Source organism: Cupressus sempervirens, chromosome 11 (assembly GCF_028749045.1).
Source record: "Cupressus sempervirens isolate cs-2001-9-10 chromosome 11, ASM2874904v1, whole genome shotgun sequence".
Lineage (NCBI taxonomy): Eukaryota > Viridiplantae > Streptophyta > Pinopsida > Cupressales > Cupressaceae > Cupressus > Cupressus sempervirens.
In genome coordinates this window covers 615,968,306-616,228,974 of record NC_143128.1, presented here as the reverse complement: position 1 = coordinate 616,228,974, position 260,669 = coordinate 615,968,306, and the positions used below count along the sequence as shown (strand labels likewise).

The following is a 260,669-nucleotide window of genomic DNA, read 5'->3' as shown; positions in this document are numbered from 1 at the left end:
TTATTTGAATTGTATTAAACTAAAAGAACATTGCTCATTTCAATCTCAAGACCACAAATATGCAAGGAACGAGACATAATTCAGATACATAAATATGCAAAATTTCCTTTTGTATTAATTTCCTTTGAAAATACATCCAACACTTGATAAAGACTCATAGTATAACTCAAAACTTGGCAATTTGATCATTCATATTCATTGTTCTCTCAAATTCACAAGCAAGAACACATTCATACAATCACAAGAACTGGACGAACTATAAAAATAACATAAAATTGAAAAATATATATACTTTCGACCTTTACTCCACATCTTGGGAATCCTTATAAATGATTGCAACAAGCTACAGATGGGAGGAGGACACATTTCAACACCTTAATGGAAAAGAAAAGGGCAAGACATACATAAAAAGATATTCACAACATTCTCCTATGCTTGATCCAAAATCAGGAATGTAGTTGAAAAGTCAACAAGTGGCACTTTACTGCAGCAACTTTAACTTTAATCCATTTTGTCTTCTTCTATTCTCTATTTCCTTAAAAGTCTCAAAATTTGATAGGAAGATTTATGAGAGATTTATCCTTCTGATGAATTTCTCATTGTATCTAATACTATCCTTAATCTCTCATTGCCTTTAATCTCAATTATTTCTCAGTTGCTTCCTGCTGGTAGAGCCTTTATTTCCCCCATTGCTTCCCAAACATAGATTTCTTGCTTGGTAGACCACTCTATGGTTTTAATCTCTTCTGGGTCCGTCATGACTTTAGTCCATCTAACATCTGTTATGACTTTAGACTCCATTGAGAATTTATTCAAATCTATTATAGCTCTAAATAGGGAGTCAATTAAATTATTACAAGGGGCATCACTGTTATCTTCAAAAATTGCCACTTTAGTCTCTTGAGTCAATATTTCACTAAATACATCAGACTATTCATGCCATTCTCTCAATATGTTACTACTATCCAAAATTGGTGGTATGCAGAGCTCAATTCCCTGAGATAAAACTTTCAGCTTCCCTTGTATAATTTGTAATTTCATAGTGAAGAAACCAATTAATTCTTTAACTATCTCCTTGCTCTCCTTCACTGTGATTATCTTATCAGGAAAATCAAGTTTTTTAGCCTTCAACATAATAAGCCTCTCTTAAAACTAAGTATATGGCACCCACAGATTGAATGTGGGTGATAACCATGAAAGTGCTTCATTGCAAAATCGTTCATCATCTTGTAAAGAAACATATAATGTATGGGCCTGTTGAGATATGTTCTTCAAAATCTCCACCCTATGGCCAATCATACACCTAAGGACTGTTAGGATTAACCTCAAATAGAAATAATAGTTACATGCAAATATAACCAATATTATAAAATAATCGCACATAAGAGAACACAAGACACCAGGATTTAACGTGGTTCACCCAATCCCTGGGCTATGTCCACCAATAGCAAGTCCAATATTATTATGATCTAGTGATTACAACCTGATTACAATGCGTAATCCCTTACAGCTCAATACTACTGCAAGAACCAATTTTTGCATCACACATAATGAAAATCCCTAACCCTAAGCCTTTTTATACAAGCTTTTTGTCGCTTACAAAATTAGGGCTAGGATAATAGAAAAAATAGTAGTCGATGCATTTTATAATATAAGGTCATTTTTGGCTTCAAGGGCACTACCCATGAAAACCCCCATGAGGGAATTGCCTCTCGACCCCACCCTATACTATGGTAGGGAGTGCACCTGTGGCATTACCCCAAGACCTCACAGGGGCACTACCCATTGACCCCATCTTGGGGCACTGCCTCCAAACCCCTATAGAAATAATTTGGAGGGATACCACACCGAATAAACCTTTGAGTCTAATTAGACTCCACATCACAACAATCTCCCACTTGGAGACTAGTCAAACTCCATAATAATAACCTCCCACTTGGAGACTAATCATAGCACTGCTAAACCTATAGCTCCCACTGGAATATCAAACCACACTGGACTCTACTATCATTTTATTCTATTCAGTCTAGAAGACCAACTGAAGCTGAAGAGGAGTTCAACTTCTCCCTTGGCACTACCTTTGTAAACATATATGTTGGATTTTCATTTGTATGTATCTTCTCTAGCTTTAACTGTCCATCATCCAAAATTGACCAAATGAAATGGTACTACAACTGTATGTGTTTTGTCTTTGAATGTAGAGCTGAATTCTTTGCAAGATGAATGACACTTTGACTATCTGTAAAAAAATAATTATCCTTCTAAGGGTGTCCCAATTCTTCTAAGAAGAACTAAAGCCATATCATCTCCTTGGCTGCCTTTGTAGTAGCAACATACTCTACCTTTGTAGTAAATAAAACATTAACCTTCTATAACCTAGAAACTCAGCTCACGGCTGCCCCACCAATAGTAAATACATAACCTGTAGTACTTCACCCAGTATCAATATCCCCTGCGAAATTTGATTCAACATATCTCTGTAAATGAGAAGTAGAGCCCCCAAAGTGTAAACACTTACTGGATGTTCCTCTCAAATTTCTAAGAATCCATTTAACTACATTCCAATGCTTAAGCCCTAGATGACTCATATACCTGCTAATAACTCCCAATGCATGTGCAATATCTGGCCTAGTACATACCATAACATACACAAGCTTCCTATAGCTAAAGCATAAGGTACCTTAGACATCTTATCCTCCTCTTCTTGTGTCTTGGGACACATCTCCTTAGTCAACATCAAATGACCAGGTAAAGTTGTGCTGACAACTTTAGCATTCTCCATAGAGAAACATTGCAACACCTTCTCAATATAATCAGCTTGAGATAATGTCAATTTTCTGTTCTTCTTATCTCTCCAAATCTTCATACCAAGGATGTGTTTTCCTACCCCTAAATCCTTCATAGCAAATGCATGTGCTAACTGGTGTTTTAGCCCCTTAATATGATCCATGTTAGACCTAGCTACAAGCATATCATCAACATATAAGCATAAAATAATATGGTTGTCATCATCCAACCTCTTATAATAAACACAATGATCTGAATGACACCTACTATATCCATGCTCGTGCATAAACCTGTCAAATTTTAGATACCATTATCAAGGTGCTTATTTCAAGCCATATAAACTTTTCTTTAATCTGCACACTAAGTTCTCCTTACCCTTGACTTCAAATCCCTATGGTTGTGTCATATATATCTCTTCATCCAAATCACCATGAAGGAAGGTTATTTTATAATCAAGATGCTCTAAATGTAAATCTTCAGTAGCCACAATACTTAAAACAGTGCGAATATAAGTCATCTTAACAACAAGAGAGAATATCTCATCAAAATCAATGTCTTTTTTTTGTGCAAATCCTTTTATAGCTAACCTGACTTTAAATCTTTTTCTACCTCCATCCTCTTCTTTCAACCTGTAAACCCATTTATTCTGTAAAGCCTTTTTACCTGCAGGCAACTTGCATAAATCCCATGTCTTATTTTTCAGCAAAGAGTCCATTTATTCTTGCATTTCAAACTCCCACTAAATCTTTGCATCCATTTGCATCCACCTGCATAGCTTCATCATAACATTTATGTTCACCAACATCAGTAAGTAAAATAGAATACAAGGAAGGAGAAAATATTTCTGGAGGTCTACTTGGCCCCATTGACCGTCTGACATTCATTGGGGTGTGTGGTATTTTTTGTTCTGATTGTTGTAGATCATGAGGAATTTCTGGAACATTAGCTTTTGGAGTATCATCCAGTACTACAAAATAATCATCTTTCTTCTCATGTTGCTGCAACAAATCTTTGTACAACACTTTCTCATTGAATATGACATCCCTACTTCTTACAATTTTATGATTTTTAAAATCCCAAAGCCTATAAGAAAATTCATTAATGCCATATCCAACAAATAAACATTTATTTGACTTAGCTTCCAACTTGGTTCTATTTTCACAATCTATATGAGCAAACACTTCACAAATGAAGGTCTTGAGAAAAGAATAAATCACCTTCTTACTAGTCCATGCTTCCTCTGGAATACCACAACCCAAAGGAGTAGAGGGACCTCTATTAATCAAATATACAATAGTATTAATAGCCTCTACCCACATGTTTAAGGACAACCCTGCATACAACCTCATACTTCTTGCACGCTCCATTATAGTCATGTTCATGCGTTCAGCCACTCCATTTTCTTGTGGAATCCTTGGAACAATTTTCTGTCTACAAATACCATTAGTGGAGCAATAATATTCAAATTCATGACTGTAATACTCACCACCATTATCAAATCTGAGACATTTTAATTTCTTACTAGTGTCATTTTCAACCAAGCATTTCCATTTCTTAAAAGTTTGAAATACATTAGATTTCTATCTAAGGAAATAAACCCATACGTTTCTAGTTACATCATCAATAAATGTTACATAATAATGAGAGCCACCAAGGGAAGATACTTGAGCTAGTCCCCATACATCTGTATGCACAAGCTTTAATTTATCACTTTTATTTTCCTTCCCAGTCTTCACAAAACTCACTCTCTTTTGTTTTCCATACACACAACTTTCATAGAAATCCATATTAACACATTTTAGACTTAGTAAAGCTTTCTTTGAATGAAGTACTTTCATACCTTTTTCACTCATGTGCCCAAGTCTGTTGTGCCATAGTGTTGAATCAAAATCTACAGTAGCTATTTGTTCTCCCTGCTCAACTGCAACAATTGTTCCTGAACATTCATTTTTCTTTGAAACAATCAAAGTAGAAGGAACAATATAACCTGTACAAAGATATATGGTGCCTAATTTCACACCTTTTGCTACTACAAGGGAACCATTTGAAACCTTCCAATTTTTATCATTAAAAGTAATTACACAACCCTCATCACCGAGTTGCCCTGCTGAAATTAGATTCCTACTCACCCTTGGAACATGTCTTACCTCATGTAGTAGCCGATGATTCCCATTCTACAACTTAATCTTAATTTTTCCCTTTCCAACAATCTAACAAAGTTCATTATCCCCCAAATAAACAAGCCCAAAATCCCCTTGGACATAATCAATAAAATAACCTCTATGAGGTGTAGCATGAAATGATGCACCAGAATCTAAAACCCATGAATCATTGACACTTTCTAGAGATAGAAGCAAAGCATCCTCTTTGGATTTTTTACTTACCACATTTGCCTCCTTGTTCCCTTTTGGTTTATCTCCTTCATTGTACTTTCAAGTCCAACAATCTTTCTTCTTATGCCATGTTTTACCACAATACCAACAATCTCTCAATCCTCTAGATTAAGACCTCTTCTCCTTTGACTTTCCTCTTGATTTCCCATGATTTCTAGAATTATTTCCTCTCTCAATCGATCTATCTCTACTTTGTGCATTCAAAGCACTTCCTAATGTAGATCCATCTGAGGATTTTCTACGAGTTTCCTCACTCAAAATAACACCGATCACATCATCATATTTTAAGGTATTAGATCCAAAAATAGAATTATTGACAACCATTCCAGCTTTCAAGAAAAGAACACAAAATCAAGAGAGCCCTAATTTCTTCATCAAAATTAATACGTGTAGAAGATAACAAACAAGTAATAGTATTAAACTCATTTAAATGATCCACAACAGATCCACCTTCTGCCATTTTCATATTACATAAATATGAGAAATACCTTTTTTGAAGCAAAGGGTTTTTCATACAATTTTTCTAGGGTTTCCATCAATTCTTTTATCATCTTCGCTTTTGTAATGTTAAATATCACCAATAGTGCCAAGCATAATCGAATAATACCAAGTGCCTTTCTATCTAAAAGATCTCAATCCTCATTTGTCATAGTTCCTTGGTTTTTAGTTTTTCCTCCCAATGGCTTCCATAAATCCTTTTGATAGAGATGGTCCTCCATTTGCATCTTCCATAACTAAAATTTCTGCCCATTAAACTTGTCAACCCTCAGCTTACCCTTGTCTGCCATTGCTCCCACTCAACTGTGAGACTCCCACTCAACTATGAGACTTTCTTACAGAGGATCACTAAAAAAAAAGATGATGGTTTGGCTAAAAAAAAATGACGATTGTCTAGCTCTGATACCACTTGTTAGGATTAACCTCAAACATAAATAATAGTTACATGCAAATATATCCAATATTAGAAAATAATAGATAGCACATAAGAGAACACAAGACACCAGGATTTGATGTGGTTCACCCAATCACTTGGCTACATCCACCAACAACAAGTCCAATATTATTATGATCTAGTGATTACAACATAATTACAATCTGTAGTCCCTTATAGCTCAATACCACCACAAAACCAATTTTTGCATCACACATTATGACCCTAACCCTAAAAATTTTTATACAAGATTTTTGCCACTTACAAAATTAGGGCTAGAATAATAGAAAAAATAGTAGTCAACACCTTTTACAATATAAGGTCATTTTTGGCTTTGGGGGCGTTGCCCTCAAAAACCCCTGTGGGGGTGTTGCCCCTCGACCCCACAACCTCACAGGGGTGTTGCCCCCAAACCCCCATAGAAATAATCTAGAGGGAAACTGCGTCGAATAAACCTGTAAGTTTGATTAGGCTCCACATCATAACAAGGACATATGTCCTTACCTCATCTCCTTGCTTAGTTGGTGGAGCATCAATGCTCATCCTCCTAGGCTCTGTTGCATCCCCTACTTCCAACTCATCTATGTGTATTGTTGCCTCTGTTATGACCTTGGATGGTTGCTCTTGACTATCTTGTTCTTTGTTTTGCTCTATAGTAGCCACTTTTTTTGCATTTGCAAGCTGCTCTCTGAGAGATGCAACTTCAGCTTCCAAACCATGGACCTTGGCTTCAAGCACCTCAATCATTTCTCTGTAAACATGGCTCTTCTTGAGCTCATCCTTACAGAGCTTCCTTACATCAATGTAATCATGTATAGGCTTGACCAATCTTGTCTCTATCTCTTCTATGTTGGCCTCATTCATGAATGAGAAATGCTTCAAGGCCTTTGAGACTTTTGTACCTGAAGTACCTTGCAAAGTCCATACAATCATGTTACCCTATTTTGTGCTATGCACATCCATCAAGTTTGGTTTGTTTAATGAAGGAGCCATGCTCCATACTACTAAAGATTTGGTGTTAATGTTAAATCTCGATCCTCTATACAGTCCACTAGCACCATATGCCTCATATGAGATGGCACTTTCTTGTCTTCTAATCTAATCAAGCATAAATGCTTTCTCCAAATCCCACCCGGGCACCAACAACATCCCGCTCCTCTACACAAGGTCCCTTGCCTCCTCCAGAGTCATGACTTCACTCTTAGTATCATAGGCTTGCAATTTCTCAACCAATTCTAGCTTTTGTTCATTTGATTCTCTTGGTTTCATCTTGAGCACCAACTCACTTTGTTTTACCTTGTACAAGAAACTTTTGAGCTCTGTTGATTTGGTGAATTCATCGTCCTCTATAAACTATTGGCCTTGGATAATCCTATCATCCAACCTTCTTGTAGCTAGTTCTAAGTCAATGAGTGTGTTTTCAACTGCAATAAATCTATCTTGTATATAGCTCTATCTCAAGTCAACAAAATACTAACTCTTACCTTGTAGGATTTATAGTGTCCTCTATTTAACCTCTGTAAGGATATGGACAATTGTTTGCCTCTTATTCCCCCTGGTGACCCATGATGCCTTTGGAGTGTTATCTTCCTCTATTTCTGGAGTCACATCAGGTTTAGGGCTATCAGGGCATACCCTCTCTTCTTCTCCTATAGGTCCCTCTAGCATTTGGGCCATAATTTCAGCATGGTCAATGACCATCTTTCTAATCCTATGAGGATAGGGGATATCCATATAAAATCCCTTGAAATTGGGATCTATTCTCTTCATCTCCTTCTCTACCCTCAACACATCATCAAGTTTGGACAACTTATTTGTTGCTTCCCCCTTTGCAACAATATTGGAAATGAGGTCCTCATGGGGTAGCTCCTTGGTATTAGGAAACACGTAGTTCCTTATTTCTTTGAGGGTGTTCTTCATCCAATTATCAGGATCATACATCTTGTAAGGAGCAATTGGCAGGTTGTAGTGGTGGAGGAAATAATGAATCTGATCCAGGGCCTCTTTTCCAATTGAAAAGTCCCCCACCTTGAAACATCTACACAAAAATGTGCCCCTATGAACCTTGGCCCCTAGGTACTCCCTATTCACCATAAATAATTTCCACATGAATTCAATTATACCCAACCTAGAGGAGATAAACTTTGGCAATATGTGGGGTGGCTGGGGACAACCATATACTCTCATCAAGGAAAATGTTGGAAAAAGGAAAATGTCCCCTCAATTATGGTCTAAATTTTTACTCTTTGGGATTAGGGCTAGTCTCAAAAGATGCTTCAAGATCTTAGGTGCCCTAAAGTAACCTAGGTCTAGCATTTTCATTATGACAACACTAAAATTGTTGAAAAAATACACAGAATAAAAAAAGTGATACAAACTATCCCATACCCGTGTGCAGAACTGAATTGGCAGCTCTCCATTTGCATCAAAGGTGTGATCAATGAAATCAGGGCTTATGTACCCCACATTCTTGTATAGGATCAAGTGCATCAATAATGAGTAATGATGGAATTTGAAATCTATCATCTCTCCATTCTGAGCCAGTGCAATGTTTTCCTTTATTAACTCCAGAATATACTCAACATAATCATATTCCCCTCCATAGTATGAGTCTTGCACATCCCTGGCTATGATAAATTCTGCTCCATACGCCATATTTGTTCCATCTCTGCCAACCACCTTGTGGACACCATACACTATTTTTACAAAATAATTCTTAAATTTATCCAAAGGCATCATTTTCTCCACCTTCTTAGGGTAATCACCCACGTTCTTTAAGAATATGTTGTAGCATAGACTTCCTTGTGTAGGCTTTTGTGTTTTTCTCAAACTTCCTCTGTAGATACTCCAAGACTATAGGTTGGCCCATGGCATCATCCAATCCAAATGCTTCAATGAATGAGGCACAATCCAGTGTACATAGAATAGTTCCATCTCTCCCAAGGAATGATTTGGTGGCCAAATTGTATGACTTGATTAGGGCCTTTACCAAATCAACATCAATGAAAACCTTTGGAAAGATCAATTTTGCCAAGTTCATCTTCCACAAATTGCACAAAGGGATCTTCTTCTCTCTGTTGTGGTAAAAGTATTTGAAAAGTTCATAACCTGTAACTTCAAGACATGTAGCATCTTTTCATACAGCATATGGGTCCACAAAAGCATGATCATCTGCAACATTAACATTTGAGGATCCTGGGAAAAGCTTAATCCATTCTTCTACAAACCTATTAGGTCTCTTTTGTCTTTTTTTCCTCCCTTAGAAGTGGAGGTCTCTACAATTTCCATGTTCACCACATGAATCTCTTCAACTTCCTTATCAGACATTCTGATTGTATGCTGGAAAAAACTAGGCAAAACTATACTTAGGCACTAAAAGCAATAATCTGTACGCACTGAAAACTCTGCAATAGCTTGGATTTTCTTCTCTTTGTGAATGATAAATTGTAACCGATCAAGAGAATGTTTTTATAATTCAATGTACATCATCAACATTCCTTTGCATTGATTTTTACCATGCTCAAGCCTTAAACTCAGGCTCTTCTATCACCTCAGGGGAACATCGCTATTTACTATCTAGCATTACACTTTCTATACATTACTCAAATCTCATTGGTCGAGAGTCCTTTATCCACATCCACCAACAACCTTATCACACTATCATAAACCTTGAGAAAAGCTTTTACGATCTCACAATACACTAGTTACCATGACATTGGAGCTTACCTTTAAATTCTTTACGATCTTATGAGAGGTGGCTTGCACTCACTAGTGTAGCATCTTATCTCACTTTCCTTTCCCTTACGATCTTATGATCACTGTACCATTTCATAACTTTGACAGTGACCCTTCAAACCCATATAATGTTACAAGGAACCATTATCTTTCTTCATCGTAGCATCGTCGTTATTCACTTTCACCTTTACAATCTCTCGATACACTGTTTCATAGCATCATAACTCTTTATCGCTCCCCTTGAGATCTTACAAAATACTATTTGTCATAAGATTGGAGAATGAGACCTATCATATTGCCATAAAACTTATGCAAAGACCTCTTTGGCCCCACCGGCCTGACATGGCATCCACCTTTTACATGCTGCAATTCTAACCAATAAGGATAGAACACATGTCATTTCTCTGACACTAAACTTCCACCTTGTTTTGTCATTTGCTACCTTACAATCTTATGATCATAATCCCTTGTAGCATCGTAGGATTCAAAATTCTTTATCCATGATCTTACAACTAGGGCCTTAGCATAACATTGAAATTTTTTACAAAGACTGTTACGATGCCTCGATCACTCCTTTATCATAGGATCAACACTCTTTAGCTTCTTCCTTGTATTTTTACACTTCTACGATCCTATGATAAGCCAGTTATCACATGGCCGTGATCCTTTTTTTTTGCCTCTACGATCCTGTGATCGCCTATTTGTCATAACATTGCACACCATGGTCTAAAAACCTTTTCATCAGAACTTCTGATGATACAACACAAAGGGAATTGTAAGATTGGGAACCTCATCTTTTATATTTGTGATATAATGATCACAACAAATCTTAAGATCGGGAGACTCAGATTTCAATCCCATGATCACTCGCCAACTCCTCGATCATAATAGATGATTCAAAAGACAAACCATCTCTCACTTAGAAATAAAACCTATGGTAAGGGTAAGATTGCAAATTTTAATGAAATTTCTTGTGAGAAAGGTGAAGACACAACCCAAGGGCATTATTTCATAAGAATAGGGCAAGAATATAATACTGGGTTGGGGCAAAAATACCATGTTAGGGCCATTCTATGGAAATGAAAATAAATAAAACACAAACCCTAACACACAACACTCTTTCAAAAAACATTTTCACCATAACATTTGAAAATTTTGCTTGATGAAAATAAAGGCTATCAGAGTCAATGAAATACAATCAATGCATATGATTTCCTATTAGGAGACTTTGAATTCCTGTTAGGATATTCCAACCCTATTAGGAGTTGTGTCAACCCTATATGGAACTAAAAGGAGGATAACTGAGCTCACTGTCCAGATAACCTCTATACTATTCCTTCTAAATAATACAATATGAACCAAAAATTGTCCAAACAATAACTTGTCTTGTCAAATATAGTTCCTTGTAAGTTCATCATGCCTTAATCACATCAAACTTTGCTATGATCTTCACAAGTTCACATACCAAGCTCACATAATACATATCACAAAGATATGACTGCATATCATTACCATACTTTTTATCCAAGGAAAACATCTTTCCTTTATACCAAGTCCTAAGAAAAGTTATTGAGTCATCCTTGAGGCTTTTCCAATTTACAATAATAATATAGGACCATCTTAGGATATTACAATACACATTACATTACAATTTTACACTTTATCCAAGATTACAAATAAACTATCAGCTCACAATCTTCATAAATTTTCACTCATTGATATTCACATTATGCCCTTTGAACTAAGGCATTTGTAACATGTATTCAACCTTTGTCTTGGTCCACTTAAGTCAATTTCATCTTTGTGAGGAGATATAATCAAAACAACAATACCCTCTTTCTAGAAATGTTGTCTGAAAGCTGCCTTCACTGAAATCCTCATAACTCTATTTAGTCTTCATATTTCCATACACACTCTTAGTTGCAACATCTAGACATACCATAGAACATAACCTCAAGTGTGCATAAGCTGATCTTTAATCCTCAAATCAAGCCAAATCTTTGTTCCTCTATAACTTTGCTAGTCTTCACAGAATAACCAATATGTTGACATCAATGACAAACACAATCATAATTGCAACACATAAACTCTGGATCATGTCTCCTAAAATGCTAATATACTTCCCCATAGGAATATCATCATCATTCATGCTACTAATCTCCCCCTTTGGCATTGATGGAAACATAGATGAAAAACATCTAAGTTCTATGAATACTAAATATACTTCTTCCTAATCGCCCTTTGCTCCCCCATCCATGTTGCTCATGAATGTAATAAACATATTTCTTAAATTATTTTCATCAATCAATAATATCTCCTCCAAATAGACATCTCTCCCTAGAGGATGTATCAAATATAATGTTTTCATGTACTCATCTCTCCCCCATTAACATCAATGACAAATGTATCATTATGTCAATTCTTGAAGTTCAATCATTTCCAAAATAATGTATTCAATCTCTAGTGTCTAGAGACACTATTGAATACAAATACCAAGAGTCCTCAATGATTTAGCTCAAACACAAATACTCCACCATAGGAGAATCAACAAGCATCTAGTCTAGATAAAGAAATAGTGCTATGCTACCAGCTAGATTGATGCAATCTCTGTATCAACTACTCTGAAGTAGGTTGGGGCATAACACCAAGCATACCTCTCAAATATTCAAATGTTTCCTTATCCAAAGATTTTGTGAATATATTTGTTATCTTCTTCTTTGTGCTAACATATTCTAGTTTGATCTCTCTTTTTTTGTAACTCTCTCTCAAAAATTGATACTTAATAGATATATTCTTTGTCTTTGAATGTACTACTGGATTCTTTGACATAATTACAATACTTGTGTTATCATAATGTCTGATAACAAGCTCAATGAACTCTATCCCAATGTCCTTCAATATTTTCTTCATCTAAATAATTTGATTACATTTGTTTGTTGCTACTACATACTTTGATTCTATCGTACTCTGTGAAATGCAATCTTTTTTCTTTCTCACTCAAGAAACTAATCTTCCTCTCGAGAAGAATGTTCCACCACTAGTGCTCTCTTTGTCATCTACACTTTCTACCCAATCAAAATCAATGTATGTACTTAAAGTAAAATCATGTAATCTACCATACCATAATCCATAATCAAGTATGCCTTTCAAATATATAAAAATTCTTTTTACTGCCGCATAATGTGACTTCTTAGGATCTTCTTCAAATCTTGTCACAATCCCAATACATTAGCTATATTAGGTCTAGTATGTGTCAAATACTAAAATTTTCCAATCATAGATATGTACTCTTTCTGTTCAATAGTAGGGGATTTATCTTTGCTAGATAAATTACATCTAGTTACCATAGGTGTACGACTAGGTTTATAACTTTCCAATATAAATATTTTCAACAAATCTTTAAGCTACTTCACTTGTGATATAAAAATTCCATCTTTGTTCTATACAATTTGTAATCCCAAAAAGTATTTCATTTATCCAATCATACTCATCTCAAATTCTTTCTTCATTTCTTTTGAAAATTCCTCGCTTGCTTCATTGTTACCTCCAAAAATAATGTCATCCACAAATACTACAACAATCAATAATCCTTTATCACTATTTCTTAGATACAAGTTACTATTTGCATTACCTTTCACAAATTCCAAATTTGTCGAGTGTTTATTCAATCTTGCATACCAGGCTCTAGGTGCTTGTTTGAATCCATACAATGGCTTTTTCAATCTAAAAACCATATCATCTCTATTTGTCAAAGAAAAAACATCAAGGTGTTCAATGTATACCTCTTCTTCTAGTTCTCCATTAAGAAAAGTTGATTTGACATCCATTTGATAAACTTTAAAGTTCTTGTTAGCTGCATCTACCAAAAGCATTCTTAGTGCTTCTAATCTAGCAATAGGTGCAAAAAATTCTTCTAAATTAATTCCTTCTTGCTAGGAATAACCTCAACATACAACCTTGCTTTGTTTTTCACAACTTCACCTTGTTCATTCATCTTGTTTCTAAATACCCATGTATTTCCAAAAACATTCTTATCTTTAGGTCTAAGAACCAATTCCCAAATCTTGTTCTTTTAAACTTGATCCAATTCTTCCTTTTTAGCTTTTATCCAATAATCATATTTACAAGTTTCATCAACATTCTTAGGTTCAACTTGAGAAATTAAACATGGTTCTTCATGTACCTTGATCCTTTTCATAACTCCTTTGTACTTATTCCCAATGATTTAGTTCAGTAGGATGATTCTTTGTTGCATTCTTGTTAGATGTTTTTTGTTCATTTTGATTTTTGCTCTAGGTTCTTCTAGATCTATTCTTCTCTTAAATCTGTTTGCAAATTAGTGTCAATTTCATAGAATAATTCTTGCTCAAAATTTTGCTTGTTACTTCTTTGATTAGTTTCCTCATCAGAATTATAATCAAGTATCCTTTCTTTAATTATAAACATTTCTTCAACTCTCACATTAGCACTCTCAACAATAGTCTTGGATCTCTGATTAAAACATCTATATGCTTTGCTTTTCAGTGAATATCCAAGAAAAAGTCCTTCATCACTTCTAGAATCAAACTTTCCAATATCACCTTCTCTCTTAATATAGCATTTACTTCCAAACATTCTAAAATACTTCATAGCAGGTACATGTCCAAACCAAAGTTCATAGGGGGTCTTACTAGTGCCTTATCCGATCTTCACTCTATTCATAGTATATATTGTTGTATTTACTGCTTCTATCCAAAAGAAACATGATGCAATATTTTCTAACATCATTGCTCTTGTTGCTTCAATCACTGATCTATTTCTCTTTTATGCAATCCCATTGTGCTCAAGTATTTTAGGGGCCAAAAGTTGTCTCTTTATACCGTTATCCTCACAAAATTTGTTAAACTAATTTGTAATAAATTATCCTCTATTAGATATCAAGAATTTAATCTTCAAACCAGATTCATTCTCAACTCCATTCTTAAATATCTTGAATTTCTCAAAAGCTTCATATTTTTCTCTAAGAAATGAAACCCACGTCATTCTACTAAAATCATCAACAAGAATCATAAACATACCTTTCACCATAGAATGCTCTAGTATTTGTAGGACCACTCAAATATGTTTACACAATCTCCAACTTCACTGAAGTAGTAAACTTTTTACTTAGAAAAAAAAATTCTTCTATTTTTCTATGACACATTCTTTGCACATCATGTTAGTAGGTTTCAAAGTCTTAGGCAAGTCTCTAACTGCAAATGTAGTACTAACCTTCACAATGTTATCAAAGTTGATGTGAAAAAATATCTTATGCCATACATAACCAACTATCATTCACCTTAACAACTAAACATGTCATTTCACTAGGATTCAACTGAAATGTATTACCTCTTATTCTTGTACTGGTATCAAACAATGTGCCCTTCTTATCCTTGATAATACAAGTCTTCTCTATGAACTGCAACATATATCCTTTATCAAATAGCCTCCCAACACTCAAAAGATTATGTTTCAAACTATCCACAAAGTAAACGTCCTCAGTGTTAGTCCCATCAAGTGTAATAGATCATTTTTCCTCTTATGTGACATGCTGCATTATTTCCAACTCTAACTGCTCCACCAACATAACTACTGAATTCAACAAATTTGTTCATGTATTCTGTCCTATGATGGGAACAACCAATATGTATAATCCAATCTGTAATGTCCCCTGTTTAACCAGTTTGGATATATGTTGTCGTTAGCCTACTTCTATGTGGTCCCGGGGGCTAACAAGGACATGGACGGGATCTTGTGGTGTTTTGGCCTAGTCGATTTTGTTCTGGGGCCAACTAAGTTCGTTTGGAGGCATTTACAATGTGACTTACTATTTTTAGTAAGTCAGCCAGCCTAGTCGGATGATAATTTTGATGATGGGGTTGGATGTGTTTTTCTTAGCTCTTTCTAATGAGCTATCATTTGTGGTGTTTCGAGATCATTTGCTATGGAATTTTAATGCCAGAAGTTATTTAATAAAGTAACTTCAATTAAATTAATATTATAAGGTTACTTTATTATATTTTGTATTTATATGTGTGCCCAAGAGTGGGACACCAAATGATCTCCTTGGGACTTTAGAGTGATAAATGGAAACAATATATTAAAATGCAAATATGAGATTTAATCCCACATTGCTTGTGGAGTGGGGGTCGACCCTCTAAGAGGACTTTATATACAGCCATGAGTGGGGTGTGGAGATATGAAGAGATTGATGAATTCAAGCTTAGTTTGGTTGGTTTGGTTGCTGGCTTTTGGAGACGAAATCCTCCATTGGTGACAATCCTTTCGCTCTTGGAAGACAGAGTCAAGGGATTTAAGATCTATTAGCTTCATACTGTGTGCATTCAGCTTCAATTTTTCAGCTACAGGTAAGATTGAAATTGTTCCATTTCCAAAGGATTATCATTGCAGACATTGAACAGCATGGACAGCAGATTTGGAGGTGAGATTTGGAGCAGGTTTGTGGGTAAACAGTGCTGCTACAGTGCGCGTGAACAGTGCGTGTGAATAGTGCGCATGAACAATCCTCATTCTGTGTACTTGGAGGTCATATTTCATACCCTAACCGAGCAGCTATTAGATGGGTTGCTAAACTGGACATCCATCCTCAAATTTCGAACAACAATGATCATATTATTTCCAGGTTCTTCTACACCCGATTATAATAGTTCAATGAATGTATAGGTGTCATAATTATAAAGAGTTTTGCATATTCAGTCACTGTGTAATAGTCTTTGCACTACAAACTCAGTCAATTTTGTACACAGCTATATGAAGTTTGTATATCTTGAATAGAGGATAAGTGTATGGAACATTTACGATCAGTCCATAAGAACTCTTTACATGGCATATTTGTAGTAGTGTTCAAGTGCCAAGATATTTGTCCTTGCTATTCTTCAGATCATATGGTCATTGTTTGGCAGAGAAGTATTATAACATCTGAACAAGAACTCAGAAATTACAAATCAGACTTTGCACACCAACTGTTTGACAAAATGTTGTTGAATCAAAACTAAAAAAATTCAAGGTAGAATTAGTAGGGTATGTTACAATGGTATCAGAGCTATAAGTCCTGCCATCCTGTGGAGGTCTTATAGGAAATTTGGAACTGGCGGATAGAGGGGAAAGTGTTTTGTCAAAACACTAAAATCAGAGCATTTATGTTTGAGCATGCGACAGGGGCCTTATAATTTCCGCAATACCAGAGCAAGACAAAGTAGGAGTTCAGACCTGCAAAGCAAACAGTCTAGTTCATCCGTACAGGGGGCACATACGGCCAAGCAAGAGTCCTTTTTCTTCTTCAGTAGTATTGGTGAAGAAGAAGGATGGTACAATGAGGACGTGCATTGATTATAGGGAGCTAAACAAGAAGACAATCAAGAACCGATACCCTATCCCGCGCATCGATGAGCTTATTGATGAATTGCACGGTGCATGCTACTTCTCTAAGATTGATTTGAGATCTGGCTACCACCAGATACGGGTTAGAGAGGGGGATGTGGAGAAGACAGCTTTTAGATGCCACTACGGACATTTTGAGTTCTTAGTCATGCCTTTCGGGTTGACTAATGCTCCCGCCACTTTCCAGTCTTGTATGAATAGAGTGTTCAGAGATCAGCTGAGGAATTTTGTGTTGATATTCTTTGATGATATACTGATATACAGCCATACTTGGGAGGAACATTTGAAGCATATTGATACAGTGCTCAGTATTCTAGAGAGGGAGTCATTATATGCCAAGATGAGTAAATGCGAGTTCGAGATGACAGAGTTGCTCTATCTAGGGCATATTATTAGTGCAGGAAGTGTTCGGGTTGACCCAGACAAGATCAGGGCCATTCTGGATTGGCCACCGCCGAGGAACACTTCACAACTCAAGGGATTTCTCGGGCTTTGTGGGTTCTACCGTAGATTTGTGAAGGGATTTTCACAGATAGCAGCACCACTTATAGATTTGACATGGAGAGACAGTTTCAAGTGGTCAGAGAGGGCTCAGGATTGTTTTGACAGGTTCAAGGAGCTGATGAATACGTGTCCTGTTTTAGCCATTCCAGATTTCACCAGGCCTTTTGAGCTGCAGTGTGATGCCTCGGGAGAGGGCGTAGGAGCTGTCCTCATGCAGGACAAACATCCCATCGCATATGAGAGCAGGAAATTACGAGGTGTTGAGAGAACTTACAGCATCTATGACAAAGAAATGCTAGCAATCATGCACGCGCTAGCTAAGTTCAGGCAATATTTAGCAGGGAGCCGATTCACAGTAAAAACAGATCATAACAGCTTGAAACATTTCCTTGGGCAGAAGGATCTTAATGACAGGCAACAGAAATGGGTGAGTAAGTTACAAGCTTATGATTTCGACATAGTCTATGTCAAAGGGAAGAAAAATATTGTCGCAGATGCTTTATCCAGAAGGCCTCATTTGCTTGCTGTTGGGATAGTCATGGATGATTGGAGAGAGTTGATCTTGGCAGAGTATGCCAAGGATAGTTGGGCATCTAGTATTATTGAAGGAACTATTCAGGATAGCCGATACACTGTTGTAAATGATCTGATCATCTACAAGGAAAGGATTTATTTAGTACCCGAGTCTGCTATGAAGCAGAAGATTTTGAGGGCGTTTCATGATTCACCATTGGCAGGACATCCTGGATTCTTTAAGACATATCGGCAGGTGAGAGAGCGCTTCACTTGGAAAGGACTCAAAACAGAGGTGCTTCAATTTGTTAGAGAGTGCCAAGTATGTCAGCAGAACAAACAGGAACATTCCTTTCCAGGTGGTTTACTACAGCCCCTACCCATACTAGAGAAGAAGTGGGATAGCATTTCCATGGATTTCATCACAGGCCTCCCCAAGGCACAGGGTCGAGATTGTATTTTTGTTGTGGTAGACAGATTGACGAAATTTGCACATTTCTTTGCAATTTCGTCTACGTATTCAGCAACACAAATAGCAGAACTATTTTTTTGAGAGGTATTCAGACTACATGGGATACCAAGAAGCATAGTCAGTGACAGAGACAGCAGATTTATGAGCCACTTTTGGCAGGAGTTGTTCAAGTTATGTGGAACAGAGCTCACTCCGAGTACTAGTTACCACCCCCAAACTGATGGGCAAACAGAGATAGTGAACAAGTGGGTTGAGGGATATCTCCGAAACTATATTGCAGGGCAGCAGAGGGCTTGGGTGAAGTGGCTACATCTAGGGGAGTACTGCTATAATACCTCTTACCATATGTCTATTCAAATGTCCCCTTTTATGGCACTATACGGGTATGATGCTCCTAATTTCTTGGATTTGTTATTTGGGGACAGTAGGGTGCCTAAGGCCAAGGATCTTTTGCAAGAGTGTCAGGACATTATGCGATCCTTGAAGGAAAACTTGCAAAAGGCACAAAATCAGCAGAAGCAATATGCTGATCAGCACAGGGTTAAGAGGTCTTTTGAGGTGGGAGACATGGTGTACCTCATGTTACAGCCGTATAGGCAGTCCTCTCTCAAGAGGAGTGGAACAAAGAAATTGAAACCGCGCTACTATGGACCATTCAGAGTAATCAGGAGAGTGGGCAAGGTAGCTTATGAGTTGGAATTACCTGCAGACAGTAAAGTGCATAATGTGTTCCATGTGTCACGCCTTAAAAAGGCATTGGGGCACAATGTGGTGCCTTCAGTAGTATTGCCACCTCTCGATGATGAGGGAAAGCTTATCTTGGTTCCTAAAGCTATACTTGACACCCGGGAGAGGGTGCTTCGCAAGAGGACTATCAGGGAGTACCTAGTGAAGTGGAGGAACCTACCTATTGAGGATGCAACATCGGAGGCAGAGCAGGTTCTTCAACATCCAGAGTTGAGATTGCTTGGGGACAAGCAATTTCAAGAGGGGCGGACTGTACTGTCCCCTGTTTAACCAGTTTGGATATATGTTGTCGTTAGCCTACTTCTATGTGGTCCCGGGGGCTAACAAGGACATGGACGGGATCTTGTGGTGTTTTGGCCTAGTCGATTTTGTTCTGGGGCCAACTAAGTTCGTTTGGAGGCATTTACAATGTGACTTACTATTTTTAGTAAGTTAGCCAGGCTAGTCGGATGATAATTTTGATGATGGGGTTGGATGTGTTTTTCTTAGCTCTTTCTAACGAGCTATCATTTGTGGTGTTTCGAGATCATTTGCTATGGAATTTTAATGCCGAAAGTTATTTAATAAAGTAACTTCAATTAAATTAATATTATAAGGTTACTTTATTATATTTTGTATTTATATGTGTGCCCAAGAGTGGGACACAAAATGATCTCCTTGGGACTTTAAAGTGATAAATGGAAACAATATATTAAAATGCAAATATGAGATTTAATCCCACATTGCTTGTGGAGTGGGGGTCGACCCTCTAAGAGGACTTTATATACAGCCATGAGTGGGGTGTGGAGATATGAAGAGATTGATGAATTCAAGCTTAGTTTGGTTGGTTTGGTTGCTGGCTTTTGGAGACGAAATCCTCCATTGGTGACAATCCTTTCGCTCTTGGAAGACAGAGTCAAGGGATTTAAGATCTATTAGCTTCATACTGTGTGCATTCGGCTTCAATTTTTCAGCTACAGGTAAGATTAAAATTGTTCCATTTCCAAAGGATTATCATTGCAGACATTGAACAGCATGGACAACAGATTTGGAGGTGAGATTTGGAGCAGGTTTGTGGGTAAACAGTGCTGCTACAGTGTGCGTGAACAGTGCGTGTGAATAGTGCGCATGAACAATCCTCATTCTGTGTACTTGGAGGTCATATTTCATACCCTAACCGAGTAGCTATTAGATGGGTTGCTAAACTGGACATCCATCCTCAAATTTTGAACAACAACGATCATATTATTTCTAGGTTCTTCTACACCCGATTATAAAAGTTCAATGAATGTATAGGTGTCATAATTATAAAGAGTTTTGCATATTCAGTCACTGTGTAACAGTCTTTGCACTACAAACTCAGTCACTTTTGTACACAGTTATATGAAGTTTGTATATCTTGAATAGAGGATAAGTGTATGGAACATTTACGATCAGTCCATAAGAACTCTTTACATGGCATATTTGTAGTAGTGTTCAAGTGCCAAGATATTTGTCCTTGCTATTCTTCAGATCATATGGTCATTGTTTGGCAGAGAAGTATTATAACATCTGAACAAGAACTCAGAAATTACAAATCAGACTTTGCACACCAACTGTTTGACAAAATGTTGTTGAATCAAAACTAAAAAAATTCAAGGTAGAATTAGTAGGGTATGTTACACAATCAGACTTTTTCTTTTCAACTTGTAATACTAATGTTCTTTCTTCTTTTTTAGGTCTCTCTTCTTTAATAGAGACAAATCCAATTTCATTATCCTCATCATCACTATCATTTAATAAGTCTATCATTTTGAAATCAAATTTACCATACTCATTAACATAAAAGCGATCCTTAGGTACTCTTAACTTGTAGAGATTTCAAGGCTTAAACTTCTTTTCTCTTTAGGACATTTAGAGGAATAATGATCAAATTCTTTACATGTCTAACAAACAAGAATTTTTTTACCTTTTGGTTCTCTCTTCATAAGAAGGGCAAGTCCTTCTTCAATCTTCTTGTCTTCTTCATCTTTTGTTCGACTGTTATTAGCATAGCCTCCACTTGTACCCGCGCTTCTTGTCAACAAAGGTTTGTCTCTTTGTACGCTAAAAGTAGTCCCTACTCTAGGAAATTCTCCACTCTATTTCATCCACATTTTAGATGTCTGCAATCTTGCAAGAAGAGTATCTCTTATAAAGTTAAATGTGAAAGGAATAACATCTTCAATCATTTGTGCTATTTGTTTATAAGAAGGTGTCAAGGTCTTCAATATTTTCCATACAACTTCATCTTTTGACTTTTCTCCTCCACAATTCTTTATTCTTGTGACAATTTTTGATATCCTAGAAAAATATCCTCTTAGAATTTCATCTTCCAACATCTTAACATGTTGAAATAAACATATCCAACTTTGTAATGTAGCCTTCTTAGCATGTTTATCACCCTCAAATGTACTTTTTAAATCATTCCAAATCTAATTAGCAAGTCTTAAATATTTTACGTCTCTATTTTTAGTTTTAGGAAGAGTTGATAACAATGCTTCTCTAGCAAACATATTCTGTCGAAATAGATATTTCTTTGCTTCCTCACATCCTTCAAGCTTGTCTTCTTCAATCATAGTTTTAGGCTTTGTAGTAACTAACCAAAATTCTAGACCCATGCTTAGAAAATGTGTCTTCATCTTTTCTTTCCAGCCGTCATAGTTAACTCCATCAAAATTTAGATTATCTATCTTGAAATATGCCACAGATCTCTTTAAGTTGTTAAGCTTTTCCTTCAAGGATCTGATGCTCTTATACCAATTGTTAGAAAGTAAAGTCCACCAAGATAACTGAGAGGGAGGGGGGAGGGGGGATGAATCAGTTGTACTCTTAAAATATCTACCAATATCTTTATTAATTTTGAAATATTTAAAACAATAGATATGACAACCATAGAAAGATAACCATGCATAATAACACCAATATATGTTAACTAGGGAAACCCTTGATTAGAGGGAAAACCCCAATGGGCATGGTACCCAAAAAATGATGTACTAATATAAATGTTCCTTGTTAGGAGTCAATGAAATACAATCGGTACATATGAGCCCTTGTTGGGAGATTTCAACCTTGTTAGGAGTTGAAAGGAGGACAACTGAACTCACTATCCAAATAACCTTTGTACTATTCCTTATGAATACTACAATGTGAAACAAAAACTATCCAACTAGCAACTTTTCTCGCCATATACAATTTCTTGTAAGCTCATTGTGCCTCAATCATACCAAACTATGCTCTGATCTTCACAAGTTTTCATATCAAGCTTGCACAATACAAATTACAAAGTTATGACCATAGATCATTAGGACACTTTTCATCCAAGGAAAACGTCTTTCCTTTATACCAAGTCCTAAAACAAGTTATTGAGTTACCCACAAGGCTTTCCCAATTTACAATAATAATATAGGACCATCTTAAGAGATTACAATACATGTTACATTTTAATTTTACACTTTATCCAAGATTACAAACAAACTATTGGCTCACAGTCTTCGTAACTTTCCACTCAATGATCTTCATATTATGCCCTCTGAACCAAGGCATTTATAACATTTATTCAACCTTTGTCTCAATCTAATTAAGTCAATTCCATCTCAATGAGGAGATAGAATCAAAACAATAGTACTCACTTTCCAAACATGTTGTTTGAAAACTGCCTTCACTAAAATCCTCGTGACTCTATCCAGTCTTCATATTTTTGTATGTGCTCTTAGTTGTAGCATCTAGACATACTATAGAACATAACCTCAAGTGTGTATTAGTTAATATTTAATCCTCAAATCACGTCAAATCCTTCTTCCTCTATAACTTTGCCAGTCTTCACAAAATAACTAGTATGTTGACGTCAATGACAAAATAGTCATGAATGCTACATATAAACTCTAAATCACATCTCCAACAATACTAATATACTCCCTTATAGGAATATCATCAATATTCATGATAACAATACACACACACACACACACACACACACACACACACACACACACACACACACACATATATGTGTGTGTGTGTGTGTGTGTGTGTGTATATATATATATATATATATATATATATATATATATATATATGTTTGTATATATATGCATATATGTGTGCGTGCATGCATGTGTATAAGAAAGAATAATAAGAGGATAAATAAAACATAAAAGAAGATATAAAATAAATGATAGATACTTAAAAAAACCTAGACCTAAGTACTGAAGTATAAAGACATATTAATAAACACAGTGTATGAATAAATCTATGATAATAGTATATAAATGAGGTCAAGAAAAATAATATATCAAAACAAAACAAAAAACTACTAGAACATATAAAGAAAAGGTAAAATGGACTAAACACAAGCCACCCAAAAAAAAGAAAATATGCATAAATGTATAAAAGTGTAAATATAAAATATCCTCTCTCTTTTTCCCCATTGAGTGTAAGTAATAAACAAAATACATTATGCAACTCATGTATCATTTGTATCCCATCCCAAAATGATGATGTTGTTGCATCCCAAAATCAATCCTTATACAAAACATAATAAATCAAACAGTCTCAAGTTATCTTTTTACAGACACAATGGAGCATTAGGCTATTGTATTTACTAGTTCATACATGATATTTCAATATAGGATTCCATCCCTAGTTGCTATTTTGGTACATCCTCGTGGACCAACATGTTGAACAATAACCATCCCTTGAAGATGAAAAATAGTGAGGGCAACTGCTCTAAGAGGTCCTCTATGCACATTCCTCCTGTCCATGTCTTCCTATAGCTGATGCTTCAGGCATGCCAACACTTGATTGAATACAAAAGGTTCTCCCAATTATTTATCAACCATGTAATCAAATGAAAATTTCTTTTTAAACTACTTTGTTGCTCCTTAATTAGCTCTGAAAATTTTCTTCCATCCACCTTCATCACCAGGGTAACCTATAGAGAAATGTTAGAGTAAATGATGCACTACCAAAGGTGTTATCATTCATTTTCTTCCTTAATAGCCATAGTATTTCACTTGTTAAAATAGAATAAAATAGATTACAATCATTTTTGTCGCTTAGAATTCTACTAGAAATAATATCAATAATTTTGAAATTTGGATCAACATGGAATTTATATAGAGCCCATACTTCCTAGGAAAATCAACATTCAAAAAAGATGTGAGGGATAATTTATGGTTGTCTACAACACAAACATATATTCACCTCCCCACCTGATTTAGAGATGAGTAGCTTGTGTAGAAGGAGGCGCCATACTGAACATGGTTTCTTGGGTTCATAAGGGCAATGCCACAAGTCAGTAAGCATTTATTTCTGACTTTCAGGGACAAGCTCTAGGTTCCAAACAATATTAAGATGATCAATGATATATTCGTGTGAGAGAGAATGGTATAAATATCTTTGGCTTTAGTATTAAGAAAGCTGGTGCCATCCAACCACATAAGAGAAGAAGATGTAAGGTTGTCAAAGGAGCAAGGTTGAGGAAGCAAGAGGGGGGTACAAGATAAGACAATAATATCATAGGTTTTGAATTGGGAGGGGGGAATGATAAACTTGACACTAAGTTCCTTCCAACAAATTAAACTTCTATTCTCTAGAATATCATTGAATGAGCTAATGCCTTTTCTATCCCAATGTTTTGCTAAGCAACCTTGTAAGAAGGCTAGGGGTTTATCACCATGTTTGAGATCCCACCAAATGGATTTCTCACCATAGATCATATTGTTCCTATTAGTTGGGCCATTATTAGAAATTTGGGATTTAACTGATTCCTAACTTTTCTAGATTGATTTAAAGACACTGGATACTCCCACCTTAACTACAGACTTTCCAGAGAAGAGATCACTAATATGTAGATTTTTCTAGCAGGAGGCCCTAACTGGATGTCCAATTTTAATGTTGTGTCTTATTAGAACCTTCCATGGTTCATTACCTATCCATTTAACAATCAAGACAATTCCTTGTAATCTAAGATCCTTAAGCCCTAAACCTCATAGGGCTTTGTTTGTTGTACACCATTGCGACTTAATTGCATGGGTTTTCCTTTTATCATTGCTATCAGACCAAAGAAAGTCCCTTATCAATTTCTGAAAATAGTTAACTTGTTTATGGTTAAACATCCATGTTGAGGCATAGTAGATTGTATAAGAAGATAGGATTTTTTGGCAAACTTGTAACTTACTAGCTAGTGAGAGATACTTGCAGTTCCATTTACTGATTTTTTTTATCTAGCTTACTTCTTGACCCAATTCCACATTTCACTGAGATTAGGGCTTATAGTACAAAAGTGATACACAAGTATTTAACTACGTGGCTAGGTCCTCCCCATTCAAATCCTATTTGAGAGCACCATGTTGATGGTGTCAGACCATCCAAACATACTAGATGTTGGAAGGAAAACTTTGCTGCTAGAATCTTGGCATCTGATTTTAAAAATAGAAAGTAGAAAAATTAATGTTAGAAATAGTTTTATAAATAACAAATATAATAGATTTTAAATCTTTCAAATAATTTATTGTCATAAAATTTAGCATTATTGAAAGGTACTTTTTAGTTTTTGCCCATGGCAGGAATACTTATGCATTCATGTCAATGCTAATATCACATTAACACTGACCAATCAAATCAAAGAATTTAAAAGATTATATGAAACTTCAAATGTTTATATCTTTTTCTAATTTTTCATTATTTTATAAATCACATTTTTCATTCATCTGATTGGTCCATACTATTTTTGGTGGGGGAGAAAATTAATTTTCTTCTACAAAAATACAAATATTTTTTGTAACAACTTCATCATGCATTAATGAACGCATTAATTACAACTTTATCTTTTCCATATTTGGAACAAGTTGATAAGATTTTTTTGTTTGCAATCATTTCATCTTCCACCTCACACAACATGTTTAATCAATATTAATTCTCAATAGCAAAATTTCAAAATTTTAATATGTTATATCTTTATATTTGAATTTCTATTTTTTAAAAAACTTTGATTTTTTTAATAAAAGTAGTTAAATTATTACTATTATTTTACTTTTATAAAAATAAATTAAGCAATATTATTTTTTAATTATATTTTATAATAGTGTTTGTAATATGTATAATTGATAAGTGTTACAATTTATAAATTATATCATAGTTCTCAATAGCAATATAATTTCAATATGTTATATCTTTGTATTTGAATTTCTAATTTTTTTAAAACTTTGATTTTTTAATAAAAGTAGTTAAATTATTACTATTATTTTACTTTTACAAAAATAAATTAAACAATATTATTTTTTAATTATATTTTATAATAGTGTTTGTAATATGTGTAATTGATAAGTGTTACAATTTATAAATAATATTATTTATTATAATTAATATTTTTTTATTTAAACAATTTATCATTTAGTTTAAATATATTTAAAACTTAAATATATATATTTTAATATTAAATTAATAATTATATTTTACATATAAAAAAATACTAAAGGAAATAACCGCAAAAAATAAATTATTCAATTCTAAAAGATATATAAATTATTATTAAGTTTTTATAAACTATGTATTTAAATTAAATAGTTATATTCTATTTCTTATTTATTACATCATATTTATTCATCAACATCAAATTTATATATATTGCATTTATTTATTATTTACAGATGTACATATTAAATTATATAGATATTATTTCATAATTAAAAATTACTTGATTTTATGAAAAATTTGGAAATACAAAACATTAAATAGTAAGCCTTCTCTAATTGTGTAAAATTAGACAATTAGTTTTACTTATTAAATATTTTTATATTTCAATACATTTCATTTTTTCTTATACAAATGTGAGTTTTAATATAAAAATTAAATTCTTAGTTTTATTAATTAAAATATAATGTAATATAATTTTTCATTATAACTGTGATTTTATTTTGACTATTTGTTTTATTAAGAAAAATAATTATATTTAATTCTCTCTCTCTCTCTCTCTCTCTCTCTCACAACTTATGTTGGTATCACTCTATCTTACTATTTTATCTCTCTTCCTCTTCCTGATCCTCTATATTATCTATCCTTTTTCCCTCTAAATATATGTTTATGTTGTTATTGTTCTATACTGCTATTTATCTCTATCTAATGATTAAAAATAGCGTGACTTCCATTTGATAATCAAGATGAGAATAATGCATGGTCGGGGGAGTTCTTCCAACTACTTATTGTTCTCTAGTAGCATGCATAACATGCTTAAACATATAATGTCATACTCCAAATGCTTCATCACTTCTTCAAGTTCTATAATTCAAATATTGATATGGAATATCTTTCCTCATTGCACATATTTTAAGTTGTGAATGTAGAAGGTAACTACAAAATATGAGCCATCCTATCAGATCACAAGTGCATTTGTAGGATGAGAATTCAACAACAAAATATGGGCCATCCTATTAGATCACAAGTGCATTTCTAGGAAAAAATTAAGGCATTCACAATGTTAATATAGAACTATTTAACCTTATTCTCACTCATCTACACCTCTACAACCATTATGCATTAGGCAGGAACTATGATGCATTGCGTCTCTTGTTTATAATCGGTAACATGTAATTTTATTAAATTGAAAAGAGTACATCATTTTACATTGTAATCTTTAGAGCCACCTTCCAAAAAGGCCAAACTAAACTGTGTCCACCTACCAACCTACCCTTAAAACCCACCATTCGCTAAACCACCAACAAAAATTGGGATTAACCCCTTAGCACCCAGGCTCCAAAACCAACAAAAACCCCATCGACCTTAACAAACTTTCATTACATCACAAGTGGAAATACAAACCAACAAAGAAAGCCTAAACAAAAAACATACAAAAATCTACATGGGACAAAAAACAACACAACTCCACCTTAGTTCTGAAACTACACCACTGTCTCTTCCCTTGTGAAGTTGGGAATGCCTCCATCAATTTTTCTTAGTGAGCACCTCCACTGGGCCTTTTGCACGTTTCCATCACCATTGTAGTAGTGAAATTTCCACACTATACTCCGCCTTTTCCTCACACTGTTCCTTACACACCCTTGTCGAGCCATGAGAAACACCTATCCATCCACCTTCATTTGCACCCTCTTCTCAATCTAACGCCCTCACAATCGACTTTAGCTTCACCCACCCCTCCTCTACCTTAGGCAAATGAACCTAGGACGACGATGAGGATGACCAAATGATGAGTGTTTGAATTGAGGAATCACTAGCACCCACCATGTGCTAAGGGCCTTCACCCATAGCCAAGTCTTTTCCTATAACGACACAATTAATAATGTCCTCCATCCCTCTAACCCATTGTGGTTCCAAGCAAGTTTGAGCAATATGTTGCACTTCATCTTTGCTCGAACTAACCATTAATCCCATCTCCAAGAACAATGGAGCCACCTTTGCATTGACATGTGACCACCAAGCTTCATTGAGATACTTTGACCCAAACAACATTCTGATGACTTCTTTGAAATCTTCGTCATGGATTTTAAACACATTTCCTAGCCTCCTCCTCAAAATGTAACCATCAAAACCAGGAATTTGTCGTATGGTTTTGAGGCAAAAATTGGCTTCCATTGTTAGCAATTACAATTTGAACTAGGTCCTTTATTAATCCTCTGCTACCTCCCCTTATATTGCCCTAGAAAACTCCACAAGCCAAAACTATGAAGCACAACAATCAATGATTAATAGTGTTTAGGGAAAAAAAACATGTCGCTCTCCCCGTACATGTGCCACATCCTTCCTCATATCTGCCATTAAAAAAACCATTATTAATTGATACTCGCCAAAGAATAAGGAAATAATAAAAAGTTAAGGTTGATGGACACAATTAAAAATCATTCTTCCAATCAATTGATTAGAAGTCCTCAAAATGTTCAAAATTGTCTTCTAATGATCATGCTTTACCAACATTAGCCAATCTATCAACTAGACCATTTGCTTCTCTGTAACTGTGAGTCACACGAAAATCTTCAAATTATGCTAAAAAAATTCAGACCTGTTCTACAAATTTGTCCAACTGCAACACATCCAAACACCCCTTCAAAAGACCATTTACCACTATATGGGAATCACCCTCAAGGTGGATTTTTTTGACACCCAACTTGATTCCTAGGAGCATTGCCTCAACAATTGCTTGGCATTCAATTGCATTATTCATCCCATCTGGCAATGTTTTCACCCCCAATGCAATCTCATTCCCTTTATCATGTCTTGCAATGTAAACACATCTTGAGATCCCCAGGTTGCCCTTAGAGGCACCATCAAAGTTGATCGTCACCCAACCTTCTTCCGGAGGACACCAAAAGCACCTACCTCGCCTATAAGAATGATCAACCCTTGCTAACCCATTAACGAGTATTATTGATAGGTACTTATTTAAATACAAGATTTATATTTATTTTGTTATAAATGTAAAATAATTAGATAAACATTTTGTTTTTAATAAGTACGTTTTTATAGATTTAAAGATACGTATTTTATAATTATCCGACTAATAATGATTTTATTTTATTTTATTTATTATGCATTCATGTTAATAGTAAAAAGGATCATAGAAAAATCCAACAGAATTGAAAAAAGCCGCGGCAAAATATGCTTTGAAGATTTCTTTTCGACTTCGTTTTCCGGCCTGAATTCAGGCAGATGTTTTTTTGAACCAGTGTTTGAATATTTGATCTGGTACTGTCGGCCTTTTGTTCACCCGAGACAAACGATCTCTTCTGCTTCGCGGCTTCTCGGATGATTAACGGGCCTAACCTTTTGTCCCCTCCGTGACTTCTCCTCAAGTCAACTTTCACGAGTTTCTGCTTCCACTCATGCATGCTCAACTGTTCGAAATAACGATTGTATGCCCTATCTGCCATGATCTCGAAGCTTGGTTGTTAAAGTACAGGAGTGTATCCTAAACCACACCTTTCTTTCATAAACTTTGGAATCTCACAGTATGCTCTAGGTAATCTTGAATTCAGGCTTCTATCGAGCTACATAAATTTGGTCACTTCTAATTTTAATTCAAAGCTTAGGGCTCGCGTGTGGGCAATATAAATTCAATGTTTCTAGAGTTTCAATGATCTTATTTCAGGGTTTCAAAATCTTTGGACAGATTACTATTGGCACACTCGAAAGTAGAATTATGTAGCCTGCGAGACCACAATTTCATTAAAACACAAGGAGGGTATCTCAAGTTAGATCTGCAAGAAAAAATAGGAGGAAGACGCAAGTGACGATGCCTCCAGTACTAGCAATGGACAGGCACATCTGCGACATGCGCATCCTGCTTCTCTTCGCAGCCGTGCTCTTCATTGTCATACAGGTTATTACTTGTCTTTCCCCTCCGCCACACATTTACAGATCACTGCCACTAGACCTAAAATTAAGCTCAAATTGTTAAATTATAATGGAAAAAGATTCATATCTAGGACTGTCTGATCCTTGCCTCTGGACATTTAGGTCAAACATATGTTGCCAGATTTATGTTGAAGGCTATATGTGGCTGTGTTGTGCAGTAGAAAATTAATGCAATTAAGTAGGTCCCGAATGAATTACCTGAATTTCTGATAGAAATACCAAAGCCTATTTTGTACTTAAGTAACTTGAATTATTTATGAATTTACTGGCTGTCTCTCTTTCTCTACATAAACGTATGTATGCATTCATGAGCCCCACTTAGCGGTTAGCATACTTGCGGAGGATGCAATGCTGCTCCCTCCTTATCATGTATTTCTTCCTTCACTCCTCAAGGGGATGGTTGGTTGGATAAAAGCATTAAAGGGATCCTTGTCAAATTGAAGACATGATGAGCAAATCAACAAGATAAGATTTCTATGTATTAAGCTTCATATCAAGTACCTTGTAAATATCAAAGTCTACTCACATTCTTACTTATTAATCTTGAAATTGGATGATTGATTTGCGTTTATTCAATTGTTCTTTTTTGGTTCCGTTCTTTTGAATACAGATTGGCAAAATATACCCCTCCATCGAGGTCTTGGAGGGTCACTTCTTTACATATCCACGTTCTCCTTCTAAAAGTTGGCGTCTCTTATTTCGTGACTATTGCCTCTTATTGATTCAGTTGCTGCCTTGACACTTTGATGTGTCCCTTATTTAACTTTATTTTATTTTTCACGGGTTTAAACAATGCCTTCTTTATTTTTCCTTAGACAATGAGTCCTTTTAACTTATTTCATTGACTGTTATCAAGTTGGGGCATGACACCTTTTGACTTAGTAAATAGCTTCCTCTGTTTTGCTTAATCACATGCCTTTTTATCTTATGTGGCTATTGGAGGGCAGCTGGGTTTAATGAATTGTTAATACTCCTAACCAGCCAATTAAGAGAGTTTGATCAAGGGAGAAGTGTGACAACTTGACCAGCGACACACTATCCAATTTCATTTATTTATACTTCCTTTTGGTTGGGTGAGTTAGTAACCATGGCGGAGGCATGGCAATTACAGTTTTTCTGATAATGCATGTCCTATGGCTGGTGGCTTCAATGTTGGAAAGTCTTATTAATTAATACAATTTCCCAAATTCATCTATTTATTCTGTTATGATAGTTAATACTGTTATCACATTCATTATGACCTAATTGAGCTCATCATAGTAAATAAGTACAATGCATTGAAGAAACATAAAAATAGCAATTTAATAAGTTGCGATTGTACTCATTGTGATGACTTTAGGGGTCCCATGTAAGAATTCCCATGTAAGAATTATTGGTTGACGATGACAACCTCCCTAAGTAAAAAAAGCCAAGCAAATATGATCTGGGTAGTGGGAAAAAGTTAATAAATAAGTCCCTTGAATATCATATTATGTATGGCACTCAAAAATAAAATTAATGACTCTCAATCTCTTAGAGGGGTCAAGGTCATCAAATTAAGTTGCATTTGTGGAATATGTCGATTAGTCTGAATTTGTAATTGGTGAGGTTATAGTCCCAATTTGATAAGTGGAATCCTTACAATTTGTGATCAATGATGTTGGAGATGCTCACAGTGAATAATCATGCCATCTGAAATGTTTGAGTAATGTGTTAGAAAACCGACTTGGTGCTAAGAAACGTAAGTGGAAATGTCCAAGTGAGACTTGAATGTTCCATGAATATATATTCTGTTGGATAGTCTTGTTCATGTTCTTCTTTGATGGATGAAGACGAGGGGCATCTAAGTTGACTTTAAATAGAAGAAGATGATTAATAGACACATAAATAGACTATAGTAGGTTGGTCTCAAGATGCCAACAATGATGCCTCATGTAACGTAGAGATGCTTTTGTCACATAAAATCAATAGGCTAGATGTGGGAATGCCTCTTAGCTTCAGGTTGAGTGGTTATTTATGGATTGAATTGTGACCAAAAAGGTAACCCCAGAGATATTCTCAAGTGAATGGATTGTATGACAAATGTGGTTTGAACAAATTGTATGTTGAAGCATGATGAGCAATCTAGTTGCAATGAATCATATGCTGAAGCACGAGAATTTGGATTTGTTAACTATGAGGCCACCCAAACTAGGGCTTTGAACTTTTGAACCATATATAATTGTATGTCTAATGACTACATCAAAGTTTGTTGTTTTCCGTGGGACATCCTAAAAACACATTTGAAAACTTTTGGGCTTTAGGATAGGATGTGAGGCATATCCCTTACTTGACATGAGTGGTATGCAAGATTTAAAAAAAAAAGAAAAAGTACAACATAGGGCTTTAGTCATTTGGACTCCAGAAGTATGACAAACTATAAGAATAAGCATAATAGTAAAAAGAAACCTTGATTTTCTAACTCAATAAAAGACAAAAGTACATAGAGAGGTACACAAGGGAAGATGGGTTAAACCTAAAGTAGGTAAACCTTGAGCCATAAGACGTAGTTCAAGCATAAATAGCCTATACTAGGAGGAAGGCTCCTAGATTGTCCCCTAAATTGAAGACCAAGGAACCTCTTATAGTAGAGAAAATATCAGTAATTTGTACTTGTCACCATATGAGGTAGATATGGAGAGGAAGACCCTTGATATTGAAACAAAGGAAATGTGCCTCCTTGAATGAGGCTAAGGACATTGGTAACTTTTATAGTAAAAGTAAAAGAGGAATATTGTTTTACTCATTTCTGTCACTTTGGGCATGGAATGGATGTATCTTGGGATAATTACTAAAGCTAACTCTAGGGGTATAATATATGGATCCATGTATAAAAATAACTTCTTCAAGAGAAAGATCTAGGTAATTTTTAAAAGGTCTACTAAAAGGTCAATATAGAACTCATCAAATATATGCAAGTAAGGGGATCTTCCTCAAATCTCATAGCATGTAAGGTGCCTAAAAAAGCTCTCTTTAGTCCTAATCCTTCGAACGAAGGAAGGCAAAAGAATTCACTTCTTTTAAATATATGCTAGTTAGATAACACATGGTACATCGGAGCATTCTTAGGTAATCAAGGATAATGATGTTGAATATAGTGAGCTTGAGTGATGATGCTATTACACCGTTATAGTTTTAGAAGGATATTTTTTTTGATTAGGTTTGAAAAGCTCTACATTATTTAATCTTGACATTATTTTCCTCGTTTATTCATGAGCAACAATGGACAATAGAATAATCACTAACAAGTGTAGATACAAGAACAACCAATACAATAAAGAGTTGTGATAACAAAAATAAGGAAGGACAACTTTCACCTTCAAACAAGCAAAAAACAATAGAATAAAGAGTTGTGGTAGGTGGGTGGGTGGCTATGCTATATGTTTGGCTGATCAAGGGGCAAGTGCTAGGTAGATGTGGTACAAAAACACAACTAAAGATGTTTAAGTGGCTGTGCTATAAGTTTGCATGATTGGACTTTGCTTGAGGTAAAGTATCCATAAAACAATAATTGAAAAAAGTTAAGTGGCCAATGCAAGTGAGTTATGCGATATTAAGTTGAAACCTTGCAAATGCATTTAGAATCGCACAACTTAAGAAATACTATTAAATTCTAAGATCATGTCTGCAAATGTAATTATATTGCCATTGTTATTGATATGTTCTAAATGCAGATTTGGATCTCACATAAGTATGAGAGGAGGAGACATGTCTCCAAGGTTTAAATATCATTAGTTAGTGTAAAATAATATAAATAACCATATGTGTAATATATATATATATATATATATATATAAAGTAATATTTATATTATCATCAATAATGAAACTCATGATCATATCAATTTGGCTGTAACTACAAACTTAATACTCCCTCTTAGTTAGGAAGGATTGATATAAAACATATTATGTTCTTGAGTATGTGAAAAGATATCATCTCAGTATGATATTTCTAAAATGACATATTTAAGGATATGAACATAACTCCGTCAACACACACATATTATATATGGAATTTGCTACAATTCGTAACGAGGCTAAATTTCTCAACACTTCTTTTAGCATAGAGGGAAATTAAGAATTTTCTATAATATTAAATATAAGTTTAAACACCACCTTAAGTGAGGTTTATAATAAATTTAAGTTATGGTGTTTGGCAAGATTCAGCCCGAAGAACCATAACAACTTTCATGGTGTCCGGCAAAATCTGGCCCGAAGAACCATGATAAGTTGGTTATCAAGGTGTCCGACAAAATTCGGCCCGAAGAACCAAGATAACATTTTCTCCGACACATTTTGGTGTTAGGAGATAGGTCTATTATTGATAGGATTGTCACCATACAATAGTTACCTTATGTTTGTTATCATAACTTTTGGCACACCGGTACAACAACTTAATGTAGTCTGTTATGATAACAGGTCCAGTTATTGATAAGATCGTCACATTTTTTTTTGTATTAACATAGTTCAATCAACTTGGTTACATCATAGATCTTTTAAAACATTGAGCATTTTACAAAATATTTTCAAAATATGCTCAGCGGGTGATATATGTTTATTGCCTATACAACAACTAGGAATGAAATAGATTCATTACAATCCTGCAAGACCTTTTAACTGCTTACACCACCTACTATCAGAACCAAGTTTTATAATATAGTTAATACAAAAAAAACTGAATACCAAGCTTGGCCAACCATCCGAACATCAAAAAATAACCTAACTTCTAGGCTAACCACTCTGTCCATTTGCAACATGATCATGAGAAGTGTAGTTTCCACCTTTAGCTCTATCACCAATACTAAGTTCTTGATAAAATGGTTCAGATTATCCATCTCCCTTTGCTTGAGCATATCCTTGTGTATCTCAAGATATTGACAAGACACAATATCATCTTTGTGAATCAGGATTTGTCCCTCCCGCATCAACATCATAAACCTGTCTTTGGAGATTTCCAAAGAAGTAGCAACCTGTGACATAATATGAAAGTGTATGAGTTTACAACCAAACTCAGTAAGTTGTCTCCTTCTCTTTTGAAAAATCTCTGCATTTCTCTCCTTCCAAAGAAACCAAAGAACTTCACAAGTAAAGACAAACCAAAAACTGCTCATTTTCAAATCAAAATCATACACAAAAGCAGCAAGCACTTCACTCCAAGAAAGACTTGGCCTGCTATTCCAAACAATGGGTGACCTAAAGAAAATAGCCCAGACACCCTTTACAAAGGCACAGTAAAAAAAAGGTGTTCAAAGGTCTCATGGACCGAACAAACACCACACAAAATAGGACAACCTTGACTGTTAGGCAAAGTATTATCCACAACAAGTTTCTTCAAAAACAATAACCATCTAAAGCAAGATTTCTTAGGCTCACACTGAGAATGCCAAAATAAATAATAAATAAAAGGCCATCTATCAGCCGAAACCCCCAGCGCCTAGCCAAGTTTGACCTTGTCAAAAATAGAGCAATCCTCTTTAAGCATTCTGTAAATATGCCTAGATGAAACGTTAAAGAAATGATTGCCATCTTTCCATCTGATATTTTGCACAAACTGATTTGAATTCATAATATGTCCAGGAAAGACATTTCCTAAAGCTTTAACAATGATGGAATAAGTCTTCTTTTGAGAATTAGGAATGTTGAACTTACCAGCAATCTCATTCTACAACACTAACGTATTGTCAACCAAAATATTACCAACAGTAGAAATGCCATATCTGTTCTAGTTTTTTGTAGAACAACTCTGTGTCAATGCAAGAGGTTTACCATTAGCTTCAACACCGCACCAAATAGATCTATCCAAAACAAAGTCCTTAGGAGGGCCACCAACTGCATCCCTGAATGGAGTAAGTTTCCTAACCTGAGCCCATGCCTTCCACAAAGACTGGAAAACTTTAGATCTAAACACTGCTAACTCAAAGTTCCCAAACACTTTGTCACAAATTTGGACATTTTGCCATCCCTTTTTTTTGTAGTAGATATAGAAATATTATTCCTAATTAAAACCTTCCATGGTTCATCCCCATTGAGAGCTTGAATGATCCACTTAGAAGCCAATGCCATACCCTGATCTTACAAATCAATTATCCCTAAACCACCCTTGTCTTTGGGTAAACAACAAAACTCCCATTTAACACAGTGTCTTTTTTAATTCCCTAAGCCATTAGACCACAAAAAATCCCTCATAATTCTTTCTAGACTGCTGCTTTGATATTTGGAAAATAACCAAGTTGAAGAGAAATATATGTGATGAGCAGATAACACTTTCTGAACCACTTGGACTCAACCTGTTAGAGATAATAAATGTGTTTGCCACTTCAAATATTTGTTCTCCACTCTGGAAAAGAGCCACATCCACATATCCTTAGTAGAAGGTTCAATGGAAAATGGGATACCAAGATACCTAACAATTTCATTAGGTCCCATCCATTGCCATCTTGTAATGACCCCGTTTTTGGCTAGTCTGTGCGGTTGATAGAGTTAGCTCATCATAGCGACCCTTGTGAACTGACAGGGCGTTTTGGTGTTCTCAATTATGGATTTACTATTTTTAGTAAGTCTATTTTAGTAGTTGCTATCCTTGGCAATGTAGGGGGTGGCTTGGCAGTTGGTCGTCACTTGCAGTTGATCAAGCTAATAATTGTATGAGCTTTTATTTATCCATTATTCATTGAGTTGTATTATTATAATGATGACTTTTAGAGATATTTCTAAAAAGCAAGTTGGAAAGTTTCTAGTGTTGAGTTCTTTTGGGAAACTTCCACGTTTTCTGAAGTAGAGTTTTATGGAAACTTTTATCAACGAAAGCTTATAAATGGGAGCTCATTTCATTGGGAAAGACACGCTTGAATATATATTTGATTTTGTGCCTTTGTGGCTCTTTTTGGGTTCTGAACTGTATGCCCTTGCTGATGTATAAGGGTTGTAAATTCTGGGAATTGCATTTGCAATTTAGCTGCTGAGGTATAGCTAAAATTCCCTAACTTCTCTACTGTTCATCACTGTAGTTGAGAAGTGTTTTCAATCACTGCTGAGGTATAGTGATTCATTTGTATTCTGAATATTGGTTGTGTCTTCTCTACTGTTTCAGACTATGCCTGAGAAGAGAATTGGTAATTCTGCATGTGCTCATTTTTGGAGTTCAAGGATAAGGGTTTGGCATTATATAATTCTGAATTCAAAACACATGCGATACATCCCAAGTATATCGTCTTGCATTATAAAATTATTTCTGGCCTGCATATCCATGTGGAAGTTACTGCTGTGCATGTAACGTGGATTTGGAATTAAGATTTGCAAGCATACATTACCTTTGAACAGTCTGGGAGAGCCTGCGTGTGGAAGAAATGAGGCTGCGATTCCAAATTTGGAATGCATAGTCCACCATTAGCTGTGTCTACCAACTAAGCACATTCACATGGCCACAAATATCAATCGCAGGTCATATTAATACCCATGGAAAGCATCAGAAGTTGGTGTCTTTTGCAACAGGGTTGACGTGAGGTTACCAGCAGATAAGCAGGCTGCGTTTGGAGCAGCAAAAACCTTTCCTGGCACTTCACGTGGGTGGAATCTATATACCAGGTTCTACTTTTAGTGCAACGTATTGTATTCAAATTACATATCTTGCAGCGCATTCGATATATATATATATATATATTTTTCAGCTGGAGACTGCTGGGAAAATTGTTTAGTATGTTTGATTTCAATATTACTTTGCAGCATTAATAAAATATGCAGTTCAGTGGTTAGTTTGAATTATTAATTTCAGAATCATTCAAGCATTTCTTTCAAATGCATTTATATCACGAACACTAACAAATCAAGACAACATACAAATTCAAGACATCATTATCAATTTGGAAACAAAGGACAAAGAACTCTTGCAAAGTGTTTGACAAAATGCCTAACTTCTGAATTTGTCAAGAAATTGGAATTGCTCAAGTTATAGCCAGGTGAGGATTTTTACCCATCCCTTATTCCCCACCCAAGCTGGAGGTGACACTGACCATCCAATAATGGATGATTTGTGGGGAGCCACTTTGGCCCCAGATATGAAGCAAAAAATCTGTAGTCTATGGAACATATTATCAAAATTAACTTCATCCAAACCTATGAACAGGGCAATATCATCAGCCAATTGAGCATTAAGCAAAACCTCTTGATTGGGCAAGGTAATACCCCTGATAGGAGGTTCTAATTGAGAAGCTCTGAGAATATAAAATAGTGCATCAGCAACAATTACAAACGAGGGAGCAATTGGACATCCTTGCCTTATAGATCTTTGAAGAATAATCTTATCAGTTAATTCTCCATTAACATCTATAATTGTAGAGGAATCATTAAGTAATATTCTAATCCATTTACAAAAACCACTAGGGAATCCAAAAGGTTGCAGCATCCCCATTACAAAAGGCTACTCTACTCTGTCATAAGCCTTTTCAAAATCTAACAGAACTACTGCTGCATCCTGCCCATCATGTTTAGCCTAGTGCATTGCTTCCCAACTAGTGATGAGATTTTCCAAGATAAACTGTCCTTTGATAAAACCAGTTTGTGTAGGAGAAATAGACTCATTAAGGAGCCCCCCAAGTCCTCTTGGTCAAGATTTTAGCAATAATTTTGTATGACAGATTTAATAAGGTTATAGGTCTCCAATTCTTAACCTCTGATTTATCCCCACCTTTTGGTAACAGTTTAATAACCCCTTTATTAATGTCAGCTCCAAGTGAGCCAATCTGGTAGGCACTCTCATACAACTCCATCAATTCAGAACCAATCCACTCAATATTATGCTTATAAAATTCAGCAGGGATACCATCAGGCCCAGGAGCCTTATCATTAGCTAGGGAAAGAATAGTATCCTTAATCTCCTCCAAAGTGATGAATGTATCCAGTTCCATAGCATCCTTATTACTAATCTTTTTTGGAATAAGCTTAAGACAATTGTCTAGCTCCTGCTTCTTAGTATCATTGAATTCTGAAGTAAAAAGATCTTTATAAAAACTATAAAAAGCCTCCTTAATGCAGCTAGGATCATTATTTGGATTGCCATTGACTTTAACAGACTCAATCATCTCCTTCTTATGTTTAGACTTGATGATATTAAGAAAATATTTAGAACCTTTATCACCTTCCTTCATCCAATTCATCCTAGCTCGGATTTGCTGCCCTCTAATCTTATACTGCTGAATCTTTCTAAGATGGGCTTTAGTCGTGTTACATCCCAATTTTCGACCCAATTTAAAATGTTCATATAGCCGTTGAGGTTCACATGAAGTTAGTTGACAATTAAATTTGTTATAATCTTGCGAAATGGTAAGATGGTTAGTCATTAAAATTTCATATGAAGATAACATGCTAGATGATTATTTATCATGAATTCATGGAATTGAAAAGGCGGTTAGCTGTTATGATTATTTATAATTAATAACTTGTTATGGTAATATGATTTAACTGCAGAGAATTTCCTTGTAGGGAGCATATCGAAGGGGTGAAAGCATTGTTAGATAGAATTGGGTACAGGAGCATCACCATCAGTGGGAAAATCGGTATGAATCATGAATCACTATGGTTGAAGACCTAACGACTGCATAACAGGATACACACATTAGACATGCATGAGCTATTAAATAAACATTTAAAACATTAATTATTTTAATTAAAAATAATGCGTGCCTCAAATGGTTTTTGATTGACTTTTCCACCACATCATTATAATGTATACCTATGTACGTACACAGATATAGGAATAAAGTGACACCCTAATATTATTTTTATAAATAATATGATGCCACCTCATAAGTATATTTGCATGCAAGTAGCTAGATATAAATTATAATTATCCTCGATTTAAAAACTACCAATCTTTTTCCATATTTAGTCGTTTCTTCTTGCTAATACCAAAATGAACATTTGGCATATTTTATTGGCAATCAAGAATCAAGTCTCTTCTTGGTAGATTACGGCTTCTTGGAAACCAAAGAGACTTCCGAATACCTCTTATATTATGGAGCCAAGTGAGTCGGAAGACAATATAACTCATCACCCGACTTCTTTTTATTGCATTCGAATTCTTCTCCATACCATCCAACTTCCTCTTTTTGGCACTTGTCTTCTTCCTATATTATGGATACCTCTGCAGATACAGTACGATATCTTTGAAATTTACCATTGTTATACATTGTATATTTCATCCACGAATTGCCATTGATGATTTACTGAAGATGTGATTGTTAATCACACTAGAGTTGCATTTCTTCCATGAAGGGTGGGGCTGATTAATAGCGTCCAACAAGACACCATTCTAATACCAGATTTAACCAGGTTATGTGGTGTTTATATTCCAAGCATTGCGATATGTTTTATTATCAGATATTGTTGCATTCCAATTTACTATAACAGTAAGATATAGTCTTGTATCATGATGCAAATCATCTTGCTTAAATATCGTCGGTTAGACCTTCTCTAAGATAGAGCTGTTTATGATAAATAAAAGCCAAGTATCCATGACGTTATTATATTTTATTTATGCCATTGAAAGTCAGAATCAAATGATATTTATTCTTCAAGTCTTAAAGTTACATTGCTCAAATCATAGAATGTGATAAGTTAGAAACATATAATATTCTTATATCAGTTGAGGATCAACAGTAAGAGCTGGTTGCTTTGAGATTATATCAGTTGAGGATCAACAGTAAGAGCTGGTTGCTTTGAGATTCAAACACCTGGGGCTCACTTGGCTGTGTAGCCAAGGAAGAGGTGAAGAGGTGAGATAGAAATCTGCATTAACAAGAAATGAAAATCAGACACGACATAACAATTTTAAATTATTTGAAAAAGGAAAATCATTTAATAGTTCATGCATGTTTATTGTTCCTCTATTGTCAAGTCGAGTGGTGTGATTAAGTACCAGGAATGCTCAGTGGTTGACAAGGTGTTCCATGTCTATTCCTGGTAGGCAGGGCCTTTCTAGTTAGAAAAAGTGTGGGAATAGGTTTAAGGTCCGTGGTTGGGTGGTTAAGCCCTTGACAATGTTTCCCCTCTCCACGAGATGTTAGGACGTGCATCAGATAAAGATAAGTTGAGCATTCAAATATTTATTGGTAACAGGTATTTTTACTTTTATGATATTTATACAAGTAGAAGATATGATGGATTAATTTGTATCATTGAATTTAGTTATTTTCTTTAATGAAAGCAACCTTTCTTGTCAATGTGATTGGTAACCATTTAGATTGGTTGACCTTCCAACTGAATATGGAATATATCTATAGGATTGTTATTTCACTCTTTCATTTATAAGAATAATGATCATGAGCATATCTTCTAATCTTATGTTATTGCCACAGTTAGCAATAGGAAGAAAATGAATGAAACAGAGGTATTTGACGCCCCAAATGATATAGTGGTAGCTGATGTCCTAAATGATACAGTGGTATCTGACTCTCCAAATGATACAGTGGTATCCGATGATCAAGTGGTAATAGATGCCCTAATTGATACAGTGGTATGTGATGCCCTAAATGATCCAATGATAATAGACGCCCTAATTGATACAGTGGTATGTGATGCCCTAAATGATCCAATGGTAATCGATGCCCTAATTGATATGGTGGTATTTGATGGTAATTGTCAGTTGATTTTGATATAGTGGTATTGGATGGTAATTGTCATTTGATTCTAAGTGGTATTTGTGGACTAACCTGAGTGTTTGTGGAAGCATCCCTAGATTGATTTCGGTTTCGAATTCTATGGTATGTGGATTTTAATTTCCATAGTAAATTCATTGATGGTGTTTCAATTGCTAGTTACGAAATTTCGTTTAGCTGATTGTAATCGTTAATCTTATTCACTTGAACATAACTGATATAACTGTCTTCCTATGAAAATGAAGTAATAACTGTATTTTTTTGATATGTTAGTTGTTAGTTAACACCCGAGAAAAAGTGGTTGTTACAAGTCCATATAAGTTTCTCCTTTAAATTAGGATCACAACCCTTGCTCTGAAGATCTCTTTCAATGGAATTCAAGGAACTCTGCAAGGCCTCCTCTTCTTCCCCCTGGCTCTAGCTCTTTTCTTACCAATAATTTGATAGACTTTTCTCCGAGAGTCCACCAAATGGCTCCACCTATCCCTAGGATTCAACTCAGAATTACACAATTTACAAAGATAAGTCACCATACGAATGGCCCCATCATCCTCGTTGTTTAATAAAGAAGCGTTGAGTTTAAAACCATTTTTAGATTTCCTAGTGTTATCAAGCCGACTGTCAACAAAAATATTTGCACAAATAGGATGATGATCAGAAAGAGGTGCACGAATCACACTAATAGGATTATGACCACCTTTATTGGCAATTCTAAACACAGAATCCTCCACATAAATCCTATCAAGCCAACAATATACTCTTTGCCTCCCAGATTGATTATTGCACCAAGTGAACCTGATATTAGAGAATCTTTTCTTTTGTAGAGCTATAGGATCAGTAATTCTATATTTCCTCTTGAAGCCACACTAGAAGAAGAACTCATTACCTTTCTAACAATGTGCAGAGCCTCCACTTTTATCTTCCTTATTCTCTATCATATTAAAGTCCCCAATAAAAATCCAGTGAACTTTAGGTAGATTACAGGTTAACCATTCCCATAATGCAACACGCTCTCTGTAGTCATTAGGGGCATAAATGTTACATATCCCAATAAGTCTTTCATCCTGTTTAAACAACACCCACATAGCTCTGTGACATGGAGATAACCCATTCTCAGCAATCTTGTCAACCCAATGTGGGCCGACCATGATAACTAACCCACCTTTGCCTTTGGGATGATTAGAGTAAAAACTAGTAGATTGATCCCAAATAAATTTCAATATGCTATGGGCTTGAAACCCGACAATCTTAATTTACTATAAATAGATAATATCTTTAAGTTTAGATTGTTACACCACTTTCTAACCAAGTATTTCTTGTTAGACATCTCTAGACCACGCACATTCCAACTATGTAAATGCATCATTTATGATGCAGAGATTTAGGTTTATTATTATACAATCTGTTAAAACAATTGGGCATCTCATTACCACTCTTTCTATTTTCATTGGAAATAGACTGTCTTTCCACCATTTTTCTCTTATTTTTTGCATTCGTATTAATAACATCTGTAAATGGTTCTTCCTCCATAACAACATCTAAGTTACCACCATAGAATTTAGGGCTCCGGCTAGGCTCTTATCCCCATTCAGGGATCCATTTGCGCTCTTCCTAACACCCTCAGCTCTGGCGTTAATGGTATTAAGAGCTAATGGTTGAGCATTCAATTTAGGGGAAATAACACAAACCTCTACACTTCCACTATTAATAACCTGTTGTGAGGTTTTCACACCATCGCCTCAAAATTTTGGGGAACCCCCCTTTTTTTGATCACCTCGGCAAATTTTTGGATTGTCCAACAATTTTGAGTTTTGAAAATTTCACTCCTTGGCACCTTCAGGACAAATGTGGGGAGACTTAGCTATTTTCACTCGGCTTCGCTTGATTTTCCAGGGCAACCAATTTCATCCTTAGGCCGAACAAAATTTTAAAGAGCAATATTTGGTAGGATAAAATTGTAAATTTGTACTTAGACGTTTTCCTTTGAAAATCCGGATATAATTGTGTAAATTTGAATAATCTTTCAAAAGAGAAAAAAATTGTTAGACTTAAGTTTTGGAAAATCTCAAATTTTTCTTTGGTGAAAATTTTAATTTTGTTGAAATGAGGCTAAATTGCAAAAATCGATTTTTGGCTCTAGAAGAAATTTTATTTTATTTTTGTCAAAAAAAAATTATTTTGGCATAACAAAATTGATTTGGGAAAAAATTGCAAAAAATTGGCTTTAATAGATTAAAATTGCCTTGAAATTTTTTTGCCTTTAATGAAATTGGTAATTTAATATTGAAAAATGGCTTTTGGTTAGCCAAAATCCAATTTTAATGATGTATTAATTACTAAATCCTCATTAAATGGAAATATTTAACATCTCCAAGGCACCATTTAATTTCCTTTTGCAATTTAGAATTAATTGGCAATTTTAAAAGGCAATTTTCATTTTAGCAAAATTAATATTTAGCTAAGTATTTAATTGCGGGCCATAATTTTTGCATTAATTATTGTTTTTTCTTGCTCCTAGGGTCCAAGTCGGCCAGCTTGGAGGAAATTAGAAAGTTGGATATAAGAGGAGGCCTCTCTCCCATTTTCTCCTCACTTCTCACTTCTCCTTCTCAAGGCGTTGGTGATTTTGCAAGAGCAGATCTGCACTCTTCTTGTTTGGCAAATTTTGTGGAGGGCGAAATTTGTGGAAGCCGAAATTTGTGGGGGCCCGAATTTGTGGAAGGCGAAATTTGTGGAAGCCAAACTTTGTGGGGGCCGGAATTTGTGGGAGATAAAATTTTGATTTTTGCAAGAGGCTGCAATTTTTGCCCTAGGTTGGGTAATTTTATTTGGAGGTGAATTGCATGATAAATTTATGATTTGCAAGGGAATCGAAGTTCTTAAGGTCAAGTCCTAATTCTGAAAAGTCGCTGTAAGATTATTAGTTAAGGTGAATTTTCATCATTTAGAGTTGCAAGGGGTCCTTAAGCTCCTCCTTTCGGTCTAGTCTTAGGATTGCTTCCCTTGGTTTTACTTGCCTTCTGGTCCACCACTCTACCCTCCTGTAATAGGGCGACGAGCATGGAGGATGTTAGTATAAGTAAGAATCCCAAGCGGACAAGACTAAGAAAGACAAAGAGGATATGATGCCCAAAACACCTTTCTCGAAAATGAAGAGAATAACCGACACCAATATCGGTACAGTGGACATGATATGGATGAAGGAAAGACTGAAGGAAGGACAATCCCCCTTGGCAAAGAGGATATCAATGAGACAGGTTTTGGATCGAGGTTGGATGAGTTGGGAAAGGTTGCTATCAAGAAAAAGCATTTGGGCACCCTTTCCTCTCTGTGTGTTTTTATTGGAATGTGAAGGAATACGAGAAGAATCATGAAAAGATACTACAAGCAACAAGCTACATGGTGAAGTCAGTGGAACTCAGGGCGAAGCACACACCTTGTCCTTCTATGGAAAAGAAGTTAATGAAAGGCTAGCTAAGTTCATTGCCTTAGCTAAGAAAATGAAAGAAAAGGGAAGATTTATATTAGAAGATCATTTGATGTAAGCCCAAGTGGCAATTTCCCTTTCTTCTAGGATAGGACAAGTGTTTATTTTTGATTGGCCACCATTTTGGTGCTTTCTCATTGGTTGCCACTTTTAGACTTTTTTCATTGGTCCATTGATGAGGTGGTAGCTTCTCATTGGCCGATGGGGTGGCAACCCTAATTAGGGTTTTGAGGATCCAATCTGGATCGTTGATCTCGTTTTGATCTCCATCGTCCGTTGTATCTTTGGCCCCTATAAAAGGCCATTTGCTCTCATTTGTAAAGTGTTGGAGAAATTGTTGCAAAGATAATACCAAAATTACTCTCTTCTTCATTGTTGTGATTTGCATGTTGAGTAAGAACATTTGGTGTTATTGCATGTTTTCTACTTCCACATAGTTAGATTTCTTTCAAGTTGTTGAAGTAAATTTCATTTCAAGTTGTTTGAGTTGTTTAAGTGAAAGTAAAGTAGGTGGATAGTTGTATGGTAGGATTGGTAAATGTTTGATAGGGGTCAATACTAGGCCACTAGCATCCTAGCGGCTGGTTGGGAAGCTTTGTGTGGTAAACTAGTTTATTATTCTTTCGAATTATTGCACCTGTGGAAGTGAGGTCGCTGGTCAGCTCTCATTAGGTTCGATCCCCGTCCATTTGCTAACCTTCCATTCATAGGAGTAGGAGTAGAATAGTGAGTAGCTGGGTAATCAAAGTTTAGAGAGAAGGAAGCTAGAGGAATAAGTTAAGTATTAGAACACATCCATTCACCTTCCACCACCATCACTTTCCCATCAACATCATCATCAGCAGACACACCCTCCATTATCACTACCATCAACATTATCTGCCACCTGCACATTTTACAAACTGAGCCGACATCACCTTCATTCCACCAAAGTCCAAGTCATCCTTAAATGAATAGCGTAAGGCCACCTACGTGATTACCAGCAAATCACATCGATAAAACTGAGCGAGTATTCAACGGTGTAAGGAACATTGGAGCTATTGCTTATGTCTTCATGAGTAATAACTTTTCAAGAGAGGATTTGCATGTTTGATATCCCATATTGAATATTCAAATCCTAATATGTTATGTAAGTGATACAAAACTCGCATCAACATAACTGAAGGAGATATCAACTGACAAGAAGTTAGGGCTCCGGAAGCCAAAAGACCCAGGGCAGGCACAACCTCAAAATCAGTTTCAAACAACGAATTATCCAAATTGTAAAGTTTACCAACATCTGCGGCCTCAGAACCTACCTCACTGACTGACACAACTTTAGAAGCATTAACAGATTCAACATTAATATCAGTCCTAATAACCTCCACTGAATCATTACCAATATTTACATCTTTTTAAGAATTATCTTGTTTATCACCATTTTTAGGGTTAGCTTTAGCCAAAGACTCAAATCTAGGATCTTTCAAATTAACAAGGGTTGGACAATCCTTCTTCGTATGGCCATTCAGTTTACAGTGAAAACATGAACTGAAGTTCCCTAGTAAAGAGATTTCCCACAAAAAAATTTCCCCTTCTAAATTCATTGAGATAAAATTTGGGAATTCAATATCGGGCGCTAGGGCAAGCAATATTCTAGCATTTAGATGAGGTAATGTGTATCTTGTGTTCTCAACCTGAAGAACAGATCCTAAAGGCTGAACAATCTGTGGGATAAACAGCCAGAATTCAGGCTGCAAATTCTTAATCTTAACCCATCTAGGAGGAGAACGAGCAACTACTCGCTCGAATTGACCCAAAGCCAACCATGGATAAGCCCTAAATAGCAGCCTACCAACATTCCAGTAATTTTTCTTCAAAGCTCTCTCCTACATTCCACGTGTCTTAAGAAAAACAACAAAAAGTCCTTTTTGGATCATTCTACAAAAACTAACTTGAATCCCCAGTTTCCTACCCCAAATATTAGCAATCTAGTCATCAAAAAATTTACGAGAAGAGAGTCTTTATCAACACAAACAAAGAAAATGACAATGTCCTTCAATCTTTTCTGCTCCTCCCTAATAGCAACAACCATATCTTCGTTAGGAGATAAAGACAAAGTTTTGAAGTCATTAGGGACAAACTTACTAGTTCCAGCATTGTCTTGGACTCCATCCTCGGCTGATGCTCCTTCACATCTACCTCCATAGGTTGTGGGTATCTGCCGACTTCTCTAAATATTCCATTAAAAGCAGTCGAAGGTGGACATTCGGGCTTAGATTGCTCAGACAAAACTTCTTTATACGATGACCGAGAAATCCCATCACCCTTCTACATGTTTTCATGGCAATTATTACTCAAACAATCCATATCCGCAGAAACCCCTCCATCATTAGAAGGGCCTCCATCCTTGGACATAGGCGAGCCAGGCTGGGAGTCGGAAGGACTCGGCTCCGACGACATCATAAAAGAAACCCTATGCAAACACACTCAAAGCTTAATCACACAAACCACACATAGACACAAAAGGAAAGTAAACAAAAATGATTGCTACGCCAAAGCACAAAAAGGAAAGTACGCCATGTAAAGGAAGGAGAGGAGGCCACGAAGCCTCCACTGCATCCAAAGAGGCTGTGTAGTTACAGAGCTTCGTCGCTTTCACCCAAATCTAACTTCGAAATGTATAAGATCGTCACCTTTCAATAACTCCCCTCTAAATATATATATCAATGAAAGATCGTCACCTTTCATGACATAATCACAACATCATCATGTAGTAACTCACATGATATCCACCATGAACCAAGTTAGAGGGTGGACCCACCATAGCTGCTACTAGAGGGTGGAACAAAATGTTTTCACCTCATACTTCTCTCTCATAGAGGAGAGCGCATTATAAAGACTTTCTCTTAGAACTTCTTCTCATGGAGAAGATATCATCCACAAAGGATTGCATGTCAAAATTTCTCCCTTCGAACATCAATCTTGGGAAGTCAAGTCCTCTAGTCACTTTCTCTGAAACTCTCTTCACCCAAGGATGTTTGTTGAACTCACTCTAAATCTGATATGAATTTTTTGATTTTCTGGTGCTAAGTCATCACTTCCTCATGATATACGTAGGAGTAGGTCCATGAACATCATTTAGTCATCTACCTGTATTTCTAGACTCCCTCTGAGTATCAATCTTCTAAGCTCTTGTGTTGCCTTCGAAGAATTGTCATACTCCCTCTTAATGTAGAAGAATCTCATAATCTCAATCAAAGATGAGATCCTTATTTTATCCATCTTGATCATTAGGTTCTTTGGAGCTGCTATCAGTAGGTTGAGTTTGCACAATATCTGGTAGCATGTGTAAAGTAATAACTTTCTTTTCCTAAGAACATTTTCAAATATAAAGGAAAAGATCAAGGCAAATAACCTTTATAGTATGTATAGAAATTACAAATAAGAGAGAGATAAATGTCAAAAATAAGAATACTTATCTGCACATGAAGATTCAGAATTTTCTTCCTAAATTATCTGAGAATGGAACAACTCCCCTCTAAAAGTGGGAATGGAACATCGACTAGTATTCCCCCACGATGTAAAATTTTCATTTATTCTTTGAACAATTTTGTATCAAATATGATAACTCCTTTCTAGGTTCTAACTTGCTCTTTTATTCTATTGAAAGTCCAAACATTCATTTAGCTTAACAGTAGAAGTGAACACAAACTTGTCCACAATTCGCCAATATCTTGATTATGATTGTGCCACTTGAATGACTTTACAACTCATATGTCAAGTTTCATTTATCAAAGAGAGACTCGTAGATGGTTCATTTGAAGTCAACACTTTCTTATGATATACACAAGGGGTGGGCCCATTCGCATAGTTGCATGAATTACAATCCTCTTGATTGTTACAATTTATCGATCACTGAAGATTCCATCACAACATGGTTTACTCCCTTCGATTCAATATGATCGAGATCACTGAAGGTTGACGAAACCATATCCTGTATTTGCTCCCTCTCTTTCAAGGTTGCAGCTGATGAAATGTCAAATGTCTAGCTCCCTCTTAATCTCAATCTCCCCTTTTTTTTCTACAAGAACATTCTCGAAGGAAAAGATCAAGGTACATAGCTCGATAGTGCATATAGAAAAATAAGAATGTTAATAATTTAACTCATGTCTTTTACTAACAATAACAATATAACATCTCTCTTTATTTTCAATAATAGAATAAAGATAACACAATACTTAATTTCTATATATGACTTCCCCTAAGGTGACATTCTCCTTGAAGTTCAATATTTATAAATATATTTAAATTTCATTTCATTTCATTTATGTTTCAATAACAATATTAAAAAAACTCACAGCAATACTAATAACTTGTATTGATTAATATATTTTATATAACAAAACATAATATTAAGTTATTAAATACCCTTAGTTGCCGATTTGTGACACCAATCCGATTCGGGCACGTGAATCGGATCCGTGGATTCGGGATTTTTTTTTTTCCCAATTATGATTCGTGGAGGATTCGTGCATATATATATACTAAAAAATAAGAGAAATATACATAATTCTAAAACTAAATCATTTCATAGTATGAATCTATGATTCTAGTATGCATCTATGAATCTAGTATACTTGATCAATGACATTGATAATTAATCTATTTTCACGATTATAAAGAAAATCAACACATTCACATTGAATTACTGAAAGTGAAAGTTTGTAACATTCAAAATATAGATTATTAAACTTAAAGTTTATAACATGATTTACTCATAAAAGAGTCAAGAGTCAACACTAAAGTTTTTTTATTTAATCATCAAATGGATTTTCAAGAAAATCCGCATCAGAGGGGTACTGGTGAGCTGCAAGTGCTGCATCTGTATCAGTAGAGGAACCCAAACCACTAGTAGTAGAGGGGATTGTTAACTCATAATCCTCCTCCTCATCATCCACATCAATCAAAGTGGATCTAGCAAGATCCCGGATGGTCATATCTAAATCAGGAGTCTCGGGTGCTACATCCCAAAGCTTTTCGGGCCCCTTCTTGTACTTAGGGTCCTTCCGTGACAACAAGCGCAAATTGTTGTGAATGAACACAAGGTCTTCTGATTTTTTTGGAGCCAACTGGTTGCGTTTGATTGAGTGGATAAAGGAGTAAGTACTCCAATTCCGCTCAGCGGCAGAAGAGCTGGCAACCTAAAGAGAAATTAAAAATTATCAATACAACAATCAAGATAAATAAATTAAATAATAAATTCAAGGAATTGAGAATGTTAACCTTAAGCTTAATTTTACAAACTTACTTGGGATAGGACCTTTATGGCAAGAGGTTGGAGGTACGTGAAGGCTTGCCCATGAAGGTACCACCATTTGATGGCACCCATCCTGCTTTGGTCTGCTATGGCAATAGGGTCGAAATCCTCACCTGAGTTGAAAGCAGCAAATTCACTCCTCACAATTGCCCCAATCTCTGGATCTTGGAATATCTTAGCTAGTGCCCTCTTATACCCATCTGCAACCTCTGCATCTCTAAATGGTGGCACTCTACTTGGAATGCGAAGTACATCTGCACTATAGTACCTGGGGATAACAAAAGACAATTGAACACTATCAAATATCAATAGCACAAACATTGGATAAAATAAGCACAAACATTTGATAAGAACGACAGTACCTCGGGGATAGAGCATATGCAAGGAGGTGCAAAGGTGTGGTCATCTTGTTCCATCGATGATGAACAATTTTTTCCACCTTCTTGTAAAGGGTGTCCTCAGGATCATTCTCCCTCCTCTGTATGACCTAAGATATGAAATATGAATAATAATTATAATTATTGAATATGTCAATTTAAACTTTAGAATCTAGATATCTCTCAAATAAAAAATTGTTGTAAAAGAGCGTAAAGCTTACCATTTTAATTTTTTCCAGCATACTATCCATGGAATCATAAATATCCCCAAGGCATGGCTCATCACTATCTGCGAAGCGAAGCATTGCCATTATTGGATCGGTGATTTCCAACACATAACTCACAAGACCCCACCAATCCTCATCTAGTATCATTCTTCTCACATTTAAAGCCCTTGCTGTATTGGAATTCTTCCAAATGCCCCGTTGGGGGCTAATGACCATATGCTTCAATGCTTCTTTTACCTTCACAAGTCGTCTCAAGACGATTGTGTGAGAGGCAAAGCGGGTTTCAGCAACCTAAGAACATGTTAAACTCAAGTTAGTAAAACATTTAAAAATTAAAACATGTTAATGTAAACAACAACAAAAATTAATAATTGTGGAATCCAATAATATTCAATTATATATTAAATATAAAAATTTACCTTCAATAACTCCAAGTCCAAGAAACTCCTAAAAATTGCTTGTGACATGTGGTGATTTGTCACAAACATTTGAATCTCTTCAGCTTCCTCATATATCCTTTTCACCCAATCTATTTCGGTGCCAATTGCTTTCATCACTAAATTGAGAGAGTGGATGGTGCATGGTGTCCAAAAGATATGATCATATCTAGACTCTACAATTATCCCTGCAGCCCTGCAAACTTTTGCATTGTCCGTGACCACTTGGACAACATTATCAGGACCCACTGACTCTATGGCATCAATGAGAATGCATGAAATAAATTCTGCATCTTTCACTTGCCCTTCACAATCAACTGCCTTCAAGAACATTGCCCCCTTAGGGCATACAACAATAACATTGATCAATGGACGGTTTCTACAATCTTTCCAACCATCCGAAATAATAGACACACCCGATTGAACCCAAAAATCTCTTATTGGTTGAAGTTGAGCCTCTACATTTCTCCTCTCATCATGTAATATGGTAGTGCGCAACTTCTCATAACCAGGCGGTTTGTAACCATGGGGTGCATCATTTATTGCTTCCACCATCTCCCTAAAATAAGGTGATCTAGCAAAATTAAATGAAACACCATTTGCAATTAAACAACGTCCAATTTTGTGATCAACAATGTCTCTTTTTTCAATTTGGAATGCCCTATCTAGTGGGCCTCTCTTGCGGGTGAGTGGAGATGGGTCTTCATCTTCATCATTTGTAGTTGGCATAGGCAAAAAAGGATGTGTTCTTGTGTTTGTTTGATCAGATGATGGTGTTGGTATATTTGTTTTTTTGGAAGCACCACGTTTTGCTTTTGCAACTGCTCTATCAGCATCATCTTGCTCTTTTGCTAATGCTGCTATTTGTGCAGCTGGTAATCCCTTCTTATCACTACCTTGACACATGTGAATTCCTTCACCCGCAGGGCTCAAAAAATGTAGTTTCACTCGGGAATAGGAGCTTCTGTGTTGTATGTTGCAAAAATTACATTTCCATATGTATGCTCCACCCCCAGGACATTGTGCAACTCTTGTTGTGTGTCTCCATAAAGGAGACCCCTTATCAATTTTGAAGCTTGGTGATGCAGCCCCACCCCCACCCACTGAGCCTTGACTACTCATTGTTCTATTCTTGCAATCTAGAAAAAAAAAAGTGAAAGAAAACCATGCTTCACACTTGCACAAAAACTTGAAAATTTGGAAAACTAAAAATAAATCAATAATCTATGAAAGAATTCAAGAATATGGTTGAAATGCATACCTTAAACACTTCTTGCAAGGTATTTGAAGCTCCACAACCGATCTCCTTCGAATCCAAGCACTTCACTTCAAACTAGCAAGTATGAGAGAGCAAAATGAGAGAGCAAAATAGAGAGCAAATGAACTTGCATTGTGATTTAGAGGGTCGTTTTTAGGGTTTAGGGCCTTTAGGGCAAAAAAAAACATTAAAAAATGATAATGGGCCCACGTTTTTGCAAGTTCCGGCTGTCATTGCCGCGGATTCACGCGGATCCGCTCGTGGATCCTCGAGGGTCCGGGCAGGATTCGTAATCCTGCCTGTGGATCCGTAAGGATCCGCGGGCCGTAGATCCTTACGGATCCACAGGCAGGATTACGAATCCTGCCTGGATCCTCACGGATCCATACGTGGATCCGGATCCGAATCGGACCTGAGTCCGGATCCAGCCATTCCCAGGCGAATCCGGTAACTAAGTAAATATCATTCTTCAATTAAGATATTCTCCTTATAAGTTCTCATTTATAAACTAGATATAACGAAGTTCTCTTTTATAAATTAAGCTATGTAACACATAACTAATGATAACTATACTTACCAATGTGATGTGCCAAGTCAAATCGATGTGTTCTATTGCTCAAAAATTTGATCGTCTACCTTTGATGGCATCCACACAATGATCATAATTTCCATTTACTATTGAATGGACCCACATATAACTGGTGGTCACGTAGTCATTATTTCCAATCATTGTAGCAGACACCATTCTTTGTTCGTATTTCTACAATCATTCTTTCATACTCGGTGATGTTGATTATGAACTCATGTATTTCATAAGACAACCACCTAATATGATAAGGTTGATTTTCATCTTAATAATCCTCGTCTTATTCATTGATGTAGATCAATGAGAAGTAGACTAGCGTCCTTAAAGGCCCCGACCAATATCCATACTCTCATAACTATTTTGTATGGTGTGATTTGTATTCAATGAATGATTCTACACAGATTAGTCACAGTTAGCATCGATTATATCTAAGCCCAGTAGCGATCCTTGTTGACACGTCGACTTCTATTCACTCGCTATTAAAGAGTGCAATCAAACACGCCAATGACTACTGGCAACATTGCATCAGATTGGATCTGGTAGTGAGCTCTTGACATATACACAAGCATCCAATCTACTCCCCCAATGATCGACATTACGTGTCTTCAAATTGCAACTCCTCTTCTAACCAAGTCGCACCACTTTGAATAGTAAGAGGCATTGATCCACATTGGTGATTAATTAACATTGCCTATGATTTATGTAGATAATGTTTCTGATATTATCTATATTCCCAAAGGATGGATTCCGAATTGCTATTATAAGCTAAGAATTAATTGAGTGTCATCTGTTCAATCTACTTTGTCTCTACTCTAGTTTACTCTTCGAGTATAAATTTGGTGTTGTATGAATCCATTTGATTGGGTCACCATCATTAACTATAATCATAAAAGATGAACAATGGTATACTTATACATTGCTACGTATATCTGATGCTTGTATATTAAGTGATAGACTATATTTTAATTAGCATTCAATCTCTCTGAATTTTCTGGTTCATATTTTTCACCGCTAATAACGTTCACTTAATTAAGTAATCTATTTTTTTATTTTTTATTTTTTCGTCCTGGTAGTGGTAGTGCCTGATCTTGATATATATGTTAACTTGCAACAATAATTTTACTATTGTGCCACGTATGTTCTTTCGTCCCTTTTCATCAAAGGTGTTGACTTTGAAATAGAGTTATATACTTGTAACTTTGTGTTTAATGGTCTATAAGTTGTGCCTCTAAAAACCATATCTAAGAGTTGAATACCTCTTTTGAAAAATGGAAATATGCAAAGGATCTTGAACAATGAATAAATGTTAGTGATTAGTCAAGTAATAATTCCCTCTAATGGACTCCATCTCAATTAATCGCTCTTGTTGAATATCCGCTTGAACTCCTTATCTTTTAATCGTGAGTTTGCACAGCTTAACTCTGGAAGGGAGAGATTTGAAACTTGGATTAAGATGTGAATGTAACACATGCCATGGATGTTGGGCGGGCAACTGTAGTTCCTATAGAGGTAGCCACAAACTGCTCTCTTCCATACTCTTGGAATTGTTATTATCTTGTTTTTCTTACAGGTTCGAATCCACAGGATAATTTATTTAGGTTCAGTAGAAAGATAAATCAACTTAGGTATGATGCTTTGTTTTAAATTCTTCATCTTACATTTGCAGTTTGGCTTTGATACCATGTTAAATTCTAAGATCGTGTCTACAAATGTAATTATATTGCCATTGTTATTGATATGTTCCAAATGCAGATTTGGATCTCACATAAGTATGAGAGAAGGAGACATGTCATGTCTCCAAGGTTTAAACATCATTAGTTAGTATAAAATAATATAAATAACCATGTGTAATATATACATTTCTATATATATTTAATATAATATATGTAATATATCTATTATATATTATATATTATATATATAATATATGTATATAAAGTAATATTTATATTATTGTCAATAATGGAACTCATGATCATATCAATCTTACTGTAACTATAAACTTAACAGATACCACCCAACATTTGATGCCTTAAGTCACAATCCAACAACAGGATGAGAAAAATTGATAATAGACCCATGTTAAGTGACAATACGTGTCAAATTACATGACAAAAGGTGAGCAATAGGGTTCAGGAAGGTGAATTGGATTACTAGATTGTGTGTTAAGCTATGCAAACAATAAATTATGACCACCTTATGTCAATCAGCCTTGATTTAAAGCATGTCTTGTTAGTTGCACAACAATTCATTTGTACACATTAGTTGTAGAAGAGAATACTACTATGATCCACCAAATCTTTAGCATGAGGAACATAGGGGAAAGGGGGACATTATTTGTAATTGGATTGTTTTGAGGTCATTTTAGGGGATAAATATTTTAAAAACAATGATTTAAAAAAAATATTTCGAACATTCAAATATTCCCTTAGAACATTGATAAGGCATTTATCATATAGTTTTTAAATTCTTAATATACAATATTAGAGTTGAATTGAGAGTTGAGCAAATTAACAAATGCGTACATTGTATAAAATTAAAAAATACAACAAAATTCCCAAAACATGGAAGTTTAACTATGAAAAGAAAACATGGGAAGGATAATGATGCCCCTAATAGGCATCTACTAACATTGCATCAAAATCGAAGTTTGACTCTAATTCATTGCCACTTTGAGGGATTGCCTTTTTAATGGAGCTCCAACCAATTGCTCCTGTGCCTCCTCGTTAGTCTTGGTGCCCTTGGGGATCTACATGTGACCATATAGCTAGAGTCTATTGATACTTTGAAGATTGACGATCTTGAAGTTGCAAAACACTATGCACAACCACTAGCTTCTTTGCTCGTCTAGAGGTAAGTCTATTCCTATACAGACCAATTCCTCTTTGCAATAGAGGAATTAACAAATTGTGAAAGAAGGTGAATGTCAACCATCCTCAACTTTGGTTTATTTTTGTTGTGCCAAATCCACTATCTAATAGGATTAGTTTGAGCTAATGTAGCTCTATCTATTTTTTTTGGTTTGCTAAATGTTAGACTGCAAAAGTTAGAAAAGGCAAGTCATTTTTGTGAAGTGTAGTTAACTTTTTACTCGAAGACATCTTTTGAAGGGCTTTCATTAACGGTTTTTTCTCACCTCTTTGTCATCACAAGGAGACAACCTCTTAGGCTTGGGTACATACTGTTTGGAATTTGGAGGAAATGTTGCCATATGAAGGAGGGTGTTCATACTATTCCACCACCATATCACAATAGACTTGCTATGTTGATCATATTATTCTAAAGTAAGATCCCCATCATAAATCGCTTGTTTCATTCTCCCAAGCATGTCCAATTGCTCATAAATCTATCAAAACTTTAGGACAGTCCATGTTGACATATCTAATGATATCTACAATAGTTGAGATGAAGTATCAAACATATTTGCAAACAAAACTTTCAAAGAAGGCAAGTTAGAAAATTAGAAACAATAAAAACATAAATATAACTATAAATTATCAAGTTATTAAAAATTAGCAATTTCTCACCTCAATGGAAACCACCAATTGTCCTTGAGGATCTCTTGTTTTGCAAAATTTCCTTTAGCATTGTTTGTAATAGGTTGGCATACCTTATCTACAGAGGTTTGAGGAATTCCTTGTCTTGAAGAGGGCAAGTGAAGATTGATGGTTGCAAAGGAACACCAAATTTTTTCTAGCTTTTGCCACCACTTATTTCACCTAATTTATCTTTAATATGTCTTCCAATGTATAGTTTAATGGATGAACTCAAGATGGAATGAGTTAGTTATGACTCAATCGAGTATCTGGGAATGAGTTAGCTCGAGAAGGGTTAGTCAAGTTGGAACTTGGCTCCGTAAGGGGGAAGCACAAAGGCTTGCATCCTTTGACTCCATTGGGTGGGTGGCGTTGGCTGATTAGTGCGGGAGGCTAAGGAGTAATGAAAATAATGGGGGAACCACCACCATTGCCTCCCCTTCTACAGTGGCATCCAATGGAGACATTAGATTTGTCAGTGTAGCTCATAGTTGAATAGGATGACTTTGGGGGGCCTAGCTCCTTGGTGCACTCCTCCCATGTACAAGCAGTTCCTTGTGCGATGCATACAAAAAAAGGTGTTCAAGTTATTGTCCATTTCTTCCTGAGGGTTTTATCTAATTTCAATGATGTAGGGTTGGTGATCTAAAGGGTCCAAAAGTTGTTCTTGTAAGCAGCTCCCACTATCTTAACAACTAATTTAGACACATGTGCTGAATTAGTGACCATTTGCACATTGTGGCCCTAACCTCGTCTATGACATCTCACAAGAAATGAAATTGGGAGCCTGCGTCCTTACACTAATTTGATTAATTAAATATCTCTATGAAAATAAGAGCCAATAAAACACATGATTCTAATGTTGCTAAGTCATTGATGTCTTATAGTTGTTGCCCCATATATGGCAATAGAGAAGCTTGTCCTAATCCAAGTTTGCCTCATATCCTTCATCACCAAGCTTTCCTTAGAATATTCTTTGTTAAAGAGAATGGTGCCTACACCATGTACTCCATTGGGTGGGGGGACGGTGAATGATGAACCAATAGAAGCTATTATCATTAGTTTGAAGGAAAATGTGCTGCATGAAATAGAATGGAATCGACATAACAGATGGTAATGGAAGGCTCTACAATATCCTATGATTACTCATGTAAAATACTTGCAACTAGCACTATCTTCTCACTAGCTCTAGGCTTTCTTTTTCCTCCTATAGAAACATCATCTCTCCCACTAGGAAATAGGGAGAGCATCAACATAGCTGATTGTCTTTGCATTGCTACACCCTTATATTCTGGTTCTACTTCCATATGCAATCTATGAACCTCTATCTTATCATCCTCCTTCAAATTTGAACACTTCTTAATCCCACGTCTCGTAAAGCCCAGTAGATGACAATATACCTTGGTGGCACGCCCTCTGTAAATTGCTTTGAAAATGTGACTCAATCACACTCTACTTCCTTCTGAACTTTTTTGTTTGTTTTCGTGTAGGGCTATCATAAATTTGCGGAGAGGTTTTTAAGAATTCAAAGGTACTTTCGCATAAGGTTTCAAAACGTTAGAAGGGTACTCAAATGGGTTTTGTGGTTGTTTTCCTTTACCCACAAAAATCCCACACCTCGATGAACTCAAACTCTAGGCTGAAATGCTCACATTTCTTTCTTCCATTTCATGTTCACTACTCCCAATTTCGCTGCTCGTGTTGTTTTGTGATACAATAGTGCAAGTGCAAACTGAAAATAGAAAAAGAAGATCTAATACATTTTTTTTCTTAAATGTTTGAAAAAGATCAGAGAAAAAAAGAAAATGGAAGACTCACTTACCTCTTCCACCTCTCGTGCTATCATCACATTCCTCACTGCTCACTAATGGTGATCTCTCTAGCAACATCTAAAAACCTTGCTCAGATGATTTTCTACTTTCAATCCAGCTGCAATTTTTTTTGGCATATCAAAATGTGCTAGAATAAGTGAGGGGGGCTTTATTGTTCAATTAGGGTTAAATGTGGTGTTGGTGCCAACAAAAAAGAAGATTAACATATTTTTTCTCATCTTGGGCGTTAAAAAAATAGCTTGGATGACTAATACATTTAAAAAAATTGGGGATAGCTCAAAGGTGTTTCTAAGGCATCCTTACGTTGATGAAGTATAGTAGGTACGAGAATAACAATAAAAACTCAGGGACATGTCCTCGGTGAATATAAGAGTGGTAGTATTTGTTTGGATGAAATATACAATCATTTGAGTAAGAGCCAACATAGTTTAAATTTTGTCTACTATCTAAGAAAACTAGGATATGTTTATAGGTTGTTTGGTTGCTAGGTACAATCGGAAGCCTTCACCTTTTGAAGGAGGATGGTGTGCTAAGGGACTCTTAGATCTCATTCATGTAGATCTATACAAGCCATCTTAGAAATCTTCGATTGCCCTTGGCATGAGGTATTTTTTGTTGTTGGCTGATGTGGAAGATGTGGGTCTACTTGAAGAATAAGTAATTGTCAATGCCTTATTTCTAAATATAAGCTATTGGTGGAAAGCCACATAGGGCCTTAGATCAAGACCCTAAACCCTCACAATTGAGGTGAGTTCACTTTCACACAATTGAAGTATTTATATGGTAAGGAAGGTAATTAGCCCTAGTTGACCACCACATACTCTATACTAGATGGGGTGTTAAAAAGGCAAACCAAGACTTATAATGGAGATGTTGCAGTGTGTGATACATAGTAGAAATGTGGTATACATGTATTATGGATAAGCTATAACACAATAGCTTATCTCCTAGACAAGAGTCCTTGCAAAACTTTACAAGTTATCACAGTGAAAAAAGCTTGGTCCAATATAAACTACAGGCAACAACTTTGTGTATGTTTGGTTTAGCCACATATACTTTGCTTCCTAATAGGAATAGGAGTAAACTAGATTTGAAGAGTAATAGATATTTCTTTATTGAGGATAGTGATCGATAGAAGTTCTATAGGCTTATTGATGTGTCTACAGAATAATAGTAAGTTGAGATGTCGATGTTAAGGAAAGAAAGCCATTCTTTGCATCTATTTAGCAGGTGATCAGTGAAGAATCAAATTCTAGTGTTGTGGTGTCATTGAAAGATGAACCTTCTAGTTGGTTTTGTACTCTACTACATTGATTGTTTGGTTGATACTTCACCCCTAGCTTTAGTAGATACACCACACTCTTGCTGTATTTTGCCAACTTAGAGTTTGCCTAAGGTGCATTGAATGTCTAAGGATTATTCCACTTTAGAAATTGTGCATAAGGATGAGCTGCCTCAATTAGATGCCCAACTTCTAATGGGAGGGAAATAAATTTCACGTTCAACAATTGTGTGTTTGATCTGTTGAAGTTTGTAGCTACAATACAGATCTTTAACTTTGCTTTTATAAAATGGAAATATGTTTGTTATGATCATTATGGTCACCTTGAGCTGAAAGAGACATTTGTGAGAATATTTAAGTTAATATTATATAAAAAGATATGTGTCATCGTCATGCAAAGAGGCATGCATATGAAAATATTAAGTGTTGTATATTTGGAAATTTGAATGGTCTTACATTTGGGATTTGAAGAGACTTTAGTGTGTAAGATGAAGAGATAAATGCAATCTATTTATGTGATTGGTTAGTGTATTGTAATGAATTAAGGGGAAAGCCTTGTACTTGAACATTTTTCGTTATCAATAAAAGAGATCTTTTGCTGGTGTGGCTGGGTTTTTCCCTTCAAGTGGAAGAGCTTTCTCAGGATAAATGTATTGAGTCTTTTGTATATTGTTTATGCTCTTTATTGCTGTTTTATCTTTATTTCCGGGCTCAAAACTTAACATGGTATCAGAGCCATGTTGATATCAGCAATAAGGGAGTCTTCCTCTAACGTTTGCTGTTAGATCTCTGAGATTGATCTATTGCTCATTCATTGAGTTTTTGGTTGTGCCTCCTGCAGTTTACGGTCTTCATTCGATGCCTGTGTTGCTGTTGCTATTATGCTCTGTGTAATTCTAGTTGGTGATGTTTGTATCTATTAATTTCTCTCGGATGTTGCTTTTATTTATTTATTTTTTCTTTTCTCAGCTATGATTGGAGTTCAATATATACATTCTTTAAAAACGGTACATACAGGGTTGTGGTTATTGGTTGTGTGTGAACCAGACAATTTTTTTCAGTTGTGTACATGTGTTGCATCGTGAGTGTTGAGAATAGTAGATGCAAGAGAGATCTGAGTATCTGTTCTTGGAGCACATATATATTCTCCCTTGTATGATCCATCTTTCAATTCTCTTTGTTGATGTTTGTCCTCTCTTATTGGAGATGTTTTCTAATGTGTATGGGTCTAGATTATTTTGTTCGTGCTGTTCTTGGTTCATGTCTTTGCAACTTCTCAATTTTTCCTGTGACCTTTGTGCATGTCTTTAAGAAATTCATCTTAGCATGTGACTTGGCACTACTATCTACTTTGGCATACTCTTCATCTTCCTAACTCTCTAGCAACGTTGGGTTTACATCATGGTTGCGTTCAGTTCTATTTATATGCGACAGTTCTCTTCTTCCTTCACCGTTGATTATAATATTGTCACATCATGTAGCTTGTAATCAACAAGAGATTAAAGCGTTTCTTTCTTATGCGTCTCTTAGCATTTCTTTTTTCAAAGTCTCTTCTTAGCATTGAAGAAAACTAATTTTTGGTTGGGAAATCTGGCCACGTCTTGTGAATGGTATATTTGTCTTCCTGGATTGTATTTGATATATATTATTTGTTGATCTTTATGCAGTGGTTGCATCTTTGAGTTTATTTAGAATTGATCATATTGGTTATGTTTCAAAGTGTCTATTGTTGTGCAATCTCAGATTGTTGTCGGCTCTGTATATATGTTTGTGCCAAGTGTGGACTTAATTGGCAGCATGCGGTTATAATGATCTGTTGGCAGTGAATATCTTTATCCAAATGCTTACGATTTATATATTGGGGTCATCATTTCATTATTTGAGCTCGTAAATTCATTGATGTCATCCATTCATTGCTTTCATTTGTTCTCATATTAAAGTTGCCATGTGTCTTTTGTAATTGCCGTCGTTTGGTGAGAGTTTTCAGCTTTGAAGAATATATGTCTCTCTATAAGCAGCTATATTGACCATCATAGAGTGATGTTGTGTACTTAACTGCGTATTGGTATAGTTATGTCGATATTGTTTATTTGCAATGATAGATGTGTTCACTTATCCTGCTTATTAGAGTCATTTTGTATTAGTGTGTGTTGCAGAGCATATGCACGATCAATATATGATTGATTCATGTGAATGTAATTCATATGTTTTCTAAGCAATTTTGTTATTAAGAGACTGAGACTTTTGCAGTATGGCTTTTGCTCTCATGTTTTTTTTGAGATTTTTGATTATTGCGTTTTGGCTTGTAACATCAACAAGGAGATAAGTATTCTCAAATATTGAGTAGTGTGTGATTGTAGCATTGATCTCTATTATAGTTGATCTTATGTGTTTTTAATCTCTCTCTTGGTTGCAGGATGCAACAAGAAGTAATGAGATGAGGCAGTTGTTTTTATGATGCATATTCAGAGAGAGACTGTTCAGCTTTGGAGGGAGGTTATTTGATAGAGGGAGATGTCCTACCCTTTGTAAGTTTATGCAATAGTTAGCTATTTTATTGTGCTGATTGAAGTTGTCCTTGTTGAGAGGGAGTCTTTGTTAAGAGATAATCTCAGTTATTAACGCATTCTTCTCTGGGAGAGGTTTGAGGTCAAAGCCCTCATTCCACCCTCTACGAGAAGGTATGGTGGACTACCCTTTGCGAGTAGACATGATGGAAATGCATTCTTCTTTGGGAAAAGTTTGAGGTGAAAGCCCTCATTCCACCCTCTGCGAGTAGGTATGGTGGATCATCCCCTGTGAGTAGGCATGGTGAAAGTCATATGTGTGACTTCATTTTTATGTGCTTATGAAGTAACTGTGGTGATTCATGTTATGCCGAGATAACATGTGTTATGTGATGTGAAATTATCATCTTTTGGTTGCAGCTATGAGTGCTTGCCTTACAAAGATCTCTCTCTTGCTAAGAGGGAGTGTTGAAGTTTGTAGCTACGATAAAGATCTTTATCTTTGCTCTTATAAAATGGAAAAATGTTTGTTATGACTGTTATGGTCACCTTCATTTGAAAGAGACATTTGTGAGAATATTATATAAAAAGATGTGTCATATGTCATGCAAAGAGGCATGCATATGAAAATGTTAAGTGTTGTATATTTGAAAATTTGAATGGTCGTACATTTGGGATTTGAAGAGACATTTGCGTGTAAGATGAACAAGTCAAATGCAATCTATTTATGTGATTGCTCAGTGTATTGTAATGAATTAAGGGGAAAGCCTTGTACTTGAACATTTTTCGTTATCAATAAAAGCGATATTTTGCTGGTATGGCTGTGGTTTTCCCTTCAAGTGAAAGGCTTTTTCTAGTATAAATGTATTGAGTCTTTTGTATATTGTTTATGCTCTTTATTGCTGTTTTATCTTTATTTCTAGGCTCAAAACTTAACATGATCAACTCTCTTTATGTGCTTGAGCCACATTGGTATTCAGAGGAATGAGGTCAATAGAAATGGGAATTTTCATGAAGGCTGAGTATGATGCCTTGATTTAAAATTATACTTGGTAGTTGGTCCTAGAGATTTTTGTTTCTATTGCTAAGATGATCACATTTATGTTGCTCCTCTTTATAGCAGTTCAATTTGATTGGAAGGTGTATTGGATGGATGTTATGAGCACCTTTTTGAATAGAGATTTTGATAAGTAGTTTTACATGGTGCAACTTGAGGATTCTAAGATATCTGGTTATACTCATCAATTCTACAAGCTTTGCGATGTGTTGATCTAATGACTAAATCTCTTGGTCCTTGTATGGGGTTATTAAATAATAAATATAAGATTCTATAAACATGATAATGGTTATTTATATAAACATGTCAATCAAAGTGATGTAGCAGCATCTTGGGTCAATGGGTAATCTTGCATCAACTAAAAAATGTTTCTTTGTTTTTTGTACCAGTTTGTTGTTCATGGACTTGCTGTTGTTGCTCGTGGTTTCAGGTTATGCGCGGTTGGCATATTAATGTGGACCCATTGTTGATCCTTACCATAAGTGCGCAACATCTATTGTTCTTTGTGTGTGGAGTTTTGTGCCTCTTTCTCTGTGCGCTTTTCACTATTTGGTTCATCCAACATAGCGTAGAGTTTCTTTCAATGCGGTTTCCTATGATGATGTGGCACCTTGTGCGGTTGGGGAACATCTCTAGGATCATGTGTCAACCTATCCTTAAGAGCATGGATTCTCTTTTGATCATTTGCTAGTTCTTTTGTTTTCTCCTCCAAGGCAGGACCTATTTTGTAATTAATTGCTTGACAGGCCTACTTGTTGTCTTGCTGGCTATATAAGGACTTGGATTAGATTTAGGGAGTAAGTTCTTGGGTGGAAGAAGTAGAGGAAATCTAATGATTGTGAGCTTTGAGCTCTGTTGATGTAATTCTTTGTATTGGTCGCAACAAGGATGGCCTTACAGCCAGGCATATATATTTTATCATGAGAATTGTCTAATTAATCAATATCTTTTCATGAATAAAGTTGGTTCTTTGTTGCTAGATTTTTTCTATGCTTCCGTGTGTTCTCTTGGTGAGGTGCTAGGAGGTTGGAATTGATTCCTTCCTCCTAGCTACCTTGCCTCAAGTGGTATTAGAGCAAGGTTTACTTTCCTTGTGAGTTTGGGGATCGTGGAGAACCTTAATTGGATTGGTTGTAGAGTGGCAGATCTGAATTCTGACCTATAACTTATAGAAGGTACCGATTCTTGCAGGAACTATCTATTGTCGAGATGGTTTGAGGTAGACGAAATGCATATAGTATCATTGTGGATATGTTGAGATAGATTACAACATGACTTGAAGTTGTTGAGACAACCTAGAGAATTGGTGTACATCTTGAGAATGTTAGTGATGATAAAGAAGTGGTACCTAATCATAATCCTAATCTTGAAATGGAACAAGATGAGGAGAGATTTCTGAGAGTTTTGTCCAGGGCAAATTGCAGACTTGCTGTTGAAGTTGATTGTTATGATGGAAGACTTGAGACTAATAAAGTGTTGGATTGGATCTCTGAAATGGATAAATTCTTTGAGTATGAAAGACCCCTGAGAATAGAAAGGTAAAGATAGTAGTCACCAAGAAAGGGTCATGATTCACTTTGGTGGGATCATTTTTAGACTGAAAGACAAAAAAAAGGAAAAGAAAAGATCAAGGCATGGGCAAAGATGATTGGCAAGATGAAGAACAAGTTTTTCCTGTAGATTAGTAGGTTAATCTGTTGAGGAGAATGCAAAATTTAAGACAAAAGGATATTACTATTTAAGTATATATTGAGGAATTTTACAAGTTGGACACTACATCTGGACGTGGATGATGAGAATGAGAAAGTGGTTAGATATCTAAATGGTTTGAGGACATCAATTGAGGATGAGATTAGCTTTGTAAAGTTTGATAGTGTGGAAGAAGCATATTAGTATGCCCTAAAGGCTGAGGAGATATTGGCAAAGAAACATGATCAAAGAAAAAGAGGAAGAGGTGGCAGATTTCAAAGAAGCAGAAGCAAAACCTATGGAGAAAGTAGCAGATCTGACAATACAATGCAAGATAAGGGTAAAGCAGAATGGAAAGAGGAAGCTTTTGGTAAGGGAGATAATTACACTAGAGGTAGCTATACTGGTTATTGTAGGAATAATAATGATGGTAAGAGAGAAGAGAGATCTTGGTTTAAGGGCACTTGCTTCAAGTGTGGAGAAGAAGGGCATAGAGCCTTTGAATGTACTAATTCTGGCAAGAAGATTGGAGGTAGCAACGGAAGTACTTTATCATGTGAAGAAGTTGATGAACTATGCAATGGGCCCAAGAATGGTGAGAAAGAGGAAATTGATGAAGAACCTGGTTTGAGGAAATTTTTATTCAAGACTACATGTAAGATTGCAGACAAATGCTGCAAAGTGATCATTGACAGTGGTAGTTCGGATAATTTGACATTAGAGGAGCTGGTTAACAAATTGCAGATGCAGAGGTTGAGACACCCTAAGCCTTGTCATGTTGCTTGGATCCAAAAGGTGCATAAGTTACTAGTAAGTGAACAATGCCTTGTTCAATTTAAGATTGGAAATTATTATGATGAAGTTTTGTGTGATATTATGACTATGGATTGTTGTCATATTGTGTTGGGTGGACCTTGGCAGTATGATAGACAAGCTTTGCATGATGGTAGATTGAATCAATAGACTATTTGGGTTGATGGGAAGAAACAAGTATTCTTGCCTTTGGTAGAGAAACTTGATGAGAATCATTGTACTACAGTAAGGGTATGTTTGGTTGAAGGAAATCAATTTGTTAAGGATGTGAAGGAACAAAATGTTTGTTTTGCTTTGATTCCTAGAAGGACTGAGAAACAAGATGAACTTGAGCATGCACCTGAGATTGAATGTTTTCTGATTGAATTTCAAGATATTATTTTTGATAATGTACTTGATGGTTTGCCTCCCATAAGAAGTATTAGCCATTGTATGGATTTGATACCTATAGCTAGTTTGCCTAATAAAGCACCACATAGGCTAACACCTGCTCAAAATGAAGAATTGAATAGACAAGTGCAATAATTGCTTGATCAGGGTCTGATTAGAGAAAGTTTGAGTCCTTGTGCTATACCCGCTCTATTGGCACCTAAAAATAATGGAGAATGGAGAATATGCACGGATTCTAGAGCTATAAACAAGATAATAGTGAAGTATAGGTTTCCATTGCCTAGAATGAATGACATGATAGATTGTTTGAGTGGAGCAACATATTTCACAAAGATTGATTTGAAAAGTGAGTATCATCATATCAGAATCAGAAAAGGAGATGAATGGAAAATTGCTTTCAAGACAAATGAAGGTTTGTATGAATGTTTGGTTATGCCTTTTGGAACTAATGCACCTAGTACTTTCACAAGGTTGATGAATGAGGTTCTAAAGAAATTCTTGGGTAAGTTTGTGATTGTATATCTTGATGACAATCAGATATTCAATAAGACTAAGAAAGAACACCTTGAGCATATTAGACAAGTGTTACAAAGATTGAAAGAAGAGAAGTTACTGATTAACTTGAGAAATTTTCATTCATGAAGGATGAAATTGTGTACCTTGGTTTTTTGATTTTTGTTGATGGTTTGAAGATGGATCTTGAAAAGGTAAAAGTTGGCCTACACCTGAGAATGTTGGGGAAGTCGAATCATTTCATGAATTGACACGTTTCTATAGGAAGTTCATCAGAAATTTCAGTTCAGTATGTAATGCCATGACAAAGACTATTAGAGGGGATAAAAAAGGATTTCAAATGGATACATGTAGCACATAAGAGTTTTGAAACATTGAAACAAAAGCTAGCAGAATTACCTACACTTGGTTTGCTTGATTTCTTAAGGTTTTTCAAGTTGATTATGATGCTAGTGGAAGTGCCATTGGAGCTGTTTTAAGTCAAGAAGGGAGACCTGCAGCTTTCTTTAGTGAGAAGTTGAATTATGCTAAAAAAAGGTTTTTAGTTTATGATTAGGAATTCTATGTGTTAGTGAACAGATTGTCCTCCAAGAAAATACATACAAATATAACCCTGAATGCCCAAATGAGAGGACAAAATAACACCAACAGTTGGACAGGTTATCACTGGGTTGATAACCTTCCTCTGAATTTTATCGGGTACAGCTCCCCGTGTGAAATGCTCAATGAATTAAATGTAAATGCTTTACCAGAAAGCATAAAAGGACAACATACATCTACTTGTAAACACAGAGTAGATGTGAAACCTAAAAAGCTAAAGAAAAGAAAAGCAAGGAGCAGCAAATGACACAAAGTTCATTCACTGAACGCTACATTACATAGTAAACATGAGAAAATGTCTTCCGTTCTCTTGAGAGAATTGAAAATCAAAGCTTTTAAAGATATTTCAAACTGATAATGTAATAAGAAAACAACGATATTGAAATGTAATTCAGAGAAAACTGAAAATGACACAGTTCGTAATTAGTGGAAGGAAAATACACCATAATCAAAGTTCTGATATACTTAACCCTCAGTCTCCCTTCCCTGACTGCAAAAGATCACAAAGTATCTTGTGCACATTACAACCAAACCGCTATTTCAAGAAAGACAGAAACTCCTTTCACAATATTACATCAGCTATCAAAATCCTATCTCTATCTCAGACACACAGTTCTGGAAAAGGAAAAACGGCCCCGGCTTTGCCTCTTACAGCCTCTCAAGAAAATGGAATAATCTTGCAAAATCCCCTCCCTGGCTGAAGCCCAAAGTCTGCAGTCTGGAAGTCGGAAGAATGGAACAGGAAAAAGAATGGGACCTCCTGTAGCACAAAGTCTCAGAGAAATCCAATCTTCCCTCCTATCACTGTATTCACAGCCTCTGTTCTATTGTAGCCCAAAGTCTCCCAGCCAAAACTCCGAAAACTGGAACCCCTTCTATATCTTACCTTCTCAATTAAATAGAATTTTGCATGAATCCCCCTTTCAGTTCCTGTAACTGCTTCTTGCCAGCTGTTTTTGTACACATTCCCAAGAAGTTTTTCATTTTTCCTCATCAGCTTACTTTCATAAACTTTATTAAAGTTTATTCTCATCAATAATAATCCTTTTCAAAGTTATTTCAGTGACCTTTCAGTTTTACAATATTTCCCTATGTGACAGTGTCCAAAGATTATTAACCAAAGTTCTAACATCTTCATGTGGCTGTATCTGCTTTGGACAAGTGTACATAACTAATTGACAGGTGTCAATTAATGATTTTTCATCTTTGGATTACATTTCCTTGGATATAATATTCAATTTTATATCTTTGCAAATTCGTGGCCCCTATGACATACTCATGTTGACAGGTGGCACTTGCTAGTGATGATGTTCTATCATGGTTTTATAACTGTCATTGACCGTTTTGACAGTGTCCCACTCAATCAGTCGTAACTCATTAACCAGGAATGAGTTTGAAAAACGCTTTGGTCAAATCATGCGTAACTTGCTTCTTAGAAACATATCTGAAATTGAGCCAAATCCAACGGTTTGATTAATAGTTATGGGCCCCTCACTGAGACCCAATTTGATTGTTTGCATTCTGTAATTGTTAATTGTTGAGCCGATAGAGGCGTGAATAGAAACCCATAACTCTTGATCCATACTTAATCTCGTAAAAATCTTTGGAGAAGGTTTAGATAACTAGGTTTTCCAACAAATATCTTAAATGCAGCATGATCCAACGGTCGGATTGAGAGATATGGCCCTCGAAATATGACTATTTTCTGCCATCTGCAATTTATGACTGTTATTTCTGATCTGATAGTGGTGCAGTCGAGAACATGTAACTTTTGATCCATATGAAATATGACAAAACGCTTTGGTGAAGATTTAGAAAACTAGGTTTTCCAAGAAACATCTAAAATTCAGCCAAATCCAACGGTTATATTGGGATTTATGACCTCTGAAATATGACTATTTGTTTGTCATCAGAGAATTTGTGTTTGCATGTTGTATTCTTGCACGGTGTTTCAGGCTTGCTGTCATGGGAGCACCGAAACTTGTCTTTATTAATGCTAGCAGACATAGGCTCTATTGCACATTCTATCAAAGAGTTTTCTACCATTTCCATTGATTAGCGCATTGAGAAGAATTGGCTATCGAGTTCTTCACACAGGGAAGGATGTGCTGAATAGCATGCTGAGGATCTAAAATTCTACAAAACTTTGTCACCTTTCTTGTAGCCACAATACGCACTTCTGCTTCATCATCCGTGAATCATTCACCAGTAGCAAGCCTCTTCATAGGTGGAATAAACCAATCGATCAAATCACCCTTCTTCATCTGAGAACTAATTTGGCATAGTGGTTCAACATTTTGCTTTTTGACATTGATTCCATCCTCCAGTTGGTGGTCGATAATCCAGACCAGTAGAAAGAAAGAGTGGCCAGATGATATATAAATAGGACTCACAAAATAGTTATCCAGTTCTCCAGTGAAGTTTTATTCAAATGACCATAACTCAAATCCTGTGGAGAATATATAGTCAACAACAGAAATTTACTGAACCCAGCTGTGAACCTTGATGTAGAACTGTTGTCAACGAAAGTAAAACTGCCATTGAACCATACATGCGAGCTTCTCAAAACAGAACATCGAACCTCTAAATTACTGTACTGAATCATTTAACTTGACAATTTTGAGCTAGGACTTGAATTTGCAAGATGAACCAGTGAACCACCTTGTGCTTCTGAACCATTGAACTACTTTGAACTACTTTGAACTTCAGTTCGAAGTTGTTCAAAAACTCTAAACTTGAAGTTTTACTTCGATTGTATTGAACCTGCAGGATGAGTTATTTGGACCACTAAACCATTCTGAACTACTTTGAACTACTTCGAACTTTAGTTCGAAGTGGTTCAAAGAGGTTCAACATCTGGAACTGAAAGCTTTAAAACTGTGACCATATTGGGTACTAACACTATGCTATTGTTCAAGCTTCCAAGAAATGGAGACATTTTTTGATGCCTAAGGATTTTATGTTGTACATTGATCATAAAGCTTTACAGCAGTTGGGAAGTCAAAATAAGTTGAATTAGAGACACATGAAGTGGGCAGAGTATTTGCAAAACTTTTCTTTTGTATTAAAAGAAAGAAGTGGATAGTCAAACAAAGTAGCTGATGCTTTGAGAAGGAGAAGAAATTTGTTGACAGAAATGAGAGTTGAGGTACTTGGTTTTGATGATTTCAAACATTTGTATGAAACTAATCCTGATATTGCAGAACTTTGGATGGTTTGTAAGAATCACATGATAAGTAAATAGGATAAGTGGACTGATTATTTCATTCAGGAAGACATGTTGTTTAAAGGAATTCAATTACACATACCTAGAGGATCTATGAGGGATAGCAACATGAAGGAGAATCATAGTGGTGGACTTGTTGGACATTTTGGGATTGACAAAGTAGTGAAGTTGATCTTTGATAGATATTACTGGCCTTAGTAATATAAGGATGTTTAGAAGATGGTTAAGAGTTACAAAATTTGTCAAACAACAAAGGGAACTAGTCAGAATTTGGGTTTGTATTCACCATTGCCTATTCCAAATAAACCTTGGGAAAATATCGGTATGGACTTTGTGCTTGGCTTACCTAGAACTTAGAGAGCTAATGATTCTATTCTGGTAGTGGTTGACAAATTTTCTAAGATGACTTATTTGATACTTTGTAAGAAGACATCTGATGCAATACATGTGGCTGAATTATTCCTTAAGGAAGTAGTAAGATTGCATGGGTTACCAAAGTCTATTGTTTCAAATAGGGATACTAAGTTTACTGGTTATTTCCGGAGTTCTCATTTCATCCGCAGACAGATGGACAAACTGAAGTTGTGAATAGGAGTTTGGGTAACTTGCCGAGATGTTTGAATGGAGATAAGTAGAATTCACATATAATAATTTTGTAAATAGGAGTACTAAGAAGACACCTTTTGAGAAATGGAATGCATCCTAAGGGGACTATTGAGTTGAGGGATTTGAATACTAAAATGAAGAGTAGTGTTGAAGCAGAGGAATTTGTGGATTCCATGAAGACTTTGCATGAAGAAGTGAAGAAGAATTTGGAGACTAGTAATGAAGAATATAAACAGAGGGTAGATAAAGGAAGAAGACTCAAAACTTTTGAGGTTGGAGATGAAGTTATGGTTCACTTGAAGAAGAACAGATATTTAGTTGGTACCTATAGTAAGTTGAAGATGAAGAAATTTGGTTGTTGTAAGATCTTAAAGAAATTTGACAGTGGAAATGCTTTTCAAGTTGAATTACTAGAGGACATGGATATTTCACCAATATTCAATATTGCAGACATCTTTGAGTATTTTGAATTAGATGAGGAATTAAAAAATAATCTAGATTATCCCAAAAGGAAGATTGAAAGTATTGAAAAAGTTTTGGATACCAAAGTAAGTAAGAGAACTTTAGGAAAAGACTACATGGAGTACCTTTTTCAATGGAAGGATAAACCAGTTAAAGATAGTTATGGATAACACAAGCTAAGTTGAATTTGTATGATTTAGGTTAGAGCATCAAGGTTTCCTGATGTGGACATCAGTTCTTTATTTACCCTAGGTGTTTGATGCAGGAGCATCTTGGGTCAATGGGCAATCTTGCATCAACTAAAAACTATTGCTTTGTTTTCTGTAATAGTTTTGTATTCATGGAGTAGCCGTTGTTGTCTGTGGTTTCAAGTTGTGCGCAGTTGGCATCTTAATGTGGATCCATTGTTGATCCTTACCCTAAGTGTGCGAAATCCAATGTTCTTTGTGCGTGGACTTTTGTGCTTCTTTCTCCATTCTCTTTTCACTTTTTGGTTCATCCGGCGTAGCATGGAGTTTCTTTCAATGTGGTTTCCTATGATAACATGATACCTTGTGCAGTTGGGGAACATCTCTTGGATCATGTGCTGACCTATCCTTAAGAGCGCATATTCTCTTTTGGTCATTTGCTAGTTCTTTTGTTTTGTCCTCCAAGGCAGGACCTATTTTGTAATTAATTGTCTAACAGGCCGACTTGTGGTCTTGTTGGCTATATAAGGACTTGGATTAGATTTAGGAAGTAAGTTCTTGGGTAGAAGAAGTAGAGGAAATATAAAGATTGCGAGCTTTGAGCTCTAATGATGTAATCCTTTGTAGTGGCCGCAACCAAAAAGGCCTTACAGCCTGGCATGTATATTTTATCATGAGAGTTGTCTAATCAATCAGTATCTTTACATGAATAATGTTGGTTCTTTTCTGCTAGATCTGTGTTTGCTTCTTTGTGTACTCTTGGTGAGGTGTTCGGAGATTGGAATTGATTCCTTCCTCCTACCTATCTTGTGTCACAAAGATTCCCATGCACATTCTTGTTATAACTGATTTGTAACTTCCACTTTGATATTTCAATTAAACAGGTCTGCAACCGTTGTACTAAGCTTCACTGCCCTCATTGTCATTTCTTCATTTGATCCTTACCAACATTGCTGATCCTTCCAGAGGCTCCCAAAGAGAAAACATAAACAAACCTTCTGGTCTATATTTGTTTCATGTCAAACACTCCATTTGTATGTAGAAATTATGGGTCAAGCATCCATCTGTCTTTGATGATGGCCCTTAATTTCAATGAGTTGCAAATAATGTTTTTCTCAATGATGGGAACTATTCAAGAGGTTTTATATTTTGCTTTTCAAAAGAACTCACCATTATGTTCGAAAATCCAACCGTTAACATCATTTGAGAGCATAGAGAGCATAGCACAGCATGACTTGCGGCAATGATGCCAATAGGATAGGTTGGTTGTTTGCTGGACTGAGCTGCACGAGTTCCAGAAGGTTGGGATGGGGTTGTCTAGTCTGTTGTAGACCCCAATGTAATATTCATTTCCTATTCTGTTTACTAATTTATTCAATAGCTTTCAAAATCTTGATGCTTTTGAAATTCCCACGGATATGCGTTTATTTTGGGTTGGGGTTTGAGATTTGGGTTTATCTATTCTGTGACGGTTTTCTGCATGTTTAATATGGCTGGGTTTGGCTGAATGATATATTGAATGTAAAATTGAGAACATAGCTGATAATTGATAAGGCACATACTTGTCAAATCATAAATGTTAAAGATAAATGAAAATGGTTTATGTCATAGCAGTATTACTTGAACTAAGGATCAACTTAGCAACCCAAAAGTACATATGTAGTTGAATTTCCTGGGGTTTTAACTGGAAGAAGCTGAAAGAAAAATTCCACTTTTCCTTTAGGTGCAATCTTAAACAGTTTAATTTTTTTGCTTTTGGATATTAGAGCAGGATCAAATGGCAGTGCTCCCTAGTGTGGACTAAGGGGAGTGCCCTTGGTGTGTTCCCTGTTGTGATATAGGGTAGGATTGAGGGGCAGAACACCTACTACCAAGCCCAAATAAAGGTCTTTGAGTTAATAGGGACCTTTCATGCAACATGCTAATTTTCTTAGATTTACTGTTTTATCTAAGCTCCAAACTCTTAAAAAATGCACTTTTAGGGTTCGGTGTTATTTCATTTATAAAAATATGTCCTGCCTGGTTTCACTTTTCCTTGGGGTTTTCCTAGGTTTGCCAATGGAACTTCCTTGAGCCTAGCTGTTCATGCCAGGTATGTCTTTAGATGTATTATGGCTTAATGGGCATGCATGGGGATGGATCTTATATGGGCCTAAGTTGGACTCATACTAGAATCAGAACTCAGCCTGGACCAGTCTGGGTTCAGAAGGTGCTCATGGCGAATCTGTTATCATAGACAAAAATCTTTCATGATAAACGGACTGTTATCAACTTTTATAATTATTTTTATTTACCACTCTTATATGGTATCTGATGTTAGAAACTTGAAAACTGGTGCTTTCAGATTTCCATGAATTATAAAATAAACTTTTTTGTTTTTCCTTTTGAAGAATCATTCACCTATTTTGACTGTGGTGTTTTTGACCTTTGCCTTGACAGGTTCTCTCCTTTCATAGATGCACTCGGTTTAGGCTCTGACTAAACCTTTTAGTGTTGGATTCTGACCTCATACGCTCTTTAAATAATTTCTGATACCATAAAGGATATGTGCATTTAAACCAAAAATATAAAAACAATATTTTGTCTAAACACTTTTGTCTTGGACTCTGAGCTTGCACTTCCTTAAAACTCTTTCTGAAAACATAAAGAATATGTGAACCAAAAAAATTGAACAATGTTCTGTCTATAAACACTTTTGTCTTGGACTCTGAGCTTGCACTTCCTTAAAAAAATTTCCGATACCATAAAGGAAATCAACATTTGAATGAAACACTAACTTAAACATAATATTCTGTGTGAACACATTTGTCTTAAAACTGTGATCATGCGCTTCCTTCAAATACTTACTAATAACATAAAGGGAATGTGCATTTAAATTAAACAGAAGAACAATATAACTTAAACATAATTGTGGAGTTGAAATAATTTTGGTATCAAGGAGGATTAAATTTTTGGAAGTTCAATACCCTATTTGTATTACGATAATAGATAATCATCTATTATTAGTTAATGGTGATCTATTTGTAATCTATTGTGAATATTAGAATGTTTTTAATATTTAGTTAGCTGTAGTTATCTATTAGCTTTTTTAGCTTTCTTTTAGCTAGAATAGAGTGTTTCTATTCTTTATGATCGTTTCCTAAGGAAACATCACTTTATTCTTTTGTATATATAGACCTCTCAATCTTTGTTAATAACAAGCAAGTATTTTACTAATTACTTTGTAATATGGTACCAGAGCTAATACTTCAACTTTTTTCAAAATTTTTATAATTCCTTTTGAAATTATTTGCTACAAATTTTTAAAATTATTTATGAGAGCTGTCTAGGGTTTCGTTTTTTAAGGATTTCTTTTGTTCACAACTGATTTTCAATTAGGGTTTTTGCAGATTCAAGTTTTGTGGATTTTCTTATGAGGATTCAAGTTTTTCATACATATCTGGTCGTCGTTTCCTCTCAAATGTGGGACTAAAAAATTCGCGTTTTTTCTGAAAATCGCTTGTTTTTGTCTTTGGCAACTTGTGCGTTGTATAATCTGGCTTGGATTTGGAGTTTTCCTCTTGACAAATCTACTCCCTTAACCTTCTAGCGGCTTTTTTTTGGTGTGCACATCAGCTCGCGTCCAGGAAAATAGGGTCTTTTTTTCCGTGACATTTTTTCTGCAGCCTTTCTTGCGACTTTTGCGACCTAGCAACTGCACTTTGGCGTCTTCCAGTACCGTCTCTACCTATAGTCGACCTTTGAAACAAATTGGCCTTTTTTTCTAGAGAAATCACCATTTTTTTTTTGCAAACTCAACCTTCATTGGCTGCCGGCTAGGGTTTTGCTTGAAACCCTAAATTCTAACCTTGATTTTTTTTTTTTGATTATAGATTCTTGGTGGGTTTTTCGAGAGCTCAATTAGGTTGTCATCCATTTTTTCTAGGTACCTCGATTTTTGAGCTAGTGGATCCAGAAACCGACAACATATTCTTTTTGGGTTTTTTGAGCTCTCTTCTGGGTCATCCTTCAAATTTTTTGGGTCTTCCGTTTTTTGCGTCGAGGAACTTGCCTTCACAGATTTTCACGTTTATCATTGAAACACGTGCCATCGCATCTCTGACAAACATTTGGCTGAGAACAACTCAAAATTCAATGGTCGAAACTATGGTACTTGGATACAATAGATCATAGCAATTTTTGAATATCGGAAATAAATTGTTCTGGGTGTTACGAAGTGTCTAACTACTCCTGGTACTGATCAGGATACATGGGATCTAAATAATTGAGAGACGATGATGCTTCTCAAATTATCCGTGGCTGATGATCAGCTCTCTTAGATTCCATACAACAATATAGTTGCTGAGATATGGGCACATCTTAAAGGTCTTCATGAGACTTCTGACAAAAGCATAGCTTCCTTCTTGAAGAACACTCTGTTTTCTATTATCATGGATGAGCGAACCTTGCTCCAAGCTCATTTGAATAGGATTGAGGAAATCCATGATCAGTTGCTTGCCATCGGTCGCAAGATGGAGGAAGAGGACATTGTGGTTATCACTCTTTGGAGTTTACCAAAGTGCTACGAGCATTTTATCGAGACTCTCAACATCATGTCTTTTGGTGTTGATCTGAAGTTCACTGATCTCTGCACTCTTCTACTTCAACAAGATTGGTAGAAACAACAATTTGGTAGCAGTTCCAGCGCCACCTCCACAGAGCAAGCTTTTGCTGCTAAATCCTTTTAGAAGGATAAAGGCATCTCAACAGTCTTCTCAGCAGAAGTTCTCTGTTCTAGCTTCAGAAGGCTCTTGGAAGAAGAACATTCAATGCAACTATTGCCACAAGTTTGATCACATGAAAGTTGAATGTCAGAAACATTTAGCTGCCCAATCTAAGCAATTAGGTTCACAATCCAAAGTGAACAATGTAGAGTACATTGAGACGACGAAATCTGCCAATTGCGCCTTCATGGTTAAAAGACCTACAGATCATGTCAAGTCGTTTGCCTGGTATATTGATTTAGGTGCCTCTCGTCACTTCAACCATCGCAAAGATTGGTTTATTGACTACCAACTTTATTCAAACTCTGTTATTTTTGGTGGTGAAGAAGAGTACACGTCGGCAAAGGTGACATTCAGATTCACTCCATTGGGAGGAATCTCATTTTCCTCGATGTGTACTGCGTTCTAGGGATGGAACTAAATCTACACTCAGTTTGTCAGTTACTGCGACATTCTCCACACTTGGATGTCACCTTTAGTTCACATCAGTGTACCATCACTAATCGGGTGGCCCAGTCTACTGGTGCAGTGGGTCTTGAGGATCATGGTCTTTTCTAACTTACTGATTCTAGTGATTCTCAAGACTTAGCTATGGCTGCTCGACAGTCTTCTGTTAGCACACTTTGGCATCAACGATATGGGCACTTAAATGTGCATTATCTCTGTCAGCTTGCTCAGGATGAGCTTGTCCTTGGATTGCTAGAGATTTAGACTCAACAGCTTGGAGTTTGTGATGCATCCTAGGTTGGAAGCAACATCGTACACCTTTCATAAGTGGCGATTCATGGTGAGCTTCTCAGGTACTTCAACTTGTTCATGCCGATACCTGCAACCTTATGGCCACTTCTTCTGTTCTTGGGTCTAGGTATTTAATGTTTTTTGTTGATGATTTCAGTAGAAAAATGTGGGTGTATTTTCTTAAAAAGAAATCTAATGTATTTCCTGTATTTCAGAAGTTTAAACCTTTAGTTGGAAAAGATTTTGGAAAATCTATTATTACTCTTAGATCAGACAATGGGGGGGAATTTTGTTCTAATGAGTTCTCTAGCTTTTTGGATACTCATGGCATCAAATGCCAATTAACCACACCCCACACACTACAACAAACCAGTGTAGTTGAATGTTGGAACAAAATAATCATCGAGATGGCTCGTTCCATGCTCGAACAGAGACATGTTCGGAAGAAGTTTTGGGCAGAAGCAGTTAACACTGCAATTTATCTTTTGAACCAGTCACCTACAGTGGCGGTCAAAGGTAAAACTCCGGAAGAGGCTTGGTCAGGTCACATACCCAAAATCAGTCACTTGAAAGCTTTTGGCTCCCTTGCTTTTGTTTAGATCCTTGATGTGTTACTCACCAAGTTGGATGCCAAGAGTTAGAAACGCATGCTTGCTGGATACGATAGTCTTCACAAAGCCTATCGCTTGATCAACATTGACACATCTAGTCTCCTGTATAGTCGTGATGTAGTCTCCGATGAGTAGCGAGGACCATTCATGCATGTTTCTCTTGTTTCTGATTTGGCAAACCCGCCTATGAAGGCTCATGGTTTGGGGGTTAGGCTTCGATTAGGTCCACCTAATGGGAGTGCTCCAGTAGCTCTTGCAGCTCCAGTTATACCAATGATCCTTGTACAGTTACCTCCACCTTCTCCTGCAGGATCACCTCGATTTGTAGATGCTTCACTTGAGTTTGATCTAGTTCTTCTGATGAGGAATTTGATCACCAAGAATCTCCTGATACTAATGTTGGTCGTTCTCCTCTTTGGCCTAAGTGGTGGGCTAAGACACTTGCTGATCTTCGTGATGATGAGCTCATTGATGGGAGAATTGCTCACAAACCTACAGAGTCTGTTAACTTTTCTCTCATGGTCAACATTCATAGTGTGTTTGAACCTCAAACATACTCCAAGGCTAAAGGAATTTCAGAGTGGGAACAAGCCATGACATCTAAACACTGGAGCTTGCTGAAGAATAACACTTGGGTCTTTTCTGATCTTCTAGCAGAGAAGAAACCCATTGGCTGCAAATGGGTTTACAAAATCAAATACAAATCTGATGGTACTTTGGATAAGTACAAAGCTCGTTTAGTTGCGAAGGGATTTTCTCAGTGTCAGGGCATTGATTATGAGGAGACCTTTGCTACTACTGCAAAGATGAGCACCATCAAATTAGTCCTAGCCATGGCAGCACAGTTTGGCAGGAAGGTCCATCAGATGGATGTCAAGAGCGCTTTCCTAAATGGTGATCTCCATGAAGAGGTCTACATGACGCAACCTCCTAGTTTCAAGGTTTCTGCTAAAGACCATCAAGTTCTCAAATTGGTGAAAGTCCTCTATGGCTTGAAGTAGGCCCCCCGGGCATGGTACATAAAAAATGATAAGTACCTTAGTGATTAAGGCTTCAAGAGGAGTTCTTCAGACTCAAATTCGTACATCAGGACTACTGACATTGACATCATCCTTCAGTGTATTTATGTGGATTTGATTGTCACCGGTAGTTCGACATCTTTGATTCAGGGAATCAAACAGAATTTATTCTAGTCTTTTGATATGACTGACCTTGGGCTCATGCATTATTGCCTAGGTGTTGAAGTTTGGCAATAGTCCTTTGGTATATTCATCTCTTAGTGCAAATATGCTAGGGCTTTGTTAGACAAATTCCATATGTAGGATTGCAAGTCTGCATCTACACGACGGAGAAAGGCCTCAAGTTATCAGTCAAGTTTGATTCTCCTCCCGTTGATGATACTACATATAGGCAATTAGTAGGCAGCCTCATCTACCGCTTTGCTACTAGGCCTGATATTAGCTTCGCAGTTAGTTATATATCACTCTTTATGAGAGCTCCTAAGGCTGATCATTGGATGACAACAAAGCGTGTGTTGCGTTATGTGAAGGGCACTTCAGATTATGGACTTCTGTACTCTAGAAGTTCTAATCCTAGACTCAGTGGGTTCACAGATTCAGACCAGGCAGGCTCTATTGACGATAAAAAGTCAACTTCTAGATATGTGTTCAGTTTGGGATCCAGTGTTGTCACTTGGACCAGTAAGAAGCAACAGGTAGTTTCTCTCTCCTCTTTAGAGGTTGAATACAAAGGGACTGTTAAGGTAAGATATGAAGCTGTTTAGCTTTGTCTGATGCTTGGGGATATGCAGATGTCATCAACAGGACTGACTACTCTGTTTGTTGATAACGAAGGCATTATCAAGTTAGCCCGAAATCCATTCTTCCATGAACAAACCAAGCATGTGGATGTTCACTGTCACTACATATGACAATTGGTTGAAGATGGGACAATAGATTTGCAGTATGTTACTACCACAAATTAGACTGCAGACATTCTCACCAAGCCTCTTGGTCCTGATAAGTTTGTCAAATTCAGAGGATAACTTTGTGTTGTGATAGATTTACCATTAAGGGAGGGTATTACAATAATAGATAATCGTCTATTATTAGTTAATGGTGATCTATTTGTAATCTACTGTAAATATTAGAATGTTTCTAATATTTAGTTAGCTGTAGTTATGTGTTAGCTTTTTTAGGTTTCTTTTAGCGAGAATAGAATGTTTCTATTCTTTACCATTGTTTTCTAAGGAAACATCGCTTTATTCTTTTGTATATATAGACTTGTCGGTATTTGTTAATAACAAGCAATTATTTTGCCAATTACTTTGTAATAATTTGTACAAAACTACTGATGACATCATTACCAACATGGCATTTAATGATTGGAGCCAACCCAAAATAACCATAGGGTGAAAGTTTCCAGATTGACGTGTTAGTGTCTTCCTTCTTTTTGGTACTCAGGTTGCTTAGAGATGCGTGTGTATGTTATGTTGCTCTGCTATCTTATTGCCTTGCCTTGTGGTCATTATCAATACATGTGAAAGAAAGGTAAATAACTAATGTATAAAATAATGCAAATTGATGTCTTAAATAGACATGGTTGGAAATCCTTTAAAAATCAAAACCGCCAGGTATCACACATTTCATCTATTATTCTGCCTTTTAAAATGTCTTTCTTCAGAATGGTGTTCCACGGCAGTAATGTTTATCAGCTTGTAAACTGGTTTTGATTTGTATGGTGTAAAATGCCTTTCTTGAGAGGTTTTCCACGCAGTTTTGTTTATCAGCTTGCAATCTAACTTAGATTTGTATGATGTTTTCTATGTAATAATTAGTATTAATTGTCGATATTGTGGATGAAATTAATCCAGTTGTGAAAAGTGGAACTTATAATTGTATTGATACCTTTGTTGGAAAAGGGTGTGTATGTAAATTGATTATTGCAGTAATGTCGATATTTGTAAGATATCAGTTTTATGTATTAATTTGTTTGTTGTGTGTTTCTGAACTTGCAGATGCGACTTTTTGCAACACAGTCCGAGTATGCAGATCGTCTTGCAGCTGCAGTATGTTTCAAGATTCTTCAAACATTGTATATTTATGAGTGGGAAATGAAAAAAGTGCTCTAAGGCATGTTTTCGAATTGTCTTAATGCTTCATAGGCCAAGCATTGTGGTACTTAAGAATTAGAGAGACAACCTACATTTGTTGCATCTTCATTTTTTTTACAGTAGTTGCAGATTTATTATTAATGTTCCTGATATATTTTGTGGTCGTTACACTTTAACTTCTCCCTTACTAGAAAAGTAGATTCATAGTTATTTCATTTATGTATTGGATTTGACATTTGGAAATAATACTGTTCATGGAATTGGAGGTTTGTCATTGGATGCTATATTCTGACATCTGATGTAATTTGTGCCAATCAAGACCTGTACTGCATATAGCTAGTGATTAACTTTAAATTTGACATGGACCATGCTTTAGACATGGAAGGTTTGGATCTCTAGCAGCTTCCTTCTGTACTATGGTTTCGTGTTCTTCGGAAGATATTTGTGCCTCATATTTAAATCAAAGTTAGATTCAACTCTCGTGCTACCTGTGTTGCACCATTGGATTTATTTTTAATGGGCCCAACAACTTGGAAATATCTTTGTTAAGGTGATGCCAAAGATTGAAAAGCTTTTATGTTTTTTTGTGCAAGCAGAGTGAAATGGGTAATGTTGTCCAGATACTGTCACTGATATCAAAACTTTCAATCAAGGGTTCTATATATGTATGTATGTACGTACGTACGTATCTATATATGCGTGTGTGTGTGTGTATCAATATCTATATGTGTGTCTGTATGTATCAATATCTATATGTATGTGTGTGTGTGTGACACACACACACACATATATCTATGTTTGTGTCAATTGTATCAAAGGAGATGATTGACCAATATATTTGCAAGCACTTCCCAAATTGACAATTTTTGATATTCTTGAATAAATGATGGCTACTCTAATGGTCATTTTGTCATGTCCCTTTTCCAAAAATTGGAGGAAAGACTTCTTGTTCAGGGAAATGTAAAAGATTGGTGGTTGGCACTGCTGAAAAATTCATGCTAGGAAGACAATCAGAGATCAAAGATTAGGCTTGCAGGCTTCTGGTTTGATTCATGACTAAGAATTGTCAGAAATCGTGGATTGAAGTTCTTGCCTGGCATATGTAGGGGAGATGTCAAAGTTCGAATTTTAGGCATGCTGCTTGGCTCATCAGAAAGTTGTTGGACATCAAGTTTCGAAGATATGGATCAACTCATGCTAGGGCTAGAGGACAAAAGAACTTAGCAACGTACTGGGCTAGAGATATTGTTTGACTTGTGACAAATCTTAAGGTAGGAGAAACTTGTGATAATGGATCTTCTTGTTATTAAACTCCCTTACCTTCTTCTAGTTTCCTTTTTTTGGTGTTGTTTTCAGATGATTTTGCAATATTTTCAAAAAATTCCTTAATGATTTTCTAGGGCTATGAATGTCAGTGCTGTTGTTCATTGAAGGAATTTGGTTCACTTTTTGTTTTGTTTTTTCTCTTGTTATCCAGAGCTCTGGTTTTCTAGGTCTTCTCTCATCCTTATTACAACCATTTTGATTTATGTTGGATACTTTATTGCTGCCAATCTCTTGTCTCATGTTTTTTGAGTATCTAGTTCCCAAAGGCCCCTTCATGAGACATTTCTTCCCAGTTTGAATTCTGTCTATTTGGGTTTTTTGACTCCATTTTCATTCTCTTTTATGATTTCCAGCAAATCATTTAATTCCCTACAATTAATTGGTATTTGTACCAAAATTCCAGGTTTTGAATCTTCCAATCCATTAATAGAACTTTCTTCCATTCCATTGAATGTCTCTATGGCTTGTCCTATTATTGACTTGGCTTCACTATTCCAATACTCATCAGGAATCCCTTCTCAATATATCCAGAGTGGTTTATTTTCAAACTTGTGTTCAAATGGATCGAACTTAGATTTTCCAGCAGTTCTAAAGAAAGAGTAACCCTAATTAAAAAACAAATCTCCTTCCAAGATTTCTTTTTCTTTAAATCAGAGTCAATACATTGTAAAAAATAGAAGCCATTTGTTAAAGATCTGATGCTTACCTGATCCTCCTAATTTTAGCACCATCATTGCTTCATTTCTGCCAATTAATCCTCCTCTCCATATCTGATCAATAATGACCTATCCCTGAATTGATCCATCCTGGGAGCAATTGTTTTTGATGAAATCGTTATTGCTGTGTTTGATTTCCTATTCCCTGCTGGCGATCTTACCGTTTGCTTCCTTCGAACCCTTTGATGTTGTTTTTGATTCTCCCATTGTTGAAATGGTTTGTGAACAAAGATTTGTTTCCCCCATTGAGACTGTTTACTATTGAATGCTGCATTTCAATTGTTCAAAGGAATAGCATTGGCTCCAGTTGCAAATTGGGACCTCAGCTGTGTTTTCCCAATTATTATGTCTCCATTGATTTCTTTCAATGCCATGTTGCGAACCTCTGGATGTCCTCCAATTTGGATTCAATCCTCCATTATTCCTGCAAGGATTTGCAGGTTCTCTAAAGTTTTCCCTTCTGTATATCATATCTCATCAGTATTTATCATTAAACTTTGCAAAAAATATTTTCAAAGAAATTTAAGCAATTTTTAAAGTGGCCAAGTTTTTGCTGCATCACAAATTTTGTGTCCATGTCTGCATTTGTGAACTATGCAATCATGCCTATATGCCTTTTGGCCTTTGTGGTTTGTTCAAGGCTTTGGGCATTTAATATCTCTTAATTTAATATAATTGTTTTTTCATTAGAAATTTAATATAATTGTTTTTTCATTAGAAATAGATCTGTCATATTACTTTTGAGGCTCATGGAGTACACATCCCTTTATTGATTATGCAGGAACTTTGATAAAATAAGAACATTATGAAAAGTTTGGAAAAGTGAGCCATGTAATAGTATTGAAGAGACTGAAGCTTGTTAACTTGGGATTCATGAACCTAACTGTTTAAAATTTCAATAAAATTGGAATATTGCGATTCTGTTCTTGTAGCCATACCTGACTATCCCCATGGGCCATTACTGCTAGTGGTAATGTTAACTTGAAATTATTGTAAGAAAAAAAAGTCTCACAAGGTGACAGCTTGAATTAGCTTTGCATGCATGGATTTTCCTGTAATCGTGAATCAAGGATATGCAGATTCATGATTTTTTTTTCAATAAAATATGTACAGTTTAAATCAAATGCCGTGACCCTGCAAGCAACAGATTGAGTATCACATCTCAAAATTGGATTTTGCCAATCACATTTGTTTGAGACATTTAGAATGCTTGTTTCAGTGCAATTGCTCTCACATTTTGCCTGTAGCAACTGCTCCTAGAGGGATGGTTAAATTAACATGGCTGGCAGGAATTGCACTCTCACAAATCTGTCCTAATTACATCTAGAATTATCTTATTTATGCAACATCCTGTAGCAGACCATCCTATTTACTGTGTTCATGGTGTATGGAAATAGCCATCTTACAAGAAAGGTTTCCAAGTCTATTATTTTCCTAAAGTTATTGCCTTTATGCACAAAGTGCACATTTTTGTATTGTGTTCCTTGAATTACACCACTCCAATGTGTAATTGAGATAGTTTTTCTTTTTCTGCCTTCTAAATGAGGAGCTTCATATGCAGTTGTTTAAACGGTGCTGTGCTTATGTGGTTAAGAACTTAATAGGTAATAAGGCTGTGTTGGAAATTACAGATCTTGATACATATGCATTTGTCAGAGTTGTTTCAGCATATGACAATGCAGGAATTGGATTTTAACAGGTAGAAGCTGAAAACTATTGTAGGAGCGAAATGAGGTTGTTGATAGACCAAATAAGCATACAGCAAGGAAAAATTGTAGCCTTGGAAGGTACAACTCAGATATCAAAGAATTATTTTCATAAAGAGCCATTGCATTCTTTTCTTTAATTTGAGTAAATTGACGAAAAATTGGGTGCAGCACCAGGAATCGACATATTTAAAGATTGAGTGGTTATCTTGAAAGTTGCAATCCTTAAATCTATAGTTATGTCATCCTCAAGACAAATAATAAATGTATTAGTACATTTAATTGATCAGTTTTTGAAAGCATGGGCATAGATTTTCAAAAGGACTTATTTTCAACCAACCGTGGGATATTGTAGCATTAGTAAAGTAGAATTTTGAGAAATGAATAAATATGATGAAAGTCATTTGTCTTGTGATAATTTCTCTGAAGGAGCTTCTGCTTGTCCTTGTTTAAATAGGTTCTGATTTCTTATAAGCTAGGGTAGATGCCATTCATTGGACTATCATTCACCTGTTTTTTTATGATTGGGTAAAATGAATATTAAAGGAGATCAAATATGAAAAGTTGAAACGACCTAGTTAAAAGATGAAGTCAAAGAAAGTACTGCTAATTTTTATTTCAAAAGTAGATGCAGTCATAGCAATTGAGTTCAGTTCTTGCTAATTTTCTCTACACATACAAAAATAATTCCCTTGCATTCGCTTCTTAAATTATGGGATTTTTCCTATTGAGATTGCTTTCTGGAGCTTTCATTAGTGTATATATTTTAATATACAAGGTTAACATCTGAATGGATCATACTAATCATATAGTTTTTTATTTTTGCTAAAATTTAGAAGAATCTTCCAATACTAATTACGTTGTGGTAAGTTAAGAACTGATCATTGTGATCCGCACAGATTAAGTTTGGAGAAGTCGTCATTGTAATTGGTACTTGTTCTTTGGAGGTGTTTTCTTTTATGGGAGGTAGGAGTTTTGCATTATTCGAGTGGACGGGCATTTATATCCTTTAAACATTAAAAAATGATCACAATTCTTCAATTTCTGCTGACCTGTTAATTACATGGACAATATTAATTCTCATCAATTGTGTCATTATGTACTCACTTTAAAAATATTTCATATTTTAAGCATAAAAAGAAATCCCTTATAAATTTTCCATTTCTGATTGCAATTGCAAGTGGAAATGTAGATAGCTGATGATTACAATGTGGTAAGTTAAGAAGTGGTCATTGTGATCTGCACAGATTAAGTTTGGAGAAGTCATTATTGTAATCGGTACTTGTTCTTTGTAGGGGTTTTCTTTTATTGGAGGTAGGAGTTTTGCGTTATTTGAGTGGACGTGCATTTATATCCTTTCAATATTAAAAATTGACCACAATTCTTCAATTTCTGCTGATCTATTAATTACATGGACAATATTAATTCTCATCAATTGTGTCATTATGTACTCACTTTAAAAATATTTCATAATTTAAGCGTAAAAAGAAATCCCTTATTAATTATCCATTTCTGATTGTGATTGCAAGTGGAATGTTTTGGGTGACCAACTATAATGACCTAAAATTAGACCGAGTAATCACATTGAAACACATGGTTTTTAAAAAAAATAGGTTAAGATAATATTGTTGGAACAGAAAGTAATCATTCATTCTGACATAGCGTCATATATAGGACAAGAAGCCTTTTCAGGATCCTTGAAAGTCATCTGATATCACAACATGGCTTGTGTTGAACATGTGGTTGGCTAATTTGTAAATGAATTCTGCAGTCCCCGAGTATGGTTTCCAAATCTAAATTGAGGCAAAAGACCATACCTATAGAGCTATGGGACCTCCCCAAATCACATTTTATTTTATTTGCTGATTATAATTACATGCTTATTATAAGGGCATATACAGAATTGTACCAATCCAAGTTTGAGTTGCCTTCTAAATTTGTGATAACCGAGGTGGTTAACACCCTTTCAATTTGCTAGGCCATTTTTATTAAACAATAAATTATCATATAAATTAATAAATAAAAAATCAATAAATGCATATTAATAAATTATTTTATTCTAATGTGCTTTTGGGAGAACCTTGTTTTTATTTGCTGGACCAACATCCATTGTGACTGGCGTTGGTGGTCCAAGGTATTAAATGGCTCAGTATGACTAAGAAGGCATTGGAGATTCCATTTGCAAGTGCATTCAACAAATGCAAGAGACTTCTAGGACTCAACCCTTGGAAGGTCTAACTATAGGTAGGAAGATATCCGTTCTTATGAATTCTTAACAATCACATATTGCATTTCTATGCCAATCTGAATTGTGTAACTGGCAGGATAACAAAGGCTTTGAAGAGTAGGATAAAATTAGCATTCATACCAGATGCAGAGGATTGAACAATCCCTAATTGATACTTGGAATAGATTTGTGATATCATCCTTTAAGTTGTGATTGCACAACACCTTCTTTGTCGGGTGTTTGTAGACATTGACGAACTAGGTAATACTGGAAGACAAGGGTGAAGAGATAATCGAGCTAGCTATATTGGAAGCACTCATTGAAGGATCTCCATCATTGATTATGCTTTGTAAATCTTTAATATCATTGCTTCTCTGCTAGGTAGTGTTGTGACCTTTTCACACATTGCACCATTGCAAATGGGAACCCCTACTTTTTGGCCTACTTGGCCTTTTTTGGGTTGTGTTTCCTTGGTAGATTTGGTGTCAGTCTTTTGAGCCTCCTTGTCTTCCAAATGTGAAGTATATTTTGGCAAAGTTTGGAGTAGAGAGATGCTTCCTGCCTTTAGGGTTTCAATTTGAAGGTCTTTCTAATTAGGAATAGAGAGCTTGGATGAAATGTTGTATTAAGAAATCGTTCAAATGATAAACAATAGGTTTATTTTGGTGAGAGTATCTTGGTAATTGACAAGCATTGATAGAAGTAAGAGAGGAAAAGTGCTTGGTTCTAAGTTAAAAAAAGTAGAAAATAGGTAAAGTTTGAGATCATTTATAAAAGCACCTTGAAAGTAAAAAAACAAAAAGCTTAAAAAATCATTTTCTAGAAATATCCATAAGACATCTTTGTAAGGTTTCACAGAGGGAAAACATGGAGAAGTGGCGAAATGACCAAGTGGGAATTTGAGGAGCTAGGTAGAAGCACAAAAGGCCTAAGTCAGGGAACATGGTAAAACATGAAATATTCTCACGAGTGTTGTAGCATTGTGAGGAGTCTTCAAAAGGGATTAAATTTTCTCTATATGTTGTATGTTCCCAAAGAAGGGGATATTATCTAGCTTAAACTTTTGGCCAAATTCTTCACTGCATGAGCTCTAAAAAGGAAATTGCAAGGCATGGAAAAGGTTTGAAAACTCAAAGATAGTTTCCTCCAAAAGCATCAATACTTGAGAAGGCTAGCCTGCTATAATGTGGGGTTCTCTTGGAACACTGAAATCTCCCTCTTTATATGCACTAACTGGAACTTATTTATACAAGGCCAACGAAAATTTGGAGGGTCCTAAACTCTATTGACATACTTCACAGCTTTAAGATGCATTACCAAACAAGTTTTACCATGTTAAGGAAAGTACTAAAGAAAATAAGTCAACGTACAAGCTCTGGATAAGAAATTGTAGAGCATTCAAAAAAATAAAAATCGAAGTCAGAGATTGTGGTAGAAGTGTGGAGTTTGTTGCAAACATGAAATTTGGATTAGAGGCATGAGTGTGACTCTATTGGTGCAAAGGCCAAAGAACTTGAAGTTAGAGAAATGTAGCAAATCTTTAAAGTTTTCATCATACTGTTGGTGTGTTGCTTTAAGATGTGAAAGTCCCCCAGTATGCTTTATACATGCCTCTTGAGTGCTATTGCTGTTGTGACAAAGAACTTCCTCCAATCATGGACAATCTTTCATTTTGTCCCAAAAATGCTGATTTACAATGTACAAAGAAGTTTCCATGAAGTGAAAAGATCAGCCTCCCAGGTGTAGGTTCACCGTTTCATGGTACACAAGAATTGTATTGCAGGGTTTTGAACTCACCATTGTGCCTGGCAATGAATCTCGTTTTAGTTAAAGTCCTCCACAGCGTGATCTCACTGAGTGAAAGAATATGGTGCAAGGTTAGGGCTCTATCATCAAACCTCCAATGCGCCTATGAACACTGCTTTTCCACACCTTGCATACACTCTCATCAATACAAATATTATATGGCAAAGAACCTCACTCGACAATAAAAATCCACCACGAATGCCAAAATGCACTCAAAGCAACACTCATTGTAATGAAATAACTTGCACAATGGAAGAGATAATATGAAATATTCTACAAATACTTGATAATAACTGAGAGTAATAGGCCACTTTGAGGGGCAACCTCCAAATATCTCCAATAAGAACACGCTTCATAATATAATCTTGAAATAAGACTCACAACCTCCTATATATTACCTAATTATGCTTAGGCTGAATAGACACAACCCTATATAACACCTAGGCCAACCTAACTACCTAAATAATAATATAATAATGATAACATGACTTAATTAAGGATTAAGATAACCACAAGTTGATTATTCATAACCCTATATACACCAATATTAAGGGCGTAGCATGCCCCCTCTTCAAAGAAGCATTGTCCTTAATGCTAACCAAGTATGGATTCTTTTGAATGAACTCCTCATCCTCCCATGTGGTCTCTTCAACTAGTAAATTCCTCCATTGGATGACATACTGGGTGAGGGTTCTATTCCTCAACTTCTTTGTGTGTGTTTGAAGATTGCACTTTGGGTCCAAAATTATTTTTCCTTCTTCATCAAGCTCTGGTAGTACTGTTTGAGTAGGAATATTCTACCCAATTACCTTCTTCAAACAAGAAACATGAAAAACTAATGTATCTTTGTTGTTGGTGGCAACTCTAGCTTGTAGGCAACACAAATCTTTTGCATGATTTGGTATGGTGGATAGTACCTTGGAGACAACTTATATAAGGCTACAATCTCAGGAAGACCCAATCTCTAACTTCAAAATCTCTTTCACTACGATGTTGGTCCGCTTGTTGTTTCATTCGATTTTGTGCCATAGCTAAATTATCCCTGAGTCCTAAAAGTACCTGTTGTTGATGAAACAAGTGGTCCTCTATTGCCTAAACTCTTCGTGACGCTTTTAATGATGATGCGATGGAAGGAGGATGATATCCATAAAGTGCCAAAAATGGAGACATTTTTGATGAGCTATGAAAAGAAGTATTGTACCACCATTTTGCAAGAGGTAGCCAATCTACCCATTGAGATTGTTTCTTTGAAGTGAAACAACATAGATATCCTTCCAAACATTTATTAACAACCTCAATTTGCCCATCTGATTGAGGATGGTATGAGGATGGTATGAAGAACTATGAGCCAATTGAGTACCCAAACATGAGAATAAATCTTTTCAAGAGTGACTAGTAAAGATAGGATCACGATCACTGACAATAACCTTAGGTGTACCATGTAGCTTTTGGATATTCTCCAAGAAAACTTTTGCCACTGTACTTGCTGTAAAAGGATGTGATAATGCAATGAAATGTGCATATTTAGTGAGGCAATCAACTACTACCATGATGACATTATGACCTTTAGACTTGGGAAGCCCTGTGAAGAAGTCCATGGATATTTCTTCCCAATGCTGGCTAGGAATAGATAAGGGCTGCAAGAGACCTGGTGTCTTAATTGTCTCCCCCTTATTTCTTTGACAAACCAAACATTCTGCCACAAATTTTTGAACATCACCTTTCAGCCCTTCCCAAAAAAAATCTTGCTTGACCCAATGACATGTCTTCAAAAATCCTGAATGACCACCAACTGGGGACTCATGTAGCTCTGTGAGAATCTTGTGTTTAAGAGTAGAATTCTTGCAGAGATACAAGTGTTGTTTGTACCAAAGAACATCCCCCTTTAAACAAATCTTATTTGAACTACTAGGATCACTTTTTACTTTTTGGTTGATACTACTTGTTGCAACATCGTTTTGCCACTCTCCTTTGGTTTCTACCATCCAATTTGCTTGTAATATTGAAAGAGCACACAATAAGGCTTCATCTTTTTCATCCTTCGTGGAAAGTGCATCGGCCACAATGTTTTCCTTCCCTTTCGTATATACAATCTCAAAGTCATATCCCAACATTTTAGTGACCGATTTTTGTTGCTCTTCCGAAGATAGTCTTTGTTCTAAAAAATATTTTAGGCTATCATGATCTGTCTTAACCTTGAAGTGTCGACCCATTAAATAAGGCCTCCATTGTTTAACTGTGTGAAGGATTGCTAGCATTTCCTTCTCATAAATAGGTTTGAGCTGATTTTTACCTTTTAATTGACGACTCTCAAAAGCAATTGGTCGACCTTCTTGCATGAGAATTGCTCCTATCCCATTTCTAGAAGCATCATGTTCCACAATGAATTCCTTGGTGAAGTCCAGAGTGGCAAGCATCGGAGTTCTACACATAGCCTCCTTCAATTGCTCAAATGCTACATTAGTGGATTCATTCCAATGAAAAGAATCCTTCTTCAATAAAGTGGTGAGGGGTGCTGCTAGACGATTATAATTCTTCACAAATCTTCTATAGTACCTTGTCAATCCCAAGAAACCCCTCAACTTCTTAATGGTTTTTGGAATAGTTCATTCCATGATAGCCTTAATTTTGTTAGGGTCCTCCTTTACTCCATGTGAAACTATGTGTCCCAAATACTCGACCTCCTTAAGACCAAAATCACACTTGGATTGCTTAGCATAGAGTTGATGATTTTCGATTAATTGTAATGCTTGATCTACATGCTGCAAATGCTCTTCGCAAGTCTTGCTATAAATCAATATATCATCAAAGAACACTAACATGGACTTTCTCAAGAACTTCTTAAAAATGGAATTCATCAAACTTTGGAATGTAGATGGTGCATTGGTAAGACCAGATGACATCACCAAAAATTCACAATGACCCTTGTGAGTTCGAAATGCTGTCTTACAAATATCTTCCTCAATCTGAATTTGGTGATAACCCGATCTAAGTTCTAATTTGGTAAAATACATAGCTCCATTTAATTCATCTAGCAAATCATCAATCACTGCAATACAAAACTTATCTTTACTGGTGTACTTGTTGAGCACTCTATAATCTGGACACATGCGCCAAGTTTCATCCTTCTTACGTATCATCACCATAGGCAAGGAGTAAACACTTTGGCTATGCTTGCTAATTCCTGCCTCTAGCATTTCCTCAACAATTTTTTCTATCTCACTTTTTTGTATGTGTGGGTACCTATAAGGCCTGATGTTTGGTGGCTAGCTCCCTAGAACTAGTTGTATTGCATGGCAATGATCCCTCTTGGGAGGAAGACCTTTAGGCATATCTCCAAGAATCATTGAGTGACGATCAATTATTGCTTGTAAATCAGGATGACTAAGAGCATTAGATTGAAAGACTTTTAATGAACATAGCTGGGCCACAAATCCATCTCCTCCTTTCTTAAGCAACTTTTGCATTTGATGAGAGCTTACCATTTGTGGGGATTTTGCCTTCAACCCCCTTATCCCCACTACCTTTCATTTTGATTGAAATCTAATGATTAGTTCTTGGAAGTTCATCTCAATTGCTCTGAATGTAGTAAGCCATTTTACTCCCAATTTGCTGCACCCATGGATATCGCATAAATTGGGGTATTAAGTTGATAATCTCGCATGGATAATTTGATGCTATGACACTTCCCTGAACATCTAATTGTACTCCCATCTGTAATAAAAACTTGAAACTCTGGGGCTGGATATATAAAACAATTTAGAAGAGTTGCCAACTTTCTGTTGATTAAATTATGAGTACCACTTGAGTTGATCAACACTGTTACTTTCTGCTTCTTTAAGAAACCCACTACCTTGAGAGTTTGTGGTGCACTAAAACTTGAAAATGCATGACAAGAAATGATTGGTTGAGAATCATGTGATTCCTCACCTGACTCCCTATCCTCCTCTAATATGGGTTCATCCTCTTCTTCCTCACTTGAACCTTCAATATAGAGCAATTTCTTTTCACTACATTTATGTCCCCGACTGTATTTGCTATCAGAATTGAAACACAACCCTTTTGCTCTTTTCTCATCAATTTTTTGTGGAGTCAACCTAGTAGGTTGAGGAAGTGAAGGTGTTGAATATCCTTTTTCTCTTGTCACATTAGCCCCTTGCTTTCTAGAAATCAAGAACTTCTCCTCTACCTTGCATGCCAATATAAAAGACTCATTTATTGAGCTAGGACTAAACATGTGTACCTCATGTTGAATGTGATCCTTGAGACCACTCAAGAATAAGTTATTCAAGTTCTCCTCTGTAATAGTATCCACTCTTAAGGATAGATTTTGGAATTTTTGAATATAATCCTTAACTGATCCTGTTTGTTGAAGCTTAGCAAGCTCGCTAAAGAAGTTGTTTGTCACACTATTGCTATATTGTGCTTGGAGTTCTTTTGTAAAAATTGACCATGACCTCTGATGAGAACAAAGCCAACGATGCCAAATGAATTATCTGGTTCTAGATATAAGGAAGCCATCGTGACCATTTGTCCATATGGGGTTTGATGTACTTCAAAAAAATTCTCCATTTGGTTTATCCATCTTAGAGGATCCTTACCATCAAACTTGCACATATCCACCTTTGGAAAATTTTCCCTAGATCCCATAGGAGTATTAAAATTTGTGTCATTATTAGTCGACTTGAAGGCTTCACCTTGATTGCTTGAGAACTCCTTCCTTGGTTCATTCATATAGGTGCTTAACATGCTTTGTATATCTGATATATCTCCTCATAGGTCACACATCCCTCTTAACGTCTTCCTTGAACTTACTTTTTCCCTCATTGGGATTACTATCCTTTGTTGTTTCCCAATCCTTATCAAAGGATTTCCCCAATGTGGTAGCATTCTTTTTGCCTCTTGTTGGAGGTCCCATCATGATGGAAATCAATATTTTTGAAATAAATCACACAAATGAAAAGTAAATTCTCAAATTTAAAAAAAAAAAAAAATTGTAACTTACTAGGGCCAAGATACCCTTACTCAGAAAAAATCCAAAAAATTAGCAAATTTGCTGCCTCCAGTGCGAATTTTCCTAATTTCACAATAAGTTGCTTATTTTTGCTTCAATTTCTCCAAGCTTTGAAATGTAGGCTTCTCTACTATGTATTAAAAAACCAAATACAAGTTATACTCCGATTTGGTAGGATGTGAGAGATATGTAGATCTCAATAAATTGTGTAGAAATAGTAATTTTGCAATAATTTGTTCAAATTTGCTCCAATTCCTCTGAAATTTGGACTATAGCTTCTTTAATATGGTCTTCAAAAACCCTTCAAAAATCTTTAAAAAATTTGTTAAAATCTGAAAGTTATGCTCTTCCCAAAATCGCCTCCGATGTTGAGAAAAATCTTGCCTCTATAGTGCCAAGATCATGCTTTGATACCACTTGTAATGAAATAACTTGCACAATGGAAGAGATAATATGAAATATTTTACAAATACTTGATAATAACTGAGAGTAGTAGGCCACTTCGAGGGGGCAGCCTCCAAATATCTCCAATGAGAACACACTTCACAATATAATCTTGAAATAAGACTCACAACCTCCTATATATACCTAATTATGCTTAGGCTGAATAGACACAACCCTATATAACACCTAGGCCGATCTACCTACCTAAATAATAATATAATAATGACAACATGATTTAATTAAGGATTAAGATAGCCACAAGTTGACTATTCATAACCCTATATACACCAATATTAAGAGTGTAGCACTCATATGGTGAAGGAATAAATTTGAATAGATTTCTATAGAATGCCCTCAGATGCACTCAAAGTGCAAGTTCTTCACATTCCTAAGAATAGAATTTCAACACATCTCTTGATTTGTGCTCAATAGTGTAATTTTCAGTATGTTTGAAAAAATGTTGAGAAGGTGAAATTTGTAAGGTCTAATTTGAGCTCATCCATGCAATTTTTTGCATAGTGAAGTAAATTTTATGAAGTTTTATAATCCCTCACACCCACAAATATACACTTAAGAGCATAAATTATAGATGAAATAAATTTTTGAAAAATCTGAAGTCCAATGCAATAGCTCATATGTGCTCATAAAAGACTTGGTTCAAAGTGGTTCATCATAAGGTTGTGAGAAATACTAAAATTTTGTGGAAAACATTAAGATCCTTTTTAACACTTGTGGAAATAATCGGGGGATGCGATAAAAATTGGTTGAGCATTGAAAGCTTTTGCATAAGTCTAATATGCATCAAGCCAAAATAAATGGAGTAGATATAATTTGGCTAGAGTATTGAAAGTATTGGAAAATTGATTTTAATAAATTGGTAAAGAAACTGCAAAAAAGTGGATTTCAATTTAGCTAAGTATGAGAAATATTTTAAAATTCATAGGAAGGGTTTGACAAAATTTTGTCTCCAACATCACGCTCTAAATAGCATTGGGCTATACAAGCAAGAAATATTTTTAAAATAATGATATCCTTCAAATAATTTAAATATGCACTCAAGAAGAAATTAAAATTGAGGTAGATGGATTTTCTATACTTCAAAGACCAAAACTTTCAAAATAATGAAAATTTATCAAATGATGGTCATGGGAAGAATTGCGAGGGAAAATTTAAATTTGGCTTGAGTAGAAAATCAAAAGCAATTTGAATTATGATGACGAAGTATAATTTCAAAAAGAAAGTCTAAGTCAAGACAACTCTTGGAATTATTTGGAAAAATAATGAAATATTGGATTTCTTGACGTCTAAAATTTAATTAAAATGTTGGAAATAATGTGATGACCAAAGTCCTTAAATTCCAACTCCTTAGAGTATGTACACATGGACAAAGCTTGTTGATTGAAGATAAGTGCCCAAAATAACATCTTTTACAAACAATATAAACTAGAAGACAAGTGGCAATGTTTGTAAAAGAGCCTCTTTTGGAATGACAATATGGAAGAAAATTCATTGTAGGTGCCTAAATCTAACTCATCACCAAATTGGCAGTTAGGGGCCACATATCTATATAAGAGATGAATTCTCATTTCTTTCTCACATTGAAGAATTGGAGAGCCAAGAGCAGAACTGAGGATTTTTGGAGAAGAGAAGCCAACAAGAAGAGTAGGGCTTTTAAGAAGAAGTGAGTGAGTTTTGAAGATGAGAAAGATAAAATTATTAATGTCCAATGAATGACCACATAATGGGTCAATGGGACTACCAAGAACAAAATAGGGGACCAACCCACACTAGGAGTACCAAATGGTGCTAGAGGAAACAAAGAAGCAACAAGAAAAAAACTAACCCAAACAAACAAACCAAAGAAAGCAAGAGTGGGGTGGGGTCCAACAGGAAAATCCCACCACCCCTAAGAGGTTGAAGCACCAATACAGAACCTACAAATAAATAGGTAAGAGATCTGGGAAGGGTCTTGGGTTGCCTCAAAGAAGTCCTAGAGGAGGATGGTTTTTGCTGGGAGGTCCTGAAGGAGGTAAGCCATTGTCGAAGAGAGCCCCTTTGGGAATGAATGAATTTGGAAAAACTAGAGGAGGGACCTAGATGGCATTTGGTGTCTTTGAGCCAAGGGGAGCCCAACGAAGGAGGTGATAAGTTGACAAGAATTTGAGGTAGGAGCCTGGTGTTGAAGCGAATAGTTCTGAAGCCTTGTGGCTTCTTGGATGTAAAGAGCAAGACACTTCTGAGTAGTAAATTTGAAGGTGGAGAGATCTTGAGAGTAGAGGGAAAAGTTACTGCTGCAAAAGTAGAAGTTCTTGTCGCATCAACAAAAAGTCCCATCATCAAGGAAGACGTTAATGAAGGGATGGTGCTGGGGCAAGAACAATTGTCAGTGCATGATCAGTGTGTTGGCATTCCAAATTGGTTAAGGCAAAGGTTATAGAGGAGTCCTGACAAGGAAATTCACCCTACATTGGAATTACAAAAAAGCCTGTACTAAGTCAACATGCCAAAAGAGAAGGGCGAGATGAAAAAAATTGCTAATTTCATCAACGGTGAATCCAAATCTAGGAATCGAGAGATTGCAATACCTAAAATTGACAAAACGAGGGACTAGATTTCTCTTAACAATTACAATGTGACAAAATTGGATTTTGGACATGCCTCTAGGGAGCAGGTGGTCAAAGAGTTTTATGGCTCTATTAAAGCAATGAAGGAGAAGATAAGGAAGTTGGAAGAAAAATATCAAAAGGTGAAAAGCGAGAACACGACTTTTTGTGAATAACTAAAAAACTTATCCCATCCAATAAGAGAAGAAAGGTAGGCTTTTGTTCCTCTTACAGTTCTTCTAGCTGAGTCAGTGGAAGTCATTGAGAATTTGAGACAAATTTTTCGAAGTGCAGAGGCTTGGATGTAGGACATTCAAAAGGAGGCATAGCAATTTGTTGAAGACTTGGTGTAGATATATGAAAAGGCATTAACTATCCTTTCTAAGATATAATGCATAGATGAGTTGTGGGATGATGAGCAACTATATCAAGATGATTTAATTTCACACCTTCAAGCCTTAATTCTGAAATTTGTAGGAAGACATTGGTTGGTGGTGAAGTAATAAGGGAAGGAGAAGTGTATGGTTTTGCTTGATGGTATAGTGTAGTAATCACGGCAAAGGATATGTTTGAAAATTTTAATGATGAATTTGCTTGATCGAGAAAGGGGGTCAACAATATTTAGAAAAGTATCTCCAACACAATTGTATGCTTAATGTATTGTGGGCATTTATTTCACCTCACTGTCATGCAGAATGGGCTAACATAGTGCACATTTATTACCTCACCAAGAGAGCAGCTTCTTTCTGATTGGTTTGTATGGATCCACTCATTAATTATAGATTCTCTTTCTTTTCCCCTAAGCCTAATTAGGGCTAAGGTGGCAAAATCTGGCTATCAGGTTTGTTTCGATTTATGTTACCGCAAGTTTTTGAAGCAGATTTATGGGGAAACAGGTTTTATGTGATGGTTTAAGGCGACTATATAAAAATAGTGAAAATTTAAAATATTTAGGGAAATTTTAAATGTAAACAGGATAAAACATGCTTACATACATTATAAAACTTTAACATATGTTTCAGTTAAATAATTTAAATTGAGAGTTCACATGAGAGTGGAAGTCAATAACATTATCAAAATTCAACCATAAATTTATGGACAGCCAAGAGACAGGTTTCAAAGCTTCCGGAACATTTGCATTTTCGAGACAAGTAAATTATGCAGGAAACACGTCCCTAGGTAATGCTAGTTTCAATCAGGGCCACTCATTATAATATGAGACCTATATAAAGGCCTTACCTCTCATTGGAATATGGAGATTATTGCTTATGTACTGCTCAAATAATAAAGCTTTAATTGAAGTTTGGTGATTTCGTGAAGTATCTTGGTGCTTGCATGTTCTCTTTGTTACAAAGCTCAAATGTGATTGATAATAGTGTTATGGTGGTATTTTCTTGCTTATACCTTTTGTTTGTAGGTGATTCCTGAGCACAATATAAGGTTGGGTCTGAGCCATTATGTGGATTCTTTACTTCTATCTTTAATGCATACTGTTCGTTTTGGTGTTGATTGGGATATGAAAACTATTTGCACAACCCTTGAACATTGCACCAACTTTGTGTATTCGATTCGGTGAAGCAAAGTTTGGTAGATTCCATCAGAGCAATATTCATCTTTCAAGTTCTTAGGAGTAGAATAGAATTCCTCCACCCTACTGATTTACTTTCTGCATATTTGCAAAAGACCCAAAAGAGTGTTCTCATTGTAATATTAGTTGAAAGTTCCCATAGCTTGTTTTTTTCTAATTCGACAAGAGGAATATAACCTAGGGCCTGACATGATACCAACATATGACATTTAACATTGAGCTTATCCAACCTAGAGGGAACCTTGGAAGTTGCCCGTGTGATCTTATTTGCAATCTTAGCATACCCGGAATTTTTATCAAGAGAGGATAATATACTTAAATATTTTATTCTACTTTTAACATGGTCATAAAACACACATCAACAGGTAGCAGAACCGGATGCTGCTCCTTGCACCATTTGTAAGATTTCTTTTGACAATTGAACTATCATAAAATAGAGTCAGCAACATTTGATTATGATCAGATCATCTAGTATGAACCTATGTTGCATGGATACTTGTATCCCTACCCCTAGGGCGTGTACCTTAATTAAGATTTTGTGATTTTTGTTTCAGTGTTTTGTATGCGTATCAGCTAGCTGTTTATCAAGCTTAAATCAATATGTAATCGGTTCGAAACTTTGTTACAGTATTGACAGTAAAATTTATCATTGTTAAAGTCAGAAGTTTAGCATTTGCAATATATCATTGTTATATGATTTATGATTTTCTTGTTCATATCTAATGTTTGACTTATTTGTGTTGATGTTTGGTAGCTTCAGTTGGATAAAACTGTGGCTATATATATGAGATATAATTACATATGAGATATAAGTTTATTATATGAGAGAAATATATATATATATATATAACTATGATTATATTTATTATTATATTAATTGTCAAATTGACGAAGACATGTCTCTTCTTAGCCTTTGCTCATTATAAATAAGAGGTCACTGCCATTTGGAAAACACATACCAAGAATATGGCAGTGCTTAGTACATTTGCAGCGATCCTCGGAATTCAACAATTTGTTATACATTTAAACATTTAGCATATATTATAATTACAAACATATTGCAAATTTGAAACTGAAAATAATGCATTACATGGACAAACTTTATCACTGTTCTTGTTTTGAAAACTCATTGTTATAACTCATTTTCAGATTTTATATAAAATTTCAAATTATATTAAAATAATTGAAGCACCCAAGCACTCCTCCGTCCCCTATTTTGAAAAAATAGCTGTACTTGTACCTGTAAACTAAGTACCCAAGTACCCTTGTCTCGCGCAATCTTGGACTTTGAACTCTTAGCTATCCTATTTTAATCTGCATGTTTGAAATTGTTGCTGTGTGGAGATAATTGTTAAATCTGCATCTGAAATTGTTGGTTCATTCTCAAACTTAAAGTCTTCAAAGTCATAAAGCGTCAGAACATTAAGATAATCAAGGACAAGGTAAGGGCATTTTGTATAGGAACTTTAGGTTGTCCCTATCCAAATTGATTTTCTACTAGCTGGGAAAGGTATGCAAAACAAGGACATTTTATAGGGACTTCATTTTATCCTTGTCCCTATTCCACCAAGAGGATGAGCATGAATCAAAGCAAGAATTGAACAATGAGCTTGAAAACAATGAATCACTAAGACACACAAATTTTCACCATGTAACACCAAAAATATAATAATTGGAATATTGTTGATAATTTCCCAATTGGAGATTGGTTGTCATAAGGATTATCTTAAGTAATTTAATATGCATTTCTTTGTTTTAACTTTGGATATGCAGTGTTCTTTCCCTTTTGCAAAGGTGACTACATGGATGCATAGAAAGCAAAACTGAAAAATGATCAAAGATGAACAAGCTTAGTGTTAAATTTTCAAACCAGAGTACATAGGAAGCAAAGCTTAGAAACACAATAACAGATGTCACAAAATTTATCCGAAAACCCTCTACTTGAGGGTGAAAAACCCAGCCCCAGAAAAATTGAACCTTTATTGTATGCTCAAAACAAATACAATGCTTTTGCGCTAATGATTGAAAACTCTCAGTCAATCAAAAGCCTCATTCTCAGTTTGATCACATTAGCTATGTAAAAGCAGAATAAACAAAAGAACTACAAGTATCTCACAGATACTTCCAGCACTGAGAATGTCTTACAATCATAAATCGATCATACGCTTGACTGAACATGATATGATTCTGAAACATATTCCATACACATTATAAAAGATACAAACTTATGCGTCAAACTTGAAAGATCCACAGATTACTTTAAACAGAGTGTTTCCCGCCATAGAGAAAAATCTCAAAAACTACTTTCTGTCGATGCATTCCATAATATTCTGCCTAAAGAATCACCAACCCTCAGTGGGCTCTCATTTCAATGCTAAAATATCATCTGAATAGACTTTTCTACTGTAACACAGAGGGACACAAATGCTACAATAATCAAACTGTCGACAAATAAGATGATAAGATACTGAAGGGGGACATGATAACATATATCTTTCTACAATGGTCATGACACACTCACTTCATGAATCATAATGACAAACGATGAATTCTGACTAAACATCACACCACCAAGAAAGATAATAACGACAAGTAGCCACACACTTGATGGTTGCTAGAATAATTGTCATACACAGAAACAACTCTTTTCTTAGACTCGACATGGCCAATGAAAGTCCTTACACCACAAAACTGAATAGGTATTTCCGATATTATCCAAGTGTCCATAGCAGTTACAAATGGTGATGACAAGGAACCTTCAGTGATGCTACTTGATCAATGCAATCACAAAAGGGAAGACCATAAGTCACGAACGACAATACCTCATGAGCTTGATAAATAAAGACGCCTATATGAAATCTCATAAAGGTTGGATGGTTGAGGATACACAAAACATGAACCATCTACAAAATAAGCACTCATATATATCATCAACAGAAAAGGAATAGAACAATGAAGTTGCTCAGGCCTGACGTAGAAAGAAGAAATGATTCAGCATCATGAGCTGAGAAGGCTTGAGATCTGATTTGGTTTGCACAACAATCACAGGTAGGAATGATCTCTGCTGCAGCTACCCGAACATTAACACTGAGGTGGTGAACAGTCAACATTCAACCAATTAGAGAGTCCATGTTGACGCCTCCAAGATCATTCAATCAGAATCATTCATAAATGGACATGTGGAACATATTATTTTCTCATTAGTTCATCGTCAGGAGGATATGGAGTGTAATTTTCTCATTGACCCACAAGGTGGTGCCTCATTTTTATTGGTTATTTGTGGTTGCCCTAATTAGCGTTTGTTATGACTTAATATGAGCCATTGGTTTCAAATTGATCACAACTATTCATTATGTTTAGGGTTCCTTTATAAGCTCTACTCCTATCATTTATAAAAGGTGATTTGTTGAAAATGTTGCCATAATGGTATCAAAATAATTGCTAATTCATTGTTGGTCTTCATGGTGGATTATTTGTGTTGCTTTGGAGTATTGCACGGTTTCCAATTTTCCTCACTTAGCTTAGGATTTACTTATGTTGTTCAGTAGGGTTTTGTTAAATGAAAGATATTTTGGATGCATCTTTGGTGAACTTGCTTAGACCAAACCACTAGCTACTTGTTGATTGCAAGTTTTCCTTGCATGGTCAAAAACATTACTAATGAGCTTTACTTTGATTGTTGCTTGCACATTGATATGCAGCGATGGATGGTTTTAATGGAATGGTGATAGTTTGAATATTGTACATCTGCTTTAGGAGCTCACACTATCTTGGTTGATGTCGATGGTTAAGCTAAGTCTAAGTCACAAAGGCATTCATCATCTCTTGCATTCTAGGAGTAGAATAGCTTTTTTATCCCTTTGTAGTTTGTTTGGTTGGAAATGTTTGAAGTAGTTGATATCCATTGAATGAACAACACAAGTCCCTATGTGATGACCGACATAACATCAAAAGAGTTAAGTCCATGGATAGAAGGAACCTTGAGGTTGTCTCATTTGATCGCAAAATCCATGTACATTGTTTAGCATAAGAGCACAAGCAAAGGATACAAAAAAGATTAAATTCTTTTTTGATCAGTGTGAATCAATTAGTTATGCAAATATCTAAAAGAACATCTATAAATTACTTGACAAATAAATTTAAAAACCTAAAGTATAGTTATAAAGTCAAAGTTAAAACTTAAAACCTAAGTTGCTGGTTTTGGTAGAGATCTTGGTTTGGCTTTTTTTGTTGGAGGATGTAGGTTTGTTAATACAAAAACCATGTAAAATTCATACATACATGCATACATATACCAGTACATGCATGCATACATAGATACATACTGCTACATACATACATGCATACATTCATACATCCATAAACATGCATATATGCATGCAAGCATTCTCACATGCATACATGTATGTAGATGCATCTATGAATATGTGCATACATACATACTTTCGATTCTAAAGTTTCATGACTACATATTCTTGTGTATACTTGTATATCATACTTTTTATTGTTGGATGAAATTAACTATATAAAATGAGTTGTGAAAACCCCTATAGAAAAGGTGACATTTTTCATATGTGTTTTTATTGTTTTATATAAAAAATTAAAACCTTAGCCATGCTCTAAAGAGAATTGGTACCATGTTATGAAAAAACAATTTAAACAATGAATAGCAATTCATTTGTATGGTAGCCTTTATGACATGCATATGTATATTTAGTAATATTGCATACTATTTCACTTTTAGGTTAAACTAGGTATATTTGTGTTTATATTGACCATATTGAATGTATTGTATTAGTCCATTTAATGTATTCCTCTTCATTTGTTATAGAGGCAAAGCAACGTTTGGACATAGAGTGCGGACAACTTCGTAGTCTTGTTCGGGATCTTGAAAGTAAGTCACCTTTTTCTCCCTTTCCTGGACTATTTTCTTTCAATCCTTGATTTTAACAATTGGATAATATTTGCTTTTACATATTTTTGGTCATTAATTAAATTTCACAATCATTCTGTTAGAATGCTTCTTAGTTTATGTTGTACGTCAATGAAAGTACATTGACTGAAACTATTGGTACATTAGGCATCAATTTTCTGACCCATTGGATTGACAATTTTCTGATTTTATCTATATGGTGGCTACGGTATGAACAGCTGAATTCTGTTTTGAAACTTCAACATTTCTCAAATGTAGGTATGAAAGATCTCTATGACAAGTGGCTATTTATCTTTGGTTCCAAAGATAATAATTCCCAGTATGCTTGATGGTCTTCAAAGCACCCTCCCTATTGATAAGTAGGAGATATTTTCCTCAACAAGTCAAATTGTGATATTGCTATCAAGATTCAAGTTTGTAGGTTTTGAGTCAAACTCATTCACCCATGTTTCATCAGTAGTGGCTCACAAGAACCCATCTCTGATGAGGATGATATTACAATATTAGATAGTTTCTATTTACTCTCTCTTTCGTCTTTTTCTAATGGTCACTTTTTTTGTAATTTTTCCATAAACTCCTTCTATTTGTTATGAAAACTTTTTCTTTATAGGATGTTTCTATTTCTCTCTTTGTTCATTATAGAAACATTCTTGTGTATACTAGTATATATAGAGCATTTATGATCTCTGTTTAAGAACGCATTCATTATTTTACCATAATATGATATCAGAGCAAATTCCTAGCCTCTTCGAAAATATTTAATTTCTTTTTTGAAATTATTAGTTCAAAATTTTCGAAATATTTGCCCGAGTGTATTCAAAATTTGCATCTTTTTTTCCCCCAAACCTGACTAGGGATTAGACATCCAAATTTTTTTGCAATTTTTTTGTGCAAGATCAAAGGTCATTAAAATCACATTTTTTTCCTCAAGATTGTGGACATCATCCTCCTGTTGCAGAAGTGGCTTTGACTTCTGGTCATGTTTTTCTTGTTTCTTGTCAATGGCTTAGGCATTTTTTGGTCTTCTGCAACCTTTTTTTATTCACCCACTGTCTCTTTTTCTGCAAAACGCGTGAGCTTTTTTGCCATTTTTAGTGTTTTTTGCTACTTTTTTGATCGAACGTGACGCTTATTTGACCTTTCTCGCAATTTCTGCCTCCATCTTCTACATTCTTCAGCTAATGCGCCCCCTTGCATAGATTAAAATCTGCCCTTTGTTCAAAGAACTCCGCAATTTTTTTCATGTTTTTAAAACCGGCTAAGGTTTTTTTTGAAAACCCTCGATTCTCAAGTCAAATTTACAAATTTTTTGCATTCCGTGCCTCTATTTTTGTGCTAGTGGAATCAAAATCTAACAACAGATTCTATCTGGGTTTTTTGAGCTCTTATTCGGATGTCTCTTCAAATTTTCTAGATCTTCTGTCAACCTGCCTTGAAGTTTGTGCCGTCTCAGTTTTTTCACACTTTTTCATTGAAAAACGTACAATGGCATCTTTCACCAGTCTTATGCTGAAAGGCAGTGAACGATTCAATAGAAAGAACTACAATACCTAGAAGCAGAGAATGATGACGATCTTCACGTACTGTCATCTTGAGGTGCTTGTTCTAGGTACATAGATTCATCCTACCACAACCGATGCTACTCAAGAGAAGTTTAATAATCGTAAGTAGTTATGCTTATTAAGCTTCCAGTTATCGATGATCAGTTGCCTCAAGTGCCATCTGACAAGATAGGTGTAGAGATGTGGAAAATTCTAAAGGATCTCCACTAGATATCAAATAAATGCAAAGCGTTCTTTCTGAAGAATCAGCTATTCTCCAAGATTATGGATGAGCATATGTCCTTACAAGATCATCTTCTGAAGATTAAGGACATCAAGGATCAGCTTGAGGCCATTGGCTGTAAAATGGAGGAAGAGGACATGGTGGTCATTACTCTAAAAAGCCTACCACCATCCTATGAGCATTTTATTGAGACACTCAACATTACTGCAACTATGTTGAATTAAAGTTCTCAGATCTGTGTGCCAAACTTCTGCAACAGGATCATTGGAAACATTAAATTGAAGTTCTCAAATTTGTGCGTCAAACTTCTGCAATAGGATTGTTGGAAACAACATTTTGGTAGTAGTGCTCCTTTGTCTTCCTCTAAATAGGCATTTTCAGCCCAATCCTTTCTTAAGGATAAAGGCCCATCTCATTCATCAACTCTATCTCAAGATAGCTCCAAGTAGAAGAACTTTTAGTGCAACTACTGCCACAAATTTGGTCATGTGCTTCGAGATTGCAAGACTCGCATTGCTTTTGATTAGTGGAAGCAGGGTGGATTTCAGCCACAAACCAACATTGTAGAACATGCAGACCTCTTTGATCAACTTGAGGCTGCCTTTTACGCTTTTTGAGGACATGCAAATTTCTGTTTTTTGAAGATAGATTGACCATTATGGGAGGGTAATGCGATATTGGATAGTTTCTATTTACACTCTCTTTCATCTTTTCCTAGTGATAACTCTTTTTGTAATGTTTCCATAAACTCCTCTTGTTTGTTATGGAGACTCTCTTTCTCTCTTTAGAACAGAGTAACGAGAATCGCCATAAAATCGCCTGAATAGGCGATTCAGCGATTAGATTCAGCAAGGGCGATTTTTTTGGAGTCGGAAATCGCCATTGCCGATTTCATCAGGTGAATCGCCTGAACCGCCGATTCAGGCGATTCATTCAAAAAATCGCATGAATCGCCTGAAAAAATCGGCATGAATCGCCCAGGTGGATATAGAGGCTGAGGCAGCTAGAGCACGTTCTTCAGGCATTGGTAGACGCACACGTGCACACACAGCACAGACCCTAGCGACGTTCATGAGCCCATCTTACATGCGGGAGATATGGCTTGGCAGTTCTCTAAGACCTACATTAGACGCCTTGCTACTAGGCAGACTGGATACTCAGAGGCTGAGGCTGAGGTTGCAGCCGAGCTTCAGGATGATGTTGAGGATGATGATGATGACTATGAGTCTGAGGCTTGAGCTGGAGCCTTGTTTTTATATTTTGTTTACAGATATTGATACTGAATCATTGATAGACATATGTTTCAAACTTTCATGGATCTTCATCTTAGATTCTTACATACATTTATGATTTGATGTCTTATGGATCATCTTACATACATTCTATGATTTAAATCATTATGATCATTTGATTTCTATTTACTTCAGCTAGCCTACAATTTACATTTTAGATAACATAATTACATATGTGATGGATTTTATGTTCCATGTTTATGTATGTTAAGTTTTAACTTCTATTTGATGATTTTATAGTGTGTTTAAGTTATATTCAATAAAGGGTGCATGAAATAAGTTTTAAATTGTTAAAATCTTTAAATTTAAAGGGTTTTTTCAAATTTGCCGATTCATCGCCGATTCATTGCCAATTCATTGCCGATTCACGATTCGATTCGGCCTTGCTGATTCCGATTCTTGTTACTTTGCTTTAGAATGTTTCTATTTCTCTCTCTTTCATTATTTTACCATAATAGATGAATGGAACACTTAGCACTCATTGCATCTAGGTGATGCTCACAGACGTGTAGCATTGGGACTTCTTGGGATGTCACCCATCCCAATTCTTTTTTAGCTCGAGCATGCTTAACTATGATGTTTCCACCTTGGTTAAGTCCACTCTACTTGCAACCCCATTTACAAAAAACTTTTAACAAGTGTTGTACCTTATGAACCATTCATTAGAAAGCCCTTTAAGCTCATCAATTTAAAAAAGTTGAAACTTGATATATCCCAAAACAAGTCAAATTCTGACATTGCTGTTAGGATTCAACTCTGAAGTTTTTTGAGTGAAACTCATTGACGCATGCTTCACGAGTAGTGTCGCAAGAACCCATCTCTCATGAAAATGGATGGAACACACAACACTCATTGCATCTAGGTGATGTTCATAGAAGTGAAGCACCGGGAAGTCCCGGAGGCTACTCATCCTAGTAGTACCCCAGCTTTGGTGCGCTTAACTAGGGAGTTTTCTCCAGCTAAGCCCACTCTTCTTGCAACCCTTGTTGCAAAACCTTCAGTAAATGAGGAGTTAAAATAAATTAAGAATAACAATTAGGCCTGATTCCCTCATATTCCAGTTCCATTTTAAAAAATATGGGGCACCTCTATTAAAAAGGGCCAGCTCTTTCTTATAGAGACATCTCTCTCAATAAAGTTTTCTTATTTGTGAAAGGCTGCCTCCTTTGGGATGATATTTTTTGAGTGGGTGTGGGGGGTGGGCGTAGGTGGGTTGGGTAGAGGCAACTGAGTAAGTATCTTTCTGTATAGGAGCAGACTTATAAATCAGATCTGGGTTATGAAAAATCAGAGTTTGTGGAATTAAGAGGGCTTATGATAAAAAATCTTAAGGAAGGGTATGAGCAGACCTAAACGAGAAATTTAATAGACGTATAAGTTAATTTGAGAGCAATCTAAAAGGTTAGATTTATAAGAGATTCAAGGCAGACTTGAGCAATGTTTTTTAGGGGGACTTATTTCAAGAAGACCATCAAATGCCAGTAGAGGGAAATGCATATACAACAGAGACAATTATACAACAAAGACAATCGAACCTACGATTATGTAGAAGAGACAATCAAATCTACAACAAAAGCAATCATACAGCAGAAACAATCAAATCTACAGCAGATCAAGTGGCAAGAACAACTTTAGTCATTGTGTTATGAAGGAATATTTGTACTCCATGTGCATATTTCAACAGATGTGAATGTCAATATACTTTGCAGAATTCATCTCTAACATATCTAGATGCTTCTAATAAAGATGTGCAAGTTAATGTATATTTATATCTATATAGTTGACAATATCATACATCTACAATACTTAGTGTAACATGGGGACATGTCCCCCTTGTGGACCCCTACGTTCCTATGATAGGGGGATGGGGTGTCCCTCCACCACTGCTCTTCTTGGGGTGCCCAAGGGTGCTTTAACCATTCTGAGAACATCTGCTTGTCCTTCATTGGTGGACGACCATAAAAGTGAATTTTATGCCACACAAGAGGGAAAATGTGCTTGGTGGTGGAGGTGTTGCTCCTCGACCTCACTTTGTATTGTGACATGGAGCGCACCCTAGGCGGTGCGCCAAGATCCAACAAGGGGCATTGCCCCTTGACCTGGGCCGCTCTCAAACTCCCACATTTGAATTTAAAAACAAAAGAAGAAATCGATGGAGAAATTGTGTTGAATCAAGTTGGTGTTTTAAAATCAACTTTATTGTGTTCCAGTGATGAGGAGTTTGCCTTGAGGGATGATTAGCCTCCTTTCGCTACATTTTGAGATTTTTTACTCGTTTTGTATGATGCTATACTCGTTGTAATCATCTTTATGATATTTTTGGTATAATAACAAGAGACGCAATGCGTCATAGTTCCTACCTAACATATAATGGTTGTAGTGGTGTTGATGAGTGAGAATCTAAATTAACATTATGAATGCATTAATTTTTGCCTAGAAATGCACTTGTGATCTGATAGGATTGCTCATATTTTGTTGTTAAATTCTCGTCCTAGAAATGTGCTTGTGATCTGATAGGATGGCTCATATTTTGTTGTTAAGTTCTCGTGCTATATTATTATATCTTTGGACATTTAAGCCCAAGAATAAGAGGCCAAAGTCCCCAATATGGCACTGAGTACTTAATATCATACTACGATCAATACATATGCTGTAGACAAATTTGCACCTTCTACATTGACAACTTAAATTATGTGCAGTGAGGAAAGATATCCATACCAATATTTGAATTATAGAACTTGAAGAAGTGATGAAACATTTGGAGTATCACATTATATGTTTAAGCATACCATGCATGCTACTAGACAACCATAAGTAGTTGGAATAACTCCCCCAACTATGTATTATTCTCATCTTGATTATCAAATGGAACTCACACTATTTTTAATCATTAGCACTAGACAAAAGGTAGGATAGAGATATAGATAGAGATAAATAGCAGTATACAACAATAACAAAATAAACATCTATGCAGAGGAACAAAGGATATATAATATAGAGGAGGAAGAGGAAGAGAAATAAAATAGTAAGATAGAGTGATACCAACATAAGTTGTGTGTGTGAGAGAGAGATAATTAAATATAATTATTTATCTTAATAAAACAAATAGTGAAAATAAAATCATGGTAATAATAAAAAATTAAAATATATTATATTTTAATTAATGAAACTAAGAATTTAATTTTTATATTAAAAGTCACATTTCTATAAGAAAAAATGAAATGTATTGAAATATAAAAATATTTTATAAGTAAAACTAATTGTTCAATTTTACACAATTAGAGAAGGTTTACTATTTTATGTTTTGTATTTCCAAAATTTTCATAAAATTAAGTAATTTTTAATTATGAAATAATATCTATATAATTTAATATGTACATTTGTAAATAATAAATAGATGTAATACATATAAATTTGATGTTGATGAATAAATATGATGTAATAAATAAGAAATAAAATATAACTATTTAATTTTAATACATAGTTTATAAAAACCTAATAATAATTTATATATTTTTAGAATTGAATTATTTCTATTTTGTGGTTATTTCTTTAGTATGTTTTTTGATATAAAATATAATTATTAATTTAATATAAAAATATATGTTTAAGTTTTAAATGTATTTAAACTAAATGATAAATTGTTTTAATTAAAAAATGTTAATAATAATAAATAATATAATTTAAAAATTGTAACACTTATCAATTATACATATTACAAACACTATTATAAAATATAATTGAAAAATAATATTGTTTAATTTATTTTTATAAAAGTAAAATAATATTAATAATTTAACTACTTTTATTAAAAAAGAAAAGTTAAAAAAAAATTAGAAATTCAAATATAAAGATATAACATATTGAAATTATATTAAAAAGACATATTTATTAGTTATATATATATATAAGTATAATTTGAACTTATGCATTACATGAAGTTTTAGGAACAAGTTATATCAAATAGTCAAAAATAAACATCAATGTAAAACTAATAATAAATATATTTAAAATAAGAAATTAAAAATATTTAGTAGATTGTGATAATTAATATTGATTAGACATGTTGTGTGAGGTGGACGATAAAATGATTGAAAAATAAAATCTTATCAACTTGTCACAAATGTGGAAAAGATAAAGTTATAATTAATACATTCATTAATGGAAGATGAAGTTGTTAGAAAATATTTGTATTTTTTGTTGAAGAAAATTAATTTTTTTCCCCACCAGAAATAGTATAGACCAATAGAATGGATGAAAAATGTGATTTATAAAATAATGAAAAATTAGAAAAAGATATAAACATTTGAAATCTCATATAATCTTTTAAATTCTTGGATTTGATTGATTAGTGTTAATGTCATATTTGGATTGACATGAATGCATAAGTATTCCTGCCTTGACAGGAACTAAAAATCTTCCATGTAATGACCTCTAATTGGAGGTTGTCCATGGCGAATGTTTAACACACATTATTACACACCCAGTTAATTCAATTTAAGGAAACAATATATAATTCATAATACATTTAGTAATCAACATGTTTAAGTCTTGATTCCTTGCTTCTCTCCTAATCTCACCCTAAGAAGAGCGTGGATTTACTTGTCGTAGGGTGCTTGACACCAGTACATTCTTTGGATTCACTTGGCCTTTCCCTACATAACACTATCTATCAACTCCGAAGACTAGCGAGAGAATAAGTGGATAGACTATAACTGTCCTAATTCCTTTAAATTACAAATTATATATATTGGTATAATTCTTATACATATAAATATAATTATTATTACATTAGTATTCCCTATATTTAATAGGTTGCGTTCTATATACATGCATTTGTTTTATATATGTATATATATAATGTCAATACCATGCATATATCTCTGACATATGACCATGCGTAATGTGACCTACAAATACAAGTACATAAATATAACTACCGATATTAACAACATATATATGTTTTGATTAAGTGAAATTGAAACCCTTTACAACAACACACAATAAAGATAAACCATTAGAGCTCGACAAGACAAAACAACATAAAAAATAAATAGGCTGTAAACCAAACAAAAGCCAACAAACTGAAACCGACAACAAGAGACAAGCCCATCAAAAGACAACAAAATAGAAACAAAGAGAAAACACACACCAACTACCTAAGACACTTAAGAAGCTCAACAATTTCTAACTCCAGTTTCTCCATTTCATCAACTGCCCAACTAGTGTCTTGAAACTGCTTTGCAGCAGGTGGTCCTTCTTCTTGGTAGTAGCTCTAGTTCTCTGGGTGGGGCGATTCAGAGTGTCCCTTGGACTGTCTGTCTCATCAGCCACCTTGATAATAGCCTTGTCATTAGTCGAGCTCTCCTACTTCCCCAATAGGATCTAGAGGTGACCACCTAGAATTTTGTAACTCTAATCGGCAATGTTCTTTAGCGCAGTGTCCATGCTAGCATTTTGTTTACTAGCAAAGAGATTCTGCCTTCAATCTTCCTAAACCTAGCAACTTCCTTCTTCCTAATTAGCTCTTCATTATCACAATCACCCAGGGCATTCCCATTAGTAGTCTCTACCCACAACTACAACCTCGAGAATATCAAATATGCTCTCCATAGCCTTCATCTCCAGGTTAATGTCTTTGATTTCATGAAAAGATCACTTAATTGCCCTTTAGAAATCCAACACCTCATTTTTGGTCGCTCGCAAAACATCAAGGCCATGTTCTTGGCTGGCATCGCTCAAAATAATCATGGAAGGGTCTATGAGCTGCTCTAGATTAACGTTATGCCTTTCACCATAGCACTAGAATCAAAGGTCATTATCTACTTGGGAACTCTTAAGGTAAAGTTATTGACTTTCTCAGTTGTTCCCTCAACATTCTCCTTGACAGGGGTAGCCTCAATCTTGGGCTCATCAACATTCTTTGGGTTAGTACCAGTAACATCCTCCACATTTGGAGGAAGAGAGGCAGCCCTAACAATTTTCTTTGGGCTATTGGCCTTCCCAAAACTACAAAATTTTTCTTCTACTCCCTAACCTCTTCTCTATCTATATCCATTTCTTCATCCTCTTCATTTTAATCTTCTTCTGAAGACACGCCCCCCTTTCATATTCTTTCCCTCTTCAAACCTTTCTTGTTGGTGTTAGAGACACTTTTCCTCTTAGAAGAAGAATGCTTGGCCTTACCTTTTTTATGACTGCTTTCATACCCTCCTCTTCCAAGTCAGAGTTCTCGCTCATCTTTGTGTTTGTGAAATCATGATTACTGAAGGACTCTAAAGCTTCATATCCTCTTCAGACTTCGAATGGTCGTGAATGGAGTGACCGACCACATTAGCTTTGAGGTGCTCATAAATAAGAACCATTAGATCATCATGAATGAGAGTCTTAGTGACCTCCTGCGTTTGAATGACATTAATACTGGTGTTCAGGGAGGTGTAAAAGTAGTAGGGGATCACCACCTTTTTATTGTGATGAAAATGATTCAAAAGCACAAAATGATAGGTACAAACCTTAGATAATCTGCCATCTAGGGTAACATATTGCATGATAGCCCTAAGCACCATTCTCTTGATTTTCTTGATGGCACGGGGAGGGTAGTCAGATTTGTCCATTTTAAGCAACACTTTCTTCTCCTTATCATCCTTTGGAAATATACCCACTGTAGCATCAGAAAACTTGCTATCCCTATAAAATTTCTTCTCTAGAACCAGGATACCATTGACAATAGAGATAAGCGCTTCATCAACAGTAAATTTCCTACTATCAATAACTAAAGAGCCCTCATCCCAATTCCTATGAAAAAGTCTAGTAAGAGTGGGGTGATGACGGTACGCTCTAATACCACTTGATGAAGGTACACTCTGATACCACTGACGAAGGTACGTTCTGATACCACTGACAAATACCACTTGATGAAGGTACACTCTGATACCACTGACGAAGGTACGCTCTGATACCACTGACAAAGGGCCACACCACCCTTACCAACTCATGACAAAGAATGCAACAAGATCTCTCAAGATCCAATCCAAACCCAAGCTAGTCCAGATCCACACTCTGGTAGAAACCTCCGAGATCTCAATTTGTGCTCGCAAGCCACCAAGCAACCTCCTTGTTTCTAAACCGCAGTCACTAGCTCTTCTCACAAACCTAATCCAAGATCCAAGTGTAAACTGCCTCATGTTCGGCGCTCTGTCTACACACTCACAAGTCCATCACAATCCTGCTGTAAACTGCCTCACATTCAACGCTCTGTCTACAGACTCAGGAAAGCTCACTCTTCACTTCCTCTTTCTCTTTCACACCTTCCAAATTTCACACATTCAAGCTTTTCCTTCCAAAGCTTCTACTTCTCGAGCTTCTACTTCTCAAGCTTCTCCTTCTCAAGCTACTCCTCCTCAAGCTTCCACTTCTCAAGCTACTCCTTGAGCTTCTCCAAGCTTCCCCTTGAGCTTGATTAGAAATGCTCATATGCCTTGCTTAAATAGGCATTTACCACCCAATGCATGACTTATCCACAAGCCTCTAGAATTCCTCCACAACCTTCTACAACTTTCACAACTTTCTACAATATTCATAACTTTTTAGAATTCTACCCACACACCTCGATAAATGGAATGACAACCATTTATTTTTTTATTTTTTTCTATTATGCCACCTATGCACCTTGAAAATAGAAATCACCTTTTCCTTTCTTTTCTCCTTTTTCCCCTTTTTTATTTTTTTATTATTTCTCCTCTAATTTTCGTCACTTTCTCTCTCCTCCACAATTTTTTTTTTTTTTTTTTCCCCAATAATTTTCCCATGCAAGATGCTCCTGCATTATGGGGTTACCTCCATGGAGGCGCTTCATGAAAGGGGTGAGGCCGCCTAATTGCAAAATCTCCCAAACCCTTGTTTTCGTTCTCTAGCTATCACATGAGGCAAGCTCCCATCTTCTCCTCTGGCGAACCATAATTGAAGGCCAAAATCTCTCAACAATAGGCTCATGAGCAGTGTTGTTAATAACTAAATTGGAAGAGGGAAAGTAGTTCAAATAAGTAACAATTGCACCTCTAAGATCAAACCTAGGCAAAACTAACCAAAAAAGCGTACGAAATAAAGAAGTGATAATTATAACGCTTGTCATAAGGACAACACACTTCTCATGAATTGATCACTTCGATGGCAATATTTAATCATTACTAAAAGCTCCTGTTCCATGAATTCTATGATGATTAAGGTGAGATTTGACATTGTTAGATTTAATCTGTTAGCCAAAGAATCAGCTATTGTATTGTTAATGTTGTAGCTTCAGTCGCATTGAATTAGCCTAGAGACAATCCTTCTTTGGTTAATCATCGATTAGACAAACTCTCATATATCTACTTATATATATATATATATATATATATATATATATATGTTTATATATTATTATTGTCTAATGATTATTAACTTAGGAATTACCATAGAGACATGTCTCCTTTACTTATATTTATCTACATTCAAAATCTGCACTTGGAACACATAGAAAGAATGGAAAGTGTTATTATATTTGCAGCGATCCTATACCTTTAACATGGTATCAGAGCAGGCTGCAAATGAGTATGATGAAATAGAAAAAGGAAGGTGGTGAATGTTTATTAGAGCCTTGGAAAGACATTCAATGAAGATTTATCAACGTAGGCAATAGCAATAAACAAACAGGAGATATACTGGTTTGTGTATACACACCTTTAACAACACAACCAATTAGTTTGGAAGGGAGAGGCCATTATCACTTCTGTAGAGGGAGAAATAAAGATTATTGGAACTGACACATGGCCATCCAAATTGTCTTCCATGTGAAATAGGGAACATGATCTTTGCTCTTATTTATAGGAACCAACAACAAAGGTTGCGTTGAAACCAAAGAACTGAGAACGAACATGGAGAAAGATGGAATAAGACATAGTCTTAGTCAGCAATAAAAGGGGAATAAACTAACGATGGAGGTGGAGCGATTGACGGCCAAGAGATAGAACAAATCATTGAAATCCAGTTTGAGAGCCAATGAAACTTTCTCCATATAGGATCCACGACACTCATAACACAACATATAGGAGGACCATTAAATCAACAATCTTCAAAGAGAAGTAAATAGATTTGCAAAGATGATTAATAGATAAAATCAATATAGGCATCACAAAAACATTTCATTGACTAGGCAAAGGACGTGAATACTGTTTTCTGAAGCGAGTTTTTGATTGTTGCAAGAATACATTATACAGTCAGAATAATTATATTGAAGCCTGAAATAACATATTACATTTTGCTCAACGGAATAATTGGTATTGTCTTTGTGAAGGAAATCACTTTATAGAAATAGTTGAAGTTTATTCTTTCCAAACTGCTGTAGTGGATTTGCTGATTCAGTTGTCGGGCTATCCATCGTCAATGATATCTTAACAACCATATGAAGCGGGCCTAGTACTAGTTACATATATTGACCACGATGAAGAGACGAGAGTTTTGGGTCATTTTTGTGGAGTTGCATAATCTTTCGCGCATGAGATCATGCCTCGTATTGGAAGCAAACTATTTTTCATTAATTGGTGACAGTATTTTGAAAGCGAGTGGTTCCTAGTGGTATATTTCTATGAACAATCCAATATACAAACCAGTTTCTGTGATGGCTGGACAACCACCCTCCCACTTATTTTGTTTATGTATCCTTTGATAATGAGCACTCTTTGTCCAACAAGCTAGTTGATGTGCTGGTAGGGGATTGGAGGAGAGCCATGTTTCAAATTTGGAAACATCTAAGTAAAGAGACACAAGTCACTAGCGAAAAGATACCATGTTATAAGAAAAGTGATTCATGAAAATGATTACATTAATAAATACAAGTTATTCAAATGGTGTAATTGTTAAGCAAAGAAAGGACTCATTATAATAAGTGTTATAATCAAAGAGGCGTGATTCATTTAAGGAAGGTAAAACTCTTAAGAAAGCATTGTGTCTCTCTAAAGTCACATTCCTTGAGTGAAATATTGAGGACACTCGCAAGATGGAGTGTATAACATTAGCTACTTTGACACTTTCTCTACAAGTGCCGAAGACTCTGATTATTGTGAAGAGAAAAACTACTAGATTGAGAAGGAAAGGTAGTCTAAATATGAAGTCAAGGCTAAATTGAGAAACCCACTCAAAACACTAATATTTATAAGAGCTCATTCCTTAGGAGTCTCGACAACAAAAGAGAAATTAATCAAGAAAATTGAAAAAATAAAAAAGTAAAAAAAATAAAAAATACATATATATATTTAATATGGTGACCTCGTAGAAGGGTCACATCAATCAAAGATCCTATCTATATAATTGAAACTTTACTCGTTGGTTGAGTAAGTGGAAATACACCAAGAGAGACCAATCACGATATTTTTGAATATCATCGCCATAAAAGACATTTTGTCAACAACATTAATGGAGAGATTCATAAGTGGGAACTCGTGATTGTACTCGAGTCATTGTGGAGTTTTTGTATTTGAAGGAGGAAATATATCAGAGAAAACATTGTCCATTCAACAATTACATACACAATCGAACTCAATGAAACATCAAAGGATAGAAGTGGTAAATGTCTATGCATTTTAGGGAGATCAAATGATGCAAATATCGAGCATTCAGTCAACACATCCAAGCAGCACCTAATAAATATTGTTGTTCTTCATGTTCATTACATACCTATGTAATACCTATTACATACAAAAATCAATGAGCAATTTGAAAGGAGGAAGAGTACAATTCTTCCATCATAAAGTTTTTTATTTTTTTTTGTGAAATGGATGCAATTTCCCACAAAGATTTTACTTTACAAATTCATAAAATGTTACAAAATTGATAATCAACAAGATGCTTTGAGGAGCTTCATTTTATGTGGAGTATTTGAACTATAACATATTTGCCACAACAAATGTATTTGGAGGTGGATAAAGGTTTTAAAGATTAAATATTCATTTTGTGAACTCTTGGAGAGCTAAAAGCAATAACTGACATAAGGATTTACATGGAAATGATTCTGGTTGGTCTTATTGTGTCCCTCTCATAGTGCAAATAGACTAAAGTTATGAGATCTATTGATGAAAAAATTGTTCAACGATATAAGAGTGAGAATTTTACATTGCGGGAGGGGGGAATGATAACCAATGTTCGATTCCCATTACGTATATGGAGGTATCTTTGAATTGATGCATATGGATCGTCATTGGAGAACCTTGTATCTGGTGTAGGGGCTCAAAGCAAAAATCAAAGCAGATTTGAGTTTAAAATCTGAAATTTGAAATGTTAGTGTGTGAGTTTCGAGTTTTATGTTTTAAAATAAAAGTCCTTTTCCATGTGGTGGAAATGTTTAGGCGGCATTCTTATAAGCCTATCCAACATTATCCACGTAGGACTTAGTATGAGTTTATTTTAATTTGTTTTTGGTGTGTTCAAAGTTTCTAGTTTTTGAAAATGTTTTATGGGAAAATCAAAATGAAGAAAATGATGAATATTCCTAAAGCATCAGGTGTTGGCATTCAAAATATATAACTGCCACAAGAAAGTTATGATGGCTTCTTGGGAGTTACATTAGAAGGATTTTTCAAAAAGAGAAAGGAGATAATATTGTAAGGAGAGATTTTTTTAGGAGAGAGGTTTGGAAAAATAGTGAATAGAATGAAGTCCTTGAGTTTTGCTGTAATTTTCTGGAGTTTCTTGTGTTATATGGCTGTGATTGTGTAGTATTCTATACACATATTTCTATTTGTATTTAGATCTTTCTTTTGGAAGAAATCTGAAAATCAGATCTCAATAGCTTAGCTTTTTCTTATTTTTTTTTTCATTTCCTATCAGCCGGAACTCTATTGTTTTGAGACTGGCCTTTGCATGGAGGTTTTCTAAAGATCCTCCAGTGGTCTCTATCGGCCATTGGAGGATCCTCTTTAGTTTCATGCATTTCTTTGTGTTAGTGAAAAATGATTTGAATTGTAATAGCACTTGTGGAGTTTTTTTGTGTTTTCCAATTTACTATTCCAATGAATATATATATGATATAAAGAGGCATGCCTCTTGAAGAGACATGTCTCTTTAATATATTAACTTACATTAGTTATAGTTATAACACAATAATATACTCTCAATATATTATAATGAAATATATATATATATATATATATATATATATATATATATATATATATCACTCTTAATATAAGTTAATTATTCCATATATAACATTGTCATATATTATATATCTCATATATATAAAATATAATTTGTTTGACAGAATTATAACATTAACACTCCCTCTTAATGAAGAAGGATAAAACACATAGAGATTACACCATAGGTAATATTTCAAAAATAATACATATAGGAAATCTTTGTCAGAAGATTTCTAGAACATGATATCATGTAAGTATTGGTCTATCAGAATATCAACATATGATATTCACCAATTACTATTTGATATCATATTTGGTAACATTAGCATTGGCCTATCATAATATCAATCAAATGACATTCACCAAATACTCTAAGTAATGGCCTATCAGAACATCAACTAAATGATATCCACCAAGTACTCAATGTGGTAATGGCCTATTAGAATATCAAGGCAAGATATACACCATGTACTGAAAAATATATCTATACAAGCAACTTGTAGATAATCAAGTTAATGATATCAACCGCCTAGTTGTTGATTTATAAGATAAAGCCTTTACATGAAACAATTTCGCAAAAATGAATCATGCTATAAGTTATTTTAAGGACGTCACTTTACAAAAACTTCTCCTAATACAAGTGATAATCATTTGGAAGTCGTCACTTCTTCATGATGTACACAGGGGACAGGCTCATACATGTATGACATCAAAAGTTCACATGAAGTCTCCATGAATACTATCATGTGGTGTTGTCACAACATTCACCATAAACATATCAGAGAATAAGGTTTCTCCCTCTTAGTTTGATATCAACTTTTCTGACCTCCTAGCACAAGGTTCTCTCCGATGAAGTATCAGACTTCCTCTGAATCTGTTATCATCCTTCTAATCTCTTGGTAGCAAGTCATGTCATGCTTCCCTAGCTCAATGGGTATCCTGATAGCATAAAGCCTTCCAACCTACATGCATGAGGCTTTATCCCATGAATCATAGGCTTTTAGCTATTATAGTTTCTGACTAGTGTTGAATCCATCAACAAGGTCTACTCCTTTTGAACCAATATCATCAAAAGTTTGATTTAAGCATTTATATTTTTTGCTCCCTCTCTTTTTCCAAGGTTGCCTCTAATGAACTATCAGACTCCCTCTCATAATTTCACTCATCAAGGATATTTGCTTCAAGAAATTCACATTATCCAACCTAATCAGTAGATGATTCATGAATCCTAAATCACAACTTCTTTGGAGCTACTATCATAAGATTGAGTCTGCACAATATTTGGTAGCATACCTAATGTACCAATCTTCTCTTCCTGCAAGAACATCCTCAGAGACAAAGGAAAAGATCAAGGCAAATAGCTCTTTATAGTAATTATAGAAATACAAAATAAGAAAGAGATTACAATGAATAGATTCATGCAATACCCGAGGATAATAAATACTTATCTGCAATAATAATATAAGTTGCTCCAATGAAGGTCCATATTCATCAAATCAGGAAATGCCTCCATGTAAGAATTAAACAATTTGACTACGTCTTTTCTGCTCCCATATAAGAATGGTTCAAATGGGAATAGAACATTGGTTATCATACCCCCTTACAATGTTGGATACCCACTCTTATATTATTGAACATATAAGTACGCCAACAACATTGCATATTATATGGTTGGATTCACCAAAGTTTAACTGAATCATATCTACTCCCTCTTTTTCCTACATGAACATTCTCGAAGGAAAGGATCAAGGCACATAGCTCTTATAATACATAAAATAATAAAAGAGAGACTAATAGAATACTCAAATAATAGAAGACCGTTCGAATAAAATATAGATAGAAATCCAAAATATATACTTTGAACATATATGCATATAAGCATTCAATCTTCTAAGTATATATTTTTATTCTATATTTTAACACATTATTTTCTAAGGTGATCAATTTCCAAATCTAGAATCACCTAAATTCTTAAGAGATTGTTGCACATCAATTTATCCTCTTACGTCAATAACATTTGTTATTATCCACTCTTGAATATATGAAACAAATAATTTCATCACTATTATCAACCAATATAATTAACTTATTCTTATTATATGAAATAACATCTATATTCAATATTGTCCATAATGAATTATTTCATATACCTAATAATATTATTAGAATTTTGTTCCAATTAATATTATCATTAACATTGAGTAAAATTATAAATAGATTATTTGAATTGATACTCTTTCAATTAAATAATCATACTTACGTTCACTTTCCATTTCATGTAATACCTTCACTAAAAATATCTTCCCTTGTGAAATAAAGAGTTTTCGCAGGTCTTTGCACTTACCTCCCATAAGCTCTCTAGATTCTTTGATATTAGGTTTAGGTTTTAAGAATATCCATGTATAGATATGGTATTTCTTGTATTCGCTGTGGCTTTAATGTGCTCGGTACCCGAAACCCTTAATTAATACTTGGTGTATGTTAGCGCTTAAATTGGTATGTTCTTTTCAAAGTCTTTCCCACACTCGGTGATTGATGGTCTTTGCACACAGGTAGATGAGATCTCCTGCTACTTTCCCTTGGATTGTTCAATATGTTTGCTTATTTCAAACGAATGTCTATGGTTGTCTTCCGTTTGAATTGTTCAACATCCAAGCTAAGTGGAGGCCTGTCAACCCTCAGGACTGAGTGTCTTTTGACCCACATTATGTATTCCCATGGTCCATTTCCTAATTTTGTGGCAGATATTTGGTTTCGCTACTGAGACTTCTTTCCAATCTATCCTCCAAAAATTCCCTTTGGAACCAATGCCGAGTTATTCTTGATGACGTTCCTTTCAATTGCCTTGCTGGAGTATTGTGATCCAATCGGAGTAAGTGTATTTATGTTATTTTCTTTCTCTTTCCTATCCAATGGTCACCTCCCCTTGTACCATCCACAGACTAATCCACATGGAAGCTTTTCGTACCTTAATAACGGGGTCTTTATGTGCGTTGTAAAATTTTAATCCGCCTCTTACACAATACACAAAGACCTATCTGTAGCTTGCCCTAGACCTTATAATCTTTCTTGCACAGGGGAGAAGTCGATACATGATGCCTGGAACCAAGACCCACTTTGATTGAGTGGTAATTTTCACATTGTCATTGTAATAAACGTTTCTGGACGTAAAAATCAAGTCTTCTGCAACACTTTTCATAAGAATCGGGCCTTTGATACTTGAAGATACTTTGACATTGATATCAAAAATGTTCAATATGTGATTGATCATCACCCATCTTGTTACATTATTTGTATCCTATACACGATAGTGAATGTCAGCGATACATTTCTTATCACCAATCAATAATCTTTGTTATTTATTTCATGATTTAGATGATAGTCAATGAAGGCAAGGAGGTTGATCTAGCGAATGTTCTAGTCTTCCATCATAAGCATAATCATTGATTATTGTAGTCTATGACACTACATTCCTTACAGGCAGGAAGGGAACCTGCTCTGATACCATGTTAGTGAAAAAGGATTTGAACTTGTAATAGCACTTGTGGAGTTTTTTTTTGTGTTTTCCAAGTTACTATTCCAATGAATATATATATGATATAAAGAGGCATGCCTCTTGAAGAGACATGTCTCTTTAATATATTAACTTACATTACTTATAGTTATAACACAATAATATACTCTCAATATATTATAATGAAATATATATATATATATATATCACTCTTAATATAAGTTAATTATTCCATATATAACATTGTCATATATTATATATCTCATATATATAAAATATAATTTATCCGACAGAATTATAACATTAACACTTTGTTTTTGTATTATTTGACCATACTATGTTGCAGGAAAGCCAAGTTGTAATGCAGATTTGAATGGGCAACATCTTCATGTGTTGACCCTCATTTCATTAAATTTCTATGCATTTGCTGAAATCTGCATGCACGCATGTGAAGCCTGAAGTTGTGTATTGATTTTCTAAAGGTTTTAAAGTCCCTCTGCATTACAACATAAGAATGACGTGCATGAAAATAAGAATGATGCATTAGGAATGTTGTTGAGGCATATTTGTGTGTAATAACATCTGGGACTGTGAAATAAAGACATGAAAGTGTAGCAGTCGAAGACTATGATTCATGGGATGGAGTTCCATGAATGTAGGTTGGAAGGCTTTTTATGCAGATATCTAGACTATAACATTCCTAGATAGATGAATACTTGGTGAACAAAGGAGCATGACAACTTGCTGTGAGGAGCTGAGAAGGTTGTTATCAGACCTAGAGGGAGTCTGACAGTTCAACAAAGGAAACCTTGGACGAGGATGATAGAAGGTTCATATAGGATTCAGAGGGACTTCAACAGTTTATTAGAAGCAATCTTGGATGTTGATATCTTCTTAGTGAGTTCTTCTTTACGAGGGAGAAGTTCAAGGTGAAACTCTTTTTAATGCATTCTTCTTTGTGAGAGAGAAGTTTGAGGTGAAAGCCTTTGTTCCTGATGGAAAAATTGTCATTGATGTCAAAGGATCTCATGGGCATGTACAAGAATGCGAACACCATCAATGTCAAAGGTACAATTAAAGAAATAATAAGTTTAATGCTGAATGGGTTATAGATTGACAAAGGTGGAAACTCAAGCAAGTTGCAATATGTTAGAATGACAGAAATAATAAGAGATAAACAATATAATAGAAATATTATATTTGAATAATTCACAAATACCTGTAAGCTCCCTCATTATACAAACACAATCTATACTATCAGTAATGTACACAGTGGTCGTCAATATGTAAAAGAAAGACATGGCCGATAAAATAAAAAAGGGAAAACTAGCATCCATCTAAAGCATAAATTTCCACATCATTCAGCAATATGCCAGCACTTATGGTAATGAAATCTTTCAGCTATGATTTAAGCTAACAGAGATACGAATGACCAACTTTACAGAGCAGCAGCAGTATAAAGAGTTGTGTCTCTATCCAAAACAAACACAAATGAACAAAAAATATATTGAAGACAAACTTTTAATGACTGAAATTTACAGTCAAGGCTCTTGATTACTGCGAATGGAAAGTTCCACATCACAAAGCAATATACATCAACATGGAAGATGAAGTGTATTGGGTTGATTGAATGCAGCGATGGTCAACAAATCCATGACATTAGTTAAGAGACTAAGATGAACCAAAGATATAATGTGAATCAAAAGATTGTGTATTTTGAATAAACTACTGTAGCAGCGTCAGTATACTATGAAGAAGAAAATGCAGATTTATATAAAGTGGCACTAGTCAGCGATAAAAGACAAGATTATTGGTGAAGATAGCATACAAAAACAACATTCGAGATTTACGCAATCAGAAGATAATGGAGTTCTGCAACGACTATATGGTGTATCGAATTACAGCGATCAAAGGATATATGGATCAAAATTGTTAAAGCCCACGTATCTGTTTGAAGATGGAGTCCGAGAAAGTGGATGAATACACTCAGCGATAGCACATAAACAAGATGCAATATGCACGGCAATATTTCAATATGAACTCACAGCATATACTCGACGGAGAATTGTTGCTTCACTAAAAGTAGTGAATTTTTTATTATTCACATCGAATATTATGGCAATAGAGTTCACATCTAAATTTACCTTCTGAGATCATTGCATTTTATATTTGTGGCGATGATTATAGTTGGAGCCTGATGAAACATGTACGGTAGCAACTATATTTCAAGTAAAATACAACATAAGACAAGCAGCCTGATAATACCATGACAAGTATTGCACTCCCCAAATATAGTGAAGAAGATCGCATGAGGTATTTGACATGGGCCTAACCAAATAGTTTAATCTGCTGCGTAGAATCCAGGTTACCAAATTTGTAAAGAATTAAAAACATCTTTCAAAGTGTCCGAAAGCAGCCAAGGTGATATCAAATGCACGGGCCATCATTGAAAAAATATACAGGGCAGCATTCAGAGAGTATGGAGAGAAGTATGTGCCGTTGGCTTTTGAATTACCGTTATTTGAATGTGTACTTAGCAATGTGGAAGAAATAATTGTGTTTTAAAGAGGCCTCAATTAAATTAAAAAAGATTATACTCATACAATTAGTTTAAGAATTGATCGCACATAAATGATGGAACTAATTGACAATAAAGAGGTGTGATTAAAAGGTTGAGACAATCATACATCTCTTTCGCTAATAGACGTGACTATTTGGAGCAAAGAGATAAATAAGAAAATATATTGTGTCCAAAAAGTAGAGCGACGTGACATCTTGAAACATAACATAGTATGTGAGTGAAAGGCAAGGAAGAGTATGTAGAATAGATATGTGGACCATGTTGGTGTTTTGAAATGTCACGGTTTCAAATTACCCCGATGAAAACAGAATACATCTAGGGGCAGCTACTTCCCATCTGCAACATATCCTTTTAGACATCGGGCCAACTATAAGGCTAGATTCTTCTTCTACTTTAGGCTTTGCTAAACCTAGGGGGGTGGACCTATTAAATTCTTCATATGGTACCGGTATTCAAAGCATAGATTGAATATAAACAAAGCAGATTAAACCCTTATATCTTTTGTACTTATGCAAAGATCATAGACATTAAATAGCTAATAACATGACCTAAGAAATTGATAAGCTAAGTGAGGGTATCCTTTCAACTCTTAAATGAAAAGGGAAATGAATGATTATAATTGTTGATTTCAGCAAATCCCCAAATATGCAAGAGTAAGAACAAGTTGATCCTGTAGTTGATTAGTGCTTTATCTATTGGACAATTCAACGAATCACACGCATACATTTAGGATACCAGTGACATATTCTATACATCAAGATATTAGATCTATCTTATCACTTTTTTAATTAGACATCGGTGTTCATAAAGACCTCATTCTCATGAAATATCCTTCTCAAATAACCAGCAACCTTGTCAAATACATCAAGCATTTACTTGGCCCTTTGTTCCAACAGCAAAACATATTAGACATACAACCTTAAGGGGATGCAAAAGGGTTTAAATTCTTTGTCCCTAAACCTCCAAATGTTGCAAATTACAAAGAGAGGAGACGAGAATCAAAATGAAACTAAGAAGATTCTTGCTCATTTGTATTCATTTCTTTGAAACTACACATTGAAGATGCATGTAAACAACTCATAAAACCACTAAATAGATCAGAACTATCTATATTAGCTTAACTACTGCTGTTCATATAAGAGAAAAATGGTATCATAGTAGTGAAATATGTCTAAAACTAGAACCTTGGTCTCACAATAGTGAGAAAAATCTCAAGATTGGAACTCTTACAATGAATCAGAAAGAGAGAGATATAGGAAAAGAATGAAATCCCATATCTGATGTGGAAGTGACATGTGTCCACTTGAATCTTCACTTCTTATTGTAAAGCATCTCTCATCTTTCAATAACTGAAATCTGATATGATTCTCATCATTATTTGTAACAAACTTGAAAATATCTCTTCCTTAATGATCAAAACCCTTACTTTGCCAAAATATCTAAAATGCATCTGAATTGCTGATAATTGTTGGAAATCTGATGGAAAAGCTTATTGTTGAAGATCAAAAAGAGAGATTGTTGCAAAGAAAGAAGATTGTCGTTAAAAGGATGTTTTCAATCATTGTTTTGTCATTGATGTCAAACTTGCTATTTGTAGGAATGACATTTGCTTATAAGATCCAAGTACTATCACTTAGTTGATTGATGAAGAGGATTTGATCAACAAGATGTAACAAGAGCACCTAAGGGAAAGGTTGAGTTATGATGTTGTAATGAAGTGCAAGGATCAGTTAAGACAATGGTTAAATGATATATTGATAACATACTCAAAGATACAGAGGTTGGTCACACTTAGAAACATTGGAGGAAGAAGTTGTAACAAGGTTGACTGCAAAGCTTAAACTAAGATCATTAGTGGGTGCCAAGCAAGTTAGTTGAAGCCGAGCAAATTCTCAGTTGGAGCTGAGTAACAGGAAATTCTAGTGTGTGCTGAGTTATCTTCAGGTGTTGAGTGAAGTTCAAGTGCCGAGCTTTAGAAAATCTTAGTTGGTGCCGAGTGATCTTCATGTGCCGAGCATCAGAAAAAACATAGTTGATGCTGAGTAAACACAGTATGTGCCAAGCACCAGTATTTCAATAGTGCCGAGCTGTTGCATTATTTCAAATGATGAAGATTCGCCAAATCTAAGTCGACAATGTGGTTACCTTGAATTTTGTGAACTAGTTGGAAGATAAAGATGATGAACTGGTGGCACAGAATTCTATGTAAACTATTTTTAGGCGAATTCAAGAGGATTATTCAAGAAGTTTCTAGAGGAAACGAAATATGGGTCAGATGCAATGAATCCTACCTAATCCATACAAATTGAAATCAAAAGGAAAGAAGAATTGAGCGGGAAAAGGAACTCCAAGATTTCTATTTAAGGAGTCATAGACCAAGAAGCAAATGCTGCTGATGTTGCTGCTACCAAAGAGAAAAATTGTGAAGTGGTTAGAAGGGTGTCAGAAGGAAGAGCACAGAGGCTCTGCTTCTACAAGTGGTCATGAAGAGATGATCACATTAGTACATTGAGCATGAAGACTCAAGCAGACCAAGCTTGAAAGAAGGCTAAGCTGTCAGAGTTGCAGAGATTGAAGACTAGGCAATGGTATGAGCTGAGAAGTGATCTGAGTTTTGCAAGATAAGTTGTATGTTGTAGTCAGGTCAAAGATTTTCTAATACTCTCTAGCAATTGTATTAGATATGAAAATCCTATGGACTTAGGTTGGTTTAATAGCCATTTGTAAATATTTTAATAGGGTGGCATTCCAAGTGAATGTTCTAAAGTCCTCTAACCAGGTCCACTTCTAACAGGGTGGTTAAATCCTCTAACAAGGTCACATTTAACAGTGTGTTGTAAGCCTTTAACAGGACAAGCCTTTTACAGGGCATCACTTCAGAAGAGTGAAAATTGAGTAGCATGTTACTGGTGGTTTTTCCCAAATTGGGTTTTCACGTAAATCACTATGTTATGTGTTGATTTCTTATGTGATATGCTTGCATGTTGATTTACAGTAACTTGCTAGTTAGAAAAGTTAAATGCATGAATGAATGAATGGGCTCACTATACTTAGTGAAAAGTTCGAATAGGACATTTGGACCTTGAATAACTGATTCACTCCCCCTCTCAATTATTCTAAAGCATTTCTAACAATAATACCTTCATCAAACTGACTTGGAAGTGAGCAAAACTGCCCCTAATTGCATTCATATTGCCTCTTATGTTCATCCAGTTCACCATTTCACTGAAAATCAAATTCGAACTGTCCTAACTGAGTGAAACTGAAAAAATGGATACTTGAGACAAAACCTTGAGTAAGTTGAACTAGTGGCTTCCTGTGTAGAAACAAACTCCAAAAATGGAAAGTTAGTTCTCTCCTGGTTTCGGTGATATATAATATTGCTATATTGGCGCATCTGAAATGCCCAAAATCACATTTTGAATTTCAAGTCCTTGGCAAGGGTCTCAGATTTGCATTTGCATTAAAAATTTTATGCAAAAATTTTAAAAAGTTCTAAAGTCAAAACTTTAGATTATATCCTGTATAAATTTAAAAAGACCTGCACTTCCATTTTGTGGAGGAAAATAATAAAAATTGATTTTTTGAATTTTTGATTTTCCCTCCATTTTCAATCCGACTGGACACGTGTCACCACTGGATTGGTCTATCTCCTGCCCTGTCTGCTTGGATCCTCTGCCACGTGGCGGCTTCTGATTGGGTCGCCGTGTTGCTATCCTAGTTAGCACAGTGCCACCTCATCGTGACATAGTGACGTCACGATACGTGGCACCTTTGTCCACGTCATTAGCCTAATCATTGCGCCATGTCATCGTGTCCATGTCATCAGCCCCGCCACGTGGCAACCTGTCGCTATGTCACTATGTCATCTTTGCACTGCCATGTCACTAGCGACATAGCGACCTTGCGCTACGTGTCACTGTCCACCACATCAACACCTCGGGAATCGTGTTAGGCTCATAAGCCTTTGCCATGTGTCCTACAGTTCGTTGAACTGGCGCCACGTGTCATGATTCGTTTGGTTCGTACACATTGCTACGCCATTTCTTATGTCTGCACTTTCTATCAAAATTTGTTCTTGATCACAATCCGGCCGGCTGGGGTCCACCGTGAGCTTTCCTTGTGCCTCAAAAGGTGTGAACCTTTTAGACACTACACTATGGTGTGTTGAGATATTTAAATACTGAAAAGAACCTCCACACAACAAATGTGGGATCATACTATGAAACTGTGCTCACCGCAAAAGGCACCCGACTACTAGATGAATCATGAAATTTTGTTAGTATATCCTTTTGCAAATGTGGATGCTTTATAATTCATAATATGCGATCAGATGACTGCCACTCCTTTCATTTGCAATCCTTTCTCAAACATTAGCCAAACAATAGCGTCTCTGTTTGTCGTAGCTCTAAACCATTTAGATGCCTTCTTTGTGCATTTGAACATATTGTTTCATATAAAAACAAAAAAAATGGCCTTAAAAGTTTTGGGAGAGCTGGCCTGCTATAACCATCTCACAAAATGCTTCCTTTCACCCCTTACAGCGGCGACATTTTCAAAATTATACTTATTCTAACACCCCTCACACCATGAGCGAAAAACTTGCTAGGATCGGATAGTATAATCCACCTTGATTTGCATATATTCTGTCATTACCATCCAGAAAACGCAGAACCTCATTCCTCTTTTCCTACATGGTGGTGGCTCCTCACTCCATTGTTCTCTCCGCTTTGACTGCACAAAATCGATCTCCCTCATTTAATGCTGGAAACAACTCTGAATTGGATGCTGGAAACGACTCCATTTTGCACAAATGTAGAGTGGGCAATAAATGCTCCAATGTCGTTGCAGTAACCATAAATGGCAAGTTAATCTGCTAACGCATGTATGCACAGGGTTGTCAGAATCATTTCAAACCCTTAGAATTCATCCTCAAATTTTTTACCACACTGAAACTTGCAATGGTCTACGCAACCCTCTGTTTTGTTGAGCAACTAACTGGCTACCGATTTGAAAGATTGGGCCAACCCAATTGAAGAGATCAAGCGAGAAGATCTGCTTCTTCACACTGAGATCATCTTATGTGTTGATTTGAGGGGTACGTCCAATTCATGGTCATGCATATGCATTCAATTGCCTTTGACAACAAAGAAAACCCTGATATGGATGGGGGTATGCATCTATCAAATGGTACAAAAGTTATGAAGTCAAAACTTTCCCTTTATTCATGGCATCATTGGTATATCTGTAGTAGTTGAAAAACATTCAAACACTTTCAAGTTTAATATGACTTCTCACATTCCATTTCAAAATCAATCATAGCCTAAAGTGTTTTTTTTTTAAAGCCAGAAAGAAAAACCAAGTGCTGGAGGCATAGTCACTTAAAATCGCAGATGAGCCAATAATATAATTTTAAACCATCTCTCTATGTGCTAATAAAGTGTAAAATGTGACCCACAGGTTCTGCTAGAAATACTAGTCCAAGAGTTGCCTTCGAATATAAAACAACGTTCCAATATAATGGTCTCATCACCCTTATATGATCTCAGATGATGACCCATTCATATTGAAAACAAATAACTATAATTATAATCCCTCTTCCAGAATATCTTCAATTCCCTCGAGCTCTATCAACCCTGGTGGATTCAGACTATGGGTCTGGCTAATATTTTTTTGTTTTCAAACAACTAACCTCCAAAATTGGCCTACTGAATATTCCTTACTGACTGAAATCAACTCGCAATATTGATTCAACTTTTAAAACTTATTTTTACCTCTCCAGCAAAACTGCCAATTTTGTGCCAAGGGGTCGTCTGATTGGCTCTAAAAACTGACCAAAACGCTTGACCAGGCCTTGGAAACAGACATACTGAGTCTCTGTTCCACATTCTTGAACCTTGCCCAATCTTGTGTCATGACAATCATTCAGTCAAAAGATATTGACCGTCGAAGTTGCCTTCTCAGAACTCCTTGCAAGCAAACATGTTAGAAAACCATAAAACGTGTTTGGATTTGGGTTTGAAAATAGGTCAAACTGACACTTGGGGGCACGAAAACTGGGGCATTGGCTCATTGTCACATGGAGAGTATAAATTTGGGATTAGGGCTCATGACGAATAATTGGGCGAAAATAGCGAGCGGTCAAAGTGGGCTACTTGGATTTGCAGAACTGGAAACAATGGTAGAAAAGTGATTTTTGCAAATGGAATGGACTTGGGAAAGTGTGTAGACAGATTCGTCAAGACTTGCAAATTGACACACTTAAAGAATTTTCAGAGTAGGACACAACGGTACAATCCATTTGATCTCACCTATCACAGGTTCAGAGTTATGACATCCCGAATGGGGGTACCGACCAATCTGCACTACTTGACACTAGTAAAACTTTATTGCATATGGAATCGTGTTCGAAGACTGATCAAATGGATTTTTCATAAGCTCAAAATTGAAACATAATAAGTCTCCGACCTCTAGAATGCAATGCAAAAGGAATTATCTGATTTCGGTCAACTGGGTTAAAGTTATAACAAGTCAAATAGGGCCTTCTAGAATTCTGAACAATTTGCATCAGCACGACAACACTAAACAACTGACTTTGAGGGATTCAAAGCCTAGTCAAAACATGTCAAAAAGACTTGAAATTTGAAACATAGGTTCTCTAATATGTGTATTAAACACTCCCAAAGCAGCGAGTCATGAAACATTATTGGGTGTGAGATATTCAAATGCAAATTAGGCCCCCTGTCGCTGTTTGACACATGCAAAAATGCAGATTTAGACGTTGCTCAAAATGGAACTTCATAGAATGACTCGGAATGGCAATTTATCTTCATGGGATGAGTGGATGTGCTGAATGCAAGGTGTTAGAAACATCAAACACCTCTTAGGCCTCAAAAGGATATCCAGGTATACATGCATTAAATGTGCTCATAAGGCTCAAAAGCTTGGAATGGTACTCAAATCGGGAAGGCGATTTTGAGTCCCAACAAATCAGAGCTATTAAAAATATATGTAAGGGTAAAGAAATATAGAGAAGGGCTGAATATATAAACAAATTTATTTTTTGATAAGTATATCAATTCAAGGAAGTATTGAGAAAAAGTAGGTGGAGAATGAATAAAGGATATAGTGAAAGTGATAATAGAAGTTATTAAATAATCAAATTTTTATCTGATATATAAATATATATTCTTGTAAGTATATATAAGGAAGAATGAGAATTAAAGTATAGAGTTACTGGTTAACTTGAAGAAGAAAGAGGAGTGTACAAATTCATACAAAGAAAAGAAGAAAATAAGCATGCAATAATTAAAGTATCCATCATCTGTTGAGCAAGCAACTTTAAAAAGGTGGAATAGAAGTTTGTGTGTTGTGGGTCGTTGCTCACGAAGACAAGCAGAGGGAGTTGGAGCTTCTAGTGAGTCGGTGCTCATAAATATAGGGGTTGGAGCCTCTAGTAGATTGGAGCCTACAAAACATTGTAAAAAGAATAGTTTATTTAAGAAATTCATTTGTCATGGTTTTCTCCCGCATTGGGTTTCCACATAAATCATTGTGTAATTGTGTTCATGTGCTAATTTTTCATTACAGTATTTAAAGTTATTGTTTGGATTAAAGTTTAAAATTGCAAAAGTTATTATTAAACTGATTCACCCCCTCTCAGGATAATCATGTGCTTTTCAATTCCACCCTCTAGGAGCAGCTATGGTGGATCCACCCTCTGACATGGTTCATGGTGGATATTATGTAAGTTACTACATGATTCTATTGAAAACATCATGAGAGGTGACAATCTTTATCTATGTTTGATTATGGTCAGTGTTGTTAGTTGATGATCTTAACAATGGCTTGGCCTGTTATCATCGTGGACTGCATTAAGTTGTGTCTTGGAGGTCATGATAACCTACCTGTCATGATGGACAACATTAGGTTGTTGTCTCGAAGGTCATGGCAACCTATTTGCTATTCATGATAGACTACATTCAGTTGTTATCCCAGAGATCATGATAGCCACTTGTTATTCTGATCGATTGCATTAAGTTGCTGTCCTGGAGATCAGATAACAAATATTCCTCTAGGATATGATATATTCTCTTGGTAGGCATCATGGACTTGATGCTATTACACATACCAATAGAATATAAGTATGATGAATATCCAGTGTAACATGGGGACTCACGCCCCCTCCCAAACCTTGAAGTACTCCTCCCCAAGACATCCTTGCACTTGGTACTTGCGTACCCAAGTATCCCCACCTCCATCATTCTGCAACCATGCTGCCACTGGGATCGGTACTTGAATTTCTATTTGAATGTTTTAGATTAAGGTAAAAATAGGTTTTAAGGGGACCCGAAACCCTTTTACATCATGGACACAAAAGATATTCAAAGAAAGCCCAAACATCCCAAAGTTATCCAAACAAAGGTTATACAGTGACCAGATACCCCAAGAAAGATCCAAAAACCAGAAGCAAGGTGCAACAGGAAAACATTATATGTCTAGTAGCACAAACAAAAAAAAAACCCAACAAGAACTCTTAACCGGCCAACCAGCAAGGGGACTAAGAATTCCCTTTCACTCCCTTTTTGTGGGAGCATAAATTCATATCAAATTTAGGAAGGACCTTTTTAGATCCTTTCTTGGTAACAGGCATCCACCTCTCTTCCACCATCACAACCTTAGACTGCCAAATTTGAGAATCCAAAATAGAGGGAAACTCGTCCAACTTTTGACAAGGACTAGCTGTCATCGCTTCTTCTATCAGACTAGAGCTAATACCAGTAATCTGATTACCAATTCCAATAGCAGCAAAAGTACAAGAACCAGAGCCAAAAGTGCCAATACCAGAACCAGAAGAAGAAACATTACCAATGCCAACAAATATACAATGACCAGATCCAACAATCGTAACACAAGACATCTTACCTTGTCCAGAATTAGCGATCTCAACACAAAAACCACTAAATTGACCTTGACCAGAGTCTGCACCAAGAACACCAGATTTAACACCTTAACCAGAAACAACGGTTTCATCCTCCTGAAAGGTTCCAAGACAACCAACAGACAAAGGACCAACCCCATAAAAAACTTGAGCATCCATCTTGGAATTAAAAGCATTCACCATGTGAGAAGGACCAGAAGGAATAAGTTCCAATATAGACGATGGAGCCCCCAACTCTATAGATCTAGAAAGCTCATCTACCGGAGTAGATATTTGAATGTTACTATTGGGTATGTAGTATGTTACTATGATGGAGCCCAAATTTTCACAAAATTTAGGGTCTTCTTTCAAGAAACAATGTTGGAGATTCATGATTGAAATATAGTCATAAATGCTGAAAGAAAGCAATATTTTCATGGATCTGAAAAGTGAAGATAAGGATTACATTGATGTCAAGTATTAAGACAAGGTTCTCATGGGTGATGATCATATTGAAACATTCTTGAGAAGATATATGAAGCTTAGTGAGCAATTTATAAAGAGATTATAGTCATTGCTATGACAAGATTGTTATAATTCTAGCTGATGGGTTAGTTGTTGTAGTTGAGGACAGATCTTGAGATGGAACACTTGGCAAAAATAAATATTCATCAATCATTGCAGATGTGGATGAACCCCTGAAAGTTGCAAAGTAATACCCACAAACATCTTTGCACATGTATTTTCTCGAAAGGCATAAGTTTTTTGTATTACGATAATAAATAGTCGTCTATTAGTAGTTAATGGTAATCTATTGTAAATATCTATTTAGCTTTAGTTTGCATTCACTTTTTTTAGGTTTCGCTGTTAGAATAGAATGTTTCTATTCTTTACAATCATTTCCTAAAGAAACATCATTTTATTCTTTTGTATATAATGACCTTTCGGTCTCTGTTAATAACAAGCAAGTATTTTACCAAATACTTCATAATATTGTATTAGAGCAAGGTTGAATTTTTTTGAAAATAATAATTTCTTATTGAAATTATCTAAACCTTATTTTCGAAATTATTCTTTCCCTAAATTATTTTGCTTTGTTATACCTAGTTCAGGCTAGGGTTTGGGATGCAAAGAATCTGCAACTCGGGACTGGAAATCACGTGACATCAATCTGCAAATCGTGGCATCATTTTCATTGGAGACCTCGTTTCTTCTAGAAATCACGTCACAAATAGCTTCACATGGTAGTGTGTGTATGATATTACACACAATCTCTCCTCCTCAGCTCGTGACGGGAATTCTTTGGAGCGAAAAAAATGCCTGAAGAAAATGTGACTTCGTCTGTAGAAAACACAACTTCAAATCGCTGTTGTGTCGTTTTTTGTATGATCTAGCATACATGCCCCTTTTTGTAATCAAATCATCCATTTCGAGTGTTTCTTTATCAAAAATCGGCAATATTTTATACATATCCGGCCTCAATAGCTACCAACTAGGGTTTTCTTCAGAAGCCCTAGTTTTTGAGCTCAGATTTTTTTTTTGATATTAGATTCTTGGTGGGTTTTTTGATAATTCAATTGGGTCGTCATCAAATTTTTCAGGGTGCCTTGATTTTTGAGCCAGTGGATCCAAAAAATGACACCATATTCCTTTTAGGTTTTTCGAGCTCTCTTTTGGGTTACACTTCGATTTTTTTGGGTCTTCCATTTTTTTGTCTTGAAGAACATGCCTTCGCAGATTTTCATAGTTTTTCATTGAAAAACATGTCATGGCATCTCTGAAAAACATTCTGCTCGAGCACAACTCGAAATTCAATGGTTGAAATTATGGCACTTGGAAGCAGTGAATCATTGCAATTTTTGAATATCGGAGCACTGATCAACTTGTTTTGGGTGTTACGAAGCATTCGACTTCTCCTGGTCTTGATCAAGATACATGGGATCTGAATAATCAAGAGGCGATGATTCTTCTCAAATTATCTTTGGCTGATGATCAACTTTCTCAGATTCCATCTAGCAAGACAGCTGTCGAGATCTGGACACATCTCAAAGGTCTTGGTGAGACTTCTGACAAAAGCAAAGCCTTCTTTCTAAAAAACACTCTGTTTTCTATTGTCATGGATGAGCACACCTCGCTTTAGGCACACCTGAATTGGGTTCAGGAAATCTGTGATTAGTTACTTGCCATCAGTCGCAAGATGGAGGAAGAGGATATTGTGGTTATCACTCTTCGGAGTTTACCAAAGTACTATGAGCATTTTCTCGAGACTTTCATCATCACATCTTTTGGTGTTGATTTGAAGTTCATTGATCTTTGCATTTTGCTGCTTCAACAAGATCTATGGAAACAACAGTTTGGTAGCAGCTCCAGTTCCACCTCCATAGAGCAACTTGCCTTTACTGCGAAATCCTTTCAAAAGGATAAAAGCAAGTTTCAACAACCATCTTAGTAGAAGTTTTTTTCTCTAGCATTAGATGGTTCCCGAAAGAACATTCAATGCAACTATTGCCACAAGTTTGGACACATGAAGGTTGAGAAACGCTTAGCTACACAAACTAAGCAATTAGGTTCGCAGCCCAAAGCGAATAGTGTAGAGCACACTGAGCAGGCGGAATCTGCCTTTTACGCCTTCATGGCTAAAAGACCTGCAGATCATGTGAAGTCGTCTACTTGGTACATTGATTCAGGCACCTCTCGTTATTTCACTCACCTCGGAGACTGGTTTACTAACTACTAGCCTTATTCAGACTCTGTTATTTTTGGTGGTGGAGAAGAGTACATGGTTGTTGGCAAAGGCAACGTTCAGATTCAGTCTGCTGGGAGGAATCTAATATTCCTTGATGTCTACTACGTTCCAGGGATGGAACTAAATCTACTCTTAGTCATTCAGTTGTTGCGACATTCTCCACACTTGGTAGTCACCTTCAGTTCACATCAGTGCACTATCATTGATCGGGCGACTAAGTCTACTGTTGCAGTTGGTCTTGAGGATCATGGTCTTTTCAAAGTCATTGATTTTGGTGATTCTCAGGACTTAGCTATGGCTGCTCGGTGGTCTTCTGTCAGCACACTTTGGCATCAACGATATGGGCACTTAAATGTGCATTATCTCTCATAGCTTGCTCTGGATGAGCTTGTTCTTGGATTGCCAGAGATTCAGACTAAACAGCTTGGAGTTTGTGACGCATGCTAGGTTGGGAAGCAACATTGCACAACTTTCACAAGTGGCGATTCATGGCGAGCTTCTCAGGGACTTCAACTTGTTCATGTTGATATTTGCGGCCCTATGGCCCCTCCTTTTGTTCTTGGGTCCAAGTATTTTCTATTGTTTGTTGATGATTTCTGTAGAAAAATGTGGGTGTATTTCTTTAAAAAGAAATCAGATGCATTTCTGTATTTCAGAAGTTTAAACCTTTAGTTGAAAAAGAGTCTGGAAAATCTATTATTACTTTTAGATCATAATATGGGGGGGGGGGGAGGATTTTGTTCTATTGTTTTCTCCAGCTTCTTGGATACACATGGCATCAAATGCCAGTTAACCACACCCCACACGCCACAACAAAATAGTGTAGTTGAACATCGAAACAGGACAATCATCGAGATGGCTCAATCCATGGTCAAACATAGACATGTTTCGAAGAAGTTTTGGGCAAAAGTAGTTAACACTGCAATTTATCTGTTGAACCGGTCACTCACAGTAGTGGTCAAAAGTAAAACTCCAGAAGAGGCCTGGTCAGCTTGCAAGCCCAGAATCAGTCATTGGAAGGTTTTTGGCTCCCTTGCTTTTATTTGGATCCCTGATGCCAATAGTCAGAAACTCATGATGTAGTCTTTGATGAGCAGCGAAGACCTTTCATCCTTGTTTCTCGTGTTCTAGTCCAACAGACCAACCTATGAAGACTCATGATTTAGGAGTTTGGCTTCCATTAGGTCCACCTGATGGGAGGGCTCAAGTAGCTCCTGCAGCTCCAGTTATACCAGTGATTCCTATACAGACACCTCCAGCTTCTCCTGCAGGATCACCTCGCTTTGTAGATGCTTCACTTGAGTTTGATCCAGATTCTTTTGATGAGGAACTTGATCATCAAGCGTCTCCTGATACTGATGTTGGTCGTTCTCCTCTCTGGCCTAAGTGGTGGGCTAAGACACTTGTTGATCTTCATGATGATGAGCTCATTGATGGGAGAACTACTCGGAAAAAGAGCAAAACTATAGATTCTGTTATCTTTTCTCTGATGGCCAACATTCACAGCGTGTTTGAACCTCAAACATATTTCGAGGCTAAAGGAATTCCAGAGTGGGAATAGACCATGCAATCTGAACTCTAGAGCCTGTTGAAGAACAACACCTGAGTCCTTTCTGATCTTCCACCAAGGAAGAAACCCATTGGTTCAACTGGGTTTACAAAATCAAATACAAATCGGATGGTACTTTGGACAAGTATAAAGCTCATTTAGTGGTGAAGGGTTTTTCTCAGTGTCAAGGCATTGATTATGAGGAGACCTTTGCTCCTATTGCAAAGATGAGCACCATCAAATTAGTCCTAGCCTTAGTAGTACAATTTGGCTAGAAGGTCCATTAGATGGATGTCAAGAGTGCTTTTCTGAATGGTGATCTCCATGAAGAGGTCTTCATGATGCAGCCTCCTGGTTTCAAGGTTGCTGGTAAAGACCATCAGGTTCCCAGATTGGTGAAAGCTCTCTATGGCTTGAAGCAGGCCCCTCAGACATGGTACATAAAAATTGATAAGTACCGTAGTGATCAAGGCTTCAAGAGGAGTTCTTCAGATTCAAATCTGCACATCAAGATTACTGACAGTGACATCATCCTTCGGTTTATTTGTGGATGATTTGATTGTCATTGGCAGCTCGACATCTTTGTTTTAGGGAATCAAATAGAATTTATACCAGTCTTTTGATATGATTGACCTTGGGCTCATGCATTATTGCCTAGGTGTTGAAGTTTGACAACAGTCTTCTAGCATATTCATCTCTTAATCCAAATATGCCAGGGCCTTGTTAGACAAATTCCGTATGTAGGATTGCAAACTTGCATCTACACCTATGGAGAAAGGTCTCAAGTTATCCGCGAAGTCTGATTCTCCTTCCGTTGATGATACTACATACAGGCAACTAGTAGGTAGCCTCATCTACCTTTCTGCTACTAGGTGTAATGTCCTTATTTTTGAGATAGATTTCTCTAATAATAGGAGTTAGAATATAAGATTAAACAAATAAAAACATAATAATAATATATTTTATTATTTAAATATTATATAGAGAAAGAGACGGAGAGAGAGATAAATGAATGAATGATATAACATAATAATGATATATCATTAACAAATTTAATATTATTAATATAATAATAATAATAATAATAATCTATAATTTGAAATAGACAATGATATTATATTCAAGACTTAATTAAACTCACTTGATTATATAAAGAGACAAGGGGTGTGTCTCTTAGAAGTATAAAACATTCATATAAATAAAGGAGGAAGTCATAGAATAAGGTATCATTCACATATGAATATCCAAGAAGAGATAAACTACATACGGATAGTTTCGGATATGCGGTATTGGCGATTGAAGAATATCAACAGTGGGGGATATAAAAGACCAGATTATTCATTTTAGGGAATAGTGAGAGAAGAAGAATCAAATTAAGTCATTCAATATGGTAGATGGATCTTTTAGAGGGAAGAAATAAACCAGGCATAAGAAATAAAGACGTTGGAAGGATTGAAGAATCTCATATATTAGACAATCTCATGGACAAGGGTTTAAGACTAACTACAATCATGCCAAACAACCACAGCGAAAAGAGTTATGGATAGAATGACAGGTCTGCAGTGGAACAGAGAGATTCAACAATCATGTAAAACCATTCTGAGCTTACGTGCACATATATAACATACTATTCAGTATAATCTGAACATAGTAATCTGCAACAGGGATTAAGATGATAGTAATCACCAATGGGAAGGAAAAAGTAGAAAAGGATAGAAACTAAACAAAGGAGACTTCATAATCGAGAGTCTGGATGATTTGCCAACACGGATACAGAATCAGTGAAAGAGGATAAATATAGAGATCGTAGACCCGATTAATAAAAATAAGGAGTTGTTATTGCAGATTATAATCAGGATAGAGCACAGTGGCTCACTAGCGGATAGGAGGAAGAATAACATATATAAGCACCGAACAAGAATACCAAGTACAGGTCAGTGCTGAATATGCAATGCCAATCAGCAGCAATGGGATTCCATTATCGACAAAAACCGGTTCATTATCTGCAGAAGCTGACAGAGATATACAAGGGTAGAGACCAAGTCAAGTTCTTGGCCATCTGGAAAAATGAAGACATGATAGTCACTGTCAGCATCATGGTTAGAAATATGATCTGGAAGATGGGCTTGGATGATAGACAAAATAATGAGTAATCACAGATGCAAAATATCGAACACAATAATTTTCTAATAGACATGTCCAATACGATCAACAAAGGAGCATAACTAGTTGGCATTAGCAACAAATTCCGATGACCAAGGGAAGACAATGGATAAAAGTTTATAAGTTTATCAATCACAATTTGTATCTTGGATGGTGAACACGTTAGGGAAGAATGTCCAATCATGATAGGAGGATTTATTCCAAATTGATATCTTCACCAACAAGTCCTTATCATCAATGATAAAATAAATCAAATAGAAGAGGGACTATTAATTAAAAAACATATAAAATACTTGGGCACTCATTAAAGGGAGATATTAGACAGGAGTTGCATCATATACAGTATTAAGATCAATCATAATAATGAAATATGTATATGGAGAAAATCATAGTGCATATATGGTGATCAACTTGGATATAGGAAGACAATATTGGGCATAATCTCCCCAAACTAATTCAATTGCAATTATTAGGTAGAGAAAATAGAAGAAATTGATGAACTTTGAGATATCTCTAATTGGGAACACTACACTAGGCCTGATATCAGCTTCACCGTCAGCTATATTTCACGCTTTATAACAGCTCCTAAGGTTGATCATTGGATGGCAACAAAGTGTGTGCTTTGTTATGTGAAGGGCACTTTAGATTATGGATTTCTGTACTCTCGAAGTTCTAATCCTAAACTCAATGGGTTCACAGATTTAGATGGGGCAGGCTCTATTGATGATAAAAAGTCAACTTTTGGATATGTGTTAAGTTTGGGATCCGGTGCAGTTACATGGACCAGTAAGAAGCTGCAGGCAGGTTCTCTCTCCTATTTAGAGGCCGAATATAGAGGGACTGTTAAGGTAGGATGTGAAGCTATTTGGCTTCGTTGGATGCTTGGGGATATGCAGACGTTGCCAGTAGGACCGACTACTCTGTAAGTTGATAACGAAGGCGTTATCAAGTTAGCACGAAATCCAGTCTTCCATGAACAAACCAAGCATGTGGATGTTCACTGTCATTACATATGACAGTTGGTTGAAGATGAGACTATAGATTTGCAGTATGTTCCTACCATAGATCAGATTGCAGACATTCTCACCAAGCCTCTTGGTCCTGATAAGTTTTTCAAATTCAGAGGAAAGCTTGGTGTTCTAGATAGATTAACTATTAAGGGAGGGTATTACGATAATAGATAGTCATCTATTATTAGTTAATGGTAATCTATTGTAAATATCTAGTTAGCTTTAGTTTGCTTTCGCCTTTTTAGCTATCTCTGTTAGAATAGAATGTTTCTATTCTTTATGATCGTTTCCTAAGGAAACATCGTTTTATTCTTTTGTATATAATGACCTTTCGGTCTCTGTTAATAACAAGCAAGTATTTTACCAATTACTTCGTAATATTTTGTCCATTGATTTGCACAAGTTTTTGGACAATGTACTGCTTTGTTGCTTGGTTTATATTAGAACGAGAAACTGAATCTTTGGTTCATACATTCTTGTGAACCTGATTCTATCTTATCCACTTGACAAAGAATTTCCACTTTCAGAGTTCTTGATCTTTCCCACTAATGTCTTCAACATTTCATTTACTTCTAAATTTTTAGGTGAATCCTCATCTAGAAGATAAATGTTTTCTTTTCTTTCAATTGGTTGTTCTCCTTTCTAGACAAAGATTCGTGTCTAGACACTACCTCCAGATGCAAAGTTTTAAGTCCAATGTGATTTGGACCTCTTTGACTAATAACATCCTTGAGATCATCCATAGTAGGATACAAGATACCTGAAGCTTGGTGATTGTAGGGGTAAATGACAATGTTAAAGGCATATCTCCACACTCGCAACATACAATACCAGGAGGAGTTATTGAAGATCGTGATTGGTTGAAGAAAGTGCAAAAGTATTGAGATAAAGATAGTGCTTCTACAAGTGCTCCTTCAGAACTAGACTTATAAGATGGGAATATTTGGAAGCACACAACAAGAGTGATAAACAAAAGACACAAGAATTTTCAGATTTCATTATTGATATCCGGGAGTAGTGGTATTTGTGCAACTTAGTGGTTTTTGGTGTTGATGTCCTAGGGGTAGACCACTTTGAATTAATTAGTGGCGTGCAGAAAATTCACAAAATACAAGTTATACAGAGAAGACTCTGCGTTAAAGCCGTCTTCACAGAAAATGGTAGGCGAGAGATGAGACTAAGCACCTCCCAATTAAAATGGTAGGCGAGAGATGAGACTAAGCACCTCCCAATTGCTAAGTATCACAATTCAATATTAATCATGCCTTTTCTAAGGACACTAATTTTAATTACATCCACACAAGCAATTCTAAGCTATCAGCAATTAAAAGTCCCAATTCAAATATGTTGTGTAAAATTCAAAAGACTATAATAGGAAGTGACAAGATATATATACCATGAGTTTGATTAGGCACGGATGCGAAGGAGCATATTTTGATCTAGAGAACACTATCGAAACAATATATCCATAAATAATGATTTACGCAAGTTATACAGATACAATTAAAATCACATGTAATAAAGTGATTAAAAATAGAAGAAAGAAGGAAATAATCAAATATATATGCCATGGTGAAATTGGAATGATCGAGCCTATGTTAAAAGATAATTCCCGGATTACTATTGCCACATCATTGTTTGTTGACTATGCATAAAAGCCCGATAACTTGGACATAAGGTAGAAGAACACCCTGCAAAACCTGGAGGGTAACACTTCATCAAGAGCACATGCGTTTATATCTTTGTTTTGAATTTGAACCAGTTTGGACATCTCTGCGTTTAAGGCCAATATGGGTATTGAAGTATTTAGGCTCCTAGTGGATCTAAACTTGTGTCGTAGATTTAAACTTGGTTTGTCAACAACAAACTAATGATACTGGGCCAGTTACAGGGGAAATATAGCACTGCAAACTGCAACAAAAAATTAATCTCTTGCCATGAACATGTGAACATTAATGATCAGCAATCAAGAAGTCCAAATGAACAGAGCACCAAATATGTTGTGCAAGGGCCATATTTTCATTTTCGTAGGTATTGGAAAGAATAGGAGGATGAGAATAAATCAAGTCCATTGTCAATAAAGCATGATGTATCTGGAAACTCCACCCTATTATCTTCGACATCTCTTTGTTCATGCAAGGCTGAGAATTTCTGCATATAGGGTGCCTTATACTTTAGAAAATTAAAATATTTGAATAAATCTTATACATTAAGGCATGGTTGATTTAAGTGAGATGTGCCAATAATGAAAAGCCAAATATCATTAAAGCTTATAAACTTGTGGCTAAAGAAGAATATTGAAATAAAATGAAACGTTAAAGAAAATTATTTAAAGTAAAAGGTGAGATTATCTAAGAAGTGAGACTTTTTATTTAAAAGGTCACGCCTTTTAAAATTAAAATATATAAGAAGAGTGTAAGTTATTCAACAAGACACAAGAGAAAGAGAAAGACATTCAATAAGAAGTAAAAAGAGAAATATTAGAACATGAGGAGTGAATGAGAGCTAAAAGGAGAAATAAGGAGGAATAAAATGTTATTAGCAATTTGGATATATAAAATATGTAAATAAGTAAATATCATTTCTACCCATTTTATAAATTAATGCAAGAACTCTGTTTTTTTATTTGTCTTGAAAATTGAAGTTCAGATTTGTCCTCTGTAATTATTGATTTTAAATCAATTGGTGGTAACGGTGAAGTTTGATTTTAATACATATCTTCGATTATCAAAATTTGCATACAAAATGTTGTACATGGAGATTTTGTCTAATTGGTTTTCCAAAGAAATTAAATTCAATTAGACTAGGATTTGTGTTGCCAATTGAAGTCAGCCTATAAAGTAGCGGATGGTATAATACTGTCTCTCAGGGCTGTAAATAAGGATCCAAAGAAGTTTGACTCTATTTGCCCAAGGTGGAATAAGGGATTGGTTTGCATTTTATGTTAAATGGGTGAACATCTGAAGTCTTGAAGTTCGATATTCCCCCATATCCATAATTCATAAACATTATTTCTTCCATTCAAATAACATTCATTTCACAAACAAACATTAAAAGCATTCATATAATTTCATCTTGAACTAGTTTTAAAGATTTTGCCAACCTAAAGAAACTACTAAAGGTTAAATTAGCTATAGAAAAGCCTTAGAGTTTAAGCTGAAGGTTCACCCGCCTAGGTGTGGTGAAGCCTAAAGTGCAAGGAAAATTGAAGTCATTCCTGTTCATTGGCCAAAACTGATTGGGTAATCCTATTGGAGAATTTGCAAGCTCTTGGATTTCCAATTTGTGGTTTTGGGAACCAACAAAATGTTCAATGGTTCTTGTTCATGTTGCAATTTTGCTATGTTCATGTATTTTAATTTGGTATGTTATATTGAAACATCATTTGAAAACTAGCATTTCAAGTTCTATATGTATACTATACAACACCCCTCCCTGCCCCGTCCCCCACTTGGCACCGTATTCCCATCATTTTAGAAAATGAGGTCCACTTTTCCTGTGTCCTGAAAACTCGTCTCAGTGTCCCACTATCCCGATGTACCCTAGTATTGGTGTTACACTGTGAATATCATATGGTTGATATTCCTTGTTCAATCATACTTAGGATGTATCGAAAGTTAACATCTAATTTGATGGATATATGTTGATATCCTTAAATATGCCATTCCAAGAATATCATATTGAGATGATGTTTCTCTATGCTTGAGATCATAATGTGTTCTATAACAATCATCCCTAGCTAAGAGGGTGTGTTAATGTTGTAGCTTCAGTCAGATTGAATTGACCTAGAGATAATTCTTCTTTGGTTAATCATCAATTAGACAAACTCTTATATATCTACTTTGAATGGAAAGTGTTATTACATTTGTAGTGATCCTATACCTTTAACAATTATTAGATTCCCTATAGTCATGCGAAATATAATTTTTATCCAAAGAACTAAGAATAACCTTGACATTAGAAATGATATTGGATATTGTCCAACAAGGAGGACTTAAACCTTTTTAACATCTCACAATGTTGTTAGAATTGCCTTGAAGCCAAATTAATGAAATCAAGGTTACTAGCCAAAATTAGGACCATTGCCTCTGCAAAGTGGTTGATCTAAGACCCCAAGGGAAGCGCCATCGCGAAAATGCAATGACCCATATAATTTCTCAACACTCTCCCACACTCATCTGATCTAGGGTTACTTTTGGCCGTCCTATCGACATTAGCCTTTACCCAATCCTTAGGAGGGAACTTCCATCTGCACTCTACTCTAACATTAGCTTTTGGCGAGGGAGAATTAAAGATTTTTCAAACAGAGTCCTGATGTTGAAGAGGAGAGGATCTAGAAACCTTGAAATTATCAAGAATGACACTCTCAATTTTGTAGAAGATCACCTTCGAGCTAGCAATTTTGTCTCTAAAAATTCTATTATTGCGCTCTTTCTAGATACCTCAAAGGACACGAGGAAGATAAAAGGACCATAATCTATTGGCTTCCTTCCCTATTGAGGGAGAAGACCACTGAGAGAAGCAAGATTGAATAGAGCTAGGGAAGACCCAATTGATATCAACTCTATAAACGAAGAGGAACCAAACCTCTTGAGCATATGGATAGTGAATAAAAACATGATTGATTGACTCCTCATCATTCATACATAAATTACATCTATTAGGCAAACATAAGCCTCTTCTACACAAATTATCAATAGTAAGGATTTTGTTTTGAAGAATAATCTAAAAAAGATTTTCACCTTAGGAGTAAGACTAGAAAACCGAGCTTTAGCCCAACAAGGAGGAGGATCAACAAAAGAGGTAATCAGGTTATAGGCAGAGGAAGTAGAGAAGCATCTAGAGGAAGTAACTCCTTAGATCATCTTGTTAAGGATTAGGATCTTTGATAGATAAACTATTACAATTAAATATATGCAGAGAGTATCTTACTTGAATAACATAGAATGCCTTTGATTTCCTTTGGCAGCAAACTCAGTGATATCTGTTTGAATATCTTCTTTTAGCAGCAACAGCAATATTGAAATTCTATATAACAGTAACAGTTAATATGCAAGTGATAGTGTGGAGCAATGTATATGATTATCGTTGATTGCAGGTACTTGGATGGTGTGTAAATGATACTTTCCCTGTAGTAGCGACTCCCTTTATATAAGTTGAGAAGGGACATGACTCCGAAGAGTCATGGGCCACATAGAGACATGCCTCTTTGGAGATATGTTTGTTAATACAAACAAACAAATAATTAGTGCATCATCGGTGCCGATAATGTGACAAGGCACGACAAGGAATTACTGCCTGATAACAAGGCAATAACATAAGTGCTGAAACACATTGAATCTTGAGATGCCGATGACATAATCTGTGATGCCGACAACGGACATAATAAAATGATCTTAGTGATAGCAGGTATAATAACATATTCATTGTGATACCGATAGCAGGCATAATACTGTGATCTCTGTGACACCGATAGCAGGCATAATAATACATGGATGTATGCATACATATGCGTGTACATATATTGAAATATATACACATATGTGTGCATAGATCCCTGTATTGTATGTTACATCAACAGTGCTATCAATATATTAAGTAATGCATGTTTTGCTTCTTTCGACGCTAAAACATTAACACATCTCCATCCTGACAGCTAGGAGAGAGGACCACAGAGTTAAGATGATTCATGAAGAAGCAAAAAGGGGGGATAGAGAGAGCAAATTAGCCCATCGAGAACCATCCCAGTAATCAGCAACATAGGTTCCAAATCTGTCCACACAAGATCTCTTTGAAGCAATGAGCTGACCATTGTCCGTAAGTCTCTCTTTAGGCAACCTATCATCTTCCCATAACTTTAAGAGATTACCATTACCGATTTTCCACCTCATTCCCAAAGAAATCGTTCTTCTAGCCTTAAGAATGGTGATCCTGATAGAAGATCCTTGTCAGATTTGGTCAGATAAAATAAACTTTTGGATGACATGCCCTTGAATCAAATATTAGATTTTAAAATTTCGTTCCACTTGTCGACACCCTTCTATATTCTCCAAACTTGCTTGGCCAAGAGGACTTGGTTAAAAACTATTATTCTTTTGAGACCAAAACCCCATGTGTTTCAGGCAACAAACCTTAGCCCAAGATATAAGAGGAAGTCTCTTCTTGTCTTGTGCTCCTAACCAAAGGAAGTGCTTCTGAATTCTATCAATAGCATCAATGTATTTAGAAGAGTGCTTCTGAATTCTATCAATAGCATCAACGTATTTAGAAGGGTTCTTGAAGAGACTAAAAGCATAAGTAAGCAAATTTTGAAGGGTGGACTTCAGGAGTCGAAGCTTATCAACTTGACTAAGGAGAGTTCCCTTCCAACCCGCTATTTTTTTGTGAAATCTATCAACTAAATTGCTCCAAAAGGTATTTTGAGGGTTTAGAGCAGAGGGGGAGACCAAGGTAAGTCGCAAGAACGACAGAGATGTGGCACCCCATAATCCACTATAGCAATTTAGAGCCTCCATGTTTCTAGCCTCCTTGATGGAAGAAGCACCTACAAGAGTGGAATTGTCAACAAATTGTCGATGAGATAATGTAAGGTTTATTGAAGAAGGCTTGATGCCCAAGAGCTGTCTTACTAAAAGTAGAGAAGATATGTGTCTTCTTAGTCATTTTGCCATAATAACAAACAAGACAGAGGAGATAGGGTCTCCCTGCCAAAGTCCCTGGATGGTTTGAAGAATGCTAATGGGGATCCATTCACAATGATACAGAGAGAGGGGGAAGTGACCAATTGCAAAATAATCTGGTAGGCTTTGTAATCAAATCCAAACGCCAAAAGAACTTTCTTGAGGAAAAGAAAATCCACCTGATCATAAGCTTTTGAAAGGTCAAGTTTCATTAAAAACCCTTCATTACAGGAGGCCTCTAGGGAACGAATGACTTGAGGAACCAAAATGATAAAGTCTAAGATTTGATGACTAGGGGGTAAGAAATGATTAAGTAGCATTAATCTCCTTCACAATGCTTTTGGATCCAAAGAATTCTTGAACAACTTTAATCTGAAAAATGTACTTTCATGAAAGAGGAGTTAGTTAATGGGATTTGTAGTTTCATTAGAAGGGCTGAAAACGGATCTAGAAATACTAAAGGTCATTCTTGATTGATATTGTTGGGTGGATATTTACAACTAAAGTTTGTATAGCTTTTGTTGCAAAATAGGAATACTAGCCACAGCGTGTGAGACAAAGTCTCTCCTACCTTAAAGGGAAGGCCCTCCCTTCTCACCGTTCCTTGGATCAACTCGAGGTAAGTTAGAAGTTTAGATGTACTTTTAAAGGGTGTTACTATTATTCTTTGCTTTTGTTTTAGAAAAGAATCCACTTACTTGCAGAACGGGTAATGGGCGAGATGAACTACTTAAGTACAGTTCTTTCTAGAAATTGGAAATAGTGATACTGATAAAGCAACACCAACTCACAGGGTGATTGAAATTGTATCAGCTTAGATCTATGTCTAGTTTATCTATTCTATAAGAACGGCAATGAAGCTGATAGACTCTTATGCAATTCTTTTAAGTTAAATCCTTACTATTGGGGTGCACAAACTTACATAAGTAGATGGTTAGTAAATTCTAAACCTATAAGCTATTTTAGTTCACAAATATGAAATTAACTTAATTCTAATAACTTGTGTGAATATAAGACAGTAATACAAAGTACAATCTGATGCAAGAGCATCTTCAGTTGCCTTGCCATCATGCTCATCTTTGTTCATTCTGCTAGTAAGTGCCGATTTGCAGTCATTGCTGAGCTCTCGTGGTTGTCAAGCTGCAGTTGCTACCTAGTGTTGGCCGAGTGTTCCTGTATGTGTTGAGCTATTGAGTATTGGCTGAGCCTTCTTGTATGTGCCGAGTTGTCTAGTATTGGCCGATCGTTCCTTCGTGTGCTGAGCAAGCCTAATTGAGTTGCTGATACTCAGTTCCTTTTTTGACCAAGTTCGTCCGTGATTACTTTCTAGTGTGAGCCAACTTATGTATTTAATTTAGGTTGTGAATTTAATGGTAGGATCTTGTCATGAGATGTGTGCATACTGCATATTTGAGGTCAACCTTCTATAATGTAATGATCTAGAATCTTTTGTAAGCCATTTTGGCAAGTATAAATAGGGGTGTCTAGGCTTAGGTTAAGTAACGTGAAGTCAAGGGAGCTAGAAGAGCTAGAATGAAGGGTCTGTGAAAAATTCTAAGTTTGGGATTTCGTAAATCTTGTGGGCCATAACCTAGAAGGCCTCACAACCGGGCATGTATGTGGACAATTTGATGAATTAATAAAGTATTTGTTTTTCTTTCTCTCCTTGGTGTTGTTTGCTTTCGTTGGGTTTACTTAAGGAGGTGGTTGGATAGTTAGGTGTGCCTCTGGCCCTAGCTTTTCAATTCCTCCTTGTGTCATAGTCAGAACTTCTAGTTTATATCACAACAATTGCTCCCAGTCACAACTTCAAAGCAAATTGTTTCTCGTACCCACTTTGCTCCAAATACTCACAAGATGAACATGAGTTAAAGATAGAAAATACAAATTGCAGTCACAACTTACAATTTGATCTACCATAATTGCTTCCAGATATAGCTTTGAAACAAATTGCTCTCTCTATATTCACTTTTCTTTCAAATGCGTACTACACAATCACAGCTATGCTTGCACAAACTTGGCAGAGCATTTTTTCATATATAAAGATCAATATTTACAATGAAGGGCACTCCTTTCTATAGAGAAATGAGTGAGAAAAGAGGAGAAAAAGGTGGGAGAAACTCAACCACCTCGACTAAGTCAACTAAGAAGATTTATTGGATTACATGAATGAAGGTATGTGCAATCCAATTACATCCAAATCAATTACACGCAACATGTCTTCTAAGCAAAATGATGAAAATGTTGGAGCTAGCAGAAGTTCCTGTATTCTAAGCCACTGCATTCACTCTGATAACTGTGGTGTTGCGTCTTTTGAGAGCCTCTTGATTCACTTTGATGAATTGCTAGTTGTCATTTGCAAACTTGATGTAATCAAGTTTTTTCTCATTCCACAGTTGTTGTGAATTCTCCTTTGTCAAATTTGATTATTTTGGCGTTTCCAACACTTTGAATGCCTTCTCAATGATATCTGGATGTAAACATAGAACAACTTTCCCATCAACATATTTAACTGTTTATTTTATTTTATTATTATTTTTTTGGATTAAAATGCTTGGCACATTCCCACACAAACTCAAGTTGTAGGGCAGCCATTGGGAAAGTGGAGACGAAATGAATTATTGCTTCTTTTGATTCGAAGCATGTCCTCTCGATAGGATGTCTATATGGTTTGAAGAAATTTTGACATATCTTTACTTGAAGAGTTCCTCGCAACATGAGAATTTCAAAGGGTGAAAGCATCTTCTAATGGGATTGAATCCATGAGGGTTTCAAGATTTGGACAATAATGCCAGATCTATGGAGGAAAGGTGTTCAGAGTATGATTTAGATACTTATCAAACACTTTGGAAGGCTGGAAATGGTTGCAGCTTGTATATGGCCAAAAATCGGGTTTTACAAGTTGCATTGCATGTAGGCAAAATAGGGCTTTTGTTTTGAATGGCTAAGAATGCAAGTTGGGAGAATATGGGTGAAAGTTTTGTGTTAAAAGCATGATCTTTTCCCCAAAATTGGGTTTTAGAGATGCATTTACATGTGGGGAAAACTCATTATTTTTTCCTTCTGTAAATATGCAATTGGGTTTTAGAAGTCTGATTACATATTTGGGAATATGGAGTTTGGATAAATTTTGTAGATGGATTGGATATGGAAGATGAAAGCATGGAGGATACTTGGCATTCTTTTGGTGAAAATTCCAACTTTCCTTCTCAAACAAACTAAAAACAAACAATAACAAGCAACCTAAGTATATACAAAAACCAAAAACGAAATGAAGAACATACCTCTTGCTTTGACTTGATTTGATAAGTTTCAACACTTCAATCTTTCATGCAAATTCGTTTTTGATTTGAAGAATGTTTTGCATTTGCAAGAAATGAGAGTTTTAAACTTATTAAATAAGAGGGAAGAAAAATCTGGGGCTGCATTTAAACAGGTGGAAGATAGAGAGCAAAAGAGTGGAACAAATAAGCAAAATGACAAATAAATGCAAACAAAATCCAAGTGTTACACTTACTTGGAGAGCAAAGAGCAAAACTTGGAGCAGGAAGTTGAAATGAAACTCTCTCCGAAATCAGGTTTTTGAAGTGTGTTTGCAGGTAAAGATCAAATGCCTTTGAAAAATTCAAACATCAACCCCAAATCGTGGTTTCCAAGTGCAAATGCATGTGTTGAGTGATGCATATGTGATTGCAAATCCCCTCCTAGGTGCAGATCGCTCTTCTTGAAGTGCTTTGCATATTTGAAAATGTCTATTCAAGAGAAAATCGTGGTTTGGGGACGCAACTACTTGTGCATGAAAACTATGCGGATATGCATAGAACAGAAAAGGAATTTCATGTAGTTGAGTTGGTATGGCTTCATTTGATAAAATAAAGGTGTCCACAAGGAAGTGGTAATAAATCAAAAGGGAAGAAGATAGGTCCATGTTGGATCTCGAGGATGTTTTCAGCTAATACCTAAGAAGTTGACCTTGTAGAAAACGTTGATATCTCACCAATATTCAATGTTAGTGATTTGTATAAACATTATGATGGAGAGACTAGTGTAGCAACACATTTACCGATAGAGACAGATTATAAACCTGCATAGATTGAGCAATTTCCTGTAAAGAAAGCTGAGAGTGTGGATGATATTGTTGATTCTAGAGTTGCAAAGAAAACCCGAGGAAAAGAATACATGGAATATGTAGTTCGTTGGAAGGATAGACCCGCTAAGGATGCATCATGGTTGGAGGCAAGTGAGTTGGCTAAGTATGGAATTCCAATTCTAAATTGGGCCAAATGATCATGAGTTTGTTCCCATGAATCATTTTTCTACTTGGGGTGTTTGATGCAGGAGCATCTAGGTGTATGTACAATCCCCATCATCCAAAAAATATAATTTTGGTTTTGGTCTCAGTTTTGTTTTTTTTTGAATTCAGTCATCATGAGTAATTGGGAACTGTCAGGAGTAATTAGGAGTTGTCAAGAGCCATCAGGAACCATCATGTTAGTTACAGTTTTGATTTGGCTTGGGTTTAGTTGTTAGGATCAATTAGGAGTCATCAGGAGCCATCAGGAGTGATATGATCCAATCAGGAGCTGTTGGGTGTTGTCTCACATAGCCAATGCATTAAAATTAGGAAGAAAAAAGAAGATACATATTCCTTGTTGGCTGCTGAATTTCTTTTCAGCTTCTCAATTTAAAATTGGAGAGACTATTCACTTCACTCCTCTTGACTATTTATTTCTGTCCTCATGTATATATATGTATTTGAACTCATTTAAGGAACAGCTTGTTGAAGCTTCCTTTGGAGAATTATTTCTGATTGTAGTTATTGATTTTGGAGGCAAAACATTGAGTTCTTTTTGGAGGCAGAGTGTTTCTTCATGTTCATGGGCTTTAATTGTAGTTTCCGTATGTTGTTGAACTTCAATTAATTGCTGCAACTTTATTTGTGTGTTGCTGTTAATTTCTTGCTGCATGTTTGGGCATATCTTTGGGGACGATTTTTCCACTCCTCTTACCACTTATCAAGTTTTATTCTTCAAATTTCAAGGAATCATTATTCTTGAATGACTTCACTGCTTGCATCCTTTATAATGATATGATTATTGTCTTCCCTTATTTCTTTTTTCAGATCTTTAATAGTGGTATTTTCGGTGAGTATTTAGGATCCCTACATAGTAGTGTGCGACCCACCATCCCTATATATATCCTTGTAACATGGGTCGTCATTCTACATGGTTGGATTAAGACAATTCATATTGGATATAGTTTAATTGATTGCCATTGATTTTAATATCATATTAAACCATTGATATATACATTGATATTATTAATATTAACATCAATTCCATATTAGTTGATTATATCAATTATATTTATATTAGGAATTGATTATTAATTGATATCTCATATTTATTATATATTATATTTTTTTAATCATAATTTATTATTATTCATTCATAAGCCCATCTTAAAAATGGAATGTCACAATTCATGTCTTTATCAATATAAGGAATTTATGCATATATTTATATTTTAAAGACAGTGTGTTTGAATGAATAATATCTATGCATTTAAACACATTGATATTGTATATATGTTGATCTTGGCTCATGACCTTCCATTTGCCGAGTCAACAATTTTATTTAGAATTCTAATTTCTAATTAGTAATTTGATTCTCCGTTGTTCATTGTTCAATGTTCAAGCATTTAGTATTTGGCATTTGCAATTTTGCTATTGTACTTCTTATACTATTATACATCTTTTCACAACTGGCAAATCAAGTATGATATGTATTGATATAATATATACAACACCACCCCCCAAATGCTGTCCTCTTGCCATCCCCAAATTGAGGCCCTTCTACCCCTGTCTTGGAAACTTGTCCTTCTATCCACTTGTTCCCATGTCCTCAAGAGATGGTGTAAAACTGACAATAATCAACCACTTAAGGGAAGAAAAGGAACTGCAAGGAGGAGAAATTGTGAGGCCTCACTAGTTACACTACCTCATGAGGCCAAGGGGGACAAAGATTCCACGCTTGGTCCCAGGGTTGAGTTAAGGGCACCCTATTGTAGTCTTCCCTCTGAGCCTATATTTGTTAGTTATTGAGATAAGAAAGAATCCTCAATAATAAGAGGAGAGAAGGATAGCATGACGGAGAATGGTGTATAGGCTCCAACAGGTATGCCCCCTCATGAGCACCGTTAAGACCAAATGAGGCTAAGGGGAACACGGTCTCTGCTCTAAGGGCAAGGGACAGAGATAATTATGGCACCTCATTATGTCCTTCCTATATCATTGTTCATCATGGTCAAGCCCATGAGAACTATGTAATATAGGTGTATTTCTCACCTAACCCTAAAAACATATTTATTACATGCACTATGATTATATTGTTATCTAATCTGTTTTCTATTTCCAAGATACGCTTATCTTATTCTCGAGTAAGGATTATACCTCTATACTATATTTTGCTATTATTTCATTTCATATTTGTGAATTAGGACAAAGTATAAGGTTATTCCAAAAGGCGACATTACGATGTAGCGCCCAACACATTGAAGTTCACCTTGGGACGTGTGGCCATTCTTTAACATTAGTTTTATTTTTCTACTTTTTTTGTTAGTACCATGTACATGAAATTTTAAATTTATTATTTGTTTACATGAAAACAAATTGAAGTATATCAAAACAGATTTCTTTTGTCTTAGCGTTCAGGTAAGAATTTCTTGGTATTTTCTAATCACTATTTTTGTCTACACATGTATGATAGATTTAATTGATTAGTTTATATGTGTATTTGGAGTTATTTCGATATGAAATGCCATATAATTAGTTCTTCCCTTTAAATTTTGTTATCTTTCAATGAATTTTATTTAATTTCAAAATTTTACCAAGTCTATGCTAAGTTTTGGCAGTCAATAAGTCCAAGGATTTTTGAGTGCGTGTATCATGTGCTGGTCTGAGTCACTATGATTCAAGCCATTCATTAGTTCTAGAGGATTTTCTTATAAGTTAGTATACAACAATATGAGATCACTTAGGGTCCGTTTGGTTTGTGGAAGATGACGGGAATCGGCTTTTTCATAATCCAGTTTTGAGAATTTTTGCGTTTGTTTCAAAGTTGACAAAATGGAATTAGAATACCGAACTTCTAATTTTGTCTCAAAACCAGGTTATCAGACCTTGCACTAGCAACTAGGAATTGAAAATCAAAACTTGGTTACACTTTTTGAGAATTGTAAAAACAATAGGTTGGACTATTTTTTGGAATCTGCCTGTAACTTCAAGCTTATGCATAAAAATGTATCTTCCCACTAATCTTCTAAGTGAAACAAACGTCTCAAGTAAAATCCCAAAAATAGGAATGAAGTTTTACAAAACCTTGATTTGACTAAATCGAGATTTGTAGGAATCATGATTTCTACAATTCCGTGAACCAAATGGACCCTTAGGGAAACAGGAAGAATTAATTTGAACATCTGAATACATACTATCTGAAATTTAGAGTAAGAGAGCACACTTAAAGACATGGAAAGGGTCTCTAGTCTCATGCCTAGAGAGCTCTGTTATGAAGTTGCCTGCTTGCTCATTAGTCCATTCTGGAAGGGCTTCACACAAAAGAGATAATGCAAACAGTATCACTAGATGGTGGTAGAGAAGAAGCAAAGTCCAGACACACATCCTCTATAGACTCAAATGGTAGGTTAAGGTATTGTCTTCGAGCTATGCTAGTAGAAAGAATTTCAGGGTTGTGTTTAAATTTAGCAACCATAATTATATTTTTATTATTAGTGCCAAAACAGTAATCAACATCAATTTTTTTTTGGAGAAGTGGATATCAATGATCCAAAATTTCTTGAAAAGTGTTCTTAAGGAGATTTGAGATATTGGTAGAAAAAAGATAACAAAGTTGCACCCAGATCCATGTCGTCAAATGTTAACCCGTGGAAATCTGAAGTCATTTGGATGGCAAAAACTCTATCATTAGTTGAGCTCACCTCATAAGATTAATAATTCTAGCAAAAGAAAAATGCAAAGCAGAACAAAAGTGACAGGGAACAACTTTTGAACATCTACTTATTTAGTCAGGTTTCATTATCTTGCTTATTAACAAAAATATACAGCACTAAGCTAAGACTTGAAGGAACTAATTTATCAAGCCTCCAAAGAAACTACCCTTCCTAGGATTCATTCCACTAGTTGTTGTTAGCAATTTCTTGTGCAGTTTTATTCATTATGTAATGTCCCCTTTTTAGCATTCATAGCATGATGTTGTCGTTAGCCTATTTCCCCACGGTCCCGTAGGCTAACTAGGACATTAAAGGGGCTTAGAGGCCATTTGGCCTAGATAGTTTCAGTTGCAGGTCTTTCTGAGGGGTTTTGAGGCAACTTTGAGCATACTTACTATTTATAGTAAGTCATCTTGGGCATGGGTGGACATCCAGTGGCAACAGTATGTCGATGGTAATTGTTTAAAATCGGCAAGAAGACTTGTTTATCATTGATAAGATTTGTTTTGCATTGATAAAGCTATTTTATAAAGTTAAATTTAGATATTTAACTTTATTAATGCATAGACTATAGTTTGTGGGAAATATTTAAATTAAAAGAGTCCCCTTTATTTTATAACACATTGGAGACATAAGTTACATAAAGGGAGTTATGTTTTATCCCACATTGAGAAAACGAAGGATGGAGCTCTTGTGAGAACACTATAAAAGAAATAGAAGAGCTTCTTTTAAGCATGCTTGGAAATATCAAAGAAATTGGAAAATTTTTTGGAGATTATGTCTCAGTAGTTTGGGGGACGAAATCCCTTCAAGCTGGAAATTTTGACGCCATTGAAAGATATGGTCTTGAGATTCAACATAGTAGTAGTCTGAAAAAGCGGAACCGAAAAAGCAGGCTGAAAAAGCGGGTACGAAAAAGCAGTCCGAAAAAAGCGGAACCGAAAAAGTGGGTACGAAAAAGCAGAACCGAAAAAAGCAGGCTGAAAAAGCAGTTCGAAAAAAACAAAGCAGAAGGGGCAGCATAGAAGGAAATTATTATAGCCATCTACAACTAGGTTCTTTTGTTAGTATTGTTTTTTAGGGTGTTATAAGTTTTCAGCTGTAAGTGTGCATTATACCAGCATTATCATTTTGTAATCCATGTAAATGCCAAAGTCTTGGCCATATTTCATGAGCATTGTATTTTTCATTGCAATTAAGAAGATAATATTTGCTGGTGTCATTTAAGCAATTTAATATCATTATTTATCAGCTAGTTAGTTTGCATACCAACTGTTTGTAAAAATGCTAGTTGGCTGTAGGTGTTCATTTCTCATGCTTAGATCATATATATGCACTGAATATTGTCAAAATTAGTAGCACACTCATGTTAGGTCATTTTGTAGTCCATTGTAGTCTTCTAGCACAAGATTCTCATTGATGCAAATTGAAGAAAAAGTCATTTGAAGCTAGCTGAAATACTATATCAGTCATACGTCCCTTGCATGTGAATTGTTTGATGAAATTCCTTGAGCTTTTATCAGCATTTTTTTGAGAGCAGATTTGAGGAGGGTTATTACAGTGGTATCAGAGCTTGCTTGCAAAGTGTTTGACGAAATGTCAAACCACTGAAGTATAAAGATTTTTGGTGTTTAAAGAAGTTATAACCTATAGGGGTTATTACAGTGGTATCAAAGCTTGCTTGCAAAGTGTTTGATGAAATGTCAAACCATTGGAGTATAAAGATTTTTGGTGTTTGAAGAAGTTATAACCTATTGGGGTTATTACATGTTAATATGTGGCCAGCAGATATGAGCTTAAAGATTTCCACCATAATGCCCTCAACCATTTTGTGGCATATTTGATTTTTGGGGACTATTGAAATTATTCCAAGCAATTGTTTGGGGAGTTTTCACTTATTCGTGTGTGGCTGGGGTTTATGAGCTTAAAGGTTTTGTTGTGAGGTTCTTACAACCATCGCCCCAAATTCTTTGGGGACCCCCTTTTTTGATTGCCTCGGCAAATTTTTGGGTTGTCCAAAATTTTTTTGAGTTTTGAAAATTTCACGCCTTGGCACCTTCAGGGCCAGTGGGGAGAGGGCTAGATTTATTTTCACCCGGTTTCAACTTGATTTTCCAGAGCCACCAATTTCATCTTTAGGCCGAACAAATTTTAAAGAACAACTCTTGTCAGGATAAAATTGTAAATTTTGTACTTAGACATTTTCTTTTGAAAATTCAGATATAATTGTGTAAATTTGGAATAATTTTCAAAAATGATTTTTTTTGCTAAATTTGGTCTTTTGGGGAAGAAAAATTAATTTTGTGATGATGAAATCAAATTGCAAAATCGATTTTAGACTTTAGAGAAATAATTTCATTTATTGTAAAATGCTAAAATTGCTTAGCAAAATCGATTTGAATTAAAATTGCAAAATTTGGCTTTAAATGGATTAAATTGCCTTGAAAACTTTTTTGCCTTTAATGAAATTAGTAATTTAATATTGAAAAATGGCTTTTGGCTAGCCAAAATACAATTTTAATGACATATTAATTACTAAATTTTCATTAAATGGAAATATTTAACATCTCCAAGGCACCATTTAATTTCCTTTTGCAATTTAGAACTAATTGGCAATTTTCCTTTTGGCAAAATTAAATTTTGGTTAAGTATTTAATTGTGGGCCATAATTTTGCATTAATTATTGTTTTTCTTGCTCCCAGGGTCCAAGTCAGCCAGCTTGGAGGGAGTAAGAAAGTTGGGTATATGAGGAGGCCTCTCTCCCATTTCCTCCTCACTTCTCACTTCTCCTTCTCAAGGTGTTGGCGATTTTGCAAGAGCAGATCTGCACTCTTCTTGCTTGGTGAATTTTGTGGGAGCCGAAATTTGTGGGAGTGGAATTTTGTGGAAGATAAAATTTGGAGGTGAATTACACGATAAATTTCTAATTTGCAAGTGGATTTGAAGTTCTTGAGGTCTAGTCCTAATTCTGAAAAGTCGCTGTACGATTATTGGTTAAGGTGAATTTTAATTATTTAGAGTTGAAAGGGGTCCTTAAGCTGACATCCTTCTTTCGTTCTAGTCTAAGGATTGCTTCTCTTGGTTCTACTTGCTTTCTAGTCCACCACTCTACCATCCCGTAATAGGGCGACGAGTATGGAGGATGTTAGTGCAAGTAAGAATCCCAAGCGGACAAACACTAAGAAAAACAAAGAGGATATGATGCCCAAAACACCTTCCTTCTTGAAAATGAAGCGAATAACTGACACCAGTATCGGTGCAGTGGACATAATACGGATGAAGGACAAACTAAAGGAAGGACAATTCCCCTTGGCAAAGAGGATATCAATGAGACAATTTTGGATCGAGGTTGGATGAGTTAGGAAAGGTTGCTATCAAGAAAAGGCATTTGGGCACCCTTTCCTCTCTCAATGCTTTTATTGGATTTGCGAAGGAATATGAGAAGGACTATGAAAAGATACTACAAGCAACAAGCGGTGTGGTGAAGTTAGCGGAATTTAGGCTGAAGCACACACCTTGTCCTCCTATGAAAGAAGTTAATGAAATGCTAGCTAAGTTCATTGCCTTAGCTAAGAAAATGAAGGAAAAGGGAAGATTTATATTAGAAGATCATTTGATGTAAGCCCAAGTTGCAAATTTCTCTTTCTTCTAGAATAGGACAAGTGTCTATTTCTGATTGGCCACCATTTTGGTGCCTTCTCATTGGTTGCCACTTTTTGCAATTTTTTCATTGGCCCATTGATGAGGTGGCAACTTCTTATTGGCCGATGGGGTGGCAACCCTAATTAGGGCTTTTAGGATCCAATCTGGATCGTTGATCTTGTTTTGATCTCCACCGTCGGTTGTATTTTTGGCCCCTATATAAGGCCATTTGCTTTCATTTGTAAAGTGTTGGAGAAATTGTTGCGAAGATAATACCAAAATTGCTCTCTTTTTCATTGTTGTGACCTGTGTGTTGATTAAGAACATTGGGTGTTATTGCATGTTTTCTACTTCCACATAGTTAGATTTCCTTTCAAGTTGTTGAAGTAAATTTCATTTCAAGTTGTTTAAGTGAGGTTAAAGTAGATGGATAGTTGTATGGTAGCATTGGTAAATGTTTGATAGGGATCAATACGAGACCACTAGCATCCTAGCGGCTGGTTGGGAAGCTTTGTGTGGTAAGCTAGTTTATTATTCCTTCGAATCATTGCACCTATGGAAGTGAGGCCGCTGGTCAGCTCTCATTAGGTTCAATCCCCATCCATTTGCTAACCTTCCATTCATAAGAGTAGGAGTAGAATAGTGAGTAGCTGGGTAGTCGAAGTTTAGAGAGAGCGAAGTTAGAGAAGTAAGTCAAGTAATAGAACACATCCATTCACCTTCCACCACTATTGCTTTCCCATCAACATCATCATTGGCAGACACATCCTCCATCATCACCACCATCAACATTATCTGCCTCCACATATTTCACAAACCGAGCCACCATCACCTTCATCCCACCAAAGTCCAACTCATCCTCAACAATTTGCGTAAGGCCGCCTACGTGATTACCAACGAATCACATCGATAAAATTGAGCGAGTATCCAACAGTGTAAGGAACATTGGAGTTATACTCATGTCTCATGAACATTAACTTTTCAAGAGAGGAGTTGCATGTTTGATATCCCATAGCGAATATTCAAATCCTAATATGTTATGTAAGTGATACAAAACTCGCATCAACAGGTTTCTGTTACCAAGTCGTGAAATATGTCATGAAATGTTTCATGTTTGGGAAGCTTTCCACTGATTAATTTAGCCCCTGTGGCTAGAATATATCACCTTAAAGGTTTCCATTATGAAGTCCTTAGATACTACATTGAATGTGTTTTTTTTGGGGACCATCTTCACTCTTCTTATGAAATCCTGATTAAAGTGAAATTACTAATCCTCATTGTTGATTGCATGAACTACATCATTGAGATCAGTGCATCATCGAGATTAATATTCTTCTGATAGGCTTTCCTCTTATCCCTTTTGCTTGACACTCCTTAGTTCCTTTGTCCCAAGCATTAGGAGATTGTTGGTTATGTGCAATCTCATAACTATTGTTGCATGATATGTCTTTCAGCTTCTCATTGCATTGATGGTTCTTTACTTTTTGAAAGATTATTGAGATGAAAATCCAAGCCCCCCTTGTATGTTTTGGCTTGGTTACAAACCTTATCATTTTTTTTTTTGTTTATGAGAGTCATCATAAACATGCTTGCTCAACTTAGGCTTATGTCTGCTATGGACAAAATCAACCACTTGAGGCATGGGGCATTAATTGTGTCAGCACTAGTATTTCCTTCCTGGTTGCATCGCTATCATGAAGTTTAAAACTTAAATTCTGATTGTGATTGTCTATTTATTCAGTATAAATGTTTAAAAATTTCTGCAAAAAACTTTAAATTATTAATTTGGTTCAATTAACTGCAAATTGACATCTTGTACACAATTTAATTGTTGGGCATGGACAATTAATTGATAACTTAATGCAATTTTTTATTCTCCCCATCAAAGCTCTTGCTTTATCCTTGAGCATTGGTTAGATCTTTTGATCCTTTAAGAATGTGTGGGTTGTTATGTAACTAGCATGTTTCAAAATGATACTATATTTATGGCATGGGTTTGATTTCCATTTTCTTTGTTGCATTGGTATAATCTATCAAATAGCTTTATGATAAAATAAAAGCTGTTCCATCCACTGAATAAATTTATGTTATTTCCTCATCGTCCACACTTCGTGTATCGTCTTGCTGGCAGGAAGAGGAGTAAATGAACTAAAGAATGAAGGTGTTGAGGTGAGCATTTGAATAAAATAAGCCATTTAGCTGTTTGGAAACCAGATTAAATTGAAAGATTGGCAGTGTAATCGTATTATTTTATTGATTTTCTAAGATATGCATACAGGCAAATTTGTGCTAAGCAAGATTATATTGGCAACTCAGTCATGAATTTTAACGTGAACAGGATCCTGTAGCAGCTGTTGTTATTATGGCTTGCAACCGCCCTGACTATTTAGAAAGAACAGTGAAGTCTGTCCTAAGGTATAGAATTAAACAATACAGTTTTCATGAAGAATATTTTTGTTCATCGATTCCACGGGATTTTATTTCATTTCAGTCTATGAGAGCCACTATACATGTCCATTCAGATTCCCGCCAACATGGTTTCTTGTTTTCAGGTATCATGGACCTCTGGCTAAAAAATTTCCTCTTTTCATATCACAGGTATTTAAACAGTATTTTCATTAATAATCTTAGGTTTTGTGGTCATCAGTTATCTTTTTTCATTCTCCCATTCTTTTCAGAATTTTCTTTTAGTCGTATGATCGGTATTTAATCCAGTTCTAAGAAACGTGATTTGCTATCTCTTGTTGCCGACTTTAATTCAGGATGGCCCAGATCTATCAGTGAGAAGCAAAGCTCTGAGTTATACCGAGTTTAAATATATGCAGGTATACTCCAGAGACACGGAAGTTTTACATTATGCATAATGACATAAATGATAACATTCAACCTGTCCTAAAAACTTTTGCTCAAAGCTTCAACTTACATTTTGTTTATGTTAATGATCTAGTGTTAAAGAAGACTTGGATCCTTTTTCTCCACCTGTCAATAATTAGATTCATAGAAGCACAAGTATCATGGCTTCCTATTCAGAAGGAATAAAAGTTCTTTCAATGAACACTAAATATGATGAGTATTATTATGCATTTCAACATAACTGAAGATAAGTATGGTCATTCGATAAGGCCTCTTTTATTAATAGGTGGACTATCCTAAGTGCTGATGCTTCATGCTGTACTGTGTACCCTACAACAGGTATAGGAGCAGAATACAATTGGGTTACAGCCTATAGAAGAGGCTAAAACAACATCTGTTCCAGCACCATTCAACTACTTTATCTTAATTCTCTAAGTTTCCAAATCTGGATTTGCACCACTGATTGATATGCATAGGATTTGGGTTCCTTTCTATGATATGCAGTTTATTCCTAAGACCAGTTTCTTAATCAGTGAGTGTATTGCTCCCTCATTAGGCTCGGTATCAGAAAACTCTCTCATGCTTTCACTCTAACTTGTAGCATGCTTATAGTTTGATTTTTGTTGGCATTGTTTTTATTTATGTAACATTCTCAGTTGGGTCTATTTTATTGTGCTATATATGATTTTAAATGAAGTCCTTATTTACAATATTTTCAACAACTATTACAATTAAGATCCACCATAAAACTGACCCAATTAGTGACAAAAGTCTGTACTTACGTATTTTACAACAACTATTACAATCAAGGTCTACCATGCCACAAACACAAATAAACTTTGCATGCTCTCCCAAGGAGGTCGATGAATCTAGTCAGTCCCAACAATGTGGAACCCTTAAGCTTGTCCCCTTCAATTGAGAATATTAATTGGGGAACAAAACACACATGCAACACAACATGGAGAATGATGCAAAATCATGACATCACAGATACCAAGAACATACACATTGCAATCAAGTCTGGACTGGCATACAAAGGTTACTGTCTCCAACCAATAATACAAGAAATTTGGTAACAAGCAATACAAAGCAATGAGTTGGCACTTGGTATAACATCGCACTCATGCAAAGATATCACAAGGACATGTTAGGTACCAACAGCTTGTCAAGAAGCATTAAAAAATCTACTAATTATTGCACTAGTGTCAACTTTATCTTGAATGATTCCATATTGGCATTCAACACAAGTCATGTCACTATACCATTTTGTAAGATACTATATAGGCCTTAAGTTCATAACATATTGTAGTACTAGTCTTGCACATTTCCACGTACATCTTATTGCAAGTCATGTTCATATTACCCTCTTGTATGATTGCATATAGGCCTTGAGCACAAGAAATTTTAGTGATATGTTAGATAAGATAAGATAATGATATTAATGTCCAACAGAAGACCAAAAGAGGTCTATGTGACTAAAAAGATTATAGCAATAAAGCAAATCCCAACAGGAGCATACAAAGATGTCCGATTAAAACAAAAACAGCCAAAGAAATAACAACAAAGAACAGAGACCAAGAAAGCACTAGGAATCTTTCTTGGGTGAGAAGAAATCTGTCACGGACTGAAACAACCACCGATGCAAAGAATCACTGCCCTGTCTCTGACCACTCCTAGAAGAGCGTTGCTGGTGCAAGTAGTCAGAATGGGATCTGACACATCTGGAGAACCCATTAGCTTGAATAGAGCTGGAAGATCTTTTCACACCATGCAAAGGGGATAATGGTGTGAAAAAGGTAGTAATGAGCTGACTAGATGGGGGCCAGTGGGGAAGCAGTGACTGGATCGTGCTATAATGGAGCGTGGTGGCCTCCTGAATATAAAGAGGAAGACATCTCTGATCATAGTAGCTGAAAAAGTCATGTAGAGCAAAGCAATCTCTGAACAAACAAAAGAATCTTCCTCTAATCTCATAGATGGGACATCGAAAAAGGAAATGAGCTTCATTCTCCACCTCCCCCAAAGTACAAAGCAAACAAATCCGCTCCCCACAATCAATATGATGATCAGTCTGAGCACGAAGATGGTGGGAACCAACTCTGAAAGAACCTAAAGAGATCTGCAAGGCATGGGACCACCTTCATAAAAGATAGCAAGGATGGGTAATGATCCCATCGGATATTTCAAGAAAGTGCTCCGCATAAAAAGACATACGTGGACGCAGCCCACCAGGAGGGTTAATCCAGGTGGTAGAAATGTAAAGTCCGTAGATATCAAGACGAACATGCTCATTCAGCTCTTGCTGAGAGGGTAGAAGATGAGCAGGGGCATCCAAAGAGAACTGAAAAGGAGGGAGATGATCCATGCTAATCTTGTTTGAACTCAGTAGAGAAGAAACCTGTGCATACCAACAACGCGCGCGAGAAGTAGAACTAGACTCAGCAGCCGCAATGGAGACCGAAGAACAATAAGCCAAGTACGAGTAGCGGTTCTGATCCACAATAGTATCAACAAACCCATGAAGACGATGAAGGAACCAAACCAAATCAAAAATGGCCGTGAGTCTGAAAGGATGAACACCGAACTCAACTAAAATCATACTATGAGGAATGAACGTGTGACATCTGATGATGCGTCTCAAGAACAAAGTCTGAATCCGTTCAACCGAGGCCTAGTCAGAGCTAAGAAGAGAAGGGCACCAAACCACAGAGCCGTAAAGGATAGTTGGCGGCACCAAAACGTCTAAGAGAGATAAGTTAGACGAGGTATCCTGGAAGTGATATTTGAAACACTATTTCTCAAGCAAAGCAAGAGAACCCATACCCTTATTAACTATGGGTTGAATAGCAGGTCTCATATTGAAATGCGCACCAGAAAACATGACCCCCAAATAGGTGTAGGATGAAGGAATCTCAATCTCTTGACCCTGAAAAATAAAGTGAAGATGAGATGTTTTTAAAAAATTAAAGACCATGATCCGAGTCTTACCCAAGTTAACAACAAGCTGTCTCTGATCACAAAATAAAGCCAGACCATCAAGAAGTCTCTGCAATTTGTCTGGAGAAGAAGCAAGGAGAACCACATCATCCGCAAAAAGAAGGATAGAAATTAGAACTTGATGAAGATAGCAGCCATCACTCGGGAGTGAAGACTTCAGGAGAAAGTCCTCAAGCTCATCAATATACAGCCCAAATAAAGTAGGCGAGAGAGGACAACCCTGCTTAACCCCAATAGTGCTATGGATTGGATTCGAGAAGCATCTCAGAAATACCAATCTCCCTAAGTCTCTTAAACAGGGCCACCCTAGGAACAGAATCGAAAGCTTTGCGAAAATCAACAAAGCAACAATAGAGCTTCTCAAATCTGTGTCTAGCTTCCTCAATAATAGCCCGTAAAGTGAAGATATGATCCATAGTTTGATAATCGACACGAAAACTGGCCTGCCCTTTAGCCCTTCCTCCAATCCTGTCGAGCTTCGCAGATAGCATAGCATTAAGCGCTGTTGCATATAGTTTGGCAAAAGTATGCCCAATCATGATGGTTATGTAGTTCCTTGGATCAGAGACAGGGCTTGTCTTGTGAATGGGAAAGATCAAATGCCTAGACCAGGAGGTCGGAAACCCAGTGTGAATCACTCTATTAAAAAAGAATAGAGAGATAGGGGCCTAGAACTGAGGCACCAAACTTGAAAAGCTTAGCTTGGAAACCCTCCTCATCGGCAGCATGACTACACTTCATGGATCTGATAACCTCAAAATGTGGGAGGGGGTGAAAAGGCGGATGAAAGGAGGTGAAGGGGGCTGAATGGAAGGCTGCCCAGGAATGTCGTACAGAGCCGTGGCGTGAGAGGTGAGGCAGCGAAAGTCGAGGGTGGAGGGCAGAGGGGTATGGGGGAAAAGGGTGTGCCAAAAGAGTTGGGGATTGCGAATCAGCGTGGAGCAAAGAGATTTGCACTTAGAAGCAATAAAATTACGCTTCTTATTCTGAAGTAAACGGAGATAAGACGAGCAAATACTAGCAAAGTCGGTGGAGTGAACCTCAAAAGCAGATCTCAGAAGATGATGCAAAGACTTGTAGTTCGAATCGAACCACTGGTTCATGGGGCAGGTATTACGACGCTTGCTACAAAGGAGCAAAGGGGGACGATGAAGAATGGAAAGGGTGGCAGACTTAAGGATAGCTGATGCAAGCAAGTCAAACATGGTGGTGGCCTCAGACGAGTCTGAGAAGCATGAAGGGCTGAGGAGTCTTGAGAGATGAGCGAAATAGAGCTCAATCACCATCGAGAAAGTGGAAGCGAATGGGCGAGTGAGCAGTGATAGGAGAAGAATGATGAGGCGACATGAGAGGGGAGAGGCAAATATGAGTACTGAGGAGAGCATGATCAACCAGAGGGAGGCGCAAAATGGTGAAACCACAAATACACAGAATGAAAGAGGGACAGGTCAGAGCATAGTCAATGACACTAGCACCACCTCCATGAGGCCAACAAGTAAAGATCTCAGAACCTGGAAAGGAGAGAGACCATTCCAGATCACTAATCCAGAAGACTCACAAAGCTGCAACAAATGTCTGCCATACACGGATAACGGCCCATGCACATCCTCGGAACACCTCTGAAGCCCTAAAGAAGTAGGATCAATCACAGTGGAACATATGGAATCAGAACTGCGATCATATAGTGGAGTCTGGAGCATTTTGGTTCTCGCATTAAAGTTACCGAGTAAAATAATGTCCCGTAGAATAGCAAACTAAGAGATGGTCTCACAAAGATCAATATAGGGGTCCCTGTCATCGGTAGCATGAATAGCATAGTGAGAGGAGGCCGGTGGAAAGTAGCAAGCAGCCAAATAAAGATCTCTCTGGCGGTGACACTTATGGTCAATATGGACCCACATGAATCTGGCAAATGTGTCTGAATGTACAATAGAAGTGCTGCTGAAAATATCATCCTTAATCAAGCATGCGACACCACCCGAGCCCTGTACGCCACCAGACACACGAACCTCATCACAACAAATGGATAACCACTGAAAATCGGTAACACTTGGAAGAGGACGTGCGGGACTCTCGTGAGTCTCGATAATAACAAGAATATCAGCAGTACCCACAACATCACAAAGAAGACCAGGTAATGACCATAAAGATCCATTACCATTCCAACAGTTAACAAGAAGGGAGCAAATGGGGGTCTCCCTCTTGTCCGACTGCTGGTGGGACCGTCATTTGGCCTTGGGGGCCTGCCTCTCTTCCCAACCATTGGGAGCGGAATCTCTAATAACTGCTTTTAGGTTTTTGATAACTGCCCACTTACCATCTTGCCTCGCATTTGCCACAATTTCGCGAGCTTGTTTGAGCTCTATAACTTGAGCCTTCGTGAGATCTTCATCTAAGAAGATTTTAGAAGGAAGGGAGAAGAGCATTCTCTTAGCACGAAGAGCCCGAAGTCTATCAATAAGTGAAAGGAATCGAATAAAAAGAACATCACCATGACCAAACCAGCACCTATCCATTGTGATATCCATAAGACCAAGCTGGTCAAGGAGGAAAGAGCGCCCAACAGCAAGAGTATCATGGGTAGAAGGAAGCCCACGAACCCATAGGTTAAGCTCACAAACTCGTCTCAACCTCTCGTCCTCGAATTTACCTTGCACCATTTTGTTAATATTAACCAGAGGTTGAGAGTCTGTATTACTACAAAGAGATGCCCATGACTTAACCTTCAATTCGGTTTCCGATACAAGAGAGGAGTGTTTAGCTGCAATGCTAGCTTGCTGTTCTTTGATGGAATCCAGTCCTTCCAGTTGTGAAATGATAGAGCTGATACTGGTTTGCAGACCAGCAGTTTCAGCAGTAAAGGTGTCAGGAAAACGTTGAAATCGAGCATTAATGGAGGTCGTAGCACTCGATAAATCAGCGGAAAGAGAGGCAACCTGTGCCTACAATAGCAGGTTGTCTGATTCAAGTTTGGAGATCCTATCACATAGTCTCTGATAGGTGTTGAGTTGCTGTCCAGACCCTGATACAATGTCATCATCCATAATGAAACCACAGCCCAGATAGGCAAGGAAGCCTTGATATATAGATGATTCTATATAGGTCTTAAACACAAGGATGTTTAGATATAGCTTAGATGGTACCATATAGGCCTTTAGTACATTTTAAATGTTTGAAAAACCATCCTTTTTATCTCATTAATATTTTCACAATACCATTGATATCTTTATGGCAAAGTCATGTTCACAATACCCTCTTTTATGATTTTGTATAGACCTTGACACAAGGATACTATCTAAGGTGATTTTGTATAGGCCTTCAGTGTAAGCAATGCCTCAAGCTCTTGGATAAGACCATTTCAAATAGTTGAAAATTTGAAATTCCATTCTTTTTATCTCGTTAATATTTCACAAGATGCTTTGTATTTGTCCATCCTCAATTTTGAAGGACAATTTGGTCCACTCTACTCTTACCATTAGTATCCAAAAATGATGTCAAAGTTCACGATCCTTGCATCATAATGTCGGAAAACAACTCCAACAGGAGACATTTTTCCCCCAAAATTTAAATTAATTATACATTATGTATTTTGAATTATCTAATTTCATGTTGCATTCACCATGCATAATAAAGATTCACTAGACATAATCAAAATCAAACAATGATGAAACTTGAGCTTTTAGAATAATTAGAAATTATAGATAATGATTTCTAAGATGTTTGATGTTCAAATATGCAGCAAAAGTCTCTTTACGTAAGAGATTACAAAGATCTATTCATAAAGCATAATATTGGTAAATGAGAAAAGAAGGGAATAAGAACTTGAGTGAAAGAATAAATGATATCTCTAAATTTTAGCCTAATAACTTTATTGACCATTATAAATTAAATATTACAATACTATGTTGAAACTCTTCTTTAATGTTCAATTGACTAACGACACAAGTTTGTTGTAAAATTTTACAAATTTGTTTGGACTCAAGGACTTGGTAAGAATGTTTACAATCTGAAACATATTAGAATATTATAATGTTTCTTTAATGTTCATCTTAGTTAGTCTTTGGTTTATTAAGTAGTTTCTATTTTTGTTTTTAGTTCACAGTTGTTTCTTTTAGAGAAATCGTCTTTGTAAACCTATATAAGGAGTTTTTATCTCCTTTGTTTAATACAACTACAACAACATTTATTTACCATAACATGGTATTAGAGTGGGTTAATGGGATCTCACAAAATTTGGTGAATTTTTAAGAAAAACTTGAGCATCTTTTGATTTAGAATTTTTTACAATTTGTTTTTTCCATTTTTTAAAATAAAAATAATAAGAGAGATTTTATGAAATTTGTGGTTTGTTTTTGAAGATTTTTGTCAGAAATCACAACCTTGGTGGGGAGGGTTTTGATCACATAATTTCTTGGTTTGAGAAAACCTCTTCTACTTTTGAAGGTTGCATTGATTTGATGTGCATTTTGTGAGTCACATGTTCTTGCATATGTTGTTTTACCTCATGAAGCCTCGTCTTTTGTCACATGTACGTTTCTCTAATAGGTTTTCATTTTTTTTTCCTTAAAAAAATATCTAATGGGTTTTCATAATTTTTTGTCTCGAAAAATTTCTAATTCTATAATTTGCAAAGTTGCGTGGGATTCCTTTGTGGGTTTAGAATTTTTCCTCAAATTATCTGGTGGATTTATAATTTTTAATAATTTTTTCCTAAAAATTTATACTTTGAGTTTTTCTATTTCTACTCAAAAAATGAAGCTTTGTATTCTCTGATCCATGTCTTGAATTTCATTGTTTGGTTTTGATCAAATCTTCACCTAAAAAATTGGGTCTAATTTTTTTATTTTCTCCTAAAAAATCGTGCCTTTTTGCAGTCCATTTTGGGGCATCATGCTCATTTGCAAAGTTTGGAGGGTTTGTCTCTATCTCTAAGGAAGAGCAACTTCGTCATCCAACATCAGGTTGGATGTTTTTGTGATGACTTTTGATTAGATGTTTTCCTAATTCTAGGAGGGTTAGTGGCAGACTCATCTCAATGTTAAGAGTTAGTGGCAGACTCTTGTCTCTTTTTGCAAAACTTCCTGGAGAAGGGTGCACACTTCTCTGTTATTTTCTGGATTTTTTTTGCTTCTTGGTGATTTACATTTTGCAAATCCAGGGAGCGTCTCAACAGTAGCAAAATGTTTTGCAGAATTTGTCACCAAAAGACAACAATTAGACGATGACCATTAAGTGAGGGCATTAGAATATTAAAATGTTTCTTTAATGGTCACCTTATTTATTCTTTAGCAAGGTTGCATAGGTATTTTTACCCAAACCCTTGGTAAGCATACCGGGTATTGGTATGCGTATTCCATACTGGCTACTTGCCTGGGTATGTACAGTGCAGCCAAAAATGCCACATCACCTCACAAAATCTTCCCCCCATGCAAAAGGTTAAAAAACTGCCACGTAGATTAAGATGTCTGATTTTTATTTTAGTTTTTCATTTGCATATCAGCTTGTTGTTTATCAAGATTAATTCAATATGTAATCAGTTTGAAACTTTGATGCAATATTGATTGACAACAAACTACTAATCTTTTTTTGATTTTCGCTATTCAAGTTAGAACTAGAAGTTTAACATTTGTAATATGTCATTATATGATTTATGATCTTCTTACTCATATTTTCAGATTTTCTATGAAATACCAAAATTATATTAAAACAATTAACTCCTGTCTCTTGTTTTGAAACATACACGTACCTTTAACCATACCCAAGTACCCCCGTACCTGTGCAACCTTGGTCTTCAGTTTATAAAGTAGTTTCTATTTTCATTTTTAGTTCACAATTGTTTCTTTTAGAAACATTGTCTTTGTAAATCTATATAAGAAATTTTCATCTCCTCTATTTAATACAACTACAACATCATTGATATACCATAACAAAACATACCACAACATCGCTGATTCATCTTTTACAAGTTTTATTAAATAACAATAAGCTCCTCATGTATATGCTTGAAGAAGACTGGGTTCTTGACAAGTTTTAACACCCCTTATTGTTGTGAAATAAGGGGAAAGGCCTTGCTTGAGACATTTGTATTTCAGAAAGCATTTGCTGACCTAGACTACCTCACCTATTTTGACTGTACTTTGCTTATATTGATGAAAGGGCAACTACCTGCTCCTTCATATTGGTTGATGTGACCGCACTTGTACCAGGATTGAAAACATATATAAAGGCAGATGTAATATCATCAACACAATCAGCCCAATCCGAATCTGTGAACCCAATCAGTTGAGGATCTTTGCTTTCGCTATACAGAATGCCAAAATCAAGTGTCCTTTTCACATGTCTTAATTCCCACCTCATTTCATCTCATTGTTTTGCCTTGGGGGCTGTCATGAAATGAGAAATGTAACAACATAACTGATTTCAAGTCTAGTGGCTATAAGGTAGTTAAAGCTTAGTTTCCTGGATGTTGACATTGACCACATTTGAGTTTGTTTTGGCTGAAAGTTTTATCCCTTTCTCCATGGTATTAGGTGGGATTTTGCAATTTGTCATTCAAAACTTGTCGAGCAAACTCTTGACATACATAAATTGAGAAATAATAATACCATCACTGGTTTACTAAACCTCTATGTCTAGGCAATAATAGAGAAGGCCTAATATTTTGTCATATCAAAGGTCTGACATAGATTCCATTTCATTTGCTCAAGTAAATGCGACCCTCTACTTGTGATGATAATATCATCAAAATACAGTGAGATCATTACCTATGCTTTTGACATATAAATTGTGACTTGAAGGAATTCTTTGAAACCTTTGCTTATCCAAATTCCTGTCAATCTTTATGCAGCATGCTCTGGGTGTTTGGTATAGACCATAAAGAGCCTTTGTCAGTCTGTGGTCTTGTGTTCTTTTCCAACAACTTGAACTTTAAAGCTATGCCATGTACGGTCTTTCTCAAGATCTCCATTGAGGAAGGCACTCTTCATGTTCATTTGATAGACCATCAAGCCAAATTATGCTGCCATGGCTAGATTTAGACGAATGGTGCTCATCTTTGTTGTAGAAGAAAATGTCTCGTCATAGTCTATTCTTTCTCATTATGAGAATCTTCTAGCCACCAATCATGCTTTGCACTTGTCATGTGTACCATCAGATTTGTGGTTGACTTTGTACACTCATTTGCAGCCAGTGGGTTTCTTCCCTGGTGGAAGATCTGAAAGACTTTCATGTTTGGATTCCATAGTCTTTTCCCGTTTAGGTTTACTTTTCGCCTCTAGATATTACTGGTGTTCATTAACACTCTTGAATGTTAGTCATAAGAGGGAAATTTATTGTAATATCCCCTAGGGTATTATTTCTAGATTTTTCATGGAAATTCAAAACATACAATTTTCACACAAAAACTGATTTCAATTCATCAACAGTTAATTCCAAAAACTCATATTATCTGAAATAGAGATGTATTTTTCCCTCTAAGTAGATAAACCATTACAGCCATGTCTTTTCCAAACAATCATCAAATACCTATAACAATTTCGCCTAGCTGTGAACTTCATTGAGAATCCACCCTCTAGAAATGAATTCGGTTTTTGTCTAATCCTCTAAAAGAATCCCATGGGTTTCCATTCTCAGGGAACTAGGAGTGAACAAGAAGCTCTCAGAGCTCTGCCAAAAGAAATTAATTAATTAAGTGTGCTGAAATAAATCTATCATTCTTCTTTTAATGTCCAATGAGTGACTCTTCATTTTCTCTCTGCTTGTGCCTTCATCTCCTTTCTTTTGCCCCTTTTTAGATTGCCTTTCTAAAATTAAAATGACTTTACTAATTTTCATTAATTTCCAATACAGTCATTATAATACTTTATTAAATCGTCATTTAATTTCCAAAGTTCCCCAAAAAGGAACATTACATTTACTATATTCCACTTTCTTATAATGATTGATCCTTAGCCAATTGATCATCCTAAACATCACTAATCACTAATGAGTTTTTCCCACCACATAGGGTCTCATTTTAGAAACACCTTCCCTCAAAACAACATGATAATTATGATGGGTTGCCTTGAACTTTGTCATTCGGATGGTAATCCATGTTTTTCTATAGAAAATTCTCGTAGTATACTTGCTTAGGAGATTCCACAAGTTTGGAATTATGAGTCCCCACTTGAGGTGTAGCTAATGGAAATTCAATACCCACGTCTTTGGCCTTCATAGGCTGATCTTCAAGATTGTTGATGTTAGAAGAGAGTTGAAAGTGCTCAACTTTATCAATCTCTACACCCCTACTGAATGTTAGGTGTTTAGTGCCCACATCAATCAATTTGCAGAAGCTTTATGATTGCCACTATACCTTGCAAACATTAACTGTTGACTCTTGGAGTCAAGTTTGGTTCTCTTAGTATTTGGAATCCAAACATTCGCAGCAAGGTTGAAAACTTAAGGTGTTTGATACATGGTTTTCTCCCATACCATATGCTTCTTTTGGGGTCTTCTCTTTGACTACTTGTATGAAAGACCTATCGAGAAGAAGCATTGTAGTAAAAATTACCCCATCCCAAAACTTCTTGGGTAACACTTCTGTTCTCCAACATATGTTGGCCCATTTCTATAATAGTATGATTCCTCCTCTCAACTAGACCATTTTGTTAAAGAGGTATAGGGTGTGATAAATTGGCTTTTAATACTCTGTGTAGAATAGAATTTAGTGACTTCGCTTGAAAAAAAACTCATCCCCATTATCAGACCTAAGAGTGATGATTGCACTGTTGTCGGGAATAATTGTAAACCTTCAGGAATAGTTATTAGTTAAGTGTGTAAGTTGTCCAGTACCAAAGGTAGTTGGAACATGACGATTGAGTTGAAACCCTTCAGGTACTATATGTACATTCACCTGAGCGGCATTAGAGAAAAATCAAAAGTACATTGTCTTATATTGTATTGACATGAACATTAATGGAAGCAGCAGTATGGTTTTATGAACTCAATATTACATTTTTGACTTTTCTACTATGCACTAAACATGTTTACTAGTGACGGTAAACATTTGGTCCCGTTGCTGATTTCAATTTGGAGAGTGCAACGTAACGGATGGCTTAAATGGGAATATCTGCACCCAAGAGCATCAGAACTAGCAAAGACGACGTGACTGAGTTGTACGAAGGTGAGCATGCTTTGGCGGAGAACTTCCATATACTTTTTCATGCAACAATTGAAACGTTTGTTCATAGAGAAGCCATACGAGAGGAAGTTCTAGAGGACACAGTTTGGGATGCCCTGAATGTCAACCTCGCCGCCAATAAACTATTGCATTAGTTTCCTTGACTATTTGCGCAAGCATTCCTTGCACAAGCACAACGAAGAGAGGAAGCTGAGAGGGAACGTCGTAGGCATCAAACTCTTAGGAACTTTCTTGAATGTAATTGTTGAGAATTCGAGGATTGGGATGAAACCTGATGGAGATCTAACCCATGAGCCTTCGACTGTGGGAATGTAAATGGAGTTTGTGCCAAAAGAACATTGAAACTCTATAACGGTCACATAGATGACCCATGATGATGTATGGAGAATATACATAGATAAAAGTGTTCTTTCTATCTGCGTTGTTTCAAATTCACGAATGAGAAGTATATATGCCAAATACACTAAATAAGGATAGAAATAGAAGAGAACAAATTGATGCCGAACAAGCCAAACACCAAGCCCTAATTCTTGCACAACAAACTGAATGAAGATGAAGGTTAAAGCAACTTGCCGAAGGGAACCACGAAGGTGTCACAGAGGGTGACCACGAGGTTGCTGTGTGAGGTGCAGTGACTAAAGGGGAATAGTTCGGTTCGCCAGAACACCGACAGGCGAGTAGTGAGGAACTTTTGGAGGAGACACGACAGAGATTGGATTTGATCAAAGAAACACGCAAACCATTTTAAAACCCATCCATCACACCTCGGGCGGAGGGAAACAGAGGCAAAAGCACCTGAAGCAAAGAAAAGAGGAAGCGAAGGAAGCCGAAGACATCGAGGCAACGAGAAGTGTCGGGAGGACATTGCACGGTGGTGAGGGAAACCTTCTGTGATCCAATCCTAGCAGTTCAGGAGCACAAGAAGTTGGTTGAAGACAAACAAGAACTATCATGTCGGAGAAACAAAAACTACCCAAGTTTAATTGTGACGAAAAGGAAGATCCTATCAGACTTTTCCATATGTGCGAAACTATTTGGATAGAAAATGGGGTTAATGATCAATACAAATGGGTTCACCAGTTTCCTACAAATCTACGGGGTATTGTCATTGACTAGTATTTAGACATGAAAAAAACGAAAATAGGTTCACGGGATGATCTCAGAAAAAAATCCCACGCAGAATTTAAACTACTTCGGAATGATAATGAGATTGTCATAGAAATCTTCAGTGCTAAACAAGGGAAGAAGGAAACTATTCGAGCCTATAATAGAAGGTTGAAGGAATTGCTCGAGAAGATGGAAACTCAATTAGTGGATGAATTGAAGAATAGATGGTTCTTTGATGGATTGAATGGGTCTTTGTGAAGAAAAATGAGGATAGTACTGCTGACGTTGTATAATGATGTGTATGACAGAGCTATGAATTTGGAAAGCGAAAGTAAAACATGAAAGAAGAAGAAGAAAAGTAAGTCATCGTCCGAGAGTGATGAATCATCAGGCGAGGATAGTAGTAGCGATGATGAATCCAATAAAAAGGTGCAAGCAGTAGAAAAGGATATGGATTGCATGATACGAGAGTTTAAAACGATGAAAGGAGGCACAGGGCGGAGTGACAAAGGAGAATTGTGGTGTACAGAGTGCAGAGAAAGCAAGCACACAAAAGTAGTGTGTTCGAAAAAATCATTATGTGGGATTTGCAAGGTGATGGGCCATTCCACCAAGGACTGCCCATATAACTTAAAGATGAGAGTACCATAAGTGCTTTTCACCCAGGAACAACTATATACCTCTAGGGTAGCCATTGCCAACCAGCAAACAAACAATGCGTCATTTGGCGGGTTCCGAAATAACTGACGAGGCAGAAGAGGAAGTAATGAGAGTAGAAGCCGGATGAAATACAGCTCGAAGGGCCAACCAATGATTGTGTCGGGCGTGCAGCGAGTGGGGCCATTTTGCCCAAGACTGCGAGAACAATGACACACTGTAGAAGTTGTGTCGATGGTGTGCTCTTGAAGATCATAAAGAAGCCAATTGCTCGAAGTCTTGTGTGAACCTACTCAACATTGAAGATGAATAAGTATTGGCAATCACTCGTAATCAGGCGAAACAAGCCATGTACCTTGATCCCCGTACAAAGAAGCAGAGAGTACAGGAGGCAAAAGAGTAAATAGAGAAGGCAATGAAAGCGAAGGGGGATTCATGTGTGGTTGCAAGTACCTCCGGACGAACATAGGCCTAGAATAGCATACTAGGGTACATATTGCAAATGGAGGTTCCAATTAAAATACAAGACCTTCTCCACACCTTCCCCAGTTGAAGACGACATTATTGAATACATGCACCGCACAACCAAGTACCAACACATCACAACAGCCAAATGTTTTGAGAGGATCAGCGCTAGACCTTATGTTATTTGCGTTGAGCAATGGATGGTACCTCGCGATTGTTGAGATGGGTATTGTGGGGATAGTCCTCGCCTATACTGTAGTTGATGGTGGGTCGAGGGTAAAAGTACTTTTGGAGGAGACATGGAAGAAACTTGGGAAGCCTACCGTGTGGCCCCCCACCTTCAACTTACTCAGTGCAAATCAACATGGAATTAAAATCTCTGGGAACATTGATGGCTCAACAAGTCACCATTGGAACCCAACCATTTGTGCTAGCTTTCGTCGTGATTTCATTGAAAAAGAAGGGGTATGATGCCATTCGTGGAAGGGGATGGCTAGTATCAGCAAGGGTTGGAAGAAAAACATGCTTTCATTGGATGAGATCGCTTTAGAATTTGAATTCGACAAAGAGTCTGGTGGAATGGACGAGGGAAGAGATTGGATGGAGCCCAATGATGAAGGCATGTTGGAACTCAAAGGATGTTCGGAAGATGACTTGGATTCCTTGAACGGACTCTTCCATTGGAAAATGGAAGATTACAAGTTATTTTCGAGTTGCAATATGTTAGGAGTGGACGAAATGGATGGAGAAGAGAAGGATGTGTTTGTGCTGGAGTTCGAGGAATACAAAGGTGAAGCCTGGGTGAATGAATGTCCTGATCACAACTTTGACGCAGGGAAACCAATCAAGTACGAAGAGCCATCCGTATGGGTCACAAATTTTGGGGATGAAGAGAATCCTTGGAACATACTAGTTGGCGATGATTGGGATCCTCTGTTGAAGGCGACTGCAATCAAAATCTTCATAGAGTACAAAGATATGTTTGCCTGGAGTTACAAAGACTTGAAGGCTGTACCTCGAGAGTTGTGCGTACACTGTATGCCCCTAGTGCTTGGAGTTATACCTGTGCGGAAGAGACTGTAAAGGTTGAACAAAAATTATATAGCCAGGGTTGGTGAAGAGATCCAACGCATGCTTGAGGTAGGAATCATATTTAGAGTTGAGATAAGCGAATGGGTCTCACCCATTGTGATATCGTTAAAGAAGAAGGCAAACTAGATTAGGATTTGTGTCGATTTCTGTTGCTTGAATGTTGTTACTATAAAGGGTCCCTTACCTATTCCTTTCATGGATACAATACTTGAAGAAGTTTTTGGACACAAAATGTACTCATTTATGGATGGGTTCTCTGGTTATAACCAGACATCATTCACGGATGAAGATAAGTTAAAGACCACTTTCGTGGTAGAGGATGGCGTCTATGCATATAACTAGATGCCCTTTGCTTTGTGCAATGCACCATCAACTTTCAAAAGAATAGTTCTGCATATCTTTGATAAAATGTCCGTAGGAAATTGTTGCGCATTCTTGGATGATTGGTCTATTTGGTAGCACTCGGGGAGTGCATGGAAAGGTGTCGTCGAGCCAATCTAGCGCTGAACCCGAAGAAGTGTAGATTCATGGTACCCCAAGGTAAGCTATTGGGGCACATTATATGTAAGACGAGACTTAAAACTGATCTAGATAAGGAACGTGTGATAGTGGAGATGGAAGCGTCGACTGACGTTAGTGGAGTCTTCCTTTTTAGGACACATTGGATTTTACAGAAGGTTTATAAAGAACTTTGCTCAAGTGTCATGCCCCCTCGACAGGCTGACAAGAAAAAGGGAACCCTACATTTGGGGTTCGGAGCAAGAAACCTCCTTTATGGAATTGAAGACGAGATTGCTAGGGGCACCGATCTTGGCATACCTGAACTTGGATAAAGATTTTCATTTCATGTGCATGTGGATGCATCTAAATTTGCAATTAGCACAACACTTGCATAGACGGTTAATCATGGCCTGGATCATCCTATATATTTTGCTAGTAGATTTTTGTCTAGGGCAGAGAAGAACTACAACACAATGGAGCGAGAGGCTCTAAGAATGGTGTACGTCGTACAAAAGTTCAAACATTAACTGTTGGCAACGCCCTTCACATTCTACGTAGACCACCAAGCGTTGATGTACTTAGTGAACAAACCCATCATTTAGGGGAGGGTGAGAAGATGGTTGTTGCTACTCTAGGAGTTTACATTCACCATCGTGGTGCGATTGGGGAAGAGCCATGTTATAGCCGATCAACTATGTCGGATCAGGTCATGGGAACCACTGGAAGGAGTCAATGATAACTTCTTAGATGCACATATATTCCATATAGCCATCCTTCCGGAGTGGTACAAAAGCATCGACGAATGTCTATCCACTTCACAATTTCCCAGGGAGATGCCACTAGGCGAGCGATGAAAGTTGGTATTAAGGAGAAAAACATTTTTGCTGATTAATGGTCTGTTGGATAAGATGGGGCCATACCAAGTATTGAGAAGATGTGTCATGGAGGAGGAAGTACAAAGTTTCCTTTAGGAAGCCCACGAAGGTTCGGTAGGAGGGCATATGGGACCAGATACGATGGCAAGGAAAGTATTCCTCGCAGGCTATAGTGGCCTACACTATACAATGATGCCAGAGAGTGGGTGGTCAGCTGTGACACTTCTCAGCATGTAGGTAAACCCTTGAAATGGTATTTCATGCCGCTCAATCCATCACATGCCCAATTATTGTTCGAATGGTGGGGTTTAGATTTCGTGGGGCCCCTCAGGCCAAGTAGGGCTCGGAGATGCTGCTACGTTGTGGTAGCAATTGAGTATTTGACGAAATGGGTGGACGCATGAGTGTTGTTCGACAATTCGGCCATAAGAACAACAAAGTTTATTTATGAGCAGATCATCACGCGTTGTGGCATCCCTATTCAGTTGACCAGTGATAGGGAAGGTCACTTCGTCAATCATGTGATTTGATTGCTTAGGATCGAGTTCAAAAATTTTCATTCCCTATTGAGCCTGTATTATCCGAGGGCCAATGGCCAGGCGGAGGCAACGAACAAAATCCTAGTGTCGGTCATCTACAAATCATGTGGGTTGGAGCAAGCTGATTGGGAAGAGAAGTTGCCATCAACACTTTGGGTGTACCAGACAATGTACAAAGTTACAACGGAACAAACACCATTCCGACTACTGTTTGAGCAAGAAGCGGTAGTGCTAGTAAAACTTATGGTTCCAAGCCTCGAATGGCGATTGAAAATAGACTTGGCGATATGGAGAGTCTTTGAGAGAGATTGTGTAGGATGAGCAAGCTAGACAAACAAAGGCTAATGGTGCAATGCGTAATAGAGGTAGCACAAACTCGTCATAAAGCATGGCATGATAAACATTTGAAGTGGACAAGGTTTGAGCTCGGACAGTTGGTGCTAAAGTACAATGGGCGTAATGAGATTAAACTTGGGAAGGTCAAGGTGAAATGGCTAGGACCCTACAAAATATGAGAAGTTGGCGACAATGGAGCATTAAGCTGTGGACTCTTAATGGAGGAGAGATAGCGGATCCAGTTAATGGTTCAAAATTGAAGATCTACCATCAAAGGAACGAGGGTTGTAGAGGTAACACCTATCACCTAGAAGAGGGGAAAAATTAGATTTAAAAGAAAAAAGAAAAATAAAGAGGGACAAAGTCACTTAATGATGACTGTTATCGGCCAATGAAGTCACCGCACATGTGATTGTCACCAGATGGTGAAGTCACGGGATGGTGAAGTCATTGAACGGTGATTGTCACCGTTAGCAAAGACCACTCGCGGATACCAAATAAAAACATACGGAGGAGGGAAGGAGTTCATAGCGGGGGAGACAATTGGGGCATGGAAGGCCTGCAAACATAATCGGATAGGCTGTGGGGGAAGACCGTGGAAACACAAGCACACTGAAGGAAAAGTGAAATCCATCCTCCAACGAACGACACAAGTAGAACTCGTAGAGGATGAAAAATACAAATGCAAGTTGTTGAGGAGCTAGCCGTCGGGCATCAAGACTCGCGGAGGAGTCAGCCTTCGGAGAAGGAACAGGTTGCATACAAAGAAACCAAACCCCATAACAAGAAAGCAAAGCAATCCGACTATTGAAAGAATCAGTTATTGCAAGCAATGACAAAAGCAATACGGTTATGGATTTAGTCGTAAAGCGAATCGCTTCTTGGAAAACAAAGTTACATACAAACTTGCTAAGTTCGAGCTCTAGGATGACCAAGAACGCTCATATTTTGTCTTTAGGCATAAAAGTTGCAGGCATAATGGACAAAGTAAAAAAGACGATGAGATCGAGAGCGTCTACAACCCTTGCCAATGAGCACGTGACGCCATAGACAATAATGTTGAAGGCTTGAATGGTTTGGATTGCCGAAGATGGTGGTTTGAGAGTGCAACAACAACAAACAACTAGGTTATTAAAGATAGCCTTAGGCATGCGTAGGTGCAATGGATGATTCGGATGCCGATATTTTGATATGAAGGATTTTGAAGGCCCTCTCCGAGCAATGATCAAGACCTTCGATAGCGTCTCCATGAAGAGCACAATATCATGCATGGACCACCTGGTAGTAGTTTCTTTCACACCATCAAAATTCAAGCGAGATTTCGGCTTACTAGCGAAACGGCATAAAGTGGAGTTGAAGTTACAAAATTTGACTCTAGAAGTGAAGGATTTCTACATTCGGCTAAGCTGCAGAGATGCCCTCGTAGAGGCAGAGAGGGAGTCGCTTAACAAGGCTTCACAAAACAGGGGATAAAAAGGTCGTTTATCAGAGAGGGGCATTGGAGATGCTTGATGGACTTGGTCAAAAGTTGACTAATAGGCTATTTGTAGAGATGACCTCACAGAGGTAGAGAGGGAGTTGCTTAAAAAGGCTTCCCAAAACAGGGGATAAAGAGGTTGTTTATCAGAGAGGTGCATTGGAGATGCTTGATGGACTTGGTCAAAAGTCGACTAATAGGCTCTAGCCACATGTGCAAAATTTCCTTTCAGTAGGCCTTTGTTATGAATAACTTGCTGGGAGGAAAGATTTATGACTGGGACAAATTACTATCAGAGCGCATGTACGAATTTATGACCTTTCAACACATGACGTTCTACACGTTGCACCACGCGATTGGATTGCTTATGGATGCTACGGTTGACCAAGTGCCGCATTCCATTTTGGCGAGATAGGTGAAAGTAGTATCCGTGGTACCAAATGAGCCTCCTATTATGAGATGACGACATTTGGACACGCTAGGCGGTCAAAAAGCAGCAAGACAAAAGAGGTCCAGACGAGGGATAGAGGTCAGCTAAGGTCCTGGGGATACGGATAACAAGCTTCAAGAGACGTTTGATGATGAGAAAGCCACAAAAGAGGATGAAGATGAGGTGGTGGAGGTGATTTCAGCAACCTCACTGTTATTTCCACAACCTATGTCGTCTACCACGACGCATTTGACATCCATTGCCACAAATGCCCTTATTCTGGCATTTGGTCAGGTTAGAGCAGCAATAAATATGACTCCACCGATAGTGACAACTCCTTTTGGTATTTGGTCAGGTTAGAGCAGCAATAGATATGACTCCACCGATAGTGACAACTCCTTTGCACTAAGTTTTAAAATTCTGAAATTCTTTAAACATTTTACTCTTCCCCTTGAGAAAAACACATTTTTCTACTGAAATCATCAACAAACAAGAGAATTCTTGGCATGTGATTGACAAAGTATTTATTGGTCCAAAGACATCTTACACGAACCAATTGATGGACCATCGGTGCTCTCTAAGTTGCCCTTCTAAAAATAGTGTTTTGTGTTGTTTCCTTACTCGACAAGCTTTGCAAACACCCTATGTTTATTGTTAGATATCAGGTAAAACTTTTTCCATATTCTCTTGAGCCAACTCAGAGAGGTAAGATAGATTGATATGCTTGTAACACTAATACTAAGTATTGATGGAAGATGAACTCTTTGACGTTGACATACATTAGGTTAGCGCCTATCATTGGTTTTAACTAAAAAGTTACATCTAAGGGCTTATGTAGCATATGAGATCTAAAAGTAAATGCAACAAAGAAGCCCCATCCGAAAGATCTCCACATGTAACATAAACATAAAAGTAGAACCGTAGAGGGATGTTAAAAGGAGGGAATCTCTAATGGAGCAATCGTTTCCAAATTACTTTCAATAAAATTATTACTATTGGTTTTCAACTTAGCAATTTTTCTATAATAGCACACTATCTTGGATGAAATAAAACAATGACAAGTAGATGGCCTGCATGGATAATTAGAACAGAGAGTGATGAAGGAATGTATTCTATGGTAGGCTATAGCAAGCAATCATTATATGACATGCTTCGAAAAATGTCTAGGAATGGTGAATTGACCAGATTTCTTGGGAATCAGGCAATAAATAATGTTGCTCAAATAACCTAGAGGTAATCATAGAACATAATAAGATTGTTCACCAGTCAAAATTTTGGTGGGCCATTTGCTAGTACATAGCTTAGCCTCGTGAAAAGTTGTCACTTGTAGGATGGATTGCAATTTATTACTACCAAGTGGTGGAACTGTAGTGCACAAGGAACACTTGCAAATTGTATAGATTATATCTTTAGCTTAGTAGTTGATATCTTTTGATTACTTTCGTTTTAGCATTTCATTGATATTTAGTTCTCGTTAGTTTTTTTTAATATAATGAATGTTTAGCCTTTAATGTTGAATGCAATTGTTTATCTTAAATCATTAGATAGAATGATTTGTGGCTTATGTGTGCTCTTGGCTACTACCCTTTCCATGGAGACTTTAAGGGCCATACTAGACTAAGATGTGCTAGGGGGCCTTTGCCCTTTTAAAGGTTGGACAAACTCCTCTACTTAGGGTTGCTTTTAGTGTTTGGGTGTTGAAGACCCCAATGTACCCATTTGGTCCTTCTTTTGGGCCAAGATGGCTTGGCTCCATCTTGAGCACCTTGGTGAACTCGTGCTAGACTTGAGTGAAGCCTTCAAAAAAATAAAAATAAAAATATATTTATTTTCAATATTTTGTGAAAAAAACATGTTTGGCTACTTTGATTTCGCCTTAAAGAGTTGTCTCATTTTGATAAGAGAAATGAGAAAATAATGTTTTTCCCAAGTTGCTGATGTAGATATGGATGTGGGTACGAGAATTAGGTACATTGGTGTGCGATTGTTTTTGGATTTCGATACATTTGCTTGCATATATATATATATATATATATATATGCGATTGTTTTTGGATTTCGATACATTTGGTTGCATATATATATATATATATATATATATATATATATATATATGCAAATAAATACAAGAATTATTCTGCAAAGAAATGCAAGAATTATTCAGAATTAAATCATTTGATATTATGATACTGCATCATTGATCAAGATAAATATTAAATGCTAATTGATATTTGACAAACATTCAAGTTGAAATAACTAATAAACCATATCATGTACGTCTATGTTCACGATTCAAATGCAAATCAGCAAATCATTACAATTACAAAATCAAGATTTAGTTCATGGGTTAATGTTCATCAATCAAGATTCAAGATTCACTAATCAGAATCATAAAGATTCTCATTAAAATCCCCATCAACTCCAACTACTTAATGTTCAAGACCATTTGAACCCAAAGTGGTTCCACTTGTACTAGATGCACCATGTATTGTGATGTAATCATCATCATCGTCAACATCATCATCAATGATTTAGTGAGTCTAGTAAGTTCTTGAACTTTTGCATCCAAGTTGGCACACTAAGATGCCACACCCCAAAGCTTGGTTGCCTCTTCCTTGTAGTGATCCTCCTTACGTGAGAAAAAATGCAAGTTGATATGAATGTAAACCAAATTTGCAGCTTTTTTTGAGTTCAATCGGTTACACTCCACTAAGTGGATAAAGGAGTAAGTACTCCAATTCTGCTCAGCAATAGAAATTGCAACCTAGATGATTTTCCCCAAATTAAACATAAAAATGAAAAACAAATTAAAGAATGTTAAGCAGTAAAATTTAGAATATAAGTGGTAAACAAAAAAAAACTTGTGGGAGGACCTTGATTGCAAGGGGTCGTAGATGCTTAAATGGTTGACCAAAGATGTACTACCATGTGATAGTTCCCATGTCATTTGGGTCCCTTATTTCAATTGGACTAAGTTTTATTCCCAAGGCAATTAAGCCAAATTCTGCCACATTTTGTGCATTTCTGCATCTTGAATAGTCTTTCAAAATTTTTGTCGCACCCTTTAGCAACTTCTTCATCTGCATATGGTGTTACTCTACCTGGCATATCAAGTATTTCCTTGTTATAGTAATTTAGGGATAGGGCATATGCAAGGAGGCGCAGTGGGGTGGTCATCTTTTCCCAATGATGATACATGATGACTCTTGCCTTATTGCATAAGGTTTCACATTTTGTGGGGGCATACCTATGTTTGTATGGCAAGTTTTACCTTCTCTACCACCACGTCCATGCCATCATAAACATCTCCCAAATAGGTATTATCTGTATCAACAAAGCAGAACATTGTCATGATAGGCTTGGTTGTAGAATGGTTACCAATGCACAATATATAGAACAATATAGCATGGATTCAATTGTACCAACATGACATTCATTACTAGTACTAGAATACCAAAATGACGAGGAAATGTTATTACTTCATTGATTACCAAAAACATGAGTACATCATCCATATTCAAAAGATCTTATATAATGGTTGGTTGTTTGAGAAAACTAGTAGACGCATATTCCCTCGCTTCCTAACTACCATATCCCAACAAAGCTTAACTAGTTCTAATTATTTGTTACCTAGTACTATCCCCCCTAGAAAGGGAGTTGTCTTCCAGAGAACTACCCAACAAACTAAAAAGAAAATCAGACTTCAAGAAGTAGGTTGTGAAGACATCCTTGGACTCGGGCTTGTTCACGGACGTGTAGGAGATCCCCTTCAGCAGCCTTCTGCTCGACACAAACTCCTTGGAGTACACGCAACACATCCATCTTCTTCTCTTTTGCTGCTGCTAATTTATCTTCTAGGTCAGCTTTTTCCATCTTCCGTTTTTCTTCCAAAACAACTATTTCTTCTTTCTATTCCCTTTCCATTCAGCTTGTCGATTCCTTCCCCTTCTGAAGTTCCAAGTATGGCTTCTGCAAGTGTGTGCATGAGAGGTGGCTGCTCAAGTGTCGAGGGTACTGTGTCCAACCTTCCATATCTCTACTGTCTATTCATGTATGACCCCACTCTGCATAAGTAAACTCCAATCTGCATAGCAGTCGGTCCCTATAATTGATACTAGTGACTTTGTTTCTCTGATGGTGGCATCCAAGTTCTGCCCTTGAGCTTGTTTTATGATCTCCTTAGTAGCCCGTTTCATTCCCTATAATTCTTTGAGGAATTTTTCAGCTTTTTTAGTGTTGTTAGTGTTGCTTCTAATTGTTCCAAGTGCTCCTCCTGAGTTTCCATTCAATCTTTTGTCTCCATCTTCGAGGGAGCTAGTGAAGGGGGAGGTATCATTCAAAATTTCCCAACAATTTATTTGCTTCTACCAACAATGTGTCCTCATCTTGTGCTACTTTCATCTCTCTACTTGTTCCCTCCAAGGGCTTCTCCCCTTGTACTTCCTTCTTGCCTATAGCTTGAACCCATTCATTTGCATCATACTTCCTTCTTGCTTGTACAAACTCCGTCTATGGTGTCCATAATACCCTCCATACCGATATTCTCCGTACCATCCTCTGTGTTGGTTCCCAAAATCACATATTTGAAATCCAAGAGCTTGCCAATCCTCCAACAGTATTCCACAATCAACTCTAGCCAACGAACGAGAATCACTTTGATTCCACTGCACTTCAGGTTTCATTACATCTAGGCAGGTAAACTTTCACCTTTGACGTTGACTGCTTGATTTGAAGCTTTTCTATAGCGAATTTAATTTTTGTGAGTTCTCTGGTTGGCAAGGTCTTCAAACATGATCAAAATGAAATTGAACGCTGAATGTTTGAATTGAATGAATGTTGTGTAATATTCACCTTGATTCCTTTGCACTTTAGGCTTCGCTACACCTAGGCGAGTAAACCTTCACCTCAACGTTGACTGCATAATCTGAAGCTTTTCTATAGTGAATTTAGGCTTTGCGAGTTCTCCCATAGGCAAGGTCTTCAAACTTCATCAAAATGAAATTGAATGTTGAATGTTTGAATTGAATGGATGTTTTTATAATATTTGTTAATAATAGATTTGATGCTTGTAAGAAGGAAGATATAGATTTTCTGACTTCAAATATAAATCCAATAATACTTATAATGATTCAAAGAACCAATGCCTTTGCTTATTCGGGCAACAAAATCAACTACAAGGATTATTACATACAGCTTTATAAAGTTCTATGCACTTATACTCTCAACAATTTAATAATCAAGATGTGGTAGAGCAAATATATATGCAATCTTAAATTACTCCAAATTGAACTTCAACTCCTATGGTAGGGAGACAAACTGGACACAAATACGAAAACAATTCAATATTTCACTATATCGATGATGATCACATTTAAGATGCTAAATGACCGAAACTTATCTGACATTTAAATTGTTGACAGAATTTAAAGATGATTATAAAGGACAAATCAACTGCAAGCTAAATTCTTGTGCCTTTTAAATAAACAAAACAGGGCCTTTTATTTTTTAATTAAAATAAAATATTTGAATTCATATTACAAAGCCATGCTTTAAGCTCCTTATTCCTCCTTACAAATATTCTTCTTCTAATTTCTTCTTTGAACGTCTCTTGTTATTTTTAAATTTTCCTTGAATCTATATGTATAGTGAATAAGAGTTATTTCTCTATGAAAAAAGACATCCCTTATTAACCAAGGCTCTCTTCATTTTAATAAAATTTTAATTATATTTTGATACTTTTATAATGGATGCAGCCTTCAAAATAACTTTTTGTAATCATAATCGATGAATAGAAGGCTCCGTTACTTTATCATGTAATGATAATGATCTCTAAAGACTCATATTCTTGCTCAATGGTTCCCTGAAGACAATCGTATCTGTTTTGATGGTAGTGGAGACTTCCTTTTAAGCGCAGTTGTTGCTAGTCACATCTGGTTACTGTTTTATTATTATCACTATATAACTTTATTATATCGGGCTGTTTGTATCTGTGAAAATCTAATCTTTCTGCCACTTGCTATGAATACTATTATATAAATTGGACAACTCATTTGAATATCTTTTGCCGCTGCTCATACGTGTCTGTCCTTCACTTCTGCGCTTGATGATTCTATTGCGTATGAAACAAGATGCATACCCGGCGATTAATCTGTACTCAGACATTCCACTGATTTGGCAATGTAATCGGGTGCTGCTTTGGTTTTGTGAATCTTCTTCCCAGGATTTCGATATTACAACTGGCCATTTGTTGTTGCTCATAATTGCAATTTCAACCACCCATTTGCACATAAGTATCTGAATGTTGATCTGAGAATTATCATGTCATTGCCAATTCATATTGTGTCCGTGAGTCGTCAATTTCAGCTTGTCGCTGCTGTGTAGAGTATACTCATGCATAGAAGGCAAAACTTGAATGTTTATTTCTGTAAAGATCTCCTTCCTTGGAATTAGCTATGACCGTTTGAATATTCCTGTATGCTGGCTTCAATGTTCCACAGTAGTCCTCTTAGGCAGGGTATAGTTTGATTTCACAAAAGACTATAATATACTCTGCTTGAAGTTCTAATGGTTTTTGGAATACTCAGTTATTGATTGCCTATCATCGTGAATGTTTCTTCACTATTGCATATTGATTCTAGCCATCATTCGATCATTGTAATTGGTCTTCACATGATTACCGTATCGTCTTTGACATAGTTACCTTTCTCTCTTCGAATGCCAACAGAGCTTCCTTGATTGTCGCTGGATAAGTATACTTGTTTGTTGATGATGCGAATTCATTGCAGAGTTGTCATTCTAAAGGTGTATTGAGCCTTCTCTAATACTCAAGCAAATGAAACTAACACTAGTTTTTTACTGAGTTTGATCTCATATATACCATAGTTAGTACCAATTTCCTAGCCTCAGTGTGCTCTGAATCTCGGCAGTGAATGGATGATCACACGGCTACAGGAATTTAGATCATTAATTCTTTGATGAAGGATCTATTATCCCAATAGATTTTCTTCAATATGTTGACACCACATATATATTAAGTACCATTCTCAGTGCATTCTACATTTGATTGAATACTTTTGTGCATTGATTTCATGATTTGAATCAATGAACTCTTTGATATGTCTTTTAATTCATCAATATCTCTGATCGATTTGACATTAATGACAACATTCCATCAGAATTTCCAACCTTATTTCACAAAGGGAGGCCCAAATTTGGGCTCCATCAGTGGCTCTTGTTGGGGACATATGCCCCTTTTGTGGGCATTGAGATTCCATTTGTCTTTGGAGGAGCAGACTGAGCATCAATGCTTAACATGATGCATGGTGAAATTGGGTGGCCCTAGGCCCCCCAAAAGTGAACCCTGCTTCTTTCCTCTATCGAACACATAATTTTGGCCATGTAACACTTTGGATCTTGCTGTATTGGATGTATCATTCTTATGGACTACTTATTATGTCCACTTCATCATTGCAGTTCTTAGTATCCGACTTATGTTTAGCCTTTGAGAATTCATCATGAGCATTGTGGTCTTTGCTAGATGGAAGATCTTTCGATTCATGCATGTGAACAGTCAAACAAGCATCTGAATAAATCTTCTTTGCTTGATTGTCTACTTGCACACAATCTGCCCCACTTATATACTCCAAATATTGTTTCTCCTCATAAAAAGGCTTCAAGAATAACTCACATTTTGGATATATTACTTCAGTCTTATCAAGAATCTGGTTAGATAGGATATTTGGAAAACTTTCAGCACTATTCTCCAACATGTTCTCCCAACTATGTACAATTGGTTCCTTCTCATCTTCACATATTTGATGTACTTACGACTCATAGGATGAACGGAAAGATGTGTCACCTTTTGAATGCAAATCATGAGTTTCATCAACTTCAAAATCAGGACTGCTATCTTCATCATGATGTTGATGGACTTGATTCCATGGACAACCCTCTGCAAACAATGGATTCAAGAACATCGAGAACTTAGACATATCTTTATTTGCTTCCTCCTCAAACAATGGATTTAGGATCATAGACAATTCAGACATACCTTCATGAGAGTTTTCATCCGGATAATCAGATGTTTCATCAACAAGACCAATATCTTCATTATCTCTTGAAACTTCCTCATGTTCATACATTTTATGCAGTTCTATTTCATCTTCACTATATCATTCCTGTGAATTACTATCTCCTTCATCCAGTACCCCCTGAGAATGCATTGAGCCATCAACTTGCTCACCATGGTGATTGAGAAAAAATTTGACCATTTCTTTCAATATGTTTCTGATATTCCAAATCTAACAAGGCTGAAATTTCTTCCACACTAAGAGAATCGTCTTCCTCATTTTCACATTCACTGTCATTGTTGGCATATGAGTATCATCATGGGCAGATTCTCCTTCAGACTGGCCAAAAACTTCTCCATTCAAATCTGAAAGATCATTATGTTCTTGTAGCACTTCGGTATATATTTCTTTATCTCCATTACCTTCTTCCAATATCTGAAAAAGAAACTTCAAAGCGGGGTCACTTGGTGAGACTCCCAATTGAAAAAATTTCTTTATAAATTCCACGTACGGCATGCTGTCTGATGGTATCTCATGATAAATGTTTTTCATCCTCATGCACAAATGTGTAAAAGACTCCCCTTCAAATCTTTGCAAACCGAAAAAGGCATCAACTGGAGATATGTCAAGATCTTCTTCCATGCTGCAATTTTGATCTTCATACTATTCATAACATATGTTATCTTCCTCGCTTGCATCATGAAATTCATATAAGAACCATTGTTCAAACTCTTTCCAAGATGAGATACATTGTGTAGGTAAGGATTCATATGCTTGTCTCCATTGTCGTTTAATGTCTTGACAAATAGCTTCATCACCGGATCTTTTGCATTGATCTCATAATCTTCTATATATGTATAAAACACATCCAAATGTTGAAGTGCTGATGCATCCCATTGTCCATGGAACTTTGGTACAAGTTGTGAAAGTTTTGGGGGATAACTTGTTAGGTTCATAATCAAAATTGCTGAAATCCAATGGTCTAATGCCATTTGAAATAAAAGACTTTTTTTGAAATGATTGATACATTTTGAAAAAACAATGTACCATTTTCTTCTGAGTTCTCTCCCTCAACAAAGTTACCTACTAAAATCTTATTGAATAGAGTCGCCACCTCTTTCGAGGAATGTATTCATTGCTGATCTTCTAGGTAGTCACTTCCAGCAGAGTGTGCTTCAAAACAAACTGATACAACTGCTCTCTAATTCTAGTCTACAAAATCTGAAACTTTGGGTAACTTCACAATATAAATTATGAGGAACTCTCCCTAGTTTCCAAATTGGAAACTATTGGTTCCTGAAACCACATCTTGGAAATCCAAGAGCTTGCCAATTTTCCAATAGGATTCCACAATCAGTTTTGGCCAATGAACGAGAATCACCTTGGTTCCCCTAGGCGGGTAAACTTTCACCTCAAACGCTGACTGCACGATTTGAAGCTTTTCTATAGTGAATTTAAGCATTGCGAGTTCTCTGGTTGGCAAGGTCTTAAAACTCAATCAAAATGAAATTGAATGCTGAATGTTTGAATTGAATAAATGTTTTGTATAATATTTGTCAATGATGGATTTGATGCTTGTAAGAAGGAAGATATAGATTTTCTAATTTCAAATATAAATCCAATAATACTTCAATGATTCAAAGGACCTTTGCCTTTGCTTATTGAGGCAATAAAATCAACTACAACAAGGATTATTACGTACAACTTTATAAAGTTCTATGCACTTATATTGTCAGAAATTTAATAATCAAGATGTGATAGATCAAATATGTATGTGATAGATCAAATATACATGCAATCTCAAATTACTCTAGATTGAACTTTAACTCCTATCGTTGGGAGACAAACTGGACACAGATACAAAAACAATTCGATATTTCACTATATCTATGATGATCACATTTAAGATGCTAAATGACCACGTCCACTTATTTGACATTTAAATTGTTTACAGAATTTAAAGATGATTATAAAGGACGAATCAACTACAATTTAAATCTCCATGCCTTTAAATAAACAAAATGGGGCCTTTTATTTTTTTATTAAAATAAAATATTTAAGCCCCTTCTATTCTATGACATCTATAGTTGGGGTTGAAGGATGGACAAGGCCAGTACCTTAACAGTTATACGGGTTGGAGCTACCAACTAGAATAAGGAGGGGAATTCTCTGACTAGAATAACGAGGGGTGGGCCCGCAAGGCACTCTTTTGGGGAGTCCCGAGTTTCCCCATAGAATTTTAGGGTAGATTTCCCTACTATTCTAATTCCGCCAAAGGCATGCCCCTACTATTCTGATGGGGGTGGGTGGCGTCATGGTAAAAGTGGATGGAGGGTCCATGATTGATCAAAGTGGCTGCTATAGGGTTCATTTGGCTTCTTGGATCGAGATTGGATGAGGGTTTAGGCTTTATCTTTGTACATTAGGGAATAGGAACGGATTAATCAATTGTTCATAGAACTATGAAATGGTAGGGGGCAGAGGTCCTTCCCTTAAAATAGTAGGGGTAGGGGTTGGGTACTGTTTTGGTATAACACCCATTCTAGCCAATTAAGGGGGAGGTGTTAAACTTGAGTTGCACTGAGCTACCATAGAATAGTAGGCCCCCCTTGGGGTGGGAGGCTATAGTTGACCAATGCTGATCAAATGATACTCGACATCAGAGCGAACTATCAATAATCGGCATGTTACGCTGAGATACCCTGCTGCCCGACCAATATAACCCAGTTGTGCCCAAACCAATACCACGAGAGGCAAAAGAAGGGAACCAAAATCAACAATACAATAGGGGTTCTTGTTCATCCACTTTAGGGGTGTTGATGTAGGGAATGAAAACATCCATTGCAGAAGACCCCCCCATGTGTAGTATAGATAAACAGGATGCTCAATCATATTACAAAGCCATGCTTTAAGCTCCTTATTCCTTCTTACAAATATTCTTCTTCTAATTGCTTCTTTGGGTGTCTTTGTTATTTTTTTTATTTTCCTTGAATTTATATATATAGTGAATAAGAGTTATGTCTCTATGAAAAAAGACATCCCTTATTAACCAAGGCTCTTTTCATTTTAATAAAATTTTAATTATATCTTGATAGTTTTATAATGGACACATCCTTCAAAATAACTTTTAGTAATCATAATATATGCATAGAAGGCTTCGTCACTTTATCATTTAATGATAATGATCTCTAAAGTCTATCATATTCTTGCTTGATGGTTCCCTAAAGGCAATCATATCTGTTTTGATGGTAGTGGAGACTTCTTGTTAAGCACGAATATTGCTAATCACATGTAGTTACTGTTTGATTATTATCATTGTGTAACTTTATTATATTGGGTTGTTTGTATTTGTGAAAATTTAATCTTTTCGCCACTTGTCATGAATACCATTATATAAACTAGACAACTCATTCGAATATCTTTTGCCGATGCTCATATGTGTATTCTTTGTGTTTGAAATGATATGCATACCGGTGATTAATATGTGCTCAGAAATTCCAATGATTTGGCAATGTAATCGGGTGCTGATTTGGTTTTTGTGAATCTTCATCCCAAGATTTTGATATTACAACTGCTCATTTGTTGTTGCTCATAATTGCAGTTTCAACCTCCCATTTGCACATAAGTATTTGAACGTTGACTTGAGAGTTATCATTTCATTGCCAATTCATATTGTGTGCATGAATCGTTAATTCAGCTTGTTGCTACTGTGCAAAGTATACTCATGCGCATGAGATGAAACTTGAATGTTTTTATCTCTTTGAAGATCTCCCTCCTTGGAATTAGCTCTCACTGTTTGAATATTCTTGTATGCTGGCTTCAATGTTCCACACTAGTCCTATCAGGCACGGTAAAGTTTGATTTCACAAAAGACTATAATATACTCCACTTGAAGTTCTAATGGTTTTCGAAATACTTAGTTATTGATTGCTTATCATCGTGAACGTTTATTCACTATTGCATATTGATTCTAGTCATTATTTGATCATTGTAATTGGTCTTCACATGATTACCATCTTGTCTTTGACATAATTACCTTTCTCTCTTCGAATACCAATAGAGTTTCCTTGATTGTCACTGGATAAGTATACTTGTTTGTTGATGATGTGAATTCATTGCAGAGATGTCATTCTAAAGGTGTATTGAGCCTTCTCTAATACTCAAGCAAATGAAACTAACAGTAGTTTATTATTGAGTTTGATCTTATATATACCATAGTTAGTACCAATTTCCCAGCCTTAGTGTGTTTTGAATCTCGACAGTGAATGGATGATCACACAACTACAAGAATTTAGATCATTATTGCTTTGATGAAGGATCTATTATCCCAACAGATTTTCTTCACTATGTTGACACCGCATATATATTTAGTACCATTCTCAGCGCATTCTACATTTGATTGAATACTTTTGTGCTTTGATTTCATGATTTTAATCAATGAACTCTTTGATATGTTTTTTAATTCATCAATATTCTTGATCGATTTGACATTAATGACAACATTCCATCAAAATTTCCAACTTTATTTCATAAATGGAGGCCCAAATTCTTCTTTAGGGCAATACCCACAAAGTCCAAGAAGAACTGTTGTGTTCCAATTACTACCTTTTGTTCCCTTAGAGTTCCTATTGGCTTGGTTCCGTGCTGGTCTGCACCCACTAGTTGGAATGTAGGTGGCTAGTGTAGGTTTCCCTAGTGCCTTCCAAGAATCCTCAGGTAGGATGTTCACGCCCGAACCTTTGTCAATGATAGTATTTGATAGTTTACATCCCATTATCTCCATTTCTACCACTGCAAGTGTCCTCCATATTTCTATGGTGAACAGGGTGTCAGCCTCTTTTCCTGCTTGTTCTTCCTCTTTCTTTTCCTCCTTGAACGATACTCCTTTGATACTTGCTCCTTATGTTATTGCTACCTGCATCTGAGGTAGTGTTTCTAATATATCCGCAATTTTCATGGTAACGGTGGTCTCTAGTACTTGTTTTATGATTATTGATACAGGCTGAGTGGGTCAAAGTTTGGTCGTACTTGCTTTCCCTTCCTCTACCATGTTACCTAGAATGTCCTGTCTAGCTTCTTCAAATCTTTATTTCGCCTTAGCTACATCTGGATATGTAAGTTTTGTGGCCTACATTCTTGTGATGGCCAATACTTTGGTGCCTAATTCTGCAATGTGCAACATGTTCACCCCTTTTTGTTTGGGGGAATTGGCATCCTCATGATTACCCAGTCCGCACCATTTACACAACATTCCTCCATTTTGCCCTCCACCATTATGGCAGTCCTGAGCAAAATGCCCCCATTTGTTGCATCGCCTACATTGAATCGTGGTACTTCCTTTGGAATTGTACTTGATTGCTCTCCTAGGTGTGTTATTATTGTTGTTATTGCTTCCCCACCTATTGTTTCTATACCCTCCAGGTGAGGCTTTTGTATTTGTGTTTCACGGAGGGGTGGTAGGCGATGTGGATTGTTCTCCTTGGGTAAAGAATACTTGCGCATTTTGTGCCTTTAGATTTTAGGGACGATCCTTAATCGCGTGGCCCAACACTTGATAGATGTCACAGAACGCTTTGCATGGGCATGTCCCTTTTGTGCGTCCTTCCTTTTTGCAATCCATACACTACAGTTCCTTCCCCTCTCTTTTTTCCTCCTTACTTCTTGTTACTTTGTTCATTAGCCTCATCATGTCTTTCCTCACGGCTTGGATGGTCTTAGATTCATCCCCGCTCCCCTTTGAACTTTCACTCTTGCTTCCATGTCTCTTGGCTCTAGAAGTTTTCTTCTCACTCTCTATATCCATTGCGCAGGTGCAAGTGTCGACAAAGGGTGATGGTGGTACTATCTTCATTTTTCTTCTTAAGGACAGATTTAACCTTTCAATGAACCACCACTTTTTTAATCCATTGGCAAGTTTGTTGTCCATCTTCCCTATCAATTCCTCGAGTCTCTTGCTATATGCTTTGATAGATTCAATTTTCCCTTGCTGTATATTATAAATTTATGTGACTATCTCGTCATTGTCCCGTAGAAGTGTAAATTCCTCCTCAAAGGCAGTACGGAGGTCCTTCCATTTGGTCTTCTTCGCAATCTCCAAGTTTGTATACCAATCAATAGGTATACCTTCTAGTGTGGTAGGGAACACTTTTAACCATTCATTCACATAATTTTATCCATTGGCTTGCCATATGGTTATACACGTTTTACAATGATGTGCAGGGTCCTCAGATCCTTCCATAGTAAATCTAGAGAGTTTTTGTTTGTCTAACGTCATTCTCCATCCGCTCTTCCCTCTTGCCGGGACGCTCCCTCTTGCCAGGCTAGATTCTTGGGTTCTTGGTCCACTAATATCTTCTTCCCCTTGTAATTCTCTTTTTGTCTCGCTGGAGCTTTGTTCTTGTTGATGCTCTCTCCATGCAGGGGTTTTAGGATTCTTCCCCCCTTTCCTTCCTTCCTGGTGCTTCCAAAATAGCCAAGTTGCTTATACCTTCTATTGTGTTTTCAACCAACATTTCTTCGATTTGATTTGCACTTTTGAGAGTGGCTCACCAGTCCCCTTAAGTGGCGATGTCTTTTGTCTTGTTTCCTCCTCAGTTTCTTCCTCTAGCACTCACCTGGGATATTTATTTGGAAGTCGGGGCATGAATTGTTTTAGTGTATGGTTATCTTCCTTGTATTGTCACGCTCCTCTAGTTTCCATGTCCTTCTCTCGGCAAACTATTGGAGCACTTATTGTCTTCTTCGTTCTCTTTCCGTTTTTGCTCTTTCTTCCTCCACATGTACTAGATTTCTTGCCAATAGTCGAAGGATTTGTCCAAGTAGATCATATACCGCTGGTGGTACCAAAAGCTCATCCCATAGTGTGCTCTCTGGAACCACTCTCTTTGGGGCTTCCCTTTGCATGTATTGGTCAGTTGAAACTTCCCAAGTCACCACCAGATCTCGTGTCACCTGATCTTCTCTTGTTATTTCCTCCTCTTCTTTGTCACTGTTTGTTACTTGTATATGTGGTAGGAAGGGTCTTCCCCTTACTCCATCCTGCTTAGTTGACGACCTCCAGGTTCGGACTTAGGCATCGACACCAAAATGTAGAATGGTTATCAATGTACAATATACAAAACAATATAGCATGAATTCAATTGTACCAACATGACATTCAGTACTAGTACAATAATACCAAATTGGCAAGGAAATGTTATTACTTTATTGATTACCAAAAAATGAGTACATCATCCATATTCATAAGATCTTATACATATCCCCTTGCTTCCTAACTACCCTATCCCAACAAAGCTTAACCAGTTCTAATTATTTGTTACGTACAACATCGGTGAAATTCAATACAAATCATACACAAGCCCACCATCATCCATAACAAATGCCTTGACCTTTTGGGTACTCTCTAAATGTAAAGCCTTCCGTACACCCCTTCTGTTGGAAATTGCCATTTCGGTTAATGCCCCTTGCACTTTGACAAGTCATCTCATATCAATAGTATGAGATGCAAATCAGGTCTCAGCAACCTAAGCAAGTTAATAACAATATATCAATAAATATTAAGCAAAGTTGCATACATTTTGATAATGGAACATGACATAAAATCTATTAAAAATTAAATAAATAAAATAAAATTAGTAATTACAATTTACTTTCAACAACTCCAATTTGGAGAATGATCTAAATATTGATTGTGAAATATCCCAAACCAGATATTTACTCAATTTTTCCTCAAAATATGTTCAGAAGTAAACATATGCAGTAGTATTACAAAACACAATAGAAACCAGTAGGAACTCCAACAAATATTAAATCGTTCTTTCTCAAAATGATAGTCATGATTCAAGCATATAAAAATGCATTACAAACCCATAATGTAAAACTAGAAAAACTCTCATAAAACTCTTTAAACAATGTTGTTGCATTATACAATAGCAATACAATAACTAGTACTCGAAATCCAATCTTAAACATAGAATTTACAGTCAGATTGGAACACTCAGAGAAGAACCTATAAGTGCATACGAGATACCTGAAATGACGTCTCCACGAACAATGGGTTTGTGTCCACTGTCTGGCAGCATGAGGGGCTACGTCCTCACACTAGCTGAAAGTTGAAGCTTTCCGATTACTCTCCCAAGAGAGAAACTGAAATCTAAATAGTAAATCAAGCATGCCAAATGAAGGAGTCTTCTCCTTTTATTCTCACAGTGGTGTCTTTTTCAACTTCCCTCCTGGCTTCCGTCTTATCTCCCCTATCATCTTTAGCCCACTTCGAATATTAAATTGACCTTTTATAATAAGAGTCCACGCTTTCGTAGTCAATTTTAATATCATATAAATGTGTCCTTTAATATTTCTAATGTCCCAAAAAGGGGACATTACAGCTGGTTCGTCACTAACATTTGTATCTCCTCCCCTTTTTGATATATTGGTTGCTCCCAATATATTTGATAGCCAAGTTGAGGAGTGTACATTGCATGGTGTCCAAAAAATATGGTCATATAGGCCCTCAACGAAAGAACTTGTACTCCACAATTTTTTTGAATTGTTTGTAATCACCCAGACCTTATTCTCACTATCCACTGTGTCTATTGTATAGAAAATCATATTTTTCAAGGTCTTCAACATTGGGTGGTAGTGGGGCCAAGGGGATCTGCCAAAGCATTCCTTTCACTAAATATATGGGATAGAAAGACTTCATCAAAAGAGCTGATGAGATGGATTAAGTCATTAATTGAAGTCTCAAAAGACCAGCTAGGGTTCTGAATCCCCTTCAAACAATGGATAATGTAAAGGGAATCACCTTCAACCCATACTCTTTTGTATCCCTGAGAATGTGCAAGTTGAAGGCCATGATAAGCATCAGCTGCTTCAGCATAGTGATTGGTCTGGTTTCCCAGTTAGTTTTAGTGTTTGTAGCTCCCTGTTTTTTTTAACTTTTGCTGCTGTTTCTTTGTATTTCTAAATTTCTTGTTCTTCAGGTTTGCAAGGTTAGGCCTTGATCTTTTGTGTTGAACATTTTTTAAATGTGAATATTTGTACTTTATCATAAGAAATTTTCTGTTTGATTTAATTGTGCATAGTGATAGGCTTTAATTCTTGAGTTGGTAATTGTGGTTAAAAATGCCAACTAATTTTCCTTTTTAGGAGAATGATAAAATGAGAGTGTTAATAACTTAAAGAGAACGTTTGTTGGCTATACTTGTGTAAGTTGGTATTTGTTGTTTTGTGTTGATTATGGATAGGCAAGTTAAAATTTTGGTAAGGGTTTTTATTTTTTAATTATGTGGCATTTGTTTATGGTAGAACAATATTTTTTGCGCATGTAAAATAATTATAGGTGTCATTGTAATATTTTTGTTAGGACAATATCTATTGGGGTATTCCTACTCTTTTATTTTAATATTATTTCTGGGGATGCGCAGATTTTTTGTAGAATGGCTTTTATATTTTCCTGTAGAGGCTTTCTTATAATTTGTTTATAATTGATTTTTTTTCTTGAATTATCTGCCCATGCTAACCACATATTTTATGTCTCAGATTCAGTGTTTATGTTAAGGTAGTTTCTTTCCTTCTTTTGAACTCTCTTATTGTCTATCTGATTGCAGCACTTGGATTTTGAACTGATAAAAACAGAAAGACCCGGAGAGCTAATTGCTTACTACAAAATAGCAAGTATGGATTTGTTCTGTTAACTTGAGAGTTGCCCATCATTTCTTTATTCTTTACTGCTATTTAATTATTGACATGTTCTTCAGATCATTATAAATGGGCGCTCAATAAACTTTTTAGTGAACATAATTTTGGACGGGTGATTATTTTAGAAGGTGCGGCTATTCTGTAAAGTTTAAATATGATTCACGTAACTTCAAATTATATTTGTCTGTAAGTGGTTCTAATTTATTATACTGAGTCACTGTGCTTTTTGAAAGGCAGATGACATGGAGATTTCTCCTGACTTCTTTGAGTATTTTGAAGTTGCAGCATCCTTACTTGAAAAAGACAAGTATGTTCTCAATGGAAAATGGAGAGGACTGTGATGCCTTTATATTCAGTTCAACATTGAAATTTCCTTCTTTCCTTGATATTTATGTTTTTGTGCTAGATTTGACATTGTTTTTCTTTTTTGTAAAAGCACACTCATGGCAGTTTCATCTTGGAATGACAATGGGCAAAAGCAGTTCGTTCAAGATCCTGGTGAGCCTTGGGAGTTAACATTTCTTTCATTTCAATTATGATTGTTAACATGCACAAAGATTATATAGTGATCACATGGCACGGGCTTGTAGAAACACTTTATCGTTCAGACTTCTTCCCTGGTTTGGGATGGATGCTGACCAAGCAGTTATGGGATGAGTTGGCTCCAAAATGGCCAAAAGCATATCCTTTTGTTTTCTGTTTGTCTGTATATCATTATCTTGTACATTACTCAAATATTTCCATTTGATTTGTTACTCTTTTGTATACTTAACGTAATTAAACTTATTGGGATGATTGGATAAGATTAAAGGAAGTGCGTAAGGGTCGGCAATTTATTCGTCCGGAAGTGTGCAGAACATATAATTTCGGTGAGCATGTAAGTGTGCTTCTAGTTTCTTTTACAGAGATGAATTCCAGCTGCTTCTTTCAATTAGAGTTTACATGTAACATGATGAGATTTTATTAATTTCCACGACTGTTTGGCAATGATGGCATTTATTTTGAATGATTTGTTTGCTAATAGTTGAATGCTTGTGGGAGGCATTGTGTCAGCTTTGATTTTGTTTATGAATTCTTCTGCCGACATGCTTCTTTTAGGTGCAGATTTGAACAATATTTTATATGGAAGATTAAAGTATTTTTGTAATTGCTATGTTGCCAGTTTGGGTTTCGGTTTTGCCATTTGGTTATTTTCTTACCCTAGGTTCAGTGCAGCTGCATTCAGTCCTTCTATATATGCACACACACACACACACACACATATCATTGTTGATTATTTCATCATTTGTTTACAGATCGTATTGCATAGCCATAAACATATATTATCAAGAGATACAATAGGTATTTTTGTGTGCATTATTGTAATCCTATTGAGCAATAACAGGACAGGCACTCAAAGTTAGAAGATGAAACACAGCTAATGCTTAACTACCATCGATCTTCATTGTAGATGCTGGTTGTAGTTCTATATTTGCTGTGTTGGAAGTTTGATTCAGTAATCCAAGTGGCTTGATCTAACTAACTGTAGCATCTGTGCTCTTTATTGTTGCTGAATGTAACGGGGATACAAGGACTTTTAAACCCTGCAGAAAGGGAGGACGGTAATGGCAGTCCAGGGTTACTATCCTTTCAGGATGAACCAAAAATACAGTCCTGCACATAAAATGCCCTAGACAATAATATGCAAAAGAAGATTCACAGTTATTTCTTTCGTCCATGGAAGATAAATAAATCATTGTACCGTGTTGTATAAGAAATACCACCTGTAATGAAATTACAAACATACTAGTTAATCATTTCGAGAAAGAATGAAATTGGCTGTTGTAAGAATGCACACGTAATGAATAGTTTTGTAACATATAAAGCATAGTTGAACATATTGCCTATTGTGTGATATATCGCGTATCACAAACCAAAACAATATTGTCATTATTGTGTTGTGATTTTTTTGCAAAAAAATCCCAAAAGTCGTGATATACAGAAGTATTTATCGTTGACAAAGTCAACAAAATGCTGCCCAAATTATATTAACGTTTTCATGTAATAAGGGGACGGAAAATGCATTTTCCATGATCATTGTTTTGGTCGTTTTTTAGGGACATTCTCAGATGCCTTTTTCTGTGATGCTATTCTCAGACACTGTTTTCCTCAGATGCTATTCTCGAATGCTGTTCTTCAACACCATTCTCACCTTTTAGATGACATTCACCTTAAATCGCAGGCTCCAACATCTGATACAAACAACTCCAACATACATGTATGGTTGCACATTGAGATTCAATGTTAGTTTCGTTGAATATTTAAAATTTTAATCTGACATTCATGCAAAATAAGATTTAAAACCATGTTTCCCAATGAGCAATATATGAAAGCCTCTTTAAAATATGTATCATGTCCTACATTTCTTCCATATATATCAATGTGCATTATGTTTTGATCATTTTCTCCCTTACAATTTAACTAAAAGTTGTAACTTGTGACTTGTGCCTTTAAAAAAAGAAAGCTGAATAATAAATTTCATCAATTTGTAGAAGTTTCTCGAAGAGTCTATCAATGCAGTCCCATGCTTGGGCTTTTATATTTAATATTTATTTCAACAGTTCGATGGAATTGATAAAATGCAGGTACAAGATTGATTTTGCTAATACATACAGTGAACAACATTTTTTAACAAACAAGTGTTACTGATACCAGTTATGTTTTGATTTTTACCAATACCAGTTTTTAATTCTTTTTAGTTATATTCATATACAGGAATTGGAAAAATGCAGCTACAGCTTGCTATCATAGAATGGGTTAAATAGGAAAGAGATATGTTTTAAAAGACGTCACACAGTGAACAATATAATTGGTATCAAACTATAATGTTTTGGTATCCATGCAAATTTACAAACTTATTAAAAAGAAAACTATAAACTAAAAAACTAAATCAAATACCTCTGCCAATTGAACTTAACCAACATTTCTTTCCTTATTTCTCACCCATGACTTTTGTCCAACCTCTGCCTTTTTGTTGAACATTTCTGATTATTTATCCTTGCATTTGCAGACTTACAGGTAACAAGGTAACATAATCATTATCAGTATAAAATGGCAGGTTGCAGAGGTAGGGATGAATTTTAGAAACATGGAACACCGGGAGCAAAGAGATAACCATTGTCCTGAGTTGATGAGTGGGGGTATATTTCGACTAAAATATCACATTGGAAGGATAGAAGGGCATGATATCATACCATGCGATGGCTTTCCTGAAGGGGCTACCAAGGAGGCTATAAACAAGCCTCAATGGGGGATTTTAGCTCTACAGGGTCACAAACAGGTGCAAAGGTTTCTTCCAGTGGGCCACAGATATGAGGATCATCATCTGACAATGTGAGTGGCCATATATCAGACTTTTGGGTTCCATGCAACACCCTTGGTGCTCAACTTGGATTGAAAGGCATTGCATAGAACAAATAGATGCATGAGAAGACAAGGGTGGTAGTTGCAAGATTTTTGTTCTATAATGATATCCCCTTTGATGCTTAATGTAGTCCATATTGGGATCAATTGCCCACTTCAATTTTTGTGTTTGATAAGGGGTTCAAGCCCTCAACTCATAATGAGGTGAGTGGGCCATTGTTAGGCAATGAGGTAAAAACCATTCATTAACTTGTGGAAGAGAAAAGAAAAGTTTGGGAACAGAGAGGTTGCATTGTTATATCTGATGGGTGGACAAATGGCAAGAATAGGACACTCATCAATTTTGTAGATGCTTTAGGGGACAATTAATATTTCTAAAATCAGGTTATGACTTTGATCAAGTGAAGAATGCAAAAAATTTGTGCAACATGTTGGATGAGGTGGTAGTGGAAGTGGGAGTGGCTAATGTCATCCCGATTGTGATTGATAATGCAATTGTGTAGGTGACAGCCAATAGTCTTCTGATGGAGAGGCATCCCACATTATTTTGGAGCCCTTGTGTTGCCTATTGTCTTGACTTGTTCCTTGAGGACCTAGGGAAATTGAGTTGGCTGGAGAAGGTGGTTGAAGATGGAAGAAATATTGTGAAGTACATCGGCAATCACACATGGGTCTTGAGTCTTATGAGAGAGCACATTGGTGTAAGGATGTCATGTCCCCTCTTTAGCTCTGTCTAGCATTGACATGAGAGTTAGCCTATTATGGAGTCTTGTAGGTTGGTAGTGGTGATCAGGGATTCAGTCAAAGTTTTCAGTGTTTGGACTTGGTATTACAGGTAGTAGTAGATCAGTTGAGAGTAGTTCCTTGATTGTAGGAGGAGATTCCTACCTTTTAGGAGGTGGTGACATTTTCCAGAGTTGAGGTTCTATGAGATCACCCATTGGTCTCAATTTCAGGAGATTTCGTTGTGTTCCCTATTTTTTAGGAGTATCCCTAGATTTGAGGGTGAGACTGCCAGTTGGCCCAGGTTGTCCGACATTAGTCACAAGCAGGTGACAAACTCAGTTTCATGTTTTAGAGGTGTTTGGGTTGTTCCTTGGCTACTTGAGAAATATTTTAATATATTTAAATATTCTCCTAAGTTAGCATTTTAATAATTTAAATAAGGCTAAGTGTTTAACCATTTTGGAGTAATAAGGAGTTTTCTGTCTCCATTTGGATCGATTAGCCTGTGCGATAGCTTGTTGGAAAGAGCTCAGTCTCTACTATTTGATTATCACTTACCAAGACCTATTTGATGGTTGAAGCTATTTGTCATTAATAAAGTAATGATTTCTTTCTATTTGGACGCCTTTATTGGGGAAAATAATGTTATATTGTAAAGTTCAAATGAATTCCACTTTAGGGTTCTTTTAGGGTTCGAATTGCCTTGGAGAGGGGATATAAGGAGAAGGCAAACTAAAGGTAATCATCTTTTATCATTTTGTCAATCTATTTTGGATGCCATTGCTCTGGAAGAGCATTCCTCACCTAGGATGCAAACCCTAGTGTTGAGAGCAGATTCGTTGGGACCTAGCCCTCAACAAGATTAGATTCAAAGGTTCTAATACATATAGTTTGATCAAGGTAGAGGATCGATTTCTAGTATTGCAGTCACACTTTGTAGGCAGTAGATTTTTAGGGAAGGTAACCACTTTGGTTCAACTTGACGTTTCTTTACAATAGTTCACGTGAGGAATTCTGGGGTGTTTATTTGTAGTAGACTGGAGTTGTTTTATTGCAGTAGCTTGGGCTTTATCATTTGAACTTGTTTGGCTGTAGCTAGTTCCCATCTTCAACTGGTGTCAACCTTGTTTAAAGTACATCTGTATTGGTACTATTCTGAAATAAATCAGACTTTGCTAGTACGGTTTTAGAATCATTTCCAGATTAGTATCTATTGCTGCGTACGATTTCTATCACTTCTATTTTATTAGTTACTGTTATTTATTCATTGTAATACCTATATTTTGAAAAGTACAAAAGAAACAACATTCTTCTGGAACTTCTATCTAGCTCTATAAGATCAAAGGAAAATCTATAGGAAAATATAATTTATATAATTAAACATTATAGTAGCAGCAGAGCAAATATCCATTTGGGATATTTCAAAGGATCTTGTGTGAGCAGAGGTCACACACTTTGCTATTAGTTTTGTCAACTTGTAAACAATATTGAAAACATTGAATGACTTGAGGTGTATATTTGTGAGTGTGAAATGGTTAGAGATTTTTTATGCAAAGAAGCCCGAAGCAAATAAAGTTGTGAAGGTTGTGTTTGATGTTAGATTTGGCAAGCTAATGGAAGAGATTGTCAACGTAAGTTTTCAAGTCTTAATTGATGATTTATTATTTAGTTTTCAAATATTGCAATTTGCTAATTTTTGTATAGTTGTTTATGTCCAGGTGTCAACACCATTGATGAAGGTTGTACAAATGGTGGATGGGGATAAAAATCCCATGGGGTATCTATATGAGGCCATGGATAGGGCCAAAGAGGCCATTCAACACTTGTGTAGGTAAAATGACACCAAATATAGACCCATATGGAACATAATCGATTGAAGGTGGAAATGACAACTCCACCAACATATTCATGTTGTTGCCTACTCTTTAAACCCCAAGTTCTATTTTTCCGACACTTTTTCGACTAGATGTAGATGTTCAAATTGGCCTGGACACATGTATTCGGAGATTAGTTGCTGATTTGAATCTTCGAGACCTCATACTTGATGAGTTACAAAGCTACAAAAGGGAAAAGGGGCCATTTTTTCTTCTTTTGTTTGCAAATGTAGGAGATACACCTTGGAGCCATGTAAAAAAGTATAGGTGTTTTGTTTTATTATACCATTTATTTCGCTCATAAATTCATTGGAATCTTTATCACATTATAAATTATTTTTTTATCCTTGCAGATTTGTGGTAGGAAGATTATGGTGCCACAACACCTAATTTTCAAAAGCTTCCTATTTGAATATTATTGCAGCTCTGTAGTACTTATGGTTGCAAGAGAAATTGAAGTACTTTTGAGGACATAAACATAGAGAAGTGCAATAGGTTGACTCAGAAGCGCTTGAATGACTTGGTTTATGTGTGGTACAACCTTTGATTGCACGAAAAGAGAGTGCGGAGGAAGACTTCATATGAAGCACTTGACTTGGATGACATTGGTCCATATGTAGCAAATTGGATTGCTCATTTTGATGGTGATGATGTGGATGTGCTTGAAGATCCTTTGTTGACTGATGAGCAGCTAGCTGAGTTTGAGATGGAGGCAAATGATTGGGAAGCAGAAGTGCAACACGTGAGGGGGAATGTGAGCATAGTCATCCATCAGAGCCTTTTGTTGAGACACCTATTTAGGGACCTATTGAAGATGTTGCAACTACTTCAGCAACACCCACCCAACAACAATGATCTCTTTTGAGCTTTCCTCATATTATATAGATTATATTCTATTTTATATGGAAATTCTATTTACACACACACACACACACACACACACACATGCGCGCGCAATTTGTGATTTCTACTTCTAGTTTTAATCGATACTGAAACTTAAACTTAATATGTATCGATAAGTTATAGTTTCATGGAGTTTGAAATGTATTGAACTTATGTTCATTTAGATGTTGCACTTGTCTTTTGGTAAATGATTCTATGTTGATTATCTAAGTTCTGCTTGTTATGTATTTATGTCAAAACTTTGATTAATATATGGTCATAGTTACACCGTCTTGGGAGACGGGGGGACAGAGGTGCCTTGATTTGGGGACAGTGGAGGGGGACAGGGGGTGGCGGGGGAGCAGGGGTGTATATACTATACATATGGTACTTAAAATGCTAGTTATGAAAATATGTACTACAATTATACAATATAACTTGATATAATCATATAAAGATGTAAAAAATAGTAAACTTAAATAATAAAAATTTAAAATTGAACATTGCATTGAAGTTTTGAACTAAAACATCATGGTTCATGATCAAATGACAAACAAATAATGAACATTGACATTGAACATCAACAAATATTACTCTATATATCAGTCTTCAGATCAATAGTATGAGTATCCAGATTCTACTATCTAAAAGTAATCAATGATCATATGTGTCATGACTCATGAGTCATGTCTCATGACATAAAGATGATTACAATAAGTATCATTTGCCCTGAATCATGATATCAAAATAAGTATATAATATTATAATGCAAACAAAAACTACAAGTATCCTAGCACCCACAATAAAGGAATCAAAACCTGGAATAATAAAATGAGTTGATCCATCGCTGGCCCTATCCCCTGGTAGCGGGATGGGCGAAACGAGAACGACTTCTGGCCTTATAAATAGTAGGCTCCAATAGATATCGCCCAATCGACTCCTCTCCCTATTCACCCACTCTTGATTGATGTACTTCGTCGTGTCCCCTTGCAATAAAGGAGACTCCGTCACGTCCCCCCACAATAAAGGAGGCTTCGTCGTCTCCCCCTGCACCCACACACAGGGGACGTCTCGCTGTCTCGAAGACATCTCGCCGTCTCCGACGGAGGTGGCGCTCCAAGTGGCGCTGCTCGAAATGCCGAGATGTCCTCCCCCTGTCTCGGGGATGTCCCCATCTCCGTGACAGCCTAGTTTGGGGGGGGGGGGGGGGCATGTCCTCGTGTTACACTGTATATGGTGGATATCTTAAATCAATATATGATCTACAAATTTGGTGTATATGTGTGTGTTTTAAGATTATTTTAAGAAATTATATATTTTCAAATGTTCGATAAAAGTGTTGATTTCTTGTTGATTTTTTTTCCGTAAGAGTTTTTTATGATTCCAAGATTTTGAATTTTTTTTGGTTTGGTCAAGATATTCTCGAGACCAAGTTTTTCAACTATGATATAAAACATAATTATTTTTTAACTTTTAATGAAGAACATTTTGTAAGTATTTTTTAATAGAGATAAATGATGAACATACAATGATATTATTGATCAAACGATACAACATTATATAGTGCATGATACAACTATTGGTATGTAGCACTGGATACAACTAACTAATAACTTGCAACTATTTACAAGAAAAGAAGCATTGACAATTAGAAATGTATTAATGCCAACATTCCCCCCATTAATACATTGATCCTAAATGATCATGTTCATTTTTGCCCTAGTGAAGCCCTGGAAGGTTTACTTAACGATCCATGCCGATTATAACTCGAGTGGATATTTTGATAATCGTTTTTTGAAGTGATGTAGGAGCATCCTGGGTGTAAGAGCAATCTTGCATCAACCAAAAATATTTCATTTCAGTTGTTTGAATAAGGGTTGTCTTAATGCATAGTTGTTGTTTGTAGAGGTTTGCTACTCGGTAAGTCAGTTGTATGAGCTCAAAATATCCTAATTTCAGAGGTGGAGGTTCATCTCAGTCATATCAGCCTGCCAGTTGAGGCTCAATGCCATATCATAAGTATCAATGGAGTTATTGTGGATTTTTGGTATAAATTTTTGGTTTGTGCTCAGTTTTGAAGACCTAAACGTGCGTGGATTTGAGCTTGTAGATAAGGAGCTGAGGATTCCGAAAAGGGGTTATAATAGAAAATCAAAGGAACAGTTTAAAAGTTAAGGCCTTCCGAAGTTGGGCCGATCAAAACTTCCAAATAAATGTTGAAGGTTTATTTGGCCGACTCTATATGTATCGTTAGGGTCTGTCAGCCCTAGGTATTAAGTTTGAGTATCTAGAACCTTCCTGGGCGGCATAAAATTGCCTATTTAAGAAATGCCCATAGATTGTCTAGGACAGCTCTGGGTGATAGTTCACAGTTTTGTCTTGCAGATTACTATGATGAAGGCACCCATGTGGGTTAGCATATTGTAGTTCTGAATTCTGTAATTCCACATTTGCAACAATAATAAGAAGCCCATATTTTGCTTTCGCAAAGTGCTGTTATTTCTTTGTTTCTGTTATATGTTTAAGGTATTAAGGGGAGCACCCTTCATCATGACGATGCAAATCCTGAATCACGCAAGGCTCCATCAAGCTGTCTTGTGACCCTTGGAAAGGTGTAGCTTTTAGCTGTGCTCTTAAACTCTTAGTCTCAAAGTGTTGAATTATTTAACAATGATCCCTAAGAGATACGACAGATCTCTATCATTGTCTAGTGACCACAAAAGGGTATTATTCTTGACCATATACTCTGAAGCTTGCTGAACAGCAACCTGTATTGAGTGCAATCCCAAATTTCAAATCTGTGTGCAAAAAGAATCTTCACAAGACATATATTCTTCAAATTTTTCAGCATTAGAAAGTAAAACAAAATAAAATACCAAAAAAGCCAAAAATGTTTCTTATGCAGAACAAGATCTCTTGTATTGCTAGTAATCTCCACATGGAAGACAAACCAAATGTAATTGCTAACTTTTCAACAGGCATTCTATAGAATGCCAATACACTGGCTCAGACATGAAAATTGTAAATTTCAACTGTCAACATTCTATGTTTCCCTGTCTCCCAATCAAACTCTTCGAAACCAGTGGTTTTGCTAGTTTCTCATTCTGTAACCATGACTTCGTTCCAATCCTTTCTTGCATCTCATCTCCAACTCTCATAACAGCTTATCACTCTGATACCATATAACAGATATAAACGATGAACATTCAATGATATTATTGATCAAACAGTACAATATTATATACTGTAGAATACAGATAACCAATATACCTGTTAACTGTTTACAGGAAAGGAAGCATCAGCAGTTAGAAATGTGTTAATGCCAATTTTTTCAAATAATCTGATAAATGAGTACTTAAGGCAAGAGATTGATTTGCTGTAGTCTCCTTTCAGCATTTTTCAAGAAAAAAATCAAAATGAGTTTGAAAGATGAAACACAGCATTTAAAATGTATGTAATGTATATCCCTGATTTTGTTTCTTCTGTTGTAGTAGTTTGACATACAAATTCTTGCTATAAACAACAAATGGAATCGCTAGAAAAACAAACTGATGTGATTTGTTTTATTTGTTCATAACAAGTACATGACTGGGAAATAACATTAACATCTCTCAAAACTGAAATACTATCACCACACATACTGCTGTTAACAAAGTTAGGATACTTGGGCATTCAACATGAATAATATAACCAAATTATAATCTTGGCACTAAACAAGAATACCTTTAAAAAATTAAAATCAAATGCTTCAACAAATAGTACTACAGGCTTGCCATGAGATTTCAGTGAAACCATAATCCACATTCAACACCAAGCCTTTTTAATAGTCAGAAGTGTGCTCCAGAAAGCTAAGAGAAAGAAGTGCCCAGGGTCAGAAGAAATTCAAGTTGCTTCTAAAACCTTCAATACTAGTTCAGGCCTGTTATGAACTCTTAGACGTGAGATACTTGACGAATTAGACTTCAAAACAAGAAAATACCTTGCAATAATCACATATCAACTACCCAAAACTGGATACTCTTCTCTAGGGGTGATTTTGTACAAGAAAATATATGGCACATCCAAACCCTCTTCAGATATACGGAAACTCATTGCCTAGCGACAAGAAATTTCTTGAGCCAATACTTAAAACTTAAGTTGCAGGATGCACACCTTGCTGGTGTTCACCATATGCAAATGCAATATGGTCCAAATGCGCATAGGTTGCACACCACGAACTATGGATGTGCTCTGGATGCACAACCCACGCATTTGAGTATTATGGATGTACACCACAAATTGTGGATGCACTTTGGATTTGCAGCCAGCACATTTGGGCACATCCACAGTCCAGTTTGTGCACCTTGTATGCATCCATGAGCAATTCACAAATTGTGACTTAGAACTCAATTCAAAAGTATTATTTTTTTGGCCCTTTTTGATCAAAACCCTAAAATGACCCTTTATGAGGCCATTCAACTTAAAAACAGACATTTTGTTCGCTCTTTTGTTCTCAACTCATTTTGTCTCCATTTTGGCATTTCAAAGGGTAGGTGATTTTCTCGAAAGGGATCATTCGTGGAGTGCCAGATAGTTTCTTCAAAGAATATTTAAGCGTCGAAGGCAAGTATTTAACCCTATTGTTTAGTCTTTTGATGATTTTTATAAAGATTTTGATGAAATTTTTCAATTTGTTTTTTCCAGAAAAAAGAAACAGTTTTAACTCTTTGTTATTATGTTTTTGTATCTTGATTTTGCACTTGTATGCTTGCATTTATTATTTTTTTTGTAATTTAAGATTATGTAATTTTTAATAATGATGGAAAATCAGATTGCAAGAATGGGTGAGTAGTTAAAGTTTAGTGGGTGTGGAAAGAAACCAAAAATTCAAAATTGATAATCTCCTTTATGGAGACATCCCACAAGGCTTTCACAAATTCCAAGAGTTGGGGGATATGTTTGGAAGTGTAATTTTTCTAATACACAATTTAATAACTCTTATTCTTGAGTGAAACATCAATTTATGGGTCCTTCTGGTAAAGGGATTGGAATGTGTGAGGGCCCAATTGAGAAGGGGATGTCTGCCATAGAAATAGTAGCATTCATAAGAAAACAAGAAGACATTGATAAGTACAAAAAGAAAAAAACTGTTTATTCTTTTTGAAAGGAAAAAAACAATAAATTTACCCACTGATATAGTAGCAGCCTCCAAACATCCCATCCCCTCTTGCATATACCCTCTGCGAAAGTCAAAGATGAAGTAGAAATCTGCACCTGTAAAAGAGGTGCATTTGACAAGGCATTCAAAATGGAAGCAAGAGATACAGCTGAACAAAAAGTTTCACATTGCTTTTGTGCAAGTGGTCTTCCATTCAATTTGGTGAGATCACCATATTGGCGGCAAGTCATATTAGTAATCAATAGTCCATGTCCTGGTTTAAAAAATTCTAGGTATGAAAAGGCGCATACCGCCTTATTGCAAAGAGAGAAGAATTATGTAGAGGCCACATTGAAATTAATCGAAGATTCTTGGATTGAATAAGGTGTTTCTATTTATTTTGATGGATGGAAAAAGTGCAAAAACCATCCATTGATAAATGTTATTGCCATGTCCTCTAAACGAGTGATGTTTTTGAGAGTGGTTGATTATGAAGGGGAAGTTAAAGATGTAGAGTTCATTTCAAAATCCTCATTGAGTCCATAGAGTTGGCTAGTCACGAGAATGTGTTCTATGTAATTACAGACAATGCAAAAAATCATAAGGCTACAAGTGCTTTGGTTGAGGCAAGATATAAGCATATTTTTTGGACACCATTCATCATAAACTCTTTCAACTTGGTCATTCAAGCAATTGGCGCTCGAATAGAGTCAGTGACAAAAATATAGGAAGAGGGTGAGGAGATCCAAATGTTTGTGACGAACCATGGAATGTCACAAGCAATTTTCAGATTTTTCTCGAGATTGGAATTGTTGAATGTAAATTTAATTAATTAATTTTATTTTATTTATGTAATGTTCAATATCAATATGTATATAAATATTTATATAAATATGTAATTATTTTTAATGTGTTAATTAACTTACTATTAACTTTATCGTAGGTTGTTGAGACTCAATTTGCAAGCTATGATACAACTTTTGAAGGTGCAAGATGCATTGGGTCAAATGGTTATTAACCACCAATAGGGTGTATGGAAGCAATCAAATTTGGAAAGGGCCCAAAAAATCAAGTCATTGATCTTGGATGGCAATTGATGGGTTCATGTGAAATATGTATTGGATTTCACCAAACCTATCATGACCATGCTCCAATTTATTGATACTGGTGGACAATGTTTGGGGGATGTCTATGATAGTATGCACACGATGATAGAGAAAATAAAATTGGTAATACGAAAATAAAGAAAATGACCATGAAGAAACTTTTTTCAAAAGGGTGGAATCAATCATTCATCATGATTGGAACAATATGCACATGATGATAGAGAAAATAAAATTGGTAATACAAAAATAAAGAGAATGACCATGAAGATTTTTTTTTCAAAAGGGTGGAATCAATCATTCATCATGACTAGAACAATATGACAATGCCATTTCACCTCCTTGCATATGCCCCATCTCCGAGGTACTATAGCAACAATATACTTTCTATGTTAGGGAGGTTACCACCATATAAAGATTCTAAAGTTGCTACTAGGTACAAACATGTGTTTGGTAGGTTCTCTCAAAACCCAAAAGTGGAAGAAAATGTTAGGAGAGTATTTGACTTGTTTGCTTCAAGAAGAAATCATACTCCTTGTGCTTCTAACGACGAATCCAAAATGGATGCTATTGCATGATAGTACCTCCATGGTCAAGATTATATGTACCTCCAACCTCTTACAGTCAATATCATGTACATGTAATTTTGTATTGTATAATTCAATACATTATATTCTTTAATATTTTGCATTTTGCAATTTTAAATTTTGTTAGTCTTCTCTTTCGGTCGAGGTCATCTTTTGCTAAATAGGACTAGAGTACATACTCTATCCACTTTGTCTACTTAGTGAAGTGTAACTGTTGGCTACAAAAAGTTAAAGACTTGGTATATATTCACTCCAATTTGCATCTTCTATCATGTAAGGAGCCCCAATACAAGGACGGGGCAGAAAATCTTTGGGATATAGTTGATGAATCTACTAACTTGGATTCAACTATTGAGGATCTTGCTTGAGTTGCTATGGGTAGTGATGATGACATACCTACACATAGTGCATCTAGTGCAAGTGACACTGCTTTGAGTTCAAATGGTGTTGAACTTGCAGCAGCTGAAAATGGAATAGATGATTTTTTTGATAATCCTTTTGATGAGTGTTGAATCATGAACTACATTGAAGATAGAAGACAATTACCATATTTGATTGTCAATTTTACAGCTGTAATGATTTTCATTTAAATTGTGAACCTAGATATATTTGATATGACTTATTTGAATACTTTTGAAGGTATTTGACATTTTAATATTTATCTTTGGCATTGATAAAAAATAAGGTAAAATAGTATCAAATGATTTAGTTTTACAATTCTATACATTTCTTTAATTTTTTGTATATGAATGTACACACACATGTAGCTAGATGCGCCAAAACCTCCAATTTTTTTATCTACATGCCCACATACCAGACTCTCATACCTGTAACCATTCCCAAATTGGTAACTTAGCTCAAAACCAAGTAAAACTCACTTTGAGAGCTTTGAGCGTAAATGCGATTATCTGTGTAGCTAGAATTGTATGGCCGACACTAAGAAATGTCTCCAAAAACTCTTTAAACTTGAATAACACTCAAATAAATCATAAATCACACCCAAAAAAGGAAACCCAAATCAAAATATCATATAAAATTTCATCCTCATCGAACCCTTATCACTAAAATTCAAGCAAACATTGAAAAATTCTAACTGAATTGAACAATTGGCTATGGTGGATCTTGCATGATTGAATTGGGCTAATGGATTTTTTAGTCAACGATCCAAAGAAGTACTCTACAAGTTCATTTCAACATCTTGTTGTGTGAGCACAAGAAGAATGAGGGCCCAAATCCCAATATATAGAGTTGAAGGGAGCAATTAGGACAAATTCAAATATTCAATTATAATATCTCCTAAACAAGGCTCCCATATGACTTTAAAACTTGTGTCTCCCATATTATGGGCATCCCAATTGGAGAAACCTATCAAAGTATTGATTCACTTAAATATAAAAAAGTCACTTTTAAAACACAAGTCAATTTAAAAATAATTCTTATCACCTTACAAAGACTCACCGAGGCTTCAAAAACAAAGAATGCACACACTAGAATCAATTGAAGTTGATTGATGATAACAGAGGCCGACATGAGCATGTACTATAAATAACAATGTTCTTTAGAAAGCCAATAAAAGGAACCCATATAAACCCCAAAAAGATTGGTGCAGTCCAAGCTCTAACTAATAGCAGCTGTTGTCAAATGTAATTTCTCCAATTTTGAGGTAACTAATAAAACTGTTTTTTATTAAGTGGTAGAAATATGAAATGTGATGACAATATTAACTAATTTAAATAAAATAAAATTATAATATGTAATTAAATGACACTATTTATAAAAGTTCCTCAAATATGATTAATGTTAAAGTTGTCCAAGTTCACCTAATAGTCTAGATGCTTCTTGTAGTTATTAATAAGGAGGTTGGATGGAGAAAGTAAGACATGCTGGGATTTGATAAAGACTTATGATATTTGGAGATGAAAATCTTAGGAGTTCTATAGATGGTCTGGACAAAAACCTAATTCTTCTAGAGGGGTGGATTTGTGAGAGCCTACATCTGTGCCAAGTTTTTGAAGTCTTCATTGGATACAAATTTGCAGATAAGTTTATTTAATAAAGATAGTTGCAGTTAATTGAGGCTCAACATTCTATTTGATAAACTTTTCCATCTTAAATAAGGATGTTTTTAATTTTATGTTATTGGGAGCTGGTTGCCTGATTGCTTGATCTAATTGCAAATTCAGTATCTATCTACTGTCTCATTAAGAATATCTATTGCGGGGGCTTAGATTGTTAGATTCCAAAGGAAACAAGAAAATCATTGAAGGCTTGATTTTTTAAAGTGTGGCTTTGTATACACCAGGGTCTTGTCTTCATGAGAATCAGGCATATTAGAGGCCAATCTTCCTAAAGCTAGCAATAAAATATATAAGACGTGGCTTTTTAATTTTTATCGTATACTCTTATGCCTACCGGTGGGACCATTGGAGAAAACCATAGTCAGGGGAAGTAAATGGATTGTTATGAGTTGCAAGTTTCCTGCTTGAGTGCAATTTTGTGCTGTGCATAGAATTGGTTAAATCATCAAAGACAAATAGTGATTTCCTGTTGCAGCAGAATCTTGAGTATTAACCACGAGCTTCCTTAAGCATTTGTTTTAAACAATATAAAGTTCTGGCCGCCTTTATTTTATAATCATGGGAATCCTTGTGCGGAAGTAGAGAAATTGATACAAAAAGAGTTCTAAGGTTGTGGTTGTATGAGTTCCCCTGAAATATTTCATCGCAACATGCTGATTGTCACAATAATCCATCTGGGGGTAGACATTGCAGATTTGTGCTTTTTTCCTGTCCGCAGCTACCATATTGGGTGCATCCTATACCATTGCTGGGAAGTGGTTCCTGTCTCTGAGTAATTCTCATTACTATTGAGTTGTATGTATTCATGTTAGAGATTTCTGAAATACTAAATATGAATAATGTCTTACATCGATTATATTTTCTGTCATAATGATTTCTGAGTATTATAGTTTTTACAATCTAACATTTGATCTCCATTGCATGATTTTTCTTCTATTCATCTTATATGCACAGCAGTTGTATGAAATCTTTGAATAATCAGAATTGAATATTGTTAATGTTAAGTATGGATTATTTATATTATGATGATTGATTTATTTTCCTCAATTATTGTTATGTGGGGATATATCAATGGTATCAGATAAGATAAGATAATGATATTAATATCCAAGAAAAGACCAACAAAAGGTCTATGGGACTGGAGGATTACAACAATGAGGCTGACAGCAGTAGGAGCACATAAAGGTGTCCGAAAATAAATACAAACAACAAGAGAAAGCAAACAAAGAACCAAAGAGGAGGCCAAGACAGAGACTAGGAGTCCTTTCTAGGCGAAAAGAAATCAGTCACTGAATGATAAGCATGCCGATGAGTAAAGGCCTTGCTTTGTCTGTGGCCACTCATAGAGGAGTGTCATTGGTGCAAATAGCTGGTACGGGATTTGACGATCTGGAATGTTTGGTAGATCTAGTGGAGCTAGAAGGCCTTTTCACACCACACAAAAGAGATAATGGTGTGAAAAAGGCAGTAATGAGTTGAGTAGACGAGTGCCTATGCGGAAGCAGTGACTGGATCATGCTATCATGGAGCATAGTGGCCTCTCGAAAATAAATTGCAAGACAGTGCTGATCATAGTAGCTGAAAAAATCATAGAGAGAGAAGCACTCTCGGAACAGACAGAAAAATCTCCCTTTGATCTCATAATAAATAGGACAACGGAAAATGAAGTGGGTCTCAATCTCCACCTCACCCAAAGTACAAAGCCTGTAGATCTGCTCTCCATTGTCAATATGATGGTCAGTCTGAACTTGAAGATGGTGAGCTATGCTCATTGCCAGCCTGAGGGTCATCTTCAGAATTGCTGAAGGTTTTCATTTGTAGAAGAAAGATGACAACATCATGTGCATGTATGTTACCTATCAAAATTAGAGCAAACCCTTTAACGGAGTGAATAGTTGATGGTGGAATTTGGCTGAGTATCTACCAGCTAAAAAGACAGCAAAGGTTGATTCGTCCAGTGCAAAGGGTTCATAAAGACATGTTCTAAGTATGATGAATCGGAGGATTGTCGAAGTCAAGGTAGTATGGGTTATTCTCTTAAAAACAAGTTGGATGGAGAAACTAAAATGAATGAGAAGAGTAAACAGCTGAAGTCGGAAGGAACATTCTTGAAAGAAGAAAACTCTCAAGTTACAATTGAAGAAAGGATAGAAAAGAAAGAGGAGTCACTTGGTTGTGACTTGCAGCCTACAAATGATCATGGGACCATAGAGGAACGGGGATTTCAAGATGTGAAAAAAGAAGATTTCTTAGTAACAAGTGATGGTGATGTCCTAGACACATCAACCCAATTTTCAGATCCCACTTACATGCAAGGTATGAAAGCTCTCAGTAAGATTTATTTCCCTTGTTTTATACAAATGATTACATTGGAACATTACTTGTTAAGGTCCTATGAGGCATATTGTTTAAGGAATCCATTTGTGGAAACTAGGAGTTCGGCTAACAAGAATATCCATTAGTTTGATAATATTTGGTTTTTCATGTATACTTCATGGAGTTGGTTGAAGGTGAAAAACATAACAGCTAATGAAGTGTGGGTACAGATTAATTTTATAACAGCTTGGACAACTAATATAACATGTGATTTTCAGCTGGACATGCATCATATACCAGCTCATGTAAAGTAGCAACCTGCCTCAGAATAAGATGCAATAAAGGACAACGAAGATGCTTTGAAGAGGCATGAACATGTCTCTGATTGTCTGAGCTAGACCAGCAGTCTATTGTCAGCACATGAGCCTTGCATTGACAACAATCAAGAATGGACTGATAAGTATGAGATATAAGTTGAAAATTCAGATTGCTCATTCTAATTTTGTATCAGAAGTTGAAGTGACACGAGGAAAGGACTGATTTCTAGAACATCAGTCCCTTGCATTTGCAGAATCATATGTTGGCATCCCTTACATATGAAAATGTAGATTTGATTGTGAGATCTCCTCCCTTTGGGTACACAGCTGTACTTATGTTAGGACTTAAGTCAAATAACTTAGATAGTTTAATAGTGTGTAGCTGTCCTGCTTGGCTGGTTATAGCATCTTTAAAATTTTCATGGCTTACATCAGCTGGTTGATTGTATTGGAGTATGTGGGATCTTTATTACATGGTTGATAAGTGGCATGATGCAGATACAAAATCATTACATGGTCTAGGAGACATCATTGACATCATCTTAGGTTGATTTTGATGCTGGCATGATTAATAACAGCAGCACAAGACGGACTGGTATGTTTATCTATGCACATTTGAAGAGATCTTTTCATATCATTTTGATAATCTACCAATTTAGGTGGGGGACTGTTGGTGTATCCATAGGGAGAGACACCTATCTCTTTATATTCATCTTGGATGGTAGATGGACTTGAATCCAAGCTTTGGTGTGTGTATGCATTCAGGGTTTACTTTAGTGGTGAATATTTGACAAATTGCTAATCTCACTCATTGGGGACCCTGAATTGTGCAAATTTTTTGGCACTTTTTAGGTGGCGCTATTGGCCGCAATTTATGAAAATTGTGTTACATGTTCAGACCAATCGCCAATAATGATACATGATCATTTTTATTTTGATGATGATTTCGCCAATGGAATCAAATCTTTCCACATGGTAAATTAAATGTTTTCGCCCACAATTTTCGAGGCATGTCTTAATTGATGGTCACATTCACCAATGTATGGTAAAACTTTAAGTTGGGTTATATGTAAAGTACATATATTTGACAAGTGTCTATTCTGAAGACTTTCTTAGGAAATTTTTATCCTTCTAATCTTAGGCCCGAAATAGATTATACTGTGGACAAGTGTCATTATTTCGGAAATTGTCTCTAGAACTTGTTGTACTTTAATTTTTTAGCCTGAAATGGGATTTAGACCATTGATTTAGGATCATCTAATGGTCATTAAATAGGGTTATTGTATCTTGGATGATACAGATTTATTGTTTCTATATATTTCAACTTACGGTCGCAAATTTTAAAATAATTAAAGAGTTGCCATGGTTTTACAAAATTATCATGTGACGGGGAAAAAATTGCCAATAAAATTAAATTGTTTCCTATTTTGTAAAAGAAATCGCCAATTCAAATTAATTTTTTGCCCCTAAAATAATGTTGGATTTGCTACAATTTTATACATTTTTCCAAAGGGGGGTTTCGTAAAGTTATCCCTATATGCATTGTCATGCATGGGTCCTGATGAGTTCCAACACAATCTATGACATAGTTGTGTGTATATCAGAGTTGTGTGGTGGAGTTTGGGTAAGGCTGACTCTTGAGGATTGTATTGGCGAGTTTGCTGATGCCGTTCAGAGGATCTTTCAGCTTGCATCTAGGAGAGTTAAGGAGGTAGTAGTTGCAATCATGGTGCAGCATAGAGCTTTTAACGTGTATTCATACCAGCCTCCATGATTGGTTTGGGATCTTGGTGCAGTAGAGCATTGCTTGAGGACAAGCAATGTTTGGGCCAGGAGGAATGTAACGTCTCTAATTTTCAAGTGACAATTAATTAAATTATTCAAATAATTACTTAATGTAAATTAATTTTATTAAATAAGATTTTTTTTTTATTAAATGTCACTTATTAATAAGAGTTCTCTAGATATGATTAATATTAAAGTTGGCCAAGTCACCTAATATTCTAGATGCTTCTTGGAGTTCTTTATAAATATGTTGGCTGGAGGAATTAAGACATGCTTAGATTTGATGGAGACATTATCTCTGGACATGGAAACCTTCAGGAGTTCTATAAAAGGGTTGGATGAAACCTAGTTCTTCCAGAGGGGTAGAGTTGTGGTAGGGTTCACTTCTGTGTGTAAGATTCCTGCTCTTATTTAACAAGGAAATTATAATTTGACTGATGACATTTTGATGAACAGTTTGAGTGCAAACTGTATGAAGGCTCAGATACCTCTGAAATGTATAAACCCGGAAGAAAGGAAATGACTGATCACATGCCAACCCAGGGTGGAGAGTGGAGCAGATAGTGTAAACGTTGGCAAAAATGATTTACACAAAAATCACAGAGAAAATGTCTCAAGCAACGTGGGGTTAGATATTAAACTCTTACATACATTTACCACTGTGTACAAACAACCAAACATATCTGCAAATACATACGTTTTTGCTAGACAATGCAACAGTAAATACATATGACTGCAGTGAATTGAGAGTAAGATAACAAGACGTGGAATCTAGGATAGTAAGTATGGACTCTTATTGGTCACGGGACTCCTTCCTGCTGTCTGATATACCTTCAGCCCTCACACCAACTGCTATCTCGACTCTCCTGAATGTGTGTGTTTGCTCCTTCAATTGATACGCATATCCTGTACGCTGTTGACTCAGCTTCAAGTCACACTACGCAGTAGACCATTATCCACGTCCAGCTGGAATCCAATACCGTAAGGAATCTAAGGTCAGTGCCTCCCTTAGTTGTTTCACGTGCCGTTCTCAACAGTTGTATGCCTGCGTTGAGGGGGGTGATGCCATCCGCTGAAGCTGGAGGTTTTCACCCAGAATGAGCATGAATGAGCAGAAGTGTAAGCTCCCTACGTTTGCCCTGCTGCCTCTGTGATTTTAGTTCTTACTTGGTACTGCTACAGCAGTAGATACAACCTCCTTGCCACCTTAGTGATTCAAACCGAGTGCCTGCCAGACCTTGAAATCTACTCATGTGGCTATCTTCTATTTCATATTCAAGATTTCCCAAACTCTCAGTAATATCAGCAGACTGACTTGTGGTTATGAAATTGACCAAACCCAATTTCTCTTGTCTACTTCTTGCCAGATTCTGAACACCCTTCAATGAGATGTTGGGGCTATGCCCAACTCCTCAAACAACTCGAGGGGTTTCGTCCTTAGAGTAACCAGTCACATTTAAGCAACCATTTAGGATTTGAATAATAACATATATTCGTGGTGTCAATCCCAAAGCAACTACTTTCTTTTATAACCTTGAAGTGAGGGGAGATGCGAGCAACTAAGCAATGTGGGATAAAAGTCTGTTTTGTCTTTTAGTCACTTAAGTCATTTTTCATAAAGTGACTTTAAATAATAAAGTACTTTATAAATCAACTTAATAAAACAATGTGACTTTAACCTTAGAATTTTCCACTTAAATATCTCCTCTACTGAAACCAAAAGACTCCTGTGACTCGTTGGCATCCTAAAAACAAATGCTGTTAGCCTATCTGGATGGAAAGATAGAGCAACTAGGCGCCATTAGGTCTAGCACGGAGAAGGGGACATTACGCTGTGCCAAATTTATGAAGTCTCTAATAGAGACGCTTGCCAATAAGTTTATTAATAAAGATAGTTATAGTTAATTGAGGTTCAATATTGTTTGTGATAAAGTTTGTCCATCTTAAATAAGGGATAATTTCTATACGTGGGAGCTGGTTGCTTGACTGCTTGATCGAATTGCAAACTTAGTATCAATTTGCCGTCTTATTAAGATTATCTATTGCGGGACATAAAGGAAATTATGAAAGGTTCAATCTCTTTAAGTGTGGCTTTTTATACACTTGGGTCATGTCTTCAAGAGAATCTTAGATGTTATAGGCCCGTCTTTCTAAAGATGGCTATAAAATATATTTAGACATGGCTTATTTATTGTTATCACATACTCTTATGTTTGCCAGCGGGACCATTGGAGAAGGCCAAGTCAGGAAGGTTAATTGGATGGTTGGAGTTGTGAGTCTCTTGCTTGAGTGCAATTTTGTCTTGAGCAGAGAATTAGTGATATCATCAAAGACAAAGTGCTAGCTTTTTGCAGAAGAATTGTGAGCATTTTGAAGCATTTGTTTTCAACATATAATGTTTTGGCCTTGTTTATTATCATGGGAATCCTTGTGCAAATCAACTGAGCTCAGAAATTGATAAACAAAGAGTTATAAGGTCATGATTGTATGAGTTCCTTTCAAATATTTCATCACTACAATGCTGTGATTGTCGTAATCATTTGTCTGGTTGTAGACGTTGCAGATTTGTGTTTTTATCGTGTTCCCGGCTACCATATTGGGTGCGTCCTGTACCATCACTGGGAAATGGCTACCGTTTGTGATTGATTCTTATTGCTATTGAGCATTGTATCTATTAATTTTAGCATATTCTGGAACGCTAAACAACAATGATATCTTATATCTATTATATTTTTAGTCATAATGAAATTTTGAGTATTATAGTTGCTGCAATCAGACATTTGATCTCTAGAACATCATCTTCTATTCATCTTATACGCATGGTAGTGATATGAAATCTTTGAATAATCAGAATTGAGTGTTGTCAAGTGTGATTTTTTCCTAGTATATATTGCTGCTTTTCCAATTATCCCTACTAGGAGGTTTTTTTATCAAAACCTATTGAAACTGAGAACTGAGCTCACTAAGAAACAATGGAAACCTCCAGAGCATCAGGAAACCTATGGAAAACCCTGATAACTGGCTAATGCTCGCAGAACAGCATGGCCTAAAAATGGGGTAGTTAAACAAAGGAATGATTAGTTTTCCCAAGAGAGATCCCTTGATGGCACACCGTTTAAAGATGTGAACTGGTATATAAGTAAGAAAATGCACCTAAGTTGGGCTATTATTGAGTCTCCAGAAAACCCATCTTTCTTTGGTGTGTCATTTCTCCATTGCAGGTTTTTGATTTTGTCACTTTTAGAAGAAAATGCACCTAAGTTGGGCTATTATTGAGTCTCCAGAAAACCCATCTTTCTTTGGCGTGTCATTTCTGCATTGCAGGTTTTTGATTTTGTCGCTTTTAGAAGCTTGCACTGTAAAGTGCATTTTTCAACAATATATTTTAGTACTTTGCAATTGAACTTTCTATGTAGCTCCACCTTTATACTTTCACTTCAGCTCAGTGCATCATTTTTTCAGTATAATGAAAATTTTCCATAGCCATTAGCAATTTCAATATTTAAAAAATATAAAAAAATCTGAATCTAACTGAGCTGATCACTGTTTTTCGCAACTGTCTAATGACAGGGATCTAGTTTGGGACAGTTCTTCAGACAATATCTGGAGACAATCAAGCTGAATGATGTCCTAGTATGTTTCAATATTTTCCTTTGTTTTGTGAATCCATTTTCTTGCTGTTGATATTATGGATCCACTCAACGTAAAATAATATTTATGTAGTGTTTGACTACTTGCTTTTATTGCACAACCTTGATTGATTGTGGTATAACTTTATGCGTGTGCTTACAAAGAAACCTAATTTTTATATTTCTCCATTCTTGGAAGCCACCTTTGCATGTGTATCATAGTTTGGTTCAAAAAAAGAAGTCAGCCTGGTACCTTTATTTGTGGTTCTAATCACAATTGGTATTTGCATTTTGTTAAGGTGAACTGGAAATCAAAAGATCTGAGCTACCTATTGGAGGTGAGAAATGTCTCCAGAAGGTCTAAAGATTTTAACGTTTTTAGAATTTAGTATTACATAGTTTTATGTCTCAATTCGCTCTTAATAGTTTATCTGAATGCAGGAAAATTACAAAAAGTATTTTGCGGAACTTGTTTCAAGGGCAACGCCTGTATATGGCAAGGATGTTGTTCATAAGGCATACGATATAGATGGGGATGTTCGGATAGAATATTCAAACCAGGGACACTTTGAAGGAATTGCACGGCAGTTTGGGATCTTCGAAGAATGGAAGGTATATTTTTCTGCTAATACAGTTGATCTCAAAGAAAAGCCCGTCCTATGTTGCTATGTGTTTTCAAAATTTGTGTTTTAAATAGCTTATGTAGGTGTGTTGGACCAATCAGTTTCTTATGAACCCTTCATGCAGGATGGTGTACCAAGGACTGCTTACAAAGGAGTAGTAGCATTTAGATGGCAAACACCAAGACGCATATTTTTAGTTGGTCCGCAATCTCTAAACGAACTTGGAATCATGAAATAGGTGGCCGGAAAGGTTTGTTGTGCTTTTTCCTTCATAAAATTATAGCTATCCTGCAATTCTGTCAAGTAGCAGGTAGCTTTACTAATGGACGAAGACAGTCTTCAATTTTATTGAGTATTTAACCATTTTAAAAATCAACTCAGCTGCACAAGATCATCTCAGAATCAAGCAGTTGATTGTATATCCAGGAGGTTTGCCGCTGTCTTCACCTATAGGAAAAAAATTAAGATATAATAGATGCAGAGGAAAGCTTTCATATTTATAACCGGAACACTTGCCAAAGGCACAAGGCTTATTGAATATTACAATGTTAGCCTTGTTTTATCACGAGTGGCCTGCCCAGCCATCAGATGGTGCGATTCTTTTCAACAGAGTAAAATTGTTCCGATGTTTTGGTCAATTAGTTTAACCAAGTTAGTGTCTAAAATGCCTTGTTTTTTATTGAAATCCGTCTTAAATGTCTGGTTAAACAATCCGTGCTTGCCTATTTAAAGATGATGGAAGTGTATTATTTAATACAATGTCATCGATAATGTAATAATAAACTGTTCGTGCTTAAAAGATAATTAAAATGTAGAGATACATGTTATGGGCTGGGGAGCTCAAAGCATTGATAAATTTAAATTGCTTGTTTGTGATGATTAAGTAAGAATATTAAAATATCAGGGTGCTTCATTGTGAATCATTATATTGTATTCACTGCTCAAAATATATTCAAGTCGAGAAAATTTCTTCAGCATTTTTTAGAGGAAATGCGAAAGCTCCAAAATAAAAAAGCAAGATAAACGTAATGTATAGTTTATCACCAAATCACTGTTAAATGTAAATAGATTTTTTTTGAAATGATATAACCTGAAAATTAGAGTACGGTTGAGAATGCAGCATTGTGAACCATATTATTGTAAACACTGCACGGTGCACACAAATATTTTCAAAGGATGTAACTCGAGTGCTTTCTTGGAAGGTAAAAGATAAATCGCAGTGTAACTCGGAGACTCGCACCCCCCTCCCAAACTTTGAAGAACTTGTCCCCGAGACGTCCCTGCACTGGGTACTTGAGTACCCAAGCACCCCCACCTCCGCCATTCCACAACCATGCCGCCGCTGGGATGTGTACTTGAATTTCTGTTTGAATTTTGATTTTTGAATGTTACTATTGGGTATGTAATACCTATGTTGAATGCCAATGGTTCTAATTTATTTTGCAATTTTGCTATGTTCAAGTATTTTAATTTGGTATGTTCTAGTGAACTACTGAAACATCATTTATAACTAGCATTTCAAGTTCTTATGTATACTATACAACACCCCTCTCTAACCCGTCCTCCCCTTGCTGCCATCCCCTAGCCATCCCCTGCTGTCCTGAAAATGAGGCTCATTTTCCCTGTGTTCCAGAAACTTGCCGCAACATCCTGCCATCCCGAAGTACCCTCGTACTGGTGTAACACTGATAAAGAGTCAAAATCAAAGAGCACAGGAAATGTAAGATCAAAGTTCATGATCATCTCATCGTACCACACAATGGGAACAGGTTCTTCTCTAGTCTTCATTCGTATAATCTTTATTTACGTTTTGTGAGTCTTATGTAACTCTGACTTCTGGTGTCTCCCTATCTTTTAATACAGGTTAAACTAGCACTTGCACCAATAGGAGATGCAAGGATGCGTCAATAGGAATGCAATTAAATAGTGTATTGGAGATTTTAAATAGAGAAAGGGAGGTTAAGTAATGTAGATAGGAACACAAAGCAATGAAGGCAAAATTTCATTTTAAAAGCTGAATAGTAGTTTATCAATATTATTGTAAAATGTCATTACAAGCATGCATAATGTATGATAAAAGTAGTGTAAGTAAAATTAAGTGTGCCAAGTTTGATAGGACAATGTTGTTGTATGGGTAAAACTTGTAGAATTTAACATAAAATTTGAGGAGTGCAATTATTTGGAGTTCTTTAGTAAATATTGTGTATGACAAGTCAAATTGACTTTGTTCATCTTCTTGCTGCAACGAGTGAACTTGTAAAAGAGAAGATAACAAAATTAACAACAAACAAATGGTATTCTTAGGTTAGGTAAGTAAAGAAAGGAAAAGTGTATTGAAGAAAGGGAGTGGAAACGAAAAATGTACTGAATCAAAGTGAGAGTAAGAACAATTGAGATACTTCTTTCTTTCTAATAATAGTGCAGGGATTTTTTTTTTCGTTTTGCAAAAGCACTCAAAAGAGAAGACAAGTTCAATTCAGAGCCTTTGTAGGGATTAGGCCCTAGAGATGGTTGTAAATGTGAGTCCTTTGCTTTTGGTTTTACCTATATCAATTGTGGCCTGCTCTAGGGTGAGGCCTTTTTATTTGTGTATAGTGATAGTCCATGCAGTGGTCAATGATAGTTGGGTACGATTGCCTTAGGTAATTGGATGGATTGGAATAGTTGTTGGGTTGTTGACATCCCATGGTGGGCCATTGCAGGCATCAAAAGTGACACTAACATATGTTGGCAACTCTGGAGGTTTAGAGGATGTGCCATATACAATGTCCTTTACTTCACCAAGAGATCCATCGACAAGACCAGCTTGTATCGTAGGTTTGTGGTAAGCATGACATGTTGGAACTTAGAACTTCTTGTGAGAGCTTGTCATTTGTATATGTTTTACCATATTGGCGTTGTGTATTTACTGATTCATTAGTGGCAAACAAATGTATTGCTTGGTTGAAATTTGTTTGCTTACTTGGTGGTAGGTGTTTGTTTGTCCACATCATTTGTAATTTCCAATCATCCTCGAATGGTTTTGCATTGCGTATGCTTTTTAATGCATGACAAAATTTTATTTGCGTTGGATCACCACCGTCTTGTCTAAAAAGTGTTTGCAATGTCACAATGATATTAAACTTGAGCCAAATATTTCAAGCTATATTGTGTGTGCTACATAGATAGGTTTGTCCATAATAGGTGGAAGCTGTACAAGGTCTCCAATTATAATTATAGATAGACCCCCCAAAAAAATGTGTTGTCGGTGGGGAAATGCCTCACGTAACATACAATCAATTTTAAGTAGCAATTTTAGGTCTATGAAACTCATCTCATCAATTAGAATATATTTGATATTTTTCACGTCTTCTTGGAAAGTTGTTAACATTTGCCCGCGTAGTGGTTTCATTTCTCTAATTGGAATCTTAAGGGTTGCATGTATATTAAATGCAATGATTTTTGTTGGTTGTAGAACTAGGATTGGAATTAAGCCATATGGAAAATTATTTTGGAGAGATGTTCATATGTCATTAAGTAGATATGACTTGCCTATTCCTGTTGTGCCTTGCAAGAACATGTACAAAGGTTCAATATAACAAGTTCCTTTTGAGTGGTCTAAAATGGGTGAAAGGCCCAACTGTTGTTTAGGTGATAACTCGTAGTTGTGATCGCACTCATGTGTTGTGGGGTGAATAGCCTGTTGAGACATTTTAGTTCTATGAACAAATTGGTTTGCATCTTTGTACAATTGTGAAGGAACATTGTGACCCTCCCAATTGTGGTTGTTGTCAAAATCACATTTTCCCAACAAGTCAAGTTCATTGAAGTTCAAATTATTGGAAAGGGTCATGAGAAAGAAGTTCCCACTTGTGCAATCGTGGTGGGTCATGTCGACTTATTACTTTTAGTTCAACATTTAGTTGACAAACAAGATTTGGAAATCCTTGGTAGCTGGTGGATGAGTTTGAGTCAGTGGATGAAAGTGGATTACTTATTTCAAACATGCTACTCGATATATCTATAATCTAGTCTTCAAACAAATGATGTGCCATGACCTATAAAATAGTTGAAATGTTAACTATATGATGGAATACGAACTGTACATTATTTTGGGATGGAGTGCAGTGGACATAAAAAAAAAAATCACTATCCCTAGGCCATAAGTGAGATAAAATTTATAAGAATGTAGGTCATTTTTACACAGCCTTGGCCTGAGAGTCTAGCTAGCGGACTTGAGTATAGAGACATAACAAAGGGGTATCAATACAAATACAAATTCATAGTTATAAAGCTTGTTTTAAAAAAAAAAACATAGCAATTCAAAAAAGTTGTTTAATCTTCTTATGACCATTGGAAATTAGAAAAACCTTATTGGAGAAAATAATAGAGAATTATCCAATAATCAGACTACAAAAAATATGACATTATGGCCTACATAATGCGACTGTTCTTAGTTTCATTGGTTGTAAAATCGTGATAGATGCTATTAATTCATTTTACAACCACAAACTCTTCTAAAATAATTGTGTTGTGCATAAATACAATGTCTAATGTTAACAAAAGTAAAAAAATATAGAATAAAGCATCGTGAGGTTGTTTAAACATATGGAGATTAAATACACTATTCTAGAATATTAGTTCTCTTAACAAAATATCATAGATATCAACGTGACATATAAATCGAGATGGATAAGAGATGTTAGCTATTAACGATAAAGCTATAAATGTTATTAATAATATGAAACTCTAAAAAATGTCTATGCATTATATTCACATAATGTATATGTGCTCTGTATAAAATGGTTAATATATTTGAAAATATATTTTCATTTTATTAAGACATTGAAAAGTCATGTTGGCATCCTCTCATATATCCTTGCAATAGTCATGTTAGCACCCACATATATCCTTGTAATATTTGTTGGTGTTTATAGGAGGAAGAGATAACAAAATTAATCAAGGACTTGTCGTGTAAAATATACATAAAAAATAAAGATAAAGAGAACAAATCACTACTTTCATCTACATTTTTTATATACTACTGTTTAAAATAGAGATCAAAGACATTAAATGAGCATCCATCTTACATTAAAAATAATTTAACTTATTTCATTTTATAATTGTGAAATTAGGTTTATTCAATTAGTTTGATAAAAAAAAATTATATAATTAAGATATTCATTTAAAATTTTAAAATTCTAAGTAATATGTTAAATTTATTTTTTATATGAATAAGATTATATTTTTTAAATTAAAAAAATCATAATTCATAATAATAATTATTTTTAATCAAAATATATTTAATGCCATTTTAATGAATTTGTTTTTTAATATATAACAATTCTGGGAATTATAAATTGATTATGCAAACAAAATGGCAATGAAATCTTAAAAAAATATGGAATTAATTCTATAGACTTTTGAAAACAAAATATTTCATTAAAATCTTTTGAAAAACAAAAAATAAATAAATTTGTTTATGGACACAAATTTCTTGACGCCATATTTGTTCAAATAGTCAAGCATACAGGGGATTGACATTGTAGCTAAACAAACACTTGATATTTTGAATATGGGGAGTTTGAACCTTTGACAAATTGTCTAGGTGGTCACCCAAATTGCATAGTGAATCCTAAGCTGAAAAAGATGAAGAAACCATAAATTGTCCTAAACGAGGTGGACTGGGCGATTCTCAAGAAGAATAATTACTTTCCCTACTATGCAAGTGCATGATCGATCTCTGCCTCCTCTGAGTAGGGAGTTAGAGAAGTCAAATCCCACACAAGGGGCTTTTCCCTTTCCTTTCTTGGTGACTATGTTTATTTCTAGACCTCTTGTTTCATACGCCATTAAATATCCAAAAGCTAAAATTCAAAGGAGAAGGGGAAAAGTGTTGCAATAAGGGCATTTGGAACTTCTTGTTGTTGTGAGGTAAAAAATAGACTTCTTGAGAATAAATAAACTTTTATGTAACCATAAACTCAACACTCACAAAAACTATAAGATGCAAGAAACAAAACACTAAGATGGAAAGATAAGATGCAGGTAAGCAAAACATTGAAATAAAATTAAATAAAAACTTGCGAATGTAGATGACTTCAAAAGGAAATGAAGAGCTTTTGATCCAATACTGCATATATTTCCATTCTCGGGGGGGGCAAGGGTGGGGGGGTGGGGTGGGGGTGGTGGTGGTTATATTGTTGCTCTGCAGACTTCCATTGTCAACATGTCATCCAACCCTTCATATTTGAATACAAACTATAATTGGCATGACATATGTAACATCAATAGAGAGTAAATGCCACCTTTGATAATAAACTTCATGATGATCCTGGTACACTAAGTATGTTGAATGAGCATGATGCTAACCAAATTCATGGGGTTAGTCAATTTCGGGAGCCATAGGAATTGGGGAATAGTGAGGCAGTGGCAAAAAACAACGCATAAAAACCACTTACATCCACTGCACTTCACATGGTGCTGCATATCACAACTGGAGATGTAATGATGAACAGAATTGGAATTTGGGGAAATCATCTACGATGGTATTTTGTGCAGTGACTTAGCAACCCAAGATCCTTGTTCTCATATGCTTTATATTGTTCATCCCGAATGTCTCATAATTAGCAGATTATACTGGGAATTTGCATGGGAATCGAGGGTGAATCTAGGTGGGCCTCTAAGGGGGATGCAATGCTTAAGCATGTTCTTCTACATGTAATTGACGAGGTAGGAAATAATCAAAGATCTTGTAGTTTGTACTTTGCAGTGGAGCCCTCCTCATCTGACACGAATCCTGTGAGTATAAGTCCTATTACTAACTCAATATTGTCAAGAGTTCATTATGATCGACAGATGGTGTTAATTAAGCCAGGGAATGCAATAGTGATGGGAAAAGTGCTAGCATAAACATAAACATTATATTTTTTTTTTTTGCGTGAGACAGGTGACTATGCGTGAGACAATAAATTTATCTATTTTGGAGTGATCACTCCATAGGAGAAGCCGATTGACTTAATTAGCATTAAATCTTCCCAATTATATGCGTAGACATCATCTAATTTCACCTTATTTAATTGGATATTTTGTGTAGATCATAAAAACATTATATATACATGGCATTTGCATGACAAGATGCAAAACAAAAATGGAATTCAATTACTCATATATAAAAGAGGAAAGCAGCTAATTGAAAAGCACTAAATATTTGTAAAAATATTTAAAAAAAAGCAATGTTGTATTTCATGTCAAATATAGTTCATAAGTAGAATAAATAGAATTTAAATTTATTTTTTAGACACTTGAAAATTGTAAATGCCCATAGCTTTGCTTTTAAATGTGTTATCTGGCTAGTCTTGGTTGCTTTTGTCACTGCATAATTCAAATAATCTTGATTATTTGGTTGGTCAGGCATCTTATCATTAAGTTTGATCACGTTACTTTTTTTCAATCATTGTCGATCTTTTTTACTTGTTCACTTAAAAAATTCTAATCTAGGTCATTAGTTTGTTCTTAAAGGAGTAATTATTATTTAACTATTATTCCTATGCAGAATTGTAATCGTAATTTAATATTAAATAACAAATAACTGTTTTGTCGGTTGGGTAGATGCTTCCTTTTAGGATGATCCCCTTTTTTATTTATTTATCCTTTTGTCATTATGTTTCAATTGAATATGGAGTATTCAATTGTTTCATTGTCATTTTTGGAAGGATTTAATGAATGAATTTTCATAACTAACTCATTTTAGCTCTATTTTTAATTTTTCTTTCCACTTATCAATTTAGCTTCCCTTTCTTGGTCTTCAATTTTGTTGAGTTGTTGTTTTGCACAATGCTGAATGACATGGATCCTTTTGAATCCCTCTCTTGAAAAGCTAATCAAGGATCAACTCCAAGGTTTTGAATGGTCTTGCAACCTATTGAAATCCACTCAATTAAAGATAAATGTGCATGTTCATGAGGAGGCCTTTGTTGGTTTTGAACAATTTTGGATAATCTATTTGATCTGTTGTTGTTTGAAAAAAAAACCACAAAAGAGATATATTTTGGGTATTTTATGTTTTATGATGAATGCAATTTATCGATGCAATTATATGAATTCCTATTTTAACCAAGTGTTAGAAAAAGAAATAACAAAGATAAGGTAACAAGAGATTAAAAAAAAATAACTTGAAAGGGAAATTCCTAATGGACATAACCACGTTAACAACACATTTATGAATTAAATCGTCAAACGTGATCGAGTAGGAAGCCAATCAAATTAGGAGCAATGCTTCCTCAACTCTGCTGATGCAATCGTCGATGGGAACTTAATATAAACTGAAAGGTGTTTCATGTCTCCTCAAATTGCAAGGACACAAAAAGTAGTCATGCGAGACAAGACACTATGCAAGAACAAAGATGATCCTTTCTCCAGTTCATTACGTCATTGAAATTCATTAACATGAGGCAAACACTAGAACTAAGAGATTGCACAATTATAAGAACACAATAAAACTATTAGCTCTATTATTATTCATGAACATGCATTCACAAAAATAACACACTCCGGCAAGAATAACTACACTTAGAATGAGAGCACCAATAACATATATTATTGCATCAAAATAACAACTTGGCATACATATTACATCCATGTATTTATAATAAATCATCCCCTCCTTTTGTGTTGGGAGTGAGAACTCTTAAAATACAAACTCATGCTAAAAACTGATAAAACAAATCTAATTATATATAAACTGGCTCTCTAAATGGTGCTAAGTAGGTCTCCACCCTTGTTTATATCAATTAATGGGTGCATGAGCCTTTACATGACACAAAAGAATAAAAGAATGAGAAGATAAGTAGAATACAATTGTAAGATGATCTGAAAGTCTTTAGAAGCTCTAAAAATGGAAGCTCGACCTTCTCTAGGCATTTTTGGAAGTTGAACTGCTATCAAAATGCGTTTCTGTTGGATAGAATGCTCTAAATTAGGAACTGACAGTTATCTGTTGATGCACCTTTGTGAAAAGGCACCTGTGCACCTTGGTGACAGGTTCCAAAAATCCAAAATTTTCCTATGTGTCAATTTGATTTCCAACATCTAGGTTTTTTCCATCTTTACAACAAAACTATGTTTGGATGTTTTCTCTTATACTTCTCTATTATCTTAACCACTTGAGTAGCTTTCGGTAAATCTAGACCCCCATACTTATCCTTTACTAGCTGTCGGTAATTTCTTACTTTGATCCTTGTTTCCGCAAAATCCTCAAGTTTGGTGTTTAGTTCCAACAGTGCTTCTTTGGTTTTGAAGGCTTATTTGATGTCATCTTCTGATGAAGCTTCTTCAAATGTAGCTCTGAACTGTTGGACAAGTTATTGCACCGCAAAAAGTTAGGTCTTTGACTCATCCTCAAAAATCTCAAGGCTAGTGGCATTGTAATACCTCTCCGCTTCTAAAAACTGCTCTTGAGTCCTATATTTAATCCATTGAATCTCATTGTGCAATCCTTCCATAACCTTATTACTTGCCGATATTTTCTCTATCCAATCATCAAGCTTATCAAGCTTCTCAGCCGCATATACCTCCATTAGCATACGATACCTTTGACCTTTTATTGTTCTCAAAGCCTATAGGTATTTGGCCTAGGTATGTACTTTATCTATTAGCTCAAAATATTGGTTCATAATGGAAACCAACTTGTTGGCACTTGTCTGGATGTGGTGCAACAAGTTCAAATTACCCTATATTATTTGCACACCTTTCTCCTCAAAATTGTCACGCCATTGCTGGCATGCTTCCAAAAATGGATCAAATTGTGTTGTCCCTGTTCCTTTTCTCTCTAATGCTACTACTAGAGAAATCTTTGGATTCTCTAGGTTGATGGGGCTCACAACTTCATTCAAATAGCCTCTTAGTAGCTTGTTTTGCTTCTGCAACAATATCAACTCTGACTCATCTTGATCTATGTGCCTAAACACCTCTTTCATGCCCGTAGTGATCATCACTTTGGTTGTATCTACTATGGGTCTTCCCAACATGACCTAAAATAAACCCTAATTGACTCCCAAAATAGACAAAAATTAGTCAAAACATGACAAAAAGTAGTCCATCCCCTTAAAATCCCCTAGAATGAACTTCAACACACCTAGCACACCCTTATAGGTGCACAAGTGCGCTATTTTAAGCCTTTGAATGGCTTTATGGTGCTGTTGCGCACTTGCACACCTATATAAGTTGTGTACATGCGCACTGTGCATGGCAAAACAGGGGAAGAACTTAAGTTTTTGTGCTTCTCCTTAAAGAGCAGAGGTACACATGTGGGCACCTTCATAGAAGCCTTAGGCTCTACATTTGTGTCTTTTGATTATGTTATGGGAAGGTGTACACATGTACACCTTGTGGAGGTGCGCATGTTCACACCTTCATTAAGCATTTTAGTTTTTTATGTCTTTTTTGTGTCCTTTTATGTTTTTTAGGTCTATGTGGAGGTTAGAAGGTGTGCACATGCACATCTTATGGAGGTGTGCATGTCTGTACCTTCATTAAGTGCTAACCTTTGCCTTGGTTGTTGTGTGTAGGATGTAGAGAGTAGTGGAGGAGTACATAGTTAATATGTGCGGAGGTGCAATTTTGATCAATAAGTAAGAACAAGTGATGAAGGTCGGGGGGGATCGAGATCTTATATAGACCTCGACCCAACATGCACCACACGGAGGTGCACACCTATGAAGGTGCACACGTTTTAGGGTTGCATACATGTGCAAGTGCACGTATGCACATTCGCAGAATGAGAGGGTGCAGTGCGCACTTGTGCACATGTGCTAGTGCACATTAGGGTTTGACCTAGACTCCTAGGGGAATCCAAAATGTACTGAGCTCCAGACTAGGAGTCTGGTAGAGAAAAAAATCATTAGCGGGTCCCCATTTCTAGGAGAAATGGGGCATGTATTATGAGACCACAAAAAATCTTTGGACTATTCATTATCTTCAATCTTTGGATCGTCTAGTTCAAATTGAAAATCTATAGATGAGGTTTTCAATGCTCATTTTCGTACTATAAAAAATCTAGTATATTCAACTATATGTTATCAAATTATTTGTCTTTGCGATATTTGTGTACTTATCAATATGAAGAGCAGCATTCAACTAGAGGAGAAATAAAAACAATGGAGTGGATTAAAGAGTTTGCATAAGCTTTTATTTGCATTTGTTTGTTGAATTTATGTAATTAAATTTAATAGCTTCATTGAGAGGCTAGGATTTGATTAACATGATTATTCTAGATTTTTATTGTTGGCTACTTGTGCTTTGTATTTGGCCACTTATTTACATTTAGTGAACCCAATGTAAGCCCTCCTAATGATGAATTTGCAAGTATTTTGTTTGCATGCATGTTTTCCATGTTGATTTTTTGTTGCATACAAGCATTTGGACTTTACTTTGTTGTCAAGGAATGATCACTTTTTCCTAACATGTTAGAGGCTATAGTTTTGAATTTATTATTTCCTTTAAATTAATAGATCAAAGGGATTCAAAATGAACACCAATTTCTTATGTATCCTAATTAGGTGATTTAATTGATAACAATATCTCATCTAGCCTAATCAAGAGTTTTGAATGAACACCAATTTTTCATATACTTTAAAGGTTTCAATTGACTAACAAATCATACCTGGTTTAATTAAGTAGATAATTCAATTCTATGATTTTCACCTAATCTTAAGTAGGAAGGAAAATAATAGTTTGGATCACAATTCCTTTCTCAATGAGTTAATGAAAATAGTTTTACATAATATAATTAGGAGGATAAATCAACCTTATAATTTTCACCTAGTCCTAGGTACAGAGGAAGAGAACACCTTGTCTTATTTTGATCACATTTACTTTCTAATTGGTAAATGAGCATTATTTGTTTGAACTGTTTAGTACACTTGCATATTGTACGATGTACACATTGTTGCACCTAATACCCTCTCCCCTTACCTTCAAGATCATGGGTGTAAGAGAAAAACAAGGATATTCAAAGAAAGGGCATGGATTGGGGAAAAAGTATTCACACAAAAGAATGACCAAAAATGATGTTTTTTTGGCCTACTATATAAATAATGTCTAGGTTAAAACTAAGAGTATTTGGTGACCTAGATCTATTTTGAAAATGCCTTCACATTCACATTTGTGTGATGCAAAGAAAACCCTTTTCTAGAATTCAGATAGACACCTAAGCGAGTCACTTACAGTTTTGTAGGTGTTGAGTGCCTCAAAATTTTCCCATCATGAACCAATTATGTGTAAGCCAAAACTCATACTTACTGATTCAAGGAGTTTAGGTTGTACCTCCTAGATACCCTTTATGTACCCTTCATTGTGAAACTAGAAATTTCTTGGTCAAAAGGTCTTTGGGCATTGAGGGTAAGAAAAAAGGTGCATTGGTGTCATGTCGTAGAAGTGACTACTACCTGAGCTCTAGTTATTCACAATGTTTGAGGTATTTTATTATTTTGGGGGTCGTAATAGTCTTATCCATTTGTGGCCTTGGTTGTGAATGTTTGCAAGTGTTTCCAATTATCGAGACTAGCGAATTAAACTTGGGATAATTTAGGCCTCTTCAAATATAACTCCATCCAATTTTTGTTGCATTTTAAAATTACCATAATGTTTCATGTGTCTTATGTGATTTCTCAAAATAATTCTTCCAATCAAAACACAACTTCCCAAAAACTTCAAAAAAATCCAAACAAATTTGTCACACCAAACCCATTTCAAAACTTTGTCCAAATCAAAACTTTTTAAAAATGAGAGATCTAATACTTTTGAACCTTGTTTGAGCCTCACATGTACATGCATTCCTTATATTAGAAGTTTCCATAGTCCTCATTTTTCCTTAGATCTTAAGTTCTTTATTGTACCATTATTGGTTAATTGTCGTGATCCTTAGGACTGAACATGATTCCTTTTGTTACTGAATTTTAGTTTCCTTAGCTTATGTTTAGATCCTTTGTCATTGTTACCTAATCAATCTTTGTTAACAATCTTCTTACGGTATTAGCTCCATTTCATTTTCTTCTTTCGGCTTCAATTCCCCCAAAATACATTGCATTTGTGATGAAGGGTGCTCTCCTTTCACATTCAAAACATGTTGTGATATCACTCAATGAAGGGCCACACCACCCTTGCCAAAGATAAAACAACATATAGTCAAAGAGAATGAAAATATTTGACAAACATGTGCTAATATACTTAAGGTCCAAGATTATTGCAAGGGAGAGTGAATCAATAATCTATCAGATTTAAACTTTAACCAACGTAGTCTGAATGATCAATCAAAATCAAATCTAGCCAATTTAATATTCATCCATTCATCTAAGGTTAACTTGTGAAACAATAATTAAAAAAACTCAACAACACATCCACACAAGTACATAGAGACACTGATATTGTTCACATAGAAACCCTTTGTCAAAGAGAAAAGCCACGATGGGAATTAATATCTACAAATATTTGCACTCTTCTAGAATGTGCTCTGTTAAAGGTCTATCCTTGTTAGGATCTTATAATAATACCCTGTTAGGAGTCACCCAATTAAGGGATTTTCCTCTAGACCTATTAGAAGCTTTACCCTATTAGGAGTAACCTCATAGGAGGATTTCTAAATCAAGTTAATTAGCCACTTAGTTAAGGGAATCAATCTTCAGACCTGTTAGAATGCTTCTCACTTTGCTAAGAGTGATTTGATTAAGGGATTTAGACTTGGAGAACCTATCAGGATTGAACAAGGAAAGTGATATGGGTATAGCACTTCTTAATTACTTGTAGATTTAAAATTCAACTCAAACACTTGCTTCTTCTTGCAGGAATTCAACTATTGTCTTGACCACACACACCATTCATGATCTATACACTTACAACTACAACATTTTGTTATACAAATACTCACTTCAACCTATGTGGAATCCACTATCTTAACCAAATGTATTACTCTTGAATTTTACTTAAGACCCAACAAAACATACTACCAAACCCTAATCCAACATATTCCAAAGCTACTCGATCAACATTTTGAACTATAGATCAATTCAAATTCAACAAATAACATCAAGCCTTTTTCATTTTTTTCTAATGAACATGCATAACTTCATTAAATTTTATCCCAATGACCAATGTATGACTAATTCACGATAACCTATTAATGCCACATCATCACCCAATTATATGTCATGAAAGATCCATGAGAGTCTCCCCAAACATTACTGACTGTTTTAAGTGTTCTTTCACTTTCTCCTAAACATATTTCAATTGATCTAAATCATGTCTTCTTGCGACCAAAATGATGCCATGACTGAGTATAGACCAGAAATCTTGAATTACAACATCTGAAACATCATAGATTTGATAGACCAATCAAATCATTCACTATCTGTCATTAACTGCTCAACCCAGTTTCTCTGTTACACTTAAATCCATCATAACTTTGACCAACTTTCTATCAACTTGCATGATGGTAGATAATGCATCATGAGATATCCCTTAGTCATCCATAGCTACCAGACACCTAAATTCCTACTCCACAACCAGTTTCATGATGATCTCTACGTTGCACATGCTAAAATAGTGCCCCTAATAAACAATCAACAAATAGCCGTCACTCAAACTTTAACCAGCTTAATCAAAATGACTAATCAAAATTAGAACTAAAAACTTTAACATTCATCCATTCATCCAATGTCAACTTCTAGAACAATAAGTAAAATTACTCATAAACACATCCACTCAAGTAACACAAAGAAACCAATATTATTCACATGGAAACTCTTGGTCAGAGGGAAAAAAAATTATGGGAATTAGTACCCACAAATATTTGTACTATTCTAAAATGCACTATGTTAAAGGCCTATCCAACTTAAGAGCTTATAATAATGCCCTATTAGGAGTCACCTGATTAAGCTATTTGCCTCTATCCCTCTTAGAAGCTCTATATTATTAGGAGTAACTGCATAGGAGGATTTCTAGCTCAAGCAAATAAGCCACCCAATTCAAGAAACTAATCTTTACACCTATTAGGATCATTCTCACCTTGTTAAGAGCGACCCAATTAAGGGATTTATAATTGGAGAACTTGTTAGGATTCAACAAGGAAAGTGATATGGATATAACAATTCTTTATTTCTTGTGCATAACTAATTCAACTCAACACTTGCTTCTTCTTGTAGGAATTTTACTACTAGCTTGATCACACACACCATCCATAATCTATACACTTACAACTGCAACATTTTGTCATATTAATACACACTTCAATCTCTATGGAAGTCACCTCCTCAACCAAAATGTATTACACTTTAATTTCACCTCAGGACCACCAAAATGTATTACCAAATGCTAATCCAATATTTACTAGAACCTCTTGATCACCATTTTAAAATGCACATTCAATTCAACAAAGAACATCAAACCCTTTACACTTTCTCCAATGGACATGCATAGCTTCAAAAAATTTGATTGCAATGAACAATATAAGACCAGTTCATTATAACCCATTGATGTCACATTATTGCTACATCATCAGTCAACTTTATGTAATGCCCCACTTGGAGATCCTTGGAACAAGGATAGATAAAAGCCAAACAATTTTTTTTTAAAAGTATGGATGCACACAACAACCAACATACAAAGATCAAAAAAATCACAATGGAAGACTAACCAAACAACCAAACACTAAAGATTTCCAAGCGTCACTACTGACCGAAACATAAAGAAGAAAACAACAGAGACCAATCATGGTCTCACACATGTCGAGGGTGCAAAGGAAGCACAAGTCAACTACTGAACACCATGTTGACTCCTAAAAATTGGCTAACTCTAAAATCCTGAAGCCCTAAAATTTGGCTAAGTCTAAATTTTTGAAGCCCTAAATTTCCTAGAATCTTTATCTTATCTCGTAGAGGTCTGGAACCTATCTTAAAAGGTTCGTCACATGTATTAAAATATATCTTAAGTATATACTTAAATGATATATTTTAAACCCCATAGGAAATCTATTTTGAATTAGGAAGGTGTAAAACATAATAGGGTGTCCAAAACCAACTTCTAAAATTTCCCTACCCAAACCTAGATACCCCCTATTTTTCATGCAAGGACAACAAACTGACAGATTCTCGCATGAGGAAGTGAAACACACCATGCAAGAAACTACCATTTGCGTGAGTACACCAAATGACACGAGAATGTACTTGGACGAACAACCAAGACACCTAAAACTAGTGTTGAGTTTCATGCGAGAAAGTGCTAGAAGCCACATGAGAAAACTCGACACACCATACGAGAACTTGCATTCTCACATGAGAAACTACAATTTCGTGTGAGAATCCAAAACAACAAGCTAGAAAAAATTAAGGAAAGAAAGCTAGAAATTGAATTCCTCCACACTGAGGAGTACTAGATCCACATATTGAGGAAAGGTCACTCAAACAAATAATTGGAAGATGGAAGCTAAATCTAACCATCTAACAAATAGTGAAGGGAGAATTACTAAAAGCAACATTGTAATGTATAGAATAACATTGCAATAAACTGAACAACCAAACTAAATATGCAGTTGCTCCCAAGCATAATAGCATCATGAGACCATTGCAGGTCCTAGCCATCCCGTGTGCATAACATCCCGAACTTCTGACCAGATCATCGGAGCTATCTTATGAAGATGTCACTACTAAAATGTGTTACAATATAAGAAGGAAATCTAACATGTTAAAAGTAAAACATAAGATAATCCGACAAATCAAACTCATCATCTAACATATGCTAAATATCATAACAAGGAAATGCATCAAAACTAACATCATCTAAACATGATATACAAGCATTCCAATGAAAGCATAAATCACAAGGAAGTATACTTTAGAACTTGAAGTACCAAGTGAAAACATCCAACAATGGTCGCACTGGGAGAATAGACCATCTTTGTAAACTGGTCCTTAATAGTGGTGAAGGTAGCTATGCCTCCCAACCACATGGAACTCATAGGTCCACTCCCATCGTGCTGATGGAGATAATGATCCAAACACAAACACACATAAAGAAAATGTCCATGGCTAACACTCACGCTAGACAACATGAGAACTGAAACCAAGAACATAGACAATGCATAAATTACAGGTCTTGGTTAGATACTTAATGGGTTACTGCATAGGGGCTAACATCATGGAGAGTCACTTGACATCGACAAGCCCAAGGTAGTGTTGGTAGCTCACACTTCCCCATATAAGGAGCACATCCTAAATCTTTTTATTATCTTAGTTTTATTACCACCAAATGTTTTTATTTAGTTATTTCTTAAAACTTCCTCTGCCAACCCATGGGAGTAGTCACTAGGCAGTGAGATAGAAGCCCCTCCATATGCTACCCTATCGTACCCATGCTCATCTAATGATGAGTGCCCATAGGCATGCATATTCCCAACCCAACCCCAATGATCATAACTTCTAGAAATACCATGGAAGATTGGGACTCACAAGTTAGTCGACAAATGTATGCACACATACTCGTGTGTGGCACACCACCATCACAAAGATCATAACACAAGGGCTGGATGAGAACAGAATGTAGAAATACACTCAACCAAAAATAGACTTAGGAGGAAAGATATGACACACATCCCAATGCAACGTAAAAGTGCAACAATGGTCTGACTAACATCCAAATGGATAATCCAAGTCCATGACCAACATCATGCCAAAAAAATTGAGAAAATAAGGTGGCACACAAAATGAGGTAAAAACCTCAAAAATTGGAAAACTTTGAAAGTAAAACCCAATTGGTATTTTGGTACCAAAGCCTCAAAAATCCAATAAAATTTGGGTTCGGACATCGTATGCAAAAATGGCCAACATAACAACATGAAACCCTAAACCCCAATCCCAAAAATAGGGAAAATATTCATACCCAACCAATCGGGCAGAACCAACAAACAGAAATGGAGGGAACACTAGTTCTCAACCTCCAAACCAAAAAGTACCAAAAATATATACTAAAACCGAGATGAAACAATAAAATGGGAGAGCCCTACCTGATAGCAAAAGAGGTTGAAACTAAAAACACCATAATAAAATAAATTGCTTGCTGAAACTGTTGTAAATCATGACAAAGCAAGGTATACCCGAGCTGGATTGAAAGAGACTGACCTCGCATAGATCCCACACTTATGGCTCTCACAATGAATAGAAATGTGATCCTCTAGAAGGATTATCAAAAAAGCTCTTAAATTTGTATTTTGAAAAAGTGAGAAGTGAGAAAACAAATCACTTTTTCAATACTTATTCACTTTTCGAGTGAATAATTGATTAGGGAAAATAGCCATTTAGACTAGATAAACTTTGAATCAACCCAAACGAAAATAGGTTATCCCTTGTAATAGGAATTCATCTATGGAAAAGCTACCATAAATTAAATTCAATAAAAATTAAAGCTCGAAAACCCAAAATCATAGAAATTTCCTTAACAACTTTCACAACAATGCGAACCTCTAAATGCATAGATACACTCATTGATCTAATCACATAATGCATATGAGTTCGGATTTACTAATCACAAAAAAGGTTCAATTTAAATAATTAATTAGGGATACATCAACCATATAGGGATGGCATTGGTAAAATATGAATAGCTGAATCACTAACTCCATGTGCTATTGCTAGGGATATAATTCTTGCACACTAAAACACACAATCAAGTGAAATTGCATATAATATCATAGGTGAACAATAAATGGATTAATGACTAATTTAACCATTTATTCAATTATACTAAGATAATCCATTTACATCACTCACGTTTGCATAAAGCATAATGAACAAGAAAGAAGAAAATCACCATAGCATAAGTCCACATAGAACCAAATCAGAGATATGTCCAAAGTACTAGATAACCAGATGTCATCATAGACCTACTATCATCTCAAAATGGCATCAACATGCAAATATGATAAACTAAACAACATAGCATTATAGCATCTATGATACCAAAATCAAAGTATAACATCTGACCCTCAAGCCATCTCAATGTAAAAATAATAAGAGTATCAAGTATCTCTTGAATCAAAATAAACAAGGTAAAGATTGCAAACACGAGAGACACTACACTTTATTTTGTGAAAAATCAATTTGAGTCGACCCAAACATTACTGACTATTTAAGTGTTCTTTCATTTTCTCTTGAACATACTTTAATCAATCCAAAATATGTCTTCTTCTAAAAAAAATAAGGCATGATTGTAACACTAATCACATATCTAAGTATATATCATAAATCCATAATTAAAACACTTGAAACATAATAGATTTCATAGACCAATCAAATCATTCATTATCTGTTACTATTCAACCCGATTTTCTATTACATTGAAATCTGTCATAACTCTTGACCAACTTGTTTTTAGCTTGTACTATGGTAGATAATGAATTATGAGATATCCCTTAGTCATCAGTAGATACCATACACCTTATTTCCTATTGTACAACCACTTTCAAGTTGATTTCCACCCTTCACATAGTAGAACAATGGTCTTGATAAATAGTTAGCAAACATCCTTCAAGTTGACATCAATGAAAACACAATAACTAATCAATTGAACATGAAATATGCACTATAACATCTCTTGAATATAACGTAATCAATTATTCCAACAACATGGAATGATAATACTTGAAGATGATTACTTCTAAGGGCTCCCAAATGTTAAAGCATGCTTACAATGTTCTCAAATGCTTAAGGATGAGATACTCACAACCTCTAACAAAATGAGATCCCTACAACCTTTTACAAGATGAGATCATTACAAAATCTATAAGATGAGATCATTACTACAATTTTAACTATATTAATCATTACAACTTCTTCAAAAAGATAGTTTGAAAATTCTTAAAGTTGAGAAAGCTCCTTACAAATGCTCATAAGCCATTCTTATATAGGTTCTCACCACATATGAGATTACAAAGACAACATATGTGGGATAAAATTTGGAAAGAGTAGATATTATTGCCCTGCTACAAATATTAAATGCATGAGGTAATTTAGAAAATTATTAGTTATGATAATTTCTTCTATCTTCCAAAATTCTCCCTAATACAATCCTATGCACTTTATTAAATGATAAGTTACAAAAATAACTTTCTAATAATTACAATTTTCCAACTATCTCTAAGTAAACCTAATGTGAAAATATTTTTTTTTAATGAAAAAATGTTCTTTTTGTTTTGTTTTCCTCCCTTTTCCCCTCATTTTGTTCCTTTTTCCCCTTTGTTTTTTCTCTTTTTTTTTTTTGGATGATGCAAGATTGCTCTTACACCCTAGATACTCCTACTCTAATTTGTCACCCTTGAATTACATTATCATAACATTTAATTAATAGATTGCATCTTATCTTGTTCAGTGTTTCATTTGTCCATCTTTTAGAGTGACACTTGTCATTTCATTAGTTGCATTCCATTTTAGAAAAAGTCAAAAAATATGTCTATAGATACAAGATCCAAAACTTATTTCGACAAAATGAATAGTAACTTCACTCAATAAATAACTCAATAGATAAAACAAAATCAAAGTGTAGCCCAAGATAATAAAAATCCATTCACCTGGATAGACTTAGTGATCTTATTGGTAATGTTGAAAATGTTACAAATATGATGAAAAGAGTACCACCCCTAGATAAGATAAGATAAGATATATAATAATATTAATGTCCAACAAAAGACTAGAAAGAGGTCTATGGGATTGAAAGATAACATCAAAGAAGGATAGAAACTAGCAGGAGCACGCAAAGGTGTCCGAAGAGAAGCAACAAAATGCAAAAAAAAGCACTATGATGCTTTCGTGGGTAAAAAGAAATCAGTCACAGCATGAAACATGTGCCGATGCATAGAAATATTATACTGTCTCTGACCATTCCCAGAAAAGTGTCACTGGTGGATATAAGAAGAATGGGATCTGACATGTCTAGAAGGCTCATCAAGCCGAATAGAGCTAGAGGGCCTTTTCACACCACGCAAGGGGGATAAAGGTGGAAAAAAAAAGAGAGAGGGGATAAAGGCCTTTTCACATAGAGGAGACAGTAAAAAATACAGACAATATGGTGAAAGATTTGCAGAAAAGGGTGGATAAGTTAGACAACGGGGTTATTGGTATTGAGAATGCTTTGAAAAATATTGTTGAACAGAGTTACTCAATTTTAAAGGCCACTATTGAAAATATTAAGATTCTTTTGGAGAAGCTGGAATAGGGGAGAAATGACCATGCCAATAAGGAGACGAGGGATGATTAAGGACCTATTAAACAAACTAGGGCAAGCTCAAAGAAAATTGAGGCTATGGATGATAAAGAGCTTGATGAGCTAAGGGCTTCTACAGTTAAAATGAACATTCTAGCTGATCAGGTAGTAGACCTATTGAAGACTTTTTAGCTATTCTTTTGATCTCTTTATTTAGTTTTTGTGTTGTCTTTTTTGTTTGACCCTTTGGCAAGGGTTATTTGTTTCTGGTTGCTTTTATTCTAGTTGCTGATGCATAGTTTCATTTGGACTTTTTTTGCTTATATGCTCTCCTCTTTGTAAAAGGTTTTAGGTCCTATCAAAACCTATTTTTACTTAATCAAAAAAATCCATTCCATCTCGACAATAATTTTGTATTTGAAAAACTCTATCTCAATCTAAATATGGTTCCAAATACAAACATACAACCTGAATCATAATTTGAACCATTATGTTTACCAAATATGCAACCTTTGTTCAAATTTGGCTAGTCATATCAAAGTTGTGTACAACAAAGATCTTCATCACATATCAAGCCAACATTCCATCCATACTTTGTTAATGAGAAAGCCAAGCCACTCTCATTCTATAGATAAGGTGCACACTAAGATATAGTATCAAACCCATCATCTGATTTAGATTCTTTACATGAAATTCATATCTTATGCATGATATTTGGCAAGAAGAAATTTATAAGACAATAAAATATTGGAGGGTTAGAAAATATTTGGAAGAGTAAGTCTTAAGAGATCATATTACTCATTTAAAATAACTTAATAAGAAGCTTGAGTTAGACTTTCACTATTGCAATATCCCTTGCAATTCTAATTTTTATTTTTTTATTTCTTAACTTGAGAATTTTGTTAAACACTTTGCACACAAGAGATATATTGTAAATCTATATGTTGATTGCTTTCTAAATGCCAAACTTTAATAAATATGCTTGCAAATAACTCTAAAACATCTAACAATGAAGATGCAAATGTTTTTGTATAACACTGATTACAAATAAGAAAATATGCATCTGTAACAATAAGACATTAGGGAAACACCTTCTATGATGTTCAATGATATTCTAATCCCTTCTGAAAATTTTTTGATATAAGCTTATGATATAAATAAGATTAGAAAACTTTCACAATTGATTTCTAAATCCCTACAAATGCCCTAGAATATTCAGATCTAACCTCAATGCAATGCAAAAATGTATATGGATAGGAACCAGGAATCTGCTCAAGAAATATAGATTTTATTGTAGCAAGTCATTGTAGCAGTGTTGGAATTGTAGCAAATCATTGTATCCATATTTGACTTATTCCTTCAGTCATACTCCACAATTTGGCCCTAGGCCACAAATTTGGCACAATGAAAAGACTGATTTGTCTTCTCCAATAGTTGAGACCCCTTGAAGGATCTTTCACCAATATGATCCAATAGAACACCAATATGATGTCCTCCCAATACCAAATTCACTGGGGATTTCACCAGCTCAAACAGAGGCATAAAAAAATGTAACGCCCCGCCAAGGGATCCAAAAGAATTAACCTAAAGTTTTATTAAGTTTGCTAAACATTTTTTTTTTTTTAAAGTAAGAAAGTATAACATACACATCAAACACATAGTAGCGGAAGCAATAACATGTAATTATCAACAAACATACATAACAGGTTACATTCCTTAAGGATCCCAAGACGTTGAGTCACATTTAAATCTAATCTAAAACTAAGTCCATCAAATCTCACATCCATATGAAAGAATAATTATAAAGTCCAATGTCCATTTAATGTACATTTGTTCTGAATGCCTCTTGGAAAATTAATTTGGAATGCTCATTCATCCACTGTACATGTCACAGGGTATGAAAGGCTTAAAAGAATATACATATGTAAAAATAGAAATACATCATCCTCTTCGGATCCATGATACGTACAATAAAATAAATGAAATCATTCACCATACATGATACATCCATAATGATAAAACATCCATCATAATAATCAATGAACAAAATGAATGTAAATGCCAACCAAGAAAGCTCCAGCCACGATGACCTCGGATAGATCTCAATGCTAAGAGTGAAAAAGCACTACCACCCGACTGTGTGGAACCTAAATGATCCACTCCCACCATGTTGAGGAGATAGTCTCAAGTCCCAAATAGGATATCAAAACATGAAACACAAATACTCTCTAAGTCCAAAAAATCCTAAAAGTATGCTAACTCAAAGGTTCCTAAAATAGATCGAAATCTAAACCTAGAGGCATAGAAAGACACGTAGGAAACCTACTATGCAAGCGGGAAAGTGTCATCGCAAAAGTCACGTTGGAAGTTACCCGAGCAATCCCTTAGGAATCCTGGGTCCCCTGTGATCCTGTGGCCACTAGTATCCTCTCGTACTGACGAGGCATACCACGGAATGCAAGGTCGCAACCAAGTGTTCTCTCTACCCCATCCCATTCTGTACTAGCACTCAAGGCATGGGAGAGAACATACAGTTATCTTATTAGGTTCATTTAAGTTAGTATTTAGGTGAGATGTTTTCACTTATTAAAAAAACTTACAATGGGTTTCTCCAGGTTGCCTCTCAGGGCCCCGACCCCCATTGCAAGCCACTTCCTGACACTACACATAGATAACCTACCCTAGGCTCATGAAATCAAAAATCAAAAATCATAATAAAATCACCTCAGTCCTATACAAGTGACTGAAAGCACCATAAATATAATCCACAATAAACACATCAGTTCTCCATGAGAAATTGGAAAGCATCAAATGATAATCATAATAATCATAACCATTCTTTGTCAACAACTGAAGGCATCAATAATCAATCACAATATTGAATGGTTGTCCAATAAGTAACCAACAAGTATCCCAATAATAGATCACAATACTGATCGAAGACTCCAAAATGGTCAAGTCAAATATGTCACAACATGACATCATCAAGAGCATAGCAAAACACTTCAGTCCCATCAAGGTGACTGAAAAACAACTAAAGTATAACTGATCGATGACTCAAAACTGGTTAAGTCAGGTAACTCAAATACATACACCTCAACTTCACACAAAAAAACTAGAAAGCAATAACAACTAGTAAATACATCCATCATAGAGCATATCAACACATCACCATGGTTGGGTTAAGAAAGATCGAGACCAATTCATAATAACATCACATTCACAAACCCCCGAGCCTTTGGTAACAACCTAAACTGGTCAACATCTAAACAACCACAAGACCCCCAAAGCATAGACAATACAAACATAATAGTACAGTTTCATGTTTTGGTTTGTTTTCGAAATCACATGGTTAAGTTATATATGAGGTTTCAGTTTTCGTTTTCAGTGTAAGTTTTCAAGTAGATAAGAATCACAATTTTTACCCTTGCAATTAAACTCATTCTTGTTTATAAAATCATATCATGACCTAAAAGTAATCATTTATTTAAAATAATAATAGTTGATTACTAAATATAAATAAACCCAAACCCATTAAAAATCAAATTTCTAAATGATAAATATACTTAACATTATTAAATGTTATTTATCATTAGCTCAAATCAGTTTCAATATTCATTTACATTTTCAAATTGATAATTAATAATTATTTAATAATTATTAATTAGTTAATCAACAATCATTAACAATTTCCTTAAAAATTATATATATATATATATATATATATATATATATATCATTAATTAACTTAATTAATTAACAACTAAAATTTTGAGTTTAATCCTTTTAATAATTATTATAAAACTTATTATTAAAATAATAATAAAGTTATTATAATAAAATTTATTAATAAAATTATAATTAATATTAAAATTTATATAAAATAATTACAAATTTATATTATTAAAAACTTATAACAAAATCAAATTTTACATATATCAAAGGGCACATAATAAAGTTTTTTATAAAAAAAATATTACAAAGTGATTTGATTAATCACTGCTTGTGGCTTTAATTGTAGCGCAAGGACTACTATAACAATCGTCATGCGTCAGCAAGTACAACTACGTACAACAGTCGCCTACTATTATTAAATAAGGGGTAGGGTGTGGTTAAGCCACCCCTCCCAATTTCCCTTTTTTTAAAAATTATGTTTAATTTTAAATAAACTTTGTTATATGTTAAAATTTGTTAAACAAATTCTTTTAAAAGAAATATATATAATTTTATTTATTTTATAAAATTTGTTATGTTATAAAATTTATAATTATATAAAATTAATTAAATAACTCTTTTTCTAATGTATATATATATTTTAATTTTGATTTCTATAGTACTCTGATAGAGGAAATAATATCAACCATCTAAAATTTTAAATCTAGGATTTTCATTTTTAAATTCAAACCCTTCCCAAATTAAATCTTAATTTCTTTAATCTAGAAAATGAGGGTTTCTGATAACTCTTCTATTCTCCACGTATACAGAAATTATTGACAAGCAATTAATAATTCACAATATTGAAATGTTTAAACTTTCGTCATAGAGAATTTGGATTTACAATCCACAGACATGAAGCAAACAGGAAAAGATAGTTGCGTAATTACTCAGTGATCAAAACACAAGACCCTACCTGAGCCTATTGCTAATACGCAATCCTCAGAAACTATGAGAGAATTCGCTTCTCTTCAAGAACCTTTCTCTGAAAATTTACTCAGAATTCCCCTTCTAAAGTTTGCTTCCAAATTTTGCATCCAAAATTTGTCTCCCAAAATTCATGTCCAAAAATTGTCTATAAAACTTCCCGTCCCTCAAAATGAACTCCAAAGTTGTGATAAGGAGTTTTCTCCTCAAATTGGGGCACTAATTGTGAGTTTACCCTAGAGGACTCCTTGCTCACAAGACTCAAACTCCAAATTAACTTTATTTATCTTTGTTTTATCTTTTAATGCACGTTAAATGAATTATTAAATAACTTTATTTAATTTTCCACTTGACTTCTATTTTTAATCTTTATTACTTTTAATCCCATGTGCACTTTATGAAATTAAAATAACATTATTATTTTCACTTATTTTATCTTTTTAATTAATTTCTTTTATTTTCAACTCATGCTTGCATCATGTGATCTAGAATCTTTTAATAATTTAATATCTTTTTACTTTTAAATTATTTTAGAAATTTAATTGATAAAATATTTAATTAACTTAAATAACAATAATATTTAGCATTTATTTAAAAATGAACTCTATATATATTATTGTTAAATTAAATAAATATTATCATGATTTAAATTTATCCTTAAACTTTTATCTCCAAATTTAATTCTTTTATTGAATTAATTTCTCAATTAATTAAATATTAAAAATATCATATTAAATTTCCATTAAATTAAATAATTAATTTAACCTTTTAATTAGACTTAATTAATAGAAAATACACAAAGGTCTCATAAACAACGTACAAAAATCCATCATAGCAAAACACATACTAAATCAAACAAAGGGTTATAATCCTGAATTAACGTCATCTGACGCATTTAGAGGGTACTTGACTTAGATACTTGTCCTAATTTTCAATTAGGACAAATGGCTTAGAGGGTTGGGATTTGGACTTAAAATTTTATCTCCCCTCTCTTACCATTGAGATAGTGCGATAGGGTACGCTCATCCTGGCAATTCAGGGAAGTTGATACCTGGTACCTGCAACCTGCATAAAATCCACACATGTACATACACAATATTCTAAGCTAAATAAGCAATGGCAGGAAGTGGTGCATCATGTAGATCCTGACTAGCAGGTGACTACGACTCCCTTCCTTAACCACATCAGAAACACCATACATAAAGAAAACAAACACGCACACCATACACTTGTAGTATGGGGTAAGTATCCATAAGAAAACACATGTGATAATAAACCATCTAACTAATCATTATTGATCACTGAAAACACTGAATAATCATCATACATACATGAAATATAGAGTACCAAGTAATCTCATCATATAATCAACTAAATTTGAAACAATATCTGAAAATCTGAAAGTAATGCTACTAAACATCAAGTATAAAATTGGCCTAAAAGAGTTTGGCAATGATAACTGTAATGTGACTTAGGGGCAGGCAATACACAAAACTCCGTTCTCTAGTGGCAATTGCTGAAACCCTTGGCTCCACAAAGCTCATCAAATGCAAATGACAATAATTGAATGATAAGAAAAGAACCTCTCATGTCTAAAGAACCTCTCATGCCCCCTTTATTCTTTTCTTGTGGGAGCTCACTTGCTTTTCTCCCTAATGTGGGATATATTTTCACTTTATTATAATATTATAATATGAAATTATAATATTTTCTCTTTATTATAATATTATAATATGAAATTATGCCCCACCATAAAATGCCATTCCCCAGTAAAACCCTTTAACCACCATATTAGCCTAGGAGGGTCAAATAATAGGCTAATCTTACTTACCGAGAGATGCCAACTAGAAGGGGACATCACAACTATCTATCTATCTCTATTGGATAAATATGGATTACCACTATGCACACATGACCAAATCCAACTTGACTTAAAGAAAATGTGAATTTAGGATAGTAAAAAATCAAACCTAATTTAGATAAAGAGAGCACCAAAGTAGTCTTGAAAAGAGAACACGATGATGTGAAATTGGAAATTCCTTCTAAATTTGAATAATTCACTAAATATTTGTACAACAGAACATCACCTACACCTCCAAAATACCAAAATATAATAACCAAACTAACAGTTGTAATAGAAACCAAAGCATATCAATTCACTTCATCATGTATTCTTCAAATAAATGAACACCATACAATACAAAACATGATCAAATTCACCTTGGCTTAGCCATCTATGTCACATTTATAAGAAAGAGCCAAAACACATAAAAGTGCTCCAATTTTGATAACATGTCTCACATTTTTCTAGAGTAATTTAATGACTTTCCCATACAAAGGACAAAGAAAAACTTTGTCAAAGATGTATATACCTAAGAAAAATGACCCATCCCTTGCAACTTTGAATGTGGTAAAAAGTTCACCCTTTAATGGAAAAACATAAACACAATGGAGATACCACAAATGCAATCAAAAAATGATGCACAATAGACTAACATAATTTTTTTTTCCTACATAAAACCTCATAAGGAATTAAATACATTTTCACAAGTCTCAATGAATTGATTGGACAATTAGGATGCAATCAACAAAAACAAAAGCTCAACCAAAGACCACCCAATATCAACAATTCCAATCCACCATCCAACACTAACAAGGACCTCACTACTAACCATAAAAAAAAATTATTTTCCTATATGTTGGACAAACACAAAAAATGAAACAATAATACTCTTATGTGTAACAACCTCAATCGACATAATACTAAGTGCCATACCAAGAACAAGTACAACCAACAATGTAATAAAAACAACATGATCAACAATTCAAAACATTTGTTCAACCAAATACCCTACACCAAGAGAGGGAACATTATCAACAATGTGTTCAACTAATGATGCAATTTGAACCATACCGTCAACATCAGGTCAATCAACCTTTAGATGATTACACCCAACATTGTAATACCAAATATTCCAATAGATAGATCAATATTGAGATGCTACAATGACTCAAAATGGAGATTGATCTTAAACCTTTTCACCCACAACTAGATATATAGGATGTCCATATTTGGTCATCACCATCATAACCAATTTAGAGGCATAACCTATCAACAAAGAGGCAAATCAAATATGAATAATGAATTAAAAAAATGACCACCTTAAATGTAATACAAAATAAATCGAGAGACCACCACAAAAATTCAATGCATTGGAAATTAAAGGAATCAATAAGGGATATACAAAATAAGATTTATGTTCTAATATTTTTGACAACACTTTATATATACCTCCACTTCCTCCAAATTTTGAGGTGTCCAAGTTTGAAAAATATAAAGAAAGGAAGGTCCTAAAGATCACATTAGGGAATTTTGTGTATCATGCATCCTCTTCTCTTGGAATCTATCTAGAAAGCAATGGATTGGTATGCTTGGTTACATATATATCAAAATTATGGAAAAAACTAACTAAAATGTTTTTTCTCTTAATTTTCCTTCAATATTGGTAATGAGATCAAAATGATAAAATTTTGCACTATCAAACAAAAGAGAGGTGGACCTTACATAACATTTTTTATAGTGATTACATAACTTGATCAATAAATTCAAATTCGATATTCCAAGGGCACAATTTAATTAATTTAATGAAAATCTTGTGCTTGAATTGATGTATGATTTAAAGATCAAAAGTCCCAATACCTATTGGAATACTTTACGATAACTTGGGGGGGGGGGGGGCGCGGGGGTGAATCAATTATCCAAGGTCTAGATGTATAAATAAAACTTTTCATGGCTTAGTGAACCCATAAAACATTTATCATCATGCATGCATCCATTAGATTATGCAATCACTTAAATCTTGTAGGTTACTATTAAATTAACTTTCAAAACTGTAAACACGAAACATAATAGATTCATCAAAACACTTGACACAATGATTTACGTAGAAACCCAATTTGGGAAAAACCACTAGTAACATGCTACTCTTTTTCACTCTTCTGAAGTAATGCCCTATGAAAGGCCAACCCTATTAAAGTTTACAATACACATTGTTAAATGTGACCTTGTTAAAGGATTTCAATCACCCTGTTAGGAGTGAGCCTTGTTAGAGGACTTTAGACCATTCACTCAAAATGTCACCTGGTTAAAAGATTTGCAAATGACTATTAGGTCAAGCCTAATCCAAAGGATTTACCCTAAATTGATACAATTATTAGAGAATAACAGTAAGGTTTGATCTGATAACAACTTACAAATCCATTTGTAGATTACAGATCTCTATTCTAGTCCTCCATTCTGCTTGGCCTTCACACATTTAAGTTCCAATAGCTTTTTCAGCCTTCAAGTATTCATACCCTTAAGCCTTCTTGCTTAACATGCTAATGCAAACTCTTCTCTTAGGTCACTTGATGAAGCAAAACCCTTGACTCCTTGTCTTCCTTAGGTTCTTGCATATGACAGCCCTTGCTTCTGACCAACCATTCCTATAAATAAGAAATTAAGATCTTTTTCCGCTCATTCTCCATCGTCCAAATTAGGGTTAGGACATATTAGGTAGGATACAATGAATCTACCCCATATTTCATATCTCTTCTAGAAACTTCTTTAATCCTCTTTGAATTCACCTCAAAATAGTTTACCTTAAATTTTTAGCCACTAGCTCATCAATCTTATCTTCCACCTAGTTCACACAATCCAAGAAAAAAAACTTGTCAGCTCAGATCCATCAAATTTATGATCTTTCAAATCACACAACCACTTGACATTAACTTACTTTTTATGCTTAAAACATACTGCATTGTTCGACATCCTCTATAAAATCACTTAGAATGAACTAAAGTTTACTGGTGCTCGACATCAGCTAAACTTTACTTGGCATCCACTATTTTGCTTGGCATACACTAGAATAGACTTTTACTCAGCTCCAATTGATTTTCTACTTGGGTTGCACTGAATTTTCTTGGCACCTAATATGCACTCAGTCAAGCTTGGAAGAAATTTTTTGTTTAACTTGTTCTTCTATACTTGCTTAGTGTAACCAAACTTTGTAACCTTAAGTAGATTATCAATAGATCATATTATCATTGTCTTAATTGATTCTTGTACTCCTTACATAATCATAACTCAACCTTTCCTCTAGGTTCTATTGCTACATCTTTTGATCAAATCCTCTTCATCAGTCAAATACATGATAGTACTTAAATCATATAAGCAGTTGTCTTACCAGCAAATAGTAGGTTTGACATTAGTGACAAAATAATGGTTGAAACATATTGATCATACTTGTATCAATCTATTCTCCATAGTCTCCTTTTTCAATTCGTTCTCAATCTATTCTCAACACTTTTTTGCCTAAACTGACACTGAACTATGAATTTTCAAGAAAACTTTCACATTCAGATGCGAATTGCCATTTAACGGTAAGGAATTTGAAGATGAAGTAAACTAGAGTCCTTTAGGATTTTCTATGTAGATTCTAAATATATTTTTAAATATTTTTTTTAATTGATTTGATTGAATTAATTTTTCTCCCAAGAAAATTGCTATGTTATCAAAAACCTGATTTTTAAAAAGTGACATTGTTTTTGACAAACATAAATTTTTTTCTACAATAGATATCAATATAATTCTTTCGAATTTAGTTTTTTAACATCCATACCAAAACCGCAAAGGTGATTTGATGTCTTTATCATCAGTATTTCATATTTTATCAGAGTTTAAAGTTGACCTAACACTAATTTGGACATACATGGCTTTTGACACATGTAACTTATTATATATTTATCCAATTTCAAATTTTTTTTTTTTGATTGAAAGAGGACTCAATACAGGGACCATAGTTATTTTTTAGAATTTTTATTCTCTTATTTACTATTTTTCCATGAGCGTTCAATATATAGGTTTATTTTTTATAATGAACCTCTATTCAATTAACGTAAAAAAATTAGAAAGCTCATTCTAAGTACTTGAGTCATGGAAAATGACATGTCTTTAGTGCTCCATCTAAACCTAGAAATTGAGCCTGGAAGCCATGAAAACAACTAAGAATGTTATAGGCTTTGTAAAAGCCATCTACTTTACTAGTTTCGATAGAAACTAACTTTCTATCGAAACTTTTTTAATACTTTCGATAGAAACTATTTTTAGTTAGTTTCTATCGAAAATAATAAGGCCGAGTTTTCATGTAAAAAATAGTTTCGATAGAAACTAAATAGTTTCTATAGAAACTAAAAAATAGTTTCTATAGAAACTATTTAGATTCTATCGAAACTATTTAGGATAAAACTTTTTTGCATAGTTAGTTTCGATCGAAACTGCCATCAAAAGTAGTTTCGATAGAAACTTTTATAGTTTTTATCAAAACTAGATGATTACATTTTATCGTAAGTTTTTTGGCAAAAAATCTGACTTTTGCGATTTTGGAGGAATTTCTTCCTCCAAAAAAGTGCAACCCACTATTGTCGGTTCACCCTAAGACCAAAAAAATAACAAAAAAATAAAAATTCTTTGTATTAAAATCTCTCCCTCTATCAACAACTTTCATCTTCTGAATAGGTTACAAAACTCTTCCTTACAACTCCCTCTAAATTTCTTCTTATATCTCCCTCTTAGTAGATAGATGTTAGGCTTTCTCTTTCTTGTTCTCCTGATTCTCCTAATTAGTAACCATCTTCCTCTTTCTTGTATTTCCCTTGATCAACAATTATCTCTTTTTGACAACAATGCCAAAGACTTGTCATCTTAATATGCAGATATGAACTTCTTCAATTTCTCCCTCTGTCACCTCGCTTGTCACTGACTTGTAGTTTCAACTCTTTGATTACTTTAGGCAACTCCTAAAGTAAGATCCTCTGTATTAATGTGTAACATATGAAAATCAGCTTGTTTGATGTAGGGCACTCCTTTTATTACTTAGATAGCCTTTGATAGGGGTATCATCCCTAGTTTACCTCTTAGATACTCATAAGCATCCTTAGGTAATGCTTTTGTGAAGATATCAACAATTTGTTCTTTTTTGCTAACATATTCCATTTTCACCTCTTTATCTTGAACTAATTCTTTTAGGTAATGATACTTGATTGCAATGTGCTTAGTCTTTGTGTACATCATAGGATTCTTTGATATATTGCTAGCACTTGTATTATCACAATAAAGTGTCATTGGTTTTGTGATCTCTTCCTTCATACCTTTGAGTAACTATTTGATCCATACAATGTTTGTACAATTTATAGTAGCAACAACATATTTAGCTTAAACAATAGATTGTGAGGTGCAATTTTGTTTCTTGCTAGTCCATGTGACTAGCCTCTTATGTAAGAAAAATGCTCCTCCACTAGTGCTTTTTCTATCATCAATGTTTCCAGCCTAATCAACATCAGTATAGGCTCTTAATTCAAATTTCTCATTTTTCTTATAGTATAGACCATACTCCTCTGTTCCATTTAGATATCTCATTATTCTCTTTATAACCATCAAATGATTCTCCTTGGGATTAGCAAAAAATCTTGCAACTATCCCTACAGATAATGCAATGTTAGATTTGTTATGTACTACATATTGTAATTTGCCAATCATAGACTTGTATAATGTTTGATTCACCTTAGCTTCTTTGACAACTTGTGTCTTGTCACCATAGGTGTACTTACTGGTTTGGAATCCTCCAGTCCAAAATTTTTTAATATCTCTTTGACATATTTTGACTGAGTGATGCATATACCATATTTAATCTAATATACTTGCAAAACCACAAAGAACTTGATCTCTCCAAACATAGAAATCTCAAATTCTTGCTTAATTTCATTTGCAAAAGCCTTCCATAAAGAATCTTGACCTCCAAATATGATATCATCAACAAAAATTTTAGATAAAAAAATACCTTTGCCTTTTTCTATCTTCATGTACATATTGTTGTTATCAGTCCTTTTAAATCCAATCTTCATAAGATAATTATGAAGTCTCTCATACCGTGCTCTTGGTGCTTGTTTCAAACCATATAGAGCTTTGTGTAATCTACATACCATGTTCTTATTGTTAACATAAACAAAACCTTCTGGTTGTTCTATGTAAACTTCTTCCTCTAATATGCCATTCAAAAATGCAGATTTAACATCCATTTGATAAAATTTGAAACCTTTGTATGTAGAATAAGCAAGTAAAGTTCTTACTCCTTCCAATCTAGCAACAAGAGAAAATGTCTCTCCATAGTCAATTCCTTCTTCTTGTGCACATCCTTTGTAAACTAATCTTACCTTGTTCCTTGTGACTTCACCATTTTCATCTAGCTTGTTTCTAAATACCCACTTGGTGCCAATCACATTTTTGTCTTCTAGTCTAGGAATTAGAGTCCATGTTTTGTTTTTCTCAATTTGTTCAATCTCTTCTTCCATTGCTTTCTCTAGTCCACATCTTCTAATGCATCTCTCACTAATTTAAGTTCTTTCATGCTCAGTAAACATGTATCATTTCTCGATCTATTTCTTGTCATTGGTCTAACATCTTTATCTCTAATGATTTGTGCAACAAGATGATGTCTCTTGACATATTTGGGCAATCTTGGTTTAGCTCTAGTTTCTTCATTTTGTCTTTCAACTTCAAAGTCATTGTGTGTATCTCTGTCAGGTAGCTCAACATCTAGTCCATGTACACTATTCTTAGAATGTGCTTCGACTTTATTCTATAACTTGGCATCTGAATGTAGCTCAGTTCTTGAATGGAACTTGAAATTCATAGTATGTGACTCGGTTGTCACTTAAACTTTCTATTGGTTTGTAGCTTGATTTGTAACATCTTCTTTAGTAGGCATACATTCATAAAAGTATACAAATGATTTGTATTCTTCTGGTTCTTTCATGAATTTAGCCTTGCATACTTCTATATATTCATCAAAATTTACATTTGCACTTTCCACAACTTTGTTAGTGTTAGTATTTAAACATTTATAAGCTTTACTTCTTGTGAAATATGCTAGTAATATACCTTCTTCAATTTTTGCATCTAGTTTACCATTCTTGAAGTCTTTAAGAATGTAACATTTTCTACCAAATAACTTGAAATATTTTACATTAGGTGAGTATCCATACCATAGTTCAAAAGGTGTTGTATGAGTACCTTTCTTGACTTTTACATGGTTCAAGGTATAGACAACTGTACTTACAACTTCTCTCTAGTATTTTAAAGAAACATTTTTCTCCATCATGAGTGTTCTAGCACAATCCATTATAGATCTATTCCTCCTTTTAGCTATTCCATTTTGTGGAGGGGTTCTATCAAAAAATATCTATCTTTTGATTCCTCTATCATTAACAAACATCTCAAACTTATGTGATGTAAATTCTCCTACTCTGTCAAATCTCAAACACTTTAGACTTTTACTTGTTTCCTTGTCAATTCTTTCTAAGTACCACTTAAACATTTGGAAAGCATCAAATTTTTTTAAAAAAAATATAACTATCATCATTCTAAAATAGTCATCAATAAACAACATAATGTACTTATCTCCTTTGTAGCTTTGCACTTCAATTGGT

At 35.6% G+C, this 260,669-nt stretch overlaps 3 protein-coding genes across 6 annotated transcripts; 1 reads left to right on the top strand and 2 right to left on the bottom strand.

Moving 5' to 3' along the window:
• Positions 1-30,039: 30,039 nt before the first annotated feature.
• LOC149531199 (alpha-1,3-mannosyl-glycoprotein 2-beta-N-acetylglucosaminyltransferase-like) lies at positions 30,040-226,204 on the top strand. Of its 4 annotated transcripts, XM_089811950.1 has the most exons (20): positions 30,066-30,470; positions 30,621-30,830; positions 82,031-82,081; positions 85,868-85,955; positions 104,388-104,450; positions 162,680-162,717; positions 162,887-162,963; positions 163,101-163,146; positions 163,311-163,373; positions 200,732-200,798; positions 200,882-200,950; positions 201,060-201,129; positions 201,259-201,320; positions 201,413-201,503; positions 201,606-201,699; positions 224,600-224,662; positions 224,958-224,996; positions 225,100-225,270; positions 225,406-225,531; positions 225,663-226,204. In XM_089811950.1, exons 2-19 carry the CDS (start codon positions 30,744-30,746, stop codon positions 225,517-225,519), a joined length of 1,353 nt encoding a protein of 450 aa, XP_089668076.1. In that variant the 5' UTR covers positions 30,066-30,470; positions 30,621-30,743; the 3' UTR covers positions 225,520-225,531; positions 225,663-226,204. The 4 variants fall into 4 exon arrangements, with proteins under 4 accessions (XP_089668075.1, XP_089668076.1, XP_089668077.1 ...); XM_089811949.1 differs by having other exon boundaries at positions 30,040-30,470; positions 225,406-226,204; XM_089811951.1 differs by lacking the exon at positions 30,066-30,470 and adding an exon at positions 63,268-63,379 and having other exon boundaries at positions 30,695-30,830; positions 225,406-226,204.
• LOC149531201 (uncharacterized) lies at positions 50,674-51,543 on the bottom strand. Its single transcript, XM_089809270.1, has 2 exons — positions 51,308-51,543; positions 50,674-51,200 (listed from the first exon to the last, which is right to left on the bottom strand). Exons 1-2 carry the CDS (start codon positions 51,386-51,388, stop codon positions 50,814-50,816), a joined length of 468 nt encoding a protein of 155 aa, XP_089665396.1. The 5' UTR covers positions 51,389-51,543; the 3' UTR covers positions 50,674-50,813.
• Positions 51,674-53,662, bottom strand: LOC149531200 (uncharacterized). The gene is made up of 2 exons (XM_089809269.1): positions 51,915-53,662; positions 51,674-51,803 (listed from the first exon to the last, which is right to left on the bottom strand). The coding sequence occupies exon 1, from the start codon at positions 53,477-53,479 to the stop codon at positions 52,322-52,324; it is 1,158 nt and encodes a 385-aa protein (XP_089665395.1). The 5' UTR covers positions 53,480-53,662; the 3' UTR covers positions 51,674-51,803; positions 51,915-52,321.
• Positions 226,205-260,669: the final 34,465 nt, after the last annotated feature.

Bases quoted from the DNA above. Each gene is read 5' to 3' on its own strand.
- LOC149531199 (XM_089811949.1), top strand. From the start codon at position 30,744: ATGCCTCCAGTACTAGCAATGGACAGGCACATCTGCGACATGCGCATC. The intron at 85,956-104,387 runs GTACAACTCAGA...CATTTGTTATAG, and splicing joins AAAAATTGTAGCCTTGGAAG to AGGCAAAGCAACGTTTGGAC. The intron at 201,130-201,258 runs GTATGTTCTCAA...TTTTTGTAAAAG, and splicing joins TCCTTACTTGAAAAAGACAA to CACACTCATGGCAGTTTCAT.
- LOC149531201 (XM_089809270.1), bottom strand. From the start codon at position 51,388: ATGGGTGCCATCAAATGGTGGTACCTTCATGGGCAAGCCTTCACGTAC. The intron at 51,201-51,307 runs GTAAGTTTGTAA...ATTTCTCTTTAG, and splicing joins CCATAAAGGTCCTATCCCAA to GTTGCCAGCTCTTCTGCCGC.
- LOC149531200 (XM_089809269.1), bottom strand. From the start codon at position 53,479: ATGAGTAGTCAAGGCTCAGTGGGTGGGGGTGGGGCTGCATCACCAAGC.